The sequence below is a fragment of the Ambystoma mexicanum genome, chromosome 4p (assembly GCF_040938575.1).
Source record: "Ambystoma mexicanum isolate Mex_15411 chromosome 4p, UKY_AmexF1_1, whole genome shotgun sequence".
In the NCBI taxonomy this organism is placed as follows: domain Eukaryota; kingdom Metazoa; phylum Chordata; class Amphibia; order Caudata; family Ambystomatidae; genus Ambystoma; species Ambystoma mexicanum.
The window spans coordinates 780,245,799-780,534,156 of NC_090927.1; positions in this window are offsets into that span (position 1 = coordinate 780,245,799).

The window sequence follows — 288,358 nt, forward strand, 5'->3', positions numbered from 1 at the left end:
ACATGTAATCGTCGTCTGCGAGGACATCTGTATGTTGTCGCTGGAATGGCACCTTAGACTCACCATATTCGCCTGTGGGGACATCTGTGTGTTGTCGCTGGAATGGCACCTTAGACTCACCATATTCGCCTGTGGGGACATCTGTGTGTTGTCGGTAGAACTGCAGCCTTTACACGGCAATGTTGCTAAACACTTCTTTTGCCATTCGTGAAGTAGTGGTTCATTCTTGTTTTTAAGTGTTTTGTTGATGGCTTCAAAGCCCCCCGTCGGTGGTTTATCGTGGCATTTTCTGTAAAATGATAAGCTCTTCTAGTCCACTATCGCTTTCAATTAAGTCAGGGTAAGTTTTCTTCTTATTGCTTGGATTGGTAATGATTTTGGTAATTGCAGCACAGACCTCCAAAACGTTCCTTCTAGGAGCAGCCAGATCTTATCTGGTAGACCGAATGCTGTTTCAGCTCCATAGGCTAGAATTGGTATGACTTTAATTCTATAGAAAGTTATTAGCGGTAGTAACGAGAATCTACAGTGTCTTTTCATTAGGATATTTCCCGGGCCACCAGGTTTTTAACTTTCTTCCGCATCACTCCTTGTCTTTGTGTCTCACTTTGGCTATTATTTACACAGACAACCAGGTAATTCAAGGAGTTTACCTCCAGTATTCTTTTGCCTTTCAGGAACCAGCCAAAGTTTGTTTTCTTGTTTTTCGTGTCTTTTGATAGATTTAATATATGCAATTTTTCCAGGTTTATTGATAGCTCGTTTGCTTCGACATAGTCCTGAATCGCTTCAAAGTGCCGCTGTAGTACAACTGCCATCTGATCTATTAAGACTATGTTATCCGCATACCGAAGTTTCCCTATCAACATCCCTGCAAGTTTACGAGGAAATGCACGTACATCTTTAAAGGTTTCGGCTGTGTCCGAGACATACAGGTTGTAAAGTTCTGGCACCAGGGGCCAGCCTTGTTTCAGCCCCGTTGTGGTGCGTATTTGGTTTGTTGTTAGACACGTCTTGTCCAATCTAACTCTCAGAGACGTGTTGGTATAGAGGTTTTTGATGTTATTCAGTATTGTTGGGGGGGCACTGCCACTTTGATAACTTAAGCCACAGAATTTCTCTGCTCACTGTGTCGAAAGCTTTGGATAAGTCCACAAAGGCCACAAATATTTTTTGAGCTTTTGTTTTCGCTGTTCTAGTCTTCAGCAAGTTGTTTAAGAAAATATTCATGGCAGTCCCACTCCCTTTTACAAAACCCGACTGCCACGGGTCCTTTCTTCCTGTCTTGACGCTCCAATTAGATAGAGCTTTCAACAGGACAGAAGGGAAAATCTCCCTCAGCACGTTGAGAAGGGTATAGGACGGTAGTTTTCTGGATTTATACTAGGGCCCTTCTTAAAGATCGGGACGAAGACGGCGTCCCCCCAGAAAGTGGCTACTTTTCCTCTTGCTGTTGAATGTTCAATCAAGTGGTTCAGGAAGGTTGCTCATTCTTTTGGATGATACTTTAGTATAGCGTTCGTGAGCCCATCCGGTCAGGGGCTCTAGAATTTTTAATTTTCCCAATCATAGCTTCAATGGTGGGGATGGTATAATCCAAATGTGAGTCCTCTATATGGGAGTATTCCTTCGGTCTTGTCTCTAAACCCGGTTTCGATTGTGTTTGTACATAAAACTCGCACCAGGTTTTGGCCGATATTGGGTTCAGCATCAAGGCATCTTGAGGAGAATCTATTTCATTAATTATTGACCAGATTTCGTTTGTTTTTTTGTTTTTTATTTTTTCCAACATATGCCTCAAATCCTGGTTTAGCATGGTCTTTTTCTGGGTGCTTAACCAATTTCAATATTTTTGCTTGGCTTTCGTATTTCGTCTGATGTGTCTAAGTTTTTATTTAAAGTTAGCGTCTTGATGCTCTTCCTTAATTTTTTTTTCTCGCTCCACTATGGCTTTGTCAAACACATGCTTTTTGGTGCTTGTTGGTTTGCTATCTCCTTTCTTCTGGGTAGTTCTAAACTCCTCCAGTAGGGGCATGTAATCAATAGTGTTAAAGTCCTCTTGTCTTTGTTTTTGATTTATCAAGGCCGTTTAGTTTAGTTTAGTTTAGTTTAGTTTAGTTTAGTTTATTATTTATAATGCACACCCGATCCTGGGGCATCAGGGTGCAGGATACAAGGATATATTCAGCTTGGTTACATAGGTACATGAAAAGTGTGGGCAACAATAAGTACATGAAATACACAGGCATATATACAATATAATTACAAGGAGCACAAATGCCTAGGCAGCAGTAGGTACATGAAGTACATGAGGTATATCAGCATGTATGCAATGTAAGTTACATGCGCAGGTAGAGTTAGAGTAATATGATCAGAGAGCTTCAGAGAGGGTGTCCCAGGGGACTAACAAGTGGTAAGCGAATCGATATGCATAGTGGTATACGTGATAGGGGGTATAAGATGTCAAGAGAATGGTTATCAGATGGTTATTTATCATTTTCTTTTAGCCAATTAGTTAGATTTTGTCTAAATTTAGAGAAGGACTGAGGTTCTCTAATACCGGGAGGTAGGGAGTTCCATAATTGCGCAGCCTTGACTGGGAAGCTATGTCCTCCGATGGTGGAAAGTTTGAATCGTGGTACTTGGAGGCAGTTGAAGTTAGCTGTTCTGGTTGGTCTGAAGGAGGTTTTTCTGCAGATTCCGTCGGTGAGGTATGGCGGTGCTCTGTTATTAAGGCACTTGTATGTGAGGGAGGCAGTTTTAAGTTGGATTTTATCCGCGGTAGATAGCCATTTGTATTTTATTCTAGTGGAGGAAATGTGTTTGTTTCTGTTGATCTTAAGTGCAGCTCTCAGGGCATTGTTCTGGAGGACCTGTATTTTTTGGATAATCTGTTTGTTTGCACCAATGTATAGCGCGTTACAGTAATCCAATTTGGAAAGTATGAGAGCTCTAGCGAGAGTAAGGCAACTGTCGGTGGAGAGGAATTGTTTGCTGACTTTGATTAGTTTGCACGTATATGTGGTAGCAGAGGCTAAGGAGTTGACTTGTTTGGTGAAGTTCAGGGTGGCGTCTAAATAGAAGCCTAAGGTCTTCACTTCCTTTGCTACTTTTATGTTATTTCCATCAATGGTGAAGTTGGCATAATCTAGGCTAAGTTTGGATAGGTGTGTTGAGGTGCCTAAGATAATAAGATCAGTTTTGTCATCGTTCAGGCATAGTCCATGGGTAGCCATCCATGCCTGAACGATGCTATAGATTCTATTCACCAGAGCCAAATCCACGGCATAATCGCCTGTAAGAGGTAGGAGGATTTGGGTATCGTCTGCATAGTTTGTGTAGGTGATACCCAAATGGTCCATTTCGTCGAAGAGGGGCTTAGTGAATACATTATAGAGTGTTGGCGACACACAAGATCCCTGAGGTACACCGCAGGTTATGGGGATGGGGTCTGCTGAGGCCGAAGGTGAGAAAACACTCATGGTCCTATTGCTCAAGAAAGACTTGATCCAGGTTATAGAGAAATGAGCTGCAGAGTCTAGATGGCTGCATAAGACTTTGTGGTCAACCAGGTCAAAGGCAGCCAAGAGGTCTAGAAGGAGGAGTAAGGTTAATTGGCCTTTATCTCTGAATTCATCTATTTGGGCTTTGAGATCAATTAAAGCTGTCTCCTTACAGTGTTGGGGCAGAATCCGGATTGTCGGGAGCCTAGTAGGGTGATAGATTCCAGGAAATTCTGTATTTGAATGTAGGCCACTTTGTGTACATTTTTTAAGAGAAATGGCACAGTCGTAATGGGCCTGAAATTAGTGGGAATGGCGGGGTCAAGGGTTTGCTTTTTCAGTAGTGGCAATACCCAGGATTCTTTCAAGTTGTTCGGGACAGTACCAGTTGTCAATGAGGAGTTAACGAGTTTAGTTATGAAAGGCGCGAGTATGACCTTCTCCACCTCAATGATAGAGACTTTAGAGAAGCTAAAGCGTGTTTCTTGATTGCGGTGTAGAGGTGGGGCTGTGCTCTGGGTGGTGTGGGGTGTAAGAGATGCTTTCTGATGGGCAATTTTGGTCTGTAGGTTGGCGACTTTATTGGTTAAGGCGTTTTAGATACTAGAGCACCACTTTTTTTAAATCTTTGATGCAGTTCTCTTGTGGTACAATGGGTGTTTCCATTTCTTTCAGAATAGTGAATAATTCTTTGGTGCCAGGTTTGGATTGAGATAGTTTAAGTTTAGTCCGGCTAAGCTCTCTTGTCTTATTCTTAGTTTGTTTCTGCCAGTGTTGACTTATATCTACAGGTTGGTTTCGTGAAAACATTACTGCTCATATTTTTGCATGTAAGTTTCAAAATATTGTGATCACTAGTTTCTGTGGTGATCACTTCCAAGGTGTCAATTCTGTGCGAAAAGGTTCGATAAAACACTTATGTAGTCCAGAATGTCTGTAGAAAACTGAACTTTCCAGGTTGGTCTTGCCGGAATATCACCTTTTCTTATTCCATTTAGGAATACACAGTCTCTTGAGTTAAGAGAGTTCCTCCATCGGACACCTCTTCTTTGTTTTTTCGTGCTCACTACAAGGTCCTGGTTATTTGTATTTTATTTTGTATTTTATTGATTTATATCAATATTCAAGCATGAACAGGGAACATTATCAATATTCAAGCAGGAACAGTTTAGGTCTCCCACTATTATGAACATTGGGTCTTGCCATTTTTCCCTCTGTTCATCCACAAGGTCTGCAATGTCTTCTGGGAAGTTGTCGTTTATCGATAAAACCGGATTCCAGTACACGTTCAAAAGTATCAGCACTAGTTGCGAAGCGACTGGCTCTTGCTCGATTTTTATCACCAGTAACTGAACATGAGGGTTTGGGGTTTGCTCATCAAGGACCTCCCAATTTAGCTATCAGTAGGCCAGCTTTTGGCATTCCCTTTGATCCCTTTTGAGCTTGATTTATTAATACATTAATACCTCATATCCTCCTATGATCGGGGCTTCCACGAGCCATGTTTCCCACAAACATAGCACTTTTGCCTTCATTTTTTCCCTAAATAGGTGGGTGAAACCTCTTGTGTTCCAACTCACCAACCTCCATGACTCTTCCGACTTGTCATTTGAACGTTATTGCTGCTGCATTTTTGATGCTACCAAATTTGCCAACCAGTTCCATTTGTGTTCTTCATTATCAGTCTCACGATTTCCATCTCCTGCATTCACCGCATTCCTTATGTTACTGCTCATATTTTTTCCCCTGTACTGGTTTCCTCTATTTTTGAGTGTTGTTCCCTTTGTGGGTTATGTGCCTTCTTCAATAGGAGATTTAGCTTGTCTTTTTGAAGACATGTGGTTGTTTTCGCTTAGGTCTAACTCCATTGGTCTTAGATGGAATGCTTCTTCTAAGAGTAGTTTTTTGACTAATCCTGAGACTGTGTGTAACAACTTGTCTGTACTTGCTTCTTCTGGAAACTCTACAATGGCTATGTCCATTGAAGTTATTAGTCTTAGGGCTGGAATATGATGCAATAGTCTGATAACATTTGATCTATTATGAATCAGACCGTCGTTATAATGTAACATCCTTTCCAAAATCAGCCCTTATGGATGTTCTGTCCACGTGTCTCCTTCTTTCTTGTACTTTTTTTTTCCCATGGTTTGTTGTTGGTTACGGGTCTCTGGGCTCGTCGAGCTGTTCGACGTCCTTGTCTTTCTTTTTCCAATCACTAGCCTCAATAATGGTATTGCTTGAGCATCCTGCACTCGTTGATTATCATCAAGGTAGAACTTTTAAAACATTTTATTTGAGTTTACTTTGTTTGCTTTCCGAGTTGGACCAATTGGTTTCCTTTTAGGGTCCCTATCCTCAACTTTACTCACTTCTCTTGGTTCCCTGGGTTTTCCGTTCCCTATATTTTGTGTTTGGGGTTTCTTGGTGGATCTAACAAATCTGTGTGTTCCGTCTCAAAGTCTTCTTCTAGACTACTTGTTTCACTTATATTTAACATAGAATTATAGTCTTGCTCTGAGTCTGTCTCGACTTCGATGAGTTCCACCTCGTCCCCGCCTTCTTCTTCGTCTGAGATCGAATACGTTGAGAAGTCTTCTAGGTTCTGTTCCGTCTCTTCCTCATCAGATAACTCCACAATCTCTGGAGTTATTGTTTCTCTCACCCTTTTGTTTTCATTAAACTTCACCTCCTTTGCTTCCTTTCCAAACTTTTTTTGTACTCTTGGAACTGTGAGTTTTTTGAAGAAAGCTCGACTCTTGTTGGAATTTTGATTCAAAACTTGTGGCTGATTCTTGGTTTTTTTAATTATCTTTTTTTTGGTGCTTTTGCACATTTGTTCCATTTGGGCAAGATTTATTTCTTGCTTCTATGCTGTAGATATTTGAATTTCCTTGTTCCCAGTCTTTATAAAGAGGTCACAGATTTTTGTTTCCTTGGTGGGGTCAATAATTTCTCTATATGTGGCGTCCAGGTCTTTGGTAATGTTTCTTACTCTTGACTTTAAGGGGGTAGTTCATAGAATTCGGCGCACAAGTGGCGCACGCGGCTGGTGCACAGAGTGTGTGTGCGGCAGTCTGCACCAGCCGCGTGCGCCAAAACCCATTTAGGCACACAGCGTATTCATGGATTTATACAGCCGTGGAGCAGAGTGGGCAGCAACCCTGCAGCAGCGCCAGTTATGCCCCCAATCCCGCCCATGCGCCAAAAACATTGCACAAATCCAGTACATGGTGCAAAGGCCAGTGGACCAGCATACAGCCCCCCAACCACGAAAACGCTTGTAAAACTCCCTGCGCACCCCTCGGAATACACGTACCCCACTCGCGCCAGTGAAAACACGTGTAAAACTCCCCACACACCCCTCGGAATACAGCTACTCCGCTCGCGCCAGGCCCATCGCGTGTAGAATTCCCCGCTCACCCCCGGAATACACGTACCCCGCTCACACCAGGCCTATCGCGTGTAAAATTCCCTGCGCACCCCCAGAATACGCGTACCCCGCTCGTGCCAGCGAAAACACATGGAAAAAGTCCCCTCTGTGGAGTGGGCTGCCTGCGGGCTATGGACTGGGGGGATGGGCTTCCTGCGGGCTATGCCCAGGGGTGATGGGGTGCCTGCGGGCTATGGACTGGGGTGATGGGTTGCCTGCGGGCTATGCCCAGGGGTGATGGGCTGCCTGCGGGCTATGGACTGGGGTGATGGGCTGCCTGCGGGCTATGCCCAGGGGTGATGGGCTACCTGCGGGGCATGGTGAGGGTGGATGGGCTGCCTGCGCATATTCCGGGGATGCGCGTGGAGTTTTACATGCTGTTGGCCTGGCGCAAGCGGGGTACGTGTATTCCGGGGGTGCGTGAGGAGTTTTACACGCTATTGGCAGGGCGCAAGCGGGTTACGTGTATTCCGAGGGGTGGCGGGGAGTTTTACACGCGTTTTCGCTGGCGCGAGCGGGGTACGTGTATTCTGAGGGGTGTGTGGGGAGTTTTACACGCAACAGGGCTGGCGCGAATGGGGGACGTGTATTCTGAGGGGTGTGTGTGAAGTTTCACACAAGATTTGGCAGTGTGTACCCTGCCGGGAGTGCCCCCCCACCTCCATGCCCCTCAGGCAGCCAGCACCACAGGGGACCACCCCACACCCCTGGACATGCCCCGCAGGCAGCCCATCACCCCTGGGCATGCCCCACGGGCAGGCCACATCGCACCATGCACTTGGGTGCCCCGACTCATGTCCCCCACCCGCTTCCAGTGACGGGCACCTGCCAGCAGGCACTGACTCATGTCCCCCACCCACCCCTAGTGACGGGCACCTACCAGCAGGCCCCGACTCATGTCCCTCACCAAACACGTCATCACAATCCAGATCCATGGCCCTTATGGCCACCCAAATCCCACCCCATGCCACCCCAGTCCAAACACCCAACCAAGCATTCCATTCACTCCAAATTGAAATCCCCATGTCATGATAGATCCCAAATAACCATTATGCGCATGACTATAACTCCTTCAGACCCACACAATGGCGACACATGACTGAGAAAACCTACATTGTGACATGCACGAAACCAATGAGAGAAGACCACACAAATGAAGCAAAAAATGAAAATGTATTATTTACAAAAATGAATGAATGAAACGCAATTACACAAGAATGAAATGATAAATTAAAGGATGTCCGAAATCAAGGAAAAAATTATAAATGGTGAAATGAATAAAATGCAAAGAAAAATGCCTCCAAATTGTCCATCCATGAGACCAAATCCAAAATAAAAATAAAAACAAACCATTCCTCCATGGTAAAAAAAATATATGTTAAATCAGATCCATAACTATATATACAATGTAAAAATCAAGGGTCCATGTGCCCAACAATCCAAAGGAAACCTAAAAAAAACCTACCTAATGAATAACTATTAACAAAAAGGTGAGGCATAGTCCATGCGCCCCAAAGAGAAAAATAAATAAAGGAAACCTGCAACTACATAACTATTTACAAAGGCGGCGGGCTAGTCCCACGGCTCACTGTTTGATGTTCCGGCCCAGGGCATCATCGAACTCCATGGAGTCACTGCACTCTCAGTGCAGTGGCACAGGGGTGTTGTAGCGACCCCCAAACATAGACTCCATACCCTGGGACTGAGTACTGTCTCCCAGGGCATGTAAAGTCCCCATTGACTTTACTAGTCAAATCCTATGAACTAAACCAGTACAACCCACCTTACTATGGAGGTACTGGAAGGGTTAATAGTTTTTCCCCTATGTTCATTTTCGAGGGGGTACCCTAAAGTCCCTCTCTCAAAAGTTTCTGGCTGGTGGCAGTGGTTACTACCATAAATATTCGACTGCAAATATTTCTCTATGGGATTTTCCCATTGTTCGAGGCTACCACTTTTTCTTACAGCCTCTAACATACCGCGGGTGCATTTTAATATTAACTTTGATCCGGTGAGTTTTTATTGCCAGAACTTTAATATAACTTCTTTCTCGTGTCTTTCTCTACAATCCTAACCCAGGTTGGGATCCTTTGTTGATCCGTTTGGTGGGCTTCTGCCCAGTAGCCCTCCTTCCAGCGCCACTGAGTCTGGGGTGGGTCCATTGTGTGGGAGGGGGAGTAGGACCCCTGGACAGGGTTGCCTTTGCAACCCAGGTCACACTCTATCCTGATAGGCTGGAGGGTCTCCCGCCAAGATGACCACTCCACTGTGTGAGTGACAGCTAGGCTGTATGAATGGGGATCTTTTTGCATAAAAGCAGGGTCCTGAGGACTGGAAGAGCAAGACGTCGCCACTGGAACTAAGAAGCCGAAGAGGAGAGAAGCCAAAGACATCTGCAATGACTGAACCACCGGTGAAGCCCTTTTCTCCACACGACGAGAGAAGATCTTCACCTGCAAGAGCCTTCTTCCCTTGAGCTGGTGGGGCCAACCAGTTTGCCAATCACCTTCCCGGACCTGGCTTGGTCGCATCTCCCGTACCCTGTACTCGGAGGCCGGATAGCAAGGCACCAGTCCACCCGGACTGCGATTTAAAGGAGCGTACCTTTTTATTCGTCGGGCAGCACCGCGGCTGGTTTCATCCCTGGGTAGTGCAGTAACTCGGACCTTCCTCCACGACGAGAGTCTCTCTTCCTCTGCTGGATCACTCGAACTGCAGGAACTACCAGGAACAACCGCCACCGCAGGAGCCACTTCTTCATCTAAGGTACATTGTTCCACCAGGCCGCCCTTTCTCCGTGATAGTGCTAAAGGTGTTTTAAATCCTTTACCTACCTGTTGGGTTGGCCGCCCCCACTCTCTTAACATTGTCTTTCGCACTTTTGCAACCACCCTTTCAAATATCGTTAACCAAAGACTTGACTGCAGCTACGAGAACATTATGCTCCTGGGTCTTGCCCTGTACCACTAACTCTGGCACAGGCCTACTGACTCTGGTCACATTTGTTAGATCTGCCTTCTCGAGATTGATTCTCCATTCTAAGTGTGTGGTGCATCCCTTTCTTATAACTACTCTTTCTTCCCACTGCATAATCATTGTGAAATGCCATTTTGCTCAGTTTTTATTTTAAGTATTGCTTATATTGATGCAGTGTCCTGCTGAACTGGTTCACAACTGATGGCAAGTGTTGATAGAGTATATAAGGACCTATTTCTGAATAACGTGTGCTTTCCCTGCCTTGTGAGGAATTGTTAGAGGATCTCTTGTGTGTAGTTGTCACTGTGCCATTTTGCTCAGTTTTCACTCTGGTTCACATTGTCTACAATTCATAGAGGGAATGTGTATATTTTTCCTTGACTTAATTTAACTTGCTTGATACTTGTGATACATGTGTTTGATAAGAAGTGTATGAAATAAATGTATATATACTTTTTAACTACAAGCTTTGGTCAATGTTTCCTTGTTCCATAGTCTACTGGGCCTAATGTGTAAACCCTGAATACTGCTCATCTCCCTATTGAGATAAGTCTGACTGCTCAGCCACAGCTACCAACTAAATCTTTGTGGTACAGACTGATACCAAAGGGGATCTATTGCTCACACCGGTAGTCCTAATCTGGTGTAGTGCTCCCTAAGGGAACTGCACTGGATTCTGCCTAACACTGGTGTACAGCGGTGAGGATACAAGTCTTGGATTTACATTTTAGAGTTCTGCTAGTGCTTTGGTTCAAATAACCACAAGGCTAACTATCACAACAAGTTTTTTTTAAACAAATCATGGAAAGTTACAGCCAGGAGAACTTCCTTACTAATACTGCTGATTATTTAAGGGATCTGTGTAGACAGAAAGGTCTTCCTGTCAAAGGCAAGAAACAGGAAATGATTGATAGACTGTTAGAGAACCAAAGTCTGGATAGTGGTGCTGTAGTGCCCACTACTCCAGCAAATGTAGCAAACAGTAATCAAGATAATGTTGAAGATGTTATTGTTGAGACAGATGAGGAAGAGGAGGTTAACAATGTCACCCCCTCTGGTCCTCTGCCTGCTCAAAGGCCTCAGCCTGTGGCTACTGGACCCTTACCAGGTCCCACATTAAGTCCTGAATTTATCTCTCTAAATAAAATGAGACTTGAACTTGAATTCAAAAGAATTAGTGTCCAAACTGAACAGAGACATCAAAAACTAAGGCTCAAAGAAATGGAGCTCAACCATGAGCTTGAGATGAAGAAATTGTCTTTGGAAAATGCTTCTCTCCACGAAGCCTCTAGATCTTCCAGTCCAAAAAGACCCTGGATGCCTAAAGAGATTGTGGGTATGTATGAACCTAAATTGGATGTATTAGATTAGCTTGCTATGTTTGAATATAATCATTGGCTCCAGGATATCACAGGGAATCAGTTGATCCACTGGTTATTCTCTAGGCTCCCCCCTGTTGCATCTGATGTGGTAATGGAGTTGGGGGAGGTGGATAGAATGGATTATGAATGTGTAAAGCTAGCTTTTATAGCTAGATTTGGGAAGACTCCTTCCCAGTACCATAAGAGGTTTAGGGCCCTCAAAAAGCATGATAGTACGTCTTGGGCTACTTGGGTGAATGAGTGTTTGAAGAATTTAGAGGGATAGATTAAGGATTATAGAGTTAACACTTATGAAGGAATGAGAAATCTTGTCACGATGGAGTCTATCTATGATGCCTGCTCTCCTGAACTCAGACAGCACTTGGCTGCTTCAAAAGAATTAGATTCTAAGAAACTAGCTAAGGCTGCTGACTTGTGGGTTGCAAACAGGGCCACTCACAAGGATTCAGGGGTAACTCAGAAAAAGGATGAGGGAAAGCAGCCTAAGAAAGACAACAAAGAGAATTCAAATAATTCCAATTCCAAATAGGGCCCCAAACAAAATTCTAACGGTAAGCCACGAGGGAAACCAAATCAGGCTAGTGTACCTTCTGGTCCCAGACCAGAAGGAGGTCAGAACAAGCCACCATTCATAAAGACATTTGGGAAATGTTATGTTTGTGGCTCTACTGATCATGTGAAAGGGGATCCAAAATGTAAGGGTAAACCTTCAGGGGTCCACACTGTCTCCTTAGCCTTCGCTCCAGAGGTGGAGGATGTTGCTAAGGCACCCAAACGCCTCACCAAGTTAGCTGGAGGACCTGTGCAGATGCTTCCCCAATTACCAGCTCTCATCCAGTGCAATGCAATGACTGTCAGGATACCTGTGAGTGTACCATCTGAAGTACCAGGAAAGGTGCTGTTGGGCAATGATCTGAAAGACCTGGGGGGAGTGTCAAGTACTCCCAGACCTCCTAGTAAGAGATTAAAGGAGCTTACCAGACCTGCAAGGGAGAGGAACTTGAGGGGCTCTCCTGAGGAGATGATAGATAAAGAAATCACTCCTACTCCACTGGAGTTACTAACTGCTATTTCAAAGCAACCAGAAGCAAATGGGAAACGCAAGGCTTCAAAGAGGAAACCAGCAGGAGACACTCCAGTGCTACCAACCAGGAAATCTCCTAGGTTGTCAAAAATCACACCTGTGATTCCTCCTCCAGCTGAGGCTCAGAGTGAGGTACATGTCATGATCACTGTTTCCAAGGAGCCAGGACCAGCCCAACGTCCTTGGAAGCAGGCCCCTAACCCTAATCCTAGGCACCAGCTGGTCTCTACTGGGACCTTTTGGACCCTGTCCTGGCGCCGGTGGCACCAGGCTCATCAAAACCATAGGTCCCGGCACTGGAAGCGCCGGGCTCATAATTGGTGTGAAAGTGCTTGGGTGGACTTACCTGCAGCAGACCATGCTGCTTACTTACCAGCCACTTAGAAGCCCTCTGTGAACAGGAACTACTTTCTTAACTGGGTGGGGCAGCTCCACTCCCTGGATACAGCACTGGAACTCTTCTGGAAACTGGAACTCTTTTCTTACCTAGGCGGGGCCGTGGAAGAAGACGCCTCATCACTCCAAGGCTATTTAAACCACACCCGATAGATGAAACGTGCTTCGTGTTATTCTGCATCTGCAGCAGAACGCTCACCGAGTCTGTTCCAGCCTTTCTTCTTTTGATCCTGAACCTGCAAGAATTATACTTACCATTCCTGTATCCAGTCAACATCAGCACCTGCAAAAGACAAGAAACAACAGGTTAGCAAGACGAACTTTACACGCAGTGCTTACTCACCTGATCCATCGGCAGCTGCCGTGTCTCACGCTGCACCTTCGCCTGCAAAGACAACAGCATTGTTATACTTACCGGCACGCTGTGCATTCCGGATTTCTTCACGCTGCATCTTCGCCTGCAAAGACAAAAGCATTGTTACACTTACCGGCACTCTGTGAATTCCGGATTTCTTCATTCTGCATCGTCGCCTGTAAAGACAAAGAAAAAGACATTAAGCAGGTATTTACTCACGCCCATCACGCTCGTCGCAATAAAACGCCTGCGAATACTCCGGCGTCTCTTTAACACGAACTAAGCTGCAAGGAAAGAGACAGTTAGAGCGCTTGCCATACTTACGAATTTCCAGGCGCTTCACTCCATCTTCCATCTCAAGAGTCCTGCAATACATAAGGGAAAAGCATTATACAGAGTCTTCAATATTAACGTGCCACGCATTTAAAGACTATAAAGACAAAAGGTGTCCAGAAACTTACCGCTCGTGCAGATAACGACGGTAACCGTCCTCTGAAGTCAAGAGGTCAATGTTTCACCAGTGAAGGAACTGGCAGCGGCACCCTGCACTAGACGCAGATGGAGAGCACAGCATTCACCTATCTAAGGTGAGCAAGTTGACCTGGGGGGGGGGCTCTACAGACAAGCTGGGAAGAGAGAGCGAGAGAGAGAGAGGGACATTCAACAACCCAGACCTTTAACCCCCATATTCTTTCACCTGCAGAAACCTCACCCTTCGAGTTCGACACACAGTGCGAAGAGGTTCGACCCCAGAAGCCAATCGAGTCCTGCACATCACTTTTCGTGTCACAGACACCTTCCTACCAAAACCCGCGCCTCCGTGGGAATCAGGTGAGCGTTACAGAACGCGAAGCCCACCACAAACCTCCTACCCAGGCGCAATGGAAATCTCAGACACTGATCAACTAGCCCGGTTGCTCGGGGAATTAAGAGCAGAAGTACATACAGCTCGTCAGGAAACGAACTCTCTAAGAAAAGAACTGATAATTTCCAAGGAGCGAACTGAGGACCTCTCTAGGCAGTTGCTACAAACACAGGCAGGACAGACACCTTTGCCCGCTCCAGGAGGAAGTTATCCTTCTGCATCATCTTTAAATCCAGTGCAAATCAATCTGCCCGGTAATGTGCCCTTGGCTCCGCCCGAACGCTTTTCTGGTGATCCAAAGAAATTCGCGGTGTTCATCAACCAGTGCCGCTTACACTTCTTATGTCGACCAGCTGCTTTCCCAACAGACCAGACCAAGGTGGCTTTCGTGGTTTCTTATCTCAGTGGCAGCGCCGCAGATTGGTCGATCCCTTTAGTCACCCAGGATGATCCGGTTTTACATGATTTCCAGGCCTTCAAGTCCAGCATGGAGAAACTGTTTGCAAGACATGCACAAGGGCAGGCCTTGGACAATGAACTTCTTTCATTACGACAGGGTAATCAAGACCTCTTGACTTATATAGCCTCATTCAACAGACTTATAGTGGAAACTCAATGGCCCGAGGATAAGAGAATAACGCTTTTCTACAGAGGCCTGCGTGGAGAGCTCAAGGATGTGTTAGCTCAAGTTGTGAATCCTCCACAAGATTGCTCAGACTATATTGACTTAGTTGTCCAATTGGACCACAGACTACAGAACAGGAAGGCAGATCATTCCAAATTTGATACCCGAGTGTTTTCTAAACCACCAACCTCAACTAGGGGAGCTGACACGGTGGAACCCATGCAAATAGGGGGCATGAAAGGACCTTTAACCCAGAAAGAGCGGGAAAGAAGAAGGCAGCTGCAACTATGCCTCTATTGCGGAAACCCAGGACACTTTCTTCGGGACTGTCCAGTGAAACCAGCTAAGAAGGCTGTAGGAGCCGCGGATACCTGTACCACAAATTCTGAGCAGGGAAACGACCTAGCCCGACAAGAGTAGAGGTCCTCTTGCCGAGCGTTAAGATCTGTCCCGTGACCTCGCATTTCGTGGTACCCATGGTCCTCATTAGTCATGACCGTCCGGATCGTTTGCATGCAATTGAAGCTTACATCGACAGTGGAGCAATCGGTAATTATGTGGACCGTGAAATGGTATCAAGGATGAATCTACCCCTTGTCCCTAAGGCTGTAAAAGACGTCATTACTACTGTGGATGACACGGAGATAGCCTCCGGAACAGTAACGCATGCCACCCAAGAAGTGACGCTAGTGAGTCAAGATGGACACCGGGAGAGAATCGTGTTTGATGTGATCAAGGCTCCTCAGTTCCAGATCATTCTGGGAATCCCTTGGTCAGAGAAACACAATCCTCAGATCGATTGGCGAGCAAAGACGGTTCAGTTTCCAGAATGTTTTACCACTTGTTATCCTAGGCCTGATGTTTCTCTGGCGGCAATCTCTTCTGAGGAGGTTCCTAAATTACCTCCCGAATACCAGGAATTCCAAGACGTCTTCCGGAAGGATCAAGCGAACACCCTGCCTCCTCATAGGTCTTACGACTGTCAAATAGATTTGATACCCGGAACAACTCCTCCTTGCAGCAGGATTTACGCCCTCACCGAGCCAGAGAATCTTCACCTCAGACAATATTTGGATCAATACCTAGCTAACGAGTTTATCCGTCCTTCAAAATCTCCAGCTTCATCGGCTTTGTTCTTCGTTCCGAAAAAGGAAGGAGACCTTAGGACTTGCATAGATTATCGCGCCCTGAATCAGATCACTGTTAAAAACAGATACCCGTTACCTTTGATCCCTGAACTCCTGGACCAAGTCAAAGACGCATGTATATATACAAAATTGGATCTCAGAGGAGCCTACCACTTGGCACGGATAAAAGAGGGCGATGAATGGAAAACGGCCTTCCGCACCAAGTACGGGCTATTCGAATATCAAGTGATGCCCTTTGGACTTTGTAACGCTCCTGCCGCGTTCCAATATTTTATGAACGATGTCCTTAGAGAACTCATAGACATGTGTTTTGTTGTCTATATTGATGACATCCTCGTCTATTCATCATCCGAAAAGGAACACCAGAGACACGTTAAAGAGGTTCTCGAGAGATTGCGTCAACATAATCTTTTTGCTAAGCTTGAAAAATGCGTTTTCAACGTAACGGAAGTCGAGTTCCTGGGATTCATATTGTCACCTAACGGAGTCCATATGGATTCAAAGAAAGTTGATGCAATCATCAAGTGGCCATCACCAACCTCAGTAAAAGGAGTTCAAAGCATGTTAGGCTTCGCTAACTTTTACCGCAGATTTATTCCTGAATTTTCTCGGATAGTCCAGCCCATCACCGCTCTGTTAAAAAAGAACAAACGTTTTGAGTGGTCTTCTGAAGCAGAACAAGCTTTTCAGCACTTAAAAGCTAAATTAATTTCTGCACCTGTTCTAAAACATCCTCACCCAGAACTCCCCTACATCATGGAAACAGATGCTTCTAGTCTCGCTATGGGGGCAGTTTTATCACAAAGAGATCCGGTCACACACCAGTTACACCCTGTAGCCTTTTGGTCCTGCAAGTTTTCGGCTCCCGAGATCAACTATTCAATTACCGACAAGGAACTTTTAGCTATCAGATCGGCCTTTAAAGCATGGCGGCATTATCTTTTAGGAGCCAGACACACAGTCACGGTAATGACTGACCACCGCAATTTACAATATCTAAAGACGGCCAAAGCTCAGTCTTCCAGACAGCTTCGCTGGGCTCTGTTTCTGGCTGAATTTGACTTTATAATTACTTATCGTCCAGGCAGTAAGAACGGAAAAGCAGATGCCCTCTCCCGGATGGGAGTAGATGAACATTTGACCAATCCAGAACCAATACCCATAATCCCAGAACAAAGTATTTTGGGTTTGGTCAGCACTCAATCTTTTGAAGACATCAAGACCACGGTTAAATCACTCCTAACTCCGGCCGATTTGCAGGACTGGCAATTAAAGGGAAAAAAATTCTCAGTGGATCAAGACCTACCATATTTCCGAGGACGATTGCACTTGCCCTGTGAGAAAATACAAAAACCCTGGCATTACCAAAACCATGGAAAAGATTAAAAGACATTTCTGGTGGCCATCGTGGAAAAAGGATATTAGAGACTTTGTAATCTCCTGCGGTGTGTGTGCCCAGAATAAAAGTCAGAAGCAGAAACCAGCCGGCCTATTACAGCCACTAGACATCCCTCCCTGTCCATGGCATACCCTGTCCATGGATTTTATCACGGACTTACCTCCATGCTTGGGCTATACTACCATTTTAGTAGTCGTGGATCTATTCTCCAAGATGGCTCACTTCATACCCCTGAAGGGTCTACCTTCAGCCTCAGTATTGGCCCGAGAATTCTTGGAAAACATTGTTCGCTTGCACGGTTTTCCCTCGGTTTTAGACTCCGATAGGGGAAGTCAATTCATCTCCCACTTCTGGCGCAGTTGCTGTCGTCTAGCCCAAATTGATGTAAGACTTTCGACCAGTCACCATCCCCAAACTGACGGACAAACCGAAAGGACAAATCAGACACTAGAACAATATCTACGTTGCATGCTCCAACAAACAGAAAACCCCTGGAAGGATATTCTCTGGATCGCTGAATACGCTTACAACAATTCGACTCATTCTGGTACCGGGAAGACTCCTTTTTTCCTATTATACGGACACCATCCTAGAACCTCCAACCTGGATCCTCCCCAAGAATTTGAAGCACCTGCTGTGGATCACTTGCACTCGGAGATCACCCGTGCTTTTAAGGAAGCCACTGCCCATTTGCAAAGAGCTAAAGCTCAATTCAAAAAAGCAGCAGATCGGCACCGTAAAGAGGCCCCTCACTACGCTGTAGGAGATCAGGTCTGGCTATCCACTAAGCACCTGCCTTTAAAAGGACCCCGCACCTTCATCCCGAGATACCTTGGACCCTATCTCATATCTGCCATAATTAATCCGGTGGCTGTCAAATTGGAATTACCTACGCATATGAAAATACATCCAGTATTCCATGTCTCCTTATTAAAACCAGTACAACCAGAAACCCGATTGACTGAACTTCCAGAACCGGTTTTAGTAGATGGAGAACTTGAATTTGAAGTGAAGAACATCCTAGACTCCAAAAACTCCAAATCTAAGTTATATTATCTGGTTGATTGGAAGGGATACGGCCCCCAGGTTAGGTCTTGGGAACCCTCAGAATATGTCCACGCACCTCGTCTGGTCAAGAAATTCCATCTGAATCACCCCAACAAGCCAAAACCCCCGGAGAATACACGCTTAGGAGGGGCCTTGAGGGGGGTGCTGTCATGATCACTGTTTCCAAGGAGCCAGGACCAGCCCAACGTCCTTGGAAGCAGGCCCCTAACCCTAATCCTAGGCACCAGCCGGTCCCTACTGGGACCTTTTGGACCCTGTCCTGGCGCCGGTGGCACCAGGCTCATCAAAACCATAGGTCCCGGCACTGGAAGCGCCGGGCTCATAATTGGTGTGAAAGTGCTTGGGTGGGCTTACCTGCAGCAGACCATGCTGCTTACTTACCAGCCACTTAGAAGCCCTCTGTGAACAGGAACTACTTTCTTACCTGGGTGGGGCAGCTCCACTCCCTGGATACAGCACTGGAACTCTTCTGGAAACTGGAACTCTTTTCTTACCTAGGCGGGGTCGTGGAAGAAGACGCCTCATCACTCCAAGGCTATTTAAACCACATCCGATAGATGAAACGTGCTTCGCGTTATTCTGCATCTGCAGCAGAACGCTCACCGAGTCTGTTCCAGCCTTTCTTCTTTTGATCCTGAACCTGCAAGAATTATACTTACCATTCCTGTATCCAGTCAACATCAGCACCTGCAAAAGACAAGAAACAACAGGTTAGCAAGACGAACTTTACACGCAGTGCTTACTCACCTGATCCATCGGCAGCTGCCGTGTCTCACGCTGCACCTTCGCCTGCAAAGACAACAGCATTGTTATACTTACCGGCACGCTGTGCATTCCGGATTTCTTCACGCTGCATCTCCGCCTGCAAAGACAAAAGCATTGTTACACTTACCGGCACGCTGTGAATTCCGGATTTCTTCATTCTGCATCGTCGCCTGTAAAGACAAAGAAAAAGACATTGAGCAGGTATTTACTCACGCCCATCACGCTCGTCGCAATAAAACGCCTGCGAATACTCCGGCGTCTCTTTAACACGAACTAAGCTGCAAGGAAAGAGACAGTTAGAGCGCTTGCCATACTTAAGAATTTCCAGGCGCTTCACTCCATCTTCCATCTCAAGAGTCCTCCAATACATAAGGGAAAAGCATTATACAGAGTCTTCAATATTAACGTGCCACGCATTTAAAGACTATAAAGACAAAAGGTGTCCAAAAACTTACCGCTCGTGCAGATAACGACGGTAACCATCCTCTGAAGTCAAGAGGTCAATGTTTCACCAGTGAAGGAACTGGCAACGGCACCCTGCACTAGATGCAGATGGAGAGCCCAGCATTCACCTATCTAAGGTGAGCACGTTGACCTGGGGGGGGGCTCTACAGACAAGCTGGGAAGAGAGAGAGAGAGAGAGAGGGACATTCAACAACCCAGACCTTTAACCCCCATATTCTTTCACCTGCAGAAACCTCACCCTTCGAGTTCGACACACAGCGCGAAGAGGTTCGACCCCAGAAGCCAATCGAGTCCTGCACATCACTTTTCGAGTCACAGACACCTTCCTGCCAAGACCCGCGCCTCCGTGGGAATCAGGTGAGCGTTACAGTACAACCGTGTGTGCTTGAACTAGAGCCTGAAGATTCAGATCTAGTAGGAGGCCAGGAAATCATTTGAGATCTTGACCCTGTGGACCATCCTGAGCTGCAGTCTTTACTGGCAGAAGGTGGACCCCAAAGGGCAGACTTCAGTAAGGGACAAAGAGAATGTCACACTCTGGAAGGTATTCACCACCAGGCAGCTTCTCAGCTTGAAGGGCAAGAGCCTGGGAAGTACAGGTTACACTGGGAAGATGGCCTCTTCTATAGTGACCCAACAGAGTCACTCCCTGGGGACTACAAAAGACTTGTAGTACCCCAAGCAAACTGACTCCAATTCTTGTAACTAGCCCATGAGATACCGTTGGCTGGTCACTTGAGCTTCAAAAAGACCAAGGAAAGGCTCTCTCTCTACTTTTATTGGCCTAAAATGGGGGCTGAGGTAGATAAGTATTGCAAGAGTTGCCATACTTGCCAAACCTCTGGTAAAAGTGGCTCCAAGAATGTGGCACCACTAGTGCCTCTCCCTGTGGTGAGTACCATTTGAGAGGGTAGGAATCGACATTGTTGGTCCCGTTGATCCTCCAACTTCTTCAGGCAACAGGTTTATACTTGTTGTAGTAGACCATGCTACTAGGTTCCCTGAAGCAATTTCTATGAAGACTGTTACAGCTCCAGCTGTAGCTAAGGCCCTCCTTGGTATTTTTACCAGGGTTGGGTTTCCTAAGGAGGTAATATCCTACAGGGGGTCACATTTTATGTCCCACTACATGAAGGCCATGTGGAAAAACTGTGGAGTTACCTACAAGTTCTCAACAGCGTACCACCCTCAGACAAATGGGTTGGTAGAAAGGTTCAACAGAACCATAAAGAGCATGATAGGAGCTTTGGAAGACCCTCTTTAGAAAAAGTGGGATCTTCTACTGCCATGCCTTCTCTTTGTATATAGAGAAGTCCCTCAGGAGGGAGTGGGTTACAGTCCCTTTGAACTTCTCTATGGCCATCCCGTCAGAAGTCCATTGGCCCTGATCAAGGAGGGGTTGAAGAGTTCTCCTCCTCCAGGGTCACTGACTATGTGATAGGACTCCGGAGGAGAATGTCACACATGATGGCTGAGGCAAGTGATAACTTGAAAGCAGGTCAGGCTCTGGTCAAACATTGGCATGACCAGAAGCCAACATGGTTGAGTTCGCTCAAGACCAGCTAGTTCTTGTTATGGTCCCAACAAGGCAGAGGGCCTTACAGGACAAATGGATGGGACCCTTCAAGGTTGTGGGAAAACTTGGAGAGGTGAACTATCTGGTGGATTTAGGCAATCCTAAGGAAGCTCCTAGAGTCTTTCACATCAACCGTCTAAAAATGTATGTCTCGAGACCAGAACTGGGAGCTTTACTTCTAGCTTCAGCTCAAGAGGAGGAGGAGAGTGAACCTCTACCTGACCTCCTCAGAGGCAAACCTTTAGATGAGAAAATAGAAGGAGTTAATCTCTCTTCTAATCTGACACCTGAGCAACAGGAGGAGTGCAAAGTTTTGTTGAATCAATTTGCCTCTGTTTTCTCTAGCACCAGGTGACCCCTTGGGGACAGCATGATATTCAAACTGGTGACTGTTTACCTGTCAAAAGCAGGGGCTACAGGATGTCAGAAAATGTAAGAACCCACATCAAAGGAGAGGTCAACAAGATGCTTAATCTCATGGTAATTGTCAAGATACCTACCCCCGGGAACCCAGACCAAGTCCAGCAACCCCGGAAGCAGGCATCAAGTTACCCCAAGCAAGCCCAACAACCCCCGCTAGGGGCTATTTGGGTGCAGTCCTGGCGCCTATGGTGCCAGGCTCATATGGAGAGTCAGTCCTGGCACCATAGGCGCCAGGCTCACGGATTAAAACGTACCTGATTCAGACCATGCTGCAAACTTACCTGATGCAGACCATGCTGCAAGAGCTCTAAGCCAAACAAGGCTTGGAAGGGGCTATTTTATCTAGGGACTATTTTTTTACTCAGGTGGGGCTGGGGAGGAATACTTACCTGGGACTACTACTACTACTACTAAACCACGCCCGAAGAGCAGCACACGCTTTGCGTTATTCTGCATCCAGCAGCGTAACGCTCACCGTGCCTGCAAGTCTGCATCCAGTCTTCTGCCACGCCCGCCTCGAGTTTGGAGCTCCTAGAAAAAGGAAGAAAGAAGGAGAAAAGGTTAGAACAAGAGCAATACCTTTGATCCTTACCTGAATTCCCGATCCATCGCGCCTTCGAGCTGGAAGAAAGAAGTTATTTTATGCGCGTCGCCTCGCCTGCTGCAGCGCCGCGCTGAACTCACCGGCCTTCGCAGCATCTTCACATTTCACCGCATCCTCCTGCATGTTACTGCCACACTCCGGCACCTAAGGAGAAGACAAGAACAGCAAGGTGAGCCAAGGGAATACACAGAGGAATACCCCCCATAGACTTACCTGATTTTACCACCGGAGGTATTATTCTTCTTCACGAGTCGGTGCAGCTTCCACTGCATCCTAGCCGAACCCCGGCCCCTAAGGGGAAACAAAAGGACAGCAAGGTGAAACAAGGGACTAACAAGGGGAACCCTCCTCACCACAAAAGACTTACCAGATTTTACCGCCGGAGGCATTATCCCCGAGACTTCATACTTTCTCTCAGCGCCTGAATAAGGGAGAAAGCAACAGGTTACATATGGACATTATTTTATCGAACTGTGTTGGATAATACAAATCCTTACCAGAACATTACCGGTTGCCACAAGGAACTCTTCAATAGGGTCAAGCTGCAACCTGCAAGGAATCGGACAAGAGTGAAAGTGTGGCATTTGAACTCTTACGAACTACATACTTACGGCGTCTTGCCGGGAATATCGGAGTCAATATTGTCCTGGAACTCACCAATTCCTTCGAGCCAGTGAAGCAACTGGTTATCTACGCGCCCCTGCGCTCAATGCAGGATGGAGAGCTAATCTTTTCAAATCATCAGGTGAGACTATAAGAGGGAACATCCAAGGTGATCAGTGGGGAGAACAGCGGGGTGGGTGATTTACACTCAACTCCATGGGTGGTTAATTCCCTTTCTCCACTTGCAGAAGAATATTCTTACGGGCCAAGCAAACGAAGCTAGGTGGGCCAGTCCAGTCCGTCATCTTGGCCCTACGCGTCACATTGGGGGAGACCGCAGCAGTCCAGTCTAGATCGACGCCCCTGTGGGAGCCAGGTGAGCGTAACAGAATGCGAAGCCTAGCCACAAATTCCGACCCAGGCGTTATGGATACCTCAGAGACTGACCAATTGGCCCAATTACTAGGGGAACTGAGGGCTGAAGTGCATTCCGCCCGTCAAGAAACCAATGCTCTTAGGAGAGAACTGATTTTGTCAAAGGAGCGACCTGATGATCTTGCTAGGCAACTATTGCAAAGCCAGGCTGGACAAGCACCCCTACCTTGTTCCGGGGGAAATCCAGCTCCTGTGTTATCGAGTAACCCTGTGCAAATAAACCTACAAGGACATATTCCATCAGCCCCACCCGAACGCTTTGGCGGAGATCCCAAAAGGTTCGCCGTGTTTATGAACCAAAGCCGCTTGCACTTTTTATCCAGACCTGGAGCCTTCCCAAACGATCAAGCCAAGGTAGCCTTTGTATTGTCATATCTCAGTGGCAGTGCAGATTTTGGTCAATTCCACTAGTTACTCAGGATGACCCAATTGTTCGGGATTTTCAGGGCTTTCAAACTAGCATGGAAAGACTATTTGCCCGGCACTCCCAAGGACAGGCCCTGGATAACAAACTTTTGTCCCTACGACAGGGTAACCAGGACCTTCTGTCCTACATCGCGACCTTTAATAGGTTAATAGTGGAAACTGGATGGTCTGAGGTAAAACGAATCACGTTATTTCATCGAGGGCTTCGAGGAGAACTCAAGGATGTCTTGGCTCAAGTCGTGAACCTACCTCAAGACTGCGCAGAATATATAGACTTAGTGGTCCAGTTAGATCACAGACTTCAGAACAGAAAGGCTGATCGAGCCAAGTTTGAGAATCAGGTGTTGGTCAAAACCCACGCTAACCCCAAAGGAGCAGATGCTTCAGAACCCAAGCAAATCGGAGGGTTTAAAGGACCCTTAACCCAGAAGGAAAGAGAAAGGAGACGGCAAATGCAATTGTGTCTATATTGTGGAACTTCTGGACATTTTCTACGGGATTGCCCTGTAAAACCACCTAAAAAGGTGGTAGGAGCTGCTGATAAAAGCCATATGGAGTCAGACTCGGGATACGAACACGCCCGACAAGCGTAGAGGTCCGCTTGCCGAGCTTGAAGAAGGATACTCAGACCTCGCATTTCATCATGCCAATGGTCCTCGTAGATTCAGGGTAGCCATCGCGTATGCACGCCGAAGGGCATACATTGATAGCGAGGCCATACGAAACTATGTGGACCATGATTTGGCTTCCAGGATGAATCTACCTCTCTGCCGAAAAACCACCTCAGATGTCATCACCACAGTCGATGGAACTGAAATTGCCTCTGGGCCCATAACTCATTCCACCGCAGAGATGACACTATTGGGTCAGGATGGGCATCGAGAGACTATTGTGTTTGATCTAATCAAAGCCCCACAGTTCTAAATAATACTGGGGATACTTTGGTTGGAAACACATAATCCTTGTATTGATTGGCGAGAGAAGAGAATAACCTTCCCGGATTGTGCACAAACCTGTTACCCAAAGAAAAATCAGAACGCAGGCCTGGCCACAGTAACCACAGCAGTCATGCAACTACCTCCAGAATACCAAGAATTCCAGGATGTCTTCCAAAAGGAACAGGCAAACACCTTACCTCCTCACAGATCGTACGATTGTCAAATCGATCTCATACCCGGTGCACAACCCCCTTGTAGCAGGATCTATGCCCTTACGGAACCTGAGAACCTTCACCTACAACAATACTTAGATCACTACCTTGCCAATGGCTTTATTCGCCCATCCAAGTTCCAAGACCCCTGCATCTTCAGCTTTGTTCTTCGTACCCAAAAAGGAAGGTGACCTCAGAACGTGCATAGACTACCACGCATTGAACCAGATAACTGTAAAGAACCAATACCCGTAGCCTCTGATCCCTGAACTACTAGACCAAGTGAAGGATGCTTGTATATACACTAAATTAGATCTCCGGGGGGCATACCATCTGGTACGTGTAAAAGAGGGCGACAAATGGAAGACTGCTTTCCGCACTAAGTATGGGTTATTCGAATACCAGGTGATGCTTGTGGGGTTGTGCAATGCACCAGCAGCCTTCCAATACTTCATGAACGATTTCCTTCGTGAACTCATTGACGTTCGTGTTGTCGTGTATATCGATGATAATCTAGTATACTCCTCTTCAGTATCTGACCATGTGAAGCATGTCCGAGCAGTCCTTGAGAAATTGCGCCAGCACAAACTATATGCAAAACTAGAAAAATGCATTTTTCATGCCACAGACGTTGAATTCCTTGGGTTTATCCTGACCCAAAAGGGAGTCCGAATGGACTCACGGAAGGTGGACGCAATCCTTAAGTGGCCATCACCAAGTTCAGTTAAAGGAGTACAAAGCATGCTCGGCTTTGCCAATTTCTACCGCAGATTCATCCCAGATTTTTCACATGTCGTACATCCCATCACAGCAATCTTGCAAAAAATTAAACGCTTTATGTGGACTGAAGAAGCTGAAAATGCCTTCCAAGAGCTGAAAGCAAAATTCACGTCTGCACCTGTGTTAAAGCACCCGCGCCCTGAACTTCCATACATAGTGGAAACTGATGCATCCAGTCTAGCCATGGGAGCTGTCGTGTCTCAAACGGACCCTGAATCTGGCCAGCTTCATCCAGTAGCATTTTGGTCCAGAAAGTTCTCGGCACCCGAGTTAGACTATGCGGTTACCGACAAGGAGTTATTAGCCATTAAATCTGCCTTCAAGGCTTGGCGGCACTATCTTCTCGGTGCGAGGCATACCATTACTGTGATCACCGATCACCGGAACTTACAGTATTTAAAAACAGCCAAGGCTCAATCGTCATGTCAACTCCGATGGGCATTGTTCTTTGCCGAGTTCGATTTTGTGATAACCTATTGACCAGGTTGTTAGAATGGTAAAGCAGGCGCCTTATCCTGCATAGGGATGGGAGAGGCAGAAGTGAACCCAGAACCAGTACCTATCATTTCCGAAGAAAGGATTCTTGGCATGACTACTCTACAGACACTAGAGGACATTCAGGTAAAGATCCAGCAACTCTTTGATCCTACAGCCCTGCAGGACTGGGTAAAGAAAGGCCCGGACTACTCTGTCACCAATGATCTACCTTATTACCAAGGGCGGCTATTTCTGCCACACAAGGAACTACAAGAGCTAGTCATTTCCCGTTATCATGATACCCTAATGGAGGGGCACCCAGGCATTGCAAAATCTGAAGCTAAAATTAAAAGACAATTTTGGTGGCCCACCTGGCGAAAGAATATTAAATCAGTTGTGATATCTTGTGGCATTTGCGAACAAAATAAAAGTCAAAAGAAAAAAACAGATGGACTCTTACAACCTTTAGACATTCCGCCTACACCATGGCACACCTTATCATTAGACTTTATTACCGATCTACCTCCTTGTAATGGGTTTAACACCATTCTAGTTATTGTGGATCTTTTTTCCAAGATGGACCACTTTATTCCTTTAAAAGGACTACCTTCAGCCTCAATCCTGGCCAAAGAATTCCTCGAAAACATTGTTCGCATACATGGATTTCCGTCTGTGTTGGTCTCTGACCGGGGCAGTCAATTCATTTCACATTTTTGGAATAAATGCTGTCAATTGGCGCAAATCGATGTGAGGTTATCGACCAGTCACCACCCCCAGACCGATGGTCAAACGGAGAGGACCAACCAGACTCTTCAACAATACCTGCATTGTATGTTACATCAGATGGAGAGTAATTGGAAAAACATTCTTTGGATCGCCGAATATGCATACAATAATTCAGTGCACTCTGGAACTGGACAAAGCCCCTTTTATACCTTATATGGGCACCATCCTCGAACCTCAGACCTTGACTCACCCCAAGACTTAGAAATGCCCGCAGTGGACCATGTGCACGCTACGATTACACAAGCCTTTAAGGAAGAAACTACACATTTAAAACAGGTGAAAGAAAAATACAAGAAAGATGCTGATCGACATAGAAGTGATTTTCCTCAATACCAAATAGGGGACCAAGTATGGTTAGCCACAAAACATATACCTCTAAAGGGAACACAGACCTTTAACCCCAGATATTTGGGACCTTACTCTATTGAGGCCATTATCAACTCGGTGGCTGTCAAGTTGGATTTACCTGCTAATATGCAAATTCATGTCGTCTTTCATGTGTCCCTTTTGAAGCCAGTACAACCAGGGACAAGACTAACCAAGCCACCAGACCCCATCCTTGTAGACAGAGAACCCGAATTTGAAGTTAAGAACATCCTGGACTCCAAGCTGATAAAGTCAAAACTTTTTTATTTAATTGACTGGAAAGGTTACGGACCACAAGAAAGGTCATGGGAACCTAGTGACCATGTTCATGCACCCCAATTGGTGAAAAAATTCCACCAAAATTTCCCAGACAAACCGAAACCACATGGAAGAATGACTTTAGGAGGGGCCTTGGGGGGGAGTGCTGTCATGATGCCTACCACTAGGGACCCAGACCAAGTCCAGCAACCCCGGAAGCAGGCATCAAGTTACCCCAAGCAAGCCCAACAACCCCCGCTAGGGGCTATTTGGGTGCAGTCCTGGCGCCTATGGCGCCAGGCTCATATGGAGAGTCACTCCTGCCGTCATAGGCGCCAGACTCATGGATTAAAACTTACCTGATGCAGGTCATGCTGCAAACTTACCTGATGCAGACCATGCTGCAAGAGCTCCTAGCCAAACGAGGCTTGGAAGGGACTCTTTTACCTAGGGACTATTTTTTTACTCGGGTGGGGCTGGGGAGGAATACTTGCCTGGGACTACTTTGGAGGCTATTTAAACCACGCCCGAAGAGCAGCACACGCTTCGCGTTATTCTGCATCCAGCAGCGTAACACTCACCGTGCCTGCAAGTCTGCATCCAGTCTTCTGCCACGCCTGCCTCGAGTTTGGAGCTCCTAGAAAAAGGAAGAAAGACGGAGAAAAGGTTAGAACAAGAGCAATACCTTTGATCCTTATCTGAATTCCCGATCCATCGCGCCTTCGAGCTGGAAGAAAGAAGTTATTTTATGCGCGTTGCCTCGCCTGCTGCAGCGCCGCGCTGAACTCACCGGCCTTCGCAGCATCTTCACATTTCACTGCATCCTCCTCCGTGTTACCGCCCCACTCCGGCACCTAAGGAGAAGACAAGAACAGCAAGGTGAGCCAAGGGAATACACAGAGGAATACCCCTCATAGACTTACCTGATTTTACCACCGGGGGTATTATTCTTCTTCACGGGTCGGCGCAGCTTCCACTGCATCCTAGCCGAACCCTGGCCCCTAAGGGGAAACAAAAGGACAGCAAGGTGAAACAAGGGACTAACAAGGGGAACCCTCCTCACCACAAAAGACTTACCTGATTTTACCGCCGGAGGCATTATCCCCGAGACTTCATACTTTCTCTCAGCGCCTGAATAAGGGAGAAGGCAACAGGTTACATATGGACATTATTTTATCGAACTGTGTTGGATAATACAAATCCTTACCAGAACATTACCGGTTGCCACAAGGAACTCTTCAATAGGGTCAAGCTGCAACCTGCAAGGAATCGGACAAGAGTGAAAGTGTGGCATTTGAACTCTTACGAACTACATACTTACGGCGTCTTGCCGGGAATATCGGAGTCAATATTGTCCTGGAACTCACCAATTCCTTCGAGCCAGTGAAGCAACTGGTTATCTACGCGCCCCTGCGCTCAATGCAGGATGGAGAGCTCATCTTTTCAAATCATCAGGTGAGACTATAAGAGGGAACATCCAAGGTGATCAGTGGGGAGAACAGCGGGGTGGGGGATTTACACTCAACTCCATGGGTGGTTAATTCCCTTTCTCCACTTGCAGAAGAATATTCTTACGGGCCAAGCAAACGAAGCTAGGTGGGCCAGTCCAGTCCGTCATCTTGGCCCTACGCGTCACATTGGGGGAGACCGCAGCAGTCCAGCCTAGATCGACGCCCCTGTGGGAGCCAGGTGAGCGTAACAGAATGCGAAGCCTAGCCACAAATTCCAACCCAGGCGTTATGGATACCTCAGAGACTGACCAATTGGCCCAATTACTAGGGGAACTGAGGGCTGAAGTGCATTCCGCCCGTCAAGAAACCAATGCTCTTAGGAGAGAACTGATTTTGTCAAAGGAGCGACCTGATGATCTTGCTAGGCAACTATTGCAAAGCCAGGCTGGACAAGCACCCCTACCTGGTTCCGGGGGAAATCCAGCTCCTGTGTTATCGAGTAACCCTGTGCAAATAAACCTACCAGGACATATTCCATCAGCCCCACACAAACGCTTTGGCGGAGATCCCAAAAGGTTCGCCGTGTTTATGAACCAAAGCCGCTTGCACTTTTTACCCAGACCTGGAGCCTTCCCAAACGATCAAGCCAAGGTAGCCTTTGTATTGTCATATCTCAGTGGCAGTGCAGATTTTGGTCAATTCCACTAGTTACTCAGGATGACCCAATTGTTCGGGATTTTCAGGGCTTTCAAACTAGCATGGAAAGACTATTTGCCCGGCACTCCCAAGGACAGGCCCTGGATAACAAACTTTTGTCCCTACGACAGGGTAACCAGGACCTTCTGTCCTACATCGCGACCTTTAATAGGTTAATAGTGGAAACTGGATGGTCTGAGGTAAAACGAATCACGTTATTTCATCGAGGGCTTCGAGGAGAACTCAAGGATGTCTTGGCTCAAGTCGTGAACCTACCTCAAGACTGCGCAGAATATACAGACTTAGTGGTCCAGTTAGATCACAGACTTCAGAACAGAAAGGCTGATCGAGCCAAGTTTGAGAATCAGGTTTTGGTCAAAACCCACGCTAACCCCAAAGGAGCAGATGCTTCAGAACCCAAGCAAATCGGAGGGTTTAAAGGACCCTTAACCCAGAAGGAAAGAGAAAGGAGACGGCAAATGCAATTGTGTCTATATTGTGGAACTTCTGGACATTTTCTACGGGATTGCCCTGTAAAACCACCTAAAAAGGTGGTAGGAGCTGCTGATAAAAGCCATATGGAGTCAGACTCGGGAAACGAACACGCCCGACAAGCGTAGAGGTCCGCTTGCCGAGCTTGAAGAAGGATACTCAGACCTCGCATTTCATCATGCCAATGGTCCTCGTAGATCCAGGGTAGCCATCGCGTATGCACGCCGAAGGGCATACATTGATAGCGAGGCCATACGAAACTATGTGGACCATGATTTGGCTTCCAGGATGAATCTACCTCTCTGCCGAAAAACCACCTCAGATGTCATCACCACAGTCGATGGAACTGAAATTGCCTCTGGGCCCGTAACTCATTCTACCGCAGAGATGACACTATTGGGTCAGGATGGGCATCGAGAGACTATTGTGTTTGATCTAATCAAAGCCCCACAGTTCCAAATAATACTGGGGATACTTTGGTTGGAAACACATAATCCTTGTATTGATTGGCGAGAGAAGAGAATAACCTTCCCGGATTGTGCACAAACCTGTTACCCAAAGAAAAATCAGAATGCAGGCCTGGACACAGTAACCACAGCAGTCATGCAGCTACCTCCAGAATACCAAGAATTCCAGGATGTCTTCCAAAAGGAACAGGCAAACACCTTACCTCCTCACAGATCGTACGATTGTCAAATCGATCTCATACCCGGTGCACAACCCCCTTGTAGCAGGATCTATGCCCTTACGGAACCTGAGAACCTTCACCTACAACAATACTTAGATCAGTACCTTGCCAATGGCTTTATTCGCCCATCCAAGTTCCAAGACCCCTGCATCTTCAGCTTTGTTCTTCGTACCCAAAAAGGAAGGTGACCTCAGAACGTGCATAGACTACCGCGCATTGAACCAGATAACTTTAAAGAACCAATACCCGTTGCCTCTGATCCCTGAACTACTAGACCAAGTGAAGGATGCTTGTATATACACTAAATTAGATCTCCGGGGGGCATACCATCTGGTACGTGTAAAAGAGGGCAACAAATGGAAGACTGCTTTCCGCACTAAGTATGGGTTATTCGAATACCAGGTGATGCTTGTCGGGTTGTGCAATGCACCAGCAGCCTTCCAATACTTCATGAACGATGTCCTTCGTGAACTCATTGACGTTCGTGTTGTCGTGTATATCGATGATAATCTAGTATACTCCTCTTCAGTATCTGACCATGTGAAGCACGTCCGAGCAGTCCTTGAGAAATTGCGCCAGCACAAACTCTATGCAAAACTAGAAAAATGCATTTTTCATGCCACAGAAGTTGAATTCCTTGGGTTTATCCTGACCCCAAAGGGAGTCCGAATGGACTCACGGAAGGTGGACGCAATCCTTAAGTGGCCATCACCAAGTTCAGTTAAAGGAGTACAAAGCATGCTCGGCTTTGCCAATTTCTACCGCAGATTCATCCCAGATTTTTCACATGTCGTACATCCCATTACAGTAATCTTGCGAAAAATTAAACGCTTTATGTGGACTGAAGAAGCTGAAAATGCCTTCCAAGAGCTGAAAGCAAAATTCACGTCTGCACCTGTGTTAAAACACCCGCGCCCTGAACTTCCATACATAGTGGAAACTGATGCATCCAGTCTAGCCATGGGAGCTGTCGTGTCTCAAAAGGACCCTGGATCTGGCCAGCTTCATCCAGTAGCATTTTGGTCCAGAAAGTTCTCGGCACCCGAGTTAGACTATGCGGTTACCGACAAGGAGTTATTAGCCATTAAATCCGCCTTCAAGGCTTGGCGGCACTATCTTCTCGGTGCGAGGCATACCATTACTGTGATCACCGATCACCGGAACTTACAGTATTTAAAAACAGCCAAGGCTCAATCGTCTTGTCAACTCCGATGGGCATTGTTCTTTGCCGAGTTCGATTTTGTGATAACCTATTGACCAGGTTGTAAGAATGGTAAAGCAGGCGCCTTATCCTGCATAGGGATGGGAGAGGCAGAAGTGATTCCAGAACCAGTACCTATAATTTCCGAAGAAAGGATTCTTGGCATGACTACTCTACAGACACTAGAGGACATTCAGGTAAAGATCCAGCAACTCTTTGATCCTACAGCCCTGCAGGACTGGGTAAAGAAAGGCCCGGACTACTCTGTCAAAAATGATCTACCTTATTACCAAGGGCGGCTATTTCTGCCACACAAGGAACTACAAGAGCTAGTCATTTCCCGTTATCATGATACCCTAATGGAGGGGCACCCAGGTATTGCAAAAACTGAAGCTAAAATTAAAAGACAATTTTGGTGGCCCACCTGGCGAAAGGATATTAAATCAGTTGTGATGTCTTGTGGCATTTGCGAACAAAACAAAAGTCAAAAGAAAAAACCAGATGGACTCTTACAACCTTTAGGCATTCCGCCTACACCATGGCACACCTTATCATTAGACTTTATTACCGATCTACCTCCTTGTAATGGGTTTAACACCATTCTAGTTATTGTGGATCTTTTTTCCAAGATGGACCACTTTATTCCTTTAAAAGGACTACCTTCAGCCTCAATCCTGGCCAAAGAATTCCTCGAAAACATTGTTCGCATACATGGAATTCCGTCTGTGTTGGTCTCTGACCGGGGCAGTCAATTCATTTCACATTTTTGGAATAAATGCTGTCAATTGGCGCAAATCGATGTGAGGTTATCGACCAGTCACCACCCCCAGACCGATGGTCAAACGGAGAGGACCAACCAGACTCTTCAACAATACCTGCGTTGTATGTTACATCAGATGGAGAGTAATTGGAAAAACATTCTTTGGATCGCCGAATATGCATACAATAATTCAGTGCACTCTGGAACTGGACAAAGCCCCTTTTATACCTTATATGGGCACCATCCTCGAACCTCAGACTTTGACTCACCCCAAGACTTAGAAATGCCCGCAGTGGACCATCTGCACGCTACGATTACACAAGCCTTTAAGGAAGAAACTACGCATTTAAAACAGGTGAAAGAAAAATACAAGAAAGATGCTGATCGGCATAGAAGTGATTCTCCTCAATACCAAATAGGGGACCAAGTATGGTTAGCCACAAAACATATACCTCTAAAGGGAACACGGACCTTTAACCCCAGATATTTGGGACCTTACTCTATTGAGGCCATTATCAACTCGGTGGCTGTCAAGTTGGATTTACCTGCTAATATGCAAATTCATGTCGTCTTTCATGTGTCCCTTTTGAAGCCAGTACAACCAGGGACAAGACTAACCAAGCCACCAGACCCCATCCTTGTAGACAGAGAACCCGAATTTGAAGTTAAGAACATCCTGGACTACAAGCTGATAAAGTCAAAACTTTTTTATTTAATTGACTGGAAATGTTACGGACCACAAGAAAGGTCATGGGAACCTAGTGACCATGTTCATGCACCCCGATTGGTGAAAAAATTCCACCAAAATTTCCCAGACAGACCGAAACCAAAGGGAAGAATGACTTTAGGAGGGGCCTTGTGGGGGAGTGCTGTCATGATACCTACCACCAGGGACCCAGACCAAGTCCAGCAACCCCGGAAGCAGGCATGAAGTTACCCCAAGCAAGCCCAACAACCCCCGCTAGGGGCTATTTGGGTGCAGTCCTGGCGCCTATGGCGCCAGGCTCATATGGAGAGTCACTCCTGCCGTCATAGGCGCCAGGCTCATGGATTAAAACGTACCTGATGCAGGTCATGCTGCAAACTTACCTGATGCAGACCATGCTGCAAGAGCTCCAAGCCAAACGAGGCTTGGAAGGGACTCTTTTACCTAGGGACTATTTTTTTACTCGGGTGGGGCTGGGGAGGAATACTTGCCTGGGACTACTTTGGAGGCTATTTAAACCACGCCCGAAGAGCAGCACACGCTTCGCGTTATTCTGCATCCAGCAGTGTAACACTCACCGTGCCTGCAAGTCTGCATCCAGTCTTCTGCCACGCCTGCCTCGAGTTTGGAGCTCCTAGAAAAAGGAAGAAAGAGAAAAGGTTAGAACAAGAGCAATACCTTTGATCCTTATCTGAATTCCCGATCCATCGCGCCTTCGAGCTGGAAGAAAGAAGTTATTTTATGCGCGTCGCCTCGCCTGCTGCAGCGCCGCGCTGAACTCACAGGCCTTCGCAGCATCTTCACATTTCACTGCATCCTCCTCCATGTTACCGCGCACTCCGGCATCTAAGGAGAAGACAAGAACAGCAAGGTGAGCCAAGGGAATACACAGAGGAATACCCCTCATAGACTTACCTGATTTTACCACCGGGGGTATTATTCTTCTTCACGGGTCGGCGCAGCTTCCACTGCATCCTAGCCGAACCCTGGCCCCTAAGGGGAAACAAAAGGACAGCAAGGTGAAACAAGGGACTAACAAGGGGAACCCTCCTCACCACAAAAGACTTACCTGATTTTACCGCCGGAGGCATTATCCCCGAGACTTCATACTTTCTCTCAGCGCCTGAAAAAGGGAGAAAGCAACAGGTTACATATGGACATTATTTTATCGAACTGTGTTGGATAATACAAATCCTTACCAGAACATTACCGGTTGCCACGAGGAACTCTTCAATAGGGTGAAGCTGCAACCTGCAAGGAATCGGACAAGATTGAAAGTGTGGCATTTGAACTCTTACGAACTACATACTTACGGCGTCTTGCCGGGAATATCGGAGTCAATATTGTCCTGGAACTCACCAATTCCTTCGAGCCAGTGAAGCAACTGGTTATCTACGCGCCCCTGCGCTCAATGCAGGATGGAGAGCTCATCTTTTCAAATCATCAGGTGAGACTATAAGAGGGAACATCCAAGGTGATCAGTGGGGAGAACAGCGGGGTGGGGGATTTACACTCAACTCCATGGGTGGTTAATTCCCTTTCTCCACTTGCAGAAGAATATTCCTACGGGCCAAGCAAACGAAGCTAGGTGGGCCAGTTCAGTCCGTCATCTCAGCCCTACGCGTCACATTGGGGGAGACCGCAGCAGTCCAGTCCAGATCGACGCCTCTGTGAGAGCCAGGTGAGCGTAACAGTAATAGAGCCCTTTACTAGTCCATGGTCTAGCCCAGTTGTGTTAGTACCAAAGGCAGGATCCAAGGAGTTGAGATTCTGTGTGGACTATAGAGCTCTAAATGCATTCACTAAGACTGATGCCCATCCTTTGTCACGAACAGATGAGTTGGTGGATAGACTATGTTCAGCCAAGTTCCTCAGCACATTTGATCTCACGTCAGGCTAATGGCAAATAGCCCTGACTGACCATGCCAAGTAGAAAACTGCATTCTCCACCCCAGTTGGCTTATACCAATTTAAGTTTATGCCTTTTGGATTAAAGAATCCACCTGCTACATTCCAAAGGATGGTTAATCAGGTTCTGAATGGGATGGAGGACTTCTGCATGGCATACTTGGATGACATTGCACTGTTCAGCCCTACTTGGAAAGAACATGTTGACCACCTAGGATATGTTTTGCAGGCTCTGGAACAGGCCCATCTGACCATAAAGGCAAGCAAATGTCAAATTGGTCAGATTAAAGTGGTCTACCTTGGGCATGAGGTAGGAGGTGGTGAAATAAGGCCTTTGCTCAGCAAGATTGAAGCTGTGCAAAATTGGACAACCCCTTCTACTCAAACCCAGGTGAAAGCCTTCCTAGGCCTCACTGGGTATTACAGGAATTTCATTGAGGACTATGGATCCATAGCTTCTCCACTGAATGTAATCTCTTCTCCAAAGTTCCCTAAAGAGATCAAATGGAATGAGGTGTGCAATCAGGCCTTTGAAAGCCTGAAGAAAACTCTTTGTCAAGCTCCAGTTCTCAGAGCTCCTGACTACCACCAACCCTTCATTGTACAACCAGATGCTTCCAATATAGGTATAGGTGCAGTACTCAGTCGACTGGATGAGAAAGGTAGGGAGCACCCCATTTGCTTCATCAGTAGGAAACTGAAGGAACCTGAAACAAGGTGGGCAACTATTGAGAGAGAATGTTTTGCCATTGTGTGGGCTTTGAAGAAGTTTAGACCATACTTGTATGGATCTACTTTCATCATTCAAACAGACCACCAACCCTTGAGGTGGTTAATGGAAATGAAAGGGAAAACCCAAAACTGCTAAAATGGTCAATCTGCCTCCAAGGGTTTGATTTTACCATTGAACACAGGTCAGGATGTCACCACCAAAATGCTGATGGTCTCTCTAGGATGTTTATAACTGACAAGAGGTTTGAGACTCATCCAGGAGTGGATTAGATCCTCCTGTCCCTTAGTCTGGGGCGGTGGGGTGAGTGTTAGGGAGAATTCTCATTCTATTGCTAATTTCCCTTACCTATAGAGTCGCCCAGCAGGTTTGCTGGATTTGAAGGGTTTGTTTCTTTTTACCTGCTAGGAGTGAGACTCTTTTTCCCACTCTTAGGCATTTTTGCTATGTGTGTTCTAGGCTATTTTTGTGTTTAATGCCTACAGGATCTTTCTCAACCCCATAGGAAGCATCTTTATGCACATGTGTTACATAGCACGCTCAGTGCAGTGACACAGGGGTGTCGTAGCGACCCCCAAACATAGACTTCATACCCTGGGACTGACTTCTGTCTCCCAGGGCATGTAAAGTCCCCATTGACTTTACGAGTCAAATCCTATGAACTAAACCAGTACAACCCATCTTACTATGGAGGTACTGGAAGGGGTTAATAGTTTTTCCCCTATGTTCATTTTCGAGGGGGTACCCTAAAGTCCCTCTCTCAAAAGTTTCTGGCTGGTGGCAGTGGTTACTACCATAAATATTCGACCGCGAATATTTCTCTATGGGATTTTCCCATTGTTCGAGGCTACCACTTTTTCTGACAGCCTCTAACATACCGCCGGTGCATTTTAATATTAACTTTGCTCCGGTGGGTTTTTATTGCCAGAACTTTAATATAACTTCTTTCTCGTGTCTTTCTCTATAATCCTAACCCAGGTCGGGGATCCTTTGTTCATCCGTTTGGCAGGCTTCTGCACTTCTGGGGTGGGTCCATTGTGTGGGAGGGGTAGTAGGACCCCTGGACAGGGATGCCTTCACAAACCCAGGTCCCGCTACATCCTGATAGGCTGGAGGGTCTCCCACCAAGATGACCACTCCATTGTGTGAGTGACAGCTAGGCTGCATGAATGGGGATCTTTTTGCATAAAAGCAGGGTCCTGAGGACTGGAAGAGCAAGACGTCACCACTGGAACTAAGAAGCCGAAAAGGAGAGAAGCCAAAGACATCTGCAATGACTGAACTCACCACTTTTCTCCACACAAAGAGAGAAGATCTTCACCTGCAAGAGCCTTCTTCCCTTGAGCTGGTGGGTCCAACCAGCTTGCCAATCACCTTCCCGGACATGCCTTGTTCAAATCTCCCGTACCCTGTACTCGGAGGCCGGATAGCCAGACACCAGTCCACCCGGACCGCGATTTAAAGGAGCGTACCTTTTATTCATCAGGTAGCACCGCGGTTGGTTTCATCCCTGGGTAGTGCAGTAACTCGAACCATCCTCTGCTGTATCACCCGAACTGCAGGAACTACCAGGAACAACTGCCACCGCAGGAGCCACTTCTTCATCTAAGGTACATTGTTCCGCCAGGCCGCTCTTTCTCCGCTGTAGTGCTAAAGGTGTTTTAAATCCTTTACGTACCTGTTGGGTTGGCCGCCCCCTCTCTCTTAACATTGTCTTTCGAACTTCTGCAACCACCCTTTCAAATATTGTTAACCAAAGACTTGACTGCAGCTACGAGAACATTTTGCTCCTGGGCCCTTGCCCTGAACCACTAACTCTGGAACAGGCCTACTGACTCTGGTCACATTTGTTAGATCTGCTTCTCGAGATGGATTCTCCATTCGAAGTGTGTGGTGCATCCCTTTCTTATAACTACTCTTTCTTCTCACTGCATAATCATTGTGAAAGGCCATTTTGCTCAGTTTTCATTTTATGTATTGCTTATATTGATGCACTGTTCTGCTGAACTGGTTCACAACTGATGGGAAGGGTTGATAGGGTATATTAGGACCTAATTCTGAATAACTCGTGCTTCCCCTCCCTTGTGAGGAATTGTTAGAGGATCCCTTGTGTGTAGTTGTCATTGTGCCATTTTCCTCAGTTTTCACTCTGGTTCACTTGGTCTACAATTCATATAGGGAGTGTGTATATTTTTCCTTGACTTAATTTAACTTGCTTGATACTTGTGATACATGTCTTTGATTAGAAGTGTATAAAATAAATATATATCTACTTTTTAACTACAAGCTTTGGTCAGTGTTTCCTTGTTCCATAGTCTACTGGGCCTAATGTGTAAACCCTGAATACTGCTCATCTCCCTCTTGAGATAAGTCTGACTGCTCAGCCACAGCAACCAACTAACTCTTGTGTTACAGACTGATACCAAAGGGGATTTATTGCTCAAACCTGTAGTCCTAATCTGGTGTAGGGCTCCCTATGGGAACTGCACTGGATTCTGCCTAACAGCGGCAAACTGTTGTGCCTCCTGCCCCTGGACTGCTCCACTTGCACCAGTGGTACCACCCCACCAGGCCCCATGTGCGGCTCTGTAGCGGCCTCCTCCTCCTCTATACACACCACCAACCTGGATGGCTCCACACCGCGTCCGCCATTGCAAGCCCCTGTGTGGGCTCATCCGCCCCTTCCGCTGCAGCCGTAGTGGCAGACGCGGCACCAGTCCCCTTGTTCCCGGATGATGGAATTTCCTGGGAGGGTGACTGGGCCTTGCGTCGCCGGCCGGTGGAAGCATCCTTGCTACTTTCCTCCTATGAATGGCCGGAGCATCCACCCGTTCAACATCACAGTAAATATAGGAGCGAGTACTGCTGCCTACATAGAGAACCAAGAGCCATTACATGGGGTAAACAAGGGTACAGAGCCCTATCAAGATATTCCACCTGCAATCAAGGACCCACTACACTGTAGTAAGGACAAATAAATACACGTCACTGACCCGCAACATCTTGGACACATAAGTGAGCAATTGCCAAACCACTTGACAGTTACGGTGGAACCATGCAAACAATAAGAAGCTGACAGAGATACTCAAGGAAAGTCAAATTTGGAAAAAGATCTGTCTTTAAACATTGCAAGTGATAACATATATGAAAATTATATAGCCAGACAAACCCAAAGTCTGCAGGAAAAGACTCCTGAAGATCGAATAAGGATCCTTAAATAACTGAAAGACGCAACAAAGCCCAGTGAGTCAAGTCCGCACGAGGCGGCCTTGGAAATAACACCCACAAAAGGAACAAACGACAGGGATGAGGTTGACTGTAATAGATAGGAACCGGAAAGGGACAAAGTCATCAGAACTTGGGAAGGGACAAATATTCCCAACCAAAAGCAACAGTGACTCGAGGAAGAGCCACACAATGGAACATTGGGGGGCAAAATAAACAACACACAATGTGGGCTCTCCCCTGAATGGTAAGCCAGCCCTGAGAATGTGGTTACCAACAAAAAGATCACAGGCCCGGCCTATGCCGTGTCAACTGAGTTACATAAATAACCGGTCACAGGAAAAAAATATTTGGAAACCGCAGAACTTGTCGGGCTCAATGGCCCGGACCGTTTTTCATTTAACCAGACCCAGTTAATGGACCACCAAGATCAGAGCAAAACATTTCAGGGCAGGTCGACTCTAACAAGACAAACCAAGGTAGCCCTGGAAATAAAGGACAACGTGCTTCTGGAAACATCCAGAACAATGGAAGAGGAAGCAAGGACAGAAACATTAATAAGTGACGAAGCCAAAATCGTGCAAAACACAGAGATGATTAGAAAGACAACAAAAGATAATACAACACAAACAAATAACCAAGACAAAGACGAACGGGAAAACCAAAAAAGGGATTACACAAGACCGGGCAACACAAACCAACAAGGAAACGGAGACGGAGCAAGTCACTGAAAGAAACACAGTACATGCAACCATTAACTCATCAAAGTCACCAACACCAGTTGAGTTCAATAAAGAAACAACAATAGAAGGACCAAACTTACATGGATACCCAGAAGAAAAGCTCCTGTTGGTCTCCACAATTACAGCAATTCTAGCGCCTTTCATGAAACTCTATGAAGACCTGGCCAGTATACTGCAAGACCATTCCACCTTTCTGGCCATGATGCACTCGAAGACGATCTTCATGGAAGGTTTCATAATATTGGTACAAAACAATCTAGACAAGTGTGAGGCAAAAGTTGCTCAGTTGTTGCACGATATACTGGAGCCGATGATAAAGGAAAGACAAGATAAGAGACAAGCAGAAAGGAGAGAATCAGTATTGGAGGTTCCAGGAAACAAGTCTGATGAGTGGGTGGCAACAGCCATGACCGAGGGTATCGAAGCTAACACTCATGGAACTCTTGGATCCAACGTCGCCACTAGAACCTACAACAGAGTCGAAACACCTTCCAGCCAATAAAAAAAGAACTCCTAACAAAGAGTAGGAGAACTAAGGAGGGTATGGAAGCAGACATTCAAGTGATCCCTGGACCCAATGACGTCCTCGTACAATATAACAGAGCTGAACTTGTACAACACAACAGAGCTGAACTGTCATCTACCCAGCCAGGAAACAACAAATCCTTAAAAAAGGGTAAAAAAAATGAGGATGTGTCCCAAGGAAACCCGTCCAATCAGGAAAACCAACGAACTGCAGAAAGGGAAGGGAGCAGGGGAACCGCGACAGGGGTTCAAAAACTTACTGACCCAGAAGGGGCAACAGTAAATGAGAATGGTAAAAGCAACCAGACAAATAACCCAATAACAATGCCCTTAAGAAATCTAAACTCAGGAGCCATTGGGGCCGATTCATGGAACAAATGTGCACCGAAAATCGTGGTCCAAGGTGGCGCAAGCGTGAAAAAGCAAGCTAAAGCACACGGGCGCACATGTCATTGCAACATCCAGAAAGCCATGCGTGAGGCGCACAGCAAAAGCACACAGTGTTAGCGCACACACCAAAAAGGGGGCGGAACGCACAGAATGGGGAACAACACGTGGAAATAAGGGTGTAACTGGGGATGTACTGCTGGGAAGTACATGGAACGCCCACACGCATGCGAACCACATGTATTCATGGAATCGAATAGGGGAAACCTGCGCATGGCCAAAGACACGCACAGGCCTAAACACGTCCGCCACACAAAGGCAGGCGGTAGTGTCCCTGTGCATTACAAAAGTGTGCGCAAACAAAAAACACGTATATACAGCTACGATAAATGTCCCATTCTGTGTCCCCCTAGGAGAAATTATGTGTCATGCAATGCACAGGCATCCCATAAAACCAAGAAAAATAGATAAGCGACCCCTGTAGCCCATGTGCATGTAAAAAAACACACGCAGTACGCTGTGGCAGCCAGGAACACAACAAATATGTACGTGAGCAACACGCAGGCTAGTATGTCCGGAAAAAAAGGGGTACGCAACAAACAGGGACACCCGCAGTGGGAAAAATAGCATGTGCGACTCACCATCTGCCTTGCGTGTAGAAGAAGAACGTGTAGCCAACACCCACGCCAAAGAAGAAGTACGCACTGTAGCCGCTGTGAAGTAATTGCGTGTGAAACCCAATGCCTGGAAAACACACGCACCGCTTTTCACGAAAAGCATGTACAGAGCGATGGAAACCCACGTGGGACCTTCAACCCGTGCCAGGGAAATACTTGTGTGCACGTTACGTCACCGCACTTATGCGCCAAGGCCCTTTCCTCGGAATTCACACAAACGTGCTGTTTTTCACGTGCCAAATCACTCTGTATCAAGCTGGCCACGCGACAACACACGGAAGACCACACTCCTGCCCAGAAAGGTGATTTACTGCCCCAGAGCTCCGAGCAACCTCCCACCAGCAATCTGCTGCTGCCTGCCTGCCTGCTGGCCAGGTGCCCTGCTTTTTGGTGCCTGTACATCAGCCATCTGCAGGAGTCCAGTAGCTGTGACCACCCCTGCTGGAACAGAAGACTCCCGACTGAAGTTCCATCGCTCCACAGCCCAGCACCAGGACCCAGTTACCCACCCACACCTGCCTCAGGGTTGCCATGTTGGGGCAAACACCATCAGAGACCACTGACGACCCCCAGCCAGAGAGGCAGAGGGCTACCAGCTTCAGTGCCGCAGAAGTTGGTATCCTGGTGGAGCAAGTCCTGGTTCATTATGAAGAGCACGCACGGAGAATGATGGATGGAAAAGGATCTGGAAGGACATTGTGGCTGCCATCAACGTGGAGGGGGTGGCACCCCTCGACATACGACACGTCCGGAAGCGCTGGGAGGACTTCAGGTCCAGGACCCTCAGGAAGGCCTGGTGCCTCTTGGAGGCAGCGGATGCAGATGGGTGCCAGTTCCACCTTACCAATGACCAGATGAGGGTCCTGGAACATATACGCCCAGCGCTTCACCTCCAGGTCCTTGAGAGGCATACCCATCCGGAGTCAAGCGGTAAGTGGCCATGTGTACTGATTGGACACAGTGCATGTTGAGGTGTGCCAGGTGTGTGCAACTAGGACGTATGTCTTGAAAGGTCCATGTATGGATATGTATGTGCAGGGACATGAGCCTGTCACATGTGAGTCCAGTCATGTGTGAGACACATCAATGGTGTATGTGTTGAAATGCATGATGCACGAATGCATGTGGGATGCACACATGTTAGCATTTCTGTGTATGTACTATGGCATGGTTGGGGTATGACACATGGATGCTGGTTCCACCTTCATGTACATGCACGGCATACATGTGCATGTGTGTGTTTGACATGTGTGCAAATGTGATACGCCATGGATGCATGTGACACAGACATGTAGGAACCCCATTGGCAGATGTGACATAGTTGATTGCACTGTGACAGGTAGTGGAGATGTACAGATGCATGTATGTCTGGTGGCGTGTGTGCATGTGTTCGGCACTCCCCGTGTTGCATGTGATGTCAGGCTAACCTTTGGATCTTCATGCTGTTGTGTGTGTATGGATGCTGCTGCCTGCTGCACGATTCCTGTTAATTTGCGCATGTGTATGGGTTCAATTGATATGTGTGTTGGGAGTGTGATGCCAACTGTGAAGTTTGAGTCTGCCACTCATGTGTAACTGTCATGTGTGTATCAGACCATTGTACAGTGCCCTTATGCCTGTGTTCTGTCTCTCCCTGTCTGCAGCGTCAACTAATGAAGAGGGCCGAGACGGTGCTGTGGAGCACAGTGGCAGGGATCCCACCGCCAGCAGGAGACGCAAGGCCCAGCTCCCCTCCCAGGTTGACATCTCTTCGGGGAGTGAGGAGTCTGGTGCCGCGTCCGCGGCCGCAGCTGCCGAGGGAAGGTCCAAGAGGTGGAGGTTGGAGGTGGACTCCTCGGCAGCAGAAGGGGCAGCTGAGCCCGCACAGGGGCCTATGGAGGAAGATGGCACAGAGTCATCCAGGTTGGTGGGGGTTCGGTTGGGGAGGAGGCCATGGAAGGCCCACGCACAGGGCCTGGAGGGGGGATTCCACTGGTGCTAGTGGTACAGTCCAGGGGCAGGGACAGGAGGCAGCACAGGCCACCGCAGAGGTGCCTGTGTGTAATCCTGTCCCTGATCCTGTGACTGCATCATCCGGCACCAGCAGGGATGCCTCCGTCCAGACCCGTTTTCAGGGAGGGTATGCTCTCACAACAATTGGCCTTCCTCTCCCTGCGCACGTGGCAATCTGGGACCGTGTTGAGCCTGTCCTAGCTGGGGTGACGTTGCGTCAACGTGGTATTCGGGATGACGCGCATGGTTCTCGTGAGGACAATGCACGTCATTTCGAATACCTCATTGACCGTGTCAGCCTACTAGGACAGGTCACCAATGCTGGATTACTCCGTGTGCTGGATCTCCTAGCGACCCCCTCCTCAACTGAACCCCCATGCGCCAGTCGTCCTCCGTGCCATCTTCCTGCCCAAGTATCACCTGGGAACCCTGTGGAGCTGCCCCTAAGCCAGCGGCCAGGCTGGTGGAGGACACATCCCTGCCACACTCAGGAGTCGGAGGTCCAGTAGGGGTGGCGACCCCACCAACTGGAACCCAGCAAGAGGAGGATGTGCAGGCAACAACAGGCAGGGCACATGCACGGCAGCAGCAGGCTCAAGGTGGGAGCGATGATGGCTTGGGCCATCAACATCACAGGGGCAGGCATCGGCCGGAGGGCAGGAGGACCCTGGATTGGGAGTGTCTTCCGTTTGGCAGCGGTTGGGCCAGCAGATAGATGCAGAGTGGCGGCGGACAGAGGAGGCACGGCTCACTATGTTCAGGGCGAAGAACTCCATGCGCAGGGCATTGAGGCGGGCTGAGTGCCTCAAGGCAACTCGCAGGAAGTTGGAGGAGGCCATGGCTGCATCCCTGCGAGACCTCAAGACCAGTGGAGAGGCCGCCTCCAGGACTTTGAAGAGGAGTTCGATGATGCCCTGGCCCGGAACATCGAAGAGTGAGCTGTAGGACTTGCCCACCGCCTTTGTACATAGTTCTTTAGGGTTAGGTTTCCTTTGTTTAGTATTTTTTTTTTTTGGAGTTCATGGACATTGCTCCACTTTATGCATATAGATTTTTTTTTAATAGGTTTTTTGGTAAATTTCCTTTTCTTTTAGGATCATGGACCCTTTGGACTTGCATTGTAAATAGTTCAAGACTTGTACATAATTTCGTTATTTGAACTTCCCTTGGATCAATGGTTTTTATTCTTTTTAATGTACTTTATATGGACAATGGCAATGGACCACTTTTCTAGTTTCCTGTTGTGGATTTTTGTTTTACATTGGAATTCTTTTTTTTCATTTTTTTCCTTTCATTATTTCTTTATTTCCACATTTGATTTTTCATTTTGTTATTTCATTACCTTTTTCAATACATTTCACATTCCTTGATTATTGGTGTGGTGTACTGTCATTGGTTTCGTGCATGTCTCTATGAGCATTGCCGCAGTCATGTGTTGCCACTGTGTGGCTTTGTTGTACACTCATGCATGGCCATGCTGGTTCTTTTGAGACTCGCGTGGCATAGGAAATTTAGGAGTGGGTGCAGTTGATGGTTGCGTGCTTGTACTAGGGGGCAGAGGGATTTGGGTTGGCATTAGGGCCATGGGTCTGTTTTGTTATGACATGTTGTTTGGTGGGCCATGTGTCGGGGCCTGCTGGAAGATGCCCATCACTGGGGGTGGGGTGGGTGAGGTGTGGGACATGAGTCGAGGCCTGCTGGCAGGTGCCCGTCACTGGGGGTGGGGTGGGTGGGTTGGAGGACATGAGTCGGGGCTCCCAAGTGCATGGTGCCATTTGGCCTGCCTGCGGGTTCATGTTCAGGGATGATGGGCTGCCTGAGGGTCATGGGGAGGGTGGATGGGCTGCCTGCGGGGCATGGGGAGGGTGGATGGGCTGCATGCGGGGCATGCCCACGGATGTAGTGTGGTCCCATGTGGTGTGGTCTGCCTGCAGGGCATGGGGAGGGGGGGAAGAGCACACCCGGGAGGGCCGACACTGCAAAATTGTGTGTAAAACTCCCCACGCACCCCTCGGAATACACGTACCCGCTCGCGTAAGGCCAATCACATGTAAAACCGCCCGCGCACCCCTCAGAATACACATATCCCCTTGCGCCCGGCCAATCGTGTGTAAAACTCCCCGCGCACCCCTCGGAACACACGTACCCACTCACACCAGGCCAATCGCATGTAAAACTCCCTGCGCAACCCTCGGAATACACGTACCAGCTTGCGCAAGTGAAATTGAGTGTAAAACTCCCTGCGCACCCCTGGAATACGTGCAGGCAGCCCTTTCACCCTCCCCATGCCCCACAGGCAGCCCTTTCACCCTCCCCATGCCCTGCAGGCAGCCCTTTCACCCTCCCCATGACCGCAGGCAGCCCATCCACCCTCCCCATTGCCCGCAGGCAGCCCTTTTACCCTCTCCATGCCCCACAGGCAGCCCACACCACGTGGGGGGACTTTTCCCATGCATTTAAATTGAAGCGAGCGTGGTACATGTATTCCGAGGGGTGCGCGTGGAGTTTTACACGTGATTGGCCTGGCGCGAGCGGGTATTTGTATTCTGAGGGGTGCGCGTGAAGTTTTACACACGATTGGCCTGGCACGAGCAGTTACATGTATTCTGAGGTGTGCACGCAGAGTTTTACACGCGATTGGCCTGGCGCGAGTGGGTACGTGTATTCCGAGGGGTGCGCATGGAGTTTTGCATGTGATTGACCTGGCGCGAGCGGGTACGTGTATTCTGAGGGGTGCGCGTGGAGTTTTACATGCGATTGGCCTGGCACGAACGGGTACGTATATTCCGAGGGGTGCTTGGGGAGTTTTACACCTGATTTCGTGGTTGGGGGGCTGTATGCTGGTCCACTGGCCTTTGCGCCATGTACTGGATTTGTGCGTTGTTTTTGGTGTATGGGGTGGGGTTGGGGCGTAACTGGTGCTTCTGCAAGGAGGCTGCGCTACTCTGCGCCACGGCTGCTTATGGATATATTAATCCATGAATACGCTGTGCGCCGAAATGGGTTTTGGCGCACATCGCTGACTCAGGCTGCCACACACGCACTCTGTGCGCCAACCGCGTGCCCCACTTGTGCGCCGAATTCTATGAATTACCCCCATAATGTTGGTGGAATTATAGCTTGTATTCACTATGATTGTCTGCGAGGACATATGTACGTTTTTTAAAGGAATTGAAACCTTAGTCTCCATAAACACTTCTGAGGGCTTCTGTAAATGATTGTGCAACTGTAGTGTCACTGGGCATAATCGCTTGCCAAGCCATCTGTATAAGCAGGAAGCTGGCCGAATATGAACCTAATTTAAGCATGGTAATAAGAAGCTGGCCGAATAAAAAAGTTATAAACTGCCCGAATAAAAAAGCAAGCTTCAGCCTCAGGTATTTCATGTGCTGTAACGCAATCTCTATCTTGAAAGACAAATTACCGCCTAAAATTGTACGTGGAATCGCAGCTTTTACACTCAATCGTCGTCTGTCTACATATTGTCGTTGGAACGACAGCTTAAACTCGCCATATTGGCCTGCGAGGACAGCTGTATGTTATCGGTGGAATTGCAGCATTTACTCAGAATCGCCTGGCAGATAGTCTCCATAATTGCTTCTGATTACTTCGGTATGTTGTCAGGGGCAATGAAGCCTTCACTCTGTGGAATTACAGCTTTTATTCGCCATCATCAGGACATCTGTATATTGTCGGTGGAATGGCCGCCTTTACGCAGCATAATTGCCTGCGAGGACATCTATATGTTGTCGGTGGAATTACAGTCTTTACTCTAAGGACATCTGTATGTTGTCAACGGAGTTGCCGCTTTTACTCGTCATCGCCGCCGCGAGGACATTGGTATGTTATTGGAGGGTTTTACTCGCCTTAATCGCCTGCAGGGACATCGGTATGTTGAGGGTGGAATTACAGCTTTTACTCGACATAATCGCCTGGTGGACATCTGCACGTCGCTAAAGAAATGGCAGCCTTTAGTCTCCATAATTGCTTCTGATTACTTCTGTATGTTATCAGTGGAATCGCGGCCTCCACTTGAAATTACAGCCTCTACTAGCAATCACCGCCTGTGAGGACATCTGTATGTTGTCGGTGGAATTGCAGACTTTACTCTGCACAATCGTCCACAAGGACATATGTAGACAGCCTTTTCTCACCATTATCGCCTGCGAGGGCATCTATATATTGTCGGTGGAATTACAGCTTGTATTCGCTATGATTGTGTGTGAGGACATAGGTATGTTTTTTTAAAGGAAATGCAGCCTTTATTCTCCATAAACACTTCGGAGGCCTTCTGTAAATGATTGTGCAATTGTAGCATCACTGGGCATAATCGCCTGCAAAGACATCTGTATAGACAGGAAGCTGGCCGAAAAAAAAACTAATTTAAGCCTGCTGCTAATAAGAAGAAGGCCGAATAAAAAAGCTAACTTCAGCCTCAGGTATGTCATGTGCTGTAAGGAAATCTCTATCTTGAAAGTCAAATTACCGCCTAAAATTGTAAGTGGAATCGCAGCTTTTACACGTTATCGTCGTCTGCGAGGACATCTGTATGTTGTCGGTAGAATTGCAGCCTTTTCTGGCCTTCATCGACTGTGAGAACAGCTATATGTTATCGGTGGAATTGCAGCATTTACTCGGCATAATCGCCTGGCGGACATGTGCACGTCGCTAAAGAAATGGAAGCGTTTAGTCTCCATATTTGCTCTCGATTACTGCTCTATGTTATCACTGGAATAACAGCCTCTACTCACACTTGAGGACACCTGTGTGCTGTCAATGGAATTGCACCTTTTCCTCACCATGAAAGTCTGCGAGGACATCTGTATGTTGTCGGTGGACTGCGAGTACATCTGCATGTAGCCTTTACTCATCATTGTCACCTGCGAGGGCAGCTATATATTGTCGGTGGAATTACAGCTTTTATTCACTATGATTGTCTGTGAGGACATAGGTATATTTCTAAAGTGTAAAGAAGGGCATTGGTTCATCCACTGTGCATGGACTAATGTTCAATTCTTTCAACATATTAGTCTTTTGATTAGCAATTGTAATTGTTACCAATTCTTGCCAATGAGAGATCTCAGTAAGCTCTTCACATTCAGATCTTTGTTTTATTTCTATCAGTGATTGGGATACTCCTGCCAAAACGTGTTTTGACCTTACAGAACATAGGCCTTCTTCAGGGTCAATTTATCACCTCTTTAACATTACATTATTTCAGTGTTCCCCATATGATGTTACATAATTCCAACACAATTTTGCCAATACAATCAACATTAAAAAAAGAACAAAACACGGGAAAAATCATTTTTTGTATAATATAAATACCACATAACAAGTGAATCCGAAAAAGTTCCACACCAAGGGAATAAGGTTACATTGTCAGGCATTGACATAGAAGGAGAAAGAACAAAATATTTTTTGTTGTAGCTCTACATCAGTTACTTGATTGACTTTTATCCATTTACTGTATATTCCATACCTTTAATACATTGCTCTGTGAGATCACAAAACACTGTGTCCCGTGTGCTTCATTCTTTAAAGGTTATTACCTAATTACTATGAGAATTGGCTATTTCTCATGTCTTCTCATCAAAGCAACCATCTTAAGTGAATTCCTATCTAGAACATCCACGTGTCTTTCATGCAAATCCTGATGACCCTTCTTATTCTCATCAAGTGAGCACTGTGTATCAGGTGAGGGACGAAACACTATTAGTCCTAATAATCTAACAATAGAAAGGTGATGCCTTACCTTCATTGTAAATTTGTGATACAAAATACATGAAGACTAATGTCCAACATATTTCAGAGGATCTATAATGTAAAGTGTATGTAGATCAGTGTCTTAACATACAACATTCTATGATTGTCAGATCTCTGGGTTTTACATCTCCTTACCTTCCTAGCTGAGTTATTACTGCAAATCCTGTGGACTGTTACACTCTTGCTCCTAAATTGGAGAATTGTTTCTTTAACCTAAAAAATCATGATTTACACTGCCATAACTAATTGGCTGTGACAATATTCTACATGACCCATCTGGATCCATCATTCAATTTTAGATGAGTGAGGATAAAAAGGTTTAAGTGTAGTTTGCCCCCATTACTAAAGTAGCCTTTCACAAATTATAGACAATGTAAATAAAAATTCCTCTAGTTTGTCAAACTACATTGGGAATTAAGTTAAAATAAAATCCCTATAGAATGCTGCCTCTCTCTTACCTATATCATGCTTCCAGTAGCGTCATTGGTATGGCTGCAGTGGTCTGCTCTGCGCAACCGAGACAGAGCAGACCAGGGGGGTCATTACGACTCTAGCGTTAAGGGTTTAACGGCGCCGTAAAAGGTGTCGGCGCCGTTAAAGCCTTAACGCCTGATTACGAGGTCCCTTTGCGGCTCCTGACCTTAACGGCTGGTCTGGACCAGCCATTAAAGTAGGGAACCGCAAAGGGACTTCCGAGGTAATTACGGTACCGCAATTTGCGGTACCGTAATTACCGCCTTCCCCAGTTCCATTGACCCCTATGGGGCAAAAATGGGAATGGGGAAGGACCAATGGTAAATGGGGACTTACCGCCCCGCCAACCTTGTAATGGGGCGGTATTTCCCATTTACCATTGGCGGACTCGTTACAATACCGGCAGCAACCATGGTGCTAATAGCGCCATTGGTTACCGCCGGTGTTGTAATGAGGGGCCATGTCCTTAAATAAGGGCCCCTGAAGCAGTGCACATGGAGCTGTACACTTGGACCCCCATACTGCGCACGCTCAGAAGCAAGACACTACTCTCACTTGATTCCAATAACAGAGCATGTGCCCGAGACGGACACTAATCCTTCGCACATGCTCCATCTCGCGCAGGCAGGGACACTGCTCCCCTGCACTACTTTCTCTTAAAATGGGACTGACTGCCCACCTTTCCCTTGTCCCTTACTGTTGTCACAACTAGCTCTAGATATACAATTGACAACCAACTTCACTTAAACTGAATAAAATCATTCACACTTGGTGTCACTGCTGTCCACCCACATAATCAATGTTGGGCTGGAAATTGGACTATACATTTTCAATCAGGGATGGAATCTTCCCCTGTTAGAATAAAAACCTACAATTTATGCAAATAGGCAATTTTCCACCAGGCTGCTGTGTGTTTTTGTACTGTGTTGCACCTGCAGATTATCTGCTTTTAAATATTGAATTTGTGCTGGGCCCTCTGCCCGTTGTAGTGCCCTCCCTCGCTCTCCTTCCCTTCCGTGTTGTTTCCCTCCTGCCTCCCAGCCCACACACCTGCCCTCTTTGGTCCGGGGCTCCTGGGCTTGTAGCCATGTCCTCGCAGCTGCCTCCATTTCCACCAGGCTGCTGAGGTAGGTGCTGTGTGCTTTGTGTACCGCGTTGCACCTGCAGATTGTCTGCATTTAAATATTGAATTTGTGCTGGGCCCTTGGCCCGTTAGAGTGCCCTCCCTAGCTTTCCTTCCCTTCCGTGTTGTTTCCCCTCCTGGCTCCCAGATCGCCCACCTCCCGTCATTGGTCCGGGGCCCCTTGGCTTGTAGCCATGTCCTCGCAGCTGCCTCCATTTCGACCAGGCTGCTGAGGTAGGTGCTCTATGCTTTTTGTACTGCGTTGCACCTGCGGATTTTCTGCATTTAAATATTGAATTTGTGCTGGGCCCTCGGCCTTCCCTTCCGTGTTGTTTCCCGCCCGCCTCCCTGCCCACCCACCTCCACTCATTGGTCTAATCGTCAGACTTAACCGACACTACCAGGGCAGCCCTCTACCTGGCAGCCCCTGTGGCTAAGGACCTCAAAGCAAAAGGTGGCTCCTCTTTAATGTACTTTATATGGACAATGGCAATGGACCACTTTTCTAGTTTCCTGTTGTGGATTTTAGTTTTACATTGGAATGCTTTTTTCATTTTTTTCCTTTCATTATTTCTTTATTTGCACATTTGATTTTTCATTTTGTTATTTCATTACCTTTTTCAATACATTCCACATTCCTTGATTATTGGTGTGGTCTCCATAATTGCTTCTGATTACTTCTGTATGTTATCAGTGGAATTGCAACCTCCACTTGGAATTACAGCCTCTACTGTTGGGGGTTGGTCGAGACCCCCCAGCGCCTTCCGTAAGCCCCCAACCCCGAAGGACTCAGACAGAGACGTCCTCTTGGTTCGGGCTTCCCGGTCGCTCTTCCGCGGCCGGGAACGCCCCGTTTATTTATGTTGCACGCGGCGGCGTTCAACGTCACGCCACCGCGTGCACGTCCAGCCATCAGGCAGCGCCACACTCCTCCTTTTTCTGGGAGAACAATAACAATACTAATACTAGACACTGCAAACCAAACCAAAATGAATACTTAACATTTTACGAAACCCCATGTTCAAAACACCCCTTTATTGACATCCACCCGGGTCCCCTTACTTAACAGTTCTCACCCTCAGGACAAACAACCAGGTGACCCAACACGTAATCGCTGAGGTGAGCAGGTTTCCCTCGCCCAGCCCTCTGGGGGTACCTCCTGCTCACCTCCGGCACAGGTGATCTGTCCAGGAGCATGCCCCGGGCCGGGGACTCAGGCAGACAGGGTGTTTCCCCTTCATCCTCAGGGATCTCTCCTGGGTCTGGATCAGGAGGTAGATCAGTTCTTGGATCCCGCAGATTCTTGAAGAAACTCACTTTGCGAGTTACCGCCGACCGTCCATCCGATGCAGTCACCATGGATCCCCGGACCCTGACGACATCCAGCGGTTCCGGTTCATACGGTAGGGAGAGCTTCCCATGGGGATGCCTGTTCCTAATGAGGACCTCATCGTCAGGCTCCAGCCGCTGCGGGCGAAGCCCTCTCCGAGCGTTCTCTTGCTCGATCCTCAGCCGCCGGTCCATCTCGACCTGTTGGTCATTGATCACTCCAGGTTCTTTCTCTCCTACCTCCGGTAGCAAACCCTGAGGACACCGCTTGAAAAATGCCTCAGCCGGGGCCACTCCAGTGGATGCATGTGGCGTGGTGTGGTACACCCTCAGAAACTGGTGCAGGGCTCTCTGGAGCGACTGCCCCTGCCCCTGAGCAATTCTAAAGGTCTTATTTAGAGTCCTCATACGCCGTTCTGCTTCGCCATTGGCCCTGGGCCAGAGGGGCATGATTTTCCTGTGCACCACCCCATAGCTCTCCATCAGCTCCGAGAAGCGTTCGCTCTGGAATGGCGCCCCGTTGTCCGAGTACAGCGTGCGTGGGAAACCATGGGCACAAACACCTTTTCCACGGCCACCACGACGTGCTCAAACGCCACAGAGTCCACAAACTCCACCTCGGGGTATTTAGAGTACTCGTCGACCAGAACTAGGAAATGGGTGCCCATGGTGGTGGATCCAAAGTCCGCATGAACGATTTCCCAAGGGCGCGCCCCCCTAGGCATTGTCTCTATTGCAGGTTCCCGCTGCAGGGGAGATGCCACCTGGCACCAAACACAGGCCGCCACGAAGTCATCCACTTTGCGTTCTAGCTCAGGGAACCACATCTTCAGCCGTAGGCGTGCCTTGGTCTTGGCGGCACCCTGATGACCACGGTGAGCCAACGCGATCACCTCGTCCACCTTCGATTGGGGCACCACAATCCGATCTCCGCGGAGCAGTAGGCCAGATGTCGAGAACGATAACTCCTCCCATACTTTCCATAGTTGCTCAAGTCTGGTCCTGGCCTCCTGGGTGCGCCCCGCCAGAGCCTCCAGCACCGACTTCCAGGAGCCCTGTTTCATCGAGTGCCTTAGGATCTGGAAGCACTCATCTTGCGCTGCCTCCAGCTCCTGGAGAGGCATGGCATTTGGCGTGGCTGCCTCCACCACCACCCGAACGTGCTCTTCCGCCTCTTCTGCACAGGCATCCTGGTCTTCACCTGCGTACGCCCCAGGGTGTCTGGAGAGATAGTATGCAGCATTGTTCGCCCCTGGTCGGTATACCAAGGTGACTCCATACTCCAAAAGGGCGAGCATCCACCGCTCAATGCGTGCCGGTGGCTTGGATGACGACCCTGCCAGGATGGGAAGCATCGGCTTGTGGTCTGTCACCACCGTCACCGGGGGTCCAAGGACGTAAAGCTGGAAGTGCCGGCATCCCCACAGTAATCCCAATGCCTCACGCTCAAACTGTGAGTATCGCTGCTCTGCATCGGACAGGGCCTTGCTGGCATAGGCCGCCGGGCGGACGCCCCACCGCTGTCAATTTGTGTTAGCACAGCGCCCAGGCCGAATGGGCTGGCGCCGACGATGATCTCTGAAGGCAGCGCGGGATCGAAGAAGGACATGGTGTCTTCAGCCCCCAGAGCACCCTTTATATCATCAAAAGCCACCTGTTCTAGCGGGCCCCAGTTCTAGATGACATCCTTCCTGGTCAGTGCCCTGAGCGGTTCGTATCTGGAGGCCAGATTTTTAATGAACCGCCCACAGTATGTGACCATGCCTAGGAAGCTTCGCACCTCAGATATGGACTCCGGAGGCTGCACCTTCTTTATGTCCTGCACCTTCCGGGGATCAGGAGACAGCCCCCCTCTTTGAATACAAAAACAAAGAATTCTATCGATGGTCGGAGAAATTCACACTTCTCTTTGTGGAGGGTGAGTCCCAAGGATTGCAGGCTTCTGAACGTCTTCGCCAACCACCTCAGATGGTCTACCTCCGTTCTGGCAAACACCAGGATGTCGTTGCTTATGTTCAAAATGCCCTGTAGATCAGCCAGGGCGCCCCGAATAATGTTTTAGGACACATCCGCCGCCGGGGACACACCAAAGCTCAGTCTCTTGTAGCAATTTAGCCCTCGGTGTGTCGTGAAGGTGGTAATGTACCTCGGCTCGGGGTGGAGGACAACCTGGTGATAGCCTGCTCGAAGGTCCAGTTTCGAAAAGAAACGAGCGCCCTGTACCTCCGCAATGATGTCGTCAATCGTCGGGGTGAGGTGCCTCTCTCTCTTAATGGCCTGTTCGGGAGCCTCATGTCGACGCAGATTCTAACAGCATCGGGTTGTTTAGGCTTCCGTGCCACCACTATCGGGGACACCCAGGGCGTCGGGCCTTCCACCTTTTCTATAATGTCAAGATTGACCAAATTGTCCAGCTCCTTGTCGACAAGTTCACGGAGGTGGAACGGCACCCTTCGATGTTTCAGGGCAATGGACTGCACCGACTCATCAATGTGTAACCTCACTGGGTCACCGGCCATCTGGCCGATCCCCTTGAACAGCGCGGCATACTTCTCGAGCAAGTCATTAATGTCCTCTAAATAGACAGAGTATGCGAAGCTGACGATGCTGAGGGCCTCTGCTGCAGCACAACTTAGTAGCGTGTTGGTGCACACCGGTGTCACGTAGAATCGTGCTGTGATTTGGGAGCCCTCATGTTCTACTTTTGCCACGAACACACCGTCCAGAGGGATGGGGTCAACACCACCGAAGGCATAAATGCGGGCCTTGGGAGCAGCCAGCTTGGGGGGCTGGTCCATGGCATCATAGTGTCCATGGGCCATTCCATTCACCGACGCCCCAGTGTCCACGAGGACGGGGACTGGAGATCGGTTCACCTCAACCACGCACCTTGGCTGTCTCCTGTTCTTACTTTTCAGGATCCCCACACTCGAGACAAAGAAGATGTTCTCGTCCTCCTCTTCTTCAGCTTCCTCCACCTGGGCATCCTCCTCAGTCTGATCCACCTGAGCGACGTTGGATGGTCGACTCTGGCGATTGAGACTGGACCGTCCCGGGCCCCTCAGTACCAATACTGGAATTGCGGCTTTGCATACCCTCGAGAAATGATCCGGCAGACCACACCGTCCACAGGTCTTTCCAGCCGCAGGGCACTCAGCAGGGTGGGGCAGGTCATACTGACATTTTTTGCAGATTTATCCTGCCCTCCCGGCTCGATCCCGGGGACTGCTGCCAGGTCTTCGGGTGCCCCTGCCACCTCGCCACATCGCTCATACCTCTTTGGTCTTGATGGGGCGCGACCCAGCCTCCCTTCTAGCTGCCCTCGCCTCCGACACCTCATGGCGCCTCCCCAGTTCAAGGATGCGCTGAAGTGTAATTCCAGGCTCCCTTAGCACCTGGCACCTTAATTTGTCTGATTGCAAGCCTGGATCAGCATCGTCCTGATCATGTCCTCTGCATCACCCCAAGCACAGGCCAGCGAGAGACGCCTTAGGCGCCCATAGAAAGTGTCCAGAGTCTCATCGTCTTTCTGTTTGGCAGAGAGCATGACAAAACGTTCATAATCCGCATTGGCGAGAGGCAGAAAGTAGGCCTGCAGAGCGCCCTTTGCCTGATCATAGGATCCATCCCCTGGCGGAAGCGATTCAAAAGTCTCTTGAACAGATGGACCTGCCGAGTACAGCATCGTTGCCAGCTGGGTAGCATCATCTACCACCTGGGCAGCCCGAAAGTACATGTCCAGGCGGTCCACCCACCTCCTTCATCTGGGCCCCAAATTGGAAGGTGGGCCCGATACATCAAACTCCGGGATGGGCTGCAGAGCCGCCCGTGCACGTGAGCCATAACGGGGAGAATCTGCTGAACAATGGGTGCTGCCACAGGCTGCGCTGGAAGTAGAGGACCTTGAGGGCCTGCCTGACCACCTGGAGGCTGCTGTGCCGGCTGCACTGGAGGTAGCAAACCTTGAGGTGCTGCTGGCGCACATGGAGGCTGCTGCACCGCAGCTCCGTCCTGGTCCTCAGTATCACTCATTCGTTCGAGCACACAGGCACCCCCAGCGTGGAGGACAGGGGCCGCAACTCAAACACTAAGGGCCTCATTACACGATAGGCGGTAACCATGGCGCTATTAGCGCCATGGTTGCCGCCGGTACCGTACCGAGTCCGCCTTGGTGGATGGCAGAATTACCGCCCTATTCCAAGGTGAGCGGGGGCGGTAATTCCCCAATCCCCATTAACCCTTCCCCATTCCCATTTTTGCCCCATAGGGCATAATGGGAAAGGGGAAGGTGCTAATTACGGTACCGCAAATTGCGGTACCGTAATTAGCTCTGAGGTCCCTTTGCGGGTCCCGTCCTTAACACCTGGAAAAACCAGGCGTTAAGGGAGGACCCGCAAAGGGACCTCGTAGTAAGGCGGTAAGGGTTTACCGGTACCGGTGCCCTTACCGGTACCGGTAAACCCTTACCGCCTACCGTGTAATGAGGCCCTAAGTCCAAATACCTCCAGCCAGCACCATTGGAGAAAACTGCTGCTGCACCACACCTCTGTGATGATGAAGAGGATGAAGATCAGTGGGGCCACCAGTCTGATGATGAAGAAGATGAAGAGGAGCCTCAGCTTCCAGCTGCTCCAAAAAGTAGGACAAGAAAGAAATATGGGCTATGCAGGCCCAGCCATTGTGGCCCTCCTTCTTGCTTGCACTCGACGTAGGAGACCCAGGAAAATGCAAAATCACCAACTGGGCATAGTCACATGCAGGTAACACTGCCTGCTGACAGGATTGCCAAAGATTAGGCCTGGATGCACTTCTCAGCTCAAACCGGAGCTCGGAGAAGTTTCACGGCCTGATTCACAAAATGGCCGCCAGCCACGTTGGTAACGCACAGCCTGCGGGCCAGAGCGAAGTCTCAAGGCGACCTCGCTGCAAATTAACAAAAATTGCCGGTCAAGTCACTGTCGGGCCCAGGCATTGTTTCCCCCACTCGTCGCCATTGTTGGGGGTTGGTCGGGACCCCCCAGCGCCTTCCGTAAGCCCGCAAACCCAAAAAACCCCCAACCCGAAGGACTCAGACAGAGACGTCCTCTCGGTCCGGGCTTTCCGGTCACTCTCCCGCGGCCGGGAATGCCCCGTTTATTTATGTTGCAAGCACGCACGCCGCCGCGTGCGTGCCCAGTCATCGGGCAGCGCCACATCTACTAGCAATCATCACCTGTGAGGACATCTGTATGTTGTCGGTGGAATTGCAGACTTTACTCTGCACAATCGTCCACAAGGACATATGTAGACAGCCTTTTCTCACCATTATCGCCTGGGAGGGCATCTATACATTATCGGTGGAATTACAGCTTGTATTCGCTATGATTGTGTGTGAGGACATACGTATGTTTTTTAAAGGAAATGCAGCCTTTATTCTCCATAAACACTTCGGAGGCCTTCTGTAAATGATTACTAGCAATCATCGCCTGTGAGGACATCTGTATGTTGTCGGTAGAATTGCAGCCTTTTCGGGCCTTCATCGACTGTGAGGACAGCTATATGTTATCGGTGGAATTGCAGCATTTAGTCGGCATAATCGCCTGGCGGACATGTGCACGTCTCTAAAGAAATGGAAGCGTTTAGTCTCCATATTTGCTCCCGATTACTGCTGTATGTTATCACTGGAATAACAGCCTCTACTCACACTTGAGGACACCTGTATGCTGTCAATGGAATTGCACCTTTTCCTCACCATGAAAGTCTGCGAGGACATCTGTATGTTGTCGGTGGACTGCGAGTACATCTGTATGTAGCCTTTACTCATCATTGTCACCTGCGAGGGCATCTATATATTGTCGGTGGAATTACAGCTTTTATTCACTATGATTGTCTGTGAGGACATAGGTATATTTCTAAAGTATAAAGAAGGGCATTGGTTCATCCACTGTGCATGGACTAATGTTCAATTCTTTCAATATATTAGTCTTTTGATTAGCAATTGGAATTGTTACCAATACTTGCCAATGAGAGATCTCAGTAAGCTCTTCACATTCAATCTTTGTTTTATTTCTATCAGTGATTGGGATACTCCTGCCAAAACGTGTTTGACCTTACAGAACAAAGGCCTTCTTCAGGGTCAATTTATCACCTCTTTAATATTACATTATTTCAATGTTCCCCATATGATGTTACATAATTCCAACACAATTTTGCCAATACAATCAACATTAAAAAAGAACAAAACACGGGAAAAATCATTTTTTGTATAATATAAATGCCACATACCAAGTGAATCTGAAAAAAGTTCCACACCAAGGGGATAAGGTTACATTGTCAGGCGTTTTGACATAGAAGGAGAAAGACCAAAGTAATTTTTGTTGTAGCTCTACATCAGTTACTTGATTGACTTTTATCCATTTACTGTATATTCCATACCTTTAATAAATTGCGTGTGATTCATTCTTTAAAGATTATTACCTAATTACTATGAGAATTGGCTATTTCTCTTGTCTTCTCATCAAAGCAACCATCTTAAGTGAATTCCTATCCAGAACATCCATGTGTCTTTCATGCAAATCCTGATGACCCTTCTTATTCTCATCAAGTGAGCACTGTGTATCAGGTGAGGGACGAAATACTATTAGTCCTAATAATCTAACAAAAGAAAGGTGATGCCTTACCTTCATTGTAAATTTGTGATACAAAATACTTGAAGACTAATGTCCAACATATTTCAGAAGATCTATAATGTAAAGTGTATGTAGATCAGTGTCTTAACATACAACATTCTATGTTTGTCAGATCTCTGGGTTTTACATCTCCTTACCTTCCTAGCTGAGTTATTACTGCAAATCCTGTGGACTGTTACACTCTTGCTCCTAAATTGGAGAATTGTTTCTTTAACCTAAAAAATGATGATTTACACTGCCATAACTAATTGGCTGTGACAATATTCTACATGACCCATCTGGATCCATCATTCAATTTTAGATGAGTGAGAATAAAAAGGTTTAAGTGTAGTTTGTCCCCATTACTAAAGTTGCCTTTCACAAATTATAGAAAATGGAAATCAAAATTCCTCTATTTTGTCAAACTACATTGGGAATTAAGTTAAAATAAAATCCCTATAGAATGCTGCCTCTCTCTTACCTATATCATGCTTCCAGTAGCGTCATTGGTATGGCTGCAGTGGTCTGCTCCGCGCAACCGAGACGGAGCAGACCAAGGGGGTCATTACGACCCTGGCGTTAAGGGTTTAACGGTGCCGTAAAAGGTGTCGGCGCCGTTAAACCCTTAACGCCTGATTACGGGGTCCCTTTGTGGCTCTCGACCTTAACGGCTGGTCTGGACCAGCCGTTAAAGTAGGGACCCACAAAGGGACTTCCGAGGTAATTACAGTACCGCAATTTGCGGTACCGTAATTACCGCCTTCCCCAGTCCCATTGAGCCCTATGGGGCAAAAATGGGAATGGGGAAGGGCCAATGGTAAATGGGGAATTATCGCCCCGCCAACCTTGTAATGGGGCGGTATTTTCCCATTTACCATTGGCGGAATCGTTACAATACCGGCAGCAACCATGGTGCTAATAGCGCCATTGGTTACCGCCGGTGTTGTAATGAGGGGCCATGTCCTTAAATAAAGGCTCCTGAAGCAGTGCACATGGGGCTGTACACTTGGACCCCCAGGCTGCGCACACTCAGAAGCAAGACACTACTCTCACTTGATTCCAATAGCAGAGCATGTGCCCGAGAGGGACACTAATCCTTTGCACATGCTCCATCTCTACTTTTATTGGCCTAAAATGGGGGCTGAGGTAGAAAAGTATTGCAAGAGTTGCCACACTTGCCAAACCTCTGGTAAAAGTGGCTCCAAGAACGCGGCACCCTTAGTGCCTCTCCCTGTAGTGGGAGTACCAATTGAGAGGGTAGGAATCGACATTGTTGGTCCCCTTGAACCTACAACCTCTTCAGGCAACAGGTTTATACTTGTTGTAGTAGACCATGCTACTAGGTTCCCTGAAGCAGTGCCTATGAGGACTGTTACAGCTCCGGCTGTGGCTAAGGCCTGCCTTGGTATTTTAACCAGGGTTGGGTTTCCTAAGGAGGTAATATCCGAAACGGGGTAACATTTTATGTCCCACTACATGAAGGCCATGTGGGAAAACTGCGGAGTTAACTACAAGTTCTCAACAGCATACCACCCTCAGACAAATGAGTTGGTAGAAAGGTTCAACTGAACCATGAAGAGCATGATAGATGCCTTAGAAGACCCCCTTAAGAAAAAGTGGGATCTTCTACTGCCATGCCTTCTCTTTGCATATAGAGAAGTCCCTCAGGAGAGAGTGGGGTACAGTCCCTTTGAACTTCTCTATGGCCATCCGGTTAGAGGTCCATTGGCCCCAATCAAGGAGGGGTTGGAGACTGCTCCTTCCACCACACCAGAGTTACTGACTATGTGATAGGACTCCGGAGGAGAATGTCACACATGAGCGCTGAGGCAAGTGATAACTTGAAAGCAGGTCAGGCGCTGGTCAAGCATTGGCATGACCAGAAGGCCAACATGGTTGAGTTCGCTCAAGACCAGCTAGTTCTTGTTATGGTCCCCACAAGGCAGAGGGCCTTGCAGGACAAATGGATGGGATCCTTCAAGGTTGTGGGAAAACCTGGAGAGGTGAACTATCTGGTGGACTTAGGCAATCCTAAGGAGGCTCCTTTAGTCTTTCACATCAACCGTCTAAAAGCTTATGTCTTGAGACCAGAACTGGGAGCTTTGCTTCTAGCTTCAGCTCAAGAGGAGGAGGAGAGTGAACCTCTACCTGAACTCCCCAGAGGCAAACCTTTAGATGAGAAAATAGAAGGAGTCAATCTCTCTTCTAATCTGACACCTGAGCAACAGGAGGAGTGCAAAGTTTTGTTGAATCAATTTGCCCCTCTGTTCTCTCTGACATCAGGTTTGACCCCTTAAGGCCAACATGATCCCCAAACTGGTGACAGTTTACCTGTCAAAAGCAGGGGCTACAGGATGTCAGAAAATGTAAGAACCCACCTCAAAGGAGAGGTCAACAAGATGCTTGATCTTGGGTAATAGAACCCTCTACTAGTCCATGGTCTAGCCCAGTTGTGTTAGTACCAAAGGCAGGATCCAAAGAGTTGGGATTATGTGTGGACTATAGTGCTCTAAATGCAGTCACCAAGACTGATGCCCATCCTTTGCCAAGGACAGATGAGCTGGTGGATAGACTTGGTTCAGCCAAGTTCCTCAGCACATTTGATCTCACGTCAAGCTATTGGCAAATAGCCCTGACTCACCATGCCAAGGAGAAAACTGCATTCTCCACCCCAGTTGGCTAATACCAACTTAAGGTGATGCCTTTTGGACTAAAGAATGCACCTGCTACATTCCAAAGGATGGTTAATCAGGTTCTGAATGGGATGGAGGACTTCTGCATGGCATACTTGGATGACATTGCAGTGTTCAGCCCTACTTGGAAAGAACTTGTTGACCACCTAGGATATGTTTTGCAGGCTCTTGAACAGGCCTATGTGACCATAAAGGCAAGCAAATGTCAAATTGGTCAGAGTAAAGTGGTCTACCTTGGGCATGAGGTAGGAGGTGGTGAAATAAGGCCTTTGCTCAACAAGGTTGAAGCTGTGCAAAATTGTACAACCTCCTCTACTCAAACCCAGGTGAGAGCCTTCCTAGGACTCACTGGGTATTACAGGAATTTCATTGAGAACTATGGGTCCATAGCTTCTCCTTTCCTAAGTTCCCTAAAAAGATCAAATGGAATGAGGAGTGCAATCAGGCCTTTCAAAGCCTGAAGAAAGCCCTTTGTCAAGCTCCAGTTCTCAGAGCTCCTGACTACCACCAACCCTTCATTGTACAAACAGATGCTTCCAATATGGGTATAGCTGCAGTACTCAGTCAACTGGATGAGAAAGGTAGGGAGCACCCCATTTGCTTCATCAGTAGGAAACTGAAGGAACCTGAGACAAGGTGGGCAACTATTGAGAGAGAATGTTTTGCCATTGTGTGGAGTTTGAAGAAGTTTAGACCATACTTGTATGGATCTACTTTCACCATTCAAACAGACAACCAACCCTTGAGATGATTGATGCAAATGAAAGTGGAAAACCCAAAACTGCTAAAATGGTCAATCTGCCTCCAAGGGTTTTATTTTACCATTGGGTACAGGTCAGGATGTCACCACCAAAATGCTGATGGTCTCTCTAGGATGTTTATAACCGACTAGAGGTTTGAGACTCATCCAGGAGTGGATTAGATCCTCCTGTCCCTTAGTTTGGGGCGGGGGGGTGAGTGATAGGGAGAATTCTCATTCTATTGCTAATTTCCCTTACCTATAGAGTCCCCCAGCAACTTTGCTGGATTCGAAGGGTTTGTTTCTTTTTACCTGCTAAGAGTGAGACTCTTTTTCCCACTCTTAGGCATTTTTGCCATGTGTGTTGTAGGCTATTTTTGTGTTTAATGCCTATGGGATTTTCTCTCACCCATTGGAACCATCTTTATGCACATATGTTACACAGCACCCTCAGTGCAGTGACACAGGGGTGTCATAGCGACCCCCAAACATAGACTCCATACACTGGGACTGACTACTGTCTCCCAGGGCATGTAAAGTCCCCATTGACTTTACTAGTCTATTCTTATGGACTTAACCAGTACAAACCATCTTACTATGGAGGTAATGGAAAGGGTTAATAGTTTTTCCCTTGGGTTCATTTTCGAGGGGGTACCTTAAAGTCCCTCTCTGTAAAGTTTCTGGCTGGTGGCAGTGGTTACTACCATAAATATTCAACCGCGAATATGTTCCTATGGGATTTTCCCATTGTTCGAGGCTAACACTTTTACTGAAAGCCTCTAACATACTGCCAGATTATTTTATTATTAACTTTACTCTGGTAAGTTTTATTCACCAGAACTTTAATACAAATTCTTTCTCGTGTCTTACTCTAAACTCCTAACCCAGGTCGGGGATCCTTTGTTTGCTCTTTTGGCAGGCTTCTGCCAAGAAGCCCTCCTTTCGGCTCCTCAGAGTCTGGGGTGGGTCTGTTGTTTGGGAGGGGGAGTAGAACCCTTGGACAGAGTTGTCGCAGTAACTCAGGTCGCACTCTAACCTGACAGGCTGGAAGGTCGCCCGCCAAGAAGACCACTCCACTGTGTGAGTGACAGCAAGGCTCTATGAATGGGTCTCTTTCTGCATAAAAGCAGGGTTCTGAGGACTGGAAGAGCAAGACATTGCCACTGGAACTACGGAACCAAAGGGGAGAGAAGCCACAAACATCTTCAGCATCTACACCATCGGTAAAGCCCTGCCGGACCGTCTCACCACTTTTCTTCTACAAGGCAAGAAGAGATCTTCATCGAAAGAGCCTTCTTCCCTTGAGCTGGTGGGACCAACCAGTTCACCCATCGCTTTCTCAGACCTGCCTTGGTTGAATCGACAGTGCCCCGCACTTGGAGACCGGATATCCAGGCAGCTATCGACCCGGACCACGATTAAAAGTACCATACTTTTTAAACTTCGTTTGGCAGCACCACGGCTGGTTTCATCCCTGGGTAGTACAGTGACTCGAACCTTCCTCCACGACGAGAGCCTCTCCTCCTCTGATGGACCCCTCGACCTGCAGGAACTACCAGGAACAACCACCACCGCAGGAGCCACTTCTTCACGTTTAAGGTACATTGTTCCGCAAGGCCTCCCTTTTCCCGTGGTAACTCTAAAGGTGTTTTAAATCCTTTATCTACTTGTTTGGTTTGCCACCCTCTCTCTTAACATTGTCTTGTGCCTCACACCTACCTTTTCAATATTTGTCTACCAAAGACTTGACTGCAGCTACAAGAACATTTTTGCTCCTAAGCTCTTGGTCCTGTACCACTGACTCTGGCTCAGGCCTTTTGACTCTGGCTGATTTGTTAGATCTGCTCTCACTAGATTGATTTTCAATGAGAAATGTGTTGATGCACCTAAATCTTCTAAACCCCTCTTCCTTCCTACTGTTTTAACATGTGGAGTGCAATTTTGCTCAGTTTTCATTCACTCATCTTTATGCTAAAGTGGTACTGTGCATTACTTGATCACAAAACATCAAGAAAGTGTTGCTAGGGGGTGTCTGAAGATATTTCGGTTTAACTTGTGCTTTCCCTCCCTTTCGTTAAATTGCTAGAGTGCCATTTGTAGTTGGTTTTCACTGTGCCGTTTTGCTCAGTTTTCACTCTACCGCAAACTTGTCTACAATTGAATAGGGAGTTGTATATACTTTTCCTTGACTGAAATTTAACTTACTTTATCAACTGTGATTTATGTGTTGAACTAGATGTGTATAAATATATATTCTCTTTTTGATACAAAGCTTTTGTCAGTGTTTCCTTGTTCCATAGTACTGTGATACCTATTGTGTAAACCCTGAATACTGCTCATCTCCCTCTTGAGATAAGTCTGACTGCTTAGCCAGAGCTACCAATTAAATCTTTGTGGTACAGACTGATACCAAAGGGGATATATTGCTCTCACCTGTAGTCCTAATCCTGGGTAGTGGTCCCTGAAGGAACTGCATGGGATTCTGCCTAACACTGGTGGCAGCGGTGGGATAAAAGTATTGGATTTACATTTTAGTGTACTACTAGTATCTTGGTTCAATTAACCACAAGGTTAACAATCACAAAAGTTCTTTTTAACAAAGTAAAGTATGGAAAGTTATAGTCAGGAGATCCTCCTTGCAAAAACTGCTGATAATCTTAAAGATTTGTGCAGACAGAAAGGTCTTCCTGTCAAAGGCAGGAAAACAGAAATGATTGATAGACTGTTAGAGAAACAAAGTCTGGATAGTGGTGCTGTAAGCCCTACTACTCCAGCAAATGTAGCAAACAGTAATGAGGATAATGTTGAAGATGTTATTGTCGAGCCAGATGAGGAAGAGGAGGATAACAATGTCACCCCCTCTGGTCCTCTGCCTGCTCCAGGGCCTCAACCTGTAGCTACTGGACCCTTACCAGGCCCCACATTAAGTCCTGAATTTATATCTCTAGAAAAAATGAGACTTGAACTTGAATTCAAACAAATTAGTGCCCAAACTGAACAGATACATCAGGAACTAAGGCTCAAAGAAATGGAGCTGAACCATGAGCTTGAGATGATGAAATTGTCTTTGGAAAATGCTTCTCTCCCTGAATCCTCTAGATCTTCCAGTCCAAAAAGTCCCCGGATGCCAAATGAGATTGTGGGTATGTATGAACCGAAGTTGGATGTATTAGATTGGCTTGCTATGTTTGAATATAATCATGGGCTCCAGGATATCACAGGGAATCAGTTGATCCCCTGGTTATTCTCTAAGCTCCCCCCTGTTGCATCTGATTTGGTAATGGGGTTGGGGGAGGTGTATAGGATGGATTATGAATGTGTAAAGCTAGCTTTGAAAGCTAGATTTGGGAAGACTCCTTCCCAGTACCTTAAGAGATTTAGGACCCTCAAAAAGCATGATAGTACCCCTTGAGCTACTTGGGTGAATGAATGTTTGAAGAACGTAGAGGGATGGAGTAAGGGTTACAGAGTTAACACTTATGAAGGAATGAGAAATCTTGTTATGATGGAGTCTATCTATGATGCCTGCTCTCCTGAGCTCAGACAACACTTGGCTGATTCAAAGGAATTATATTCTAAGAAACTAGCTAAGGCTGCTGACTTGTGGGTTGCCAACGGGGCCACTCACAAAGATTCAGGGGTAACTCAGAAAAAGGATGAGGGAAAGCAGCCTAAGAAAGACAACAAAGAGAATTCAAATAATTCCAATTTCAAAGAGGGCCCCAAACAAAATTCTAAGGCAAGCCACAAGGGAAACCTAACCAGGCTATTGTACCTCCTGGTCCTAGACCAGAAGGAGGTCAGAACAAGCCACCATTCATAAAGACGTTTGGGAAATGTTATGTGTGTGGCTCTCCAGATCATGTGAAAGGGGATCCCAGATGTAAGGGTAAACCTTCAAGGGCCCACACTGTCTCCTTAGCCTTCGCTCCAGAGGAGGAAGTACATATGGTCAGTGGAAACTTTCAACTACTGGCTGAAGATCCCATTGGAGTCTCAGCCAATGTATCTTTAGTATCTCTTGGGTTGTGGGAACTGTTAGGCAGAAACCTGTGCAGTTCCCTTAGGGACCACTGCAAAAGGCTTAGGACTACAGGTGTTGGCAGTAAACCCAATTGGTAGCAGTCTGTACCACCCAGATTTATCTGGTAACTGTGGCTGAGCAGCCAGACTTCTCTCAAGAAGAGTTAAACAGTATATAGAGTATACGAAATAGGTACAGAGATACAGTAGCACAAGCAAACACTGACCAGAGCTTGGGTATAAAAGTATATAATTATTTATTTAAAAACACACTTGTAAAATACACTAACACTAATATGGCAAGCAAGTTCAAACACAGTCACTATCAATATATATACATCCCTGATTACTTATTGAACAAGTCTTACTTAAAACACCACTTATTTTCAGACAGAGGTGAGCGCTTAACCTAAAATGGCACTCCAATAAGTTAGTTAAAAAGGGAGGGAAAAGGCAGAATTAGGAAAGTACACAATACCAACACTTTAAAAAGAACCACAGCAAGTCAGAAAGGCAGAGTCTACTGCTAGAGCAAGAAAGTTCATAGGCCACGCCCACTCTTGGAGAGAGCAAGGCGGAATGTGTCCAAGATCACACAGCTGAATGATACTTTAAAACGTCTTTGCAGATAGTTCAAAAAGGTTTGGATCAGTTCAGAAAAAGTTAGTTAGGAGGTCCCAAGTCACCCCAGGATAGAGAGTCAAGGATTTACGGTACACCTTGAACAGTCTGTTGCAAGGGAGACCAGGCGGGACACAGTACCTGAAAGGGTGAGAAAGCTCCAGCGGGGGCAGTTGTTCCTGGCAGCAGATGCAAGTTGGTGCTTCGTCCAGGGGAAGAGAACATCTCGACGTGGAGGAAAGCTGGAGGTCGTTGCACTGCCATGGAAGAAACCAGCCGCGGAGTTTCCTGGTTAAAAGGTACTATCCTTTTATTCGCGGTAGTGGTGAAGCGTGGCTATCCGGCCGCCGGGGTTCTTGGCACGGGCGATTCGACCACGAGACAATCCAGGAAGGCGAAAAGAGGATGAACTGGTTATCCCCACCAGTTCAGATGAAGAAGACTCTCCGGGATGAAGATCTTCTCTGTCGTTGGGAAGTGGTGAGACGGTTCAGCAGGGCTCCACCGGTGGTGTCGTCGTTGCAGGTCAGCTCAGCTTCTCCCTCTTGGGATTCTTTGGTCCTGTGGCGACTTCTGAAGTTCCAGTCCCCAAAGCCCTGTTTTTATGCAGAAAACCCCCATTCATCAGTCCTAGCTGTCACTCAAACATGCTAAGTGGTGAGCCGGGCGGCTCACCACTGGGCCAATCACACAAGAGTGTGACTTGAGTTGCCGAGGCAACTCAGTCCAGGGTGCCTAAACCCCCCTCCCACACATCCTGTAGACCCAGACAGAGTGGCACCACTTTTGGAGGCATCTGTGCAGAAGCCCGCCAAAAAGTGGAACAAAGGGCTCGACTTGGGTTGGAGTTACAGAGGCGAACACAAACGCCATTTTAAAACTGAGTCCTGGCAAAAAGACCCAACCATGGAATAAATATTAAATAAATAACCCGGCGGTATCTTTAACATTGCACCAAAAAAGTGGTGCGTTTAAAATGAATGGGAAAATCCCATAGGAAATATTCTGGTGGAATATTTCGCGTCGTAACCACTGCCACCAGCCAGAAACTCGACGAGGGGGGACTGCACAGTGCCCCCTCGAAAAACAGACCCAGGGGCAATCTAATTACCCCTACCAGTACTTCCACAATATGATGGTTTGTACTGGTTCTGTTCACAATTTAAGACTAGTAAAGGCAATGGTGACTTTACATGCCCTGGGAGACAGTAGTCAGTCCCAGGGTATGGAGTCTATGTTTGGGGGTCACTATGACACCCCTATGTTACTGCACTAAGGGTGCGGTGTAACACACTTACCAAAACCACATGAAACCCTATGCAGTAAAATACCCCACAGCCCATAAAACACATTACAAAGTCAAAGGATATCTCAAATCATGTCTAAGAGTGGGAGAAAAAGGGTCTCATTCTTAGCAGGAGAAAAAAAATAAACCCCAAAAATCCAGCAAAGCTGCTGGGGGACTCACTAGGTTTGGGAAATTAGCCTTAACAGAGAATTCTCCCTAACACGAACAACATAATTTAGATGTGTATAATCCAATCCCTCCTAATACTAAAGAGTATTATAAAGATAGTGTCCTAGTCAATGGTCAGGAGACTTCTGCCGTTAGAGACACTGGGGCCAGCATAACTGTGGTGGACAAATCTTTTTTCAAGGTGGAGGATGTTGCTAGGGCACCCAAACGCCTCACCAAGTTAGCTGGAGGGCCTGTGCAGATGCTTCCCCAATTACCAGATCTCATCCAGTGCAATGAAATGACTGTCAGGATACCTGTAATTGTACAATCTGAAGTACCAGGAAGGGTGCTGTTGGGCAATGATCTGAAAGACCTGGGAGTATTGTCTAGTACTCCCAGACCTCCTAGTAAGAGATTACAGGAGCTTACCAGACCTGCAAGGGAGAGGACCTTGAGAGGCTCTCCTGAGGAGATGATAGCAATCACTCCTACCCCACTGGTGTTACTAACTGCCATTTCCAAGCAACCTGAAGCAAAGGGGAAACCCAAGACTTCAAGGAAAAAGGCAGCAGAAAGCACTCCAGTACTGCCAACCAACCAGGAAATCTCCTAGGTTAGCAAAAATCACACCTGTGATTCCTCCTCCAGCTGAGGCTGAGAGTGAGGTACAACCCTGTGTGGTTGAACTAGAACCTGAGGACTCAGATCTAGTAGGAGGCCAGGAACTCATTGGAGATCTTGACCCTGTGGACCATCCTGAGCTGCAGTCATTACAGCCAGAAGGTGGACCCCAAAGGGCAGACTTCAGTAAGGGACAAAGAGAATGTCCAACTCTGGAAGGTCTCTGCCACCAGGCAGCTTCTCAGCTTGAAGGGCAAGAGCCTGCGAAGTATAGGTTACACTGGGAAGATGGCCTCTTCTATAGTGAACCAACAGAGTCAACCACTGGAGACAACAAGAGACTTGTAGTGCCCCAAGTGAACAGACTCCAATTTTTGCAACTAGCCCATGAGATACCTTTGGCTGGTCACTTGAGCTTCAAGAAGACCAAGGAAAGGCTCTCTCTCTACTTTTATTGGCCTAAAATGGGGGCTGAGGTAGAAAAGTATTGCAAGAGTTGCCACACTTGCCAAACTTCTGGTAAAAGTGGCTCCATGAACATGGCACTCTTAGTGCTTTTCCCTTTAGTGGGAGTACCATTTGAGAGTGTAGGAATCAACATTGTTGGTCCCCTTGATCCTCCAACTTCTTCAGGCAACAGGTTTTTACTTGTTGTAGTAGACCATGCTACTAGGTTCTCTGCAGCAATTCCTATGAGGACTGTTACAGCTCCCGCTGTGGCTAAGGCCCTCCTTGGTATTTTTACCAGGGTTGGGTTTCCTAAGGAGGTAATATCCGAAACGGGGTCATATTTTACGTCCCACTACATGAAGGCCATGTGGAAAAACTGCGGAGTTACCTACAAGTTCTCAACAGCATACCACCCTCAGAAAAATGAGTTGGTAGAAAGGTTCAACTGAACCATGAAGAGCATGATAGGTGCCTTAGAAGACCCCCTTAAGAAAAAGTGGGATCTTCTACTGCCATGCCTTCTCTTGGCATATAGAGAAGTCCCTCAGGAGGGAGTGGGGTACAGTCCCTTTGAACTTCTCTATGTCCATCCGTTTAGAGGTCTGTTAGGGAGAATTCTCTGTTTAGGCTGAATTTCCCTACCTAGTGAGTCCCCCAGCAGCTTTGCTGGATTTCTGGGGTTTAATTTTTTTTCTCCTGCCAAGAGTGAGACTCTTTTACCCTCACTCTTGGACATGTTGAAGTGTGTTTTCTTGGTTAAACCTTGTGTTGAATGGGCTATGGGGTCTTTTACTCCATAGGGCCTCATGTATTTTTGTGATATGGGTCACACAGCACCCTCTGTGCCGTGACCCAGGGGTGTCCTAGGGACTCCCCAACATAGACTCCATACCCTGGGACTGACTACTGTCTCCCAGGGCATGTAAAGTCACCAAAGACTTTGCTAGTCTTAAATCCTGAACAGAACCAGTACAAACCATCATATTGTGGACGTACTGGCTGGGGCAATTCGATTGCCCCAGGGTCTGTTAGTCGAGGGGGCACGTCTCCGTCCCCCCTGATCGAGTTTTGGCTGGTGGCAGTGGAAACTACTTTTTATATTCGACCGCGAATATTTCCCTATGGGATTTCCCATTGTTTTAGGCTAACACATTTAATTATTTATTTACGGTAGCCTTAAACATACCGCCGGTTTATATATTTATTTTTATAACTCCGGTTGGGACTTTTTGCCAAAACTTGATTCTAAAATGGCGTTGGTGTTCGCCTCTGTAACTCTGACCCAAAGTGGAGCCCTTTGTTCCACTTTTGGCGGGCTTCTCCACAGAAGCCCTCCAAAGTGGTGCCACTCTGTCTGGGGTACTTAGGAGGGGTGGAGGGGGATTTAGGCACCCTGGACTGAGTTACCTTGGTAACTCAAGTCGCACTCCGTCCTGATTGGCCCAAGTGGTGAGCCGCCCGGCTCACCACTTAGCATGTTTGAGTGACAGCTAGGCTGGGTGAATGGGGGTTTGCTGCATAAAAGCAGGGCTTTGGGGACTGGGACTTCAGAAGTCGCCACAGGACCAAGAATCCGACGAGGGAAGAGCTGAGCCGACCTGCTTCGACGACACCACCCGGTGGAGCCCTGCTGAACCGTCTCACCACTTTTTCCCGACGACCGAGGAGAACTCTTAACGGAGTGGCTCCTTCCCTTGACTGGTGGGGACAACCAGTTTTCGCCTTCTTTCCGTTCTTTGAGGTATCTCGTGGCCGCCTTGCCTGTGCCAAGCACCCCGGCAACCGGAATACCACACTTTACCCCCATACCGCGAAAGTCGGCACCAACCCTTTAACCGGAGGACTCCGCGGCTGGTTTCTTCCCGGGCAGTGCAACGACCCTCTTCTTCTGCTCTTCAGCGAGAACTTCTTCTCCCCTGACCGACGTCGAGCCCTGCTGCCACTGCCTGGAACAACTGCCACCGCTGGAGGATCCTTTCCGCTTAAGGTACCGTGTTCTGCCTGGCTTCCCTTGCTACCGACTGTACGGGGTAGATTTAGTCCCCGGCTTTCGAACCTGGGAGTGCCTGGGACACTTTGGCTAAACTTTCTGAGCCACTCTAACCTCTTTTTGACTCTTTGCAAGACTTTGAATCTCTAACTAACAGTGTGATCTTGGGCACATTTTCGCTCCGGCTACTCTAAGAGTGGGCCCTGCCTAGTGACTTTTGCTCACCTGTGACTTTATTCTTCGTTAAGCCTATTGCAAGTGTTCTGGACCTTAGAGTGGTGTGTCTAACCTATTTCTGCTTTTTCTCTCCCTTTCTTGGAAACTACTAGAGTGTCATCTAACGTTAAGCACTCACCTCTGTTTTAATTAAGTGGTGTTAACCTAGAGTTGTCTAGATAGGAGAAAGGATTGAATTTACTTTCAGTATAACTGTGTTGAAGTGCTTTTACTATATTTTTGCTAGAGTGTTTTTAACTTATGTGTATTTTAAATAAATAACTATATACTTTTGAAACCAAGCTCTGGTCAGTGTTTGCTTGTGCTATTGTGTTTTGGTACATATTGTGTATACTTTACATACTGCCTAACTCTTCTTGAGAGAAGTCTGACTGCTCAGCCACAGCTACCAGGTAAATCTGGGTGGTGCGGACTGCTACCAAAGGGGTTTACTGCTCTACCTGTAGTCTTAAATCTTTTGCAGTGTTCCCCAAGGGAACTGCACAGGTTTCTGCCTAACACTGGTGTACAGCGGTGGGATTTGTATTGAGTATACATTTTATTGTGCTTTAGATACCTTAGTGCAACTAACCACAAAGCTTAGCACTGAAAAAGTAAAACCTCTAACATGTCAGTTATAGAAAGCTATAGTCAAGAGTCCCTTGCAGCCAAAACTGCTGATTGTTTAAGAGTGCTCTGTAAACATAAGGATCTCCTGACTAAGGGCAAGAAAATGGAGCTGATTGAAAGATTGTTAGCTAACCAAAGTCTGGGTGATGGTTCAGAGGAGCCTACCACTCCAGCAACTGTAGATGACAGTATTGAAGTTAACATGGAGCAAAATGTTGATGTTTCTGAGGAAGAGTCAGAAGAGGAGGGTGAGGCTGTTGTAACTGTCCCCCCTAGGCCTCTGCCTGCTCTACCTGCTGTGCCTACTGGACCTTTACCAGGTCCCACCTTTAGTCCTCAGTACTTTGAACTGGAGAAAATGAAGCTAGAATTGGAGTATAAGAAACTTAATGCTCAAACTGACAAAGAATTAAGGCTAAGGGAAATGGAGCTCAAGTATGACTTAGAAATGAAGAAATTATCTGTTGAGAATGTTTCTCTCTCTGGCTCCTCTAGAAGTTCCAGTCCTAAAAGACCCCGGATGCCTAAAGAATTGGTTGGTATGTATGAGCCTAAGTTGGATGTGTTGGATTGGTTGTCTCTGTTTGAATATAATCATGGGCTCCAGAACATCACAGGAAATGACTTACTCACCTGGTTGTTCTCTAGGCTTCCCCCTGTTGCAACTGATGTGGTAATGGAGATGGGGGAGGAGGATAGGAAGGACTATGAATGTGTGAAACTAGCTTTGATAGCTAGGTTTGGGAAGACCCCTTCCCAGTATCTTAAGAGGTTTAGGAGCCTCAAAAAGCATGATGGTACCCCTTGGGCTACCTGGGTGAGTGAATGTTTGAAAAACTTAGAGGGATGGATTAAGGGTTACAAGGTGAACACTTATGAAGGTATGAAGAATTTGTTTATGTTGGAGACTATTTATGATGCCTGCTCTCCTGAGCTCAGGCAACACTTGGCTGATTCCAAGGAATTGGATTCCCGGAAACTAGCTAAGGCTGCTGACTTGTGGGTTGCCAACAGGGCCACTCACAAGGATTCTGGGGTAACTCAGAAGAAGGATGGGGAAAAACAGTCTAAGAAGGACTCCAAAGAGAATTCTAATAATTCCTATCCCAAAGAGGGCCCCAAACCACAAAATAACCAGGGTAAGCCACATGGGAAACCTAGTCAGGCTACTGTACCTTCTGGCCACAAGCCAGAAGGAGGTCAGAACAAGCCACCCTTCCAGAGAGCATTTGGACAATGCTATGTCTGTCAGGGTACTGATCATATCAAAGGAGATCCCAAGTGCAAGGGTAAACCTGCAGGGATCAGCACAGTCTCCTTAGCCTTCACTCCTGAGGATGAAGTACAGATGGCTAGTGCCCACTTTGAACTCTTTGCTGAAGAACCCTTGGGTCTTCAAGCAACTGTAAACTTAGAGCCTATGGGTCTGGTTAGTCCCCAGAATAGGGTTGTGTATAACTCCCTACCTGTTAACTCTAAGGTGTATTATGTGGACAGTGTTCTTGTCAATGGCCAGGATACTCCTGCCAGGAGAGACACTGGGGCCAGCAGAACAGTAGTGGATGAAAGCTTCTTTCAACCTGAGGATGTGGCCAAAGCACCCAAAGGTCCCACTAAAATGTCTGGAGGCCCTGTCCAAATGGTTCCTATTCTACCAGCCCTCATTCAGTGTAACAACATGACAGTGAGGATCCCTGTCAGTGTTCAGACTGAGGTACCTGGGAAGGTCCTGTTGGGGAATGACCTAAGAACTCTAGGAGTAGTGTCACATACCCCCAGGCCTCCCAGTATGGAGAAGCAGAACTTAACCAAATTGGCTAGACAGGCTACCTTGAAGGACCCTTCTAAGCCTGTGGGACCCTCTACTGAGAACCCCACTACAAGCCCTGGTGTTAGTAAGTTGACCTCTAATCCAGGCACATTTCAGGATAGTATGCTAGGAACATGGGAGCCCCAACCAAGCTCCACCCTTGTTCCCCTAGTTTCCGAGTCTCTGACCCCCCCTGCTTCTGAGGAAGAGGTGGATAGACCAACTAGGCCCCTATCTGAACCTGAGAGAACTGGTAATTCTCAGTGCTGGTGGAAAACCAGAAAAGCAAAGTCTAAGGCCAAAAACCTTCAGACTGTTGGACCTTCTACTGAAGACCCCAACTCAAATCCTAATATTAGGGGGGAAACTCCTAAAATAGGGAAGGGTAGATCTAAGAGGAAGGGGAAGCAGGTGCATTGCCTAACCCCAACCCCTCCAACCAAGAGGCCTAAGACCCAACCTGCTCCCCCAAGAGAGGTGGTGAGGAACCTTGGAGGCCCCTCTAGATCTAAGGGAATCCTTTATAAGGACCCCTTGAAAAAGCCTAACATAGGTTCAGAAGTTGTACCAACTTCTGAGGGACTGGTCAACCAGATCCCCTATAACAAAAAGACTGATGTTCCTCAAAGGGTCTGTAGGTCCGTTAGCTTGCAAAAGAAAACCTTTGAGTTCTCCATTGAACATAGGTCAAGGTGTCACCATCAAAATGCTGATGGACTCTCTAGGATGTATATCATCGACTAGAGGTATGAGGTTCATCCAGGAGTGGATTAAATCCTCCTGTCCCTTAGTCTGGGGGGGGCGAGTGTTAGGGAGAATTCTCTGTTTAGGCTGAATTTCCCTACCTAGTGAGTCCCCCAGCAGCTTTGCTGGATTTCTGGGGTTTAATTTTTTTTCTCCTGCCAAGAGTGAGACTCTTTTACCCTCACTCTTGGACATGTTGAAGTGTGTTTTCTTGGTTAAACCTTGTGTTGAATGGGCTATGGGGTCTTTTACTCCATAGGGCCTCATGTATTTTTGTGATATGGGTCACACAGCACCCTCTGTGCCGTGACCCAGGGGTGTCCTAGGGACTCCCCAACATAGACTCCATACCCTGGGACTGACTACTGTCTCCCAGGGCATGTAAAGTCACCAAAGACTTTGCTAGTCTTAAATCCTGAACAGAACCAGTACAAACCATCATATTGTGGACGTACTGGCTGGGGCAATTCGATTGCCCCAGGGTCTGTTAGTCGAGGGGGCACGTCTCCGTCCCCCCTGATCGAGTTTTGGCTGGTGGCAGTGGAAACTACTTTTTATATTCGACCGCGAATATTTCCCTATGGGATTTCCCATTGTTTTAGGCTAACACATTTAATTATTTATTTACGGTAGCCTTAAACATACCGCCGGTTTATATATTTATTTTTATAACTCCGGTTGGGACTTTTTGCCAAAACTTGATTCTAAAATGGCGTTGGTGTTCGCCTCTGTAACTCTGACCCAAAGTGGAGCCCTTTGTTCCACTTTTGGCGGGCTTCTCCACAGAAGCCCTCCAAAGTGGTGCCACTCTGTCTGGGGTACTTAGGAGGGGTGGAGGGGGATTTAGGCACCCTGGACTGAGTTACCTTGGTAACTCAAGTCGCACTCCGTCCTGATTGGCCCAAGTGGTGAGCCGCCCGGCTCACCACTTAGCATGTTTGAGTGACAGCTAGGCTGGGTGAATGGGGGTTTGCTGCATAAAAGCAGGGCTTTGGGGACTGGGACTTCAGAAGTCGCCACAGGACCAAGAATCCGACGAGGGAAGAGCTGAGCCGACCTGCTTCGACGACACCACCCGGTGGAGCCCTGCTGAACCGTCTCACCACTTTTTCCCGACGACCGAGGAGAACTCTTAACGGAGTGGCTCCTTCCCTTGACTGGTGGGGACAACCAGTTTTCGCCTTCTTTCCGTTCTTTGAGGTATCTCGTGGCCGCCTTGCCTGTGCCAAGCACCCCGGCAACCGGAATACCACACTTTACCCCCATACCGCGAAAGTCGGCACCAACCCTTTAACCGGAGGACTCCGCGGCTGGTTTCTTCCCGGGCAGTGCAACGACCCTCTTCTTCTGCTCTTCAGCGAGAACTTCTTCTCCCCTGACCGACGTCGAGCCCTGCTGCCACTGCCTGGAACAACTGCCACCGCTGGAGGATCCTTTCCGCTTAAGGTACCGTGTTCTGCCTGGCTTCCCTTGCTACCGACTGTACGGGGTAGATTTAGTCCCCGGCTTTCGAACCTGGGAGTGCCTGGGACACTTTGGCTAAACTTTCTGAGCCACTCTAACCTCTTTTTGACTCTTTGCAAGACTTTGAATCTCTAACTAACAGTGTGATCTTGGGCACATTTTCGCTCCGGCTACTCTAAGAGTGGGCCCTGCCTAGTGACTTTTGCTCACCTGTGACTTTATTCTTCGTTAAGCCTATTGCAAGTGTTCTGGACCTTAGAGTGGTGTGTCTAACCTATTTCTGCTTTTTCTCTCCCTTTCTTGGAAACTACTAGAGTGTCATCTAACGTTAAGCACTCACCTCTGTTTTAATTAAGTGGTGTTAACCTAGAGTTGTCTAGATAGGAGAAAGGATTGAATTTACTTTCAGTATAACTGTGTTGAAGTGCTTTTACTATATTTTTGCTAGAGTGTTTTTAACTTATGTGTATTTTAAATAAATAACTATATACTTTTGAAACCAAGCTCTGGTCAGTGTTTGCTTGTGCTATTGTGTTTTGGTACATATTGTGTATACTTTACATACTGCCTAACTCTTCTTGAGAGAAGTCTGACTGCTCAGCCACAGCTACCAGGTAAATCTGGGTGGTGCGGACTGCTACCAAAGGGGTTTACTGCTCTACCTGTAGTCTTAAATCTTTTGCAGTGTTCCCCAAGGGAACTGCACAGGTTTCTGCCTAACAAGGTCCATTGGTCCCAATCAAGGAGGGGTTGGAGACTGCTCCTTCCCCCACCCCAGAGTTACTGACTATGTGATAGGACTCCAGAGGAGAATGTCACACATGATGGCTGAGGCAAGTGATAACTTGAAAGCAGGTCAGGCGCTGGTCAAGCATTTACATGACCAGAAGGCCAACATGGTTGAGTGGGCTCAAGACCAGCTAGTTCTTGTTATGGTCCCCACAAGGCAGAGGGCCTTGCAGGACAAATGGATGGGATCCTTCAAGGTTGTGGGAAAACTTGGAGAGGTGAACTATCTGGTGGACGTAGGCAATCCTAAGGAGGCTCCTATAGTCTTTCACATCAACCGTCTAAAAGCTTAAGTCTCGAGACCAGAACTGGGAGCTTTGCTTCTAGCTTCAGCTCAAGAGGAGGAGGAGAGTGAACCACTACCTGGCCTCCTCAGAGGCAAATCTTTAGATGAGAAAATAGAAGGAGTCAATCTCTCTTCTAATCTGACACCTGAGCAACAGGAGGAGTGCAACATTTTGTTAAATCAATTTGCCCCTCTGTTCTCTCTGACACCAGGTTTGACCCCTTGGGGCCAACATGATATCCAAACTGGTGACAGTTTACCTGTCAAAAGCAGGGGCTACAGGATGTCAGAAAATGTAAGAACCCACATCAAAGGAGAGGTCAACAAGATGCTTGATCTCGGGGTAATAGAACCCTCTACTAGTCCATGGTCTAGCCCAGTTGTGTTAGTACCAAAGGAAGGATCCAAAGAGTTGGGATTCTGTGTGGACTATAGAGCTCTAAATGCAGTCACTAAGACTGATGCCCATCCTTTGCCAAGGACAGATGAGCTGGTGGATGGACTTGGTTCAGCCAAGTTCCTCAGCACATTTGATCTCACGTCAAGCTATTGGCAAATACCCCTGACTGACCATGCCAAGGAGAAAACTGCATTCTCCACCCCATTTGGCTTATACCAATTTAAGGTGGTGCCTTTTGGACTAAAGAATGCACCTGCTACATTCCAAAGGATGGTTAATCAGGTTCTGAATGGGATGGAGGACTTCTGCATGGCATACTTGGATGACATTGCAGTGTTCAGCCCTACTTGGAAAGAACATGTTGACCACCTAGGATATGTTTTGCAAGCTCTTGAACAGGCCATCTGACCATAAAGGCAAGCAAATGTAAAATTGGTCAGAGTAAAGTGGTCTACCTTTGGCATGAGGTAGGAGGTGGTGAAATAAGGCCTTTGCTCAGCAGGATTGAAGCTGTGCAAAATTGGACAACCTTTCTACTCAAAACCAGGTGAGAGCCTTCCTAGGCCTCACTGGGTATTACAGGAATATCATTGGGAACTATGGGTCCATAGCTTCTCCACTGAATGTAATCTCCTCTCCTAAGTTCCCTAAAACGATCAAATGGAATGAGGAGTGCAATCAGGCCTTTGAAAGCCCGAAGAAAGCCCTTTGTCAAGCTCCAGTTCTCAGAGCTCCTGACTACCACCAAACCTTCATTGTACAAACAGATGCTTCCTATATGGGTATAGTTGCAGTACTCAGTCAACTGGATGAGAAAGGTAGGGAGCACCCCATTTGCTTCATCAGTAGGAAACTGAAGGAACCTGAGACAAGGAGGGCAACTATTGAGAGAGAATGTTTTGCCATTGTGTGGGCTGTGAAGAAGTTTAGACCATACTTGTATGGATCTACTTTCACCATTCAAACAGACCACCAACCCTTGAGATGGTTGATGCAAATGAAAGGGGAAAACCCAAAACTGCTAAAATGGTCAATCTGCCTCCAAGGGTTTGATTTTACCATTGAGCACAGGTCAGGATGTCACCACCAAAATGCTGATGATCTCGCTAGGATGTTTATAACCGGCTAGAGGTTTGAGACTCATCCAGGAGTGGAATAGATCCTCCTGTCCCTTAGTCTGTGGTGGGGGGGTGAGTGTTAGTGAGAATTCTCATTCTATAGCTAATTTCCCTTACCTATAGAGTCCCCCAGCAGCTTTGCTGGATTCAAAGGTTTTATTTCTTTTTACCTGCTAAGAGTGAGACACTTTTCCCCACTCTTAGGCATTTTTGTTATGTGTGTTTTTGGCTTTTTTGTGTTTAATGCCTATGGGATTTTCTCTCACCCATAGGAACCATCTTTATGCACATGTGTTACACAGCACCCTCAGTGCAGTGACACAGGGGTGTCGTAGTGACCCCCAAACATAGACTCCATACCCTGGGACTGACTACTGTCTCCCAGGACATGTAAAGTCCCCATTGACTTTACTGGTCAATTCTTATGGACTTAACCAGTACAAACCATCTTACTATGGAGCTACTAGAAAGGGTTAATAGTTGTTCCCTTGGGTTCATTTTCAAGGGGGTACCTTAAAGTCCCTCTCTGTAAAGTTTCTGGCTGGTGGCAGTGGTTACTACCATAAATATTCAACTGCAAATATTTTCCTATGGGATTTTCCCATTGTTCGAGGCTAACACTTTTACTGACACCCTCTAACATACCGCCAGTTTATTTTATTATTAACTTTACTCCAGTAAGCTTTATTCGCCAGAACTTTAATACAAATTCTTTCTCGTGTCTTACTCTAAACTCCTAACCCAGGTCGGGGATCCTTTGTTTGCTCTTTTGGCAGGCTTCTGCCAAGAAGCCCTCCTTTCGGCGCCTCAGAGTCTGGGGTGGGTCTGTTGTTTGGGAGGGGGAGAAGAACCCCCGGACAGAGTTGCCGCAGCAACTCAGGTCGCACTCTAACCTGATAGGCTGGAGGCTCGCCCGCCAAGAAGACCACTCCACTGTGTGAGTGACAGCTAGGCTGTATGAATGGGTCTCTTTCTGCAAAAAAGCAGGGTCCTGAGGACTGGAAGAACAAGACGTCGCCACTGGAACTACGGAACCAAAGGGGAGAGAAGGCACAGACATCTTCAGCATCTACGCCATCGGTGAAGCCCTACCGGATCGTCTCACCACTTTTCTTCCACACGATGAGAGGAGATCTTCATCGAAAGAGCCTTCTTCCCTTGAGCTGGTGGGACCAACCAGTTCACCCGTCGCTTTCTCAGACCTGCCTTGGTCGAATCGACAGTGCCCCGCACGTGGAGACCGGATATCCAGGCAGCTATCGACCCGGACCGCAATTAAAAGTAATGTAATATTTAAACTTCGTTTTGCAGCACCGTGGCTGGTTTCATCCCTGGGTAGTGCAGTGACTCAAACCTTCCTCCACGAGGAGAGCCTCTCTTCCTCTGCTGGACCCCTCGACCTGCAGGAACTACCAGGAACAACCACCACAACAGGAACCATTTCTTCACGTTTAAGGTACATTGTTCCGCCAGGCCTCCTTTTTCCCGTGGTAGCTCTAAAGGTGTTTTAAATCCTTTATCTACTTGTTGGGTTGGCCGCCTCTCTCTTAACATTGTCTTTCACCTCGCACCTACCTTTTCAATATTCGTCTACCAAAGACTTGACTGCAGCTACAAGAAAATGTTTGCTCCTAAGCTCTTGGTCCTGTACCACTGACTCTGGCTCAGGCCTTTTGACTCTGGCTGATTTGTTAGATCTGCTCTTACTAGATTGATTTTCAATGAGAAATGTGTTGATGCACCTAAATCTTCTAAACCCCTCTTCCTTTCTACTGTTTTAACTTGTGCAGTGCAATTTTGCTCAGTTTTCATTCACTCATCTTTATGCTAAAGTGTTACTGTGCATTACGTGTTCACAAAACTTCTGGGAAGTGTTGCTAGGGGGTGTCTGAAGATATTTCGGTTTAACTTGTGCTTTCCATCCCTTTCGTTAAATTGCTAGAGTGCCATTTGTAGTTGGTTTTCACTGTGCCGTTTTGCTCAGTTTTCACTCTAGCGCAAACTTGTCTACAATTGAATAGGGAGTTGTATATACTTTTCCTTGACTGAATTTTAACTTACTTTATCAACTGTGGTTTATGTGTTGAACTAGATGTGTATAAAATAAATATATATTCTCTTTTTGATACAAAGCTTTGGTCAGTGTTTCCTTGTTCCATAGTACTGTGATACCTATTGTGTAAACCCTGAATACTGCTCATCTCCCTCTTGAGATAAGTCTGACTGCTTAGCCTGAGCTACCAACTAAATCTTTGTGGTACAGACTGATACCATAGGGGATTTATTGATCTCACATGTAGTCCTAATCCTGGGTAGTGGTCCCTTAGGGAACTGCACGGGATTCTGCCTAACAACCATTGAACCATGACGCCTTCTTACATAATTACAGGAAAACCCCAATTTTATGATCAGAGTTCAGACCAGTCAATACTGTTCTATGTTTACAGATCAATTTGGCTTCCAATTTATGTAGTGCTTGCTGCTTATCACCTGCAGGATACGACCCATGAATCGTATCCTGGATTTATTCTACATTTTGTGGTCTGCTTTCCAGTGTCTGGCTAATGGTAACCTGATATAATCTCTTTGAATAGTATTTAGATGCTCTCTTATTCTAAATCTAAGGTCCCTAATGGTGCTTCCTGTTAGGCAGAATCCTGTGCAGTTCCCTTAGTGAGCACTACAGAAGATTAAGACTACAGGTGAGAGCAATAAATCCCCTTTGGTATCAGTTTGTACCACAAAGATTTAGTTGGTAGCTGTGGCTGAGCAATTAGCCTTATCTCAAGAGAGAGATAAGCAGTATTCAGGGTTTACACAATAGGCCTTCAGTAGTATGGAACAAGGAAACACTGACCAAAGCTTTGTAGTAAAAAGAATATATATATATTTATTTTATACACTTCTAGTTAAACACATCTATCACAGTTATTATGCAAGTTTAAATGAGTCAAAGAAAGTACACACAACTCTCTAGTTAAATTGTAGACAAGTTTGCGAAAGTGTGAAAACTGAGCAAAACGGCACAGTGCAAATCAAACACAAATGGCACTCTAGCAATTTCTCACAAGGGAGGGAAAGCACAAGTTATACAGAAATATCTTCTTACACACCCTAGCACCACTCCCCATACGTTTGTGAACCAGATTACGCAAGACAGTGCATCATTATAGGAAATACTTAAATGAAAACTGAGCAAAATGGCGTTCCACAAGGTTTAAAAGTGGGCATGAAAGGGTGGTTATAAGAAGTAGGTGCATCAACACAGTTCTAGGTGAGAAGCAATCTAGAGAAAGCAGTTCTAACACTTTTAGCCAGAGTCAGTAGGCCTGTGCCAGAGTCAGTGGTACAGGGCAAGGGCCCAGGAACAAAATGGTCTTGTAGCTGCAGTTAAGTCTCTGGTTAACTATTTGAAAAGGTGGATGCAGAAGGTGAAAAGACAATGTTAAGAGAGGGGGGGCGGCCAACCCAAAATGTAGGTAAAGGATTTAAAACACCTTTAGCTCTACCACGAAGAAAGGGCGGCCTGGCGGAACAATGTACCTTTAAAATGAAGAGGTGGCTCCTGCGGTGGTGGTTATTCCTGGTAGTTCCTGCAGTTTGGGTGATCCAGCAGAGGAAGAGAGGCTCTCGTCGTAGAGGAAGGTTCGAGTTACTGCACTACCCAGGGATGAAACCAGCCGCGGTGCAGCTGGATGAATAAAAGGTACGCTCCTTTAAATCGCAGTCCGGGAGGACTGGTGCCTGGCTATTCGGCCTCCGAGTACATGGTACTGGCGATTCGACCAAGGCAGGTCCGGGGATGTGATTGGCAAACTGGTTGGCCCCACCAGCTCAAGGGAAGGAGGCTCTTTCGGATGAAGATCTTCTCTCGTCGTGTGGAGAAAAGTGGTGAGACGCTGCAGCAGGGCTTCACCGGTGGTTCAGTCATTGCAGAGGTCTTTGGCTTCTCTCCTCTTCGGCTTCTTAGTTCCAGTGGTGACGTCTTGCTCTTCCAGTCCTCAGGACCCTGCTTTTATGCAAAAAGAGCCCAATTCATACAGCCTAGCTGTCACTCACACAGTGGAGTGGTCATCTTGGCAGGAGACCCTCCAGCCTATCAGGATAGAGTGCGACCTGGGTTGTGGAGGCAACTCTGTCCAGGGGTCCTACTCCCCCTCCCACCCAACGAACCCACCCCAGACTCAGTGGCGCCGAAAGGAGGGCTTCTTGGCAGAAGCCTGCCAAAAGGACGAACAAAGGATCCCCGACCTAGGTTAGAAGTTTAGAGAAAGACACGAGAAAGAAGTTATGTTAAAGTTCTGGCAAATAAAACCTACCAGAGTAAAGTTAATATTAAAATACACCGGCGGTATGTTAGAGGCTGTCAGAAAATGTGGTAGCCTCGAACAATGGGAAAATCCCATAGGAAAATATTTGCGGTCGAATATTTACGGTAGTAACCACTGCCACCAGCCAGAAACTTTTGAGAGAGGAACTGTACGGTACCCTCTCGAAAATGAACATAAAGGAAAAACTATTAACCCTTCCCAGTACCTCCATAGTAAGTGGGTTGTACTGGTTTAGTTCACAAAAATTGACTGGTAAAGTCAATGGGGACTTTACATGACTTGGGAGACAGTAGTCAGTCTAAGGGTATGGAGTCTATGTTTGGGGGTCGCTACGACACCCCTGTGTCACTGCACTGAGAATGCTGTGTAACACATGTGCATAAAGATGGTTCCTATGGGTGAGAGAAAATCCCATAGGCATTAAACACAAAAATAGCCTACAACACACATAGCAAAAATGCCTAAGAGTGGGAAAAGAGTCTCACTCTTAGCAGGTAAAAAGAAACAAAGCCTTCGAATCCAGCAAAGCTGCTGGGGGACTCTATAGGTAAGGGAAATTAGCAATAGAGTGAGAATTCTCCCTAACACTCACCCCCCCACCACAGACTAAGGGACAGGAGGATCTAATCCACTCCTGGATGAGTATCAAACCTCTAGTCGGTTATAAACATCCTAGAGAGACCATCAGCATTTCGGTGGTGAGATCCTGACCTGTGCTCAATGGTAAAATCAAACCCTTGGAGGCAGATTGACCATCTTAGCAGTTTTGGGTTTTCCCCTTTCATTTGCATCAACCATTTTAAGGGTTGGTGGTCTGTTTGAATGATGAAAGTAGATCCATACAAGTATGGTTTAAACTTCTTCAAAGCCCACAAAATGGCAAAACATTCTCTCTCAGTAGTTGCCCACCTTGTTTCAGGTTCCTTAAGTTTCCTACTGATGAAGCAAATGGGGTGCTCCCTAACTTTCTCATCCAGTTGACTGAGTACTGCACCTATACCTATATTGGAAGCATCTGTTTATACAATGATGGGTTGGTGGTAGTCAGGAGCTCTGAGAACTGGAGCTTGACAAAGGGCTTTATTCAGGCTTTCAAAGGCCTGATTGCACTCCTCATTCCATTTGATCTTTTTAGGGAACTTAGGAGAGGAGATTACATTCAGTGGAGAAGCTATGGACCCATAGTTCTCAATGAAATTCCTGTAGTACCCAGTGAGGCCTAGGAAGGCTCTCAGCTGGGTTTGAGTAGGAGGGAATGTCCAATTTTGCACAGCTTCAATCTTGCTGAGCAAAGGCCTTATTTCACCACCTCCTACCTCATGCCCACGGTAGACCATTTTACTATGACCAATTTGGTATTTATTTGCCTTTATGGTCAGTTGGGCCTGTTCAAGAGCCTAAAAAACATATCCTAGGTGGTCAACATGTTCTTTCCAAGTAGGGCTGAACACTGCAATGTCATCCAAGTATGCCATGCAGAAGTCCTCAATCCCATTCAGAACCTGATTAACCATCCTTTGGAATGTTGCAGGTGCATTCTTCAATCCAAAAGGCATAACCCTAAACTGGTATAAGCCAACTGGGGTGAAGAATGCAGTTTTCTCCTTGGCATGGTCAGTCAGGGCTATTTGCCAATAGCCTGACGTAAGCTCAAATGTGCTGAGGAACTTGGCTGAACCAAGCCTATCCACCAGCTCATCTGTCCTTGGCAAAGGATGGGCATCAGTCTTGGTGACTGCATTTAGAGCTCTATAGTCCACACAGAATCTCAACTCCTTGGATCCTGCCTTTGGTACTAACACAACTGGGCTAGACCATCGACTAGTAGAGGGCTCTATTACGCCGAGATCAAGCATCTTGTTGACCTCTCCTTTGATGTGGGTTCATACATTTTGTGGCATCCTGTAACCCCTGCTTTTGACAGGTAAACAGTCACCAGTTTGGATATCATACTGGCCCCAAGGGGTCAAGCCTGGTGCTAGAGAAAACAGAGGGGAAAATTGATTCAACAAAACGTTGCACTCGTCCTGTTGCTCAGGTGTCAGATTCGAAGAGAGATTATCTCCTTCTATTTTCTCATCTAAAGGTTTGCCTCTGAGGAGGTCAGGTAGAGGTTCACTCTCCTCCTCCTCTTGAGCTGAAGCTAGACGCAAAGCTCCCAGTTCTGGTATCGAGACATAAGCTTTTAGGCGGTTGGTGTGAAAGACTCTGGGAGCCTCCTTAGGATTGCCTAGGTCCACGAGATAGTTCAGCTCTCCGAGTTTTCCCACAACCTTGAAGGGTCCATCCATTTGTCCTGCAAGGCCCTCTGCCTTGTGGGGACCTTAACAAGAACTAGCTGGTCTTGAGTGAACTCGACCCTGGTGGCCTTCTGGTCATGCCAATGCCTGACCAGAGCCTGACCTGCTTTCAAGTTATCACTTGCCTCAGCCATCATGTGTGACATTCTCCTCCGGAGTCGTATCACATAGTCAGTGACTTTGACTGGTGTGGGAAAAGGAGCACTCTCCAACCCCTCCCTGATCAGGGCCAATGGACCTCTGACCGATGGCCATAGAGTAGTTCAAAGGAACTATAACCCACTCCCTCCTGAGGGACTTCACTTTATGCAAAGAGAAGGCATGGCAGTAGAAGATCACAATTTTTCTTAAGGGGTTCTTCCAAAGCGCCCATCATGCTCTTCATGGTTCTATTGAACCTTTCTACCAACCCATTTGTTTGAGGGTGGTATGCTGTTGAGAACTTGTAGGTAACTCCACAGTTTTTCTACATGGCCTCATGTAGTGGGACATAAAATGTGACCCCCCTGTACGGATATTACCTCCTTAGGAAACCGAACGCAGGTAAAAATACCAAGGAGGGCCTTAGCTACAGCTGGGGCTGTAACAGTCCTCATAGGAATTGCTTCAGGGAACCTAGTAGCATGGTCTACTACAACAAGTATAAACCTTTTGCCTGAAGAAGTTGGAGGATCAAGGGGACCAACAATGTTGATTCCTACACTCTCAAATGGTACTCCCACCACAGGGAGAGGCACTAGAGGTGCCACGCTCTTGGAGCCACTTTTACCAGAGGTTTGGCAAGTGTGGCAACTCTTGCAATACTTATCTACCTCAGCCCCCATTTTAGGCCAATAAAAGTAGAGAGAGAGAGACTTTGCTTGGTCTTCTTGAAGCTCAAGTGACCAGCCAAAGGTATCTCATGGGCTAGTTGCAAGAATTGGAGTCGGTTTGATTGGGGTACTACAAGTCTTTTGTAGTCCACAGGGAGTGACTCTGTTGGTTCACTATAGAAGAGGCCATCTTCCCAGTGTAACCTGTACTTCCCAGGCTCTTGCCCTTCAAGCTGAGAAGCGGCCTGGTGGTGAAGACATTCCAGAGTTGGACATTCTCTTTGTCCCCTACTGAAGTCTGCCCTTTGGGGTCCACCTTCTGCCAGTAAAGACTGCAGCTCAGGATGGTCCACAGGGTCAAGATCTCCAATGAGTTCCTGGCCTCCTACTAGATCTGAATCCTCAGGCTCTAGTTCAGCCACACAGGGTTGTACCTCACTTCCAGCCTCAGCTGGAGGAGGAATCACAGGTGTGATTGTGGTCAGCCTAGGAGATTTCCTGGTTGGCAGCACTGGAGTGCCTCCTGCTGGCAGCCTTGGTTTACCCCTTTGCTTCTCGTTGCTGTGAGATAGCAGTTAGTAGCTCCAGTAGAAGTGATTTCTTTTTCCATCATCTCCTCAGGAGTTCCCCTCAAGGTCCTCTCCCTTGCAGGTCTGGTAAGCTCCTGTAATCTCTTGCTAGGAGGTCTGGGAGTACTTGACACTACTCCCAGGTCTTTCAGATCATTGCCCAACAGCACCCTTCCTGGTACTTCAGATTGTACACTCACAGGTATCCTGACAGTCATTTCATTGCACTGGATGAGAGCTGTTAATTGGGGAAGCATCTGCACAGGCCCTCCAGCTAACTTGGTGAGGCGTTTGGGTGCCTTAGCAACATCCTCCGCCTTGAAAAAAGATTCGTCCACCACAGTTAAGCTGGCCCCAGTGTCTCTAATGGCAGGGGTTTCCTGACCATTGACTAGGACGCTGTCTTTATAAAACTCTTTAGTATTAGGAGGGATTGAATTATATACTTCTAAATTCTGTTGTTCCCACAACCCTAGAGATACTAAAGATGCACTAGCTCAGACTCCAATGGGATCATCAGCCAGTAGTTTAAAGTTTCCACTGACCATATGTACTTCCTCCTCTGGAGTGAAGGCTAAGGAGACAGTGTGGACCCCTGAAGGTTTACCCTTACATCTGGGATCCCCTTTCACATGATCAGTAGAGCCACAAACATAACATTCTCCAAATGTCTTTATAAATGGTGCCTTGTTCTGACCCCCTTCTGGTCTGGGACCAGAGGTACACTGGCCTGATTTGGTTTCCCCTGTGGCTTACTCTTAGAATTTTGTTTGTGGCCCTCTTTGGAATTGTAATTACTTGAATTGTCTTTGTTGTCTTTCCTTGGCTGCTTTCCCTCATCCTTTTTCTGAGTTACCCCTGAATCCTTGTGAGTGGCCCTGTTGGCAACCCACAAGTCATCAGCCGTAGCTAGTTTCTTAGAATCTAATTCTTTTGAATCAGCCAAGTGCTGTCTGAGCTCAGGAGAGCAGGCATCATAGATAGACTCCATCATGACAAGATTTCTCATTCCTTCATAAGTGTTAACTCTATAAACCTTAATCCATCCCTCTAAGTTTTTCAAACACTCATTCACCCAAGTAGCCCAAGGGGTACTACCATGCTTTTTGAGGGTCCTAAACCTCTTAAGGTACTGGGAAGGAGTCTTCCCAAATCTAGCTATCAAAGCTAGTTTTACACATTCATAATCCATCCTATCCAGCTCCCCAACTCCATTACTACATCAGATGCAACAGGGGGGAGCCTAGAGAATAACCAGGGGATCAACTGATTCCCTGTAATATCCTGGAGCCCATGATTATATTCAAACATAGCAAGCCAATCTAATACATCCAACTTAGGTTCATACATACCCACAATCTCTTTAGGCATCTGGGGTCTTTTTGGACTGGAAGATCTAGAAGATTTGGGGAGAGAAGCATTTTCGAAAGACAATGTCTTCATCTCAAGCTCATGGTTGAGCTCCATTTCTTTGAACCTTAGTTCTTGATGTCTCTGTTCAGTTTGGGCACCAATTCTTTTGAATTCAAGTTCAAGTCTCATTTTGTCTAGGGAGATAAATTCAGGACTTAATGTGGGACCTGGTAAGGGTCCAGTAGCCACAGGCTGAGGCCTTTGAGCAGGCAGAAGACCAGAGGGGGTGACATTGTTATCCTCCTCTTCCTCATCTGTCTCAACAATAACATCTTCAATATTATCCTCATTACTGTTTGCTACATCTGCTGGAGTAATGGGCACTGCAGCACCACTATCCAGACTTTGTTTCTCTAACAGTCTATCAATAATGTCTTGCTTCTTGCCTTTGACAGGAAGACCTTTCTGTCTACACAGATCCCTTAAATAATCAGCAGTATTAGTAAGGAGGGTCTCCTGGCTGTAACGTTCCATGATTTGTTTCAAAATAAACTTGTTGTGACAGTTAGCCTTGTGGTTATTTTAACCAAAGCACTAGCAGCACTCTAAAATGTAAATCCAATACTTGTATCCTCACCGCTGTACAGGAGTGTTAGGCAGAATCCTGTGCAGTTCCCTTAGGGAGCACTACACAAGATTTGGACTACAGGTGAGAACAATAAATCCCATTTGGTATCAGTCTGTACCACAAAGATTTAGTTGGTAGCTGTGGCTGAGCAGTCAGACATATCTCAATAGGGAGATGAGCAGTATTCAGGGTTTACACATTAGGCACACTAGACTATGGAACAAGAAACACTGACCAAAGCTGTGTAGTTAAATAGTGAATATATATTTATTTTATACACCTCTAATCAAAACACATATATCACAAGTATCAAGCAAGTGAAATTAAGTCAAGGAAAAATATACACACTCCCTATATGAATTGTAGACCAAGTGAACCAGAGTGAAAACTGAGCAAAATGGCACAGTGACAACTACACACACGGGATCCTCTAACAATTCCTCACAAGGGAGGGAAAGCACAAGTTATTTAGAAATAGGTCCTTATACACCCTAGCAACACTCCCCACCAGTCGTGAACAAGTTTGGTAAACCAGTGCATCAATAAATGCAATTCCTAGAATGAAAACTGAGCAAAATGGCACTTCACAATGATTACACAGTGGGAAGGAAGAGTAGTTATAAGTAAGGAGTGCACCACACAGTTCGAATGGAGAATCAATCTCGAGAAAGCAGGTCTAACAAATGTGACCAGAGTCAATAGGCCTGTGCCAAAGTTAGTGGTACATGGCAAAAGCCCAGGAGCAAAAATGTTCTCGTAGCTGCAGTCAAGTCTTTGGTTAACGATATTTGAAATGGTGGTTGCAAAAGGTTGAACAGACAGCGTTAAGAGAGGGGGCGGCCAACCCAACAGGTAGGTAAAGGATTTAAAACACCTTTAGAGCTACTGCGAAGAAAGGGCGGCCTGGCGGAACAGTGTACCTTAAACGTGAAGAAGTGGCTCCTGCGTTGGCGGTTGTTCCTGATAGTTCCTGCAGTTCGAGGGGTCCAGCAGAGGGAGAGAGGCTCTTGTTGTGGAGGAAAATTCGAGGTACTGCACTACCCAGGGATGAAACCAGCCGCGGTGCTGCCAAACAAAGTTTAAAAGGTACGCTCCTTTTTATCGCGGTCCGGGTCGATAGCTGCCTGGCTATCCAGTCTCCAAGTGCGCGGCACTGGTAATTCGACCACAGCAGGTTCGGGAAGGCGATTGACAAACTGGTTGGCCCCACCAGCTCAAGGGAAGAAGGCTCTTTCAGGGGAAGACCTCCTCTCGTCGTGTAGAGAAAAGTGGTGAGATGCTGCAACATGGCTTCACCGGTGGTTCAGTCGTTGCAGATGTCTTTGGCTTCTCTCCTCTTTGGCTTCTTAGTTCCAGTGGCGACGTCTTGCTTTTCCAGTCCTCAGGACCCTGCTTTTATGCAAAAAGAGCCCCATTCATACAGCCTAGCTGTCACTCACACAGTGGAGTGGTCATCTTGGCGGGAGACACACCACCCTATCAGGATAGAGTGCGACATGGGTTGCGGAGGCAACCCTGTCCAGGGGTCGTACTCCCCCTCCCACACAATGGACCCACCCCAGACTCAGTGGTGCCGGAAGGAGGGCTTCTGGGCAGAAGCTCGCCAAACGGATGAACAAAGGATCCCCGACCTGGGTTAGGATTGTAGAGAAAGACACAAGAAAGAAGTTATATTAAAGTTCTGGCAAAAATAACCCACCGGAGCAAAGTTAATATTAAAATGCACCGGCGGTATGTTATAGGCTGTCAGAAAAAGTGGTAGCCTCAAACAATGGGAAAATCCCATAGAGGAATATTTACGGTCGAATATTTATGGTAGTAACCACTGCCACCAGCCAGAAACCTTTGAGAGAGGTACTGTACGGTACCCTCTCGAAAATGAACATAGGGGAAAAAAAATTAACCCCTTCCAGTACCTCCATAGAAAAATGGGTTGTACTGGTTTAGTTCATAGAAATTGACTAGTAAAGTCAATGGGGACTTTACATGCACTGGGAGACAGTAGTCAGTCCCAGGGTATGGAGTTTATGTTTGGGGGTCACTATGACACCCCTGTGGCACTGCACTGAAGGTGCTGTGTAACATGTGTGAATAAAGATGGTTCCTATGGGGGAGAGAAGATCCAATAGGCATTAAACACAAAAATAGCCTAGAACACACATAGCAAAAATGCCTAAGAGTGGGAAAAAGAGTCTCACTCTTAGCAAGTAATAAGAAACAAACCCTTCAAATCCAGCAAAGCTGCTGGGGGACTCTATAGGTAAGGGAAATTAGCCAAAAAAAACAGCGTTTTTGCCCACCTACCTGTACATCTCTTGTTTACCAATGCAGCCCCCTAGCCCACACCCCAAAGCGCCTACATACCTCCCTTCCACTTTTTCCATCTTTCTCACATCCCTCTCCTTTCTGGCCACCTGCAACATGCTGCATGCGCACCCAGACCAACATGCCCACCTTTGCCCTACCCCACCATCTGATCTCATACACAACACACCATCATATGCACTCCATCCCACACTCAACTTCCTTACCGATCCGGTCGGACACCACCCACTCCACCTCAGGCTCTGTAGACTAAGAACTTGCACCAAACACCTCCTTACTCTCCGCAGTACTCCACACTCCACACTCCTTAGGAACTACAGACTCAGCTCTCGCACCCATACTTCAGCCGCCCAGACTTCCTACCCTGACCACGCTCACTACCTTAGCTCGCATCACGCTGCATGTGCCATGCCCAAGCCTCACTCACCCAAATTCACCCCGCCCACCCGCAGCACCACCAACACACACACTCTACATCCAAACTTAAGATGCACTCTCATCAACGCGCGCTCTGTCCATGCCCATGCCATTGAAATCAATGACCTTATCACCACCCACAATCTCAACATACTTGCCATTTCCGAAACCTGGCTCCATGAAGCCTCCAGTCCTTCCATTCACCTCGCTCTCCCTGAAAACTATACCATCCTTAGACAGGACCGTAAAAACTTAAAAATTGGTGGCGGCATCACCCTCATCTTTAAGGACACTCTCTCCATAAGAATGTGTAATCAACAATGGGACAATAACGCCGATCTCCTCACTGCCAAACTAGCCCTTTCACCTAATTGCACTATAAACTTCTTTATCACCTACAGACCACCAGGATCTCCCCTTGACTACCAAAAGCAACTCCTCCAAAACATAGGCAACAACCTCAAAAGCACCACCTTCTAGGGGACATTAATCTTGGCTTAGCTGACCCGAAGGACAAAGCAGCCGCAAATTTAGCCAAAGAATTATCTAACATGGGGTTCGAACACAAAATTACTGCACCCACTCACAGCAAAGGCAGATCCATTGACTGGCTAGCTGATCACAACTGCTCATCTGCAATTACCTCCATCTCAGCCCTTCCATGGACGGACCATCAACTCATCCAATTCACCATTCCTACCACGCCCACTCATAAAACCTTAACTCATGCCCCACCCGCTAAAGTAAGAAGCTCCAAAAAACTCACTGCTGCCAACCTCGCCCCTCTCCTTGATATCCCGCAACTCAAGCATCCATTCCCCCTTGACCCTACATCTCTAGCCAACATCTACTCCAGCACACTCACTCAAGCCATTGATTTCATTGCCCCGCTAGAAGAAAAAAAAGGGAAAAAATCAATACACTGCAATTCCTGGTTCACTGAAGAACTATCCGTCCTACGCACTAAGAAACGCAAAGCCCTATCCAGGTGGCAAGCAGCGCCTAAGCAATCCTCGCTTAATGACTTTAAAGAGATCTCTCTGACCTACAAAAAAGCCATATTCCTTGCTAAATCCGAATCCTACAACCAGAGAATCACTAATGCCAGTTTCAAATCAAGAGAAATGTTCTCCATATTCAAAGAACTCACCACACCAGCCTCCAGCCCAGACGAAATCATCAAGGATGAAGCATGGTGTACGGGCATCCAGGCTGCTCTCCTCAACAAAGTTAAATTACTCCAAGACAAAATAGCCTCCCAACGCAAAGCTCTCAACACCCCCACCTGCCCGCCCATACCTCTCACCTACAACTCTCCTTCACAAACACCCCTTTTTGCCTTCAGAGAAGTCTCAGAGACGGAAGTCAAGGACCTCCTTAAAAAAATCAAACCCTCCACATGCAAAGGGGATATCTGCCCACCCTCCGTAATCAAAGAGTGCGCAGAATACCTCACCCCCATCATCACGACTTTTATCAATGCCTCTTTCGCTCCTGGAAGTGTACCACAATGCCTAAAAGAAGCCTGGGTCCGCCCGCTCCTAAAAAAACCCTCTCTCGATCCTTCCTCCCCTAACAACTATCGCCCCAACACCACCGTCCCCTTTCTCCTTAAAATCCTAGACAAAGCCGTACACAATCAAATCCAACACTACCTGGAAACCAACACCATCCTAGGCAAAAGACAGTCAGGTTTCCGCAAAGGCCATGGGACTGAATCTGCTCTTCTAGATTTAAAAAATCAAATTACTAAAATAATGGACACAGGCAAACCTGCCCTCCTCCTCCTACTTGACCTTTCTATAGCATTCGATCTGGTCGACCACAGCATTCTCACATCGCACCTCTCCAATGCTGCACACTTCTCTCACAAGGCTACCACGTGGATAACATCCTTCCTTGAAGGCAGGGCCATGAAAGTGTACTCTGACCAGGATAGCGCCCCCCCACCACTATCAATTGTGGAGTCCCACAAGGGTCCTGCACCGCACCGACCCTCTACAACCTATTCACCAATCCCCTCTTTGACTTACTGGACTCCCTCAACATAGCGTACACCAACTATGCTGATGACACGCAGGTCCTCCTCCCCCTCTCTGGAGACTACGACCTTGACTCAGAAGCCCTCCTCAAAATCTACTCGACTATCCAAACATGGATGGCTATCAATGGTCTCTGCCTAAACGGAGACAAAACCGAAATCATCATCCTAGCCCCTAACGAAACTCTAACCAAACTCAGCCCCGATTATTCGCACATGATCATCGACAGTATTAGCATACCTGTCTCCTCTGCCGTCAAGACCTTAGGAGTCTACATTGACGCGACACTCTCAATGACAAGACAAACCAGCGCCATTGCCTCAGCTTCTGCTCTGACTACCAAACTCATCTACGCCATAAAACCGTACCTCACCACGCCCAACTGCCTCTCCATAGCCAGAGCTACTATAGGAGCCAGATTGGACTACTGTAACGCCCTCCTCGCAGGCACCTCGTCAAAAAACCTAAACAGGCTCCAAATAGTGCAAAACAATGCCCTCCGTGCTGCACTACACATTCCCAAAACTGACCATATCTCACAGGCCAGAAGACGCGTCCACTGGCTCCCAGTCAAGGAAAGGATCAACTTTAAAATCCTCACCCTCACACACAAATGCATCAACCACACAGCACCCCCCTACCTATCTGAAACTATAACCAAGAACTCCTCCATCCGCCCCAGAAGAAGTCATCACGCCAACCAACTCCAAGTACCCACTGTAAAAAGAGCCAAAGCCGGCGGCATTGGCTTCCCTCACATAGCACCTAAGCTCTGGAATGCCCTCCCCAACTCGCTCAGAGCAGAACCATCTCTGTATCTCTTTTGCAAAACCCTCAAAACCACGCTATTCAACTAACTCCACCTTCCCTTCACCCACTTCAGCTCGCACACATCTGATACGAAAAGTGTTCGACACGAAATGCTTCCTGTAATGAAAATTGCTTTGTAACCATCTTCCTTCCATTGTAACCAGACTATGTATGTATTCATGTAACAGCGCCACGATGCCCCCGGGCTGACGTGCGCTTTAAATAAATCCAAATAAAAAATAAAATGAAATGAGAATTCTCCCTAACAGGGCCAAGCCACTGTCCAGTAGCAAACACAGTAAATGCAAAGTGGACTACAAGAAAGGGTTAAATATATATGCAAAATAACAGCTGCCACCAGCTCTGTCCAAGGAACATCTGTACTTCTACCAAAAAATCCCTTGAGGGTGTCTAGGGCCTTTGGAAACGAAAGGTCAACCCAAGTGCACTGTACCGTAAGGTACTTTGTACACTTGTAACATGTTGCAAAGAAATTGCAACATTGGAAAGGACTAAGGGAAAAAGGTCTCCCAGTACTGACTGTCTTTAAGGGCATGTCAGCTTCCCCATAACAAAGTGAGCGAAAGCTCAGCAGAGTGCAGCAGAAGGCTGTGCTCAACTGGCAACAGTCAGGCTTGTCAGACAACAGCAAAAAGTTGCAGGGTTCACAATTGGAGGGACAATTATACATAAATGGGAATCTTTCCTAATACTCGCCCCTCCCAGACCAAGTACAGAGGGAATTAATCCGCCCTTGGATGAGTCTCATGTTCAGGCCAGTTAAACATTCTGGACAACCCATCAGCATTTCTATGTTGAACATCCGGCCTATGCACAATAGTGAAGTCAAACCCTTACAGGCGTAGCAAGCTAGAGCAATTTAGGATTCTCTCCCTTCATGTTAATCAGCCACTTCAAGGACTTATGTTCAGTTTGCACAGTGGGTGCCATACAGGTAGGGCCTCAGCTTCCTTAGGCCCACACAACAGAGAAACATTCTTTCTCTGCTGTGGACCATCTGAGCTTGCTGTCCTTAAGCTGGCGACTGATGAAACCAATCGGGTGTTCCTTACCCTTCTCGTCTACTTCTGATAGTACAGCTCCTATCCCAGTGTCAGAGGCACCAGTCTGCACAATAAAAGGTCTTTGGTAACCAGGGGCCCTGAGAACAGGGGCCTGGCACATGGAGTATTTTAAGCCATTGAAGGCCTTCCCACAATCCTCAGACCAAGATACCTCATTGGGTTTCTTTGGAGTTGTGAGAGCAGTCAGGGGGGCAGCTATGGTGCCATAGTCTGCCATGAAGTTTCTGTATTACCCTGTGAGGTGATCCCATTTTCTTCTTTGGGGTTCTTCTGCAGCCTCTATAATGCCTTTGAGAGTTCTATTAAACCTTTCAACTAGACCAATGGTTTGGGGGTGATACAATGAACAAAACCTGTATGTAACCCCACACTCCTTCCAAATGGCCTGCATATACTTTGTCATCAAGTTGCTGCCCCTATCAGACACAACTTCTTTAGGGAAGCCTAGTAAATATGCCAAGTAAAGCTTTTGCAACTGACTTGGCAGTGTTGGGAAGGAGATGGTCTTATCCCAGCCCCCCCAGCCACAGCTATGGAGGATAAACAACATAAAAGTCAAGGGGTGGAAGCCCCACCTCCACAGTACAGGAACAAGCCCCCTAACATAGATAATTAGGCTACTAAAATAACCCATAACTCAGTGCTAGGACCTCATTTTATACTAGGCTGTGGTGCCATTTTTTAGTAGGCCCAAAAACCGCCACTTCCTAAGGCTGCAGCACTCGCATTTTCATCCTTTCACACAGAGGGACCGAGCCATCAACACACTAGGCCATCTCCGCATAAGCCTTGTTCCCACTGAATTCCATCCATTCCCTGTCCTTTCAATGTTGTGAAAACCTAGTATCATTTCTCGAGAATGTGCTCTGCATGGAGCGTGAGACAGTACCAGGCCCCAGCGTTGTGCCCATCCGTCTCCACTAAACTGCCAGCGCACCCCCGACCACCGCCCACACCCAGCCAGAGCCCACCATCCCACACAGTCGCTGATCCCTCAACCCCTTCCATGTCGATAACCCTCTAACCCCCTCATCTCGACCATTTCAGATTACCTACCGAGATCTAAGCCGGTGCAGCCGTATTTCTTTCCAATGGTGACACACGTTTGTTCATATCATGAGGCACCAAGGAAGGTAGACTAAAGATCAAACCTTCGGGGGAGACACTTGGGTGCGAGGATTGTGGTATCAACGAAGCCTTGAAGCCCTAATGGTCCAGTTATTACCATAGAGTGCACAAAGGTCAATATGTGACAATGATAGGCTATGTAGAAGCTTGGCAGGGAAACGACAATCTCTTTTGCATTATAATAGAAGGAGAAGGCAGACACACCACCATAAATATGATGCTTATCATGGTTTAGGATTAGATAAAGTGGAGGACCTTCGCCATCCTGGACAATCTAACAGTTGGTACTCAGATATGAGTGCAAGAGGAAGGCGACCAACCAATGGGAGTTGCTACATGTGTTCCTTAATACTGCATGCATATGGGGCACCCAAGGTTTTAGTACCTCAAGAGCTACCCTTAGGAGAGTCACAATGGGCCTCATTGTAAGTTTGCTGGTACAACAACAACAGTACCGGTAAGCTTGCCGGTACCATTGTTACCGTACCGGCAAACTATGAGTTCTGCTCGCGGGTGCCCTTCAGCCCGCCAGGTCTGACCTGACGGGCGGACCAGCACCCGCGAGCAGAGCATGTTGGATGCACCGGCACCATTCACGAATGGTGCTGGTGCTTCCGACCTGCCCATTCCCATTGAGCCCTATTGGGCTGCAATGGGAATGGGGAGCATTTTTTTCCGGCACAGGCGAATGGCCAAATACCGGGTCTGGTGGGGCCATAATGACCCAGTAATTGGCCATTCGCGAGTGCTGGAAAAAAATATGATACCGGCGGCTGCCGTGCCTGTTTTACCGGCACGACTACCGCCAGTATCGTAATGAGGCCCAATGTCTCATACACCTTGCACAATGTAGGATAAAGGGCACCTTTCAGGCACGCACAGTTAAAATGAAACTTCTTCCACCAGACGACAGGAAATGCAAAATGGGATCAAAAGACACTAAATGTTTCAAGGAACGATTCCTGGCTATTGACGGCACAAATTTCACAGAGAACAGGCGGCAAAAATCGACATTTATGTGCAAAGCAGAGGGGCTCCATGGCCTTTCTGATGAAAAATTGGACTTTGTAGAAAAAACGTGTGAACAAGTATGGACAGAGCATATTACAAAGCTAACAGGGGTCACTCACCGCTCTTGAAAAAACAATCAAGGTACAGCAAGAAGAAAATGATGAACTGTGTTTCTATGGCAAAAGAAAAACATCTATGGGCTCAAATAAATACTGCAATAGAACAATCATCATTCCAGACCTTTGAAAAGGTACTGCAGCACTAATGGACCATTACTGAGTTTGCAGTAAAAAGACATACCTGCGTCTCCCATCTTCCTGGAGGGGCTATTGCGCACTCACAACACTGCATGCAGCACTGCTGGTCGTACCCATGGAGCAGATGCACAAACAGCTCCAGGACCCACAGAGACACTCCCCACATCATCACCCCCCATCTTTTGAATACTGTCAGAAGAACAGCGGCATGATCACCTGTTCTGGAAGAAACGCTCCTCAAACTACCTTTCTCAGGAATCGTCTGACCTGCTTGCCCAGACACCAAAAGAATACAAACTTTTAAACTCAGCAGAGACATTTTTCGCTTCCCTCGTGCCCAGCGTCCAAACAAGAGCGAATGCAAAGTGGCTCCAGATTGTCAGATGGAAGTTGATTCAGTTGGCAAATGACACAGAGGAGGGGTTCAACGTCATTAAGGTGGAACTCAGAGCACTTTGAATAATGACTATGCAAAAAAGCTACATCCTTGACCTCCTTGCAGCCATGGAGGATGGGGTTTCCAAATAAATTGGGATTTCATGTTGCATGTTCGTACCTTCTGCAGACGCTGACAATGGGACATTATTGCACGTGATAGCAGCGGTGCATGAGCTGGGCACAAAAATAAAAAAGGAAGCTGGATTACAGGAAGATGACTGGGTCAACATGGTCTTCGGCTGAGTTCCCTCATGGCTTGGGACTACAATGAAGATGCTGATCCCTATCATCGGGTTCATCTTGCTAATCTTCTGTGTGTGCCAGTTGGGTCTCCCGGGCTGTGCAAAAGCAGTACCTAGTAGCGCAATGATGATGGTGACAATTGGAAATAGAAATAATAAAGAGGTGCCTCGTGTCACACAGGAAGCACAAATACAGACAGGACAGAGTGACGGTCCAAAATATCACATGGTAGCTATATACAACACTGGGGATGAGGTAGACACTTATTACCAGACAACTTTTGTACAGCCAGCAGACCTCAAAAACTACTAAGAGTTTTGGGGTAGACTTAGCAGGAGATGGGGGATGTATGTATATGACCTGTACCCCTGAAGAATATGAAAAATGTGGGAAGAGTTTGAGAAGTGTGTGCTGAGCATGAATGCCCATAAAAGGTAGCCCTGCGTCGGAGGAAGCAGAAACAAGGGCTCATGAACGTAGAAATACTGGGGAAGGTAGTTGTTACTGTAGGAGTAACGAAAGGGGGTAATGTTGGGAAGGACTTGGTCCTATCCCACCCCCCTAGCCACAGCTATGGAGAATAAACTTCATCAAAGCCAAGGGGGGAGAAGCCCACACCTCCGCAGTACGGGAACGAGCCCCCTAACGAAGAGAATTAGATGAATAACAACCCGTAACTCAGCACTAGGACTCCATTTTGTATTAGGCCCTGATGCCATTTTTTAGGGTGTATAGTGAAAGGGTCGAATACATTGTTTCGAAATGCAATATAATGCATGTTTATTTTTTATTTTTTTTGGGGGTGGGGTTCCTCCCAAAACCCCTGTTTATTGAGTAAAAACCAGTATTTTTTCCTATACGAAAGCCAAAAAAAAAATACATTTAAAAAAAGGCATTTGAAAAAATGTTTTTGATCCTTTTGTATAGAAACGATTGCATTTCGAAACAATGGGCCTCATTACGAGAATCGAGGTTGCCATGAAGCTATTAGCTCCATGGCTGCCTCAGTTCCGGGCTCTGTAATGGGGACTTACCGGGTTACTCCGACATAGGGCTCAATGGGAATGGGGAGGGAGGTAATAACGGGCAGATTACATCTGGCCCGTTATTGCCTCCCTCTTCCCCTCGCGGGACCCAGAAAGCACGCCTGGTTTTACCAGACATGCGATCCGGGTCCCATGATGGGAAGCTCGGAAACTTTGACTGGACACCATTTTTTACTAGGCCCAAAACAAAAAAAATGCCACTCCCTAAGGCTGCAGCACTCGCATTTTCAGCCTCTCACACAGAGGGACCGAGCCATCAACACAGTAGGCCAGCTCCACACAAGCCTTGTTCCCATGGAAGCCATCCGTTCCCTGTCCTTTCAATGTTGCGAAAACCTACTATCATTTCTCGAGAATGTGCTCTGCATGGAGCGTAAGACAGTGCCAGGCCACGGTGCTGTTCCCATCTGTCTCCACTAAACTGCCAGTGCACCCCTGACCCCTGCCCCCACCCGACCAGAGCCCACCATCCTGCACAGCTCCCGACCCCTCAACCCTTTCCATGCCGATGACCCTCTAACCCCCTCATCTCGACTATTTCACATTACCCACCGAGATCTAAGCCAGTGCAGCTGTATTTCTTTCCAATGGCAACACACGTTTGTTCGTATCATGAGGCACCAAGGAAGGTAGACTAAAGATCTAACCCTCTGGGGAGACACTTGGGTGCGAGGATTGTGGTATCAATGAAGCCCTAAATGTAGGGGTCGGTGTAGTGATTTAGCTTTCCATGTTGTCTTTTCAGAATGAGTAGAATGCTGAGTGAGTGACATGGAATCTTGCTGGTGAGAATGTTGTTGTATGGTTGAGAGTTCTGAGTGAGAGAGTTGGTGAGATGTAGCCTACCTGGGAGGATGCCGGTGCATGTTTGCCTGGAGCTCTGATGAACTTGACATATGAAACATAAAAGATGTACTGGAGACTCATTAAAGGAACAACTGGAACATTGAGAGATGTCATAGTCATCACTGGGAAACTCAGAGTTTTACATTGGCGATGAGGATGATGGATGTGCCGGGGGGACAGCACTGAGGATGGCACATGTACCACCCCCCAACCCAAGAAGAAGACCCTCCCAGGTAGGGCGACCGCTTTTTGGATTTAGGCGCAGTAGGGCCCAGCGCTGGGGCCGCTGGCGCAGGATGTAGTGATCAGCGCCATGAAAGAGCCATCTGGGTTGGCCTGTCTAACCGGATGTTGGGCAGGTTAAACTCAGAGGGCCAAGAGACTGACAGAGCAACAGTGGCAGGGATTAGGGCCCAATTGACTGTCCTGGAGGGGTTTGGTAACCCAAAGCTGCGACATGAACGGTGGTGAGCCCATGGCAGTAGCAATTGGAGAGGATTGGAGCCTGAGCTGCGCCTTGGAATTGAGGAATCTGGAAGTCATGTTTTGCAGCTGAGGGGCTTGGAGCCCAAGACAGCAGCATTGGGAGAGGGTTTGAGCCTGAGCTGTGCCTAGGAGTGACTATGGGACCACAGCTCTCTGGCAGAGGGGCTAGGTGCCCAGTATTTGAACTGTGTTCCTATGAGGGCCAATAATGACATTGGTGGAATTGGGAGCCAATTATAGTGCCTGGAGGGGTTTGGAGCCCAAATGCTGTGATGAGGAGGGGCCTAGTGCCATTGCAGCGTTTGAGGGGCTTGGAGCCTGTGGCTGTACTTGGAAGGGCTTGGAGTACATTGCGGTGCAGCTGAGGGGCATTTTGCCATTGAGAGAGCGCCAAAGAGCTGGAGACCACTGTGCCTTCTGAGCGACACTGTGCAGAGAGGAGGCGCTAAGAGTCTTACCTGTTACCAGAGGCAGCAGGTGTTCTGTGGAGGGGCAGCACAAAAAACAGAACACAGCATGCAGCAGAGTTTAATTTAACATGTTAAGCTTAAATTGTCATGTGAGGCCTGTGATAGTTGTGATATTTTGACACTACAATTGCAACATGAGCATTTTAGAGTGACTGTACACTGAATGGGTGAGTGTGGTGTCGTGGCCTTTGTTTAAAGACACATATTTGATGTGAGCAATGTTAGTTTTATGAAGCAGTTGTGTTTAACCCATGTTCTTTCCGCAGATGGACTTTTCAATGCAATAGGCAAAGTGGACTGATATGGTTGTAGTACATGGCACGGGGAAAGTGATTTATTGAACATGTTTACAAATTTGTTGCTTTGCAGGTGGGACTGTAAAGTCTTTTGTGCCTATTAGGGAGAACTAAGAAACTTAGTTAGAATTTTAGCAGTAATGTTATTAATTTTAAAGCACTGTTTTGTTGTTGCAGTGTGGGGATCTGCATGTGTAAGTCTTTGTGGTGTGCCAGAGTTTTAGCATTTTGGTGATTTTTGTAGTTGTGTGCTTGATGGCCTAGTACATGGTGTGTTCTAAGTGGTTCTTCGCAGCAGTGGTGTGGTGTTGGTTTCGGTTGTTTTAAGGAACACAGGTGACAGATAAGGGGTGGCAATATCGCACTGTTTGTGCTGTTTGGATGCTGTTTCACTCGGACGTTTGGACCGTCCAACCTGGTTCTTTGGGAGTGAGGTGCACATCATAGTGGTGTGATTTTATTTGGCTGTGAAGTTATGGGTGGCTGAGTGTAATACGAGTGCTGTTGTTCTTGTGAAAGTAATGCATGTATTTATATGTTGTGTGTGACAATGCTTTCTCATAGTTGTGTTTGGTCTTTAGGTGGAGCTTTAGGACACAGGCGACGAAGTGGGGGTGGCGGCATAGGTACCTAATGTGCAGTGTGTTATTGTGTCGTTTCACTCAGGTGTTGGGAATGCCCAGCTTTGTTCTTTGGTTTGTGTGGTGCACAGCTCGGAGTTGTGTGAGTGGTGTGGCTATGAGGTTAGTATTGGTTATAATTTTGTGTGGTAGAGGAGGAGAGACGGAGATACCTGAGCTTTTGAAGATTGATTGCTAGTGGTACAATTTTCATTGGTAGGTGTCCTTCCTTTATTGTGTAGAAAAGGGGAGGGGCATTGTTAGTATTGTGTTATGGTACCATTTGAACTGGTGACGCGTTTAGGTTGTACGGGTGTGGTGATAGTTCATGTGGTTGAGATGCACGCGCATGTGTTGGAGTCTGTGTGTGTACTGTGTGTTGTGAGTGTGACCGGTTTTGGTAGGTGTTGTTGTTGTTGTGTAAGGAAGGGAGATATGTAGTGATTTAGGTTTCCATGTTGTCTTTTCAGAATGAGTAGAATGCTGAGTGAGTGACATGGAATCTTGCTGGTGAGAATGTTGTTGTATGGTTGAGAGTTCTGAGTGAGAGAGTTGGTGAGATGTAGCCTACCTCGGAGGATGCTGATGCATGTTTGCCTGGAGTTCTGATGAACTTGACATATGAAACATAAAAGATGTACTGGAAACTCATTAAAGGAACAACTGGAACATCAAGAGATGTCAGAGTCATCACTGGGAACACAGGGCTTTACAGTCGGCATGGCCATATATCATTCTCTTTTTTGTGTGGTGTACCCCATATTATATTCAGGTGCCTGCCATTGCTAATGAATTATCAGTTCTTGTTGTTTACCTTAACTTAGTTAGAATATAACGCCTTCTTGACCCGACATTCACCGCGAGATGAGCCCAGATGACCCACGTGTACCAAGATCGACTGGGGAAGTTTTGGCAGAGTGCTCTCGGGCAGCAGAGTCCTTTGCTTGCATATTGATCTTATATAAACTTTATTAGCAAGTTATCTCTTGGTCTTATTCCCTAACGGGGTGCATAATTATCGGGGAAACGTGTATGAAGGTTGGTGCCTTCATTTGGTGACCCCTTTGATGTGATTCCCTTAGCCACCCATACCTGGGGCAAGATCCAGGGCATCTCCGGAAAGGCTGTGCCCACCTACAGTCGACCACTCCCCCAAAACGCATACCCAGCAGAAGCGGTTTGTGTGGGTTCCAGCTTTGCGAACACCCCGCTGCTCGCTGGAGCAGGGTGTGGCCCCAGGGAGAGACCGAGGTGTTGTGGATTAACCGCAAACTGAGGCTTTTGGAAGAACACGGGCACATGAGTATAACTTGCAAGGAGAAACAAACTGTGATTTTTTTGGGGATAGAGCTGTGTGGCTGAAGGGAGCACGCAGTGGTTGAATGTGAATGAACAAGGTGATTGCGTGAAGTGAAGAATTTTGTCATGGCCATTTATTATTCCATTTTTTAAAAAGTTAAAGCAATAAAGAGACTATAAAGAGGAGATACAGGAACCTACCACAAAAGGGGATAGAAGGTGGCAGCCACATTGCACTGTCTCAACCAGTGCAGGGATTAAATATGGAGATAAAAGTAGGAGCTCCATATAATTGGAGAGCTGGGAAATAAGTAGTGGTTATTATTTTAACTTATTGTTTTAGCTTGTTATTTTCAGTGTTTTATATGTGCAGGGAGGAGGCCCAGGAGGAACAAGTGTGATGTGAGTAAGGAGTGAGTGAGTGAAAAAAACGTTTTTGCTCTAGGAGAAAGGAGTAGCGGTTATTAAATGTATGTTTTATTTAATGTGCCTTTGTCTGCTGGTAAAACACTGTTCCATGTCTATGTATGTTTGACTAATGGACACACAAGACTGAGACCCACAAGACGTTTATCCATTGAATGATCAGACTAGGGCCCAAGGGTATAGATGGAAAGAGACTTAAGGGGAAGAAAGGGGAGAGAATTCACACGAGATGCCTTTTATTAAAACAAACACCTAAGACAAAAGCATCCAGCTATGGGGATAGAAACCCAACTGTCCAACATATGCAAACACCTACCCCTGTATAGTGACAAAATCAAGAAATACCATGAACAGTGGGTGGTGGAGACAAAGGGGCCGGGACTGCCCCATGCTTGGCCAGAGGACAGGTCCTTTGACAATGGCACACTAGATCACCTATCTACTTATTTGATGGCTAAATATAAGGGGAAACAACTACAAAATAGAAGGGAGATTTTAGACCTGTGGCGGATGTTTGAAGAAACACCCGCCACAAAATGTGTCAGTGAGGAGTGCAGCAGCAAACCAAGCACAGCCCCACCCCCACTGTATGACCCATTGACCACCACCCCCACCCACACAGGGGTAAGTACCAGGAATGTAGAGGTGGCACCCGCACAGAATTGGCTCGATTATGAGCAGCATGTGAAGCAGTGAGAGGAGCAGAAAGTGGGCCCCGGCCCCCAAGTACAACCCCTCCGCTACCGGAAGATGAATGGAAATCCAGAGACTTCCTTTCTATTAGGATTGAGAGCGCGCCCATACGGGCCATGCAAATAGAACAAGAAGGAGAAACTGATACTTTGGGATATGAGAACGCAGGATCGATAAGGGATGAAGAGTATTGGAGAGACTTTGATGAAGTAGAGGAAGGCGCAGTAGGAGGGGTGCAACAGGTACAGTGGGCCACACCCAGAGTGGAAAACACATGGGAAGGTAGGTTGAGAAACAGAATCGGGAGTGAACCCATAGACCTGGGTCCTTTAAGCCGAGGCAGCGATACTTAGAGATGGATGGGGATGCAGAATTTACTCATACATCAATAATCAAAATGACTCAGGAAGTTGGCAAAACTTTGTTCTGTTTTGATAACAATTATGAAAAACAGGGAGTACAACGGACATCATCCGACGTTGCACAGAAATATCTCAATAACTTTCATCAAAAATATAACTTTTGTAGTCAAAACTCGTCATCATTGATGTCACACTACATGGCAAACTACAAAAACCTACTTGGGAAAGTGATAGGCTCACAGGGAACATCTAAGTATACGTTCCTTACTGACAAGCATTGTGATTGGGTCTCTAACATCAGGTGGACAACTAAGCCCATTCCAAGTGCAAGTCATTTTCATCGTCACAAAATACACGACGATTCATTGGTTACACAAACTATAGGGCTCCTTAATATGTGGTCCTCTACAATTGTTTGGTATGCTTGTACCCTTCTGGAATATTCTACATGCTAGCAGCACACAGGCCAGTACCCCAGACACTGGGAGGGTTGGCCTGGTCACGCCTCCCCACCCAATAAGCCCAACATCTATCATCACTCTTGCGGTCTGCCATTCAATTAGGCTTTGAACTTGGCCTTGCTGAAGCTCTCCGTGCCTGAGAACTAAAGGGAGTATGTCATGCTTTTATCTTCTGGTTTCAGTGTATTTCGATCTGACCATTTGACTGGATAAAACGTTTCTGAGCTCTTTGCTGCATATAATATTATTAAATGATTAACTCTTGGCACATTCAATGTTTTTCCATTTCACCTCTGAATGTAAGTGTCGCCAGAAACGCACCCCCCTTAGTGAGAGGCAATAATGGACACACCCCAGGAGGGGAATGAGGCCAGGACCAAGTGCGGGTAAGATCAAAAGAGCTTTATATAATTCAATATAGCGCATGCAAAGGACTCTGCAAACTCCGAGAGCGCTCTGTCTGACAATAGCAGAGACAGTTAGTTATATTACAAATACACGTCATGCATGAGGTAAGCTATAGGGGCCACAGAGTCTCAGGGATTGGGTGGTGATGGCTAGGTGGTATACATTGTATACAGTTTCTTCTCTAGGATTGGCGGATTCTGGTGCTGCGCCACGTGGAGCAGGGGGTCAGCTGGGCTCATCGGGATGTAGCTCTGGGCCGGACATGCCTTGTAACAACGATTGATAGCTAAATTAACATTTGCCCTTTTGGCCACACATTCCCACCCATTCATCACACTTCATGTGTCCTGTTGAGTTGCAACTCTTGTAAGCGTTGACCTTAGATCAATACATAGCGAGGAACGTTGATACATGATCTGGAGTGTCTTAATGCATTGGTTTAGGAGGCGCCTTAGGTTCGAGCAATCAGGCCACATGGGCGTAGTCAGGGGCATGGGCGGGGGTGCTTGACTAACCATCCTTGGCAATAACAGTGAGGGATGGTATTATGATCTGTTGGTACACGTGTGTGCGCCCCCCTTTCTAGGGTCATTAACTCACGGTCGACGGAGGTACTACTGACCCCAGGTATCTTGTAAGTCACAGAGTTAGGCTGTGGCGGCCTCTGACACGGGGAGGGTGGCGGATGCTTGAAACGGGACCAGAAGGGTCGGGAGGGAAGGCAAGGTTTTGCTGTTTGAACACCTTCTATCTCGAAAGAGCCTGGGCAGGGGGAGGGGGGAAATGGCCTTGCAGCTCTGTGCGTGGCATCTTGCACGAGGCGGTTTTACTGTCGTATGGGTGAGGGGCGACTAACAACACATGGGGTTCAGAAAAGCAGTCATATGTATTTGTATTTACATGGGATACTAGCTGATGGTCATACTTTTTTACATAGCATTTCACATTTACAGTTGACATACGAACATGAGGTAGTGTCAAGCAGGTGTGTGTAAAGAGTGTATTAAGAGAGCAACACAAGTTATTGTTCACAGTTATCAGCTGTCCAGTCTTTGTATATCTCGTCATTGCATGCAATATCGGTTGCACAACTTTCTCTTTACCCATTCTTCTTTATATTAGCAGCGAACTTTAGTCAACAAGGCACATATTTCAGAAATGGTTCCTGCACGTTGCAAGGGCTTTCGGGGTGGGTATGGGTTCAAGGCGCCATGCCGTCTATAGCTGGGGGCTCGGTACAGGGGTCAGGGCCTTCAGGGTTTGGGCTGATCTCAGTTACATCCTAGTATTCTCGTTCATAGCTGGGGCAATGATGTACTGCGGAAGGTTAACAGTTACAGTGTTTTATTTTGTTGTTCGCTCGCGTCTGGTGACTCGTGTGAATGAGTCTTCAGCGGATCTGCCATGCAGTGGGAGGTGGGGGAAGTGTGGGCCTCTGTGAGCGCGGTCAAGTGGGGGTCACTCTGCAGCGTTCAGTGTTTCTGCCTTGGGTTAGATATGCACGTTTCTAGCAAGATGGAGAGGGCTTAATACAAAATGGCTTCTATTCTCTGCCACATAACGTGATGGTGCAGCCCCACGTGTCGGCCGGCAGCCGCCCTGCCGCCTGGGCCCGGGAGGCTGGGGGGCCGCCGACGAGTCATGGGTCTCAACCAAGGTGAGACATGTGGTGGTAGGGCGGTCCTATTGACCTACCCTTCCCTACATTTCCCCCCTTTCGTTACTTAAGTAACGAATACCTTAGCTCCCCCAGTCTCTCGCGCTCTTTCTCAGCCAACACTGCTTCCTCCCAGGCTGGTGTTCCTTCTATTGGCATCCAGGCTCTGCACACCCCCCGGAGGCTTTCATCCCTTCTGGCATACTCGTCTGGGGTGCAAGTCATATATATACATCCCATATCTCCCTCCAGGTCCAACCATACCTCCATGTACCACTCTAGTTCCCGGGGTTCCTTTATCGTGGTATGGTATAGCCTGTCCATTATATCCCCATCGTAATATTTGGGCACCATTCTATATTTGCGTTCTGAATCCTCTCCAGTTTGTACGTGTTCTTCCTGTTGCACCCGTGCCCTTCCTCCGGCATTGCCCATCGTCACCATCATCATTGCTCCATTAGGGACTGCATTTGCGCAGCATCGAAGACCCAACTGGCACACACAAAAAATCAACAATAAAAACACGATGAGGGGCATTAGTAATTTCACTGCGAGCCCCATCCAGGAAGGTACCCAGGAGAAAAGTTTGTCGAGCCACGTGCTTGGATCAGTGCCACCTTCTGTCTTCATTCGTTCCCTCAGGTTGTGGACTGCGGCGATGACGTGTGATAGTGTCCCGTTATCAGCATCTTCAGAAGGTACAAAAGTGCAACAGGCACTTCCGATTTTTCGGCAAACTCCTCTGTCCATCGCTGTCAACAGGTCTAGGACATACCTGTTTTGCATTGTCATCAGTCTCAGTGCCCTTAGTTCCACTTCTTTGATCACATTGAATCCTTCTTCAGTGTAGTTGGCCAATTGAATCAGCTCCCACCGTGTGATCTGCAGCCATTTTGCATTTGCTTGGGCGTGAATGCTTGAAATGAGGGAGGCAAAGAAGCTTTCTGCTGAGCTGAATAACCTGTACCTGTCTGGGATCTGTGCCAAATGTTCTGAGGAGGCCTTTGAGATATAGTTTGATGACCTCCGCTTCCTGGACAGTATTTCGTCGGCTGTTCCCTCTGATAGGGCGTACAGTGATGGCTGTTCAGTAGGTGAGGCGTTGGTTGTAACTTGAGTCGTTTTCCGGCCCCCCTGGCCCAGGTGGCTCTCCGGTATTACCATTAAAGCTGAGTGCAGTGTCGCCAGGGAACACGTGCCCCTCCATGATGGTGGGAGGTACAAGTACGCCCGCTTGCCACAGACCCAGTAGGTGTCCATCAGGGCTGCTATTCCTTTCTTCATGTCTTGGATCATTAGGCTCTTGCTGCAGTTCGTGTTTCTTCCCATATCGATTTTCCCTTCTCCTAGGAAACAAAGTTCACTTGAGATTTCTTTCTGTAGTATCAATGCTTTTTCTATAGCGCTTACCCAGGTCAATTTTGCCACATGTTCTGACCACACCGCGGCACACGTCTTTGCAATCCATTGTAGTTTTTCGGCTGGCAGCCCTCGCAGTGCTTCAGCTTTGCACGTTACCACATCATCTTTCCATTTGTTTTCTGAAAATAGTGTTCCTTTTATTACCAAAAATGGTTCCTTTAAGCATACCACTCCCTTTGGTCTTGAGTAGCAAGTTTTTTCGTTCTGCAGAATTTCAAAAGATACTGTGTGTGCCTGGAAGGTGTTCTTAATTCTGCACATAGTGAGATGGAGGAGACACTGGGCGTCTGCAAGAGGCAATTCTTGCGGCATTAAGACTTTAGGTGTGCCTCAAGCATGGGGGATCAGGGAGCACACGTAGCAACTTTCATTAGTTGTTTGTTTGGCTGTGGAGCTCATGTCTGCATACCATTTATTCGACTGGTGTGGGTGTCTGGGATCCTCTATCGTGTCAAGCCCCAAGCCATAGTATTTGTCATATCTCTTTCTACCTATTTCTCTCTTCTTCCTGTTGTTAAGGAATGTTCTAGCATGCCTGGCTGCGTGCAACAGGGACTCCCTCTCCCCAGCCCCCTCCTTCTCCCATTCCTCATACAGAGTAATGAATTTGTTAGCCATTTCAATATTTTCCTTTATTCTCTCTGTGGTGTAGTCTTTGTCTCGGGGAGGACTGGTTGTCGTTGCGGGTGGGGTAGCAGTGGTGCCATATAACCATGATATAACAGATGGGTCCCGATCATTTAGTTCATGTACGCTAAAACTTGTTGTGTGGCTTTGGGGCTTCAAATGGATGGTCGGCTTGTTGTTAGTATCATTCTGACGTTTCGCCTCGTATGAATATGTTCATAAATCAAAAACATTTCTATTTCTAGTGTCCCTATTGCTAATCGTTGCAGGCTGCCTGTTCGTTGCCATGGTTACTCCTACATGTTGAAACATAGAAAAGGGCACATTAAGCATACAGTGCAGTTATTTTAGCATTTTCCGCTTTTCAGTGTTACTTTAGAGTGAGAGAGAGATAGAGAGGTAGAGAGATAGGGACATATAGATAGAGTGCAGGGTGAGGAAGGGTAGAGAGAGAGTGAGTGAAATCATTTTATACTTATTTACAGGTTGTCATAAACATTATTATAATACAGTTGTCATTTTAATACATTTCACATTTTCTTGTTTCATTTTTCTTTTTATTCATGCACATTTACCCCGTTGGGGCCCTCTGCACCTTTTGCTGACCCCACGCTGTCATATGCTTTTCTGACGTCTGTTAAATGTATCCAATATCTCAGGCCCTTCACTTTCACCGCTGTGGGTGTGCAAAACACCACCTCGTAGGGGCCATGAAATCTTGGAGCATTCCATCTACGCACGAAGCTCCTGATGTATATCATCTCCCCTGGTACCAACTGACCTGTTGGCTTCCTTTCTCTGGAGTGTGCGTTTCATTGTCCCCATCACTTATTAATTGTGGTGCAAGTTGTCTCGCTATCATTCGTGCTGCCTTAGTAAGTTTAGTCAGGTAGTCATTAAATTCTTCTCCCAGTACAGTTGCACTTCTGTGTGCATCTGAATGTCTACGGAGGGGTGAGTGTGCTTTGTGCATTTGTCTCCCTGTTACGATCTCATGGGGTGAGAAATGGTGGTCCTTGCTTGGCTGATTCCTCAGCTCGAAAAGGGCCAAAGGGAGACAGTATACCCAATTTTTCTTAAGGGTGAAACATAGTTTTGAGAGTCTTCCTTTTAGTAATCCATTGATGTTTTCTACCATCCCGTTACTTTGCGGGTGATAAATCGAGCATAATTTATGCTTTATCCCCAGCAATGATGTCATTTCCTTAAAGAGATCGGTCACAAAATGTGTGCCGTTGTCAGAGCGAATTACGTCGCAAATTCCCCAGCAGGGGAATACCTCCCGCACGAGAAATTGTGCAGCATACTTCGTATCTGGGTGGGCACAGGGACCTGCCTCTACCCAGCATAAAAATGGGCAAACTACCACTATCATGTACCTCGCTCCGTTGCATCTCTCACCCATATCTGCATAGTCGATATGCAGCTCTCTAAAAGGTCCTATTGGCTTGGGTATCGCTCCTCTTAGTGTTCTCAAAGTCATGCCAGTGTTGTATATTTGACACGTTGTGCATTCCATTGTTAGCTTGGAGAGTTGTTCCTGTAATCCTGGGATAAACCAATTTTCTTGTATCTCTGCTGCCTTGCGTTGTGTGCTGGGAAGTGTAGCTGCTGGAATGCTACTTCTAATAGTTTATTTGGCATTACTACTTTACCTGTGTTGTTTTGCCGCCATAATAAATCAGTTGCCGACTGGCTGCATCCTCTTTTTGTCCACAACTCTTTTTCGTCCTCAGGCGCCTCTTCCTGTAGTTCCAGTATTTGAGACACTGGCATGGTATTGTACCCGTCCGGGATACTCTCCTCTGCTTCTCTTCGCATTAGATACTCACCTGTGTTTTCTTTTCTCAAATATGATGCCTCATTGGCAGCTGCATCTGCTGCTGCGTTTACCAAGGAGACGAAGTCAGTGTTATTGGTATGGGCCTGGCATTTCACTATTGATACCATTGTGGGTTCTTTTAATGCCTCTATGAGTTCCCTCTACAAATCCGCATGTTGTACGAGTGAGCCATCTGCCCTGTTGAACCCCCTTCTTCCCCACCTGGCAAGCCCTCTGTGTACTGTTGTGGCCATATATGCTGAATCCATGTAAATCGTTACTGCACATCCTTTTGCTGATCTTAAAGCTTCAATTAATGCTACCAGTTCTGCTGCTTGTGCTGAGAAATTAGCTGGTAGTCACTGCTGTATTAGGACCTCGTACTCACCTTCTTCCATTTGCACTACTGCCACTCCTACGTGTTTTTCTACAGTTTCTGAATTTATGGAAGCTGACCCATCTATGAAAAATAGCTCTCCTTCCGTCAGTGCGTTCTCACTTACCACAGTTGTGCCATTGTCCTCGCCCTGGTATGTTGCGCAATCATGTGCCTGGATATCCTCTACAGTGCATGGCTCTGAGATGAATCTTGCGGGGTTAACCACCTTGCATCTTACCACATGTATGTTAGCACTTGATAGTATGACCTCATATGCGGTGGCTCTTTGTGTGGTTAATGTGTCCTTTGATCGCTCGAGTATGGCGAACAATGAATGTTCTACATACAGTGTCAGTGAGCATCCCATTACTATGGTAGCGCTCTTCTCAATTGCGAACGCAGCTGCTGCGAGAGACTGTTCGCATGCGAAATGTCCTTGCATTACAGCGTCCAGTGTCCCACTGTAGTATGCCAAAGGCTTGTGACCTAGGGACGTTTTCTGTGTCAGAACTGCTGTCATGAGTACCCCCTTACAGTGCGAGAATAGGTAGAACTCGCGTTCATAATCTGGGGTCGCGAGTACTGGGGCGCTTGAAATGAGTTCTTTGAGTGATGTGAATGCATCGCATATCTCTGAATCCCACTGTATTTCTGTTTTTTCCTTTTGTGCTTCCTTGAGTGCCTGGAGCAACAGGCGTGTGTATGCAGCATAGTCTAATATCCATACTCGACAGTAGTTGCACATCCCCAGGAATTTTGCATGTCCTTCACTGTCTTTGGTCATCCTACGGCCGAGATAGCCGCTACTCTGTCTGGTATTATTCTCTTGCCATCTTTTGATATCAATTGCCCTAAGTACAGCACTTCACGTTGACAGTATTGTCATTTTTCTTTGTCTACCTTGTACCTTGTTGCGATAGCAATGTCAAAAGGGCTATGGAGTCTTTTCTACACCCTTGTTTCTGCCGCAGATTAATAAATCATCCACATACTGCATTATTGTGCTGTCTGCAGTCATGTTTCCAAGATCCTCATGCAATATTCTATTGAATATGCTGGGGCTTTCGCAATAACCCTGGGGCAAGCTGCAGTGTTCGTACCTCCTCCCCCCTAGGGTAAATGCTGTCAAGTATCTGCACTCTTCTGCGAGTGGTATTGAGAAAAATGCGTTTTTTAAATCCACTACAGTGAAGTGGGATGCTTGTGGTATGCTGCATAGGATGGATGCCGGATTTGGGACCAACGGGAACTCTTTCTGTATGACGTCATTTAGTGGGAGTAAGTCCGGGATCATCCTCCAGGCCCCTCCTTTTGCTTTTTTGATTGGGCAAATACATGTATTGCACGGGGAGTTCGAGGGTACTATTATCCCCTGTGCAAGTAGAGCATTTATTGTTTCATTTATACCTTCTTCTGCTTCTCGGGACAGGGGGTATTGTTTGACCCGGGGCAGAATTGCTCCAGGCTTGAGATTGATTTTTACTGGTGTGACTCCGTGTAGTAGCCCTATGTCATGGGGACCTGTCGTCCACAATTGCCAGGGTACTGACTGCATGTCGTCATTAAAGAATGAAGGTGGGGCGCCTACCACTGCCATCAGCTGTATTGGCACCTGTCTTTGCTGTATCATTATTTCACAAGGGATAGCTATTTCCATTATTATTTCTCCGTCACTCTCGGAATCTGCAAAAAGCTCCTCATCTGACAGATCTTGGAGTGCAATGTCAGTATTTATGCACAGTACCGTCCGCCACTCACAGCCGTGCATGTCCATTGCAATTACAACTATTCTTTTGGCTGTTATTTGTACTGCATGTATGTCCACTGACATCACTGTTCCAGGCACTATCTCGGGGCTGGCGATTGGGCGAAAGACAAATTCTGCTGGTACTCTCCATTCTAGTTCTTTCAACTCCGGGAACACCCTGGCTAATGTTTTCAGCCCATGAAAAAACATATCTGGGTCCATGGGTATGCTGCACACCTCTGAGTACGTTGCTCTTGAATATATCACTAGCATGGCATGCATAGTACACATCTCTGGGGTTGAGCACACAATCCCTCCCCTTTTTGTGAACGAGATGGTCATGTTCAACTTACTGAGGAGATCCCTTCCCAGCAGCTTCACGGGGGATTGTTCATAATACAATAGGGGTGCCCTCACTGTTTTCCCCCCACTGTGATGTCCAAATCTTCTGTGTAAGGAACTTCGACCACCGCCCCAGAGAACCCCTGCGTCTCCAATTTACGATTAGATAGCGGAAACCGACCCTCGCATATACACGATTTTTCGGCTCCCGAATCTACCATAAAGATGAATTGTCTGTTTCCTATCTCTGCTCCTATCAATGGTTCCTCGCTTGCATTGAAGGTTGTCAATAGGATTGGACATGCAAGTGCACTGTGTGGGCTGTCCTATGCTGGATGCCTAGTTGTTCCCCCTTGGCTGAAAACATTACCTGAAACTACAGCTACTCCTCCATATGGGACAGGCGCGCTGTTAGGTGTCGTGGTAAATGGGTTGTTTTGTGTGTATGGTATGTGTCCACTACTTTGTGGATGTTGTTGAGTGTGGTGGGCTCTTTCCCTGTATTGTTCTTGCCCTCTTTCGTCTTGCTGTTCTCGTCGTCCGTTTCGGGGTAACCCGCATGGGCTCCCCGGATGGGGGTGCCCGTAATACTGATCATCTTCGTAACTTGGGTTAGGCCTACTCCTGCATTCGCGTGAGAAATGTCCCCACCTCCCACAATTCCAGCAATTTCCTTGCCCCCCTCTGGGTCCTGGACCCATTTCCGCTATTACCACCATATCCCTGTCCACCCCCTCTTCGCCCCCTGTACCCACCTCTTCTGTTGTTGGGGTGCCACGTTTGCCACTGTAGTCCACCGCACCCCTCCTATCCATTCCACTGCCTTTGCCCGTTGTCTGCCCAGTTCGCAGCCATCCTCCCCTGTATCGCTACTAATCCCCCCTCCTCCTCTTCTGGGTCTCTGTCGTGTGGGAGTGCTGCTACAGCTGCTGCGACCTTCACTAGTTTCGTTTGTACTAACTTGGCTTCATCTGCCAGCCTCTTTTGTGCCACCCCCTTTTCTCGTTCCTTAATTCTTTCGCAATGGTGCACTATTATACTCTGTATCTCTGGCCATCCCTTCGCTTCGATCCCTGCTATTTTGTCCAGCGCTTTTTGCACTTCTTTTGGGAGCCCTTTCTTTATTATGAAGTAAAATAACGATGTTGATTGGTCATATGGTGTACCCATTTCAGCTCTCCACATCTCCTGTACCCGGAAAATGTAATCTGTAACTTCTTCCCCATCATTCATAGTGCTTTGCATTACTGACTGTAAATCTGGGGTGTCTGGTAATGTTTCCCTCAATGCGTCCCAAACGCAAGCGCGCACGGTATTGAAGGCAGCGCCATCATGTCTGTCACTAGCCAATGTTATTCCCGGGAAACCTGCTTTTGTCCACACCCTGTCTGATTGGTACCCCACTGCTGACACGAGTAAACTCTTTACATCTCCAATAGCCAGGGGCACCCCTGCAGTATGTTTCTCAAAGGCATATATCCATTTGCTAGCTCCACCTGATAACGGGGGCAGTAATTTCAATAAGTTTGCTTTATCCATCTGTACCCAAGTTATGTAATTCGGTCTCTCTGCCCCCCGATGTATTAGTGGGAGTTGTAGTCGCCCCTTACATCCTCTACCAATACTCACCTTTGTTCCCTTCTTTCCCACCATAGCTACCTTTCCCGTCCTGTTTCTCTAGTGCCCTCCCCAGTGGTGTTTCCTCTAATTCCACTGAACTTCCGCCTGCCGCTATTCCCAATCTCCCAGCTTCTTGCTCCTCTTCATCTATGTCACACCACAGCTCCTCTCTCCCATCACCTTCCACTCCTTCCCTCCCTACACTTCCTCCTATATTGTTCGCCCCTAGTTCTACTACCTGCGTGGGCGCCTCTTGTATTCTGAATAGTATCTCCCCTTTCTTCCATCCTTCCTCATTTGACTTATCTAAGGGGTGTGACCGTGACAATCGTTCCGACCTTGTTGTACTTGGCTCACCTGGTTCGCATTGGCTTTGCATCCTTGACAACTCTTCCCTTGCTATTGAGAGTCTGGTGTCTAAATCCTCTGTCAATTTACATATGTTTACCGAGGGGGTACTTACATGCCCATTTGATCGAGGGCACTCGTATGGTGGTGGCACAGTTGGTCTTGCTGTGGGGGTGGGGGTGCAAGTGGGCATGTATGTGGGGTCACTGTAACCTTCAGCGGGTGTGGGTTTGTTTAGGAGTGGGTACAATCGAGTCACCTCTATGACTCCCTCTTTTCCCTCGTCCTCCTTGCTACCCTCTGCTCTCACTGATGGGGTAGCCGTGAGGGCGGGCTGATCAAATGTGGTGTCTAGTTTCTTTGGTGGGGGTATTTCCTCAAATAATCACCATAGATCTAGTATCTCTCTCCTATTGTGAAACTGTTTCCCCTTGTATTTTAGGAATATGCAGGTGGCTACCATGTCCAGGACGCTTTTATCAAATGACCCTCCTTGTGGCCAGATGTCATGATGCCTACCCCCGGGGACCCAGACCAAGCCCAGCAACCCCGGAAGCAGGCATCAAGTTACCCCAAGCATGCCCAACAACCCCTGCTAGGGGCTATTTGGGTGCAGTCCTGGCGCCTATGGCGCCAGGCTCATATGGAGAGTCAGTCCGGGCGCCAAAGGCGCCAGGCTCATAGATTAAAACTTACCTGATGCAGACCATGCTGCAAACTTACCTGATGCACACCATGCTGCAAGATCTCCAAACCAAACGAGGCGTGGAAGGGACTATTTTACCTAGGGACTATTTTTTTTACCCGGTTGGGGCTGGGGAGGAATACTTACCTGGGACTACTTTGGAGGCTATTTAAACCACGCCCAAAGAGCAGCACACGCTTCGCGTTATTCTTCATCCAGCAGCGTAGCACTCACCGTGCCTGCAAGTCTGCATCCAGTTTTCTGCCACGCCCGCCTCGAGTTTGGAGTTCCTAGAAAAAGGGAGAAAGAAGGAGAAAAGGTTAGAACAAGAACAATACTGTTGATCCTTACCTGAATTCCCGATCCATCGCGCCTTCGAGCTGGAAGAAAGAAGTTATTTGATGCGCGTCGCCTCGCCTGCTGCAGCGTCGCGCTGAACTCACCGGCCTTCGCAGCATCTTCACATTTCTCCGCATCCTCCTGCATGTTACCGCCGCACTCCGGCACCTAAGGAGAAGACAAGAACAGCAAGGTGAGCCAAGGGAATACACAGAGGAATACCCCCCATAGACTTACCTGATTTTACCACCGGGGGTACTATTCTTCTTCACGGGTCGGCTCAGCTTCCACTGCATCCTAGCCGAACCCAGGCCCCTAAGGGGAAACAAAAGGACAGCATGGTGAAACAAGGGACTAACAAGGGGAACCCTCCTCTCCACAAAAGACTTACCTGATTTTACCGCCGGAGGCATTATTCCCCGAGACTTCATACTTTCTCTCAGCGCCTGAATAAGGGAGAAAGCAACAGGTTACATATGGACATTATTTTATCGAACTGTGTTGGATAATACAAATCCTTACCAGAACATAACCGGTTGCCACGAGGAACTCTTCAGTAGGGTCAAGCTGCAACCTGCAAGGAATCGGACAAGAGTGAAAGTCAGGCATTTGAACTCTTACGAACTACATACTTACGGCGTCTTGCCGGAAATATCGGAGTCAATATTGTCCTGGAACTCACCAATTCCTTCGAGCCAGTGAAGCAACTGGTTATCTATGCGCCCCTGCGCTCAATGTAGGATGGAGAGCTCATCTTTTCAAATCATCAGGTGAGACTATAAGAGGGAAAATCCAAGGTGATCAGTGGGGAGAACAGCGGGGTGGGGGATTTACGCTCAACTCCACGGGTGGTTAATTCCCTTTCTCCACTTGCAGAAGAATATTCCTACGGGCCAAGCAAACGAAGCTAGGTGGGCCAATCCAGTCTGTCATCTCGGCCCTACGCGTCACATTGGTGGAGACCGCAGCAGTCCAGTCCAGATCGACGCCTCTGTGGGAGCCAGGTGAGCGTAACACCAGACCTGGTGGAGACCCTCCCCCTTCAGTTCTGTTACCCATTGGTCAAGATATTTAGCCATTCTTTCTGCATGACCTGGTAAACTCTTACAGATGTGCGCTGGGGGTGTCTCCGCTCCCATGCCTAAGTCGGTGTTACTCTGTTTGTTTGTACTAATCTGTTCTGTCACTATGTGTGTGTTACTGCGTACATCCTTCAACCCCTTCCACGTTACATTAAACAACTCACTTTGTTCAATGAACAGATGTTCGTTTGTCAGATCTTACCAGGCCACACTTACAATGACCGTACCCCCCTAAGAAAGTGCTTAAAAACAGCGCAATTATACAGTGTCACATAATTACACAAGATCACAACCATGCAATGTGCACAACACACCGCAGACATTCATCACACCTCAGCATACACATATAGCATTTACCCTCCCTGTCTTGCCCTTCGCCTTCTACGGCGACCCCCTCTAACCCTTACACAACTTCTTCTGTCTGTATATGTATATATATATATTTTTTATTATTTCTTTTTTTAAGACCTTGTTTCTGTCCCGAATTGAGAGAAATTTAGAGAAGAGTAAGAAGAAAAGCTAGTTATAACGTATTTTCCGTGTCTCCTTACTTAGACACCCTTAGAGTATCTTTTCACAGTTTTTACTTATTCCCAGCACTAGTGGAGATAGCACTACGCGGCGCCGACTTCTACTCCCTTACAGAGTTAGGTTCCCGTCCTCTTTTCCCTTTTCACTTTTGTGTCCTAATCGCCATATGCAAAGAAAGAGAAAGTATTAGAAGTAAGAAAGTTTCCCTTATATTCCCCACTCCCTTTTTCGCCTTTCCCCTTGGCCTTCAAAGAAACAAAAAATGTTCTCTTTTAATATCACTCGCATTTAATACTCACGTGCCCGTCTTGATCCGAGACTCTCCGGATTTGGTCCGTCCAAGCAGCGAGGCCTCGCACTCAATGGCCCCACCCGGCTCCGGCGAGCGGTACTAAGGGTTTTTTGAAACGGGACCCGTACCCTCTCGCCCTAACTGCATGCGCACGTCTCTGCGTGCCAGTTGCCGTAGGTGGGCGGCTCTGTTGAGCGGGCGCGCCATGCCTCTCCACTGCACCCTGGGTCGTCTCGTGCCAAGGGGACAGTTTAAAGTTAACAAAATAAATCACATTTATGGGGTCACCACTGAATGTAAGTGTCCCCAGAAATGCGCCCCCCTTAGTGAGAGGCAATAATGGACACACCCTAGGAGGGGAAATGAGCCAGGACCAAGTGCGGGTAAGATCAAAAGAGCTTTATATAATTCAATATAGGGCATGCAAAGGACTCTGGAAACTCCGAGAGCGCTCTGTCTGACAATAGCAAAGACAGTTAGTTATATTACAAATACACGTCATGCATGAGGTAAGCTATAGGGGCCACAGAGTCTCAGGGATTGGGTGGTGATGGCTAGGTGGTATACATTGTATACAGTTTAGTCTCCAGGATTGGCGGATGTTGGTGCTGCGCCACATGGGGCGGGAGGTCAGCTGGGCTCATCGGGATGTAGCGCTGGGCCGGACATGCCTTTTAACAACAATTGATAGCTAAACTAACATTTGCCCTTTTGGCCACACATTCCCACCCATTCATCACACTTCATGTGTCCTGTTGAGTTGCAACTCTTGTAAGCGTTGACCTTAGATCAATACATAGCCAGGAACGTTGATACACGATCTGGAGTGTCTTAATACATTGGTTTAGGAGGCACCTTAGGTTCGAGCAATCAGGCACCATGGGCGTAGTCAGGGGCATGGGCGGGGGTGCTTGACTAACCATCCTTGGCAATAACAGTGAGGGATGGTATTATGATCTGTTGGTACACGTGTGTGCTCCCCCCTTTCTAGGGTCATTAACTCGGGGTTGACAGAGGTACTACTGACCCGTGGGGGGCATGTGACCGGTGCCTGAAAGGCGGCCGGATTTAGGACCAGGTAGCTCGTAAGTCACGGAGTTAGGCTGTGGCGGCCTCTGACACAGGGGAGGGTGGCGGATGCTTGAAATGGGTCCAGCAGGGTCGGAGGGAAGGCAAGGCTTTGCTGATTGAACACCGTCTATCTCGAGAGAGGCTGGGCAGGGGGTGGGGGGAAATGGCCTTGCAGCTCTGTGCGTGGCATCTTGCACGAGGCGGTTTTACTCTCGTATGGGTGAGGGGTGACTAACAACACATGGGGTTCCTAAAAGCACTCATATGTATTTGTATTTACATGGGATACTAGCTGATGGTCATACTTTTTTTACATAGCATTTCACATTTACAGTTGACATACGAACATGAGGAAGTGTCAAGCAGGTGTGTGTAAAGAGTGTATTAAGAGAGCAACACAAGTTATTGTTCACAGTTATCAGCTGTCCAGTCTTTGTATATCTCGTCATTACATGTAATATCGGTTGCACAACTTTCTCTTTATCCATTCTTCTTTATATGAGCAGCGAATGTTAGTCAACAAGGCACATATTACATAAATGGTTCCTGCACGTTGCAAGGGCTTTCGGGGTGGGTATGGGTGCAAGGTGCCATGCCGTCTATAGCTGTGGGCTCGGTACAGGGGTCGGGGCCTTCAGGGTTTGGGCTGATCTCAGTTACATCCTAGTATTCTCGTTCATAGCTGGGGCAATGATGTACTGCGGAACGTTAACAGTTACAGTGCTTTATTTTGTTGTTTGCTCACGTCTGGTGACTCGTGAGAACGAGTCTTCAGCGGATCTGCCATGCAGTGGGAGGTGGGGGAAGTGCGGGCCTCTGTGAGCGCGGTCAAGTGGGGGTCACTCTGCAGCATTCAGTGTTTCTGCCTTGGGTTAGATATGCACGTTTCTAGCAAGATGGAGAGGGCTTAATACAAGATGGCTTCTATTCTCTGCCACATAACGTGATTGTGCATCCCCACGTGTTGGCTGGCAGCCGCCCTGCCGCCTGGGCCCGGGAGGCCGGGGGGGCGCCGACGAGTCATGGTTCTCAACCAAGGTGGGACATGTAGTGGGAGGGGGGTCCTATTGACCTACCCTTCCCTACACCTCAAACAGAAGTGTGTTTCTTTCTCACGTTCATTGTAGCTTCTTAACAGACAACCAGGCTCTCTTTGGCCTCGACTCTTGGTGCTGGGGCAGCCAGCCTTACTTGAATTCTCCTTTGGCATTAGTTATTTTTCAACTGCGCTACACTGAAAGCCTTTCCAATCATGGGGTTTCAAGCCTTGCTAATGTGCATCGTGGAACATCCAGATTCTATACATTCCTATGTATATACATTGGGGCATTGCCACAATTTATTCACTACATAGCCAGCCTTAATATTGTTTTGTCTATTTGCGTTGCTGCATTTGTACAAGTTTTAAATGACTTTGCATTTTCTTCAGGGATTCATCACATGAGCATCTTCATTTCAATCCCGAAATGTTGCTTATCTTAGACAACTCCTCTTCAGATTCTATAGAATGTCTATGTTCTTCTGTCTTGTGTATCCTTTCAGAATTCGTCAGTTACACTTTGCATGACGTCACCAGTCTTCTTTCCCATTAATTTTCACATTTCGTTCGGGACTACGTCCAGAAGACCATTATGTCTTTGTGCATGTATGTAAGGTTTTCTTAATGGATACTTTGTGTCAAGGATTCTTTGCGGTCTCAACAGAAAAAGGGTACTGGTATGTTGTGGGTTAGCAAATTTGAAGTATAAGTGAATTAGAGATGTTCACCAGGTCCCAACCCACATAATCTTGATGGCTATCAATTTTGCATGCACATATGTGTACTGTAACACTCCTTAACAATAAACAGATATTTGGAAAGATTGATGTAAAAACTTTATATCAAAAAATAGTACATGTAATAAAATCCAACTTGGAGGGACATATACAATCAAAAACATAAATGTAGATCAAAGGATTCTTTGCGGTACAGGCATTCTCACTGGAACTGCACGTCTCACCATTTCTGGTTCCCAACATATAGGCTACATGGGGCAGAGCTTTTGGTAGGGGTATTTGGCTACTCCTCTGCACCCCCTCTGCCCCTCTGGGTGATTCATCAACCACTCTCTCATCAATCTTCACATCGAGACATCCTTGCTGAAGAAATGCTTTTTTGGGACCGAATATTTATGACTCCTTTCAGGAGACCATTGGGAATGCAGTAAATCCATCTTTCCACATACTTCTTGTGGTTCCATGGATACAGGAACTTTGTTCCCTCAGGTGCACACATGCTGGCTTTCACATAATCTCTGATTTCTTCATCTGTCATCTCTATGAGTTTGAACCCAGATTCAACATTGATCACAACCTTCATTCCTACTGCTTTCTTCGCAGTGTTCTTGCATTGTGTGTTTATTATCCTGATCACACAGAATCCAGACATGATCATCACCAACAGGGCTCCAAGGAACTTGAAAATGTTTGCCATCCATTTGTGGAATCCATGAGAAAATCGATGCAAAACAACTGTCATCAGCAATATCTTCCACTTCGTCTACCATATTGACGTGGATGTTTGTAGCATCGGTATGGCCTCTGTCAAGGTGCCATTCTCGTCTTCATGAGAAGGTATGAATGAATAACATGATTTTCTGATTTTGGCACAAACACCTCGAACCATAGCTGTGATCATATCGAAGACATATCTTCTCTGGAGAGTCATCAGTCGTATGGCTCTTAGCTCTTCCTTGATAGCATTGAATCCCTTTATGGTGGTGTTGATCATCTGGAGAAGCTCCCATCTGGTTATCTATAACCATTTGGTATTTGCCATCGTCTGGATTCCAGGCATAAAGATAACAGAAAAAACTGCTGAAGTTTGGCTGAATAATCTGTGTTCATATGGAATAGCATCAAAGGCCTCTATTGACTTGGCTGAGAAATAATATTCTCTCTTCATTCGATTTAGGAGTTCAGCAGATCTCTTCTTCCTCAGGTGAGCATCTGCTTTTGGAAACTCGCCAATGTTCAAGTCACTCTTTGAAATCACCAACTCTGGAACATGGACAATCACTAGAGAACATAGTCCTCCCCAATTTCAGGCCAGCTTCATATAAACACTGGATCAACAGGCCCAGTAGTGATCCATTATCACCACTGTCCCATCCTTCATTCCTGGCACATCGAAGATTTGACCACATTTTTGATTCTCTCCAACTTTTCTCATGCCATTGTTTCTGAAACATAGTTCTGCACTATCCAAAGGCACTATCTGCAAAGGGTCTCCTTTGTCTTCGACCCACGTCAGACGTTTTGCAAGCCTCGCTTAGAGGTTTGCATCCATTTTCCACTTTGTCGATAGTTGGCTTAAGACGACCAGTTACTGCAACAGCTCTGCATATCACTATGCCTTCTTCCCAACCGTCTGGAGAAAGTACTGTTCCCCAGATCAGCATCAGGCCTCTTTCCTTGCAGCTTCAAACCTCTTAATTAGTCTTTCCTTGACAATTGAGTCTTCTGGTTACTTCCTATCTGATGCCAGCTCCTTTCACTTCAGGCTGATCATATTTTATCACATGATTCCTGGTAAATGTCCTTGCTCTTGTCTTCAAATCTTGGACATAATCATCTTCATCTGGAGCTGATCATTCTGTCACCTATACCATGGATGCCGTTAGGGCTTGGAACTGATCTCTTGTATGACAGAGTGCAAGGTGAGTCAAGCAATGAGCTGTTTGGACATTTATCTCAAGTAGCTATGAATACCTAGACTTTCCCATTGCATAAGGCAGGAGTGCACATACATAGCAATCTTCCTCAGAAGTTCTCTTGCCCAATTCTTTCATGTGCTGATACCACATGTTATTCCCCAAATGTGCTTTACTGTCTAGATAATCATTTATTTCAGAATCATCCCCCCTGGCACTTCTCTTGGGTCTTGTTCTTGCTAAATGAGCTTGTATAAGCAACTCATTATATATATCAGAATACATTCTTCCTACAGGAGGGATCATAGGGACACTTGTCAGAGAAATTGGTGCCTTACCATGCACCACTAGTGTAGGGACAATCACATAAGGCCTTGGCATTCTTTCAATGCCTGGCTCTACCTAAGTCATCGGAGTAGGAAGAATCAGAGGGACTACTGCTTTCTTTGGACCAACAAAATACACAGTGTGGATTAGCAGAATCAGAAAAACAATGTTAAACATTGAGCAAACATATATTATACACCAATACATTATGCTCAACCATTGGTGTCTTTCCACACCTAATTGACTTTGCTCACTTTCTGGAACTGCAAGGTGCTCAATAGACCACATGATTGCCTGTAATGACTTTTAAGGAAAGAAAAATTAGTTTTATTCAGGAAATGCTCCAGTAGTTGTCAAATTTGATCTATGATCTCCGCAAGTAATTACTGAACGCAGGGCGATTTATTATATCTCACATAAACAGAAAAGTGTTTGTGTTCTGCCAAACAAGATAAGGATGAACTTGGAGCAAATAGTAAAATATCATAACAAGTAGTTTGTGGGCATCACCGTTAGATAGGACCATTCATGCGCTTGAAGAGATGTTCAGGTAACTGTTTTATCTGGTCCATAATTGCTGCCAATAAATGTCTAATCGTTGGGCCATTTTTAAGATCCTGGACAAAAGAACGCACATCAGTGCTCCTCCCAACAAGAGCAGGGTAAGCTCTGAGTATAAAAATGAAGACAGCAAGAAGTAGTCTGTGCACATCAACATCTATGAAGACCATGTATACCTCCAAAGAGAAAGTCAGTGAGAAAGGAATCGGGGGCCTGCTCTCTTTTCCAGTTATCAAACAGAAAGTCTAAATCGGGCAATGTTAACAAACTCCTGTGCCTCAAGAACAGTAGATTTCTCACTCCTTGCTATAGCAAATTGAAAGAGTGTTCCAGGGGAGCCACAGTCCAAATGTACTCTTTCGTCTATCTGCTGGATAGTCTTTGTGTCCTTCTTCCTCGTCATCGATCTAATCTGTACGTGCTGAACTTCTTCTCCTTGACTTGCTTCTGACTGGATTGGGGGTGCAACGGTCTCTCCAGCATAGACCTGCACATTTCCTTGGTGTATCCAGGCTTGTCTTCACTGAACCTCGACTGCTGATGGAGTAATGTACTCCACGAGGAAAGGGCCACTAAATCGAAGCTCGTGCCACTTTCTAGTGAAATTCCTTATTAAAACCTTATCTCCAGTAAATAGCTTAGGTAAACATAGTTCTTTAACTCAGGTTGCTGTATGGTCTTCATCTGTGTTCTGAGACCAACACCCCTTCCGCTTGATTTGATCTGAAATGACAGAGATACTAGTGGTCATACATGTTAAGTATGCACATAGCTCATTCCCTAACAATTCTGCAGTTGTCTGGTCATCACTCCTAGTCCTCGATGTCGGAGTCAGAGGCGTTCTCATTCACCTCCCTGTAACTAGTTTGTGGGGTGTGAGGTGGTGGTCAAAGCCAGGCTGATATCTCAATGCATATCATGAAAGGGACAGGCAGTGCAGGCACCCCATTTTCAGTGTTTATTTCAACTTTGCTATTCTCTCTTTGAGCAGACCGTTGAGTCTCTCGCATTACCTGTTCACTTGCAGGTGATAAGCAAAAGGAAACCTATGTTTAATGCCTAGTAATAAGCTAATTTGCTCAAATACCTAATTCACAAAATGGGGTCCATTATCTGATCTCAGCACCTCACATACTCCCCATCTATGAAATACTTCTCGGACTAAAAACTTTGCAGTGTAAGAAGCATCAGGATGTGTGCATGGACCAGCTTCAATCCACCTTGAGAAGGGGGACACTACCCCTATCATATACCTATATCCATTACAGACCAGCAGCATATCAACATAGTCAATATGTAAATGCTGAAAAGGACTATTTAGTCGAGGAATTACTCCTCTGACTGTTCACAGCGTGTGTCCAGCAGTAAACGTTTGACATATGATGCAATTTACTACATACAAAGCAACGTGTTCTAGCAGGTTCGGCATGAACCAGTCCTCCGCAATGGTTGCTGCGAGGCTCTCCCTAGTGACCTGCGCAGGGTAGTGTAGCTGTTCTAATGGCACCCTTAATAAGGCTACAGGCATCACCGGTTTACCAGTGCTGCCTTGTTGCCACAGTGGTTTGTAAGGGGGTAAAGAACACCCCTCCGTGTCCACAGTTTCTTCTCTTCCTGTGGAGCTTCACCTTGAATTTCCATTAACTGGGTTCATGTCAGATTAAAGCTTTCATTCACACCCATTATTACAACCATTTTCTCTTTTACATCAGGAGTATCAGAACTCATTATATCAGGTGAATACCCATGCTCTCACATAATCACATAATCCTAGAAACTGTTGAATTTGTTTTATCGTGTGCGGTTTTGATGTTTTCATGATCGCCTCCGCCCTTTCAAGTGTAACTTTCTTTCCTTCTTGTGAAATTAACTATCCTATGTACAACACCTCTTGCTGACAGTACTGCAATTTCTCTTAATTCATTTTGTATCCTTTATCTGCTAAAATAATCATTAGCTGAATCGAATCTCGTCTGAACTCTTCTTCTGTTGTACTACAAACCAAAATATCATCTACCTATTGCAGCACAACACTTGGCAAATCAATATTGCTCAGGTCCATTTGCAGGACCCTATTAAAGATCGATGAGGACTCACAATACCCCGTAGGCAAACGTGTGGTTTTCATCTTGGTCTGACGGAACGTAAATGACGTAGAATCTTGGGAATCTTTATGTAACGGATTGAGAAAAACACATTTTTCAAGTCAATCACAGTGAAATATCGTGCCTCTGGGGAATACTGCATAGAATCATTGCAGGATTCCGAACTAGAGGAAACTCTGCCTCTACAATCTGGTTTATTGGTCTCCTGCCCTGGATTAAACGCCATGACCTACCTTTCGATTTTTTTGATTGGAAACACTGTGGTATTACATGGTGACTCTGACGTTACTAAGATACCTTGTTCCATCATAGCTGATATAGTCTGGATAAATACCCTCTTCTGTCTCTCGAGACATGGGATACTGCCTTGCTTGAGGGAAAATTGCTCCTGGCTTCAACTTGATCTTAACTTCTCCCATTCCTTTTAACAGGCCTACGTCATAAGGGCTTGTAGTCCATAAAGAAATTGGTATTTTCTCCATCTCTTCATCAGAACATGTGTGGGACGCTGTTGCACTATCATCATCTTCTGTGGGCCCTCTCATCTTTCTGTCATGATCCAATATGTAATGCTTATTTCAAAACACTATTTCATCAGCTGACAGGTCATCTTTAAACATATCGTCATCAGTGACATTAGTAATCTGTACCCTTCCCCGATGGTAATCACTGTTCTCCATGGCGTGCCCTCATCATCAAATCCTTCAAGCATTGCCACTTCGCCTCATACTATGGTTGCCTGTAATTCCAAGGGGAATATCTGTCCCCCCTCTCTCATAATCTTTCCCACTAAACCAGGTAGCCACGTTAACAAAATGCGTACCCCATAGTGAAAAACGTCAGGCTCTAACGGCATTCCTCGCAGAGCAATTTGTCCTGTAAATGCCATGATAAATTCACCCACATTTAAATAATGTATTCCTGACGTTGAACACACTATACCTTCATCAGTGAAGTAAATCATCATATTTAACTTTGTCATTAAATCTCGGCCCAGTATATAACTGGAGTCTGTCTCAAATAAAATAATGGGACAGATATATCACATTCTCCTATAGAGACTGGTAATTTCTTGGATAAAAGGAACTCTACTTGTAGCTCCAGAGAACCCTTGAGCATTCCTGGTATTTCCCAACAATGAAAATGTTCCCTCGCATATACATGTGCGAGTTGCCCCAGTGTCTACAAAAAAAAGAAAAGGATTTGCCTCCTATGGTAACATCAACCATTGGTTCCTCTTGAGGATTTGGAGTTACAGATAGTACTAAACACATCAGGTCACCCTGTGAGCTGTTCTATTGTGGGTAGATACTTATTTCCGCACCTGTGAAAGGATTCCCACCGCGACAGTGACACCCCCCTATTCTAGGAGTCAATAACTGTCCTGTGTTTGTGCTCTGCTGTATCTGCATGGTTGCATGCTGTGACTGCCCTTGTGGTGGATTCAATGGTGCTTGCGGTGGTTGCAAAGCCTGTTGCATTTGCGGTGCTTGCGTCTGATACACTGTCTGATCTTGGGCGAACCCATCCCTACTCTGTGGGCTATATGCTGGAGGATAAGCTGTCACCCCTCTTGAGAATTGCCCAGTTTGTACATACCCTTTGCTCCCACATGTTTGCGCAATATGTCCCGTCATTTCACATGTCCAACACACAGGAGAGAATCTCCTAATCTGCCCTCCCTGCATGCCTTGATTATCATTCTGCACATTCTGAAAACCACCTTGGTTATTCTGACGGTTTCCCTGATTATTCTGAAAGCCTCCTCTGCCTCAGAAGCCTCCCCTGCCTCATAAATCCGTTTCCTCCTTGATCTGACTGCCATTGGTTATTTACCTGCGGCATATCTGGTGTCTGTTGTGATCCCAGCCATTCTCTGCTAGTCAACATAGCCCCTTCTATGGCATATTTTGATAGCTTCTTTGTACTAGTTTGGCTGCTTCAAGCTTCCTAGCATCTTCTCTCTTTCGATTCTACTCTTGCCACAATCGACCATGGTGCACAATTGTCAGCTGTATTTCTGGCCATGGTTTTGCTTCCAAACCCACCAGCTTTTTGACCTGTCTCTGTACCTGTTCTGGCAATTCCTGACACAGGATATGATAGAATACAGGTATCGATTTCCCCCAAGGCTCTTGAGTCTCCAAAGACCATTGCTCTTGAAAATGTTGAATGTAAGCAAGCGGATCTTCACCTTCTTGCATCTTGCATGACATAATTGCATCCATATCTTACGTATCAGGATATTGTACTCTAAGTGCTTTCCAGACTGCCGCTCTACAATTATTAAACGGAGCACCATCATGCACTATGTTCTGTGTAGTCACACTTGAGTATCCAGCTCTTGACCAAATGTCATCAGCCATTTACCCAAGGATAGCTGCTAGGAGACCCTTAATGTCCCCTATAGCTAGAGTATTCCCTCTGGTCATCTTCTCTAGCTCATAAATCAATTTTCTCTCACCCGATGTTAAGCTGGGTAACTTGCATCTGAGATTGTCTTAATCCATCTAGGGTCAGGGAATATACTGTGATCTCGCCCCTCCTTTCTCTAATAAGGGGAATTGTGAAATCCCAAAATTGCAATCGGCTCACATCGTCTGCTTATCCATAATAGGGACAATGGTTCCTGATTGTCTTCTTCCTGGCAATGACCTCAGTCTGCTCACATATGGTGGTGATTCCCCTCTCTCACTATGAGATCGCCCTTTAGGTTGTTCTGGGTATGCCATGGACTGTGGCGTCCTTTCTTTAGGCAGGTCTAAACCTGACCATCTTACTTCATTGTCTGTCTGAAACCATCCTTCAGGACCATATGCACTAGCTCCTTCTTCCCCACGGAAGATTTCCCTGTCTTCGTCTGACATATCTTGTCCCCAACTCGTATGGCTGTCGTCTTTCTCATCACTGTTTAGAGTCAGCCTGTCCAAAGATAAATCTCAGTGCTCGAGACCAAATGAGCTTTCCTCCTTGTCCAGTGATTGGGCAGTTTCAAATCGATCACCTTTCCCGTTATTTCTCATTTCACTTTTTGTCCTCATCTCTTGAGAAGCTTTTCCAATTCTGTCTCCAATATTTCCTATCTCAAAATTCTCCTCTAGGTTTACTCTAGAGGGTCCTGGCATTGGTTCTTGCGACAGGAGAAACTCCTCTATGTCCTCCCATGCTACTACTGGGTTTGGTTCCATTAGCTCTTTCTCAATGGGATCAATGTGGGGTGCCCTCTATCTTCTCTTTCGTTCCAGTTCCTCATCAAATTCTCTTTGTGTCCTTACTTCCTCTGTAACCCTTTAATCATCCTGTCTTTTTGCTTGTTTTCGCTCATTTGCTCTATGCACCTCCTTGTGTCTACATCTTTGCATTCTTTTATCTCTTGATTTGTGTTCTTCCTCTTCTCTTTTCTTTTCTAGCCTCTCTCGTTCTCCGATTGCCTTCTGCCTATTGTCATATTTTCTTTGCTCCTCTGCTCTATCTTCCTTTCTTTGCTGTTCTTCCTTATACATATGTTCTCATCTTTGTCTATGCTTTCTTTTAGACTCATCTTCCTTTAATTATTCCTCTTGTTCCCTTTCCTTTTTATCTTGCTCGTCTTGATCTTTTTGTTGCCTTACTTCCTCGTTGCTCTTCCCATCAAGTTTGAGCAATATCTGACCACCCATCCATTTGTTCTGTATGAACGCTATCTCGTCAGCTTTGTCTTTTTCTGCTTCCCATCTCTTAATTTCCCATTCTATATCTAGGGTCACACTTGGTCGTTCACTTTTCTCTTTGTCATGCAAGACTTTAGAGATCACATCCCTCTCTGGAATCCTTTCTGGGCTTTCATCACTGCTATGTGCAGGCGGTTCATGCATTGGATTACTATATCCTGCAGCTGCCTTAAGCGGTATTACCCAAATTGTTTATTTACAATTGTTCGAATGAACAATTGACTGAATTTAAAGGGTCACAATTGACCTTTTCACAAATGACCGTATATATATATATATATATATATATATATATATATATATATCGGTTTGGGAGTTTCTCCCCACATATATGTTACAATTGACCTTCACAATTCGGTCAATTTTGAAAAGGTCAATTGTAATTTGAACAGTTGTAAAACGAACAATTCGTATACAACCCCTTAAGCTCCCTTAATGGATACACTCCTTCATCCTTCGTATTATCGCCATTTACTTCAGGCGTGGTAGGGGGAGCAGAAGGTTAGACACCCCCCTCTTTACACTGGTTAAGCATCCAGTCTTCAGGATGTGGTTCTTCCCGTTCCTCCTGGTACAACTTCCAAAGCTCTAAGTTAGCTAACCTTTATTCCAACTTCTTTCCCATGTACGCAGCGTGCAAGTATGTGGTCATGTGTTGCAAAACTGCTTTTGACAGTGATCCCCCTTGGGGCCACGGCATGAACATTTTATCTGCCGTACCCTTAACCCATTCTGCACTATATTGCTTAAGCTTAGGTGCGTGTTTTGGCAGCTGTTTGCACAGGTGTATGAGCGGAGTAACATCCTCCATCATGAGAAGTCGCAATCGAGTGTCAATACTTACCGTTATTTTACACAGAAAATACTTTTCAGAAAAACAATACAATATGAGCGTGCACCAATCGCCGCCGCTCCAAACCTCTATGTCTCACTTTACTTCAATCTACCTCTTCAGCTAATACTCTTGATGACAGAATAAATAAATAATATACTCTCAACTTCTTAACACAATCTATTACTTGTCGCTCTTCGGCATCTCATTGTTTTCTCTATACATAAAATACATACAATACACAAACACACAGACGAAGTGGCCGGCCCAACATATATCTCTGACAACATTCCTCATGGCTACTCTCACCGCTAATAATTACTCTGATTGGAGTGTAAGTTATCCCTTTAGCAGAACCATGTTCGCTTGTAGCCTAAATATCCACTTGGATTTTTGGAAAACTTCTTCTAGACGTTGCTGAACGTAGGATTATGGGGTTATCATATGGATTGCTCCTCGTCCATATACTTTACTTGACGCTCTTCGTCATTAACTTAAATACCCAACCAACCCTCTGTTACTTTCTTCTCATGATCAATTTCCATGTTGAATACACAATCATCATTTGCCACTTTTCTCAATCTACTCACCATTTGCTTTTCAGCTCCTGACCCCCAGGATTGTCTCCTTCTCAATCGGCCACCGTAGCCTTCAGTCCGCTCAGCTGCCTTTAGAAACTGGGGGGGGAATTCCATGAAAGAGGGACCCGTCCCACTTGTCTCGTTATGTCTTGCAAGATCTTACGTTTGGCCGCTACCCACAAGAAGCCTCGCAGTCCTCCAGCTGAATGGCGGGGACACCCAATATTCAGAGACCCTTAAAAGCCTACTTGGTCGATGGGTCTTTAAACCATCCTACCTCTGCTACCACGTGAACCCATAGACCTAGGTCCTTTAAGACAAGGCATAGATACTTATAGGTTGATGGGGATGCAGAATTTACTCATACATCAATAATAAAAATGACTCAGGAAGTTGGCAAAACTTTGTTCTGTTTTAATAACAATTATCTACAACGGACATCATCTGACGTCGCAAAGGAATCTCTCTATGAATTCCTTAAAAAACATAACTTTTATAGTCAAAACTCATCATCATAGACATCACACTATGTGGCAAACTACAAAAACCTACCAGGGAAAGTGATAGGCTTACAGGGAACATCTAAGTATACGTTCCATACTCATGGGGATTGTGATTGGGTCTCTAACATCCGGTGGACAACTAAGCCCATCCCAAGTGCAAGTCATCTTCATCGTCACAAAATACATGATGATTCATTGGTTACACAAACTATAGGGCTCCTTAATATGTGGCCTTCTACAATTGGTTGGCATGCTTGTACCCTTCTGGAATATTCCACACATCAGCAGCGCGCAGGCTGGTACCCCAGGTGCTGGGAGGGTTGGCCTGGTCACGCCTCCCCTCCCAATTAGCCCAACATCTATCATCACTCTTGCGGTCTGCCATTTAATTAGGCTTTGAACTTGGCCTTGCAGAAGCTCTCTGTGCCTGAGGATTAAAGGGAGTATGGCATGGTTTTATCTTCTGGTTTTCGGTGCAGCTCGACCCACAGTCTATTTTGATCTGACCTTGTGACTGGAGACCCCGTTTCTGAGCTCTTTGCTGCATATAACACTATTAAATGATGAACTCTTGGCACCTTCAGTGTTTTTCCATTTCACCTCAAACAGAAGTGTGTTTCGTTCTCAGATTCAATGTAGCTTCTGAACAGAAACCAGTCTCTCAGTGGCCTCAACTCTTGGTGCTGAGCCAGTCAGCCTTACTTGAATTCTGTTTCGCCATGAGTTATTTTTCAACTGCATCACACTGAAAGCCTTTCCAATAATGGGATTTCAAGCCTTGCTAAAGTGCATCGTGGAACATCAAGATTCTATAAATTCTTAAGTATATACATTGGCGCATCGCTGCAATCTATTCACTACATAGCCAGCCTTAAGATTGCTTTGTCTACTTGCATTGCTGCATCTGTACTAGTGTTGCTTATCTTCTACACCTCCTCTTCAGATTCTGTAGAATGTCTATGTTCTTCTGTCTTGTGTATCCTTTCAGAGTGTGTCAGTTACACTTCGCATGACATCACCAGTCTTCTTTCCCATTCATATTCACACTTCTTCCGGGACTCCATCTAGAAGACCATCATATCTTTGTGCATGCATATAAGGTTTTCTCGATGGATACTTTGGGCCTCATCAGGAGTCTAGCAAGTAACCCTTAAATGCGGTGGTAGCGCTATTACCGCCGCATTTAAGGGTCCGCCAGATCATGGCTTTGGCGGATTTCCCCCCAGCTCTGAGCTGGGGGGAAATCCGCAGCAAAATTGCTGATTTTCGGTGCTATTACCGCCGGCGGGAAATCCGCCGGCGGTAATAGTGTGAATTTTCCCCATTGGGCCCAATGGGAATGAGAAATTCCCGAATGGGCCCAATGGGGAATGGGAAATAACCCTTCCGCCAAACCTGTGATCTGGCACTAATAGCGCCGGGGAGTTTGGCGGTAGGGCTATTACCGCCCAACTCGTGATGAGGCCCTTTGTCTCAAGGATTCTTTGCAGAACAGGCATTCTCACTGGAAGGGCACGTGTCGCCATTTCTGGTTCCCAACACATAGGTGACATGGGGGCAGAGCTTTTGGTAGTGGTATGTGGCTCCTCCTCTACAGGAGTATGGCCCTAGCAAAAAAGGAAGGACCCAATGTAAAAGGTGGGAAGGTGAAATCGAAGTTACAGATGCCGCTCATTTACAAGGGAGCTGGGCAGCCTCATTATGTCCCATGGGCACAGATGGATAAAAACAACCTCCTAAAGTTCCTCCTTCCCGCTTACAGCGGGCACGGGAAAATTGATTTATGCTTTTGAGAAAAACACAGCAGTGGTGCTCCTTGCCATAGGAGAAATAAAAAGTGTATTTGTTTCTGCAGTGGGAGACCAGGCAGAGGTGGTATGCGTGAAAGCGGCCTCTCGGGGGGTAACTATAAGCCACGACACCTATGATTGGGCATCGTTCAACAAGGTTTGAGCACAAGTGTTGTATGCACTGCGGAGAACCTTCCCTGATACCCTTGATTTACACTCTATAATGCAATGCATGATGGGGGATGAGGAAGACACTGCGTAGCTCATTCTTTGAGTCCAAGAAATGTGGTGTGCAGAGACGGGCACTGCCTGGGACCAATCCACCTCCCTATTTTATTCCATAATCAAGCGAGGACTCCCAACAGAGGTACAGAAGGCCTTTGACAAGATAGCGGGATGGCCTGAAATACAAAGCAGAATAGTACATCATTGTAGGAGGGTCAAAGAAAGAGAGAAGGAAACTATTCAAAGGAGGTTAGTGGAAGAAGCGAAACTAGTACAAACGAAACTAGTGAAGGTGGCTGCTGTAACAGCAGCACTGCCCCGCAAGCAGATGGGAGAGGAGGGGGCCGGTATCTCCATTGCAACATAGGCAAGGATGGCTGCAGTGTGGGCAGACAACGGGCAGGAACAGTGGGGAGGAGAGCAGCAGTGTATGGGACCACAGTGGCAAGGAAGACCAGCGAGAGGATGAGGTGGGTCCCGGGGACAGAGGAAAGGAGGATTCGGAGGGTAAGGGCCCAGAGGGGGGAACCAAGGGCAGTGTTGGTTCTGCAGAATATGGGGGCACTTTGCATCAGAATGCCACAGCAGAAAGGGAGGGAACTACCAATACAACCAACCTTACTACCACCAACAACAATACAGAAACCCCCATCCAGGAAGCCCACAGGGACCAGTACAGGGAGCATATGAGACACCTTTACCGTATACACAGTCACCTCCACCGATGCCTGGCTATAGTGCATTCCATCACCCCCTCATATGAGGCAGTCACCCCGGAACCGCCCCAACCAACAAGTGATGAGAAACAGCAACCCATTTGCTACTGCCCCAAACAGTGCACCCGCGCCATTCCAGGGGGCTTGTGCGTTAGTAGGAGACCCCTTCTCTTGCCCAGGGACGGGCACATACCCCGACTAGGACAGCCCACAGAGATCACTTGCATGTTCAGTACTATCCACGACATTGCATCCAGAAGAGGAACCACTGGTGGGGGCAGAGATAGGAAACAAACAGTTCATCTTCACGGTGGACTCGGGGGCGGAAAAGTCATGCATTTGCAAAGGTGATTTCCCGTTATCTGGCCAAACTCTCGATACACAAGGATTATCTGGGGCTTTAGTAACAGTTCCTTACACAGAAGATTTGAATGCTAAGATAGGGGGAAAGATAGCGCGAGCACCCTTACTTTATTACGAAAGCTCCCCTGTCAATCTACTGGTAAGAGATTTGCTTAGCAAGTTAAAGCAAATTCACTGAAAGAGGGATTGTTTGTTCCACTCCCGGCATGTGCTCCCTTAGAGTAATGTTGATAATACATGCAATTGCCAATGAAATAAAAGTGAGGGGGATACCAGTGAATCCCAACATGTTCGGGTATGGGATTAGAGTGCTAGCAAGAGCAGTACTTGAACTCACAAGGAAAGAATGGAGAGTGCCCTCTGATTTTGTCTTCCGTTCTGTGGCGACCCTTGAGATGGTCGCTGGTACCATCCTATCCCTTGATCTGGAAGGGGTGCAAGTGTCTGCTAAAAGAATTGTAGTAACCGGTACTGACATTCATGGATGTGAGTGGCGCGCAGTGCTGTGCATTGACCCCAATATACCACTATGTGAGCTAACTGATGAAGAGTTGTTCGCTGACGACAACAATGACGGTGAGATTGTGCTGGAAATCACTATCAACGTACAATTCAGAAAAGTGCCAAGCCCCCTCATGGCTGTCTTCAGCGGGCTGCCACCCTTTTATGAAATGGACACACAACAGGTACCGCCCCATCTGTGGACCACCAGACCCCATGATGTGGGACTGCTAAGAGAAGTGACCCCTGTAAAAATAAGACTTAAACCAGGAGCTATACTGCCCAGAGTGATGCAATACCCCCTGTCCAGAGAGGCTGAGGAAGGGATTCAAGAGACACTTCAAGCACTGCTCGAGCAAGGCATAATTGGCCCTCTAGCTCCCCATGCAATACGGCTGTATACCCCATTAAGAAAGCAACAGGGGGGAGTTGGCGTCTGATCCAGGACCTGCATCCATTTTGTGCAGCATTCCCAAACAAGCCACCCACTTAACTGTGGTGGATTTGAAAAATGCCTTTTTCTCAGTGCACCTTGACCCTGACTCACAAAACCTTACTGCCTTTACTATAGGGGGACGGAGGTATGAACACTGTTGCTTGCCTCAAGGGTATTGCGAAAGCCCCAGCATATTAAATAGAATATTACATGAAGATCGTGGAAATATTCAAGTACCAAGCTCCATCATTCAATCTGTAGATGAGTGCAGCTGCAGTGGGAGCGAAGAGAGTTGCTGAAGAGATTCCATTGCCCTCCTCCAGCTCCTAGCACACAAAGGATATAAGGTGGACAGGAACAAACTGCAGTACTGTTTGGCAGAGGTCCTGTATTTAGGCCAATTGATTTCAAAAGATGGTAAGAGGATAATACCTGACCACGCGGCCATAGTACGAGCCACTACTAAACCGAACACAGTAAAAGAGAAGCAGAAGTTTCTGGGACTCTGCAATTACTGCAGGGCCTGGATCCTAGATTATGCAGCGTACACAAGACCTCTCCTGCAAGGGCTAAAAGAAGCACAGAGAGTAAAAAACACATATCATCTGTACTGGGGAAATGCAAACAGCATTTAATGACCTCAAAGGGTTAATATCAACAGCCCCAGTACTAGCCACACCTGGATTATGATCAGAAATTTCATCTTTTTTCACACTCTAATGGCACCCTCATGACAGCCGTATTAACACAAAAGAGTTAATTGGGACATAAGACACTTGCCTATTATAGTGGCACACTCGATTCAGTAATGCAAGGACAATTTGCATGCGACCAAGCCCTTGCTGCGGCTACCTTTGCCATTGAGAAGAGCTCAAATATTGTCATGGGGTGTTCCCTCACCTTGTATGTTGAAGACTCACTCTTTGCAATATTGGAACAATCAAAATCCACCCTCACCACACTAAGAGCGTTGGCTTATGAAATCCTTCTGTTCAGCCAAAATATTCATGTGGTGAGGTGTAAGACAGTAAATTCTTCCACGTTAATTACAGAACCATGCACAGTGCAGGACATGCAAGAGCATGGCTGTGCAACGTACGAGGGGGAAGAGGACAACATCCCAAAAGCCAGAGAAAGTGCCCTAGAAGAAGGGGAAGTGTTCTTCGTCAATGGGTCAGTGTCCTTTGATCCGGAAACTGGTGAAAAACATGTAGGGGCAGCTGTAGTAAGGATGGAGGACGGAGAATATGAAACATTGGGCCTCATTATAAGTATGGCAGTAAGGTAACAACGGTGCCGGTAGCGCTACGGGCACCGTTGCTACTGTACCGCCATACTACAAGCTGTGCTCGCAGGTGCCTGTCAGCCCGCCAGGTATGACCTGGCGGCCAGAGCGTCACCCGCGAGCACAGCAAGTCGGATGCACCCATCGCAGTTGTAAATGGTGCCGGTGCATCCGATGTCCCCATTCCAATTGAGCACTATGGGCCTCAAATGGGAATGGGGATGTGCCATTTCCGGCACCCGTGAAAGGGCAATTACTGGGTCCGGCAGGCTGAAATACCCCGGTAATCACCCATTCGCGGGTGCCGGACCCGGTTGCGAGTTTGGAGGTAGTCTTGCCGGTTTTACCTGAAAGGCTACCTCCAACTTAGTAATGAGGCCCATTGATTAAAAAGCGCCGCCCATGCACTATTCAGTCCAAGCGGCAGAACTCATATCACTGACTGAAGCACTTCACGCAGCAAAAGGGTGCTCTGTGACAACTTATTCTGATTCAACGTATGGGACCACAACAGTGCACGTTGGACTGTCAAGGTGGAGAAGGAGGAGGTTCCGGAGGGTAGACAGGTCCCCGGTGTCACATGCACAGTTGCTAAACAAATTGATTGAGACCCTCGCAGAACATTCTTTAGTAGCAATAGTGAAATGCCAAGCACATACACAGAACAGAGATGAAATATCTTCAGGGATCACAGCCCTGGCAGCAAATGAAGTGGCGTATCCCTCAGTGCCCATGAGTAAAGAATGTATTCTAGTGATCAGAGCAGAACCTCCCAAAGCAGAAGCCTATAATGCGCTACCCATTGCATAGATAATAGAATTACAGAGCAGAGCACCAACAGTGGAACAAGAGCTATGGCTAAAATGGGGGTGTACTAAATCGCCCACTGATCTGCTATGGAGACAAGACAAGACAGGGAAGGTAGTTATGCCAGTGGAGTTTTTATGCATAGCATTTCAAACAACTACATTTTCCCCGCACACAGTTCCAAACAACACATAGGGGCCGATCTTCAGGAAGATTGGTTCATTCCAAACCTCCAAGAATACCTCAATAAAATTGTGGTCCAGTGTACCACGTGCCAAGTATTCAGTAAAGGGATGACCTTAAGAATATTGCGCGGCACCTTGCCCCCCCCTGTAGGGCCCTTCCGCGAGTTGCACATAGAACACGTAGATATGGGAGAAAGATGAAACGGTGCTAGGTATTTGATTATGGTGGTGTGTCCATTCTCACGGTGGGTGTAAGCTGGCCCCTGTCTTCACCTTGATGCAATGTGTGCTGCCAAGTTCCTGGTAAGAGAAGTGTTCCCCCATTGGGGAGTATGTGAAGTCATACGTCAGATAATGGAACGCATTTCTTTAACAAATTATTCAAAGAAATAACATCAATGCTAGGAATAAAACACAAAATGTGTTATATTTACCACCCACAAGCTATTGGCATGATTGAGAAAATAAATGGCCTGCTCAAAAGTAGGTTATCCAAATTGTGTAACTCTCGCAAGAAAAGTTTGATATACTGCCTGCCCGTGGCATTGTTCCAACTGTGCACACAGCCCAGCAAGGACCAACACCAGTCCCCTCATCGAATAGTGACTGGTCGACGAATACACACGCCACTGTCACCAGTAAGAAGGGCCTCCGACGCCCATAGGACAGCTGCAGTATTAGGGGATGAGTTTAAAGAATATCTGACTCAACTCATCCGTGCATATCCAAACAAATCGCACCCCCATTTACTGCAGATAGTCAAACGACAACGGGAGCACTGGAAGGAAATGGCATTGTACAACCTCTAATGCCAGGAGAATTATATGTGCAAAGTTTTGACCGGGAATCGAAATCCCCGAGATTCCATGGTCCATATGAGGTGATCTACTGCACTCTGCTTGCTCTAAAGGTAAGGGGGCTGCGGTATTGGATTCACCTCTCAGATATTAGAAAAGCACAAGGTGATGTTACCCCAAACATCACCCCAAATACCCAGGATGAAAGCTAGATGACTGCCATAGTGTCTTGAGAGAGTGTTGTGTTCACTGTTACCAAAAATAACTGTTTTAAGGGAAAGAACCAAATGTTAAAAGAATGAACTATTGAGAGTCTCTCTCTCTCTCTCTTTCTCTCTCTCTCTCTCTCTCTCTCTCTCTCTCTCTCTCTCTCTCTCTCTCTCTCTCTCTCTATACCTATCAACATCTTTCTCAAATCCCATCTAAATTTCTATCAATGCATTCCCCCGTGTTGTCCCTCTCTATAGCTGCAATGATGTTGGAGTTGGCGCTGCTCAATGAAACTATTCAGATAGATAGCAGTAGGAATAAAATGAGTGTAACACATGCATATAGCTATCATTGAGGCTTGCACTTATGTTCATCCTAGGAATATATTAGGGAACATCTTTTATCTAGGGGTCCCATATAAAAGAAGGGGGCTATGGGGTCAAATGGAGGTGGAAAAACATTATGTCATTGAATTTGACAAGCCTCCATAAAAATGCAACGAAAGTGACCTCATATGTTTTCTTATTTGTAAATAATGTGTCTGAAAGTGTACCTGATGCACCAAATTTTATGCCAGCACCCCCTACGATGTTCACAACCAAGCTATTTATCTCACAACCTAAAATGATAACTACCTCAGCACCTAATAAATTGCTTACGTCTGTTTTGAATAGGGAGATAGATTCTGTTTCCCAAACAATGGTGTATGAACAAATGAATATAAATGCTAATGTCCGCCCACTGTATAATGAACCACCTATAATGCCTGCCGCCAATACTACCGCATGTAGCAACTCCCAATCCACCTAGTGCAGTAGGCTAATGGTCTAGTTATTACCATACAGTGTACAAAAGATCACTATGTGACAACAATAGGCTATGTAGAAGCTTGGCAAGAAAACAACAATCTCTTTTGCATAATAGTAGAAGGAGAAGGCAGACACGTCAGTATAAATATGATGCTTATCATGGCTTAGGATTAGATAAAGTGGAGGACCTTCGCCATCCTGGACAATCTAACAGTTGGTACTCAGATACGAGTGCAACAGGAAGACGAATGACCTTTGGGAGTTGCTACATGTGTTCCTTAATACCGCATGCATCGGGGGCATGCAAGGTTTTAGTACCTCAAGAGCTACCCTTAGGAGAGTCATAATGTCTCATCCACCTTGCACTATGTAGGATAAAGGGAACCTTTCAGGCACGCAGTTAAAATGAAATTTCTTCCACCAGATGACAGGAAATGCAAAATGGGATCAAAAGACACTAAATGTTTCAAGGAACCATTCCTGGCTATCGCCGGCACACATTTTGCAGAGAATAAGTGGCAAGAACCGACATTCATGTGCAAAGCCGAGGTGCTCCGTGACCTTTCCGATGAAAAAAAAGGGGACTTCGTAGAAAAAAGGTGTGCACAAGTATGAACAGAGCATATTACAAAGCTAACATGGGTTAGCGCTCTTGAAAAACCAATCAAGGTACAGCAAGAAGAAAATATGAACTGTGTTTCTATGTCGAAGGAAAGATATCTATGGGCTCCAATAAATACTGCAATAGAACAATCATCATTTCAGACTTTTGAAAAGGTACTTCAGCACTAATGGACTATTACTGGGTTTGCAGTAAAAAGGCATACCTGCACCTCCCATCTTCCTGGAAGGGCTATTGCACACTCACAACACTGCATTCAGCACTACTGCTCATGCCAGTTGGGTCTCTGATGCTGTTCAAAAGCAGTACCTAGTAGTGCAATGATGATGGTGACAATTGGAAATAGAAATAATAAAGAGGTGCCTCATGTCACACAGTAAGCACACGTACAGACAGGACAGAGTGACGGTCCAAAATATCGCATTTTAGCTATATACCACATTGTGGATGATGGAAAACACTTATTGACACACAACTATTGTGCAACCAGCAGACCTCAAAAACTACAAAGAAGTTTGTATAGACTTAGCAGGAGATGTGGGATGTATATATATGACCTGTAAGCCTGAAGAATATGCACAACGTGGGGAGAGTTTGAGAAGTGTGTGCTGAGCATGGATGCCTATAAAAGGTAGCCCTGCATGGGAGGAAGCAGAAAGAAGTGCTCATGAACGTAGAAATACTGGGGGAGGGTATTAATTACTGTAGGAGTAACGAAAGGGGGGAATGTTGGGAGATGGTCCTATCCCACCCCCCTAGCCACAGCTATGGAGAATAAACATCATCAAAGCCAAGTGGGGAGAATCCCACACCTCCGCAGTATGGGAACGAGCCCCCTAACAAAGAGAATAAGATGAATAACATAAGATGAATAACATAACTCCATTTTGTATTAGGCCCTGATGACATTTTTTACTAGGCCGCAAAAACTGCCACTCCCTAAGGCTGCAGCACTCGCATTTTCAGCCTCTCTCACAGAGGGACGGAGCCATCAACAAAGTAGGCCAGCTCTGCACAAGTCTTGTTCCCACGTAAGTCCATCCGTTCCCTGTCCTTTCAATGTTGCAAAAACCTAGTATCATTTCTTCAGAATGTGCTCTGCATGGAGCGTGAGACAGTACCAGGCCCCGGCGCTGTGCCCATCTGTCTCCACTAAACTGCCAGCGCATCCCCTGATGCCTGCCCCCACCCGGCCAGAGCCCTCCATCCCACACAGCCCCGACCTCTCAACCCCTTCCATGCTGATAACCATCTAACCCCCTAATCTCAACCATTTCACATTACCCACCGAGATCTAAGCCAGCGCAGCCATGTTCCTTTCCAATGGTAACACACGTTTGTTTGTATCATGAGGCACCAAGGAAGGTTGACTAAAGATCAAACCCTTGGGGAGAGACTTGGGTGCAAGGATTGCCGTATCAACGAAGCCCTGAATGTATGGGGCAGCATGTCCATATATTGTTCTCTTTTTTTGTGTAGTACCCCTTGATATTATACTCATGTGCCTGCTATTGCTAATGAATTTTCAGTTCTTGGTGTTTATCTTAGCTTAGTTACAATGTATCACCTTCCTCACCCATCCTTCACCACGAGATGAGCCCAGCGGGAATGTCGGTTCCCACGTGTACAAATATCGACTGGGGAGCAGAGGCCAATTAGCGCTTGGCATCCCATATGGAGCAGGTCTGGCGGCTATATGTCCCCCACCAACCAGCAACATGACTTTTGTCTTATACTAAATCGTCACTGATGATGCATATGCCCTTTTTAATGTGCTGCCCGTGTAAATTTTGGCAGAGCGCTCTCAGGCAGCAGAGTCCTTTGCTTGCATATTGATCTTATATAAACTTTGTTATCCTTGCAAGTTATCTCTTGGTCTTATTCCCTAATGGGGTGTATAATTAGTGGGATACATGTTTAAAGGTTGGTGCCTTCAGCAGTCACAGTCTTCAATGGGATGGCCTCAGGATACCTGGTGGCATGGTCGACCAGCACAAGGAAAAACATATTGCCTGAGGATGTTTGTCAAGAGGACCAAAAATGATAACCCCTTCCCTCTCAGATGGTAGCCACACAACTGGGAGTGGTACTAAAGGAGCTTGGATTGCTGTGCCACGTTTCCCAGATAACTGGCATGTGGTACAACTCCTGCACTGGCTTGCTATTTGCAACCCCATCTTGTGCCAGTAGAAGTGCACGGATAACCTTTGCTTGGTTCTCTTGATGCCAAGGTGACCAGCAAGGGGGACTTCATGCACCAACTGCAAGAGCAAGGTTCTGACAGCAAGGGGAATCACCAACCTCCTATGGTCTCCTTCTGTAGACTATGTGGGCTCACTGTAGAGGGGCCCACCTTCCCAATAGATACTGTGCTTCCCGGGAGGTTCACCCTCAAGCTGGGAGCATGCCTGTCTCCCTAGGCCTTGCAAAGATGGGCACTCACGTTGGCCCTTACTGAACTCAACCCTACAAGGACCACCTTGTACAAGCAAACTCTGGAGTTCAGGATGGTTATGTGGACTGAGAATTTCAGGCAACACCTCTTCCTCGTCAGGTTCAGGTATTTGACCAACTACCTCCACCTCAGTGGTAGGTGAGTTAGGGGAGATATTCTCTTTTCCTCTTCTGTCTTTTTTGACTCCTTTAGCCTTGGGTTTCCCCTTGGGCTTGGGCTTGGACTTGGCATTGGACTTGGCCAATACAGCCCTTGTTTGTGACATTGTGCATGGTCTCTCTGCTGTAGAGAACAAAAGGGGGGCTCCAACCACATATACATTTTTAGGCATTGCATTCCTGTTTTGGTGCCTGTTTAGATTTTATTGAATTACATATGTATGCTTCAAAAGGTAAGCCAAGTATCCCTGAAGAAAATAGATTTTTACTGCGGAATCAATCCAAACATAAATTGTAGAGCATTCGTTTTGTAACTCAGATTGCTGTTTTATTATATTAGCAGTCATTTTTCTGGGATTTAGATTTTTTCTTCTGTACATATAGTGATATAAGCAAATAACATGAATTTAGGTACAGTACAATCCATAACATAACATTTCAAACTCATTGGTGAGTTAGGACTGTCCAAGTGCAAAGGATTACATCATAAAGAACAAAAAATGCAACAAAGGAGTACAAAAATGAAACGCGTAAATAAAGTTATCAGATGCCTAGCATGGAATACGGTAACCAAAAAAGATTATTTGTTCGGTACATGTTTCCTCTAAAATTTCAGAGTGAAGGCGTCCAGAAGGTTTATATCTGAATAGTATGGTAGCTGGTCTACCCTTTTGTTGCACTAGTTTGGTCACTAGGACTCACTAGATGGACCAGCTGTGAAAGTGGGAAACATATTTCCAACAGAGGACCAAAACCCTTGGTCTCTCTGCTGTTTCACCCAAAAGACCTAAGTCTCTGAGATCATTTCCTGACAGGACGACCTTACCTGGGACTTGCCTCTGAATGCTCACTGGAATCCTGACCATAGTACCATTGATAGCAATATTTACAGGCTTTACTGAGAACTTGAGAGGGGGACCATCAACTATTTCCTCTGGGTCTACCAAATTAGAAGCCACTACTGTTCTGCTGGCCCCACTATCCCTTTGGGCATATGGATCAACCCCATGGATCAGCACACAATGTCCTTAAATTCTTGTTTGGCGTTATCTGGAATGCTAGCATAAGCCTCTGAGATGTTAGACTCTGAGGAACCCAGGGAAACTAGGACTACCTCAGATTCTATCCCACTGGGGAAGGAGTCTGAGGAGAAGGATGTCCATGTGATCTCTTCCTCGTCATAGGAGGCGATGACCAGAGTCACAAAGTGGACCCCCAAGGTTTTGACCTTACATCTGGGGTCCCCCTTCACATGGTCATTTGCTCCACAAGCCACACAAGAGTCACTGGGTCTTGGGACATAGGGAGACTTACTATAACTAGAGTTCTGCTTGGAAGGATAACTTCCACTACCCTGTACATTCTCTTGGGACTTACCCTTGCATTTCTTTTCGTGGCCCTTTTGGGAGGAGGTTTTATCAGATCCCCCACCCTCTTTATCTTTGTGCTTTATCCCCTCCTCCTGCTTGCCAGGAATAGTCTTGTCCTTATGGGAAACTCTGTGTGACACCCATAAATCTGCTGCCATGGCTAACTTCTTAAGATCGAACTCTTTTGAATTAGCCAAATGCTGCTTAGGCTCAGGGGAACAAGATGCAAACATATGTTCAAGCATGACTAATGAAATCATACCCTCAAAGTTGGAGACATAATAGCCTTCAACCCAGCCATTCAAGTTCTTCAAGGAATCAGTAACATAGGACACCCAGTGTTACCTTCTTTCTTCTTGTATTCTCTAGACCTCTTCAAGTATTGGGCAGGAGTCTTCCCAAACTTTAAGATGAGAGTCTGCTTCAATTTTGCAAAGTCTACTCTTTCAGCTTTTGACATCACCATAATAGCACTGCAGCCAGAATGGGGTAGTCTGCTGAGCAACCATGCAATCCTGTCAGCATTCACAACCTTGAACTTCACATGCATACTCAAATGCAGTCAACCAGTCCATAATGTAATTCTTCTCGTCATATACACTGAGCAGATCTATAGGAAACCTTGGATGAGAAGAGGACCCAGACCCATGTCCAGATCCCTTGGATGAGCCATTTGAAACCTGAAGCTTGTCCAGTTCCAACTGGTGATCCCTGGCCTTCTGTTTTTCTACCTGCTCTTCCTTCAGCTGTGCCATTTTGAATTCAAGCTCCTTCTGCTTAAACAGCAACTCTTGCTTCTTTGATTCTAACATGGCCTCAGCATCAGAGCTGGCAGAGGAAACCTGGGACAACACATCATCCCTGTCTTCACGGGTACCATGTATGAGTACAGTGACAGATCTGCCAGATCTGTCAGTGAGAGCAGAGCCACCAGCACCTGCACTTACATTTGTGGTAATGACATTGATTTGCAATTCTTGCCAATCCATGATCCTTGGATCATTTCACTCTTTGTGCCTTGAGCAGGCAAGCCTCTCTCAGAACATAGCATTCCCAATGTTTTGGAGCTAGAAGCATTTAAGGTTATGTTTGTAACTGTTTCCATAATATAAGATCAGTTAATACAGCTTTTACAATACTTTACTACTAAGGTCACTTTGTGTCCTAGGTAAGTGTAATCTGAGTACCTTCACCAGTGTGCAGCACTGGGTACCTTCGATCCTATCCCACCGCTGTACACCAATTTGTTAAAATGGATTTCTGAACTCTGACCTGGTGGGCAGAGGTTCAGTAGGCCAGCCTTGATTCTTGGAACAGGGAAACCTTCTGGACAAGCCAGACCAATCAAGGTAGCACTGGTGGCAGTCAACACTCGGTCTCCGGAGGGGTGAGGGTGATCAAAAGCCCACAATGAGCACACACAGCAAGGACACTACAAATTACTCTCAGTCAGGTGTATATCAAAATACATATATATTTATTAAAGGCCTTTTAAATCAAACACAAGCTAAGATCAGTAGCAATACGTAAACACACACAATCTCTACTATAGAACATATATACAGTTACCGTTGGCCTAAAGGAACGGCACAGAGTAAGGGCCCACAACCTGTAAGGGAAAGGGAGCAAACAGTGTGAATATACTTTAGGCAGTCCTTCACTTCATCAACCCTATCTGAGAGGCAGTCCAAACCCTAAGAAGAGTGGAGCCTTAAGCTCAAATGCACTTTTGGATGCAAATCCATGTAAAAACTTGAGGGGGGGTCTGTACTTCTGCTCTCTATATGGCAGAGGAGAGGCACAGAGGACCCCAGCCAAGAGTCTCTATAGGGTAGCGCTGGTCGCGCAATCAAGGCCTAGCTTCGCCAGGGGGTGATGGAGGCTGGTTCTTAAGTACAGTGTAGTCCCCAAGCACCCAAAAAGGAATGTCCTCACACTGTATTAGTTAAAACACAGTCTTTATATAATTAAGGTTCAAGGTTATATACACAATCCCAATAACCCACTTTGTACTCAGTAAATCTACAATGGCAAATATATACAGTTCTAAGTGGTACCACAAATATTATCAGATTTCATTAAAGTGCATCAACTGTACTCTGGTTAAATGTCACACAAATCACTTAATAAACATAACCAACAATAGACGTAGGCGGAAAGCAGTAGGTTAGAACAATTGGCAGAATACTGGCCCCTACCACTAGACACAATTCTGTGTGGAGATCCCTCCCACCTGGGCAACCATTAAAGTAAAGATATATCACAAGCCCAGTCCATATATTGTTATATGAGTCATATTTCCTTCTATAATGTTTCTACCACCCCAATGTACCTGGAATAGCAGAGTTCGACAACGAGTCATCGACGGATCCTTCTTGAGCGGCTCCCTTTAAAGAAGGAGCCATGGATTGTCGACATCCCTCGAAGAAAGTGAACTCGGCATCGAGGCGGCAGCTTCAGTCCCAGTGGTGCTCGTTGACGACAATGCAAAGAGGTCCTGCAAGGAAGAGGCGTGTGGTGCACCTCGATGTTGATAGTTCAGGACCGCAAAGAGTTTATGAAGAACTGTGGCCCAGCAAGGGCGTCGATTCATCCGGCATCTCTATGGTCGTTGGGTGGCAGGAAACCCACCCATGGGATGCTCCTCGGCGCGTCGACGGCCTGGCCTTCTCCGGTGGGATAAGGCGGGCAGCGGTGCGGACGAGCGCGTCCGTGAATCAAAAGTCTTAGGCTCCGGTCGTTGGTGGCATGACATCAAGAGGTCCCTTCTTCTGGGCAACATGGCTTCAACGGGCCTCCAGCGGTTACAGCAGCCCTGTGAACCCTGGTTGATGACAGTGGACGGAATGTCCGGTGCTTATCTTAGTTCTCCTCGGTGGTCCCAGTCTCCGGTCAGCATCCTTTCGAGGGTCTGACATCCAGGGTGCTTCGGCGAAGGTTAGCAGTGCTCGATGGTCCCTCAGAGTACAGGAAGAGGGTGCCTAACCAGGTCCTCTCTTGAATCAGTCTCGACAGCTTTCGGCTTTCTGATTTCGGCGAAGGGAGACAACCTTCTTCTTGAGGCTCGGCTTCGAGATTAAGCGTCAGTTTCAACTTCAGCTTCTGAACGATTTCGAGCAGTGAGAGGCCCCCAGATATCATTCTGCTGGGTCACACTTAGGCAACCAATCACTCAGAAGGGCATTCAGCAGTCAGTCAGCCAATCAGGCATAAAGTGCATTCAGGCCATTCTTCTCCCTCTCAGACACTCACAACAAGGAATGTGTATTGGGACAAGTACCCAGCCATTCAACACTACACACTGCATTCATACCAGTTTCGGGCAGCGCTGTCTCAGTCATTGGGCCTCCTTATGAGTATGGACGTAGCCATGGTGCTATTAGCGCCATGGCAGCCTCCATACCAGGCTCCAATACGGGTTCCTGCAAAGAGGAATTACTGAGTCATTCCGACATGGGAGGACCCGGGTAATTCCTCCTTGTAGGAACCCATTCCCATTTGAGTCCCCATAGGGCTCAATGGGAATGGGGAGGGAGCTAATAACGGCGCCGTTAATAACGGCCCATTATTAGCTCCCTCTTCCCCTCGTGGGACCCGCTAAGGATGCCTGGTTATACCAGGCGTCCTTAGCGGGTCCCACAAAGGGAAACCCGTAATCGGTGCTTCCGTAATGAAGGGTGCCGGTCCCATACCGGCACCCTTCATTACGGGAGCGCCAGGGTTATAATGAGACCCATTGTGTCAAACACCAGAAACCAGACATCCACAACAAGAAGTGCATATTGGTCACACACTCCATTCACCCAGGTCCCACCCACAGGGTGTACCCACAACATACAGTCACTGGGAAGGCTCCAGCCAGTCTGGCCTGGACTTCACAACAACACCATATATGGATCTTCCCCCAACAGCCAGTCAGGTGGAAGGGACAGAGTCAGGGCTTCCCAGGACTTTGGGAGAACAATGTAACAGGAAATAGAAAGCAAGAGGCCACAGGGGCCATCTTGTATCCTATCAGGAATCAACTGATTCCAATGGCAGGGCCTGGGTATCCCAAAAAGGAGGATACTCAGAGCACCTGTCAAATTCTGCACGGAGCCTCCGCCAGCCCATACCCTGCTCTGTGGGCCACACACAGGTGCCCAAAAACATACACTAGGGGCACAGGGTTGTACCCCCACCCATGGGTGCCATAAGGGTATCCAATGGGTCTGTACACCAAACCAAAAACAGGAAGAGCTGCACTGCCAGGAGTCCCACGTGGACTCCTGTGCAGACAATAATACAGAACACAAATTAAAAAGGACTACAGGATAAGGACAGGGAGGCCCTGTCCCTCCAATGCATTTCCAGGATCACAATGCACGCAATCGTGCAGTTGGGCGAAAACGGGGTCTCTTGCAGGGGCTGTAGCAGCTCAGGAAGACGGGTGAGGCAGTGAAGAATAAGTTCCCACTATTCGAGGAGGGTCTCCCCAAGAGGGCAGAACAGGTTGCAAGAGTTGAGAATAGGACGGTAGCACAGGCTACCTGTGGAAAGGTGAATGGCCCTCAGGGGACACTCATGCGTAAAAATGGATGGATGTGCTAGGGGCCACGGTAAGGTTGCAAGTACTCATCGACCCACGGCGCACTCAGGGCCAAACTTCGGCAGTCGAGTCCACTTTGGTTGCAGGTCCAAATGCGGCAATTGTGCATGTCTGCGGCTTTCAGCGGCTGAGCTACAGCGCTGATTCTGTGGCAGGTCAGTGGCGATTTCTCCACTCCCGATGAAGAGATCAAGCCAGTTCACTGCAGCAGGTTTCAGGGCACAGAGGGGCACATTAGTAATGCACCTGTGAAGTTCATCACCACGGCTGGGCAACACAGTGACCGTGTGCACTCTGGTTCAGGCGTACTCTCCTAATTCCAGATCTAGAGCACCTAGGTATAAGAAACCCAGCAGGTGAGTGCCTGGGATCGAGTAATTAGGGTCTTCCAAGTTTCAAGTGTCAACTTGAAACAGTGGTTGTTCCACAGGAAAGGTCCTGCGCAAGCTAGTCAGGTCGCTGGTTGTCCCAAGAACACTTTCGAGAAGGCTCATTTGCAGGTTAAGGTGGAGGTGCTGTGAGTAGTTGTTTCCACTATTCAAATGGGTCAAAGCGCCTTTGTAGACCTTCTAAGTTTGATCAGATGCAGAGGGGTCCTACTGGCAACAGCGGGCTCAGGGTGCAAAACCTTCCAGCGGGTCACTAGCGGTTCCTCGTCTCGGCTTCTTGGTTTCAGGATGCTTGGATCCTATCCTAGGTTCAGTGCGAACTCAAGAGATTGACCTGCTATGAGTGTTTGGAGCCTTCTCTTATCCAGAATCTCCTTTGCGCCAAAACAAAGAGGACCCAATGGGAGATCTGCTCACATACAAGCACACCAGACGTGGGCCAATCATGGACCACGGTCGACCAGTCATTCCCAGCACACCAGACTCTCTGGCACTCAGGATGTGTATTGGAACTAGACAGTCCAGCCAACATCCTGGAGGCACACCCAAAAAGCATGCAGAAGCCCAGGAAAAATTGGTGTTTCATGGGAGAATGCATGACCAAATAAGGACTGACCCGGTCTGCTCGCCGTGGGGAAGGCAAAGGGACAATATGGCCAAAGGACAGAACAAAGGACCTCATGGAATGGCCATTTTGGGGCCAAGCCACTGTCCAGGACCAAACACGGTAAATGCGAAATGGACCACAAGAAAGGGTTAAATATATATGAAAAATACACCTGCCACTAGCTCTGTCCAAGGCACATCTGTACTTCTACCAAAAATCCTTTGAGGGTGTCTAGGGTGTTAGGCAGAATCCTGTGCAGTTCCCTTAGGGAGCACTACAAAAGATTAAGACTACAAGTATGAGCAATAAATCCCCTTTGGTATCAGTCTGTACCACAAAGATTTAGTTGGTAGCTGTGGCTGAGCAGTCAGACTTATCTCAAGAGGGAGATGAGCCGTATTCAGGGTTTACACAATAGGGTTGCAGTACTATGATACAAGGAAACACTGACCAAAGCTTGGTATTAAAAAGAATATATATATTTATTTTACACACTTCTAGTTCAACACATTAATTACAGTTAATAAGGCAAGTTAAAATCAGTCAAGAAAAGTATAAACAACTCCCTAGTTAAATTGTAGACAAGTTTGAGCAAGAGTGAAAACTGAGCAAAACGGCACAGTGAAAACCAAACACAAATGGCACTCTAGCAATTTCTCACAAGGGAGGGAAAGCACAAGTTATACAGGAATATCTTCTTAGGCACCTTAGCAACACTTCCCCATAGGTTTGTGAACAAGTTTAGGCAAGATAGTACTTTAGCATAGAGAATACTTAAATGAAAAATGAGCAAAATGGCACTTCACAAGTATTAAAAGTTGGAAGGAAAAGGTGGTTATGAGAAGTAGGTGCACCAACACAGTTCTAGTTGAGAAGCAATCTAGAGAGGGCAGATCTAACAAACTTAGCCAGAGTCAATAGGCCTGTGGCAGAGTCAGTGGTACAGGACAAAAGAGTTTAGGAGCAAAATGTTCTTGTAGCTGCAGTCAAGTCTTTGGTTAACGATTTTGAAAAGGTGGATGCAGAAGGTGAAAGACAATGTTAGAGGATAGGGGCGGTCAACCCAACAGGTAGGTAAAGGATTTAAAACACCTTTAGCGCTACCACACAAAAAGGGAGGCCTGGCAGAACAAAGTACCTTAGAATGAAGAAGAGGCTCCTGCGGTGGCGGTGTTCCTGGTAGTTCCTGCAGTTCGGGATATCCAGCAGAGGAAGAGAGGCTCTCGTCGTGGAGGAAGATTCAAATTACACTTATTCCTTTGGCGGACACCACATAGCCAATATACTTCACACTGGTTTGACAAAACTGGCACGTTTCCAAGGACACCTTCAGCCCTTGCTGCTGTGCTGGAGTCGATTCAATACTTTTAGTAATCTTTGGTGATGTTCTTCCAGGATCTTCCCAAAAACGATTGCGTCATCCAGATAGACCAGAGCCTCTAGTAAACTCTTGTCACCCACAGTTCTTTCCAGCAATCGTTGAAACGTGGCAGGTGCTCCTGATATCCCCTGTGGCATTCAAATGAACTGGTAAATTCCCAAGGGGCAGATGAATGTAGCTTCTCTTTGTCGTTGGGCAACATGGGAATTTGGTAGTATGCACTGCATAGATCTAAGACTGAAAACCATTTGCTCCCAACCAAATAGCCAAGAGCCTCATTCACTTGGGTGTGGTGTATTGGTTGGGAATCATTCTGCTGTTTAGGCACCTGTAATCAATGCACAGCCGCACATCATTGATCTTCTTTTGAGCCACTACGATGGGTGAAGCATAAGGGCTTCTGGATTCCTGAATGATATCTGTATGCAGCAATTTCTCCAGATGTCGCAGAATATACTCCATATCAGCAGGTGCTAGTCTCCATGACCTCTCTTGGAACGGGGTGACATCATTTAACCGGATGTGATGCCTCACTCCCTTGGCTTCACCCAAGTCCCAGTCACTGGTGGAAAAAACATCTGCCTGCATGGACAGCTGGTCTTGTAGAAGATCTTTCTCATGTTCTGACAATGCTGACTCCCCAAAGTTTATCTTTTGAACATCCAATGGAGGCTATACGCTTCTGGTACCATCAGTCTGGGCCACTGAGTCACCAAGGTAAAACTGTGCAATCGTCAGACCTCCGGATAGGTACACGATCTTGTCTGTAATATTAGTGATAGGGACCCTGATTTTTTTCACTCATTGGCCATTGTCACTGATTAGAGTCATTGCACTACTTCACACTTTGGAGCCTCCATCACCAACCTCCTGTAGCAGTTATGTGCTTGGAGGCGCACATGACCAGGCACCATCACTGTCTGGCCAGGTGGTATGTCAGCTTGACCGTGGTTGGTGGTTATCACATCTCCCACTGGTCTATTGGTGCCCATGACTAGGGGCACCTCTGGATTTGGGTTCTTCAGGGTGCACAACAACGCCAAGTTGGTTATGGTGGTGTTCACTCTGGCCACTTCTTGATTTAAATGAATTTTCACACAGGTATATCCCAGGTATCGGCAGGCAGCATCTCCCACTCCCAACAGATTTCGCCTCTCCAGCGGTTCTAATGGCAGATGCGACATATGTTGGTGATAGTAGGGCTCAAACATGATGGTGACTTGGGAGCCACTTTCCAGTAATGCTGTGGTCCTTCACCCCGCAAGATACACTGGGATGGTCATGATGGGCCCAATGAGGCCAGCTGGAATGCCACGGTGGAGACGGGCTTGAGTCCGTAGTCTGTTAGTCTGCTGGTGTTAGTTTCCGTGGAGCTCACTCCTGTAGTCGAGATTCTAGTTGCTCCTCCACTACAACCTTGTGTGCATTTTCCGACAATGCTCAAGCTGGAGTGGGTTTAAGGGTCTTAAAACGAGCAGCTACTCAGGCATAATCGAGGTCTCGGTCACACAGTCGTGTTGAGTGGTTATCATACCCACATCGATGGTAAAATCTCCAGGGTGGTAACGGTGCAGAGGACTGGGGTAAATATCCCCAGGGCTCTTGTGCTCGTCAAGAAACATGGTGCTCTCTTTGTCAGGATGATGGGAAACCGTCTCTGCCACGATTTGGATTTGCACTCAGGCTTTCCCTGATCAGCAGCTGGGTCTGTAGTTTCCTGACTAGCTGTTACAGCTCCTCAATCTGCTTCTGCTGAGAACTGGTATGGTTGGGCGTTGGGATCCTATCTTGTACTGGGTGGTCCTGTACATTGACATCGCCCGTTTCTTCTTCCAGGGCCTTAATGGACCTTAGTAGCTCATCATAGGATGGAGGTGTATCCAGTTTCTCCCGCAGCCTCAGTTGCAGTATGGGTATAGCGGCTTCCTTGGCCCCTCTAAGTAGTTGGTTCAATCAAGACTGGTTCAATGGGGAAGTCTCTACTCCTCCTCTATGGTGGGCCAGGTGTAAACTTTGTTCAATCCTCATTGGTTAATCAGACAACTTCTCTCCCAGTTTCAGAGAGATGGCATGAAACCTCATTATTAGGTCCTCACCTGCCTCAGCCAAAAGCTCCCTCCAGTACGCCCATCACTTGCTGGTACATCCGATCAGGACTCAATGCTCGAAGGGACTGTACAATCTGCAGTGCCGGCCCTCTCAATGCCTTTATTACTTGTCGTCTATTCTCTTGATCAGACACTTTCTAGTCGTGTAGCATAAGATGAGTGAGATCTACCCATAGTTCATATCCCTCCTCTTCTTTAGGGACAGGATTCTCACCTGATAAGAGTCATAATCGGGGGGAAATCCCATGTTCAGTAACCAAATGGGACTGGGAATACCGCTCCATAGTTACTCTAACCGCCTCAGCAATTGCAGCTGCAATTACAATGGCATTGTTGGTTGATGTCGCAGCTTCCGGGTGCAGAGGTATTTCAGGCCAAGTGTCTAAGGTCCAGACAAGGCAGATGATCAAAGGCTCCCCATCTCGGATCTCAGTGGGCAGGGTCTTACCTGTACAAGAAATAGCACCATAACATAGCATATAACATTTTGTATCTTGACCAGGTATGCGCCCCACACTTTTCACTTTCCCAGTGATGGTTTCCAAGGAACCAGTCATAGCTGTTACTTCATCAGTCGTGATGTGTAAGGGGACCTCGCCCACTATGAAGCAGCCTTCTGGACTGAGCCCTTCAGCGCGTATCCAATGCAAAACATATTAATGCGTCATTTTGACTAAGTGTAATAAATCATCCATGTATTATACAGCACTCTTGTTTGATACAGAAGAGCTCTTTCTACATCGTGTGAATCCCCCCTGGATCTCAGCAGTGCCTCCAAGAGTGTAAGGTGTTTCTTACCTTAATTCCTTAGGATGGAGTGACCAGTGACCTGTAGGGGACCTGAGTCGGGATACGTATACCTTAATGCACACTTGTGCAACTGAAACCCAGGGGGATAAATGGTGACCCATCTCGGCCTATTGCAGACCTCTAGTATTTGCAGGGTGTGCTGAGTGGGTTTTGGCTCTGTCCTATGGTCGGTCAGCCCTGATGACAGACCATTGCATCTAAGAACCTGGTTAAGTAAATGGACACAGCCTTATTTCATTTGCAATGCTTGAACAGCCTTTTTATATAAATGACTGTGTATAACAGATTCTCTTTATCACATGAGTAACTGTCCACCCCTCTGTGCCCTTGAGGATGAGCGAGTGCATGTAATACATGGAATAGATAAATAATTAACTGGCATCAATTCATCACATCTGATAATAAATAATAAAATAGCAGCAATTCAGTCACCTGGGAAAAAGGGTGTTGGGCGCATGTATTTCAGAAAATAAATAAATACATCGCTAGACAGCATGAGTTCATGGATATCTGATAATAAATAATTAAATAGCATCAATTCAGTAACCTTGGCGTAGGGGTGTTTGGATGGGTATATTTCATACATAAAATAAATAAGTAGCTAGACAGAACAAGTTCATTGACATCTGATTATAAAGAATTACATTGCATCAATTCAGTAACTTGGGCGCAGGGTTGTCTGAATGGGTATATTTCATACATAAACAAATAAGTAGCTAGGCAACATGAGTTAATTGACATCTAATAATAAATAATTAACCAACGGGCCTCCTAGTTAACCTTTTCTGCCACCATATATTACGTAATGTCAACCATGCCTCGTTAGGAGTACTGACCTCCCTTCACCCCGGAAGAACCAGAGGCAGAACAAGGACCCCTGAACTAATGGTAGCTGCAGAGGACTAGAGGACACACAACACCTAGGACAAAGACCGACAAGCACAGACAGCCTAACCTCGGTAATTGGCCGACCACAACTCCTTAGCACAGGGAGGACATAAAATGACCTGAAGGTGGTCCCCCATGCCCTGGCAGGACCACTTATTTCCCTGAGCCAGCTACAATGGTAGGTTTAAGACACCCTGCCTGATACCACACGATACGGACCAACAGGGTTCCATTCAATCCTGAACCCGAGCTGCATCCGGCCCACAGTACTCCTCCCTCATGAGTTGCTGCCCTCCAACCTCTTACTGAACCACCCCAGTGATGGGGTTAACCTCACCACACAGGGGCGCAATTGGCGGGAAGAAACGCTGCGATCACAGTGCCCCCCAGCTGGCAGCTTGTCCTCGCTCCTCTAGTCCCTCCGGGCTCGCTAACACCCAAACAGGAAAGGGACAACCCCACAACAGGAAAACCAAAAAAAATTGGAAAAACCCGGGACCAAGCATGGCCTCTGGAGAATTCGTGGGTAAATCCAGAAGGGGTCAGTGACAACCCTCCCTCTCTCTCTTCTCCCAGTTGGATCCCCTATGGCCTTCTACCAAACGAGTACCCCTGAGGGGGCACCCAAGCACTGGCGTAACAGGGGCCCCCGCAGCACCCGCGGTGCGGGGGGACCTGTCAGCACATGCCTGGGAGGGGGCCCCCTTGGGAAAAAAATTAGGAAAAATATTTTTTTCAAAATATTTTTTTTTAACTTCTTTTTGAAATCACTTTGCCTTCATCAAGAAATTATTTCTGTAACAAAAATAATTTCTTTATGAAGACAGAGTGACTACAAAAAGAAACTTTCTTTTTGTAGTCCGAGGGCTCCCCCTACCCCATGACATGGAATACCCCAGGCTGGAGGCCTCCATGTCATGGGGTGGAGGAGCCCTATGACTTCAAAAAGAAATAGCCTGACAACAGATGATGCGATGAGTTTAGAAGGAAAGGTGGAGGTAGATGATGTTCAACACGCAATTTCAAAACTAACAATGGGTAAATCACCTGGCTCTGATGGACTACCTAATGAATTTTATAAGGCCCTCCCTGATTCCGCACTACAGCTTTTGTGTGATGTTTTTAATGCGGCTTTTGAATCTGGTTCACTGCCGGATTCAATGAGACATGCATTGATTACAGTGATGAGGAAGAAAGACAGATCTGCTACCAGATGTGAGAATTATCGACCGATCAGTCTGATAAACTGTGACTGCAAAATATTGGCCAAGATCTTGGCTGTTCGGTTAAATAGGGTGGTTTCAACTCTGGTACATGAGAATCAAGTGGGTTTTGTCTCTGGAAGGGCAGTGGCGGACAACATGAGGCGCCTGCTATTGACAATTGAGAAAGGGCATAATCAACCAATTGCCAGTGCGGTCATTTCCCTGGATGCTGAAAAGGCATTTGATCGTGTTGAATGGAACTTTTTATTTGCATGCTTGGGGAAGATGAAATTTGGGCAAGAATTCCAGCGATGGGTTAAGTTGTTATATACCAACCCTTCTGCAAGTGTGCTGACGAATGGACTTATTTCCGATCCGTTTGAGCTTCATCGTGGTACAAGGCAGGGTTGCCCTCTTTCACCTCTCCTTTTTATTATATCTATGGAACCTCTAGCAGTGAGTTTAAGGGCGGATGTACGTCTTCAACCGGTAATTGGAAATGGTCGAAATAATTTGGTTTGGTTATATGCGGATGATTTGTTGATTGCCCTTCAAGACCCGGCTATTGGTATTTCTTATTTGATGCAAGACATTCATTCCTTCTCCGTGATATCGGGATATAAGATTAACTGGAGTAAATCCGAGATCCTTCCAATCAATGGGTTGTGTCAACGACATACATGTGTTCAATTTCAATTCAGGTGGTGTGCTGAAAAGTTGAAATATCTTGGCATATGGATTGGAGCAGACATAGTGAAGTTACCTGCCATTAACTTTGCTCAGATTCTTCCGACTCTAAAATCAGATTTGATGAGGTGGAGTCTTTTGAAGTTATCGACATGGGGCAGAATCAACTGTTTGAAGATGAACCTGGCTCTTCGGATAAATTACTTGCTGAGCATGCTACACACTAAGATACCAGGAAACATCTTTAAGGAGGTCAATAGGATTATGCAGAACTTTATTTGGAATGGGAAGCCTCCGAGACTTGCAATCTGGAAACTTCAACTCCCATTGAAATTGGGGGGAATGAATTTGCCTAATTTCTCAGACTACCATTTATCCTTTTCCACTCGACATTTGTGCAAAGTTATTGACTCTGGAGATGTACAGTCTGAGCATTTTGACCTCTTATCTTGGGAATGCAGTGCTGTATCCCAATTAGACCCGAGAGCTCTGCTGACCACTCGAAGGAATAAATCTAGAAAAATCAGCGCCCTTACTTCGTTTTTGCAAGACTGCTGGTGTGAACTCTCAATCCGTGTGGGTGCAGATCCATATTTACATCCAGATGCCTCCATATGGAATAATCCAGCCTTGAAGTATCAGGGCAAAACACTGTTTTGGACGGAATGGTTTGTGGCTGGTATCAAATACATTGGAGATTTGTTTGATGGGGAGAACTGGTTAACGTTCACTCAGCTTGGCCAGAGGTGTGATATGACGAAATGCTCAATTGCCGAATATCGGAAGTTGAAGATTATTATTTCAGCTTGTATTGAGGTGCCACAATTGACTGTTCAGAGTCCAGCCTGGGCAGCTATAACTGTATGCCTCAGTGCATCTCACCCTGCTTCTACCATGTATAGTATCATAAAAGCTACTCGGAAAGGTGATCCGAGATTACCTACTCTGTGGGCGGAGGAATTGGGGGAAGATGTGAACTTCAGATGTTGGCGAAGGTGCTGTGAGAACACTCGTTTGGTGAGTTTGGATGGGTCCCTCAGAGCTTCTCAAACGAAGTTGTTGTTTAGGGCCTATTGGACGCCGGAGAAACTATTCAGGAGACAACTTTTAGACAACAATCTTTGCTGGAAATGTAAATGTTCTAGAGGATCTCTGAGTCACTTGATTTGGTCCTGTCCTAAAACGATGCAGTTCTGGGAAAAGGTGTGTGAGAGATTAAGCTTGGTCTTAAACATTTCAATCCCCATGAATGCCTCATTATTGATTTTAGGCAATGATTCTCTTCTGGAGGAAATTGACTTTGGAAAGAAAGTTTGTCTGCTACGTGCATGTATGATTGCTAAAAAATTCATTTTGAGGTCCTGGAAATCGAGTAATTCTTTCAACATTGATGATTGGGTGGAGGAGCTTCTTACAATTTCAACATATGAAAGAGCTATTTACAAACTCACTGATGACATTGACAAGTTTTGGAACATTTGGGGCTGCTTTCTTGATGCCTATGAATAAAGCAGAACTTTGATCTGGGACAATATATACATATCCTTGTACACTGTTGTGCTGTATGACATCTATAGGATGTGCATTGATTGTTTTATTATTGAATTTGTTGTATGGTTCATGCAATTAGTATTCTTAGTCCTTATTTCCTGCACTTGCTCTCTTTTTCCTTTCTCTTTCCCCTTTTTTTTTTTTTCTCTTTTTTCTTTCCTCTTTTTCTTCTTCTTCAACCGGTTTTATTTTTAGTACATTGATGTGTATTTTTAAATTGGTTGTGATATGTTGATTATTTACATTGAATTGATTGGCTATGTGTTTATTGGATTATTCATGTTCATGTTTATTTATGTAAAATAAAAATTGTAATACCTAAAGAAAAGTATCACATTTAAATAAGCGTGGAATTAACACCACCCTGTTGGTTTTGTTAAGAAATTGGACCATCGATGGTGGATCCAGTCCTACTGAAAATGCACTTGATACTGAATGATATAGCAACATGCTGTATTAGTAAAGCGCATTGACTGCCATTAGTATGTCCTCTAAGCACTGGACATTGCGTGTATTTCTGTGGCTATGAGCGCCATTGTACTTGCTACGTCAAGCAGTCCATTAAGTATTAACAGCAACGGTTGACATTAACAAAGAAACACAGGACATATTGAGCATACTGGAGCTGGGTAAAATAAACATTTTAGACACGTTTCAAAGAGGAAAAAAAAAAAAAAAAAAAAAGAAATGGTTTCTGTTGTGGTTCGGTCCTTAACTGAAATAATTTCTCTATGAAATCAGAGTGATTTCAAAAAGAAACAATCAGCCTCATTACAAGTTTGGCTGTAGCCTTGCTGGTAAAACCGGCAGGCTGCCGCCAAACTGGCGCTTTTTTCAGGCACCCGCGATTGGGCAATTACTGGGTTATTACAGCCCCGCTGGACACGGTAATAGTCCATTTGCGAGCACAGGGAAAAAATGCTCCCCATTCCCATTTGATCCCCATAGGGTTCATTGGGAATGGGGAGTTCGGATACACCAGCACCATTCAGAATGATGCCAGTGCATCCGACATGCTCTGCTCGCGGGTGCCGGTACGCCCGCCAGACCTGGCAGGCGGGAAGGCGCCCGGGAGCAGAATTCGTTGTTTGCCAGTCTGGTAACAACGGTACTGGCAAGCTTCCCGGTACCGTTGATACCGGACCAGCATACTTATACTACAGCCCAATTTCTTTTTTAAGTGATAGGGCGCCCCTCAACCCAATGACGTGTGTGAGTATATTGTGAATGGGTGTACACTTAAATGTGGAGGTGGCTGCCTGTGTGAGTTTATGGTGAAAGGGTGCACACAAATGTATGGGTGACTGGGTGTACGTGTGTACAGTGAAAGGGTGCACACTTAAATGTATGAATGGCTGCCCGTGTGTGCCTGTATGGTGAAAGAGTGCACACTTAAATGTAAGGATGGCTGGGCGTGTATGCGTGCATATGGTGAATGGTGTTTGTGCTTGTGTTCAGGGGCACAACAAAACCTACATTTTGGGGGGCTGGTCCTTCAAATGTTGGAAGAGTATTTGTGTGGGGGCATTTAACTTCTTTACGCATGTTAATGAGAATGCAGCTTCAATGCTACACGCAGTTAACTCTCTCCTTTAAGTGTGAAAGCACCCACTTATGAACTGTTGTGAGAATGAATGGTCTCCTGTTCCCTTTCTACCCTTCCAATCACTTTCCTGGCATGAAAGTACTAAACCCACATCACAATTTCAATTGCCTAAAAAATGTGGCATTTGGATGCAGGTACTAACAGTGAAATGCTTTACGTTAGTAACTGCTGAGCCCTTGTTAACAGCGAAACCCAGGTGTCATTTAACATCTGTGTCCTGTTCTGTCCGGTAACTGCTTTGAAGGTCAGCCAGGTTGAGTCAACATAGCCCACAATTTATGGGGGTGACTGCTGCAGCCCAGTCAACTGAATATTGTTAAGCCCCTACTTGTGTTTAATGCCTTAATTACTTATTGGTAATTGTCATTACTTCTAGTCCTATTCTTCCTTGTTCCTGTACGGTTTATAGTCATAATGTCGAAAAAAAAATGTCGACAAACAAAAATGTCGAAAAAAAAATGTAGAAAACAATAATGTCGACATCCTATACATATAATGTAAAAAGTCATTTTTTAGAAAAAAAAATGTCGACAAAAAAATGTCAATTAGAACTATGAACACCTCACCCAACACCCCCTTGCCACCCCCCCACACACCCCCCACCACCCTCTCACCCCTCATACTCAACACATTCTAATTATATATTTATTTATTTATTTATTTATTTTTTCAATAAATAAATAAACAAAAAGAGTATCATTTACTATGGGGGTGTCCCCCCAACCCCCCTCACCCAACACCCCCTGCCACCCCCCCACACCCCCACCACCCTCTCACCCCTCATACTCAACACATTTTAGTTATATATATATTTATTTATTTATTTATACAATAAATAGAAAATTTCGAAAAAATATTGAAAAAATGTCGACATTATTGTTTGTCGACATTATTTTTTTCGACATTTATTTTTCGAAATTTTGACTGTCGACATTTTTACTGTCAAAATTATGACTGACCACCTTCCTGTACTTGTGTATGAGGCCGTACTTGTGTATGAGGCACTATGCCTCCTACACAAGCACTGGGATGAGGTAGAGGTACATGGAAGTAATGCCTGACTTAGCTACCTGTATATTCATTACTCCTAATCCCACTCTTCCTCATTCCAGTACTTACCTATGAGGCAAGGAGCCTCATACGTAAGCTCTGGGACAAGGAAGAGGGAAGTAAGTGAAGGTAATTCTGGGCCTAGGAGCTGATTTTGAAGGTTGGGATAGGGCATGGGAGGGAGAGGGGATGTGTGGGCGGTGGGATTGTGCGATAAATCATAATGGTTGTCCATGTCCAGGCTAAGCAGGCATCATATGTGGTATTAGTGTCTAGAGAGGCATTTTGGTGCAGCCAGTCTAGTTATTCTTCAGTTTGGTATGACTTTTTTTTAACTGCGCATTTCTGATAAAGCAGTCCTACTAAGTGTAATTACCTGGCTAGATTGGCATTTGGGTGCTGCCAGTCTAGCTATTTCTTACTGCAGCATTGTATATTTTTTTGAGCATCTGTGATAAATGATATGATATAAGTCTATTATAAAACGCCTATACACAAGTGTTTCTTGGCACAGCAAGCAATGGAGTGAAGATGGAGTGAAGATAGAGGGTGGACAAGACAAATGATCTTACTAGGCCTTGTGTCGAGGGGGGAAGTGCAAGGAAGAAGGGAGGGGAAAACAGGGCAGTAATTCTCTGAGTAAGTGCAGCCAGGGCAGCGCGGCTCTGGGTAGTGCAAGGAGAACAAGGGACTGTAGGATTACAGTTACAGTCCCTAAGTGCATAGTAGGCCGGTGGCAGTGCAAAGGTGACTGATCAAGAAAGAGCCTGGACTCAGTGAGAATCTGAGGGTAGCCAAGCAACCAGTCGGTACAGCAGACAGGTAGGTCAGCAGGGGAGGGAGAGAGCGAAAGCAGAGGAGAAGAGTAAAGTTTTGAGCTGCTTCTAGAACATCAGGTGGTCTGCTAATGTTTGAGAGAGCAGGGAGGCCATTCCAGAGGCAGGCATCTGCAGAGGAGAGAGATCTACCCCCCACTCTCTGCCTGAAGACGTGTCTAGCCCTTAAAGAGTTGGAGGTTGCCGGAGGAAGGGCTTGAGAAAAAAGGTATTTTGGAAGAGCGTTGGATGTAGTGTGCGCCCGACCCCAGAAAGCTTTGTGGACAATGCAAAGGGTCTTGAACTTGATTCTTGCAATGACCGGGAGCCAGTAGAGAGATTTCAGGGTGTAGGGATATGATCCCTGGGATTGTTGCCAAGGATAAGTCTTGCTGTCCTGTTCTGGATTAGTTGCAGAGGGAGGAGAGTCGAGGAAGGCAGCATGAGAAAGAGGCTGTCGCAGTAGTCCAGCCTAGAGAGAAACAGGGCTCTGGAGACAGTGAGCTTCTGGGGGAAAGTGAGAAAGGGAAACGTCCCTTTGAGGAGGAGCAGCTGGTAGGTAGTGGGACTTCTTGGCAACGTCCGAGATGCGAGGAGAGAAGGAGAGAGTGTAGACGAAGATGGCACACAAGGTTTTTCCTCGCATGAAGGCGAAAGAAGAGGGCCCAAGGTGGCTGACTAGAGTGAGAGAGGGAAAGCAGAGGCAGGGGTCCCAATGAGAAGGATCTCTATCTTAATGGCACTAATGTAGATATCGTTGGATGTGCACCAATCCTGAATCACGGATAGACAGGCAGGAATGAGCAAGAGATGAGAGGAGCCTGGAGGAAAGCTGAGTGCCATCCCCATAACACTGAAAGTTAGAGGAGAAGGTAGAGATCAGGTGGGCCAAAGGGGCCAAGTAGAGGTTGAAAAACCAGGGTGAGAGGATAGAGCCCTGGGGAACACCACAGGTAGAGAGAGAGGTGACAGAGAGAAAGGGACCAAGCTGGACCTGGGAGGGGAAGTCCAAGAGGAAGGAGGTCAGCCACTCCAGGGGCTGATCCGTGATGCCCAGGTTCTCACGTAGTCGATTGATCAGGATGGCATGGTTGACTGTGTGGAAAGTAGAGGAAAGATGAAGGAGGATTAGGACAGAAGGAATACTGGAATCAAGGTTAGAGAGCAGATCTTCACGGGTGTTCAGGAGAGACGTTTGGGTGCTTCTGGCAGATCTGAATCAGACTGATGGTCATGGAGATAACCAACAGATTCAATGTGGAGAGTAAGCTGGGAGATGGTCAGCTTTTTTCCAAGAGTTTGCCCAGGAATTGGGTAATCGAGATTGGGCGATAGTTTTCCGGACAGGTAGGATCGGCAGATGGCTTCTTGAGGAGCGGGTGCACAAGGGAGTGCTTAAGGGTAGAGGGAAACGTTCCAGTGGTGAAAGAGTGATTACAGAAATCGGCCAAGGTGCAGCGAGGGTGTCAATATGGTCCTTTATGGTTCTGGAGGAGCAGGGGAGCACCTGTTTTGACGGCACTTTTATGGATCGGGCTTGTCTAGCAACCTTATCAGGTGTTGTCAGAGAGAACGAGGAGAAAGGAAGAGGAGAGGTAGAGATGGCCAAAGGGGGTCTGACAGAGGAAGAGGGAGAGGAAGAGGAGATAGTGGACAGGATGTCCTGAGTTTTAGCAGAGAAGTGAGAGGCCAGAGCCATACAGAGGGCATGGGAGGGAACAGGAGAGGTGGAGACTGCAACATGATTGACCATTTCCATGCAGATTCTAAAGAGTTTGCCCATGTTGTTAGAGGCAGCAGATACCCAGGCTTCAATGGGTGCTCTCTTCTTGATGAGTGTTATTGCTTTGTCTGGCATTTTTGTGCAACCAGTGTTGGTATGTCTAAATGTGGCATGGCATGCTTTACTGTAATGTTTTGTCTACACTGGTCTACATTGTGCAGCCAGTGGGACATGTTTTCAATGTGGCATGGCATTTTTAATAGAAATGCATTAATGTTCCTGTGCACTGTTGGTGACTTGCATGTATTGGATTGGTGTTACCCTACAAAACAATGGCAAACACTCTGGCCTTTTAGCCAATTTGTATCAGAAAGTGTGCTGTATATTGCATTAAAACACATATTTATATCTTTCTCCTAGTGCAGTGGGTGGTAGACCACTTCAGCAGCACGTTCATGCGTATTGTGCAAGCTTGATAATCTAGGCCGGCCCAGAGTGTGGCACGACCCGTGATTTGTTGCCGAGTGGGGGGGGGGCCCTCAGCATGGGTCGCAGGGGGCCCCCATATTTTGTGTTACACCACGGCGCCTAAGGCTGGGCTGAAGTGAAATACCTCAGCAACACGTCACGAGAGGCTAAAAGCAAAAACAGGCCACTCAGTGTTCCACTCTAACAGGACTTGCCCAACCCAGTCAAGCCTGTCTGTAAAAATAAGGGCCTCATTACAAGGTTGCCGGTCTGGTAAAATTGATGCCGGTATTACCGTACTGGCATTGTTTACCGGACTGGTGTATTAGGAGCTGCGATGCCGGTGTCACCGGCATCGGCAGGGACCCGCCATGACCAGCCTCATTCTTGCCGGTATGAGCATCGACACACGGCAGCCGTGCCAGTGACAACGGCATGCCGCAGTTAAGTGGAAATTAAGAGGTGCACGGACATGCAATTACCAGCATGCAAATGCCAGTAACAATGCATACAATGATGCCGTTAACACTGGCATCGCGGTGCTGGCATTAATAGGAATCTGGTGTGTAGAAAACTGCCACAGTTGCACACAAACAGCAGAGGTGGAGGCAATGGAGTCTGGCACAGCACAAAAGGAGCACTCCCACACATCACACTCCTCCCAAATCCACAATGCAACCATTAGCACTTGAAGTACTGGAGCTGGAGGACATGCATGCACTGCTACTCATTGAGGAGGCAGTGAGACAGAGAATGCAACGGAGGCGCACAAGGAGAAGGAGGGCGAGATTGGGCCAGCACATACCCATTGTGCAGGCAGTTGTTCCCCGCAGGCAGCCACCAATCCCTCGCCTAAGGGCCAGTCCATTCAACCTAACCCCTGCTCAGATCCACACCCTGTATCGGCTAGACAGGGACACCATCACCACAATAGTGGACCTCGTTCATGATGACCTGGTGAGCCTGATCAATATCTGGACACCTTGCTGAAGGTAGTGTCTGTGCTACACTTCCTTGCCACAGGCACTTATCAGCACACAGTGGGGCAGCTGCATGGAATCTCACAACCCTGTTTCTCCCGTGTACTCAACCAGGTGCTAGTTGCACTCCTGAAACATGCAAGCAACCACATTAAGTTACCACGGACTGCGGAGGAGGTAAATGCAGCCAAAATAGCATTCTATGCACTGGCAGGCATGCCAAATGTAATCGGTGCCCTCGACTGTACACATGTGGAGCTGGTTGTCCAGCATGCTGTGGAGGGAGTGCACCACAACAGTAAGCTGTACCATTCCCTGAATGTACAGATGGTGTGCGATGCGCACAAAATCATCACGCATTGCTGTGCAAGATTCCCTGGCTCCACACATGATGCCATGGTGCTGCACAATTCACGCTTGCCCGCTACATGGCACGACATGCTGCACAATGTACCTGGCTGCTGGGTGAGTCTAACCACAGGGCCATGAGGGGTGTTGATTTGTGGGGCAGGGGGAATCACACGCATAGGTAACGTGTCTGCTGGCTGGGCCATGAGGGGTGTTGATTGGGGGGGAATTACAAGCATGGGCAATGTGTCTGCTGGGTGGGCCATGAGGGGTGTTGATTGGGTGGGGGGGGATCACAAGTATAAGCAACGTGTCTGCTGGCTGGGCCATGAGGGGTGTCGGAACATAGCATAGGGTTGCATGCATGAGGAGCACAAGTGCACACTGCATACATAAATCCATCATCACTCCTGCACATAGCCGTAAAAATTACCAGGTATGCAATGAAGTGCAGAGAGACTGGGTTGGGCAATAGAAGGCAAAGTCGGATGACAATATTAAACCACACACATAGAATGGAACAAGACCACACACAGCGTCCTGGGTGCCTTCAACTGTGACCTTAGTAAATTAAAGAGAATGTACAACACAGCCAATGCTTGCAGATGTGCATGGCCTACACAGCTGTGTGTACATACAATCAACAGACACAGTGCACACACCAGCACATGTATCAGGAACATCAGCAAACATGAACCATATGTACCACAATGCACTATCTGTAGTGACAATGCATGATCTCAGAAAAGGAAATCACTAGTCATGCTGCCATGCATGAGAGAAAACCATCTTACACACTGAAAATCAGTCACTGAACTCAGTCCACAGGTACACGCAGATCAGTATGCCTGTCATGTCACCTTAAGGGACACCGCCAAGTACAATGGGTCAAGTATGAAAACGATTAAAATCAGCAATCATTGACTACCAGCAAGATATGATTGAAAGGAGCAGGACTTATCCAAAGTACCTTAGTTCCACCATGCCAACCCCCACCCAACCGTATCACAGAAACGTAACCCTTCACCCGTGGCCCATACCACCAATGTGAATCTGACCTAGTCATATGGGGGAAGGTGTCGATGGACATGTACATGGAGGCATGAATAAGTAGAATGCATACTGGGGATACCACTGTGTTACCTGAAGCCAATTAGGCAAATGTGTAATTATCCACTGTACATGCACAGTCCATTTCCATTGTAACACATCAATGAAATCTGAAGCCATCATGGACATTTGGACTTGATTTGTGAGAGTGCAGGTTCACATTGAATGGTCCTTGGGACTGCAACTGCACCGATCCCCCACCCATGGATCAGCCCTAAGTACACTTACCTGTGTCATTGAAAATGGAACATGTCATGTGCAGTTATGAATCCTTAGTTGCATTTAATCATGAACACAGTACAGGCAGTGCTAACATGGAATTACCAAATAAATCACAAGTACCCTTTCTCTTGCTCCAATGCAGGTAATGCCGAGTATCCCCTGAAGGGCTGGTGGTTAGGCGGAAACCTGTGCAGTTCCCTCTGGGACCACTGCAAAAGAGTTAGGACTACAGGTGTTTGGCAGTAAACCCACTTGGTAGCAGTCTGTACCACACAGATTCACTGTTGGTAGCTGTGGCTGAGCAGTCAGACTTCTCTCAAGAAGAGTTAAGCAGTATGTGGAGTATACAAGATAGGGCAATTCTTCACAGTAAGACAAGCAAACACGCAACGAGGCTCAGTGTAAAGATATTAAGGTATTTATTTATAACAAAACATCTATCAAAAACACTATGGCACTATCACGGCAAACAAATCAATCACAATTACTCTACGAAGAAGAAACGATCAATCCCCCTAGCAATATTTTGACAAGTCTAGGTTTTACCGGCACCACTTATTTACAGACAGAGGTGTATGCCTCAACCTAGATGGCACTCTAATATTAGTTAGGACGCGAGAGAAAAATAGGCAGGTTACGAAATCAACACAGTTCAATACTTTGCGGGAAAAATGCAAGGCAAGAAGGCAAGAACCACAATAGATCATAAAGTTCAGAGGCCAAGCCCACTCGGAGAGAGGCAAGGCGATATGTCCCAAAAGTCTCTAGTAGAAATGCGTTCGAGCCTTTGTAGCAAATTGTTATCGGCAGATTGAACTAGTTCAGAACAATACCTGAGGAAGCTTGGAGGCGACCCAACGGAAAGGAGAGGATTAAGACACCTCACTCGAACTGATCGAAAGGGAAGCCAGGCGGACACAGTACCTTGTTGTGGAGGGCAGCTCCGGCGGGGGCAGTTGTTCCTGGTGGTGGATGCACGTTGGGTCTTTGCCAAGAGTAGAGATGTTCTCGTCGTCGAAGAAAAGTGCAGTCCGGTGCACCACCAGGGAAGAGACCAGCCGCGGAGTGCTCCGTCACAAGGCACCACCTTTTGGTCACGGTACAGGGGTAGTGGCTATCCGGTTGCCGGGGTGCTCTGCACGGGCAATTCGACCACTGCGTCCTGAGGCGAATAAAAAGCAAAGGGGACTAGTTGTTCCCACCAGTCAGGGGAAGAGACTCTCCGGCAGGGAGATCTCCTCTGTCGTCGGGAAGTGGTGAGTCGGTTCCGCAGGGCTCCACCGGAGGTGTCGTCATGCAGGTCGGCTCAGCGTTACCCTCGTTGGATTCTTAGGTCCTGTGGCGACATCTGAAGATCCAGTCCCAAAAGCCCTGCTTTTATGCAGAAAACCCCCATTCATTCAGCCTAGCTGTCAATCAACACATGCTAAGTGGTGAGCGGGAAGGCTCACCACTTGGGCCAATCACTCCAGAGTGCGACTGGAGTTGGCAAGGCAACTCGGTCCAGGGTGCCTAAACCCCCTCCCACACCCCTGTGGTAACCCAGACAGAATGGCACCACTTTGGAGGGTCTCTGTACAGAGCCCGCCAAAAGTGGAACAAAGGGCTCAACCTTTGGTTTAGGAGTCACAGAGACGAACACAGACGCCATTTTACAAACCGAGTTCTGGCAGAAAATACCATCCGATAAACTTATTTAAGATAAGTAGACCGGTGGTACGTTAGAGATTAAGGAGAAAAAGTATCAATCTCCAACAATGGGACGAATCCCATAGGGTTATGTTCGGGGTCGAACATAACAAGTAGTTTCCACTGCCACCAGCCAAAACTCGACGAGGGGGGACGGGACAGTGCCCCCTCGAATAACAGATCCAGGAGTAATCAAAATACCCCTACTAGTACGTCCACAATAAGATGGTTTGTACTAGTTCTGTTAGTAAATTTAGGTCTAGTAAAGCCAATGGTGACTTTACATGCCCGGGGAGACAGTAGTCAGTCCCCGGGTATGGAGTCTATGGTGGAGGTCCGCTAGGACGCCCCAGTGTTATGGCACGTAGGGTGCGGTGTAACACACATAGAAAAACATATGAGACCCTATGGAGTAAAAGACCCCATAGCCCATAGAACACATTGACATTCAAAGGAATTACACACATTCATGTCCAAGAGTGGGAGAAAAAGAGTCTCACTCTTGGCAGGATGGAAAAAAACAAACTCCAGAAATCCAGCAAAGTTGCTGGGGGACTCACTAGGTTAGGGAATTCAGCCTAAACAGAGAATTCTCCCTAACACTGGCTCATGACCCCCATCAGGCAACCAGTCAACAGGCACTAAGAGGACTACAACCGTGCACATGCACGCACTTGTGTCACCATTGAGCAGACATTTGGCCTGTTGAAGGCCCGGTTCCGCTGCCTCAGCAGGTTGGGGGGGGCACTCATTTACAGGCCAGAGAAGGTGGGAAAAATGGTGTTAGTGTGTGCCATGCTACACAACATGTGCATCCGGCACAACGTCCCCCTGTTCCCTGACATGGACATGATGCCACCAGAGGATGAGGATGATGATGAGGAAGATGGTGGAATTCCTCAGCGGCACAATTTAAATGAAGGACATGTGACACACAAGATTTAATTGACCACTACTTCTGATGGACTGGAAAAGACAAGGCACTGGGCATGGGTCACACTGGGCACTGAGCACTGTACATTATTAAACAGACACACACTCAAGAAGCAATATCCAGTCATGTGTTTTTCTTTTACATACCAGCTGTATTGAATAATGTATAACTATGTACAGATTTGCATTATTTAACTGCCACCACTGTCCCATTAAATGGACCCCACACCCCCTCCCCACTACCCCCAGAACCAATACCCCAACAACCCCTCCCCCACTACGCCCACTACTCCCACACCCAATACCCCAACACCCCCTCTCCCTCTCCCACTGACCCCACACACAATACCCCAACACCTCCTCCTCCATTACCCCACAACACCTTCTCAACTACTCCCTCCCCACATTCACTTGTAAGTTGTCCTATTTATGCCCCCTTTTTGGAGGAAGGGGGTGAGCCTCTGGGCGGCGAACGAGTCCCTGTGAATGATGCACAGGGCTTGTTTGAGTAGAGCTGGCCGGTGTCGTGCTGGAGGATGGGCCAGGGTGGGGGGTTGTGGTGACGTTCCGTTATTCCGCTATAGCGGTTGCCAACTGGGTGCTGGACTGGGCCATGGCAGACATGACAGCATTTCCTTCCCACGCACACCTGGCCACGCAGTACACAGCTCTGCTCACCATTCTTGCACTGTCTTGCAGGGCATCCTGCATGGTCTGCCCTGTTTGTTATTCCTCTGTCCCGTACTGTGTGACTGTGTGATCAGGGCCTGCATTGCCTGCTGCCGCCCTTCCATGCAAGAGAGTCGCCCCTCGATGTCCCTGATGTGGTGGAGACCTGGTACTGGCAGGGGAGGTGGGCTCAGAGGGCTTGCAGGACTGAACACAGCACCGTCGCTATGGGTGTCAGGGCCACTGGCCCCCCCTGTGCAGTGTGCACCTGAGCCATCTACAGGTGTACTATGTGTGCTTGCCTGCCTGGATGGCATTGATTCTGCCTCCTCCTGCTGGCTGTGGCCTGGGGAGACTGCCTCCTCCTGCTCACTGTCCACTACGGATTGTGCCACCTCATCCTACTTGCTGTGCACTGCAGATAGTGCCTCCTCATGCTCGCTGGCCACTGGGGATTCCGGCTCTTCTAGCTGAAGTGCCTGCTGTGCCCTAGATGTTGATGAGTGCCGGGGGGGCCTTGCTGTCAGAAGTTGATGTTTGCCGGGGGGCCTTGTTGGAAGTTGCTGGTGGGTGCTCGGGCTGCCGGCCCGCCTGTGTTTCCTGGTGGCAGGGGGGCTGTGCTGTGGATGCTGTGGCACGCTTGTGTCTTGCGGTGGAGGTGGATGGCTCATGGCTAGAGCCGGTGTCTTCGCCGCAGCAACGACATGCAGCAGCTGTCCGGGGTGTTGTGGCATGTTCGCCCTCGCTGTCAGATCCTGTGCCTGTGGCGGATAGTGAGGCATGGTATTAGTTATGGGTGTGCATCCATCTGACATACATCGATGCTAGTACATTCCGAGTCATGCGCATTGTCATGGACATGTTGGAGGACCTGGCATGGTGCACACAAGAATATGGGGCGGTGCAGTGTCGGTGCATCCTTCTGGTGCGGCCATGTTGTGCACAGTCTCTGTTGGGTGGAGTACAGGTGTCTAGTGGTTTGGGTGTTGTGGCCATGCCACAGGAGCTGTGTGCCATGTGGTGTTTCATTGTGGAACTGATGTGCTCCCATTCTGTACGTTGATGCATCGATGTTTACTCTGTGTGTATAGATATGGTGGGTGTGAAAGGTGTGCAACTGGTGCTGGTGATGTGTGCATCTTTCCATTTGGTGACACAGTGGTGACGGCTGCAGTTGTACAGTGATGTGTGTGGGTGTGCGCATGCAGATGGTACTTGTGTCGGCAATAGAGGGGACATGTGGGGTGTGTCAGTGGGGTTTGTTGATTGTGTTTGTGGCAGGTACATTGTAGTTGTGGGGAAGGTGGCTTTCGGCGGGTGCAAATGCAGCAGGAATCTGGTGCCACCTACTTGGCATTTGTCCTTCGCCATTGGCATTGGGGATGAAGGTGTGTGGTGTGACTTTGGGATTACGGTAAGGGACACTCACTGTTATCATCCGATGTTGCTCCTTCCATCTCCGCATTTCCTACCCCCTCAATACTCTCCATGTGGATGATGGTTCTGCAGGTCTCCTCCCAGGATGTGAATTTGATGGGGATGGCAGTCTGCCTCCTGTGGCCAGCCCCTGGCTGTGCTCTGCAGCAAGGAGGTTGCGGACCCAGTGACATAGATCGTCCCAACGCTTATGGCAATCTCAGATGGTCGGGGTGTTGTCCCCACTGCCGATACCTTGGGGGCCACTTCCTCCCATATGGCCTTTTTTGCTGAGTTGGGCTGGCTGCCGCTGGTCAGCGCAGAAAACAACGTTGGCATGTTCCACCAGTGTGTCCGCCAACATGTTTAGCTCCTGCTTACTAAAACATGGTTTTCGATGACAGACGGTGCCTTGCCTAGATGTCATGATGGTCTGCTTTGTGCTGTCTACTCAGTTTTCCTGTTGGACTGCTGTAGACTGAGGATTGCAATGGATTGCGTTTTTAAAGATGGCCAGTGGTGCATTTCCCATTCCGGCGAGATGACGTTGTTTCCGGGGCCAGTATTACCAGCATCAGGGTACCGGTACATCGTCGGTGCCAGAGTCGGTGCCTGCAGCATCGAGGATGCCGTTATCGGGAGTTTGGAGGCTGTTACCGGAATGCTGGTGCTACCATTCCCTGTATGCCGGAATGCGCGTGCACGCTGACTCGGAATCTACCGTAGCTTCCGGGAGCAGTGCTACACAGACACGGTAGCACCGGCATGCCGGTAATTTACTTTTTTACAGGCAAACTCGTAATGAGACCCAATGAGTGAAAGTACAGCAACACACAGTGGGGGTAATTCATAGAATTCGGCGCACAAGTGGCGCACGCGGCTGGTGCGCAGAGTGCGCGTGCGGCAGTCTGCGCCAGCCACGTGCGCCAAAACCCATTTAGGCGCACAGCGTATTCATGGATTCATACATCCATAAGCAGCAGTGGCGCAGAGTGGTGCAGCGACGCTGCAGCAGTGCCAGTTATGCCCCCAACCCTGCCTCGTGCGCCAAAAACATCGCACAAATCCAGTACATGGCGCAAAGGCCAGTGGACCAGCATACAGCCCCCCAAACATGAAATTGCGTGTAAAGCTCCTCATGCACCCCGCGGAATACAGGTACCCCACTCGCGCCAGCGAAATCACGTGTAAAACTCCCTGCGCACCCCTCAGAATACACGTACCCCGCTCGTGCCAGGCCAATCGCGTGTAAAACTCCCCAAGCACCCCTCGGAATACACGTACCCCGCTCGCGCCAGGCCAATCGCAGGTAAAACTTCACATGCACCGCTCGGAATACACGTACCCCGATCTCGCCAGGCCTATAGCATGTAAAATTTCACACAAACCCCTCAGAATACACATACCCCGTTCGCTCCAGGCCTATCACATGTAAAACTTCACATGCACCCCCGGAATACACGTACCCCGCTCGCGCCAGGCCTATCGCATGTAAAACTCCCCATGCACCTCTTGGAATACACGTATCCCGCTCGCACCAGGCCTATCGCGTGTAAAACTTCACACGCACCCCTCGGAATACACATACCCCGCGCGCACCAGGCCTATCGCGTGTAAAACTTCACATGCATCCCCGGAATACACATACCCTGCTCGTGCCAGGCCTATCATGTGTAAAACTCCCAGCACACCTCTGGGAATACACGTACCCTGCTTGTGCCAGGCCTATCGCATGTAAAACTTCACACGCACCCCTGGGAATACACGTACCCCGTTGTGCCAGGCCTATCGCGTGTAAAACTTCACACGCACCCCTCCGAAATACACGTACCCCGCTCGCGACAGGCCTATTGCATGTAAAACTTCACACGCACCCCTCGGAATACACGTACCCCGCTTGTGCCAGGCCTATCGCGTGTAAAACTTCATATGCACCACTCGGAATACACGTACCCCTCTCACGCCAGCGAAAACATGCCCTGCAGAGCATGCCCAAGGTGGATGGGCTGCCTGCGGGGTAAGGACTGGGGTGATGGGCTGCCTGCGGGGCATGCCCAGGGTGGATGGTCTGCATGCGGGTATGCCAAGGGGTGATAGGCTGCCTGCGGGGCATGCCCAAGGTGGATGAGCTGCCTGCGGGGTAAGGACTAGGGTGATGGATTGCCTGCAGGGCTTGCCCAGGGTGGATGGGCTGCCTGTGGGTATGCCAAGGGGTGATGGGCTGCCTGTGGGGTATGGACTGGGGTGATGGGCTACCTGCGGGGCATGCCCAGGAGTGATGGGCTGCCTGCGTGGTATGGACTGGGGTGATGGGCTGCCTGCGGGGCATGCCCAGGAGTGAATGGCTGTCTGCGGAGCATGCCCAGGGTGGATGGGCTCCCTGCGGGGTATGGACTGGGCTGATTGGCTGCCTGCGGGGCATGCCCAGGTTTGATGGGCTGCCTGCGGGGTATGCACTGGGGTGATGGGCTGCCTGCGGGGCATGCCCAGGGGTGATGGGCTGCCTGTGGGGTATGGGCTGGGGTGATGGGCTGCCTGCGGGGCATGCCCATGGGTGGATGGACTGCCTGCGGGATATGGACTGGGGTGATGGGCTGCCTGTGTGGCATGCCCAGGGTGGATGGGCTGCCTGTGGGGCATGCCCAGGGGTGATGGGCTGCCTGCGGGGTGTGGACTGGGGTGATGGGCTGCCTGCGGGGCATGCCCAGGGGTGATGGGCTGCCTGCGGGGTATGGACTGGGGTGATGGGCTGCCTGCGGGGTATGGACTGGGGTGATGGGCTGCCTGCGGGGTATGGACTGGGGTGATGGGCTGCCTGTGGGGCATGCCCAGGGTGGATGGACTGCCTGCGGGGTATGGACTGGGGTGATGGGCTACCTGCGGGGCATGCCCAGGGTGGATGAGCTGCCTGCGGGGCATGGCCAGGGGTGATGGACTGCAGGGTACGTGTATTCAGAGGGATGCGTGTGAAGTTTCACATGCGATAGGCCTGGCGCGAGTGGGGTACGTGTATTCTGAGGGGTGCGTGTGAAGTTTTACACACGATTTGGCAGTGTGTGCCTTCCCGGGTGTGCCCCCCTGTTAGGCAGAATCCTGTGCAGTGCCCTTAGGGACCAATACACACAATTAAGGCTACAGGTAGCAATACAAGTTTTACCTTTGGTACAAACCTGTACTACTATGTTAAAGTGGTAGCAGTAGCGGAGCAGCCAGGCTTATCTCAAGAGTATATGAGCAGTAGCAGAGATTACACAAAGGGACCACAATTACTGTGACTCAAGCAAACACTGACTCAAGGTTTCAGGTAGAAAAATATAAATACATTTATTTATAAAATGTTTGTTATAAACACAACACTTCTATTAAATTCAAAACCACACGTAAAATACACTACAACTAATCAATTCACTTCGTAAGGTATAAATCAAGGTAAGTACCCTGTGTTTGAACGGACCGGTATTATGAAACAAGACACGTTACCGTGAATATGATTGCGATCACTTTTTGACAGTTCAGTCTACTAAATAAACGCGTATCCGGGACAAGAAATTCTAGCGGGGTAAAAACACACTTAGCACCTGAAATACCCAGAGAGAGTTGGGGGCAAAAATCATAGGCAATACTTTTGTCAGGCAGACAGAATCGAAGAACACTCATAGACAGAAATTCAAGGGTCAATAGGCCGGAGCCAGTGTCAAGTGGAACCGGGTTCCTGTTGTCGAGGGTCACACAGTCGGACAGTTCACGATTCAACGTAGCCAAGAGTACTTAGATATTGTCAATGTTCGGAAGCAAAAGTTATAAGAAGGAGGGAAAATAAGGACAAGCCTTGTAGAACGAGAAATAGGGATTCACCCAAATTCCTCAAGCAGTACACAGTACCTTTCTCAATGAAGAAGCTGGTGCCACAGCAGTTGTTCCTGGTAGTTTCCTGCAGACCCACGATTGCTGGAGCTTCGGTAAGAAGAAGGACGATGAGGGGGGTCTGCACCACACAGGGATGAGGCCGGCAACATCGACGATTAATAAAAGGTGCGCTCCTTAAAAACAGGAGAGGCTCTTCAGGTGGCTATCCGGAACAACTACAGCAGTGTGCAGCAATTTCGACCACAAAGGGAATCCTCTGGCTGTGGAAGACGAGCTGGTTATCCCCACCAGGCTCAAGGGAAGAAGACTCCGGACTGGATATTCTCTTAGTCTTTGAAGGATAGATAGCTCAGGACTGCAGCAGGGCTTCACTGGGATGGGATAGTTGCAGCAGTCGACCTCTCCTCTGCTTCTCTTCGGTTCCTTGTAGTTCCAGTGGCGACTCTCTGACTTCCAGCCCAAGAGACCAACCTTTTATGCGAAAATCCCCCATTCCCACAGCCTGGCTGTCAATCACACAGCAAGGGGGTTGTCCAGCCCGGACAACCACCTCAGCCAATCATGGTACAGTGCGACTTGGGTTTCCTAGGATACCCTGTGCAGGGGGTGACTACACCCCTCTCTCACATTCAGCCCACCTAGACACCCAGGCGCCTAGAGGAGGGCTTCTTGGCAGAAGCCCGCCAAAAGACAGGGTGCCTCATTACAACCTTGGCGGAGGACCATGGTGCTATTAGCACCATGGTCCATGCCGCTAAGGTTGCAATTCCACCATGGTGGATGGCGGAATTACCGCCCCATTCCAAGGTGAGTGGGGCGGTAATTCCCCATTCACCAATGGCCCCTTCCCCATTCCCATTTTTGCCCCATAGGGCATAATGGGAATGGGGAAAGGCGATAATTACGGCACCGTAAATTATGGTGCCGTAATTATCGCCAAGGTCCCTTTGCGGCATGGCTTTTAACGCCTGCAAAAAGCAGGCGTTAAACAGCCATCCTGCAAAGGGAACCTTGTAATCAGGTGTTAAGGGTCGGCGCCGTTTACGGCGCCGTAAACCCCTTAACGCCTGAGTCGGAATGAGGCCCAGTGAACAAAGAAGGCAAACCTGGTTTGCCGCGCAATGTAAAACACAAGAAGGAGTTTAACAAAATGAAATGGCGAATAAACCATACCGGAGCCAAAAAAAAAAGCATTTGGTCAAGCGGGTTTAAGTTTGAGGGTAACACAGTAGCCTACAATATTACCAGGTTTATATAAAATAATCGCTTTAGAAACATTAGGGTAGATACCACTGCCACCAGCCATGTCTAAATGTTAAAAGAGAGAAACAATGCTCTAGGAGGTACAGATAAAAAGGGCTAAGGATTAACCCCTTCCAGTACTTCATGTAAGATGGTGTGTACTGGATCTGTGGTTAAATTGACTAAGTAAAGTTAATGGCACCTTTACCCTTTTCTGGGAGACAGTAGTCAGCCTCATAAATGAGGTTGGTGGGAAGTCTGAACGATAACCCTGTGTCACTGCACTGAATGCGCTGTGTAACACACAAAAGAAGGGGGCTACTGAAGTGGTATACTTCAGAGTCCACAATCACAGAAAACAGAGAAAAAGACACATAGCAAAACATGGGTAAGAGTGGGGAAAAGCCTACACTCTTACCAAGTGGAAAGAAATAACTCCAGAGATCCAGCAAAGCTGCTGAGGGACTCACTAGGTAAGGGAAATTAGCCATCAAATGAGATTTCTCCCTAACACCCCCCTTCCCCATGCCCCGCAGGCAGCCAACACCAAAGGGGACCACCCCACACCCCTGGCCATGCCCCGCAGGCAGCGGTTTAAGTTTGAGGCTAACACAACAGCCTACAATATTACCACGTTTATATAAGATAATCGCGGTAGAAAAATTAGGATAGATACCACTGCCACTAGCCATATCTAAATGTTAAAAGAGAATTCTCCCTAACACTCGCCCCCCCCGACTAAGGGACAGGAAGATTTAATCCACTCCTGCATGATTCTCATACCTCTCTAGGATGTTTGTCGGTTACAAACATCCTAGAGAGACCATCAGCATTTTGGTGGTGACTTCCTGCTCTGTGCTCAATTGAAAAATCAAATCCTTGCAGGCAGATTGATCAGCTGAGTAACTTTGGGTTTTCCCCTTTCATTTGCATCAGCCATCTCAAGGATTGGTGGTCAGTCTGAATGATGAAGGTAGATCCATACAAGTATGGTCTAAACCTCTTCAGTGACCACACAATAGCAAAACATTCACGTTCTATTGTTGCCCATCTTGTCTCGGGATCCTTTAACTTCCTGCTGATGAAACAAATGGGGTGTTCCCTACCTTTCTCATCCAGTTGACTAAGGACTGCACCTATACCTACATTAGAAGCATCAGTTTGTACAATGAAGGGTTGGTGATAGTCAGGAGCTCTAGGACTGGAGCTTGACAAAGAGCTTTCTTCAGACCTTCAAAGGCTTGATTGCACTCCTCATTCCACCTGACCTTTTTAGGGAATTTGGGAGAGGAGATAACATTCAAGGGAGAAGCTATGGTCCCATAGTTGTCTATGAAGTTCCTATAATACCCAGTGAGACCTAAGAACGCTCTCACTTGAGTTTGGGCAGTAGGGGTGGCCCAGTTTTGTACAGCTTGTACGTTGCTAGGCAATGGCCTTATTTCACCTCCTCCTACCTCATGTCCAAGGTAGACCACTGTACTCTGACCAATTTGACATTTACTTGCCTTTAAGGTCAGATGGGCCTGTTCCAGAGCCTGCAATGCATATCCTAGGTGTTCAACATGTTCTTTCCATGTAGGGCTGAACACTGCAATGTCATCCAAGTATTCCATGCAGAAGTCCTCCATCCCATTCAGAACTTGATTGGCCATCCTCTGAAATGTAGCAGGTGCATTCTTTAGTCCAAAAGGCATTACTTTGAATTGGTAGAGGCCATCTGGGGTGGAAAATGCAGTTTTCTCCTTGGTATGGTCTGTCAGGGCTATTTGCCAATAGCCTGACGTTAGGTCAAATGTGCTGAGGTACTTGGCTGCACCAAGTTTGTCCACCATCTCATCTGTCCTAAGCACAGGATGGGCATTGGTCGTAGTGACTGCATTCAGAGCTCTATAATCCATGCAGAATCTCAACTCCTTGGATCCTGCCTTTGGTACAAGCAAAACTGGACTAGCCCATGGGCTAGTAGAGGGCTCTATAACCCCGAGTTCAAGCATCTTGTTGACCTCATTCCTTATATGGGTTCTTACATTGTCTGACATTCTGTACCCTCTGCTTTTGACAGGCAAACAGTCACCAGTGAGTATATCATGCTGGCCCCTAGGGGTTAAGCCTGGTGAAAGTGAGAACAGGGAGGCAAACAGATTTACCAGTAACTTGCACTCATCCTGCTGGTCAGATGTGAGACTGGAAGGGAGCTTCACTCCTTCCACTTGCTCATCTAAAGGTAAGCCTCTGAGAAGGTCAGGCAGACGTTCACTCTACTCCTCCTCCTGAGCTGAAGCTAGAAGCAGAGCTCCTATTTCAGGTCTAGAGACATAAGCCTTTAAACGGTTGTTGTGAAAGACTCTGGGAGCCTTCTTAGGATTGCATAAGTCCACCAGATAGTTCACCTCTCCAGGTTTACCCACAACCTTGAAGGGTCCTATCCATTTGTCCTGCAAGGCCCTCTGCCTTGTGGGGACCATTAAAAGAACAAGCTGGTCTTAAGTAAACTCAACCATGTTAGCCTTCTGGTCATGCCAATGTTTGACCAGAGCTTGACCAGCCTTCAAGTTATCAGTTGCCTCTGCCATCATGTGTGACATTCTCCTCCGGATACCTATCACATAGTCAGTCACTCTGACTGGCTTGGGGGAAGGAGCACTCTCCAACCCCTCCTTAATCAGGGCCAATGGACCTCTGACTGGATGGCCATAAAGAAGTTCGAAGGGACTGAATCCTACTCCCTCCTGAGGGACTTCTCTATATGCAAACAGAAGGCATGGCAGTAGAAGGTCCCACTTTCTTTTAGGGGTTCTTCTAAAGCACCTATCATGCTCTTCATAGTTCTGTTAAACCTCTCCATCAACTCATTGGTTTGGGGATGGTAGGCAGTTGAGAACTTGTATGTTACTCCACAGGTTTTCCACATGGCTTGCATGTAGTTGGACATAAAATTTGATTCCCTGTCGGTTATCACCTCCTTAGGAAAAGCTACTCTGGTAAAAATACCAAGCCGGGCCTTAGCCACAGCTGGAGCCGTAACAGTCCTCATAGGTATGGCTTCAGGACATCTAGTGGCATTATCCACTACAACCAGGATAAACCTGTTGCCTGAAGATGTGGGAGGATCAAGATGACCAACAATGTCAATCCCGGCCCTCTCAAAAGGAACTCCCACCACTGGGAGAGGCACCAAGGGTGCCACATTCTTGGTTCCACTCTCGCCAGAGGTTTGGCAAGTGTAACAGCTTCTGCAGAATTGGTCTACTTCTGAACCCATCTTGGGCCAGTAGAAATAAAGAGAGAGCCTTTCCTTGGTCTTCTTAAAACTTAAGTGACCAGCCAAAAGTATCTCGTGGGCTAACTGCAGAAACTGGAGTCGGTTCACTAGAAGTACTACAAGTCTTTTGCAGTCTCCAGGGGTTGGCTCAGTTGGTTCACTGTAGAAGAGGCCATCTTCCCAGTGCAACCTATACTTCCCAGGCTCAGTCCCATTGAGCTGAGAAGCTGCCTGTAGGCGAAAACCTTGCAAGATAGGACATTTTCTTTGTCCCTTGCTGAAATCCTCCCTGTTGGGTGCACCTTCTGCCAGTAAAGACTGCAGCTCAGGATAGTCAGCAGGGTCCAGATCACCTACCAGAGTAACATCTTCTTCTAGATCTGATTCCTCAGTATCTAGCTGAACCGGCAATAGAAAATTGGGCTCTGGTATGGAACCTATTCTACCCAGGAGGGTGAACTAGAACAAAATATACAAATGAATAGGTCCAGAGACACTATGCTCATAACCAACACTCCCAGAAAAACAATCAACATCTGCATATGCAGAGAAAGAATCACTCTTCAGTATGTGTGTTATAGAGATAAATCTCACTTATTTTTATATTAGCACTATGAACCTGGAGGGTTCAAAAAAGACATCAAAACTGTTTGTTAAACCAAATCAACAGATAACAGAATACATATAACACACACCGAACCAAAATATATTCGGAACAGTTTCCGAAAAATGTGTGTGTAACAAGGAACAAAAACAAATTAGAATTCGTCAAGACATTCACATACTGTTGTGTATACATTCAGAAACGACATTATAAAAGCCTATAGAACAATGATAAGGACACAAAAAGTCATTTTGCTTGTGTAGGCAGCATCGATGGGCTGTAGGGTAAAGGGAGTATTGCGTCTACACCAGGTGTTTCAGCCGTTTTCCGTGGGCTAGATGTGCCTCATCTTTAACACAGCCTTCATCAGGACAGAATTCTGTGTTGGATGACGTCTAAAGATGCAGGGAAGGGAGACTATAGTTAGGGAGGTGTCAGAGCAAGAACTAATTTTAGCTGACTAAATCAGACTGTGTGAAAACGAAAAAACACACAGCTTACCTGTAGAATAATAAATATCACAGGCAGGTGCTAGGGATGCGTGTGACACATGGGCACGTCTCTATGTACTCCTGTCGTACACGGGAGACAAAGAAAGACAAAAACAAAAAAATAAGACTAAATCAAATTCCCTTGCTATCATATCCACCCAATATGGAAAATAACACATGCGCTATGGGTGTCTTATCTCACATTGGAGGTATCTACGTTCAAGGCAGCCAGATCCAGCGTGGTGGTGTCTAAGCGTACAACCACAGCTTTAGCGGCTGTTGACAAAATATATAAAAAACATTTAAAAAATGCACTAAGAGTGAGTCAGGGGAGCCTAGCTCACAGGATTTAATTTGGAGGAGTAAAGCATGGATTACCTCTGCGCGTTTGAAAAGGGCCCAGCCTTTCTGCCGCGATGTTGATGCTGAACCTCCTCAATGGCGGAGTCAGACAGATCTGCGAGGGCCTGGCTGGAAAGCGTTAGTAACGCTGTTGCTAGGACCCCTCTGATTTATATATGGCGGCCATTTTGGAAAAAAACGGGAATCGAGTGGCGAGTAAACCAGAGGAATACACTCGTTCCAGGGCGCTCTATAAGAGGGCAATCAATTATAGATATACTGTGGGTCAGAGTGATGCTAAAAAATTGATTAAGACACTATTGTTGTCATAAGGTTGTCATGGAAACCGTCGACATTGTGCAAAGGCACCCATGGAGAAGTGCTGGGAAAACATCAGCGACCTAGCGTGCAACAGTATTCAGTACGGATTTAAATGCTGAAGATGCCCAGTGCATGTCACTATAGAAACGTCTCAGAGATCCATTGTTTCAAAACTTACTGACAAAGTTGAAATACAACGCATAGCAAAATATATCCACATAATAGAACATAAAATGCATCGACTGAGACAATGACTCAATGGTTTCATGAAAAACCACCTGGTAAACTGATTGTACACAAGGGCAGAGATCAGTGTAATCTGACTGCTGAATTCGCATGGATCATAGAATCAAAAACACATGTACATTCCTAATTACACATCAGATGTTCTCAGTCTAGCAGCAGCCAGGGCTCAAAAGTTTGTCCTCATATCAGTGGAGATATGGCCAGAATGCCGGTAAAGAATTAGTACATCACCTTTTCAAAAACAGTGGATAATCACAGGGTTGAATGAGGAAACCAACAAACAATCTGTAATACTTCATATAATCAGTAGTGCCTGGATTTTATACAGTGACGGATCTCATGGACACATTATTCATGCTCAAACCAATAATGTACATAGTTACAGAAAGGACTTCCACTCAACTCAAACGTTTAAACCCTGCTTGCACAGTATTGAGTCTATGAACCCATCGTTGCTCTAACTGGGTGAGAGTTTTGTTCAAATCCCCCCCACGTTTGGCTGGTTTTACTTTTTGCAAGACAAACCATCTTAGGTCAATGTCAATGTGGTGTTTATTGACGAAGTGTTCCACTAGGGGCTTATCAGCAACCTTGTTCCTGATACAGGACCGATGTTCAGAAATGCGCATTTTGATGGCGCGTATGGTCTTACCTACATAAATGAGTTTGCACGGGCATTGTATTACGTATATGACTCCCTTAGTGTTGCAGTTTGTGAAGTCTGTCATTGTCCATTTTACTCGTTCATGTTCGAAGGATTTCTTTTGTAGTGTCAAAGGGCACGCCACACAGTGACCACATTTATGATGTCCAACTATAGGGGGTAAGTCCCATAGAGTATTTTGTACTTGCTGAGGTGGCTCTATAAATGTATGTAGCAGAGTGTCCCTAAGATTCCTGTTCTTCTTAAAGGCAAAACAAGGTACTTGGTGTAGCGAGCCAGGGTTTTTAACCAGATGCCAATTTTTCTTGATTGTTTTTTTAATCAAAAGGCTCAGGGGTCCGAAAGTGGTGACACATACAAGTCTTCCCAAATCTTTTTTTGTTTTATTGTCCAAACAGATTTCTCTGGGCGTATGTCTGGCTCTCTTTTTAGCTTGGTTGATTGCTTTTTTAGGGTAGCCTCTCTCAGCAAGGCGTTGTGTCAAATCCTCTGCGTGTTGGTGGAATTTATCCAAGTCTGAACAATTCCTCCGAATACGCAAAAATTGCCCATAGGGTAAATTATATTTTAAACCCATCGGGTGATAACTCTGGAAGTGCAACAAACTGTTGCGGTCTGTAGGTTTTCGGAAAAGCTCAGTCTTCAGGCGGTCTCCGGTCTTGTAAATATGTAGATCCAGGAAATCTATCTGGTGGTGGTCCCAGTGTATTGTGAACTTAATGTGTGTATTTCTTGAGTTAATCCAACTGTGGAACTGTTGTAGTTCAAGAGGTGTTCCCTGCCATACGATAATCACATCGTCGATATACCTCTTCCAAAGTGGGATGTTGCCACGGAAAGGGTTTTCTGAAGTGAAGACATGATTCTCTTCATATCGGGACATGTATAGGTTCGCGATGTCCGGGGCGAAGGTGGCGCCCATACTTACACCTTTAGTTTGTTTGTAAATCTGGTTCTCAAAAATCTTTTCCTTCATTTATGGAGAACGTCAATGTAGTCTCGTATACTGACGACTATTTTAAAAAACTTCTAGGGGACACCTCCACATTACGTAACGAGGAGGGCATGCTCACGAGAGGTTTAACTGAGGACCAATTAGAAATACTCAACCAAAAGAAAAAAAGAATAATTCGGACAGAGCTACACGGCAAGTTCATGCTTGAATACCTGACGGCCGGCATAATACCTGAAGGCCTCCAGGTACGGAATATCCCGAGGGTCTTCACAAACAACCCGAAGTTTATGAAAAATTTCAGCGGGATGGGAAATAAATGTAGCCGTGATTGGTTGATTCTGGTCTTAGACAAGGCGAAAGAGGAATGTGATAAACAAGGTGCAGAATTGCTCGATTTGGAGAAAAAGTTTCTTGAAGATAAATCGATCCAAGACGCTAAGGACAAGCTGGACAAATTGGCGCTGGAAATCACCAAGTTCAAAAACCTAACTTTGGACAGAAAGGTTGATAAGTTCAGAAAAGATTTAGGGAATTACTCAAAAGAAAAAACGTATCCGTTCCTAAGACCATCATATTATACAGATTTACAAGCAAGCCAAAACTTAAACCGGAGGAATAGAGCAGTCAATTTTGCAGGGACATCATCCAGTGGCAGTGGAAGCTCCTCAAGCCTGCCGGGAGCGACAGGACAACAGTTACCACAACCTTTTTTTCCCAGGGGCGGACAAAGAAGAAGACCCAGGAGGCGCCCGGCACAACCAGGACAGCGGATGAGAACGCGCCAATGGTATCAAAACCAGGGACAGAACCAGGGATACCTGTCTTCGTCCTATTCCCCCGTGTTATGACCCCACCAGAACTAAGGCTCCTCGGCAAGGGTTTATCTTTCATCCCAGCCCAACGAGCACGACCTTTCGAAATTGAGTTGGAATTACGGAAATTCTCCAGGAATATACGTCTGAAACATTTCTTCGAAATGTATTTACCCTTGTGCAAAGAGAGTGAATTACAGCAACCACGGAGCAAGTCAGACAACACCACAGTCCTAAAAGAACAGTCTAAGTTCTATCCTCCACCGGGTCCTACCCCAGGGGAGATTATAACGTTTGAGAAGGTGGTCACCAAGACCATATGGCCGGTTTCAAAAAGGATAATTTCTACAGAGACAACCTTGACAGAGAAGAGAGGACTGCGATGAGAAGCTTAGAAACCGACAGATCGATCACAATTAAGCCCGCAGATAAAGGTGGCGGAATAGTTGTTTGGGACACCGCTGATTACAACAGAGAGTGCCTTGGACTACTGAGTGATCGAGAAGCGTATTTACCCCTGGAACACAATCCTACGAAGGACCTCCAAGAGGAAATTGCTAGCCTTACCCATCACACTCTTATGCAAGGCTGGATATGTGAAGATGAAAAGATGTTCTTAAACAAGACTAACCCACGCATCCCAGCCTTTTATATCCTCCCCAAGATGCATAAAAACTCAGATAAACCACATGGGAGGCCAATAGTATTGGCTTGAGGCTCCCTCCTGGAACCGTTGTCCCTATACACGGACTTCTTTCTGAAACCTTTTGTCATCAAAATGCCCTCCTATCTAAAGGACACCACGAACACCATCAATTTACTGAATGATGTCCTGCTCACCACTGACAGCCTCCTCGTTACAATGGATGTCGAGGCACTATACACATCCATACCTCAGCAAGAAGGCCTAGAAGCCATCCGTGACTTCCTGAATACCAGAGAAGACCCCGACTCTACTCCTACACATTTCATCCTTGAGTGCACAAGATTGGCAATGGCTGAAAATTTCTTTATTTTTGAGAACCAGATTTACAAACAAACTAAAGGTGTAAGTATGGGCGCCACCAAAAGTATTACAGATTGTTTGTTGGTTTCCTCATTCAACCGTGTGATTATCCACTGTTTTTGAAAAGGTGATGTACTAATTCTTTACCAGCCTTCTGGCCATATCTCCACTGATATGAGGACAAACTTTTGAGCCCTGGCTGCGGCTAGACTGAGAACATCCGATGTGTAACTAGGAATGTACATGTGTTTTTGATTCTATAATCCATGCAAATTCAGCAGTAAGATTACACTGATCTCTGCCATTGTGTACAATCAGCTTACCAGGTGGTTTTTCATTGAGACCATTGCGTCATTGTCTCAGTCGATGCATTTTATGTTCTATTATGTGGATATATTTTGCTATGCGTTGTATTTCAACTTTGTCAGTAAGTTTTGAAACAATGGATCTCTGAGACGTTTCTATAGTGACATGCACTGGGCGTCTTCAGCATTTAAATGCGTACTGAATACTGTTGCACGCTAGGTCGCTGATGTTTTCCCAGCACTTCTCCATGGGTGCCTTTGCACAATGTCGACGGTTGCCATGACAACCTTATGACAACAATAGTGTCTTAATCAATTTTTTAGCATCACTCTGACCCACAGTATATCTATAATTGATTGCCCTCTTATAGAGCGCCCTGGAACGAGTGTATTCCGCTGGTTTACTCGCCACTCGATTCCCGTTTTTTCCAAAATGGCCGCCATATATAAATCAGAGGGGTCCTAGCAACAGCGTTACTAACGCTTTCCAGCCAGGCCCTCGCAGATCTGTCTGACTCTGCCATTGTGGAGGTTCAGCATCAACATCGCGGCAGAAAGGCTGGGCCCTTTTCAAACGCGCATAGATAATCCATGCTTTACTCCTCCAAATTAAATCCCGTGAGCTAGGCTCCCCTGACTCACTCTTAGTGCATTTTTTAAATCTATTTTATATATTTTGTCAACAGCCGTTAAAGCTGTGGTTGTACGCTTAGACACCACCACGCTGGATCTGGCTGCTTTGGACCTAGATACCTCCAATGTGAGGTAAGACACCCATAGCGCATGTGTTATTTTCCATGTTGGGTGGATATGATAGCAAGGGAATTTGATTTAGTCTTATTTTTTTGTTTTTGTCTTTCTTTGTCTCCCGTGTACGACAGGAGTACATAGAGACGAGCCCATGTGGCACACGCATCCCTAGCACCTGCCTGTGATATTTATTATTCTACAGATAAGCTGTGTGTTTTTTCGTTTTCACACAGTCTGATTTAGTCAGCTAAAATTAGTTCTTGCTCTGACACCTCCCTCACTATAGTCTCCCTTCCCTGCAGCTTTAGACGTCATCCAACACAGAATTCCGTACTGATGAAGGCCGTGTTAAAGATGAGGCACATCTAGCCCACAGAAAACGGCTGAAACACCTGGTGTAGAGGCACTACTCCCGTTTCCCTTCAGCACATCGATGCTGCCTACACAAGCAAAATGACTTTTTGTGTCCTTATCATTGTTCTATAGGCTTTTATAATGTAGTTTCTGAATGTATACACAACAGTATGTGAATGTCTTGACAAATTCTAATTTGTTTTTGTTCCTTAATACACACAAGTATTTGGGAAACTGTTCTGAATATGTTTTGGTTCGGTGTGTGTTATATGTATTCTGTTATCTGTTGATTTGGTTTAACAAACAGTGTTGATGTCTTTTTTGAACCCTCCAGGTTCATAGTGCTAATATAAAAATAAGTGAGATTTATCTCTATAACACAAATACTGAAGAGTGATTATTTCTCTGCACGTGCAGATGTTGATTGTTTTTCTGGGAGTGTTGGTTATGAGCATAGTGTCTCTGGACCCATTCATTTGTATATTTTGTTCTAGCTGAACAAGACAGGGTTGAACCTCACACTCAGCCTCAGCTGGTGGAGGAGTCACAGATGTGACTTTGGACAGTCTTGGAGATGTCCTTCTGGGCACAGGAGTGCTTGCTGGTTTCTTGCTGGCAGACTTGGGTTCCCCCCTTGTCTGTTTCTGACCTGCAATTGCAGTACGTAAGTCCTGTGGACTTGGGGTGATAGTTTTCTCTATCATGTCCCCAGGAGAGCCTCTCAATGTTCTCTCCCTTGCAGACCTTGTGAGCTCCTGCTTCCTTCTGCTGGGGGTTCTGGGGGTACTAGACACACCTTCAAGAGTTTTAAGGTCATTACCCAGCAGGACCCTCCCAGGTACGTTATTTTGCACACTTACAGGTATCCTGATAGTCATGTCATTGCACTGGATGAGAGCTGGTAACTGGGGAACCATTTGCACAGGGCCTCCAGCTAACTTGGTTAGGTGTTTGGGTGCCTTAGCAACATCCTCCACCTTGAAAAAACATTCATCAACCACGGTTATGCTGGCTCCAGTGTCTCTGATGGCAGGGGTTTCCTGACCATTCACAAGAACACTATCTTTGTAATACTCTTTAGTATTATCTGGGATTGAGTTATAGACATCTAAGTTCTGTTGTTCCCAAAGACCCAAGGACACTGAAAAAACACTAGCTGAGACTCTCATGGGCTCATCAACTAATAACTGAAAGTTTCCACTGGCCATAGGTACTACATCCACCTGAGAGAAGGCTAAGGAGGCAGTGTGGACCCCTGAAGGTTTACCCTTACATCTGGGATCCCCTTTCACATGGTCAGGCAACCCACAAACAAAGCATTTCCCAAATGCTCTTTGGAATGGGGGTTTACTCTGACCTCCATCTGGTTTGGGACCAGCTGGAACACTAGCCTGATTCAGTTTCCCTTGTGGCTTACCCTGGTTATGTTTGGGGGAACTCTTTTGGATTGGAATTATTGGAATTCTCTTTGTTGTCTTTCTTTGGCTGCTTTCCCTCATCCGTTTTCTGAGTTTCCCCAGAATCCTTGTGAGTGGCCCTGTTGGCAACCCACAATTCAGCAGCCTTAGCTAGTTTCTTAGGATCTATCTCCTTTGAATCAGCCAAGTGATGTCTAAGCTCAGGAGAGCAGACATCAAAAATAGACTCCAACATTACAAGATTCCTCAAACCTTCATAAGTGTTCACTTTGTAACCCTTAACCCAACCATCTAAGTTTTTCAAACATTCACACACCCAGGTAGCCCAAGGGGTCCCATCATGCTCTTTGAGGGTTCTAAACCTCTTAAGATACTGGGAAGGGGTCTTCCCAAATCTAGCTATTAATGTTAGCTTCAGACACTCATAATCGCCGTTTATCCTCCTTCCCCAACTCCATTACAGCATCACTTGCAACACGGGGAAGCCTAGAGAAAACCCAGGGAATCAGCTGATTCCCTGAGATAACTTGAATCCTATGATTGTACTCAAACATTGCTAACCAATCCAAAACATCAAGTTTAGTCTCATACATACCAATCTTTTCCTTTGGCATAAGGGGTCTCTTAGGGCTGGCAGACCTAGAAGACTTGGGGAGAAAAGCAGTTTCTTCAGACAATTTCTTCATCTCTAGTTCCTGATTCAGCTCCATTTCTCTGAGCCTTAACTCTTGATGTTTCATGGCAGTTTGTGCATCAATACGTTTCACTTCCAATTCATTTTCTCAAGTGCAATAAACTCAGGAGTAAGTGCAGGACCTGTGGGGGTCCCAGTGGACAGAGGTTGTGCATTCATAGCAGGCAAAGGAGTTGTAGGATTTCCTACCCAGGACTGATCTACTTCTTCTAAATCAACGCTCGCAGAATCAGAAACATCAGTATCCGCATTTGCTGGAGGGGTAAGCCCTTCTGACCCACTCTCTAGACTTTTTTTTCCTAATAACTTTGCAATCAATTCAGATTTCTTTCCTTTACCCGAGAGACTCCTCTCTCTACACATGGTTCTCAAAACCTCAGCAGTGTAGTACAAGAGACCCTCTTCAGTGTAGCTTTCCATATTTGACATGATTTCTCAGTTAAATAGAATTAGTTGGTGTTAGCCTTGTGGTTAGTTGAGCCCAAGCAACAGCAGCACTCTAAGTGTAATCACTCTACTTCCAAATCCTCACCGCTGTACACCAGTGTTAGGCAGAATCCTGTGCAGTGCCCTTAGGGACCACTACGCACAATTAAGACCACATGTGTCAATACAAGTTTTACCTTTGGAACAAGCCTGTACTACTATGTTAAAGTGGTAGCAGTAGCGGAGCAGCCAGGCTTATCTCAAGAGTATATGAGCAGTAGCAGAGATTACACAAAGGGACCACAATTACTGTGACTCAAGCAAACACTGACTCAAGGTTTCAGGTAGAAAAATATAAGTACATTTATTTTTAAACCGTTTGTTATAAACACAACACTTCTATTAAATTCAAAACCACACGTAAAATACACTACAACTAACCAATTCACTTTGTACGGTATAAATCAAGGTAAGTACCCTGCTACCGGGGCAAAAACACACTTAGCACCTGAGATACCCAGAGAGAGTTGGGGGCAGAAATCATAGACAATACATTTTTCAGGCAGACAAAATCGAAGAACACTCATAGACAGAAATTCAAGGGTCAATAGGCCGGAGCCAGTGTCAAGTGGAACCGGGTTCCTGTTGTCGAGGATCACACAGTCGGACAGTTCACGATTCAACGTAGCCAAGTGTACTTTGATATTGTCAATGTTCGGAAGCAAAAGTTATAAGAAGGAGGGAAAATAAGGACAAGCCTTGTAGAACGAGAAATAGGGATTCACCCAAATTCCTCAAGCAGGACACAGTACCTTTCTCAATGAAGAAGCTGGTGCCACGGCAGTTGTTCCTGGTAGTTTCCTGCAGACCCACGATTCCTGGAGCATCGTTAAGAAGAAGGACGATGAGTGGGGTCTGCACCACACAGGGATGAGGCTGGCAGCAGCGACGATGAATAAAAGGTGCGCTCCTTAAAAACAGGAGAGGCTCTTCAGGTGACTATCCGGACCACTACAGCAGTGTGCAGTGATTTTGACCACAAAGGGAATTCTCTGGCTGTGGAAGACGAGCTGGTTATCCCCACCAGGCTCAAGGGATGAAGACTCCGGACTGGATCTTCTCTTAGTCGTTGAAGGGTAGATAGCTCAGGAATGCAGCAGGGCTTCACCGGGATGGGATAGTTACAGCAGTCGACCTCTGCTTCACTTCTCTTCGGTTCCTTGTAGTTCCAGTGACTCTCTGACTTCCAGCCCAAGAGACCTGCCTTTTATGCGAAAATCCCCCGTTCACACAGCCTGGCTGTCAATCACACAGCAGGGTTTTTTTCCAGCCTGGACAACTACCTCAGTCAATCATGGTAAAGTGCGACTTGGGTTTCCTAGGATACCCTGTGCAGGGGGTGACTACACCCCTCCCTCACATTCAGCCCACCTAGACACCCAAGTGCCTAGAGGAAGGCTTCTTGGCAGAAGCCCGCCAAAAGACAGTGAACAAAGAAGGCAAACCTGGTTTGCCGCGCAAAGTAAAACACAAGAAGGAGTTTAACAAAAAGAAATGACGAATAAACCGTACCGGAGCCAAAAGAAAAAGCATTTGGTCAAGCGGGTTTAAGTTCGAGGGTAACACAGTAGCCTACAATATTACCAGGTTTATATAAAATAATCGCTTTAGAAAAATTAGGGTAGATACCACTGCCACCAGCCATGTCTAAATGTTAAAAGAGAGAAACAATGCTCTAGGAGGTACAGATAAAAAGGGCTAAGGATTAATCCTTCCGGTACTCCATGTAAGATGGTGTGTACTGGATCTTTGGTTAAATTGACTAAGTAAAGTTAATGGCAACTTTACCCTTTTCTGGGGGACAGTAGTCAGCCTCAGAAATGGAGTTGGTGAGAAGTCTGAATGACAACCCTGTGTCACTGCACTGAAGGTGCTGTGTAACACACAAAAGAAGGGGGCTACTGAAGTGGTGTACTTCAGAGTCCACAATCACAGAAAACAGAGAAAAAGACACGTAGCAAAACATGGGTAAGAGTGGGGAAAAGCCTACACTCTTACCAAGTGGAAAGAAATAACTCCAGAGATCCAGCAAAGCTGCTGAGGGACTCACTAGGTAAGGGAAATTAGTCATCAAATGAGAATTCTCCCTAACACCCCCCCTCCCCATGCCCCGCAGGCAGCCAACACCACAGGGGACCACCCCACACCCCTGGGCATGCCCCGCAGGTAGCCCATCACCCCAGTCCATACCCCGCAGGCAGTCCATCCACCCTGGGCATGCCCCACAGGCAGCCCATCACCCCAGTCCATACCCCGCAGGCAGCCCATCACCCCAGTCCATACCCCGCAGGCAGCCCATCACCCCTGGGCATGCCTCGCAGGCAGCCCATCACCACTGGGCATGCCCCACAGGCAGGCCACATGGCACCATGCACTTTGGAGCCCCGACACATGTCCCCCACCCCCCACCCCCATTGACGTGCACCTGCCAGCAGGCCCCACTCATGTCCCCCAACCCCCACCATAGACGGGCACCTGCCAGCAGTCCCCGACTCATGTCCCCCACCCCCCACCCCCATTGATGGGCACCTGCCAGCAGGCCCCGACTCATGTCCCCCACCCCCCACCCCCACCATTGACGGGCACCTGCTAGCAGGCCCCGACTCATGTCCCCCACCCCCCAGCCCCTTTGATGGGCATCGGCCAGCAAGCCCCGACTCATGTCCCCCAACCCCCCACCATTGACGGGCACCTGCCAGCAGGCCTCAACTCATGTCCCCCACCCCCCCCAGCCCCCCACCATTGACGGGCACCTGCCAGCAGGCCCCAACACATGGGCCACCAAACAACATGTCATAACAAAACAGACCCATGGCCCTAATACCAACTCAAAGCCCCCCTGCCCCCCAGTACAAGGACACAACCATCCACTGCACCCACTCCCAAATTAGCCATGCAATGAGAGACTCAAAAGAACCAGCTTGGCCATGCATGAGTGTACAACAAAGCCACTCAGTGGCAACACATGACTGAGGAAATGCTCATAGAGACATGCACAAAACCAATGAGAGTACACAACAACAATAATGAAGTTTGAATAAATGTATTAAAAACATAATTAAATTACATAAAGAAAATCAAACTTGGAAAGCAATAAACAATGACAGCTATTACCAAAAAATACTGAAAATCCAATGAAAAACAAAAATCCACGCCATGAAAAAAGAAAAGTGGTCCATCGCCAATGTCAATATGAAAAAATTATCCAAACAAAATGAAACCATTGATCAATGGAAATGTCAAAAAAGAAAGTATGTGCAAGTCTTGAACTATATACAATCCGAGTCCAAAGGGTCCATGATCCCCAAAACAAATGAAACGTACCAAAAAGTCCTATGAATAAAAAAGTATATACATGAAGTGGAGTAAAGTCCATTAACTCCAAAGAGAAAAAACAAAGGAAACCTAACCCTAAAGAACTATGTACAAAGGCGGTGGGCAAGTCCTATGGCTCACTCTTCGATGTTCCGGGCCAGGGTATCATTGAACTCCTGTTCAATGTCCCGGAGGTGCGCCTCTCCCCTGGCCTCGAGGTCTCACAGGGATGCAGCCATGGCCTCCTCCAACACCCTGCGAGTTGCCTCGAGGCATTCAGCCCGCCTCAATGCCCTGCGCATGGAGTTCTCCACCCTGACCATAGTGTGCCGTGCCTCTTCCGCCCGCCGCCGCTCTGCATCTATTTCCTGGCCCAACCACTGCCACACGGAAGACACTCCCAATGCAGGGTCCTCTTGCCCTCCGGCCTATGCCTGCCCCTGTGATGTTGATGGCCCCGAGCCATCATCGCTCCTATCTTGAGCCTGCTGCTGACGTGCATGTGCCCTGCCTGTCGATGCCTGCACGTCCTCCTCCTGCTGGGGTCTAGTTGTTGGGGTGGCCACCCATGCTGGACCTCCGACTGTGGCAGGGATGTGTCCTCCACCAGCCTGGCCGCTGGCTCAGGGGCAGCTACACAGGGTGCCTAGGTGATACTTGGGCAGGAAGATGGCACGGAGGACGACTGACGCATAGTGGGTTCAGTTGAGGAAGGGGTCGCCAGAAGTTCCAGCACACAGAGGAACCCAGCCCTGCTGACCACTCCCAGTTGGTCAATGCGGTCAATGAGGTATTCGAAATGACATGCATTGTCCTCACGAGAACCCTGCACGTCATCCCGAATACCACGTTGACGCAATACCACCCCAGCTAGGACAGGCTGAACACGGTCCCGGATTGCCACGTCTGCAGGGAGAGGAAGGCCAGTCGTTGTGAGCGCATCCCCTCCCTGAAAACGGGTCTGGACGAAGGCATCCCTGCTGGTGCTGGATGATGCAGTCACAGGATCAGGGACAGGATTACACACAGGCACCTCTGCGGCGGCCTGTGCTACCTCCTGTCCCTGCCCCTGGACCGCACCACTAGCACCAGTGGAAGCCCCCCTCCAGGATTCGTGCATGGGCCTTCCACAGCCTCTTCCTCAACCAAACCCCCCACCAACCTGGATGACTCTTGCCATCTTCCTCCATAGGCCCCTGTGAGGGCTCAGCTGTCCCTTCTGCAGCTGAGGAGTCCACCTCCAACCTCCGCCTCTTTGACCTTCCCTCGGCAGCTGTGGCCGCGGATGCGGCACCAGATTCCTCACTCCCCGATGACATGTCAACCTGGGAGGGGAGCTGGGCCTTGCGTCTCCTGCTGGCAGTGGGATCCCTGCCGCTGTGTTCCACAGCACCATCTCCACCCTCTTCATCAGTTGACGCAGTCAGGGAGAGACAGGCATCAGGGCACTGTACAATGGTCTGATACACACATGACAGTTGCACATGAGTGGCAGTCTCAATCTTCACAGTTGGCATCACACTCCCCAACACACATATCAATTGAACCCACACACATGTGCAAATTAACAGGAATCGTGCAGCGGGCAGCAGCATCGATACACATACAACAGCATGAACATCAGAAGGTTATCCTGCCGTCACATGCAACACTGGGAGTGCCGAACATATGCACACACACCACCCGACATACATGCATCTGCACATCTCCACCACCTGTCACAGTGCAATAATCATTGGCAACTATGTCACATCTGCCAATGGGGTTCCTACATGTCTGTGTCACATGCATCTATGGCGTATCACATTTGCACACATGTCAAACACACACACGCACATGTATGCCATCCATGTACATGAAGGTGGAACCAGCATCCATGTGTCACACCCCAACCATGCCATAGTACATACACAGAAATGCTAACATGTGTGCATCTCCACATGCATTTGTGCATCATGCATTTGAACACATACACCATTGATGTGCCTCACACATGACTGGACTCACATGCGGGACGCTCATCTCCCTGCACATACACATCCATACATGGACCTTTCAAGACATATGTCCTAGCTGCACACACCTGGCACACCTCAACATACACTGCGTCCAATCAGTACACATGGACCCTTACCGCTTGACTCCGGATGGGTATGCCTCTCAAGGACCTGGAGGTGAAGCGCAAGGCGTATATGTTCCAGGACCCTCATCTGGTCATTGGTAAGGCGGACCCGGCACCCCTCTGCATCCGCTGCCTCCAAGAGGCACCGGGCCTTCCTGAGGGTTCTGGACCTGAAGTCCTCCCAGCGCTTTCGGACGTGTCGTATGTCGTGGGCTGCCACCCCCTCCACATTGTTGGCAGCCACAATGTCCTTCCAGATCCTCTTCCGTCCATCATTGTCGGCGCGTGGTCTTCCGAAGAGGGCATCATAATGCACCAGGACTTGCTCCACCAGGATACCAACTTCTGCGGCACTGAAGTTGGTAGCCCTCTGCCTCACTGGCTGGGGGTCGCCAGTGGTCTCTGATGGTGTTGGCCCCGAGGCAGGCTGTGGGTGGGCAATTGGGTCCTGAAGCTGGGCTGTGGAGCGATGGAACTTCAGTCAGGAGTCTTCTGTTCCAGCAGGGGTGGTCACAGCTACTGGACCCCTGCAGATGGCTGACATGCAGGCTTCATGCAGGCTCCAAATAGCAGGGCACCTGGCCAGCAGGCAGGCAGGCAGCAGTAGATGGCTTGAGGGAGGCTGATCGGGGCTCTGGGGGGCAGTAATTTGGCTTTCTGGGCAGGAGCATGGTCTTCCGTGTTTTGTCGCGTGGCCAGCTTGATACGGAGTGATTTGGCACGTGAAAAAACTGCACGTCAGAGTGTAATTCGAGGAAAGGCCCTTAGCACGTAAGCGCGTCTGTGACGTGACACGCGCGAGCTTTCCCCTCATCACGGGTGCATAGTGAGTCAGCACATGAAAAAACCGCATGTCTGCGTGTTAAAGCGTGTAATTCGCGGAAAGGGCCTAAGTGCGTAAGTGATGAGAAGCGCGCAGGCGTTTTCCTCAGCACGGGTTAAAGGTGAACGGGGCCAGCAGTTTGCTGTACGTGCCTTTTGTGGAGACCGACGTGTGTTGCTACTTCTGGTTGTTTCGCGCGCCATCACAACTTCACAGTGGATCAAGGACGTATCTCTTCTTTTGGTGGGGGTATTGGCTACGTGTGTTTTTCATTATCACGCTAGTCAGACGGTGAGTCACGCACGCTATTTTTCCAACTGTGGGTGCCACTGTGTATCGCGTACCCATTTTCGAGCGAACAAATTACTCATGTTCTTTTGGAAGAATTATTCTTTATTTATTATCCCACGCGTACGTGTTTTTCGTGTCCCTTGGTGCCACCGCGTACTACGGGAGGTTAATTCCACACATGTGGGCTACCAGGGGTTACGTGCACAGTTTTACTGGAGTTTTGGGGTGCATGAGCGTTGCGTGACCAGTCACTTTATCACCGGGGTCACATACAGCCTTGCAGGTGCACAGGGGTGCTGTTAACATTTTGTATCCCACCCCCTTCACCCCAATTGCCCAGGCCAATTGTCATGTACACCTCCCATTGGCACTACTCCATCTGTGCCGGCACTACTCCATCTGTGCCATAGTTGGGAGGCCACGAAAGGTGAGAGGCACCGCAGCTGGGCATACTCCACGAGGCGGGCGTTGTCAGGGACGTGGCCGGTGTCCAGGGTGGCCACAGAGGGGGAAGAGGCAGGGGTGCGCCAGTTCGGCATGATGTTGTGCCACATGTTGGTGTAGTCATGCCACCACCCCCTGTGGTTACGGGAGATGCAGCTCTTGCATCTGGCACTGGCGCCCATGTGACCCTGCAGTCCGTTTCATCGACTGCCACGGGCCCAAGGGTAGTGGTAGCTGCAGGTACAGCTGTGGACACCACCACCCAGGCTCAGGGTCGGCCAGCGCATGCTGCGTTGGCACCTGAAGAGTCCCTGGATGATTTCCAGGAGTTCAGGAGGCACAGGGAAAGTTCACGCAGGGCTGCCCTGACCGAGGCACATGTCCCTGGGGCAGTATTGTCATCTGCTGCCCCGAACAGACAGGTGTCGGCAAGTGCATGGGCAGATGCATCTGACACCACCCCGGCTGGGAGTATACCATCCAGGACAGTCCCGGTCAATGACCTTGGCACAGCAGATGTTTCTGGGTAGGGTCAAGTCAAGGGCACTCAGCAGCCACTGTCGCAAGTCAGGGCTCCCATCCTTGTTCCACCTGCCACTCCCTCGGTTCAATCCACCAGCGCCACTGCCCCTACTGATCGGGACGGCATTTGCCAGTCAGGGTTCGGACCACTGTCCAAGAGGAGGAAGGTTGCACCTGCAGTAGAGGCTAGGACCCCAGACACAGCTCCGGCCTCCGGCACGTCGAGGAAGAAGCCTTTCTGCATGCAGGAACTGGACTTCCTTGTGGACTATGTGCGGGAACACAACCGTGATATGCTAGTGGGGCCGAATTGTCACACTACGGCTACCCAGCGTATGTCACACTGGAAGCATGTTGCGGATTGTGTGAGTGCATTCGGACATGAGGTGCGCACAGCTCAAGAGTGCAAAAAGCATTGGGATGACCTCCGATGCTGTGCTAAGGTGAAGCGTGCCTCCAATTATGCCATGACTGCGTTGACTGGCGGTGGGTCACCAGCTCAGGAGGAAGACCTCACTTCGCACGAGTCAGTCGCTGCAGAGTTCATACCGGCAGAATTGTGCGAACGAGTGGGAGAGATGCTGGATTTTGATGCCCAGTCCAGTGAGTGTTGTCGCGTGTTTGTCCAGACCATGTGTGGTTTGCTTGTGTGATGTGTTGTGCTTGACTGCCACTACATGCTATGTGTACATGGTTCTCATGTGTGAGTCATGCAATGCTTCACGGATGCATGCCTGCTGTGCGGCATGCTGGACATGTAGAGCAAACAGGGACTGTCCTCATCACCACATTTGCAACCTACTCACATGCTAGTCACCTGGCTGCCCCTCCAGTCCATGTTCCAGCTCACTGGCCCTTCTGCATGTAGCATGGGGTGTCTTTCCACTCAGCACTGGGACTATGTCATCGCATGATCGATGTGCATGTGTGTTCTGCCTGCATGCGGGTACTCCACGTAGGCATGCTCCCTTGGCCCCCCACCTCCTGCACCTCAATTTCACCATGGCACTGGTGGGTATCATGTTGGAGTACTGCAATGGCCTGTTCAATGCTCCTGTGTACATGCACACTTCCCCCTGCCAACCTGCCAGACACATACAGTGGGTACATCCATTGTCCTTGATGCAGGGTGTCTCACTCGGACTGTGCAGATGGCAGATGCTCCGCAGAGACATGAGTGCCCATTCATGCTCCATGTGCATTCAATGCATGCCCCTATGTGTCCTTGCCCGGATGATCCTTGTAGTACGTGTCCAGGATGACCTACATTTAATGGCATTTGATCATCCATTCCATGCCCACTCTGGCTCAGTCCTGCATCACACACATGTTTAGGGTGTCACAGTCTGTGTGAGGCACAGGCCTCCCCCTGTTTCAGGCCCCCTGACTCTGTTCAACTGGTGTTGTGGCTTCTGCACACATGGGTGTACTACTGAGGGTTCATCATGTGTCCTGCTTACTGTCCCATTCTCATCTGCTGTGTTGTCAGTTGACTCAGATGATGCAATAGACGCTAGTCAACACTGTCTGCCAATACACAGGTCTCTGGTCACCCTTTCGCTGCCATGCAATGCCTCCCTGCATTTTCACTTAGGGGGGGCGGGGGGTTTGCTTGAAGCCATGCAACCCATTGCATGCACATTGCACGTGATGCCTGTACTTGCCCTTACACTGCCTTCATGTTTATTGATAGACATAATAATGTATGTGTTCATGTAGAAAGTGGGTAACATACACACTCTTGCTGCACTGCATCAACCCACTTCTGAGCCGTGTTACACCATTCTACATGCCTACTCACTGCTGCAATGTCAAAGTGACCTGGCATGTATGGACAGATTTTCATCCCTTCACTGTCATAAATGCCACAGGCACAGGTGCATCCTGTGACACTTGTACTCAGTATTGGAACTCCCTAGTGGTTGTTTAGCAAAGTTGATAGGTCAATCTGTGGCCTATACCAACTGACATAGGGCGCAGATTGAATGAAGCCTCAAATCGGGTTGTAATGACTGTGGAGCTGCCTTAATGTGTGTATGTGTACACTTTCACATACATCAAAGCAAGCAGCGTTGTAGCTGCTTGCTTTGCTGTATTGGATGCTGTTCATGTTCACAATACAGGTGTATGGGGAAAGGGGTGTTTTGAACGCTTTCACATGTACATATGAAAGCAGCTTCAACGGTGGGTAGTGCAACATTGCGGCTACTCACTTATGTGTGTGTGAATGTGTTCATTTACACATGTGTCTTCTGCAGATTTTTTGTTGACCGACTAATATGTAGCTGATTGACGTTAATGCTGGTGAGATTTCAGCATTGCGCACGTTATGTTTAACTGGCATAATCCTGAAGGTGCACTGTTGTGCAGTATGTGTACGCCCAGGCCCACTTAACTAATATGGTGGGGCCTGGCTGTGAAGATTTTACACATCGAATGATGGAATAGGGCACATTCATAGCACAATGTGCTCAATCAGGCCATGGGGGGTGTTGTGGAGGCTTCATGTCCTGCAGCTCGGACCGTACTGGGCGTTATGGTCCCTCATGCTAGTTGCAGGCTCTTGCTTTGCTTGGGACATTCACTATATCTAGATGGCCCATGACACCCAGTACGGGCCAAGCTGCAGACGGATGAAGCTATATTGGTGATGATGGTTTAGTGATGCATGTGTACATGCATATTACGTGTGTCATTGTGTGTTTGGATTCACTTGCAGCAGTGGTCAATTTGCAGTTCAGACATGCTTATGGTATGTGCCATCTCTTTGTTGCCATCTGTCTTTTCTGCCTGTGACTGACCAAGGTGGTGTCTGATGGAGGTGATATACTACATTTTGTACTTGTGTAGGCTTTGCTATTTAGACACATCCATTTCTGCTTTTGGGATCTGTTTGCATATCAATGCCAGTGGATGCATGCCAGGTTCTCATTTGTGTGTGACATGTCTGCTTCATGTGTTGGCTGTCGATGTGATGTCTATGTGTGTGTGGGTTATGTGCTTCTGACATGTGTGCTCATGTTTGGTTTTTTCCCCTTTTCAGATGATGACGCAATGGAGCCAGAGGATGGTGTTGTCATGCCAGTCACAGGGTTGCTATCACACCAGAAACCCGGCACAAGTGGGGGTCGTGGGGTGGTAGACCACGAGAACCCACTTGTGTTACAGACCATCGAGTCTAGGGCGTATGATCACTCTGATGACAATGTCGAGTTGGATGCACCTCATGTCCATTCGTCAACGGTAAATGATTCTGATGTGGACGCTCCTCTGTCCGCGACACCTGCAATGAGGGGTCAGACGGTGGTGGGACCTCCGCCTGTGGTGGATCGGGACGCACGGTCACACTCCACACCAGTTGCTGATGTGCCTGGGGCATCATGTCAATGGAGGAATGTAGTCCTGCAGCCGCGGGCGGTGCCAACCCAACAAGGACCGCGGCTCCTTGGGCCCTGCAGGTGTCAAGCCCAGCAACACGTTGGCCGTGCGCCACCGGGGTATACTGAGTGGGAGCAAGCCATGGTTGGTAATTCCAAACAGGGGGCAGCAATTAAAAATATCACTCAGAGTATGAAACGTGTGGCCCAATCCATGCTCCCAGTTGCTAGGCAGGTGGATCTCCAGCAGCGGGCAGCACAGTCCACGGCCCGCTCGCTCAGGCTGGGCATGGTGTCCGCAGACAGGGCACGCCGGGCTGAAATGGTGTCTCTGTGTCAAGCAATTGCTGCTCACGCAGGGGCACACAGGGAGGCCCTGAGGGATGACCATCGATCCCTCCGATCTACTCTGGGTGTGCACTTGATGACCCAGAGGAAGCGGTCAGAGGAGAGGTTGGCGCAGATTGAGAATACCATCTCGGCTGAGCTACGTGCTTGCGGGGAGGTGTTCCAGATGTCCTGCCAGGCCATGCAGGAAGAATTCCGTGTTACACATGCGACCTTGCAAGAGGAAGCACGCGTATCAAGCAAAGTTCTTCATGCTGACCTACGTGTCATCGCCGCACAGAACCAGGCTCACCGGTCCCGCAGACTTGCTGCCGACGAAGGGCAAGCTGCGCATAGGTGTGGTCAGGGTACTGTGCCACGTCAACCTTTTGAGTCAGAGGGTGAGGACGACGACGTCTTATCTCCCACACAGGTCGGGCTGTGCAGGAGTTGATCCCATGGAGGTTTTTTTTTATCTCAACATCATCGCATGGTGTTGAGGGGCACCCTGTACCGCCCCCCTCCTGGGTGCCTTCCCCCCCGGGTTATATGTGGCCATTTTTGATTTTTATAGTTAGTTTAATTAGTTCATATAGTTTAAAATTGCTTGTCTATTGTGCATTCATGTGATGGTGCGGTGCTTTGTGGCTTTTGAAAGCATACACTGTCTGTTCCAGCTGGGCCCTTCAAGCTTGTCTCGTGTATGTGTTTGCAGCTTGGGGTCCTGACTCACTTATGTCACTCCTGCTTCCCCTATCCATGGGCTCACAAGGATGGTTCGGTGTTACAACCATTTACACAAGGGCATTGGACTTTCGTCATATCTGTGGCCTGTCTGCTGCTGTACTACTTGTGTTAACACCCCTAGTGGGGATAATGTATGTTTTCTCCACGGCATGTTTGCAATCAATTTTGGTGAGTACATCATTGATATGTCCATTTATTGATGTTGATTGTGATGTATGTTCTTTTCTTGCCTGTATATGTGCTTGATGCACTTCATGCTGTATACAGTAGCCTGCACCCTTTGGCTGTCAAAGTCACACTCATGGTGGGAGGAGGTCGGATGTAGGTCTCAGACATGGCCCAGTGACACCCAACATGAAGACACAAACACAGGAAATTTGCCAGCCTTATTAAAAGCTTTGATGCCCTTTGTGCAGGAAAATGAGCCTCCAGACTACCTTTCCCAGCAGACACGGGGCCAAGAACTACAGAAACCTGGCCATGTTGGGTGGTGCACACGTGCGCAAGCAGAAGCACAGGGCTTGTGCTCAGACATCCGACAGAAGCAGATGTGTTTCCAGGAGCTCCAAGCAAGGTGAGCAGCACGAGGGGCCACACCCCAGCCGACCTTCCTCCAGGCCCTTCGCACATGCCTGCTGAGTAGCGCCAGTGCTGGGGAGCTTGGCCAGGCATTGGGGAAGAAGCGCACAGTACAGCTAAGCCGCGTTGAGGAACAAATGCCAAGTGCTTTACAAGTTGTCAGGGGCACACGCAGGGGGCGTCACCCATATCCTCGAGGCCGCCCCTGCTCCATAGAGGCTGAGTTATTAGCGCAGTAGCTTTCCTAGCCAGAAACTAATACAACTCACGGGGGCACCCAGCGACGCACAGACTTGAGTGCAGTGCATATCATTTGCATATGCAAATTGCCACGTGCGCTACCTATTGAAATCCGCGACTGGCCGAACACCACTTGTATGTAAGTTGCACCTCGCCACATTCGTCTAGCAGCTCACCCAAGGATCATTCTATCATGTGTGATTCTTTACACATTGCTCTTCCATTTACCGCGGGGCCACGTGCGGCTGCCTTACTGCATTGACAGTTTATGAATCATCACAGGGACAAGCAAAAGTATATGAACAAAGCAGCACACAAGAGTGTTTGTTTGGGGAGAAGTCACTTAGTTTGAGCCATGAATGGTGTTGTGTGTGTGGTGAAAACACACACAGAATAGTAACTCACGCTCTCTTTGCAGCATTGAACTGCTCCTGTTACCGGACCTGAGAGTGCAGGCAGGAGACCAGCACTCACCCCAGAGATAAGTCTCTCTTTGGCTTGCATTTGTCCCATTTTGTACAATGTGCATGAAGAACATGGTTTCTCTGATTGAGTATGTTTTATTGTCAATGGTTGTATTTTGCATTTTGCCTACTTTCCCTTGCCCATCCACCTCCCCTCTCCTACCCCTCTTTCAGGTTATCCTGAATACCGATGCCTATCCAAACAACAGATCCCTGAACTTCTTTCCCCACCGGGGTCTTGGAGGCCTGTGTAAGCTTTACCTTGCAGGCGCCCAGACCGCGGGGCGGGGGGTGGTTGGTTCGTGCCACTCCTGCGCCTGGAGACCGGAGCTGTGACACTACCCATCAGTTGCTGCATTCCTCATTGATTATTGTGTACTGAAAATGCTACCCATTCTGTTGAACCATTGTTGAACTGTGCTCCCTTGGTTGTTCTATCATTCTGCTTGGACATGTGCTTGGCCATTTTCAGCAACTTCAAGTCATCTACTGGAGACTCTTCCAGTGTTTTTTGGTGGCTACAGGCTTTTTCCCTGGTTTGGGGGTTTGGCTCCTTGGAGTTCTCTGCGATTTGGTATTTTTACCAGTCAAGGTGGCCTCTGAGGGGGATGAACCTTATTAACATGCAAGGTTGAACATGGAAACCAAGGGGAAGGGGGATCCTGAAGCCAGGTAGACTAGAAGGAAGAAGGCTACAGACCCCAAACACAGTTCTTCAGAAGGTTATGGTGATGTGTAAATGAGGGAGAGCCTTTTGTTGTTGGAAAGTACGCTTGGGCTACAGTGTTTGGGCACTCTCTGACATTGTCATTGTGGGGTACTATGTACATGATGTGTTCTGCTGGTCAATGGCTGTTCCTGTGTTGTTTACTTTTCAGGTGTCAGGGGATTGTTGTGGTTTGACATGCTGGGGTGTACACATGGGCAATGTTCACATGTGATGTGTACAGGACACTGAGGGTCACTTGATTTCACATGCATGTATTGAGTGCATGTCCCTACTGACACACACACTTACACAATGCTCCACCACACTTACAACCACCCTTCCATGCCCACACATGCACACAGATTGTCTTCTCTGGCATGCTGTGTCCCTGCAGCGCATGATCACTTACCATTTGGGGATCGTGTACATGCGTCAATAGGTTATTTTTGTTGCTTGTCCTTTTTATGTGATGCTCAAGGTGTATCCCCAACACAATGGCTGCTCGCTATGCTGTGTGCTGAGCAGTGTGTTGCAGGAGACACACAAAGCACACAGGTTAGGGATTAGCGGATTTGGCTTGGCCAATGTGCATTAGAACAGGCATTCAGTCTTTTGTTGATGGTACCACTGGTGGCATGCATTTGTGTATGACTTTGTATGTGTGGGAGGTTGTTGGTCAGTCATTTCATCTGATTCCATGTCAGGTGTGATTGTCTCAGGCCTCTTTCCACTTATCACATGTCACTTTGTATCTAATTGGTCATGTGTTGGCCTTTTGCTGTTGCATGCCATGTCATGGTGTGGCAGACAAGGGTGATCTGGGTTGGGAGGGTTTGGGTGACATACCAGTGATTGTCATGGCCTGTTTTGCAGGGGGGTGGTGTGATACACACCTTGCATGTGTTCCTTTTGGTCACACAGGATTGGTTTTGTTAAAGTAGCGAGGGATGCACACAATGTGGCACATCCGTGGCAACATTCTCAGGGTGGTAAGGTTGTGACAGTTGACTGTCTCTTTGTCATCGTCGATTGTCACCCGGTATGTGCCAGGCCTGTGTGCACTCCGCAGGGGTGGGAGTTTAGGTGAAACATGTGGCCACAAGCTGGGTCCGGGCTGCCTCGCCACGTGGCCTTTCCCCTCCCAACGGCAGCACCTGTGCCTGTGGTTGGGGATGTGGGGGCACCACCGTGTCCACTGGTACGTCGTTGCAACATTGTGCAGGACACATGCTGCCACAATGATCCTGCCCACTACTGGGGGTGCATATAGTAACTGGCCACCAGAGCAGTCAAGGGAGCGGAAGCGTGACTTGAGCACTCCGAATGTGCCCTCCACTATGCCCCTGGTTGCAATATGGGCAGCGTTGTATCTTACCTGGGGTGCTGTGGTGGGGTTCCGTATTGGCATCATCATGTGGTTGCTCAGGGGGTAGGCACTGTCCCCTTGGGAGGTTAGGATGGTTGTCATTAGTTGGGTTTGTGTATTTGTCTGTGTGAGACATGCATACATCTGCGCAGACATTTGTACTCACAAATGAGCCATGTGTCACCATGCTTCCCAGCTTCCAGGTCCTGGCTCAGGGCAGACATTCTGTAAATGAAACTGTCATGGGTAGACCCAGGATAGTTTGCATAGACAGTGGTGATTATTCCATGGCCATTGCATACAACCTGTACGTTGATGGAATGCCATTGCTTGCGGTTTCGATAGATGTGCTAAGTGGCCCTAGGTGGACGTAGGGCCACAAGGGTCCAATCTATGGCAATCTATGGCACTGAGAACTTTGGGGAAGTGTGCCACCCTGTAAATGTCCTGGACCACGGCCTGCCTTTCTGCGGGTGTTCTGGGCATGTATATGTTGCCTGCGGACCGAGGGGCACGCAGTCATGATTGTCAACACCTGGTGTAGGCGGCGTGACTCCGTGGCCTGTGAGACACCCCCGACTATGGCAGTTGTCCGCTGAAATGACCCAGTGGCCAAAAAATGCAGGACATTGAGCACCTTCTCCAAGTGGCTCAATGCTTGGGAGCACAGGGTGGGTGATTTAAGGTCATCTTCCCACTCCTTGACCAGGTCTAGGATGATACAAGGAGGAAACCTATACCTGCCATAGACCTGGTCATCAGGCATCCCAAAAAGGGGGCATTCATCATAGCTGTATATACGTGTTTGTTGTTTGCGCGCACTTTTATACTGCGCGTGGGGACGCTTCCGCTTGCCTTCGTGTGGGGACGCTTCCGCTTCCCTTCGTGTGATGCCTGTGCGCGTCTTTTGGCGTGCGTGGGTTTCCCGTATGCGATTCCATGAATACGTGTTGTTCGCGTGCGTGTGGGCATTCCGTGTATTTCTCTGCAGTACTTCCCCAGTTACGCCTTCTTTTTCACGCATTGTTCCCCATTCCGTGTGTTCCGCCCCCTTTTTGGTGTGTGCGCTAATGTTGTGCGCTTTCGCTTTGCGCGTCGCGCACAGCGTTCCGGATGTTGCAGTGATGTGTGCGCCCATGTGCGCCACGCGTGAATTTGGCGCACATCCCGGAGAAAACACGCGCAGGCCCTTCAATGAATCACACGTGTGCGTGTGCGCTTGCTTTTTCACGCTTGCGCCAGCTTGTGCCACGATTTTCAACGCACATTTGTTCCATGAATTGGCCCCAGTATATCATGTCCTTTCCTCCCCACACACTTTCCCACTCCTACCTCAAGGAAACGGCTATAATATGTCCCTCACGGAACTGCGCCGGCACTTGGAACAAGCGCCAGCCAACTTCTTCCCTCTGCTCCGACCCAGCTCGCCTTCTCAACCCTGGGTAAGGGAGAGAGGAATGCCGGCCCAAAAAACAAACGGCATCAGGGGACGTTCCTCCACGGCTGAGGGCCTAACCCCTGCGTGATTGCCCAGGCACGAGACCCGCCCATTGGCGCCACTCGAGGAGTCTTTTATCATTCCTGGTCCTTCCCACTTGCGCTTCTATGCGGGGGACTCTCGTCAGTACCTGAGGAGAAATCACCTCACAGACACGCCCAATGCCCTGCTGGTGGAGTGTACCAACATTCACCATCGCGCTGTAAGCCTGACAAAAGCGTGAAATATCTCCCCCAAAACAAAAATGTAAACCCAATATATAAACATAATGACAGCCCCAGATGCGGGAAGGGGAGAAACCACATAACCCGTGCATCCGTCCATTTTGGACCCATTACATAGCAATAACTCATTCCTCTTTTCCCCCCCCAGAAAAGGTGTAACATGAGTCTTGCTTTGTTTGGCATAAAAAGGCCGCAGATTTATTTTCACAATATCATAACCACCACTGCACACATTAGTGGAAATAGTTCTGAAGATGCGGCGACTGCTCCGTGTACAAAAACATGCTTCCCCCTTTCCTTCCAACAGTCCATCATAGGCCCAACTCTCCCAACCCTTTGCGCCTGAGCCTCGCCTGCCCATGCAGGTGTTCGGGGGCGGGGAGAGTGCCGTTTCCTTGGGGGAAGCTGAGCCCTTGTTGTTCCCCCCAGACGCCCCTGCCGTGTTAGGCTCCCAAGGGGCGCTGGTCTGAGAAGAGCGAAGACCCTTCCAGCTTTCTCCTGGCTCATCCGGAGTCTGTCTCTTGTGTTTGGTTGCCCAAACACCGCCACACCGCCTGTTGTCCTGCGACGTCGACGATCAGGCCTCCTTGCATGTTCTGTTTGTAGGGTGGGTGGGTGGAAAACGAAGTCCTGTGTTGGCAGGCGGGCGTCCCACTGCCAAGGCTGGATGCTGCCTGCAGTGGGAAGCCCACTCACTATAAAGGGGGTAGCCCCTCCCCTTTCTATTGTTGCCCCCTTCGCGGGCTTTTTTCCTTTTTTGGCGCGCTGCGCCATTTCGCGGGTTTTGCCCCCGTTTTGCCGCGCTTCGGCGGGCGCCTCCCCTCCATCCTGTGGAGGAGGGAGGGGGAGTCTTTAGGAGGAGGACACCGCCCGGGTTATCGGGGTGCCTCCTCCATTTCGGGATTTCTCGTCGTCACCTTCATAACCCGTGCATCCGTCCATTTTGGACCCATTACATAGCAATAACTCATTCCTCTTTCCCCCCCCCAGAAAAGGTGTAACATGAGTCTTGCTTTGTTTGGCATAAAAAGGCCGCAGATTTATTTTCACAATATCATAACCACCACTGCACACATTAGTGGAAATAGTTCTGAAGATGCGGCGACTGCTCCGTGTACAAAAACATGCTTCCCCCTTTCCTTCCAACAGTCCATCATAGGCCCAACTCTCCCAACCCTTTGCGCCTGAGCCTCGCCTGCCCATGCAGGTGTTCGGGGGCGGGGAGAGTGCCGTTTCCTTGGGGGAAGCTGAGCCCTTGTTGTTCCCCCCAGACGCCGCTGCCGTGTTAGGCTCCCAAGGGGCGCTGGTCTGAGAAGAGCGAAGACCCTTCCAGCTTTCTCCTGGCTCATCCGGAGTCTGTCTCTTGTGTTTGGTTGCCCAAACACCGCCACGCCACAGGTGGGTTACCGCCCACCGTGGCTCCCCCCTGCTTCCTTCCCTCCATTTCTAAGATTTTTGTGCAGAGGTTCCAGTAGAATAGCTCTAACCCCAGTGTTGACAAATGTACCCCTTCCTTAAGAAACTACTCTGGGGATTTAAATTAATCAGGCCCTACCTGATCTGGCCAGGACCCCTGCCGAATTTTGCCATTGCCCAGTTTAGCTTTGGTCTGGACCTCTCCACGGCTGCGTGATTATCTGCGCCCATCCCCTTCTGCCTTTGGAATTCTCTGACCAAATGATTTCTGTTCCCCAACTGACCTGCCAGCTCCTGTAGAGAGCACCTCATTTCCCGCTTTAGAGCCCCCCTTCCCAGGCTTGTCAGGTCGTTACCTCCCCAGTGTATGACCCGCATGAGTGTCCTACTACCCAGACCTATCTCCATTCCTCCGGGCTGCTGCTGGTGGGGAGAAGGCATGTCAATTTTATATTTTACCAGCCTGATATACCTCTTAAAACACCCAGACCTCCATCTACCATTCTGCTTGATTGCTCCTTCCCCCATACCCACGGCTGTGGCTGTGGCTGCCGTGACTGCCCCAATCCGATCTGAGTGAGACCCGAATAACCCTTTCTTCGGCGCCAGTTCCATAACCGGTCTAAGTTGGACGCGGCTTAGCGCTGCCCCCCTGTGATGAATGAGCAGCGGAGCCTCCCCTCCCGAGGGAGGTCTCAGCCCGAGGAAGACCGCCACCGCCCTAACCGGGCCTACTGCATTCCCAGGATGGGTTGGAGGGTCCCCGTGCACCCCTTGTCTTCTTGGTCAGTTGTTGATCTCTTTACCCGTAGCGCCAGCTGTTCCCCTGAACAATGCACATCTTAAAACTGCAAACAGGTTTTTTTTTTTTTTTTTTTTTTTTCTTCTCCCAGGGTGTGCCTCCTCTGGGACCCTCCTGCCTCAGTCACCTTTCCGTCCTGTTCCGCCTTAACCAGGGCGGGCCTGCTCCGGGACACTTCTGCCCCTGCCCCTTTCCATCTTGCCCCGCCTTAACCAGGGCGGGCATGTTCCGGGACACTTCTGCTCCTGCCCCTTTCCATCTTGCCCCGCCTTAACCAGGGCGGGCCTGCTCCAGGACCCTTCTGCCCCTGCCCCTTTCCATCTTGCCCCGCCTTAACCTGGGCGGGCATGCTCCGGGACACCTCTGCCCCTGCCCCTTTCCATCCTGCCCCGCCTTAACCAGGGCGGGCATGCTCCGGGACACTTCTGCCCCTGGCCCATTCCATCTTGCTCCGCCTTAACCAGGGCGAGCCTGTTCTGGGACCTTCTGTCCATGCCACCTCTCCAGCTTGTTCCTCATACTGCACCCGCCATAGGTTCCTCACCCCTTTTATTCGGCAAAAGCTCCCCAACCCCTTATCTTTGCTCCGCCTGCCCTTTCAGGAGTTACCCTGTTGGGAGAGTGCCGCTCTTGGCAGGTGCGGTTGAGCTGTATTCTTTTCTTGCTTTCCAAAACCAACTTGCCTTTATTGCTCCCTTCCCGGCTTGTTATGGCCCTCCCTCATCCTTTATCTAGCAAATGCTCCCCAACCCCTTATCCTTGCTCTGCCTGCGTTACCCCATTTGTAGGGCGCCGTTTCCGGCGGGAGGGTTTGCGCCGTATTCTTATGATTGATGCTCCAAAACCCCTTCGTCATCGCTGATCATCGTCTCCCCCCTATCTATTTCTTTATCTTCCCCAGGAAGGCTCCCTCCTGCCACATTCCCTGTCATGTGAGCCCAACTCCTCCCAACCTCGGCTGGGCCCTTCCCTGCTTCTATTCATTTGGCAGGCTAAACTGCAGCGTTGGGCCTGCCGACCTGATGAACCACACTCCAACTTTGCCCTTGTAGCTTGGTCACCCTTGCCACCAGTCCCACAGACCTATCTCCTGACACCGCCCACTGGACCTAGCCATGACATTAAAGCGGGTCTCCGGTGTCGAACCGCAGTGGTTAGGTTTGCAGGCCAGACACTTCGCCACTGCCCCATATGACATGGTGAAAATTTACAATAAGTGAGGTGAAATGTCCCAGTTCGCTATTGTGATTTTCGGGGGAAACATTTGTATTGGTTCTTGGAAGTAAAATTTGCCCACTTTTATGTCTCCACCACGGGCAATTGCCATTCGTCCCGTTTAATTTGGGTTGTTTATGCAAAGCCCATTACTAAATGTGCATATTCCCCTTTGGTATGCTTCTTACTACCGCAGTCACATCCCCTTGTCTTGATGCCATGACCCCATCCTTCCCCTAAAATCCGGAGCCCCCAGAGGCCGTGCTTGCATGTTCCCCGGCCCACATATTTGACATGGACCACGCCCCTCCGCTGCTTTACTAGCCTTGTAGTGGCGCTTTTAACCTGAAACCCTTAAGGAATCCCTAATGCAGAGCCTGCCCCTGCGTTAACATAACCAGGGCCATGTCATGAATACATTGTGCTTCCCTCATTACCCGGAACACTACAGCAGATGGAAGCCCTGTAGAACGTGAATCCGAAATTTTTGCGCTGCATGTGAGAAATTGGCACCACTAAAACACACATGCGCTTTCACTCGTACTCTTATACCAATCCAATCACTAACCAAGCAAACGAAAATGATGGATCCTTTCGTTTTACCACTGAGTTCCGCCCCTGCTCAGCAGCCCGCCAGCCTTCTCTGCTCCAGTACCAGCCCCATACATCGAAATGCTGCTGCCGCTCGACCCAATACTTCCCCAGTGTGTAGAGAAACTCTTTATATTCCTTTCATCAACCTCCTTTTCCTATCCGACAGTAACTCCAGCCAACCCATCTCTCTCCGCCGTACCCGCTTCCGAGACGGGCGCCTTGTCCTTCTGCCATCTTATACCCTCTTACCCAGGAACCCTGCTTGTCATCATTGGTGCCCTGCCGTGCAGCCCTGGCACAACAAGGGGACACCCAACATGATTACCGTACCCCGTCCCCTACGTATGCCTGTGCAGTAGGTGCATTATCCTTTGATCAGTGCTTACCTCTGTAATCCTATTCCTCGGTAACTATTGCTTCCCCTGGGCCTCAAGCAGTGTCTCCATTACTCCTTCAGAGAAAACACAGGCCATTCCTAAAGCTGTGCAGGTGCGTAAGCTACCCTGCCCCGATAAAATACTCCTGTGCACATAACAGCCGCGCTTCCGTCTCCTTGGGCGCCCCAAAGCACGACCCATAGACCACTTAAAACTGTGTTTCAAGACCGACCTTAGGCGAGGTGGCGAAGTCTCCTAATGAACCGTGGTACCATGCAGCATTAAACCGTTAGGCTTACATACATCTTTCATTATTCAAAACCTGCCTGCAACCGGCCCCCCACGCCAAAGCCTTCTTCTTAAAAGGTGTGTGCTCAAAGTTAAACTTCCACGGTACTATTTGTAAAACAACTGCTTACTACTAAAGTACCCATTACGTCCCGCTACCACACCTCAGCCTCGCAGCTAACGTACCCAGACATCCGCGACAAAAGAAAGAAAAACTAACGTACCCAGACATCCGCGACAAAAGAAAGAAAAATGCAGCATTCTCTAGCAGTTCCCCGTGCCCGTACTGGGAAACCCCATTAAATAATTTGTAGTACCGACCGGCAAGTGCCCTAATAATAATTTGGCATTCGAATAGCGCTACGAACCCCCCGTATCTGCGCGCTGCATATTATTACCCACAGTATGTGGTGCTCATTTAATCGAGCTCAGAAGGATGAAAAGCTGAGTTTGGCCCTGCCGGGATTCGAACCTGCGCCAGCAGGCTCTGCACGGATGCTAAAGCAGGCGTTCTACTCCCTGCGCCATCGGACCGGCTTTATAACATAACAGACGCCAGCTTCCAGTCTGTCTGCAAGATTATGGCAAGGTGCCTGCTTGCTTCACCGCCACGCTCAGCTGGAGGACAGCGCAAGTGCCCAGTGCGTTTACCCCCCAATATTAGCCCCCCCAGCAGGTGCCTCCTCCCGATGCCAGGCTTCGCGGGTGTGGGGAGCCATCCTCTAACCCGTACCTTCCCCCTTTAAATCTACCCTACCGTCATCGACTTTTCCCCTACGCACACCAATCCGACGTGCGTGTTACTTCCCCTCACTCGCGCTCTGAAAACGCCTGTATATGAGCGCGGTATAAACAAAATATAACATATATTACTGTGACGGTACGAATACAAACGTCACTCTGTCATACATGCTTCCCGGTCCATATTCCAATAATAAATTAGCATTTGGTTCAAAGGTTCAACGGGTCTTCAGTTTTAGTCCCTCTGTCCACACAACAGCTGCTCTAGGGATTCAATTTACATAGTTACTGCCCGCCCTGATAAAAAGTGGGATAGACGGTGGTGCTTTGCAGCAATGGCCTTCCTCCACACGGCAGACAAAAAAGGGTGAATAAGTGCGGGAAATTCAAACCCAGTGTAGGCCAATTATCCTGCAGCTGGGACCATACTCACTGTACCTTGTCCGGCCCGTCTACCTGTTATTTCCCCACTACACTTCCCACTCCGATTAATAATAACAATAATAATTAATTAATCCCGACTGCACCAGCTGTTAGATCTTTCAGCCCAAGACGCGACAGAAGGCTAACAGAGCGAAGTGCAGGCTCTGCACCACAGCCACTCTTCCCCGGCCCCCACTCGTCTCCGTTCACAACATTCCCCGCATTTACAGCGTTGCGACCTCCTCTCAGGGCGTTATGGAGGTTAAAGGAACAAACCTCTCTGCGTCGGCAATACCGTCCCGGCACTTTCCCCTGCATGAGACCGGACCCCCCAGCCCCGTATTCGGTACCGTACCCTGATTGTCCATATTTCCCTTATTTATTTTGGCGCCCCCCTTGAGCCCCTACCTTCCCTTGTCCGTGACCCACCGCTCCTCTGGCCTGTACTCGATATCTTGCTGGAACACTGGAGCGCCGACCTCCCGAACGCTGCTACGCCCTTCAACTCGAAACACTGCATCTCGAGACCGTAACCGGAGTCACGAACCAGCAGCAAACCGGGCCGGAAAACGAAGTCCTGTGTTGGCAGGCGGGCGTCCCACTGCCAAGGCTGGATGCTGCCTGCAGTGGGAAGCCCACTCACTATAAAGGGGGTAGCCCCTCCCCTTTCTATTGTTGCCCCCTTCGCGGGCTTTTTTCCTTTTTTGGCGCGCTGCGCCGTTTCGCGGGTTTTTCCCCCGTTTTGCCGCGCTTCGGCGGGCGCCTCCCCTCCATCCTTTGGAGGAGGGAGGGGGAGTCTTTAGGAGGAGGACACCGCCCGGGTTATCGGGGTGCCTCCTCCATTTAGGGATTTCTCGTCGTCACCTTCACGGAAGGACATTCACAACAATAAAATGACTGTCCTAGGGGACCTCGCCCCATAACAAACCCCAGCAATGAGCTATGCTGGAAACACCCATTGCTTGACAAACCACAAAATCAAATACGGGTTTACATTCGCATGTGAAGATCTCTGTATGCTGTCAATGGAATTGCACCTTTTTCTCGCCATCAACGTCGACGAGGACATCTGTATGTTGTCGGTGGAATTGCAGACTTTGCTTTGCACAATCTTCTGCGAGGACATCTGTAAGCAGCCTTTACTGGCCATTATCGCCTGCGAAGGCATCTATATATTGTCGGTGGAATTGCAGCTTGTATTCGCTATGATTGTCTGTGAGGATATATGTATGTTTTTTTAAGGAATTGCAGCCTTTAGTCTCCATAATCCCTTATGAGGCCTTCTGTAAATGATTGTGCAATTGTAGTGTCCCTGGGCATAATCGCCTGCCAAGACATCTGTATAAAAAGGAAGCTGGCCTAATACGAAGCTAATTTAAGCCTGCTAATAAGAAGCTGGCCGAATGAAAAAAGCTAAAAACTGGCCGAATAAAATAGCTAACTTCAGCCTCAAATATTTAATATACTGTAAGGAAATCTCTAACTTTAAAATTAAAACTACAGCATACGTGGAATCACAGCTTTTACACGCAATCGTCGTCTGCGAGGACATCTGTATGTTGTTGGTCGAACGACATCTTTATACTCGCCATATTCGGCGGGCATCTGTATTGTGGCGTTGGCCCTTTAAGGGTACGCACGCGACGGGGTGACGTTCACTCCGTCGCATGCGCAGTTAAATAAACGGGGCGTTCCCGGTGACGACACAATCACCGGGGAGCCCACACTAGCAACACTGCTGTCTCTGTGTCACGGGGGGGGGGGGCTCACGGACGGCGGCATCCGGAGACCGCCAACAGTGGCGACGAGTGCCGGGATCACTTCCTGGAACAGGCGGAGACATTCGCTCGTAGCGTAGATGATCCTACGTGAGCGCTTCAGCGAATTCTGACCGCGGAGAGGGGAGAGACACACGCGGCCGGCGGCCATTTTGATGAATAGGCCTCAGATACTCACGGCTTCATAACGAAGCGTCGGTGAGCCATCCGGACATCATTTTTGGACATTTCAGCGGCGGACAGTCACTGGAAACAGCACGTGTCAATTTTAAAATGAATCATTGACATTTTCACTGTTTTTCACCGAGTAGATGGGTGAGACTCTATGGGAAGCCTGCTGAATGCACTCAGGGTCTTCCCCACCTGCTCAATTTTTGGATGCTTCGTTGTCTGCCTGCTGGCTGGAGCGGTACATCCGCGAGGGGTGCACCTGGTGAGAGGCAGAATTTAGACCATCTCTGGAGGCTGATTGCTGGTGGTGAGTTGCGGCCCCGTCAATTATATCATCTGGGGTGCCTGTGCGCTATCCACCATGAGTCAAGCTGCTGCTGCTGCTGCTGCTGCGCCTCCGCCTGCTCCCCCGCTGAAACCACCTGGGTCCCTACAGCCAATGCCTGAGTTTGATACCTCGGGCGCTCCATCAAGCCTGGGACAGAGGTGGAAGATGTGGATGGATAGGCTTGAGATGTACTTCAGGGCCACGATGGAGACAAGCGACGACAGCAAGCTGGCCACTCTCCTGTACACTGCTGGCCCAGCAGTGCATGAGATATTTCTGTCCCTGCAGCCGGCGGATGGGTCGTTCGCGGCGGCAAAGGATGCACTCCATAATCATTTTCTGCCAATGGCCAACGCAGATTATGAACGTTTTCTCATCGGGAAGGCTCGACAGAAGGATGACGAGACTCTAGATGTATTCTATGGGCGGCTGCGGAGACTGTCGGTGCCATGTGCGTGGAACGACCCTGAAGTCATGATTCGCAATCAACTCATTCAGGGGTGTGCCTCTGGGAAACTGCGGCGCCAGATATTGCGCGAGCCTGGCATCACCCTTCCCCGCATCTTAGAACTGGGAAGGTGCCACAAAGTGTCGGAACTGCGGGCGACCAGAATGGAAGCTAGTGCCCGCCCAGGCAAGGTGGAGGAGGTCTGCGCGGTTGGAAGGGGCCGTGGAGCGAGACGCCCCATGAACACTCAGAGCCCGCGCCCGCCTGGGACTACTTCTTCGTGCCCAAATTGTGGGTACGATCTCCTGCACCCAGCTGAATGCCCTGCGACTGAGGTGAAGTGTGGTAGGTGCGGAGGTGCGGACCACTTCGCCAGGATGTGCCGATCTGCAGCTCCCAAGGTAGTGCCTAGGGGGTCTGTTCGAGCCGGTTTCTTCCGACCCCAAAGGGCGTCCAACGTTGCTCAGGTGGACCAGGATGACAAAGGGGCCCCTCAGGAGGGGGAGGAGGAGGAAGAGGACGATGAAAACGTTTTCTTTGTGTCCAGTGTGAGCATGCTGAAATCCCGATCCAAGAGACAGCCCAGGTGCAACGTGCTTGTCAATGGAGACTCTGTACCAATGTTAGTGGACACCGGTGCGTCCGTGAATGTGATGGCCAGACAGCACTATGATACCATGCAGGCCCCGCCCACGCTGACCGCGCCGAGAGCACGCATTTTCGCTTTCGGCAGCGATCAGCCCCTTCCTCTGGACGGCGTGTTCGTGGCTGATGTTCAATATGGTGACTCACACATCCGGGCCAGGTTCTATGTCACACCGGTGAGTGACAACACACTGCTTTGCTGTGCTGTGGCTGAGGCTCTGGGAATTGTCACATTCGCATACTCAGTGTACTTAGACGACATTCAGGTACTTCTGGCCAAACACAGCTCCCTGTTCGAAGGCATTGGACAATTGGTGGGTGAGCCGGTCCGGCTCCACATCGATGAGTCGATCCAACCAGTGGCGCTGAAGCACCGGCGAGTTCCTTTTCATCTCAGGGATCTGGTGGATTGAGAACTGGACCATCTTGTGGGGCTGGACATTATTGAAAAGGTTGAGGGCCCCACCCCATGGGTATCTCCCATTGTCATCGCGCGCAAGCCCAAACAGCCCGTTGCGGTGAGGATCTGTGTGGACATGCGACTCCCCAATAAGGCCATAAAGAGGGAACGACACTTGACCCCTACCATCGATGATATCATAGCAGAACTGCAAGTGGCGAGGTTCTTTTCCAAACTGGACCTGAGAGCAGGCTATCATCAGGTGGTCCTGCACCCCGAGTCCCGCTATATCACAACCTTTACCACTCATCGAGGTCTTTACCGATACAAGAGGTTGAGTTTTGGGGTGTCTTCCGCGGCGGAGGTGTTCCAAAACATCATAAGGGGAGCACTGGCTGATCTGGATGGAGTCCTTAATATCAGCGACGACATCCTGGTGTATGCCAGGTCGGAGATGGAGCATCTGGCACGCCTGGCCAAGACCTTTGAACGCCTTCGCTCGCTGGGACTCACCCTGCACAAGGACAAGTGTGAATTCCTGAAAACAACGATCGAGTTCTTTGGATTCGTGTTTAAGGCGGATGGGGTGTCGCCGGACCTCCGCAAAGTGAGGGACATAAAGGAGGCGCGTCCGCCAGAGAATGTTGCGGAGATGAGGAGTTTTTTGGGCATGGTCACTTACTGTGGCCGTTTCATCAGGAATCTGGCGTCCCGTTCAGAGCCGTTGAGATCTCTCACGAAGAAGGACACCATCTGGCAGTGGGGCCCCCTTGAGCAGGCGGCATTCGATGATATCAGAGGTGCCTTGGCGGCGGACGACACCATGGCGTTCTTCGATCCGAGCCTGCAGACAGAGATCGTAGTGGACGCCAGCCCATATGGCCTGGAGGCAGTGCTTACACAAGTGGGGAGTGACCAGGTGATTCGACCCATAGCATATGCCAGCAAGGCGCTCTCCGACACCGAGCAAAGATACTCCCAGATTGAGAGGGAAGCCCTGTCGGTGCTGTGGGGTTGCAGACATTTTCGCCTCTACATTCTGGGGCGCCCCGTGACTGTGGTCACGGACCACAAGCCGTTGTTGCCGATCATGGCGGGCCCATCATCCCGTCCACCAGTGAGAATAGAGCGCTGGATGCTCGCCCTGCTCGAGTATGGAGTTCTCGTTGACATATCGTCCAGGGGCTAACAACGCGGCGGACTACCTCTCTCGACACCCAAGAAGGGACTCGCAGGAGTCTGCGATGGCTGAAGAGGCCGACGAACATGTCCGCCTGGTCGTAGAGACGGCCACCCCAAACTCCATGCAGGTGGAAGAGCTCGAGCTTGCATCAAAGGGCGACAAATGTTTTGCCATCCTGAGGGAAGCCATGCAGAGGGGTACCTGGAAGACGGTGCTGGAGGCGGTGGAACGCAGGACATGTGAAGCCAGAGTGGCCCTCGAGCAGTTATGGAGAGTGAGAGAAGAACTGACATTCTCGGAGTCAGGGCTGCTACTAAGGGGTGAGAGGATTGTGGTACCCCAGGCCAAAGTTGCACAGGACATCGCCTTGGCACACCAGGGCCACCAAGGGGCGCCCAAAACCAAAGCTCGCCTCCGCCAGAAGGTGTGGTTCCCGGAGCTCGAGCGGAAGGTGGAAGCATTTCTGGCGTCTTGCGTATGGTGCCAGGCTGCGGCACCGGCCCAGCGGGAACCGTCCATTGAAGCGATGCCCAGAGGGACCAGGCCATGGGAACTAGTGCACGCAGACTCCGGGTCCACGTCGAGAGGCACTCACTTCCTAGTTGTGGTGGACGAGTGGTCTCGATACCCGGAGGTCGAGTTCATAGAGTCCGTCGCATTTGAGAACGTGGTGGTGGCGCTGGAGAAGATTTTCGCCACCCATGGCCTGCCCTCTGTGCTGTGCTCTGACAACGGGGCACCATTCCAAGGCGAGAGTTTTGCCGAGCTCATGAGGAAGTATGGCATTCAACACCGGCGGGTCACCCCACTGTGGCCCCGGGCCAACGGGGAGGCAGAGCGCATGATGCGCACCCTCAACAAAGTATTCAGGATTGCCCACGGAAAAGGCGAGTGCTTGCAGAGGGCCCTGTATGTCTTCCTGCGGGGATATCGGACCACACCTCACTCCTCAACGGGTGTGGCACCGGCGGAGGCTCTCTTCCAAAGATGCCCGAGAGACGTCATACCGGAGGTGGGGGACAGGGACCCTGCCGTCATTGACAATGAACAGGTCGAGGAGGACAGACGAACCAGGACGCAGATGGAAAACATCCGGAGGGGCCTGAGACCCCCACACATCGCTCTGGGGGATGAGGTGCTGGTGAGGAATCGCCACCCACAAGGCAAGTTGTCCCTCACGTATTAACCCGCCCCTCTAGATGTCATGGCGGTCAAGGGCTCTATGGTGACAGCATCTGATGGGACGACGGTCCGTGACAACGAATGCTTCATTCTTCAGGAGATTCGGCGACCCGAGAGTGGACAGCCCGGACAACCGAGAGCGTGAGGGTGCCTTGGATGAAGGTGGGGGTGAAAGCCCCGCCGTGGACTCTCCGGCTCGAGGCAGACCAGGTCAAGAGACACCGGCCAGGGACGTTGGCAGGAGGTACCCCCTGAGAACAGGGCGTGGGAAACCTGCCCGTCTCACAGACTATGTGACGGACTGAGCTGGGGAGGCTGACTGGGGGTCAATGGTCAGGCCGTGACAGGTACCCGCGGGGGATCCAGGGTGGCTGTGAATAAATGGGGGTTTTGGAATTTACAGAGTTGCGTGCTTTATAAATGTGTGATAGTTAGTCCCTCCTGTTTCCAATTTGTTGTTATGGAAAAGGAGGAGTGTGGCGTTGGCCCTTTAAGGGTACGCACGCGACAGGGTGACGTTCACTCCGTCGCGTGCGCAGTTAAATAAACGGGGCGTTCCCGGTGACGACACAATCACGTGGGAGCCCACACTAGCAACACCGCTGTTTCCGTTCCTCTGCGTCACGGGGGTGGGGGGCTCACGGACGGCGGCATCCGGAGACCGCCAACATGTATGTTGTCGGTAGAATTGCAGACTTTACGCGGCATAACCACTTCCGAGAACATCCATATGGTGTTGGTGGACTTTTAAAGCCTTTTCTGGCCTTCATCGTCTGTGAGGACAGCTTTATGTTATCGGTGGAATTGCAGCATTTACTCGCATAATCGCCTGGCGGACATATGTAGGTTGCTAGAAGCAGTCGTTAGTCTCCATAATTGCTTGTGATTACTTATGTATGTTGACTGGGGATTTGAAGCCTTCACTGTGTGGAGTTACATCTTTTATTCGCCATCATCGCCTGCAAGGACATCTGTCATATTGTCGATGGAATGGCAACCTTTATGCGGCATAATTACCTGCGAGGACATATATATGTTGTCAGTGAAATTACAGTCTTTCTAAGGACATGTGTATGTTGTCAATGGAGTTGCCCCTTTTACTCGTCATCGTCGCCCGCGAGGTCATCGGTATGTTATCGGTGGAATTGCAGCTTTTACTCGCCTTAATCGCCTGCAGGGACATCGGTATGTTCAGGGTGAAATTACAGTTTTTACTCGCCATAATCGCCTATCGCACGTCGCAAAAGAAATTGCAGCCTTTAGTCTCCATAATTGCTTCTGATTACTGCTGTATGTTATCAGTGGAATTTCGACCTCTGCTCGGTGGAATTACAGCCCCTGCTCGCCATCATCGCCCGTGAGGACATCTGCATTCTGTCAATGGAATTACAACTTTTACTCGGGATCATCGCCTGCGAGGACATCTGTATGTAGTCGGTGGAATTGCAGACTTTGCTTTGCACAATCTTCTGCGAGGACATCTGAATGCAGCCTTTACTCACCATTATTGCCTGGCAGGGCATCTATATATTGTCAGTGGAATTACAGCTTTTACTCGCTATTATTGTCTGTGAGGATATATGTATGTTTTTAAAGGAATTGCTGCCTTTAGTCTCCATAATCCCTTCTGAGGGCTTCTGTAAATTATTGTGCAATTGGAGCTTCACTGGGCATACTCGCCTGCCAAGACATCTGTATAAAAAGGAAGCTGGCCGAATACGAACCTAATTTAAGCCTGATAATAAGAAGCTGGCCAAATAAAACAGCTAGAAGCTCGCCAAATAAAAAAGCTAACATCAGCCTCAGGTATGTCATGTGCTGTAAGGAAATCTCTACCTTGAAAATAAAATGACCGCCTAAAATTGTAGGTGGGATCGCAGCTTATACTCGCCATATTCGCCTGCGAAGACATCTGTATGTTTTTGGTCGAATTGCAGACTTTACAAGGGATACCTGCTTACGAGAACATCCACATTATGTTGGTGGAATTACAGCCTTTTCTGGCCTTCATCGTCTGTGAGGAGAGCTATATGTTATCCTTGGAATTGCAGCATTTACTCAGCATAATCGCCTTGTGGACATATGTAGGCAGCCAGAGAAATTGCAGTCTTTAGTCCCCTTGCCTTTTTTAGGGCAGGGCCAAATCGAGGGGACTGGGACAACCAGGTCAGGACCGGAGTCGGACAAGGAATCAGTGGTGATCAATTTGTCCAACTATATCCTCTCTCCTGAAGAGGAAAGTACCCTTAATAAGGGTCTTAGCTTTGTCATCACTAAACCACATGATACTTTCGAATTTAGAACAGAGTTTTTTGCGTTTATGCGAAAGGTACGTTTAAATGAATACTTCAGTGAACATGAAGGTTATAACAGCAACAACTGTAGTGGGCTGCATAATGCGTCTACTTTTTGTGTGCCTAGCCATTCTTACACCGCTGAATCGACGGTGTTTTAAAGACAGGTCCTGGCGGAAGTTCGTAAGCTAGAGTCCTGTGAGAAGTCTCATAACTCGAATTTTAGTAAACTTCAAAAAGCATCTGCGCTAAAGTTAGCTAAAGATAAGAATCTCATCATTAGACAAGCAGACAAAGGGGGAGCGATTGTTTTAATGAATCGTAGTGACTATGTAAAAGAATGTGAGAGACTTCTATCAGATGATATTAGCTATTTGAAACTAACTAATGACCCCTCAGACAGACTTATGAAGATTATAAAAGAAAAAGTGACTTCAGCATTTGACTCTGAGATGATCAGTAAACAAGAATATGAGTTTTTGACCAGGGAACAAGGAATGGTACCAGTTTTTTACATCTTGCCTAAGGTGCACAAGAGACTTGTTGATCCCCCAGGATGTCCAATAGTTTCTGGAGTTAACTCCATTTTGGAACCCCTGTCGAAATTTGCAGACTTTTACTTGCAACCTTTTGTTTTGAAAATGAAAAGTTATGTGAGGGACACCACCGATGCCATCAACAAAATAGAGAATATAGAATTTGTCCCGGGCCATTCCCTATTGATAGGGTTGGACATCCAATCCCTTTATACGATGATACCTCAAAGAGCCACACTAGAGGTGGTTGAAGAAGTTTTGCTTAGCAGAGAGGACGGACATCCTGTGAGCAATGCTTTCATTTTATGGTGCATGAAGTTTGCCCTCACTCAAAATTTCTTTCAATTTCAAGGGACTTTTTTCCAACAAATCGAGGGTACTTCCATGGGGGCTGCCATGGCCCCCAATTTAGCTAACCTTTACGTTGAGTACTTTGAGAAAGCAGTGATATACCCAGCCACAAATCCTTATATCCATCATTTGAAGAAGTGGCTGAGGAATATAGATGATTCAGTAAAAAAACTTTGTTAAAGGGACGTTATGGTTAAGTTGCGCTACTAAAAACCTATGAAATTCAGTGAAAAAACTTTGTTAAAGGGACGTTATGGTTCAAAGTAAAACCGAAACACCCCTGAAATTCGGCAGTTATGGTAAGATAAGCAGTGTTTTTCTCAAACGGCAAAAACCATGTTCTAATGGATCAAATTACACTCTTTACCACATGGATAAACCTAATAGTATATATAACAAAAAAAGAGTGTAAACACCGTACAATATACTACAGAGGTGACAAACGCCAGGAATCGTATATTCCCGAATATACTTGTTCATACATTAATTTATTAATTATAACTCTCTTAAAATGATCACATTGCATAAAATCCATAGTTAAACACATAATATATAAAACATCAAAAGACTGTACTTCACAAAACACATACAAATCCCGAATATGGGTTGATTCTGCTGGTCTGTAAATTGACTCCGTGTGGAACTCCTCTGGAATGGCCTGCTCACATGTAGGCCCCACTGGGTCTTTGAGCCAGGTTTCAGTTATACACAGTATATCAAAATTGTGAGAGGATATCATGTCTTTTATGTTGATAGCATGCTTGGTTAGGGAGCGTGTGTTAAGAAGCCCAATATTCAGGCTTAACTAAGCTAACAATGGTGCAAGCAGTCTAAAATGATTTCAATTTAAGTGCAAGTGAGAATAAAATGAATGGCAATAATAACTATTAAAAAATAGAGTTAAAATTACCAGAAGCGGCAAAATACGGCGGATTTTAGAGTAGAAGGTTCTTGAAGAGTGAACTGGCTCAAGTGGACTTTATAGTCCGGCCAGACCGGCACAGACCGGTTTGCCCCTTTCGCGCCGGCGCGTTCGCACCGGGTTTAAACTAATGAGGCAGACAGAAACTACAAGGCTGCTGGAAGTGTAGTTCCACTACCCAGACAGCACAAGTAGGGAAGTTGCAGTCAAACTGCGCAGAGTAAAATACAATTCAGTAATCACGTTATCAGCTTAACTAAGCTAACAATGGTGCAAGCAGTCTAAAATGATTTCAATTTAAGTGCAAGTGAGAATAAAATGAATGGCAATAATAACTATTAAAAAACAGTGTTAAAATTACCAGAAGCGGCAAAATACGGCGGATTTTAGAGTAGAAGGTTCTTGATGCATGTCACACACACACACACAAATACACAAACCCCAATAATCACAACCATTTACACCTCCCCAGGGGACAGTGCCTACCCTCTGAGCAACCACATGATGACGCCAATCCGGAACCCCACCACACGACCCCAGGTAAGATACAACGCCGCCCATATTGCAACCAGGGCCATAGTGGAGCGCACATTCGGAGTGCTCAAGACACGTTTCCGCTCCCTTGACCGCTCTGGTGGGCAGCTACTCTATGCACCCCCATTAGTGTGCAGGATCATTGTGGCAGCATGTGCCCTGCACAGTGTTGCAACACGGCAGGGCATACCGGTGGACATGGTGGTGCCCCCACATCCCCAACCACAGGCACAGATGCTGCCCATGGGAGGGGACAGGGCACGTGGCGAGGAAGCCCGGACCCAGACTGTGGCCACATTTTTCACCTAAACTCTCACCCCTGCGGAGTGCACACAGGCCTGGCACATTCCAGTTGACAATCGATGATGAAAAAGAGACAGTCAACTGTCACAACCTTACCACCCTGAGATTGTTGCCATGGAAGTGCCACATTGTCTGCATCCCTAGCTACTTAAACTCAAGCTATCCTGTGTGACCAAAAGGCACACATATGACATATGATATGATATGATATGATATGATATGATATGATATGATATGGCATTTGTAACGTGCCTATACACAAGTGTTTCAAGGTGCAACGAGGCAGGGAGGGGGTAACAAGGGAAGACAGACAACGCTCCTACTAGGCCAGGTGTCATTTAGATTGCGCAAGTGCAGGGGTAGGGGGAAGGGAAAAGTGCAAGGAGAAGGGGAGGAGGGAGTGCAGTACAGGGTAAGTAGAATAAAAAACAAATAAATAGGCCATCTGGTGGCAACTGCAAAGGTAAGTGCAGACAAGTGCTGGGAAGGGGGGGCTGTAGGGATAGAGAGACAGTCCCGCAGTGCAGGGGTTGCCAGGGAGGCAGTGCAAGTGGGGAGTGGCTGGGCCAGGGACCGAGGTTGGTGAGAGGGGCCCAGTTGCAGATTCAGTGCAGTTTCAGTGAAGAATTTAGCAAGGGAGAGGGAGAGAGAAAGCAGAAGCAAAGAGGAAGGTTTTGAGGTGCTTCTGGAAACGGAGATGGTTCTCCTCAAGTTCCAGGGAGGCAGGAAGGGAGGGCCCTGCCGCGGAGAGAGATCTACCCCCAGCTCGTTGCTTCGAGAAGCGGCTGACCCTGACATGCAAGGTGTGAATCACACACACCTGCGAAACAGGCCATGACCATCACTGCTATGTCACTCAAACCCTCCCAAACCACAACATGACATGGCAAGCAATAGCCATACACCAACACAGTACCAATAAGGTACACATTGCCATGTTAAAAATGTACATTGGCATCAGACAATGATGCCTGACATGGAATCAGATGAAATGACTGACCAACAACCTCCCACCCAAAATAAGTCATTCCCAAATGCATTACAAAAGTTGTAGCCGTAACATAACAATGAATGCCTGTCTACATGCATATTGTGCATTGCAAAATCAACATTGCAGCTTCTGTGTGCTGTGTCCAACTCCTGAAACACACTGCTCAGCGCACAGCACAGTGAACAGCTATTGTGTGTGATGCACACCCTGAGTATCACATCTAAGCGACAAACCACATCAAATAGCAAATTAGGCATGTACAGGATCCATAATTGGTCACAGAACATGTGCTGCAGGGACACAGTGGGCACCAGAAGGCAAACAGAGTGTATACGTGGATATCCAAGGGTGGTTGTACATGTAGTGCGTCATAGTGCAAGTGTGTGGGTCAGTAAGGACATGCACTCAACATATGCATGTGCAATCAAGTGACCATCAGTGTCCTCTACACATCACATGTGAAAATGCACCATGTGTGCACCCCAGCACACCTGAAAGGTAAACACAAGACATGAACAGGCATTGATCAGCAGAACACATCATGTACATAGGATACCACAATTACAATGTCAGGGTTCCCATCACACTGCAGGGCAAGGCAACTATCAACAACAAAACACCCACCCTCCCTCACAAATCACCATGACCCACTGAACAACTGCACCTGGGTCATGGAGCCTTCAACCCTCAATTTCACCTGGCCACAGGATCACCCTTCCCCTTCGTCACCATCTCCCACCTTGTGTGTAAAAAGTTGCCTACACCCTCAGAGTCCACCTTGATTTGCAAAAACACAAAATCCAAGGCAGAAAAACGAACCAGAACAGCCTCCAGTAGATGACTTGAAGTATCAGTACCTCACAAAGGCCAAGTACTACCACAATGATGTAACAACCAAGGTAGCACAGTAAAACAATGTCACAACAGGATGTGAACCATGTGTGGTACATAACATAGAATGATGCACCACGAACAGATGTGTACTGTCACAGCTCCTGTGTACAGGCGCAGGAGTGGCATGAACCAACCACCCCCACCGTGGCCCGGGTGCCTGCAAGGTCAAACTCACACAGGCCTCTGAGACGCTGGTGGGGACGGAGTGTCAGGGATATCCAGTCGGGACAGGCGTTGGCACACTGGATAACTGGAATGAGTGGCAGGAGAGGGGAGGAGAAATGACACGTGAAAATAGGGAATGCACGAAAATGTACTACCTGCATGAACACATACACAATCCTAACAAACTTGTACATCATTGTCACGGCCTTCCGGAGTCCAGGCTTAGGAGTGGCAGGAACCAACCACCCCCTCTAGGGTTTCAGCGCCTGCAAGCTTGGGGCTTACACAGGCATCCACAACCCCAGCGGGGAAAGTGGGTTAGGGAACGTTGGTTGGATAGGTACGGGAAGCAGGAACACCGGGTAGAGGGTACAGGGTTTAGAATTGGATAGGACTCCGGGTGATTAGGGAAAAAAGAACATACCAAATTGAATTACACATTCATCCATGCATTAGTGCACCCCCCAGCAAGCCTATGCAGAACAGTTTGAAAGAAAAACAACAAGACACTTAGCTCTGGTTTTGAGTGCTGGCCTCCTGCCTGCGCACTCTCAGGTCCGGTTACAGGAGCACGTCAATGCTGCAAAGAAAGCCACAGTTAATAATCTGTGCGTGCCCATAACACAAAAACACACCACCAAATATGCCCCATAGCAACAAACTACTCTACAAACAGACAATCTGGTGTGGATGCTTCGTACCCATATGTAACATTACCCCTGTGATGGGTCATACACAGTCAATGCAGTAAGTCAGCTGCCAGTGGGTGCGTGGCAAATGGAACACCAATGTGTCACAATTCACACAACATGCAATGTTCCCTGGGTAAGCAGACAGACCAATATAGCAAGGCATGACTTCAGAACAAGTCGTGTTCCACCATGACCGAAAGAAAGTAGGCAGTGCATGTTTCAAAATGTACATGGAAATGAAATGCACTGCACCCGAGTATGTCCCCTGCTGTATGTCCCTGTGAGCTGCTCCTTTCCATGTCTCGGAAGGTCACATGGGTGATACAAGTGCCTCAATTGACCATGGTGTACCGGAGGGTATGTGCCACTGCCCCTGCAGGTGCCCCAGACAACCTTACAATCAACAGCCATCAGTCTACCAACACATCTGAGCTGTATTGTGTGCTTAAACACCAATATTCGTCCAAGCTCACTCTTAGTGCTGCTACTAAGCCTGCATGTGCAACTGGCCTGATGGAAGATTTGCTGTGTTGTGGCCCCCCTGTGCTGCTCACCTTGCATGGAGTTCCTTGGAACACGTCAGCAGTTCTAGGATGTATGTCTGCAATCCCTGTGCCTCTGCTTGCGCACACATGTGCCTGTGGGCACCAACAAACGTGTCCAGAATCCAGACGTCCAATGGGCCATGTCTGCTGGCAAAGGTGGTCTGGAGGCTCATCCCCTTGCAGAAAGGGCATGAAACACATGATTAATGCTTTAAAGTCATCTCTGTGTGTCTCTTCAGGCATCTCATTACTGGACCATGTCAGAGACGTACATCAGAAATCACACCATCAGTCCGTTTTTCACATCCAAAGTGTGGAACGCACTATCTACGGCATGAATTGCAAGAAGCATGTGTACAGTAAAGATAAGAAACATACTACACAATGCATAGCAATGAATGTACACATTAATCATGAAACACCCCATCTAGCAAAAGCAGAACAGTGGTCAATAACACCGCAATCATCCCCACTAGGGGTGTTAACACAGGTTACACAGCACCAGACATGCCACAGATATGACAGTCCAAAGCCCTTGTGTAATAGGCTGTTACACCGAACCATCCTTGCGAGCCCATGGATAAGGGAGGCAGGAGTGGCATATGTGAGTCAAGGACCCCAAGCAGCAAACACATACACAAGACAAGCCTGAAGGGCCCAGCTGGAACAGACAGTGGATGCTTTCAAAAGCCACAAAGCACCGCACCGTCACATGAAAGCACAATAGACAAGCAATTTTAAACTATATTAACTAATTACACTAACTATGAAAAACCTACATTACCTAATTAAACTATCAAACAGAAACTTAACTAACTAAACTAAAAGAAAAATCAAAAATGGGCACATACGACCTGGGGGGAAGGGGAGGCACCCAGGAGGGGAGAGGTACAGGGTGCTGCTCAACACCCACATGCGATGATGCTGAGCCAAAAAAAAACCTCCATGGGCTCAACGCTTGCACAGCCTGACCTATGTGGGAGATAGATGGTCGCCTGAGTCTGGCTCATCCTGGAAAGGAGGACGTGGCACAGTAGCCTGGCCACGCCTATCCGCAGCTTGCCCCTCGACGGCAGCAAGTCTGCCAGACGGGTGAGCCTGGTTCTGTGTGGCGATGTGACATAGGTCTAGATGCAGAACCTCACGTGATACAAGTGCTTCCTCTTACAAGGTAGCACGTGTAACACGGAGTTCCTCCTGCAAGGCCTGGCTGGACAACCTCTGCACCTCCCGGCAAGCATGTAGCTCAGCCGAGATGGTACGCTCAAGCTGCGCAAACCTCTCCTCTGCCCGCTGCCTCTGGGACATCATAAAGACACCGAGAGTGGATTTGAGGGAAGCATACTCCTCCCTCAGGGCATCCATGTGCGCCTCTGCGTGAGCAGCAATTGATTTACGCAGAGACGACATTTCACCCTGGCGTTCCCTGTCTGAGGCCGCCATGCCCAGCCTGAGCGAGCGGGCTGTGGACCGTGCCGCCTGCTGCTGGAGAAGCACCTGCCTAGCAGGGGGGAGCACAGATCGGGCCCCACGCTCCATGTTCTCAGAGATGTTCTCCATTGCTGCCCCCTGCCGTTCTGAATTGGCAGTCATGTCTTGCTCCCACTCAGTATAGTGTGGTTGCACGCCGCAACCGCATTGCTGGGCTTGACCCCTGTGGGACCCAAGGACTGGGTGTCCTCGCTGTGTTGGCACCGCCCACGGCTGCACGACTACATGCCCCCGTCGATGTGATGACCCAGGCACATCAGTGACTGGTGTGGAGGGTGACCCTGCGTCCCGATCCACCACGGGCGGAGGAACCAAGACTGTCTGATCCCTCAGTGCAGGTGTCGCGGACAGAGGAGTGTCCACATCAGAATAACTCACCCCTGAGACATGGACTTGATGCTCATCCAACTCGACATGGACGTCAGAGTTGTCATCAGAGCTGGACTCATAGGCAGCCAGAGACAAGATGGACTGTAGCACTTGGGGGTTTTTGTGGCCTACCACCCCACGACCCCCACTTGTGCCGGGTTGATGTAGTGGTAACAACCCTGTGTCTGGCATGACAACACCATCCTCCGCCTCCATTGCGTCATCACCTGAAAAATACACACCGACAACAAACACATCAGGCAGACATGTGACACAAAATAGAACCTGGCATGCATGCTGGGTCAACTTTGTATTGCTTCTGTAATCAGACCTGTTGAAAGGTGGCAGTTTGCATAAAAGTGGGTCTATGCAATGCAGAAAATGTGTATGTCACTCACTACCTACATGTACAAGGACTCCATGGTGTGTGTCATGGAAATGTGAAGGCAGTGCAAGGTCGAATTCAGGCATCACGTGCACTGTGCATATCTACAAGCAAAGCACCCCTCCACCCAAGTACAAAAGCAGGGATGCCTAGCATGGTATCAACAGGCTGACCATAGACCTGTGTATTGACAGGCAGTGTTGACTGGCATCAACAGCTTAATGTGATTTAAGTGACAACACTGCAAATGATGATGGGACAGTAAGCAGGACACATGATGAAAACTCTGGAGGCCGCCCACGTGTGAAGAAGACACTACAACAGTCGGACAGAGTCATTGGCCATTAAAAAGGCTGAGGCCTGTGACCCACACAGATTGTCAGACCCTAAACATGTGTGCAACGCAGTACTGAGCCACAGTTGACATGGGAAGGCTGATGAGATGCCATGCAATGTATGTCACCCAGGACTTGTATTACAGTGATCATCCAGTCAAGGACATATAGGGGCATGCGTGCACTGCACATGGAGCATGAATGGGCACTCATGTCCCTGCGGGGCATCTGACCTATGCACAGTACAAGTGAGATACCCTGCATCAAGTACTAAGGCTGTACCACACAGCATATGTCTGGCAGATTGTACGCTGGAAGTTAGCATGTACACAGGATGCATGAACAGGAAAGTACACAATGGCAAGATTGAAGCAGACCAGTGCAAAGGTGGAACTGGAGTGCAGAGTGGCGGAGGAGGGCAAGGGAGCATGTCTACATGGAGTACCTGCATGCAGGCAGAGGACACATGCACGTCAGTCATGCAATGACATTGTGCCTGGGCTGAGTGGAAGGTCACCCCACGCCACATGCAGAAGGGCCAGTGAGCTGGAACATGGACCGGAGGGGTATACTGGTAACCAGCATGTGAGTAGGGTGCAATAGTGGTGATGCAGACAGTCCCCGTCTGCTCCACATGTCCAGCATCCAGCAGAGCAGACATGCATCACGGAAGCATTGCATTACTTACACATCAGAACCATGTACACGTCACATGTAGTGGCAATCATGCACAACACATCCCACAAGTAAAACGCACACGTCCTCAACAAACACGCATCAACACTCACTGGACTGGGCATCAAAGTCCAGCATCTCTCCCACTCCTTCTACCGATTTAGGTGGTATGAACTCCGCAACGAGTGACTCATGCGGAGTGAGCTCTTCCTCCTCTGGTGCAGGCCCACCGCCAGTCACCAGAGTCAAGGTGTAATTTGAGGCACGCTTAGCCTTAGCGCTGCGTTTGAGTTCATTCCAACACTTTTTGCACTCTTGCGCCGTGCGCGCCTCATGGCCGAATGAACTGACATTTTCCTCAACATGCTTCCAGTGGGTGTCACGGTGGGCAGCCGTAGTCTGACTATTGGCACCCACTACCATGTCACGGCTGTGGCCCCGCACGTAGTCCACGAGGAAGTCCAGTTCCTGCTTGCAGAAAGGCTTCTTCCTCGACGTGCAGGAGGTCATGGCTCTGTGTGGGGTCCCAGCCTGTGCTGCAGGTGCAACCTTCCTCCTCTTGAACTGTGGCGCAGACCCTGGCTAGCTAATGCCGCCCTGACCAGTATGGCCAGTGGGTTCAGTGGATTGGGCCAAGGGAGTGGCAGGTGGAGGGACGACCAAAGGCCTGACTTATGTCAGTGGCATCTGGGTGCCCTCTAATGGACCCTGCGCAGCAACATCCGCTGTGGCAGGGTCATTGACCGCAACGGTCCTGGTTGGTAGACTCAGAACCGGGGTGTTGTTGGGTGCATCTGCCCCTGCACTTGCCAACACCTGGCTGTTCTGGGCAGCAGATGACATAACTGCCCCAGTGACACGTCTCTTAGTCAGAGCAGCCTTGCGTGCCCCTATGGTTTCCCTCCTGGCCTGTTGGAAATCTACCAAGGGCTCCTCAAGCTTGCGCTGGCAGACCCTGAGCCTGGGTGGCGGTGTCCACAGCTGCACATGCAGCTACCACTACCCTTGGGCCCATGGCAGTCGATTGAAGGGACTGCCAGGTCACACGGGCGCCAGTGCCAGATGCAGAAGCTGCATCCCCCGGAACCACAGGGGGTGGTAGCATGACTGCACCAAAACATGGAACAACATTGTGCTCAAGTGGCGCACCCCTGCCTCTTCCGCCTCTGTGGCCGCCCTGGACACCCTGGAGTCCCCCTACTCCCTGGTCACCACGGCCATGTCCCCGACCACGCCCGCCACAAGGAGTACGCCCAGCTGAGGCCCCCCTCACCTTTGATGGCCTCCCAACCATGGCACAGATGTAGTAGTGCCGGCACAGATGGAGTAGTGCCAATGGGAGGTATACACCACAATTGGCCTGGGCAATTGGGGTGAAGGGGGTGGGAAGCAAGATGTTAACAGCCCCCCTGCACCTGCAAAGCTGTATGTGACCCCGGTGATGTAGTGACGGGTCACGCAACGCTCAGGCACCCCAAAACTGCAGTAAAACCGTGCATGCAACCCTGCAGCCTACGTGCGTGGAATCAACCTCCCGCAGTACACGGTGGCACCCAGTAACATGAATAACGTGTACAGGTGGGACACACAGGCTACTATGACCTCGAAAATGGGTGCGATACACAGGGGCAATCACCGTCTGACTAGCGCGATGCAGAAAAACACACGTAGCCAATACCCCCGCCAAAAGAAGAGATACGTCCTTGATACCTGTGAAGTTGTGATGGCGCGCGAAACAACAGGAAGCAGCAACACACGTAGGTCTCCACGAAAGGCACGTACAGCGAACTGCTGCCCCCGCTCACCTTTAACCCGTACTGAGGGAAACGCCCACGCGCGTCACGTCACTTACACGCATGGGCCCTTTCCTCGGATTACATGCATTCGCACGCGGACGTGCAGTTTTTCACGTGCGCTGAAACGCCCGTGCACGCCCGCGCACGTCACGTCACAGAGGCGCTTACGCTTGAAGGGCCTTTGGTCCAATGAAATCGCATATGCGTACAGACGCGCTTACGCGCTAAGGGCCTTTCCTCGAATTACACACGGACATGCAATTTTTTCACGTGCCAAATCACTCCGTATCAAGCTGGCCACGCGAAAACACACGGAAGACCACACTCCTGCCCAAAAGGCCGAATCACTACCCCCAAGGGCCCAGAGCACGCTCCCACCTGCCATCTGCTGCTGCCTGACTGCCTGCTGCCCTCGTGCCCTGCCATTTGGTGCCTGCACATCAGCCATCTGCAGGGGTCCAGTTGCTGTGTCCACCCCTGCTAGAACAGAAGACTCCCGACTGGGATACCATCGCTCCACAGCCCAGCCCCAGGACCCAGTTGCCCACCCACGCCTGCCTCGGGGTCGCCATGTCGGGGCAAACACCATCTGAAAGCACTGGCGACCCCCAGCCAGAGGGGCAGAGGGCCACCAGCTTCAGTCAGAAGGAAGTTGGTGTCCTGGTGGAGCTTGTCCTGGGGCATTATGATGCCCTCTTCGGATCATCACTCGCCGACAAGGAAGGACGGGACAGGATCTGGGACGACTTTGTGGTTGCCATAAACATGGAGGGGGTGGGGTGTCTGGGCTGTACGAGTCCAGATGGATGAAACTACGGTGAAGTGTATGCATGTGATAGGCATGACCCATGATGCATGTGAGTTCCAAAACAACATTGTATGTTTCAAGAGTCCCTTGGACATGTATGCTAATGTCCATAGCATGCGCCATGCCTGTTACTGCATGTGTTTCGCCTGCACTGACCCATGTGTTGTGGAGGGACATGATGGAAGTGATCTCTGACAGTGCCACTCATCTGCTATTGCTTCCTGTCTAGGAAACCATTGTACAGTACCCTGATGCTTGTGTTCTATGTCTCCCTCTACACAGCGCCAAGTGAAGAAGAGGGCGGAGACGGCGCTGTGGAGCAAAGCGGCGGGAATGCCCCCTCGGCTGCAGCGGAAGGGGTGGGTGAGCCCCCAGAGGGGATTGGAAAGGCGGAAGACGGGGTGGAGCCATCTAGGTTGGTGGTTTCCACAGAGGAGGAGGAGGCTGCTACTGAGCCGCACATGGGGCCTGGTGGGGGCATCCCTGCTCGTGCAAGTGGTGCAGTCCAGGGGCAGGGGCAGGAGGCAGCACAGGTCGCCGTGGAGGGGCCTGTGCATGTCACTGTCCCTGACACTGTGACTGCACCACCATACACCAGCAGGGATGCCCCATCCCAGGCCCGTCCGCAGGTAGGGGGGATGTCCATGTCATCTGACTCCCCTCCACCTGCGGACGAGGGGACCCCTGGCCGTATGGAGAAGGTCCTGATTGGTGTTTCGTTGCGCACGGGTGTCATTCGTGATGACATGGGTGCTTCCCGGGGGGAGCACGCACGTCATCACGAAGAGCACCGTGCCAACGTGGCCCAGTTGGGAGCGGCTGTGGTCGGGGGTTTTGTACATGTGTTGGCCACTCTGGCGACCAGTCGTTTTCCATGCCGTCTTCCGGCCCAGATGCCACCAGGGCCCCCTGTGGACCTGCCCCGACCAACGCAGCCAACTCGGTGGGGATCCCATCCCTGCCACAGTCGGGAGTCGGAGGTCCAGCAGGGGTGGACACACCAGCAACTGGACCCCAGCAGATGGAGGATGTGATGGCATCACCGGGCAGTGCACGTGCACAACGGCGTCAGTGGATTCCATCAGCCTGGATGCCGTCGTGCTGGCACAGGCAGTTGCGTCGGAGGCAGCGGCAGGCTCGACGTGGGAGGTATCATGGCTCGGGGCCATCAACATCAGGGGGGCAGGCATCGGCCGGAGGGCAGGAGAACCCTGGAATGGGAGTGTCTTCTGTGTGGGATCAGATAGGTGCGGAGAGGCAGCGGGCATAGGAGGAACGGCTCACAATGGTCATGGCGGAGAAGCGGAGGGCGCTGAGGCGGGCTGAGTGCCTCGAGGGTATTCGCAGGGAGTTGGAGCTGGACACTGCATTATCCCTGCGAGACCTCGGGGCCAGGGAACATGCCTGCCTCCAAGCCATTGAACAGGAGTTCGATGATGCCCTGGCCCATGACATCAACCAGTGAGCTGTCGGACTAGCCCGCTGCCCTTGTAAATAGTTATGTAGTAAGTGTTAGGTTTCCTTTGCTTTTTTATTTATTTTGGACCTTTTGGACAATGGACCACATTTTTGTATATAGTTTTTTTATTAGGTAGTATTTTTAGATAGGTTTAATTTCTTCAGTTGGGATCATGGACCCTGGATTGTTTATCTGTATATAGTTGACTGTTGGATTATAGTTCTTTTTTTGGATTTACCCATGGAGCAATGGTTTTCGGTTTCGTTTTTCCCTTGGATTTACTTTTTTGAACTGTGACTTTGGACACCTTTCCTTTGGATTATGATTTGTTGTTTTTCATTATTTTACGGACTTGCTGCTTTTCGTTTTTAATTCCCATTGTCGTTTGTTTATTTTTAATTCCATTTATGTTGCTTTTAATACATTTTTATCATCAAACTTCAATGTGTAGTATCATCTCATTGGTTTCATGCATGTCATGATATGGGTTTTGACATTCACTTACACCAATTGTGTGTATGTGAGGGACATGTGTTCATTTACATACTTGTCATTGGGGTTGTATCATGTAATTGGCATTTCTAAGTGGGTGGATGTAATACTTGGGTGGGTGTTTGGCATGTGGAGGCTGCCCATAAGGGCCAGGGATCTAGATTGTGATGACGTGTTGGCTGGGGGACATGTGTCGGGGCCTGCGGGCAGGTGCCCCGCACTGCTGGGGTGTGGGGGTGCAGGGGGACATGAGGGGGACATGAGTGGGGGCCTGCGGGCAGGTGCCCTGCAATGCTGGGGGGTGGGGGTGCAGGGGGACATGAGTAGGACATGATTGGGGGCCTGCGGGCAGGTGCCCCGCACTGCTGGGGGGCGGGGATGCAGGGGGACATGAGTGGGACATGAGTGGGGCCTGCTGGCAGGTGCCCCGCACTTCTGGGGGGTGGGGGTGCAGGGGGACATGAGTAGGACATGAGTGGGGGCCTGCGGGCAGGTGCCCCGCACTGCTGGGGGCTGGGGGTGCAGGGGGACATGAGCGGGACATGAGTGGGGGCCTGCGGGCAGGTGCCTCGCACTGCTGGGGGGCGGGGGTGCAAGGGGACATGAGTTGGTGATCAGTAGTGCAAGGAGACATGTGCCTTTGCTGGGGGGCATGACCATGTTGGATGGGCTGCCTGCAGGACATGACCAGGGGTGCAGGGTAGTCCCCTGTGGTGTGGGCTGCCTGCAGGGGCCGTGGAGGGTGTACAGGGAACACCTGGGAGGACCCACACTGCCAAATCACATGTAGGACTCCCCGGCAACCCCGAAATACACGTACCCTGCTGAAATTGCGTGTGAAACTTCCTGCACACCCCTGAAATACACATACCCTGCTAAAATCATGTGTGAAACTTCCCGCGCACCCCAGTAATACACGTATCCCGCTCGCACAGGGCCAATCGCGTGTGAAAATTCCCACACACTCGAGTAATACACGTACCCTGCTGAAATTGCGTCTGAAACTTCCCGCGCACCCCAGTAATACACGTACCCCGCTCGCACAGGGCCAATCGCGTGTGAAACTTCCCGCGCACCCCAGTAATACACGTACCCTGCTGAAATTGCGTGTGAAACTTCCCGCGCACCCCAGTAATACACGTAACCTGCTCGCACAGGGCCAATCGCGTGTGAAACTTCCCGCGCACCCCAGTAATACACGTACCCTGCTGAAATCGCGTGTGAAACTTCCCGCGCACCCCAATAATACACGTACCCCGCTCGCACAGGGCAATCGCATGTGAAACTTCCCGCACAAAGCCAGTAATACACGTACCCTGCTGAAATCGCATGTGAAACTTCCCGCGCACCCCAGTAATACACGTACCCCGCTCGTATAGGGCCAATCACGTGTGAAACTTCCCGTGCACCCCAGTAATACACGTACCCTGCTGAAATCGCGTGTGAAACTTCCCGCGCACCCCAGTAATACACGTACCCTGCTGAAATCGCGTGTGAAACTTCCCGCGCACCCCAGTAATACACGTACCCCGCTCGCACAGGGCCAATCGCGTGTGAAACGTCCCGCACACCCCAGTAATACACATACCCTGCTGAAATCGCGTGTGAAACTTCCCGCGCACCCCAGTAATACACGTACCCTGCTCGCACAGGGCCAATCGCGTGTGAAACTTCCCGTGCACCCCAGTAATACATGTACCCTGCTCGAACAGGGCCAATCGCGTGTGAAACTTCCTGCTCACCCCAGTAATACCCGTACCCTGCTGAAATCGCGTGTGAAACTTCCTGCGCACCCCAGTAATACACGTACCCCGCTCGCACAGGGCCAATCGCGTGTGAAACTTCCCGCGCACCCCAGTGATACACGTACCCTGCTGAAATCGTGTGTGAAACTTCCCGCGCACCCCAGTAATGCACGGACCCCACTCGCACAGGGCCAATCGCGTGTGAAACTTCCCGCGATCCTCAGTAATACACGTACCCTGCTGAAATCGCGTGTGAAACTTCCCGCGCACCACTGAAATACACGTACCCTGCTGAAATCGCGTGTGAATCTTCCCATGCACCCTAGTAATCCACGTACCCCGCTCGCACAGGGCCAATCGCGTGTGAAACTTCCCGCGATCCCCAGTAATACAGGTTCCCCGCTTGCCGTGCTGGTACAGGGTTAGCGCAGCCCTTTGCACTGGATTGGGGATTTTGATGGCTTTTTCCTGCGCGACGGGCGTTCTTGGGGGCGTAACTGGCGCTGCTGCAGGGTTGCTGCACCACTGTGCGCCACTGCTGGTTTTGGTAGCTGAAATCCATGAATATGCTGTGCGCGGAAATGGATTTTAGCACACGCGGATGGCGCAGTGATTCGATCACGCACACTGTGCGCCAGCCGCGTGCGCCACTTGTGCGCTAAATTCTATGAATTACCCCCACAGTCTCTTTCAACACAAATCCACAACCTCAACATCTGATTGGCTGATCCCTACAGTCTTCTTTCCATGATGGATTTGCTGGAAAACCCCGGATGTAGCACGCCCTGTCCACGGACAGCCGCGGTGTCCGCGGACCACGTAACTCTTGGACAGCCCTTCTACCATTTCCACTTCACTCTCTGTGCCATTCCCTCATTGCATACAGCTAAGCAGTCACACAATACGGAGAACGTCCTCAGAACACCCCCATTTTGTTTATTTTCAAACATTTCAGGTCACCGCGATTGTTCTTATAACACATGCAACTTGCCAGCGAACAATACGGACAACATCCTCAGAACACCCCCATTTTCTTTATGTACAAACATTTCAGGACACCGCGAGTGTTCTTCTGGCTCACTCTTTTTTCTTTTGCTGACATATCTAGGCCACATGGTTTTCTTCAGTAACAGTCAGAAACTAAAAATTGTATTTTATTTGTAGACGTATCCTACAAGTAGGTTCTTATAGTAATTCCCTTAGAGTCCAGTCACATCATATGAAACATATACATAGGGGAAGACACAAGCTTTAAAGACAGCATTATTTTCAAGCAAATAAATGATGATTTCTCTGTTTCAAAGCTGCTATTTACCGTATGTATATGTATATTGGTATGTGTTCTTGTCTCTTTCTGTTTTCTCTATAGTAATGCAATTATGTAATACATGGGTTTTATTAGCTACTTATTACATATTTCACAGTACACAAACATCTATTAAGAAAACAATTATCATTTCATTATTCAACATATTAACATTACCAATATTATACCTTCATCTTGTACGCTGCACACAATGCTATGTTTCTGCATTAGTAGCTTAGTATACTAGATAGAACCCCATAATAGAATGCTATTTATATCAATGCATCGTTCAAAGCACTAATAAGGGTATGATATTTATTGCAATGACCCTTGACACTTTTTTCAAAACATTATAATAAGAATCCGTTGTACACATATTTCATGAAAAGTACATACACATGTGATGTCAACAGTGATGTCGTCAATGACATTTGTGATGTCATCTTTGATGTCCTGGGTGTTAGTCTTAGCAGTGCACAGTGGTGGGGTGAGTTATGGTTGCTTAGCTTACCATAACTGGCGAATTTCAGGGTTTTTTTGGTTTTACTTGAAACCATAACATCCCTTTAACAAAGTTTTTTTATTAGCACGCAAACAATATACAAAGATGGAGTGTAAAAAGCAATTTCTCAGAGATGGCTGAACACAGAATGTTGCAAACTAAGAATTTATATTCGTTTACAGTGAAGGTCAGCTGCTTCCATTTTTTGCTCACGTGCCGGAGAGGCCCACGACTCGCACTATAAGGTTCTATTGTTTTTTGACCTTAACAGACAGGGATTGTGCTAAAAGACTTCTTTTGAAGGAGTGTTGCAAAAACGTAAGACACGATAAGGATGGAATTTCTGAAACGAAACCACTTTTATATATTATATCACTATGAGAAAGATTGTTGGCACAGACAGAGTTGTATTTTGGGACTGCACTACGCTTAGACAATGGAAAATGCCATTATAATGTAAGTAACCCTTTAGATTATTTTATACTGGACTATAATAACAATAGCGTGGCGTTAAAGCCCGGTTAAGTTGTACTTGTTCGTTCAATGTGGCATAGTGTTTTCTACCGCGCACTATCACCGCCGAATTGGTCCCCTGTCGCTTAGAGGGCTCTGAAAAAGGCAGAGGACAGAGGGTGGGTTAATGGGAATAAGTTAACTTACTCCGTTGCACTATCCTCGCTAGCAAAGAGTTTCACGCCCTAATAAATAAAATGAATATTTTTAATGAAGATCGGCTGGTGAGACTAATTTATGTTTTTTAAAACAGGTATGTCCTTCCGTACTGTCAATGCCACGATTTTCAGACCCCGGCCGATGGATTTTTTAACTGCCAGGTGCAGCTACTTCTAAACAACTTCATGACCCTCACCATTTTATGGGACAATCGCCAAGGACCAATATGCTCTTACGCGGTACTAGCGGCTAGAAGCAACATACCAACCATTATGGTGGTCTAATGCTTCATTGTTGGAACAGCCTTCCGATTATCAGTGCGACCATAGTGCTTCTTTTATCATAAACCAACACCCTGTGTACCGCAAAGGAACAGCGCATGACTCAAGGTGAACTTTTGCGGATCGACAGCAAAGACAAATGCAAATCGCTGAATATTCTCTAAACATTTGATGTCAAATAAAAGTACTTTACGAAATGTACAATCTTGCTGTTTGCTTTTAAATCACAGTTTCATATTCCGAATTGTGGCGCGCTGTGTTGTGAGATGATCTGTGTTGTTTTCCGGGTTCTGTGTAAAGTCGCGTAGGACAGGAGACGACTGGGCCTTACGCGGTACTAGCGGCTAGAAGCAACATACCAACCATTATGGTGGTCTAATGCCTCGCTGTTGGAACAGCCTTCCGATTATCAGTGCGACCATAGTGCTTCTTTTATCATAAACCAACCTCCTGTGTACCGCAAAGGAACAGCGCGTGACTCAAGATGAACTTTTGCGTATCGACAGCAAAGACAAATGCAAATCGCTGAATATTTTCTAAACATTTGGGGGTCGATTCATGGAACAAACGTGCGCCGGAAATCCCAGCGCAAGCAGGCGCAAGGTGGCGCAAGCGTGAGAAACCCAGCGCACGCGCACGCGTGTGATTCAAGGAAGACGGTGCGCGTGTTTCCCGCTGTCTGTGCGCCAAATCCTGGCATGGCGCACGCGGGCACACACTCCACCAAACGGCGTGCGCTACGTGCACAGCAAAAGCGCACACAACCAAAGTGGGCGGAACAGTGGGAGTAACACGCGGAATGGGGAATAACGCGTGAAAAAGAAGGCGTAACTGGGGAAGTACTGCAGGGAACTACACGGAACGCCCACACGCACGCGAACAACCCGTATTCATGGATTCAAATACGGGAAACCCGCGCACGGCAAAAAACGCACATAGGCGTCAACGCGTCCGCCACACGAAGGCAGGTGGAAGGGTCCCCGCACACAGTATAAAAGTGCGCGCAAACAACAAACACATATATACAGCTACGATGAATGCCCCATTTGTCGCAGCACTGATTGTGGGACACCGCAGGAGGAGGAGAATAGCCAGGGCACGCATTTTCGCACCACGGACAAGCCTTTTTGGGATGCCTGACGACCAGGTCAACGGCAGGTATAGGTTTCCACCCCATATCATCCTAGACCTGGTCTGGGAGTGGGAGGATGACCTTACATCCCCCACCCTTTGCTCCCAAGCATTGAGCCCCTTGGAGAAGGTGCTCAATGTCCTGCATTTCTTGGCCACTGGGTCATTTCAGCGGACTACTGCCATAGTGGGTGGGTTCTCACAGGCCACGCAGTCACGCTGCCTACACCAGGTCTCGGCAATCATGACAGCGCGCGCCTCAGTCCGCAGGCACATATACATGCCCAGAACACCCGCAGAAAGGCAGGCCGTTGTCCTGGATTTTTACAGGGTGGCACACTTCCCCAAAGTTCTCGGTGCCATAGATTGCACCCATGTGGCCCTACGTCCACCTAGGGCCACTGAGCACATCTACCGAAACCGCAAGCACTGGCATTCCATCAATGTACAGGTGGTATGCGATGCAAAGGGAATCATCACCTCTGTCTATGCAAACTACCCTGGCTCCACCCATGACAGTTTCATATACAGAATGTCCGCCCTGAGCCAGGCCCTGGAAGCTGGGCAGCATGGCGACACATGGCTCCTAGGTGAGTGCAAATGCCCTTGCACATGCATGCATGTCGCACACACACACACAAATACACAAACCCCAATAATCACAACCATTTACACCTCCCCAGGGGACAGTGCCTACCCTCTGAGTAACCACATGATGACGCCAATCCGGAACCCCACCACACCACCCCAGGTAAGCTACAACGCTGCCCATATTGCAACCAGGCCATAGTGGAGCACACATTCGGAGTGCTCAAGTCAAGCTTCCGCTCCCTTGACCGCTCTTGCGGGCAGCTACTCTATGCACCCCCAGTAGTATGCAGGATCATTGTGGCAGCATGTGTCCTGCACAATGTTGCAACACGGCAGGGCGTACCGGTGGACATGGTGGTGCCCCCACATCCCCAACCACAGGCACAGGCGCTGCCCATGGGAGGGGACAGGGCACGTGGCGAGGAAGCCCGGACCCAGCTTGTGGCCACATTTTTCACCTAAACTCCCACCCCTGCGGAGTGCACACAGGCCTGGCACATACCAGGTGCAATCGATGATGACAAAGAGACAGTCAACTGTCACAACCTTACCACCCTGAGATTGTTGCCATGGAAGTGCCACATTGTCTGCATCCCTAGCTACTTAAACACAAGCTATCCTGTGTGACCAAAAGGCACACATATGACATATGATATGATATGGCATTTGTAACGTGCCTATACACAAGTGTTTCAAGGTGCAACAAGGCAGGGAGGGGGGAACAAGGGAAGACAGAAAACGATCCTACTAGGCCAGGTGTCATTTATGTTGCGCAAGTGCAGGGGTAGGGGGAAGGGAAAATTGCAAGGGGAGGGGGGAGTGCAGTACAGGGTAAGTAGAATGAAAAATAAATAAATAGGCCAGCCGGTGGCAAGTGCAAAGGTAAGTGCAGACAAGTGCTGGGAAGGGCGGGGGCTGTAGGGATAGAGAGATAGTCCCGCAGTGCAGGGGTTGCCAGGGAGGCAGTGCAAGTGGAGAGTGGCTGGGCCAGGGACCGAGGTTGGTGAGAGTGGCCCAGTTGCAGATTCAGTGCAGTTTCAGTGAAGAATTTAGCAAGGGAGAGAGAAAGCAGAAGCAAAGAGGAAGGTTTTGAGGTGCTTCCGGAACCGGAGATGGTTCTCCTCAAGTTCCAGGGAGGCAGGAAGGCTGTTCCAGAGGGAGGCCCCTGCCGCGGAGAGAATTCTACCCCCAGCTCGTTGCTTCGAGAAGCGGCTGACCCTGACATGCAAGGTGTGAATCACACACACCTGCGAAACAGGCCATGACCATCACTGTTATGTCACTCAAACCCTCCCAAACCACAACATGACATGGCAAGCAATAGCCATACACCAACACAGTACCAATAAGGTACACATTGCCATGTTAAAAATGTACATTGGCATCGGACAATGATGCCTGACATGGAATCAGATGAAATGACTGACCAACAACCTCCCACCCAAAATAAGTAATTCCCAAATGCATTACAAAGGTTGTAGCCGTAACATAACAATGAATGCCTGTCTACATGCACATTGTGCATTGCAAAATCAACACTGCAGCTTCTGTGTTTCTGTCCAACTCCTGCAACACACTACTCAGCGCACAGCACAGTGAACAGCTATTGTGTGTGATGCACACCCTGAGCATCACATCTAAGCGACAGACTACATCAAAAAGCAAATTAGGCATGTACAGGATCCATAATTGGTCACAGAACATGTGCTGCAGGGACACAGTGGGCACCAGAAGGCAAACAGAATGTACACGTGGATATCCAAGGGTGGTTGTACATGAAGTGTATCATAGTGCGAGTGTGTTGGTCAGTAAGGACATGCACTCAACATATGCATGTGCAATCAAGTGACCATCAGTGTCCTCTACACATCACATGTGAACATTCACCATGTGTACACCCCAGCATGTCAAACCACAACTATCCCCTCACACCTGAAAGGTAAACACAAGACATGAACAGGCATTGATCAGCAGAACACATCATGTACATAGGATACCACAATTACAATGTCAGCGTTCCCATCACACTGCAGGGCAAGGCAACTATCAACAACAAAACACCCCCCTCCCTCACAAATCACCATGACCCACTGAACAACTGCACCTGGGTCATGGAGCCTTCAACCCTCAATTTCACCTGGCCTCAAGATCACCCTTCCCCTTCGTCACCATCTCCCACCTTGTGTGTAAAAAGTTGCCACCATCATCAGAGTCCACCTTGATTTGCAAAAACACAAAATCCAAGGCAGAAAAATGAACCAGAACAGCCTCCAATAGATGACTTGAAGTAGCAGTACCTCACAAAGGCCAAGTACTACCACAATGATGTAACAACCAAGGTAGCACAGTAAAACAATGTCACAACAGGATGTGAACCATGTGTGGTACATAACATAGAACGATGCACCACGAACGGATGTGTACTGTCCCAGCTCCCGTGTACAGGCGCAGGAGTGGCACGAACCAACCACCCCCACCGTGGCCAGGGTGCCTGCAAAGTCAAACTCACACAGGCCTCTGAGACCCTGGTGGGGAAGGAGGGTCAGGGATATGCAGTCGGGACAGGCGTTGGCACACTGGATAACTGGAATGAGTGGCAGGAGAGGGGAGGAGGAATGACACGTGAAAGTAGGGAATGCACGCAAATGTACTACCTGCATGAACACATACACAATCCTAACAAACTTGTACATCATTGTCAGGACCTTCTGGAGTCCAGGCATATGAGTGGCACGAACCAACCACCCCCTCCGTCTAGGGTTTCGGCGCCTGCAAGCTTGGGGCTTACACAGGCATCCGCAACCCCAGCGGGGAAAGAGGCTTAGGGAACGTTGGTTGGATAGGTACGGGAAGCAGGAACACCGGTTAGAGGGTACAGGGTTTAGAATTGGATAGGACTCGGGGTGATTAGGGAAAAAAAACATACCAATTGAATTACCCATTCATCCATGCATTAGTGCACCCCCAGCAATCCTATGCAGAGCAGTTTGAAAGAAAAACAACAAGACACTTAGCTCTGGTTTTGAGTGCTGGCCTCCTGCCTGCGCACTCTACGGTCCGGTTACAGGAGCACTTCAATGCTGCAAAGAGAGCCACAGTTAATAATCTGTGCATGCCCATAACACACAAACACACCACCATATATGCCCCATAGCAAGAAACTACTTTACAAACAGACAATCTGGTGTGGATGCTTCGTTCCCATATGTAACATTACCCCTGTGATGGGTCATACACGGTCAATGCAGTAAGTCAGCCGCCGGTGGGTGCGTGGCAAATGGAACACCAATGTGTCACAATTCACACAACATGCAATGTTCCCTGGGTAAGCAGACAGACGCATATAGCAAGGTATGACTTCAGAACAAGTCGTGTTCCACCATGACCGAAACAAAGTAGGCAGTGCATGTTTCAAAATGTACATGGAAATTAAATGCACTGCACCCAAGTCTGTCCCTTGCTGTATGTCCCTGTGAGCTGCTCCTTTCCATGTCTCAGAAAGCTACATGGGTGATACAAGTGCCTCAATGGCCCATGGTGGACCGGAGGGTATGTGCCACTGCCCCTGTAGGTGCCCAGACAACCTTACAATCAACTAGCCATCAGTCCACCAACACATCTGAGCTGTATTGTGTGCTTCAACACCAATATTCGTCCAAGCTCACCCTCAGTGCTGCTACTAAGCCTGCATGTGCAACTGGCCTGGTGGAAGCTTTGCTGTGTTGTGGCCCCCCTGTGCTGCTCACCTTGCCTGGAGTTCCTTGGAACACGTCAGCAGTTCTAGGATGTATGTCTGCAATCCCTGTGCCTCTGCTTGCGCACATATGTGCATGTGGGCACTAACAAACGTGTCCAGAATCCAGATGTCCAATGGGCCATGTCTGCTGGCAAAGGTGGTCTGGAGGCTCATCCCCCTGCAGAAAGGGCATGAAACACATGATTAATGCTTTAAAGTCATTTGTGTGTGTCTCTTCAGGCATCTCATTACTGGACCATGTCAGAGACGTACATCAGAAATCACACCATCAGTCCGTCTTTCACATCCAAAGTGTGGAACACACTATCTACGGCATGAATTGCAACAAGCACGTGTACATTAAAGATAAGAAACATACTACACAATGCATAGCAATGAATGTACACATTAATCATGAAACACCCCATCTAGCAAAAGCAGAACAGTGGTCAATAACACCGCAATCATCCCCACTAGGGGTGTTAACACAAGTTACACAGCACCAGACATGCCACAGATATGACAGTCCAAAGCCCTTGTGTAATAGGCTGTTACACCGAACCATCCTTGCAAGCCCATGGAAAAGGGAGGCAGGAGTGGCATATGTGAGTCAAGGACCCCAAGCAGCAAACACATACACAAGACAAGCCTGAAGGGCCCAGCTGGAACAGACAGTGGATGCTTTCAAAAGCCACAAAGCACTGCATCGTCACATGAAAGCACAATAGACAAGCAATTTTAAACTATATTAACTAATTACACTTACTATGAAAAACCTACATTACCTAATTAAACTATCAAACAGAAACTTAACGAACTAAACTAAAAGAAAAATCAAAAATGCCCACATACGACCCGGGGTGGAGGGGAGGCACCCAGGAGGGGGGAGGTACATGGTGCTGCTCAACACCCACATGCGATGATGCTGAGCCAAAAAAAAAACCTCCATGGGCTCAACGCCTGCACAGCCCGACCTATGTGGGAGATAGATGGTCGTCCGAGTCTGGCTCATCCTGGAAAGGAGGACGTGGCACAGTAGCCTGGCCACGCCTAGCCGCAGCTTGCCCCTCGACGGCAGCAAGTCTGCTGGACGGGTGAGCCTGGTTCTGTGTGGCGATGTGACGTAGGTCTGCATGCAGAACCTCACGTGATACACGTGCTTCCTCTTGCAAGGTAGCACGTGTAACACAGAGTTTCCTCCTGCAAGGCCTGGCTGGACAACCGCTGCACCTCCCGGCAAGCCTGTAGCTCAGCCGAGATGGTACGCTCAAGCTGTGCAAACCTCTCCTCTGCCCGCTGCCTCTGGGACATCATAAGGACACCCAGAGTGGATTTGAGGGAAGCATACTCCTCCCTCAGGGCATCCATGTGCGATTCTGCGTGAGCAGCAATTGCTTACGCAGAGACGACATTTCAGCCTGGCGTGCCCTGTCTGAGGCCGCCATGCCCAGCCTGAGCGAGCGGGCTGTGGACCTTGCCGCCTGCTGCTGGAGAAGCACCTGCCTAGCAGGGGGGAGCACAGATCGGGCCACACGCTCCATGCTCTCAGCGATGTTCTCCATTGCTGCCCCCTGCCGTTCTGAATTGGCAGTCATGTCTTGCTCCCACTCAGTTTACTGCGGTTGCGCGCAGCGACCGCGTTGCTGGGCATGACCCCTGCGGGACCCAAGGACTGGGTGTCCTCGCTGTGTTGGCACCGCCCGCGGCTGCACGACTACATGCCCCCGTCGACGTGATGTCCCAGACACATCAGTGACTGGTGTGGAGGGTGACCCTGCGTCCCGGTCCACCACGGGCGGAGGAACCAAGACTGTCTGACCCCTCAGTGCAGGTGTCGCGGACAGAGGAGTGTCCACATCAGAATCACTCACCCCTGACACATGGACTTGATGCTCATCCAACTCGACATGGACGTCAGACTCGTCATCAGGGCTGGACTCATAGGCAGCCAGAGACAAGATGTATTGTAGCACTTGAGGGTTTTCATGGCCTACCACCCCACGACCCCCACTTGTGCCGGGTTGATGTAGTGGTAACAACCCTGTATCTGGCACGACACCATCCTCCGCCTCCATTGCGTCATCACCTGAAAAATAGAGAGAAAAACACACTGACAACAAACACATCAGGCAGACATGTGACACACAAAATAGAACCTGGCATGCATGCTGGGTCAACTTTGAATTGCTTCTCTGATCAGACCTGTTGAAAGGTGGCAGTTTGCATAGAAGTGGGTCTATGCAGTGCAGCAAATGTGTATGTCACTCACTACCTACATGTATAAGGACTCCATGGTGTGTGTCAGGAAATGTGAAGGCAGTGCAAGGTCAAATTCATGCATCACGTGCACTGTGCATTCAATGGGTAGCATATCAACAAGCAAAGCACCCCTCCACCCAAGTACAAAAGCAGGGATGCCTAGCATGGCATCAAAAGGCTGACCATAGACCTGTGTATTGACAGGCAGTGTTGATTGGTATCAACAGCTTAATGTGATTCAAGTGACAACACTGCAAATGATGATGAGACAGTAAGCAGGACACATGATGAAAACTCTGGAGGCCGCCCACGTTTGAAGAACACACTACAACAGTCGGACAGAGTCATTGGCCATTAAACAGGCTAAGGCCTGTGACCCACACAGATTGTCAGACCCTAAACATGTGTGCAACGCAGTACTGAGCCACAGTTGAAATGGGAAGGCTGATGAGATGCCGTGCAATGTATGTCACCCAGGACTTGTATTACAGTGATCATCCAGTCAAGGACACATAGGGGCATGCGTGCAATGCACATGGAGCATGAATGGGCACTCATGTCCTTGCGGGGCATCTGACCTATGCACAGTACAAGTGAGATACCCTGCAACAAGTACTAAGGCTGTACCACACAGCATATGTCTGGCAGATTGTACGCTGGAAGTTAGCATGTACACAGGACGCATGAACAGGAAAGTACACAATGGCAAGATTGTAGCAGACCAGTGCAAAGGTGGAACTGGGGTGCAGAGTGGCAGAGGAGGGGCAAGGGAGCATGCCTACATGGAGTACCCACATGCAGGCAGAGGACACATGCACATCAGTCATGCTATGACATTGTGCCTGGGCTGAGAGGAAGGTCACCCCACGCCACATGCAGAAGGGCCAGTGAGCTGGAACATGGACCGTAGGGTTATACTGGTAACCAGCATGTGAGTAGGGTACAATAGTGGTGATGCAGACAGTCCCCGTCTGCTCCACATGTCCACCATCCAGCAGAGCAGACATGCATCACGGAAGCATTGCATTACTTACACATCAGAACCATGTACACGTCTCATGTAGTGGCAATCATGCACAACACATCCCACAAGTAAAACGCACACGTCCTCAACAAACATGCATCAACACTCACTGGACTGGGCATCAAAGTCCAGCATCTCTCCCACTCCTTCGACCGATTCAGGTGGTATGAACTCCGCAACGAGTGACTCATGCGGAGTGAGCTCTTCCTCCTCTGGTGCAGGCCCACCGCCAGTCACCAGAGTCAAGTTGTAATTTCAAGCACGCTTAGCCTTAGCACTGCGTTTGAGGTGATTCCAACGCTTTTTGCACTCTTGCGCCGTGCGCACCTCATGGCCGAATGAACTGACATGTTCCGCAACATGCTTCCAGTGGGTGTCACGGTGGGCAGCCGTAGTCTGACTTTTGGCACCCACTACCATGTCACGGCTGTGGCGCCGCACGTAGTCCACGAGGAAGTCCAGTTCCTGCTTGCAGAAAGGCTTCTTCCTCGACGTGCAGGAGGTCGTGGCTGTGTGGGGTCCCAGCATGTGCTGCAGGTGCAACCTTCCTCCTCTTGGACTGTGGCGCAGACCCTGGCTGGCTAATGCCGCCCTGACCAGTATGGCCAGTGGGTTCGGTGGATTGAGCCAAGGGGCTGGCAGGTGGAGGGACAACCAAAGGCCTGACTTGTGTCAGTGGCAGCTGGGTGCCCTCTAATGGACCCTGCTTAGCAACATCCGCTGTGGCAGGGTCATTGACCGCAACGGTCCTGGTTGGCAGACTCACAACCGGGGTGTTGTTGGGTGCATCTGCCCCTGCACTTGCCAACACCCGGCTGTTCGGTGCAGCAGATGACATAACTGCCCCAGGGACACGTGTCTTGGTCAGAGCAGCCCTGCGTGCCCCTATGGTTTCCCTCCTGGCTTGTTGGAAATCTACCAAGGGCTCCTCAAGTGCCAACGCAGCCTGCGCTGGCAGACCCTGAGCCTGGGTGGCGGTGTCCACAGCTGCACCTGCAGCTACCACTACCCTTGGTCCCGTGCCAGTCGATGGAACGGACTGCCGGGTCATACGGGCGCCAGTTGCAGATGCAGAAGCTGCATCCCCCGGAACCACAGGGGGTGGTGGCATGACTGCACCAACACATGGCACAACTTTGTGCTCAAGTGGCGCACCCCTGCCTGTTCCCCCTCTGTGGCCGCCCTGGACACCCCGGAGTCCCCCTACTCCCTGGTCACCACGGCCACGTCCCCGACCATGCCCGCCACGAGGAGTACGCCCAGCTGAGGCGCCCCTCACCTTTGGTGGCCTCCCAACCATGGCACAGATGTAGTAGTGCCGGCACAGATGGAGTAGTGCCAATGGGAGGTGTACACCACAATTGACCTGGGCAATTGGGGTGAAGGGGGTGGGAAGCAAGATGTTAACAGCCCCCCTGCACCTGCAAGGCTGTATGTGACCCCGGTGATGTAGTGACGGGTCACGCAATGCTCAGGCACCCCAAAACTGCAGTAAAACCGTGCACGCAACCCTGCAGCCTATGTGCATGGAATCAACCTCCCGCAGTATGCGGTTGCACCCAGTAACACGAATAACGCATACGCGTGGGACACACAGGCTGCTATGACCTCGAAAATGGGTGCGATACACAGGGGCACCCGCAGTGGGAAAAATAGCGTGTGCGACTCACCGTCTGACTAGCGCGATGCAGAAAAACATGTGTAGCCAATACCCCCGCCAAACGAAGAGATACGTCCTTGATAGCTGTGAAGTTGTGATGGCGCGTGATACAACAGGAAGCAGCAACACACGTCGGTCTCCACGAAAGGCACGTACAGCGAACTGCTGCCCCCGCTCACCTTTAACCCATGCTGAGAGAAAAGCCCGCACGCGTCACGTCACTTACGCGCATGGGCCCTTTCCTCGGATTACATGCATTCCCACGCGGACGTGCAGTTTTTCACGTGTGCTGAACCACTATGCTAACGTCACGAGGGAAATGCCCGCGCACGCCCGCGCGCATCACGTCACAGAGGCGCTTACGCGCTAAGGGCCTTTGGTCCAATGAAATCGCGTATGCATGCAGACGCGCTTACGCGCTAAGGGCCTTTCCTCGAATTACACACTGACGTGCAATTTTTTCACGTGCCAAATCACTCCGTATCAAGCTGGCCACGCGAAAACACACGGAAGACCACGCTCCTGCCCAAAAGGCCGAATCACAGCCCCCCAGAGCCCCGAGCACGCTCCCACCTGCCATCTGCTGCTGCTTGACTGCCTGCTGCCCACGTGCCCTGCTATTTGCTGCCTGCACATCAGCCATCTGCAGCGGTCCAGTTGCAGTGCCCACCCCTGCTGGAACAGCAGACTCCCGACTGGGATACCATCGCTCCACAGCCCAGCTCCGGGACCCAGTTGCCCACCCACGCCTGCCTCGGGGGTCGCCATGTCGGGGCAAACACCATCTGAGACCACTGGCGACTCCCAGCCAGAGAGGCAGAGGGCCACCAGCTTCAGTCAGAAGGAAGTTGGTGTCCTGGTGGAGCTTGTCCTGGGGCATTATGATGCACTCTTCGGATCATCACGCGCCAACAAGGAAGGACGGGACAGGATCTGGGACGACTTTGTGGTTGCCATCAACACGGAGGGGCTGGCAACCCGCAACATCAAGCAAGTCAAGAAGCGCTGGGAGAACTTGAGGTCCAGGACCCTCAAAAAGGCCCGGCGCCTGGTGGAGGGGGGCCGGGGCAGCATGAGTACCATCCAGATGAGGGTCCTGGAACGCGTACGCCTAGCACTCCATGCCCAGATCCTTGAGAGGCAGACCCATCTTGAGTCAAGCGGTAAGTGGCCAAGCATTGCTGTGTGAGACAGGGCATGTTGCAGTGTGCTGGTTGTCTGATACTTGCCTGTATGCGTGACATAGGCCATGTACGCATGTGTGTGTGCAGGGACATCATGGTCATGCATGTGAGACCAGTAATGTGTGAAGCACACGGTTGGTGTATGTGTTTAAATGCAACATGGGGAGCCCTATGCGGAATGGGCACATGAGAGCATGTCAGTCTCTGTCCCTGGACATAGGTGGGGGTGAGGGATGGGTGCTGATGCCATGTACATGTATGGTGTCCATGTCCGTGTGTCTGACCTGCGTGTCTGTGACTTGTGAATGCCATGGATGCATGACACATGTCTGTAACAATGTTCAGAATCACTGATGCAGCCTAGTTATCCTTGCATCCACTGTGTCTGGCGTGTACGAGTCCAGATGGATGAAACTACGGTGAAGTGTGTGCATATGATAGGCATGACCCATGATGCATGTGAGTTCCAAAACAACATTGTATGTTTCAAGAGTCCCTTGGACATGTATGCTAATGTCCATAGCATGCGCCATGCCTGTTACTGCATGTGTTTTGCCTGCACTGACCCATGTGTTGTGGAGGGACATGATGGAAGTGATCTTTGACAGTGCCACTCATCTGCTATTGCTTCCTGTCTAGGGGACCATTGTACAGTACCCTGATGCTTGTGTTCTATGTCTCCCTCTACACAGCGCCAAGTGAAGAAGAGGGCGGAGACCGACGGCGCTGCGGAGCAAAGCGGCGGGGATGCCCCCTCAGCTGCAGCGGAAGGGGTGGGTGAGCCCCCACAGGGGCTTGCAATGGCGGAAGATGGGGTGGAGCCATCCAGGTTGGTGGTTTCCACAGAGGAGGAGGAGGCCGCTACTGAGCCGCACATTGGGCCTGGTGGGGGCATCCCTGCTGGTGCAAGTGGTGCAGTCCAGGGGCAGGGGCAGGAGGCAGCACAGGTCGCTGTGGAGGGGCCTGTGCATGTCACTGTCCCTGACACTGTGACTGCACCACCATGCACCAGCAGGGATGCCCCATCCCAGCCCCGTCCGCAGGTAGGGGGGATGTCCATGTCATCTGACTCCCCTCCACCTGCGGACGAGGGGACCCCTGGCCGTATGGAGAAGGTCCTGATTGGTGTCACGTTGCGCACGGGTGTCATTCGTGATGACGTGCGTGCTTCCTGGGTGGAGCACGCACGTCATCACGAAGAGGACCGTGCCAACGTGGCCCAGTTGGGAGCGGCCATGGTCGGGGGGTTCGTACATGTGTCGGCCACTCTGGCGACCCTCTCCTCCTCTGTGGAGGCTATGCGCCAGTCGTTCTCCATGCTGTCTTCCGGCCCAGATGCCACCAGGGCCCCCTGTGAACATGCCCCGACCAACGCAGCCAACTCAGTGGGGATCCCATCCCTGCCACAGTCGGGAGTCGGAGGTCCAGCAGGGGTGGACACACCAACAACTGGACCCCAGCAGATGGAGGATGTGACGGCATCATCGGGCAGGGCACATGCACGACGGCGTCAGTGGATTCCATCAGCCTGGATGCCGTCGTGCTGGCACAGGCAGTTGCATCGGAGGCAGCGGCAGGCTCGACGTGGTAGGCATCATGGCTCGGGGCCATCAACATCAGGGGGGCAGGCATCGGCCGGAGGGCAGGAGAACCCTGGAATGGGAGTATCTTCCGTGTGGGAGCGGTTGGGCCAGCAGATAGGTGCAGAGCGGCGGCGGGCGGAGGAGGAACGGCTCACAATGGTCAGGGTGGAGAACTCCATGTGCAGGGCGCTGAGGCGGGCTGAGTGCCTCGAGGGTATTTGCAGGGAATTGGAGCTGGAGACCGCATTATCCCTGAGAGACCTCGGGGCCAGGGAACATGCCCGCCTCCAAGCCATTGAACAGGAGTTCGATGATGCCCTGGCCCATGACATCAACCAGTGAGCCGTCGGACTAGCCCACCGCCTTTGTATATAGTTATTTAGGTTTAGGTTTCATTTCTTTATTATTATGATTTGGAGTCCACAGACTTTGCTCCACTTTTTGTATATAGTTGTATTTTAGATAGGGTTTTTGTTAGGTTTCATTTGCTTTTGGGATAATGGACCCTTCAGACTTTCTTTTTCAATTTTATGGATATGTATATACTTTATTTTAGTCATATTCACATGGAGAAATGTTTTTTATGCTTTTCATCTTTGGATTTCGTTCTATGGACTTTGGGGATGCACCACTTATATTTTTTCATGTTTTGGATTTCTTTTCTTGCTTGAATTTGAGTTTCTTTTTCTTATTTCAAAAATGATTTCTTCATTTGCATGTGTGCTTTTCATTTTGACATTTGTTATACTTTTTAATACATTTCTTTATTCAACATTATTGGTGTGGTGAGCAGTGATGATTTTGGTGCATGTCTCCATGAGCATTGGCACAGTCATGTGTTGCAACTGTGTGGCTCTGTAGGACATTTGCTGATGGGCATGCCGGTTCTTTTCAGACTATCATGGAATGGGTGATTTACTAGGGAGTGGGTGCAGTGGTTTGTTGGGTGTTTGCACTGGGGGGTGGAGGGGTGGGATTTGGGTTGGCATTAGGGCCATCGGTCTGTATAGTCATGGCGTGGTGTTTGGGGGACATGTGTGGGGGCCTGCTGGCAGGTGCCCTGCACTGCTGGGGGATGGGGGTGCAAGGGGACATGAGTGGGGGCCTGCTGGCAGGTGCCCCTGACTGCTGGGGGGGGGTGGAGGTGCAAGGGTACATGAGTGGGGGCCTGCTGGCAGGTTCCTCGCACTGCTGGGGGCTAGGGTGCAAGGGGACATGAGTGGGGGCCTGCTGGCAGGTGCCCCGCAATGCTGGGGGGTGGGGGTGCAAGGGGACATGAGTGGGACATGAGTGGGGGCCTGCTGGCAGGTGCCCCTCAGTGCTGGGGGGTGGGGGTGCAAGGGGACATGAGTGGGACATGAGTGGGAGCCTGCTGGCAGATGCCCCGCAATGCTGGGGGGTGGGGGTGCAAGGGGACATGAGTGGGGCCCTGCTGGCAGGTGCCCTGCACTGCTGGGGGTGGGGGTGCAAGGGGACATGAGTGGGGGCCTGCTGGCAGGTGCCCCGCAATGCTGGCTAGGGTGGGGGTGCAAGGGGACATGAATGGGACATGAGTGGGGGCCTGTTGGCAGGTGCCCCGCAATGCGGGGGGTGGGGGTGCAAGGGGACATGAGTGGGACATGAGTGGGGGCCTGCTGGCAGGTGCCCCGCAATGCTGGGGGGTGGGGGTGCAAGGGGACATGAGTGGGACATGAGTGGGGGCCTGCTGGCAGGTGCCCCGCACTGCTGGGGGGTGGGGGTGCAAGGGGACATGAGTTGGTGATCAGTAGTGCAAGGAGACATGTGCATTTGCTGGGGGGCATGCCTATGTTGGGTGGGCTGCCTGCGGGACATGACCAGGGGTGCAGGGTAGTCCCCTGTGGTGTGGGCTGCCTGCAGGGGCCGTGGAGGGTGTACAGGGAACACCTGGGAGGACCCTAACTGCCAAATCACGTGTAGGACTCCCCGGCACCCCCGAAATACACGTACCCTGCTGAAATCGCGTGTGAAACTTCCCGCGCACCCCAGTAATACCTGTACCCCGCTCGCACAGGGCCAATCGCATTTGAAACTTCCCGCGAACCCGAGTAATACACGTACCCTGCTGAAATCGCGTGTGAAACTTCCTGCGCACCCCAGTAATACACATACCCCGCTCGCACAGGGCCAATCGCATGTGAAACTTCCCGCGCACCTCAGTAATACACGTACCCCGCTCGCACAGGGCCAATCACGTGTGAAACTTCCCGCAATCCCCAGTAATACACGTACCCTGCTGGAATCGCTTGTGAAACTTCCCACGCACCCCTGAAATACACGTACCCTGCTGAAATCGCATGTGAAACTTCCCGCGCACCCCAGTAATACACGTACCCCGCTCGCACAGGGCCAATCGCGTGTGAAACTTCCCGCGATCCCCAGTAATACACGTACCCTGCTGAAATTGCGTGTGAAACTTCCCGCGCACCCCTGAAATACATGTACCCTGCTGAAATTGCGTGTGAAACTTCCTGCGCACCCCAGTAATACACGTACCCCGCTCGCACAGGGCCAATCGTGTGTGAAACTTCCCGCGATCCCCAGTAATACACGTACTCTGCTGAAATCGCGTGTGAAACTTCCTGCGCACCCCTGAAATACCCATACCCGGCTGAAATTGCGTGTGAAACATCCTGCGCACCCCTGATATACACGTACCCCGCTCACACAGGGCCAATCGCGTGTGAAACTTCCCGTGAACCCCAGTAATACACGTTCCCCGCTTGCCGTGCTGGTACAGGGTTAGCGCAGCCCTTTGCGCTGGTTTGGGGATTTTGATGGCTTTTCCCTGCATGAGTGGCGTTCTTGGGTGCGTAACTGGCGCTGCTGCAGGGTCGCTGCGCCACTGTGTGCCACGGCTGGTTTTGGTAGCTGAAATCCATTAATACGCTGTGCGCGGAAATGGATTTTAGCGCACGCGGCTGGCACAGAGATTCGCACGCGCACACTGTGCGCCAGCCGCGTGCGCCACTTGTGCGCTAAATTCTATGAATTACCCCCTTGATGTCAAATAAAAGTACTTTACGAAATGTACAATCTTGCTGTTTGCTTTTAAATCACAATTTCATATTCCGAATTGTTATGCGCTGTGTTGTGGGATGATTTGTGTTGTTTTCCGGGTTCTGTGTAAAGTCGCGTAGGACTGGATACGACTGGGCGCGTTTGGCTACGCACCCTGTACCGTCACGGAGAGAGACAGGGAATATGAATGCTTTGATAATGCCAGGCTTAGGGGCGTGATATATGATTTAGTGTCGTAAAAGCAGATCAGCCAGGTCGATGGGGCAAGTGATAGGATTATCACATAATGTTGATGCACAGCAGCCTGATTTATCGTTTGTTTAGTGGACAAAGAGTCGGGTAAGGGCCATAGGAAATTGTAATGTCAACGGGCATAAGGAGTGTTCTTAGAACACTTTCAACCTGACAACGAACAATACGAACAGCGTTCTCAGAACACCCCCATTTTGTTTAATTGCAAACATTACCTCCACATCCACTCTTCCTCATCCCAGTACTTACTTCATGAGGCCCTGCCTCGACACAGGACCTTCTTCTATTTCTTTAAATTCCTATAACTCCTCCCCCACATCCACATCACTCAGTTTCATATTACCAAGCCAGAGCATGGGACCTTCCCTGCAGGGAGGGTGAGGACGGTCGTCAGTACTGTGACGAGGAAGAGTAGGACTAGGAGTAATTACCAGTAAGTAATCAGAGCATCTCAGAACACCGCGAGTGTTCTTAGAACACATTCAACTTGCCAGAGTACAATACGGACAGCGTCCTCAGGACACCCCCATTTTGTTTATGTACGAACATTTAAGGACACCGCGAGTGTTCTTAGCTTAATTTTAGCTTGCTTGCGAACAAAACAGACACATACTCCGTCCTCAGAACACCCCACCATTTAGTTTATATAGAACATTTCAGAACAGCCGTGTTGTCCGCAGACAAATCGAACACAACAAAAGTGTCTAGCATATAAAAAAAAGAACATTGAACCTATCTCATACTCTCCCACCCTCCCCAAACACTCTTACACACCAACACACTCCACTAAATACAATTTTTAATCCAAGTTTCACCACGCTGTCCGCGGTCGTCCGCGAATGCAAGATGGCGGGCGCCACAGAAAATCTGACGTGCTTCACGCACCACGCCGTCCAATCAGCGAACACGTTGCATGTCCACGGACATCACGCAAGCCGCTCAGCCAATCAGGGCGCTGTCCGCGGAGCGAACCGGGAAGTCCGTCCACGGAGCGAACGGAGATATCACTAATTTTTTTGCCTTACATTTTGGTCATTTTAAAAAAACCTATTGGACGGATTTACACCAAATTTGCAAAAGCACGCTTTCAGGACCAAGCCCCCGCTCCTGCCGCAAATTTGGTGTAAATCCGTCCAGCGGTTTGGGCTATAGGCGTGCGCAAAGTTTTTTCCCATTATGTCTATGGGAAAAAACTAAAGTTTTGGGACCCCCCCTATAACTTTGCCCACCCCGGACCAAACCTCTCCAACCTTTGCACAGAAATTCAGAGTGGGCCATATACTTTTTTTGCAAAGTTTGGTGAGGATTCGTCCAGAGGGAGCGAAGTTATTAGCCGCCCAAAAAATGCTCCTCCTATGGAAACACCAACTTAACCATAACTACATGGACGCTACTGCGTCCATGTAATATACTGATCGTATGGGATGGCTCGAGGGAAGAGGCTGACTGTTTTGTAACTTGGCTTAACCAACAGAACCGTTTTTTGAAATTCACGGGGTCTATATGTGATCTTGAGACTCATTTTTTGGATATTACTATCTTCCATCACAATGGGCTATTGCAAGTGAAGCCATACAATAAGACTACTGATAAAAAATATTCTCTATTGCACTTTAATAGTCATCATGCAAAGCATTTAAAGACCAATTGACCTTTTGGGCAATTTCTTAGGTTGAAATGTAACAGCAGCAGGAAAGACGACTTCAGCCAGAGTGCGGATGCACTAACCCACAAATTGTTAGCCAAAGGCTATCTGTCCAGAGTGATTAGAAATGCTTCCCAAAGAGTGTACAACAATAACCGGGAGGCATTGCCAGAGAAAAATACGAAAACTATGAAAAAGATTGGCACTGTTTTTGTAAATACTTTTTCTAATTTATCCTATAAAATCAAAACCATTGTTATGAAAACATGGAAGAAAGTTTACCGAGGCAAAGAGGTGTTGCTACCTCTGGTGGCTTTCAAAAAAAGTCAGAACTTACGGAATATATTGATCAGAAATGATGTGACAGAAATGAACACACCACCTGTCTTTCAAACAAGATTGTGGGGGTTGCCGGAAATAAAAGGCCATTTTCCGTGTGGTAAATGCAGCATGTGTGCCCAAACAAAAGAAACCAGATCTATACAAATTTTGCCTAATGTCAAGTGGGTGTTCACTGAAATGACCAATTGTAACACATCTAATGTTGTGTATTTAATCACGTGCCCGTGTGGCCTACATTACGTGGGTAAGACTAATAGGCAGTGTAAAGTTCGAATGGTGGAACATCGGAGCTGCATTAAAAATCAAGTAATTACAGCTCCCCTAGTAAAACATTTCGTTGACATCAAACATGGCCATAATGACTTCATGTGGCTCATATTGAAAAAGGTGCATGGCCACATTAAAGCTGAGACAGATCAAAAATTATTGAATTTGGAGCAGAAAATTATTTTTAAATTACAAAGCAATGTGTTAGGGCTTAATGAAAGCATTGATTGGCATTTGGTTAGTCAAATATGAAGAGTATTGTCTGATCATATTATATTTACATATTTTGCCTCGAAAAATTGAGTGTGCGATTTCAAATATGAAGTGTCAAAGGTGTCACGGTATTGTGAAACATTGTAAAAATGTATTGACTACAATTGTGTGTACATTTCCTAATTTAATGGATTTGTAAATGTGGTCTAATATATTTTTTTGTAATCGCAACTAATTGCTTTTTGTAATTGTAACAAATAACACATTGCTTTTTTCATATTGCTTTTTGTAATTGCAACAAATTGTATGTTTTATTTGTTAACAATGGTCCAGGTTGTCAGATTGGGGTCCATTAATCTCTTCAACACCGGCCATAGGTTTTGTGTGGGGATTGATTGAGGGTCTGTGTTAATATGGCCACTCGTTTTTCGTTGGCGCTAGCTCCGCTGAGGAGATTAGTCCCTTTTCAGTGTTTACACCCGAGGTTGGAGTCATTGATATACAGACAGCGTTTTCGCGTCTGTATTAATCTGTGGTTAGACGGCCAATGACTTTCTACGGCCCGGTTGTGGCTTGGTTTCTGTAGCGGAATGCACGCACTTTGAAGGTAAGCATGTCAGTTTTTGTAGGATACGCGCACTCGATATACACAACATTTATTACGGCCCTGATACTTTTGAACTCACAGTGGTAGTGATTCCAATGCCAGGTGATTGAGCTGCTTCTAATGTCACCTATTGGTGTTTTACTGGGGTGTAGCTACACTATACTCATATCCTTATTGACACGTGGTGTTGTTGGTCCGTATATTATTTAGCGGTGCAGGCTTACATTTAGGCATGAGAGTGGTATATAGTTATCCACTATGGTAACTTTAGTCTTGCTAATGCATGGGTGAAGAAGGTGGATAGTCTGACTTCGAAAAGCATCACAGTTTGTCTATGATCACTTTTGCTTTAAGATTGATACTGTGATAAGCCATAGAATCTTGTATATCTGGTCCATTTGGTGCTGCCGTGGGGTTTTTTCCCGCAGTTTCCATCCCTACATTTGTGGAGGTAATTATGACTGTAGTTCTGGCATGATTTTGCTATAGCCTGTGTTTCAGTGACTTTTTGTTGAAACAGAGCGTATGGACTCTGTATGTTAGTTTGTCTCATTTAGGTGTTGCGATACCTCGGTGGACTGTGACGCCCTGTGAAGTATTGGTTTCCCATTGGCGAGAGATTAAGCAAACTTGTCATTTACAGACGCGCATCGAAGGTTCATCATTTAAAGGTAAATCTTAGTGGTCCATTGGTTTTGGACCCGTGTGAGGTTGGCATAATGGTCTGAGCCGGCCTCCTATCTACATTTTGTAGCACCCCCTTCCCTTTGGAACTCATTAGTTTCCTCTGTCTTTCCTCTACAGGCCCCGTTGTTCTTTGTTCCGTTGAGGGTGCCTGAAACTACCCATTCAACATGGTGTTGAGGAGAATAGTGGATGTTTTAGATTATCCCCTGAAGAATGTTCACCCGAAGGGGGTTTTGAAGAACAGAAACATGTTTTTTAATGACACATTGAGGTTTTTGTATTTTGTCATGTGATATCTTTTGTGTCTTGCGTATGTGTATAATTTGAGGCCGATGTTTTAGATACTGTTTTTTCTAGTGTTAGAAGCTGCACTGTGTTAGGTGAGGGTAGTGTTTCATGTTTACATTTTAGTTGAAATATTTTGAATAAACCAACATTTTTTTTTAAGTCAAGTTTTGCACGCAGTCTATTCTGTCAGGACTTGTAGTGCCGGAAAATCTATCAGAGGTTCCTAATTGAGGTGGAGGGAGTAGAGAAAATTAATCATCTTACTCTTTATTGTATCATATAAATCGATATCCCCATTGGTGGAGTAAGATGTTATTATATGAATAGGGACTTTGGGCCTCATTTCACGGATGGCGGTGGACCAAGGTGCTATTAGCACCTTGGTCCATGCCGGTAAAATACTGGCACCGCCTTGGTGGAAAGGGGAATTACCGCCCTATTCCAAGGTTGGTGGGGCGGTAATTCCCCCTTCCCCCATTGCCCTTCCCCATTCCCATTATTGCCCCATAGGGCTCTATGGGAATGGGGAAGGCGCTAATTACGGTACCGCAAATTGCGGTACCGTAATTATCTCCCTGGTCCCTTTGCGGGTTGGTTTTTAACACCTGCAAAAAGCAGGCGTTAAATTCCCCAACCCGCAAAGGGACCTCGTAGTAAGGCGGTAAGGGTTTACCGGTACCGGTAAAATACTGGTACCGGTAAACCCTTACCGCCTACCGTGTAATGAGGCCCTTTGTGTAGCTATTTGAATAGATGACAATGGAGTTGCAGCATTTACTTGTCATAATTGCCTGCAGGGACACCGGTACGTTGAGCCTTTCCCCACTGAAGAGCAACCTTCAGGAGCATAAAATCTGCAAAAGAGCTTTTTGCACACCGTGTGCACCCCCAAACAGTCCTTTTTAGGGCACATTTATCTTTCCTGTTTTCTCTCCACTTTTTTCTTCCCCCTTCTCGCCACTTTTTCTTCCCCCTTCTCTCCACTTTTTTTTTTCTCCCCCATGTCTCCACCTTTTTCTCTCCAATTTTCTCCTAGATTTAGCATGGAAGCACAGATATCCGAGGCTCCCCATCTCCAGGACAACGAGGTTGAGATGCAATTTGTCACTCACAAGCAGAAGACCAGTGGAAGCGTGTCACCAGCTGCATCCCCTCAGAAGTAGAAAAAGCAGATGACTGAACCAGCTGCTACAGACATGAGCACCAGCAACAGGTTTGATGCTCTAGAGCATAAACAGCTGACCACAGGACCTGGCAACATGGCGGACGAGCAGAGAATCCCACCACCCAAGAAGATCCGGATACCCCCAGTGTTTGTGAAGAGCCTGTAGACTCAAAAGGACCTGGTTGATGTGCTCCGAGAGCTGTGCGCCGAACCAACCTTCACCACCAAGCCTCATGATGAGCATGTGAAGATCACCCTCACCACAGTGGAGGACTACAGGAGCATGACGGACGCCTTCACCTTACAGTGCCTGCAGTACTACACCCTCCCCCTGGAGCGAGTAAGGTCCAAGAGGTTTGTGGTCCGTGGCCTGCCTACAAACACCAGCGTGGAAGACATCACAGATCAACTCGCAGAACAGGGTCTACCAGTGATGAGTGTAGTACAGTTGACCTCGCCAGCCGACAAGAGCAAGAAATTCCCTCTATTTGTTGCCACCCTTGCACAAACCAGCGATGGAAAACAAGCGGATCTGACAAAAATCACACGGTTATGCAGCTGCACAGTTACCACCAAAGCACTGAAGGGCAGAAGAGGACCGATCATGTGTTTCAACTGCCAGCGCATTGGCCACACATCTGCCTTCTGCCACCAGGATCCACGCTGCGTGCAGTGTGGGGAGAACCACACATCGCAAACCTGCACCCGAGCCCAAACAGATCCAGCAACCTGCGCCAACAGCAAGGGATTTCACCCTGCGAGCTACCGTGGATGCCCAGCCCTAACCAAAGCTAAACAGGATGAGCAGCAGAGGAGGGCACCACGACCACCACTGCAAGCTCCACGGAACCCACCAACCACTGCAAATGACCATCATAGGAGCAGTGGACAACACAGACCACACCAAAGCACTGCACATCGCCAGGACCCAAAACCAACAGCTTCTGTGCAGAGGAACAACCCACCTTGCCCGCCACCAGGCCAAGGCTCAGCAAAGACCCAGAGGACACCCGCTACATCCGGGCTGAGCTACGCTGGAGTCCTACATCCAACACCGAACCCGCCGCAAGCTACCACCTCGGCGCATGAAGAGGGAACAGCGAGCTCCATCAACTGGAAGACCATCATAGTGAAGATCGCAGCCTTCGTTGCAGAGCTGAATATCGACCCCACCATGATGTTGGTGGTAAGGCTCGTCCTGAGCCTATTCCCGGGCGAAGGAAGCAACCAACATGGCATCTAAACCCAGCTGCGCTATAGTGATGTGGAATGCCAACGGTATTCAGAAGAAGACAGACAAACTCCTTCACCTGATGGAAACGAGAAAGGTGAGTGCTGCTTTGCTTTCAGAGACCCACCTGAAAGGAAACCAGAAGCTGAGCCTGGCGAACCACAGAGTGTACCGGACCGACCAACCTGTAGGAGCCAAAGGAGGGGGGACAGCAGTGATAGTGAAGACGACTATCAACCACCATGAGATTGCACTCCCACCCCTCAGAAGCATTGAAGCCACTATAGTGCAAGTCAAGACTGCAACAGGACCACTCCGACTGATCGCAACCTACTGCCCCCCGAAAGCAAAGCTGGACCTCCGAGACCTGGATGCTTTGCTGGATTCGACTGTTCCAACAATCATCGGTGGAGACCTCAACGCCAAACACGGATGCTGGAATTCCAAGACTGCCAACCAGAGTGGTACGGACACTGCTGGCGTATTCCAGGAAGAACGACTGTGTGGTAGCAGGCCCGACTGAGCCCACACACTACCCAGGTGTAGCAAGTCACAACCCAGATGTGCTGGACATCGTGCTACTGAAGAACCTGCAACACTCTGTGGAGCTGGAAACACTGGTGGAGCTGATCTCAGACCACAACCCAGTAGCAATCACTGTGGGAGATAAGATGGAACCCTACCAGCAGGCCGGGAAGTACAACTTCAGAAGAGCTGACTGGAGCCGCTTCAAGGAAGAGCTGAACAGCAAGGTCACATCAACCCCGCTGAGCACCAAGGAAGACATTGACAGGGCTGTGGAAGACTTCACGACAGCAGTGCAGGAGGCAATGAAGAGCAGCGTTTCCGAAGCAGAAGACAACCCGATGTTCCATCTACGACCTCCCGAGAGGAATCCAACAGTCAATCGCCGACAAGAACCGAGCCAGACGCCAGTGGCAGAAATTCTGCACACCTGATCTCCTGCAGAGGTACAACACACTCCCAAGACTCCTGCGTGAACAGATCCGACAGCACCGTGGAGAGAAATGGGAGGCCGCAACAGCCAAGCTGAAGGAGGCGGACAACTCAGTGTGGAGAATGACTCGTCGCCTGACTGGGAAGAAGGAGCCAAGCCCACCAATCCAGGGACAAACCCACCTTGCATGCAGCAACAAGGACAAGGCAGGGGTCCTTGTCGAGACACTGGAGGCTTCGTTCACCCCGAACAAGGTAAGTAGGCTCTCAGACGGAGTGGGGGAAGCAGTTGAGAAGTATCTCGCTGAAGACCGAACCGGGCTGGGAGCAGAAGACATCAAGGAGTGCACAAGCTCTGAGGTAGCAGGACTTGCAGAAAAGCTGGCGAACGGCAAAGCACCAGGGAGCGACGGAATAACCAACCTGGCAATCAAGAACCTCCCACCAGCATCAATGGAACACCTCACAGAGGTCTTCAATGCATGCATGAGGCTCCAGCACTTCCCGAGTTCCTGGAAAGAAGCAAGGGTCATCGTTTTCCCAAAGGCCGGCAAACCACTGAGGGATCCAGCGAACTACCGCGCCATCAGCCTGCTCTCTGGATTATCGAAGCTCCTGGAGAAGGTCCTCCTCGCTCGACTCAGCGACTTCACCTCTGAATGAAATCTACTAGCAAAGGAACAGTTTGGATTTCGAAAGGAGCATGCAACGACTCATCAGCTACTGAGAGTGGTGGACACCATCAGCCACGGATTCAACATCAAGAAGTCCACAGGAATCGTCTTCCTGGATGTCGCCAAAGCATTCGACCGAGTCTGGCACAAGGGACTGCTGCACAAGATGATTGGCCTAGGATTTCTGAACTACCTAGTGAAGACGATTTCAAGCTACCTGGGAGGCAGCACCTTCCATGTCGCCATGCGGTCTGAGATGTCCTCATCACATCCCATCCGAGAAGGCCTGCCACAGGGATCGAACCTCGGACCCTTCCTGTTCAACCTCTTCACCAACGACATCCCGACAGATCTCCACAAGATCGACCTGGCGCTGTATGCAGACGATGTTGCAGTTATCTCCCAGTCATTCAGCGAAATGGAAGTGGTGAAGAACCTGCAAGCTTCATTGGATACCATTGCGAAGTGGTACAGCGACTGGAGGATAGAACTCAACACCAGCAAGACAACCGCAACGCTGTTCACCAGAAAGAAGATCAAGGAGCACCCACACATCAGCCTCAACGGGGAGACCATCAAATGGGAGAGCAGCAGCCGCTACCTCGGTGTGACCCTGGACAGCAAACTCAACTGGGAAAGCCACATCGAGAATACTCAGCAGAAGGTAACAGGAAAGATGGCACCGCTGTACCCACTCCTGAAGAGCAAGTCCATGCCCCCCCAGACAAAGATCAACGTCAACAAGGCGATCATCAGACCAACCCTGACGTATGCCCCCCCAGCATGGATGACCTGCCATGAGCGACACCGGAAGAGTCTTCAGATAGTCCAGAACAAGGCCCCCAGAAGACTCACTGCCACCACTGCAAACCCCTTCGACCGCTACCCACGGCCCATTACTGCGAAGACCCTGTGAAATCAGCCCTACTGTGACAAGACCACACAGACCAAGAAGAAAACAAACCCACAACTTCATACTCAACCCGAGAAGATGGAGTAATGAGGCTCAAGCCTCGGTATCCAAAAATCACAGCTGATGGATAAAAATCTATCAGCAAGAAGAAGAACAAGCATGCGGTATGTTGAGGGTGGAATTACAGTTTTTACTCGCCATAATCGCCTAGCGGACATCTGCACGTCACTAAAGAATTGCATCCTTTAGTCTCCATAATTGTTTCTGATTACTTCTGTATTTTATCAGTGGAATTGCGGCCTCCACTCGGTGGAATTACAGACTCTACTCGCCATCATCGTCTGTGAAGACAGCTGTATGCTGTCAATCGAATTGCAACTTTTACTCGCCATCAACGTCTACGAAGACATCTGTCTGTTGTCAGTGGAATTGCAAACTTTACTCTGCACAATAGTCTGCGAGGACATCTGTAGACAGCCTTTACTCACCATTATCGCATCTGAGGGCGTCTACATATTGGCCCTCATTACGACCCTGGCGGAAAGTGACTGACCGGAGCGCCACAGCGTAAATAGCGTCTCCGCCATTGCACGAAGGAGCAAAGTGCGGCCCATTCCGACCCATCGGGCACGAGCACCACGCCACGGCGGAAGTGCAAAGTCCGCGATGGCGGAAATGACCCCAAAACGGCCCACACCGCCGCCGTACGGCGCCCTAGGTGCAATACCGCCACCCCTCTTAGCGGTCACCGCAGTGTGCGCCTACCGGAAAGTACGGTGACCGGAAATATACGGAAACGGAAGTAAAAACATGGGCCCGGAACGGGAAACATCCCGGCGTACACCTATAAAACCACTAAAACCACACAACCACTAAAATCACTACCCTGAAACACACCCCAACCCGTCACCCACCCTAGCGAAACCAAGACAAATGGGAAAAGTAGCGAAGAAAGCGTGCGACCGCAAGCGGCAGGTCCACTTCTCCCGCGAGGAACTCACCGTGCTAACAGAGACCCTCCAGGAGAATGCTGCCGTCGTCTTCTCCACGCAAATGACCAGACCGGCACTTGCAAACAAGAAGACCATATGGGCTCTGGTGGCACAGCGGGTAAGTGCGGTGGGGGCCGCACCCCGCACCCCACAGCAATGCCGCAAGCGATGGGACGACCTGCGGATACGCGTCCGCAGCATACTCTCTGCCAACCGCAACATTGCCACAGCCACCGGGGGAGGTCCTGAATCACCCATCAAGTTGACCCCCTGGGAAGAAATCTGTGCCTCCACCATCGGAATGGAGAGCATAGAGGGAGTCGGAGGGATGGAGAAAGGAGTGCAGACATCCGAAGATTCAGGTAGGTGTACCAGATAAAACAATGCCAAATCCACACAGTCCATCCATGTGAAGTACCATGCGTCCACATAGTGCAACAGAAACACATGTCCAGGAGAACGGCCACACACATCGGCCTGATAGCGCACGTTAAAACCCACAATAAATACATAAATAATTAAAAACCCCTAATACACGCACTACACGTGCAGCAGGCACACCCTAACTGCAGGCTGCCAAACAACTGCACCCTCACTCCACACACAAATCAAAGCACCTCCAAGGACCCGACCCAAATCACCCTCAGGTACCACCCCAAAGCATGTGATACAATGCCATTCCAATTCCCACAGACCCATCATTAACCCTCGCCCTCCTTTACTCCACCACAGGGTCCGATCCAAACGACGAGCTACAGGACACCCCTACCAGCACACCTGCAAAGAGGGCCAAGACCAACGGCCAGAGACCCTCCACCTCAGCTGCACGCATCAAGACACGGCAGCAGCACAAATCAGGTGGCAGCACAGAGGAGGGAACATCAACAGGCACCCCAGCAGCCAGCATGCCCACAACACCACCACCACAGGCCCCCCCAATGGATGCCACAGAAGGCACTGCCTCTGGTGGCAGCAGCACCATAGGTGACACCCCATTGATGGCAGCATGCTCCGACACAGAAAACGGGGATGTCGAAGTCAGATCCATCCATGACCTGTCCCAATCCCCCTGTCTGTCCCATCCCGTACAACATGAGGATACCACGCAGGGGCACCCACAAGACGACGACTGGCCATCCCCCACAAGCCCTGTGGCAAGGCAACATGAGGACAACAGCCCCTCTGTGACACCCCCGCAAATGGCCATGGCCCAGCAGAGGCAACAGTCCCTCGACCAGTTAATCGTGCAACAGCAGCAAATGGCCACGCTCCTCAAGGACCATGCCGATGAATGTGGGGGCACTAAGGCAGACATAGAAACATCAACTGAGACACTTAGGGCAGAAATGGAGAGAGGTACAGAGACGCTAAGGGCACAAATGGAGAGTAGCACCGAGAGCCTGAGAGTCCAAATGGAGAGAAGCACCGAGAGCCTGAGGGGGGAACTGCATGCGACGTCCAAAGACGTATGTGCCGAACTTGCCGCAGTGCGCCGTGTGCTCACTGAGCTCTCGCAAACCCTTAGGGACATGCATGGACGTGAGCAGGCAGACACATCATCCGTTGCAAGTTCCGTCCAGGGCAGCCCCCAACGTAGATCTGGAAGGAACCTGCGCTCCACAGGCAGGGGTGCCCCTGATACCCGCAGAGGGGGCTTGCAATAGCGACAGCCCACTGACAATGAGCATCTTTGGACACTGGTGTTCGGGGGGGAGGTAGGAGGGTGGAGGGGGTGTGTTGGGCTCACTTGGGTGGCGGGTCGATAGGGTGTTCAACATGACATCACATATGCCATAAAAAGTGCACGATCAACCAATGAGATGTGTGGACATTGATTTTTGTGTACTAGGCCATCATAGGCGTACAGTCCATATTGTGCATGTCCCAGACACACACAGTGCCACGAGTCCCGTGTCCATGTATCAGCCACCAGGCGTGAGTGCTAGAAGCATACATCAATGAGATGCTGACGAATGTCACGGGCCTCCGGTGCCTCGCAGACTCCATGAGGTGCTGCCACATCCCCACCCTCATCATGACCATCATCAGGTGCTTGCAGTTCTGCGTCAGGGGGCATGGGCACATTTCTACGTACGCACATGTTGTGGAGCATGACACATGCCATGACCATCTTTGCAACCTTCTCATGGCGGTACAGGAGTGCCCCGCCAGACCTGCTGAGGCAGCGGAAACGAGTCTTCAGTAGGCCGAATGCCTGTTCAATGACTACACGGGTACGTGAGTGGGCATGGTTGTAGTCCTCCTCATGCTGGTCCCGTGGGTTCCGGACTGGTGTGAGGAGCCATCTCTTCAGTGGATATCCAGCATCACCTGTATGTGGACGAGAAACGTATGATGTGGAATGCCATTGCTACGTACGCACACCCCCCCCTTCCTGCCAGTTCATTGCCGCATCACATACCCCACATCATCATGCATGAAATGAGACTCACCGAGTAGCCAGGATCTGTTCCCTGCGTGTCGCTCCATGTAGCGTGGTATTGTAGAGTTCCTCAAGACCATAGAATCATGGGTTGATCCAGGGAATCTGGCACAACAATGTGTAATGATCCTGTTGGAGTCACACACCATTTGTACATTCAGTGAATGAAATTGTTTTCGGTTGCGGTACTGGGCCTCCATGGCATGTGGGACGACCAATTCCAAATGGGTGCAGTCGATGGCACCAATGCAACCCGGTATGCCGGCAAGTGCATGGAATCCCACTTTTGTGTTGGTAATTTCCTGCTCCGAGCGTGGTAGAGAGATGTAGTCGTCTGCGTGCTGCAGGAGGGCATCGAGCACTTGAAATAGTGTCCGTGAGAACAGTGGCTGAGAAATGCCATGCAACTGTCCGACTGTGTGCTGGTAGGTGCCTGTGGCCAGGAAGTGGAGTACAGACACCACCTTCAGTAGGGGTGGGATGGCGGTTGGGCTATCTATCATGCTGACAAGGTCAGCCTGTGTCATGTCCACAATGGCGGCTATGGTGTTCCGGTCCAGACGGTAGAGGGTGTGGATCTGCTCATCAGTGAGGTTGAACGGATGTTTTCGGAGGCGTGGGATTGCGGGCTGCCTGCGTGGTGGTAGTGGCTGTGCTGGCGGCCCTTGCTGGCCCTGCCTTGGCCTCCTCCTCCTCCTGCGTCTCCTTCGTGCGGCCGGTTGCAGTTGGTGTTCGTCTTCTTCTTGGAGTTGGAGTAGTTGCAGTGCTATCAGGTCCCCCAGGGCCAACATCGCGAGTCCTGCCGGTAGCATTTCGGTGTGGTTGTGGGAGGAGACTGGCTGTGCAATTTATGTGTTTTCAGGCTGTATGGCCTCCACCTGTGGTGATTAATTCCACCTGTGCAAACTGCTCTCCCCTTTGGCCGAGCACGTCCCGCGCACAACGCTGCAAATCGGGGAATGGCATCTTGCTATTGCAATCATGTATTTGTACCCGATGGCCGTGTAACATTGGTTGACATGTTCATTCTGCTGTGGTCCCATTGTTGCACATACTATCTGTGCAGTCGTGAACAGACTTGTGAAGGGTCAGTGGAACGTAGTACTCGAGTAACGGTGGGCCCTCATGCATCACTGTACCGAGTTGCAACGACGGGCGGGGAGTCCCATTTGTGGGTGAAGGCAGTTGCCATTTTCACACACAGCCGCACTCGATGGAATAATTAGTGATTTCAAACGGCCACAGATGCCTTTTCGGCGTGATGTTGCAAATGTGGAATTCGAAGGGCGGCGCTTTCGGTTTCCAGCTAGCGGCGAGGAGATGCCCACAGGTCTGACTGCAAATATAACGTTCTATTGTTCAATGTCCTTGAGACAGGGCCCATGGCGAGGAAGCAATGATTGATATGAATAGTTTGGGATGCGCAATTGCTACGTGGGCGATGAGGCCGGCCGTTCCCGAATACATGTTACTTCACAACACTGGAATTACGGGCTGGGGCACTGTGGATTTTGCAGGCTGCATAACGCACAGACTCAATGGATGTTTCTAATGTTATGTGAGTAATTATTCAGGCGTTTTGATTCCGGGATGAGGGAATGATGAATGGATGCATGGGCAGGTGATTTGATACAGAGTTTGCCATGTACAGGGCTTCTTGGGATCTATCCGCCTCCCCTACGCTATGTGATGCAGGGCTGCCATGGTGGGACCATCGTCTATCTGGCCTTGTTGAGCCCTCCCTGTCTCGACACGCCCTCAGACACTTGTGTCCATGCACGTTAACATTCCCATCTGATGGATTCTGTTTTGACAGACGCATGCACAGGTACACTCGTTTGTGATGGTGTTTGCACCTCGATATAGATGGTTAGGAGTCGCAAGTGGTTTTGGGGTGGTGATGATCCTTTGGAGTGGGCTAGCATGCATATGGCTGTGGATTTCGTGTGATCATTGTAGTGAGTTGTTGGAATGTAGTTCTGATGGCCATTCTGTTCTTTTTCTTTTCTTTTGGTTGACAGGTATCTCCTCCCCTTTTGCCACTGCCATCTGTATGCCACTCCTGCAGATGGCTTTTACTCCCGACACCTGCTGCTTCGTGTGAATCAGTGGAGCAGCATTACGATCTTATGGGACGATCGCCAATGGCCCACATGCCCTTACGCTGTACTGGTGGCTCGGAGCAACATTTCGGCCTTTCAGCTGGACTAGTGCCTCCCCATTGGGACGGCCCTGCGGTTCTGTGCGCTTCCATGTTGCCTTTTCGTACGTGAATGTGGCTCTGTGTACCATGAGGGAACAGGGCGACACACAAGTAGTGGCTGGTCATTTCTTGCGGATGCAGCCCACAATGGTGATTGGTGTTTAGGAGTCCATGGCCTGATGGCTGTATGGGCTTGGTGACTTTGATGTGCATTAAATTTCTATTCTGATTTGGCCGGTGTAGCGTTTTTCTTTGCAAGTGATGTGGCATATGCCTATTTGGGGGGCGATGTATTGTGAGGAGATCTGCATTGGGTTCCAGCTTCGGAGTTTAGTTGCGTGGTACTGTACTGGGCGCGTTTGCCTACTAAGCCCGTGAGGTCAGGGATGGGGGCTGCCAATATGACAGTTTGAATGTTGTCATGCTCAGGGGCGGGGGATTGGGTTTTGTGTAACAGATGCCGGTCAGCCAGGTGGACTGGTGGAATGATGTGATTCTCGGAATATTGCTGGTCACAGGTGCCTGTGTTTGCGTGCGTTTCTTGGTGGGGGACTGTGGTCATGTCCATTGGGATGGCTTCTGTATTCGTGCCATCTGTGCCCTGCAGCTCCCATTGGCCCCTCTTGTGTTTCTTTTGTTCGTTGCCATGCATGGGTGACTTGTACATTTCAATGGTTGCATTGTGACTTCATTGCACCTACGGGGAGTTGTACTTTGTGGGCAGGGAGCGGTGTACAGGCACTCAGTGGGGCCGTTTATGGTTGATTCGCGATGCCGTACTTCTCACCATGGCGGAATGGTACATTACGCCATGCCTGATGGCGTTAGGTACATGTCCGCTAGGGTCGGAATTGGCGTACCGTTGCGCCATGGTGGTGTTTGCGGTTTCGCATGGCGCGCACGCGCGTGCTTGGTGCAGTTAGCGTTGGCGTTCACTACGGTGACGCTAATGGCTTCGTACTTTGCGGTGACGGGTCATAGTCGCACCGAGCGCTATTCGATGGCGGTATTGCATTTCCGCCATCGTTTTCCCATTTCCGCAAGGGTCGTAATGAGGGCCATTGTCGGTGGAGTTACAGCTTGTATTCACTATGATTGTCTGTGAGGACATATGTATGTTTTTAAAGGAATTGCTGCCTTTCGTCTCCATAATCCCTTCTGAGGGCTTCTGTAAATTATGATGCAATTGTAGTGTCCCTGGGCCTAATCGCCTGCCAAGACATCTGTATAAACAGGAAGCTGGCCGAATACAAAGCTAATTTAAGCCTTATAGTAGGATGGCCGAATGAAAAAAGCTTAAACTGGCCGAAAAAAAAGCTAACTTCAGCCTCAGGTATTTCATCTACTATAAGGAAATCTCTACCTTGAAAATGAAATTACCGCCTAAAACTGCACGTGCAATCACAGCTTTTACACGCAATCGTCGTCTGCGAGGACATCTGTATGTTGTCGGTGAAACAGCAGCTTGTAATCGCCATATTCGCCTGCGAGGGCTTCTGTATGTTGTCGGTAGAAATTGCAGCCTTTACACGGCATGACTGCTTCCGAGAACATGTCGGTGGGATTAAAGCCTTTTCTGGCCATCATCGTCTGTGAGATGAGCTATATGGTATCGGTGAAATTGCAGCTTTACTCGGCATAATCGCATGGCCGACATATGTAGGTTGCAAGAGGAATTGCAGCATGGAGAACGCTAACTGTTTAACCAATCTGGGTTAGGGAGAGCTTTGCTCTAAGTCTTTCTTTTTGACAGTTTTTAAACCAAATTCAATTTTAATTCGTGAAAACCTTTTAATTGGAAAACTAATTGGCGTATAGTCGCAAGTAGTACAAACTACTTTGCTGGAGGAAAGGGACGGTTTTAAGGGGAGATGTGGATACCGTTCCAAAAAAAAAAAAATGTAGTCTCGATATTTGCTTCTGATTACTTTGGTGTGTTATCAGGGGAATTGAAGCCTTCACTCTGTGGCCTTGCAGCTTTTACTCGGCATCATCGCCTGCGAGGACATCTGTATGTTGTCGGTGGAATGGCAGCCGCGTGGAATTGCAGCCTTTACGCGGCATAATTGCCTGTGAGGACATCCATATGTTTTGAGTGAAATTACAGTCTTTACTCTAAAAGAACTTTTGTAACCTGCTCTAAGTCTCTGGCACCCAGTTACCTCAGGGTTCGGCCGCGCGGTATAAATAAAGAAACTAAACTAAAATAAGGACATCTGCATGTTGTCAATGGAGTTGCCGCTTTTACTCGTCTTCGTCGCCTGCAGGACATCGGTATATTAACGGTGGAATTGCAGCATTTACTCAGCATAATCGCCTGGCGGCCATCTGCACGTTGCTAGAGGAATTACAGCATTTAGTCTCCATAATTGCTTCTGATTACTTCTCTATGTTATCAATGGAATTTAAGCCTCACTCTGTGGAATTACAGCTTTTACTCGCCATCATCGCCTGCGAGGACATCTGTACGTTGCCGGTGGAATTGCATCCTTTATTCGCCATTATCGCCTGCAAGGACATCTGGTTGAATGACAGCCTTTACAGGACATCTATATGTTGTCGTGACTATATGTTGTCGTGAAATGACATTCTTTACTCTATGTTGTCAATGGAGTTGCCGCCTTTACTCGTCATCGTCGCCCGCAAGGACATCAGTATGTTATTGGTGGAATTACAGCTTGTATTCGCTATGATTGTCTGTGAGGACATATGTATGCTTTTTAAACGAATTGCAGCCATTCAAGGTAATTCATAGAATTCGGCACACAAGTGGCGTACGCGGCTGGTGCACAGAGTGCGCGTGCGGCAGCCTGCGCCAGCCGCGTGCACCAAAACCCATTTAGGCGCACAGCATATTCATGGATTCATAAGCAGATGTGGCGCAGAGTGGCGCAGCAATCCTGCAGCAGTGCCAGTTACGCCCCCAACCCGGCCCCGTGCCCCAAAAACATTGCACAAATCCAGTACATGATGCAAAGGCCAGTGGACCAGCATACAGCCCCCCAACCACGGAAACACGTGTAAAACTCCCAGCGCACCCCCAGAATACACGTACCCCGCTTGTGCCCGGCCTATCGCGTGTAAAACGCCCTGCGCACCCCCCAGAATACACGTACCCTTCTCACGCCAGGCCTATCGCATGTAAAACTCCCCTTGCACCCCCAGAATACACGTACCCCACTCGCGCCAGGTAAATTGCGTGGAAAAGTACCCCCTGTGGTGTGAGCTGCCTGTGGGGCATGCCCAGGGTGGATGGGCTGCCTGCGGGGCATGAGGAGGGTGAGTGGGCTGCCTGTGGGGCATGTCCAGGGTGGATGGGGTGCATGTGTGTATTCCGGGGGTGCGCAGGGAGTTGCACACGCGATAGGCCTTGTGCGAGCGGGGTACATGTATTTCGGGGTGCACGGGAAGTTTCACACGCGACAGGCGTTGGCTGAGTGGGGTACATGTATTACTGGGGTACGCGGGGCGTTTCACACGCGATAGCCTTGTGCGAGAGGGGTACGTGTATTACTGGGGTACGCAGGGAGTTTCACACGCAATAGGCCTTGTGCGAGAGGGGTACGTGTATTTCAGGAGTGTGTGGAAAGATTCACACGCGATATGCCTTGGGCGAGCGGGCTCGGTGTAATACTGGGGTACACGGGGAGTTTCACACGCGATAGGCCTTGTGCGAGAGGGGTACGTGTATTACTGGGGTACTCAGGGAGTTTCACACGCGATAGACCTTGTGCGAACGGGGTACGTGTATTTCGGGGGTGCGCGGGAAGTTTCACACGCAATAGGCCTTGGGTGAGTGGGGTACGTGTATTACTGGGGTAAGCGGGGAGTTTTAGATGCGATTTTGCATTGTGGCCCCTCCCAGGTGTGGCCTTTCCCCCCTCCACATGCCCTGCAGGCAGCCCACACCACAGGGGACTACCCTACAACCCTCACCATGCCCTGCAGGCAACCCACGTGGCACCATGCATGTGTTAGCGCACATGTGAGCCCCGACTCATGTCCTCCACCCACCCACCATTGACGGGCACCTGCCAGCAGGCCCCGACTCATGTCCCCCACCCACCCACCATTTACGGGCACCTGCCAGCAGGCCCTGACTCATGTCCCCCACCCATCTACCCACCCACCTTTGACGGGCACCTGCCAGCAGGCCCCGACTCATGTGCCCCACCCACCCACCATTGACGGGCACCTGCCAGCAGGCCCCGACTCATGTCCCCCAACCATAATTGACGGGCACCTGCCAGCAGTCCCCGACTCAGGTCCCCCAACCCAACACGTCATCACGATCCACAGTCAATGTGAATGCTGAATCCAATTAAATCCAAATTGAAATGGCTCCAAAGCGTTCGTCTATTAAACCAAATCCAAACTTTAAAAAAAGAAAACCATTGCTCCATGGAAGAAAAAAAAATCAATGAAGTCAAATCCAGTCCAGAACTATTAACAATGTAAAATTCCAGGGTCCATGAGCCCAACAATCAAAAGGAAACCTACCAAAAAGCCTACCTAATGAATAACTATATACAAAAAGGCGGGGCATAGTCCTTGCGCCCCAAAGGAAAAAAAAAATAGAAAAGAAACTTACACCTACAGAACTATTTACAAAGGCGGCGGGCAAGTCCAACGCCTCACTTGTTGATGTCCTGGGCCATGGCATCATAGAACTCCTCTTCAACGTCCTGGAGGCAGGCCTCTTCCCTGGTCCCGAGGTCTTGCAGGGATAAAGCCATGTCCACCCTCAACTCCCTGCGAATTTCCTTGAGGCACTCAGCCCACCTCAATGCCCTGCGCATGGAGTTCTCTGCCCTGACCATAGTGAGCCGTGCCTCTTCTGCCCGCTTATGCTCTGCATATATTTGCTGGCCCAATCGCTGCCACAAGGAAGACACTCCCAATCCAGGGTCCTCCTGCCCTCCGGCCGATGCCTGCCCCTCAGATGTTGATGGCCCTGAGCCATCATGGCTCCCGCCTTGAGCCTGCATTTGCCGTGCATGTACCCTGCCTGTTGATGCCTGCACGTCCTCCTCCTGCTGGGTACAGTTGTTGGGGTGGCCACCCCTGCTGGACCTCCGACTCCCGACTTTGGCAGGGATGTGGCCTCCACCAGCATGTCCACTGGGTCAGAGGCAGCTCCACAGGGTGTCCAGGTGATACTTGGGCAGGAAGATGGCACGGAGGATGACTGGTGCATAGGGTGTTCAGTTGAGGAGGGGGTCACTAGAAGGTCCAGCACACAGAGGAACCCAGCACCGGTGATCCCTCCTAGTCGGTCAACGTGGTGAACGAGGCATTTGAACTAACGTGCAGCATCCTCACAAGAACCCTGCACGTTATCCCGGATGCCAAATTGACGCAATGCCACCCCAGCCAGGACAGGCTCAACACGGTCCCGGATTGCCACGTCTGCAGGGAGAGGAAGGCCAGTTGTTGTTAACAGATCCCCTTGCTGAAAACGGGTCTGGACGAAAGCATCCCTGCTGGTGCGGGATGATACAGTCACAGGATCGGGGACAGGATTACACACAGGCACCTCCGCGGCCGCCTGTGCTGCCTCCTGTCCCTGCCCCTGGACTGCACCACTAACACCAGTGGAATCCCCCCCTCCAGACCCCTTGTGTGGCCCTTCCACGGCCTCCTCCTCAACCAAACCCTCCACCAACCTGGATGACTCAGTGCCATCTTCCTCCATAGGCCCCTGTGGGGTCTCAGCTGCCCATTCTGCTGCCGAGGAGTCCACCTCTGACCTCTGCCTCTTGGACCTACCCTCGGCAGCTGCGGGCGCGGACGCGGCACCAGACCCCTCACTCCTCGATGAGATGACAACATGGGAGGGGAGCTGGGCCTTGCATCTCCGGCTGGCGGTGGGATCCCTGCCAGTGTGCTCCACAGCACCGTCTCCGTCCTCTTCATCAGTTGACACTGCAGACAGGGAGAGACAGAAGACAGGCATCAGGGCACTGTACAATGGTATGATACACACATGACAGTTGCGCATGAGTGGCAGTCCCAAACTTCACACATGGCATCACACTCCCTAACACACATATCTTTTGAACCCACACACATGCGCAAATAAACAGGAATGTTGCAGCAGGCAGCACCATCCATACACATACAACAGCATGAGCATCCGAAGGTTAGCCTGATGTCACATGCAACACGGGGAGTGCCGAACACATGCACACACGCCACCAGACATACATGCATCTGTACATCTCCACCACCTGTCGCAGTGAAATCATCACCATCCATGTCACATCTGCCAATCAGCCTCCTACATGTCGGTGTCACATGCATCCATGGTGTATCACAGCGGCACACATGTCAAATACACGCACAAACACGTGTACATTGTGCACATACATGAAGATGGAACCAGCATCCATGTGTCACACCACAACCATTCCACAGTACAGACAAATTAATTTAAACATGTGTGCACCGACACATGCATTTGAACACATACACCATTGATGTGCCTCACACATGACTGTACTCACATGCGGCAGGCTCATGTCCCTGTACATACACATCCATACATGGCACTTCCAAGTCATATGTGCAACCTGCACACTCCTGCCACACCTCAACATGCACTGCGTCCAATCAGTACACATGGACACTTACCACTCGACTCCGGATGGGTCTGCCTCTGAAGGACCTGGAGGTGGAGCGCTGGGTGTATGCGTTCCAGGACCCTCTGAGGGTCCTGGACCTGAAGTCCTCCCAGCGCTTCTGGACGTGTTGCATGTCGCGGGCTGCCACCCCCTCCACGTGGATGGCAGCCACGATGTCCTTCCAGATCCTGTTCCGTCCTTCATTGTCGGCGCGTGAACTTCCAAAGAGGGCATCATAATTCACCAGGACTTGCTACACCAGGATACCAACTTCTGCGGCACTGAAGCTGGTAGCCCCCTGCCTCTCTGGCTGGGGGTTGCCAGTGGTCTCCGATGGTGTTTCCCCCGACATGGCAACCCTAAGGCAGGTGTGGGTGGGCAACTGGGTCCTGGTGCTGGGCTGTGGAGCGATGGAACTTTAGTCGGGAGTCTTCTGTTCCAGCAGGGGTGGTCACAGCAACTGGACCCCTGCAGATGGCTGACGTGCAGGCACCAAATAGCAGGGCACCTGGCCATCAGGCATGCAGGCCGCAGCAGATGGCAGGTGGGAGAGGGCTCGGGGCTCTGGGGGGGGCAGGAAAATGGCCTTCTGGGCAGGAGGGTGGTCTTCCATGTGTTGTTGCGTGGCCAGGTTGATACGGAGTGATTTGGCACGTGGAAAAACTGCACGTCAGCGTGTAATTCGAGGAAAGGTCCTTAGCGCGTAAGCGCATATGTGACATAACACGCGCGGGTGTTTCCCTGGCATGGGTTGAGGGTCCCACGTGGGTTTCCATCGCTCTGTACTTGTTTTTCGTGGATAGCAGAGCGTGTGTTTTCCAGGCGTTGGGGTTCAAACGCGATTACTTCACGGCGGGTGGGTGTTGGCTACGCGTTCTTCTTCTTATTCGCCTGCGAGGACATGTGTATGTTGTCGGTAGAATTGCAGCCTTTAAGCGGCATAACTGCTTCCGAGAACATCCATATGGTGTTGGTGGAATTAAAGCCTTTTCTAGTCTTCATCGTCTGTGAGGACAGCTATATGTTATTGGTGGATTGCAGCATTTACTCGGCATAATCGCCTCACGGACATCTACACGTTGCTAGAAGAATTGCAGCCTTAAGTCTCCATAATTGTTTCTGATTACTTCTGTATGTTATCACGGGTATTGAAGCCTTCACTCTGTGGAATTACAGCTTTTACTCGCTATCATCGCTTGCGAGGACATCTGTATGTTGTTGGTGGAATTGCATCCTTTACTCGCCATTATTACCTGGACATCTGTATATTGCCGGTGGAATGGCCGCCTTTACGCAGCAAATTTGCCAGCGAGGACATCTATACGTTATCGGTGAAATTACAGTCTTTACTCTAAGGACATCTGTATGTTGTCAATGGAGTTGTCTCTTTTACTCATCATCGTCGCCCGCGAGGACATCTGTATGCTATCAACGGAACTGCACCTTTTACTCGACATCAACGTCTACGAAGACATCTATATGTTCTTGGTGGAATTGCAGACTTTACTCGGCACAATCGTCTGCGACAAATTGTCGGTGGAATTACAGCTTGTATTCGCTATGATTGTCTGTGAGGACATATGTATGTTTTTTAAGGAATTGAAGCCTTTAGTCTGCATAAGCACTTCTGAGGGCTTCTGTAAATGATTGTGCAATTGTAGTGTCACTGGGTATAATCGCCTGCCAAGACATCTGTATAAACAGGAAGCTGGCCGAACAGAAACCTAATTTAAACCTGCTAATAAGAAGCTGGCCGAATGAAAAAGCTTAAACTGACCGAATAAATAAGCTAACTTCAGTCTCAAATATTTAATCTACTGTAAAGGAATCTCTAACTTGAAAATAAAATTACTGCCTAAAATTGTACGTGGAATAGCAGCTTTTACACGCAATCGTCATCTGCGAGGACATATGTATATTGTTGGTCAAACGACATCTTATACTCGCCATATTCGCCTGAGAGGACATCTGTGTGTTGTCGGTAGAATTGCAGCCTTTACACAGCATAACTGCTTCCAAGAACATACAGGGCCTCATTACGACCCAGGCGGTAAGTTACCGCCTGGGTCGTACCTTTACCACCATGGCGTAAACTATGTTTACGCCATGGTGGTTGGCGGACATACCGCCCCATTCCGAGGTTGGTGGGGCGGTAAATCCGGATTAACCCATTTACCCTTCCCCATTCCCATTTTTGCCCCATAGGGCATAATGGGAGTGGGGAAGGCGTTAATTACGCCACCGTAAATTACGGTGGCGTAATTAACAACAAGGTCCCTTAGCGCCATGGATTTTAACACCTGCTAAAAGCAGGTGTTAAATCCTCCATGGCGCTAAGGGACCTTGGAATCAGGCGGTAAGGGTCGGCGCTGTTTACGCCGCCGTAAACCCCTTACCGCCTGGGTCCTAATGAGGCCCACAGCCCTTATTACAACCCCGGCGCTAAAACATGGCGCTATTAGCACCATGGTTGATGCTGGTGTTGCAACGAGTCCGTCATGGTGGAATGGGGAAATACCGCCCCATTCCAAGGTTGGCGAGGCAGTATTTCCCCATTCCACCATGGCCCTTCCCCATTCCCTTTTTCGCCCCATAGGGCTCAATGGGACTGGGGAAGGCGCTAAGTACGGTACCGCAAATTGCGGTACCGTAATTAGCACCGAGGTCCCTTTGCGGCACCCTACTTTAACAGCTGGTAAAACCAGCCGTTAAGGTCGGTCCCGCAAAGGGACCTCATAATCAGGCGTTAAGGGTTTAACGGCGCCGACACCTTTTACGGCGCCGTTAAACCCTTAGCGCCAGGGTCGTAATGACCCCATGGTGTCGTGGACGTAAAACCTTTTCTGGCCTTCATCGTCTGTGAGGACAGGTATATGTTATCGGTGGAATTACAGCATTTACTTTGCATAATCGCCTAGCGGACATATGTAAATTGCCAGAGGAATTGCAGTCTTTAGCCTCCATAATTACTTCTGATGATTTATGTATGTTATCAGGGGAATTGAAGCCTTCACTGTGTGGAATTGCAGCGTTTACTCTACATCATCGCCTGCGAGTACATCTGTATATTGTCGGTGAAATTACAGTCTTTACTCTAAGGACATCTGTATGTTGTCAATGGAGTAGCCGCTTTTACTCGTCATTGTCGCCCGCGAGGACATTGGTATGTTGTCGGTGGAATTGCAGACTTTGCTTTGCAAAATCTTCTGCGAGGACATCTTAATGCAGGCTTTACTCACCATTATTGCCTGCGAGGGCATCTATATATTGTCGGTGGAATTACAGCTTGTATTCCCTATCATTGGGCCTCATTACATGGTAGGCGGTAACCATGGCGCTATTAGCGCCATGGTTGCCGCCGGTACCGTACCGAGTCCGCCTTGATGGTTGGCGGAATTACCGCCCTACTCCAACGTGAGCGGGGGCGGTAATTCCCCAATCTCCATTTACCCTTCCCCATTCCCATTTTTGCCCCATAGGGCATAATGGGAATGGGGAAGGTGCTAATTACGGTACCGCAAATTGCGGTACCGTAATTAGCTCTGAGGTCCCTTTGCGGGTCCCATCCTTAACGCCTGGAAAAACCAGGCGTTAAGGGAGGACCCGCAAAGGGACCTCGTAGTAAGGCGGTAAGGGTTTACCGGTACCGGTGCCCTTACCGGTACCGGTAAACCCTTACCGCCTTCCGTGTAATGAGGCCCATTGTCTGTGAGGACATATGTATGATTTTAAAGGAATTGCAGCCTTTAGTCTCCACAATCACTTCTGAGGGTTTCTGTAAATTATTGTGCAATTGTAGCGTCACTGGGCATAATCGCCTGCCAAGACATCTGTATAAACAGGAAGCTGACTGAATACAAACCAAGTTTAAGCCTGATAATAACAAGCTGGCTGAAAAAAAAGCTAACTTCAGCCTCAGGTATTTTGGAATCGCAGCTTTTACACGCAAATATCGTCTGCGAGGACATCTGTATGTTGTCGGTGGAACGGCAGTTTATACTCGCCATATTCTCCTGCGGGGACATCTGTATGTTGTGTGTAGAATTGCAGCCTTTAGGCGGCGTAACTGCTTCCGAGACCATCCATATGGTGTTGGTGGAATTAAAGCCTTTCCTGGCCTTCATCGTCTGTGAGGACTGTTAGCGGTGGAATTTCAGCATTTACTCAGCATAATCGCCTCGTGGACATCTACACGTTGCTAGAAGAATTGCAGCCTTAACTCTCCATAATTGCTTCTGATTACTTGTGTATGTTGTCAGGGGCAATGAAGCCTTCACTCTGTGGAATTACAGCTTTTATTCGCCATCATCAGGACATCTGTATATTGTCTGCGGAATTGCATCCTTTACTCACCATTATTACCTGGACATCTGTATATTGTCGGTGGAATGGCCGCCTTTGCAGATTAATTTCCTGCGAGGACATATATATGTTGTCGGTGAAATTACAGTCTTTACTCTAAGGACATCTGTATGTTGTGAATGGAGTAGCCGCTTTTACTCGTCATCGTCGCTTGCGAGGACATCGGTATGTTGAGGGTGGAATTCCGGCTTTTACTCGCCATAATCGCCTGGCGGACATCTGCACGTCGCTAAAGAAATGGCAGCCTTTAGTCTCCATAATTGCTTCTGATTACTTCTGTTTGTTGTCAATGGAATTGCACAGCACTGGTCAGTGGGCCGGGTCTCGCTGGATCCGAGATCCGTCATCACATGTGCAGCCGATCTTGGGATCCGGCCAGCCTCCGCCCATAAAGCTCGACGATTTTCGTTTAACTAGCGCTCTGGTCACTGCTAAGCAACACAACGAAAACGGTTTTTTATAGCTTAAACGAATATAACCAACGATGATGTCATGTTCTCTGTGGCGGTGCACAGGGCCGATTTGGTGCTATAATCTGCCCTGTGCACCGCCACAAAGCATATTACATTACTGTCGGTTATATGTGCTTAAATTATAGAAAGCGCTTTTCGTTGCATTGCTTAGCAGTGACTGGAGCGCTTGTATAAAAAGAAAAGTTTTCCTGTCATTGCTAAGCAAAGCAACGAAAAGCGCTTTGTATAACTTAGGCACATATAACCAACAGTAATGTAATGTTGTCTGTGGCTGTGCACAGGACACATTTGGGTTCTAATCTGCACTATGCACAGCCACAGAGCACCAGGGGCGTATCCAGCATTGCAATTCCATATGGTCTCATTCGCGGCCACAAACCACCAAACCTGCCCCAGTCTACTTTTTAGGTAAGAGTAGTGGTAAATGGCATTTTAACTAATAACACATGTAGAGCTGCCGAATCATTACAGATTCAGGAAAGTCATCTATTAGAGCACTGTCCAGGTGCTCTGGGGCAAAATACATATAGACCTCATCATTTGCATATGGATTGCACCAACAGACAGGACATCACAGAAAAGGACATCCCAAGTAGCATCATCAGTCATTGATACTTGGAGGCTCCATAGAAGCAACTTTAGAATAAGTTGCCATAAGTAAGCCAAGTGGCAAATAACTTGGTGGTGCAAAATACCCGAATTACACTATTGCTATTTATGGAGCAACTCTATAGTCAGGCTTTTAAAAAAAAATAACAGCATGATGTATTAACATAAGTTCTTAAGTGAATAACAGAGCAGATAAGAGACAGTAGGACTGAGTCATGGAAGTCTTTCATAATGGTACAATCCCATGGGAAAACGTTCTGTGAATCAGGCCCAGTGTGATTAAATGATCTGCCCAAGATCACACACTTTGGTAAAATGGTGAAACCGGGATGTGGACAATTCAAGCAACTCAGCACATTATCACAGGTTTAGTTAATATATATATATTTATTAAGGTTTCCCTTTGCATTGCATGTGCGTAAATAATACTTTATTTAAAGCAATACCTTGAAAGCAAAGCACATTGCATAAGAAACGACCCTTTCATAATTAACTTTACACTACATACTTCATGATGGCTTTAGTTTTATTCTCCCCACCCCATTCTGCATGCAAGGTCACAATAGCATCATACAGATAAATGTTAGCCTACCAAATCCCCCTTGGGTAAAGCCATAGTCATTAGTCATAAAGACTGTGGCATTATGCACCCTTCTCACTGCTGATCACTCCCTCCCATGCACATTTCTAAAGGGACAAAAGTACTTGCTAAAAGCCCCCCACCTCCCATCAGTGCCTAATGGCTCACATTAGCTCATGGAGCTCCTTGGGACATTGTCCTGGCAGCAGGAGACCTTTCGTGTTCAGAAAGGGTAAGGTGTCCTGCTGCCAGGACAATGACCGTGCTGGGCAGGAATTGCTCACCAATTGTGCACCCAGCGGGATACCTTCCCTGTTGGGCACCCTCAGTGAGGTGCCGAATGGGAGAGGTGTCCCAGCGACAAAAATCCCAGTAAGGCACTCAAAGAAGCCTGTCGTGGGGGTGGCGCAGCTTGCCCCCCCCCTCTTGGTAGCCACTGAAGAGCACATTACATTACCTTCGGTTAAATTTGCTTAAGTTTTACTTTTCCACTCTACAGAGCATTGAACCATGTACGGTACTTAATGTTTTTTTCTTCATTGTCACCTAGCTGGTGCTTACCAGGAAATACTAGAGTTCACCGTCAGTTAGCAGTGAACTCTAGTATTTCCCTAGGGTTCTGCTAGGAGACTTGGGGTGGGAAGTATACGTGTATGTGTTTAGTCTAGAATCAGAGTATAAATAGTGTGGAATTGTAATACTATTATTTTGAACATTTCCTTTGATTGGAGGTCAACTGGCAGCTCCAATCCCCTCTGAACTTTGCCTCCTTGGAACTCCGCCTCCTGCTCCAAACCCCACCCCAGCCCTTGTGGGATCCTCCGCCAAATTTTTTCCCATTTCCACTACTCGAATTGCGACCTCCACTCAGCGGAATTACAGCCTCTACTCGCCATCATCGCCCGTGGGGACATCGTATGCTGTCAACGGAACTGCACCTTTTACTCGCCATCAACGTCTACGAGGACATCTATATGTTGTTGTTGGAATTGCAGACTTTACTCTCCACAATCGTCTGCGACGACATCTGTAGGCATTCTTTACTCGCCATTATCACCTATATAGTGTCGGTGGAATTACAGCTTGTATTCGCTATGATTGGCTGTGAGGATATATGTATGTTTTTTAAGGAATTGCAGCCTTTAGTCTCCATAATAACTTCCGAGGGCTTGTGTAAATTATTGAGCAATTGTAGTGTCATTGGGCATAATCTCCTGCCAAGACATCTGTATAAACAGGAAGCTGGCCGAATACGAACCTAATTTAAGCCTGCTAATAAGAAGCTGGCCGAATGAAAAAAGCTTAAACTGGCCGAATAAAAAAGCTAACTTCATCCTCAAATATTGATTCGACTGTAAGGAAATCTCTAACTTGAAAATAAAATTACTGCCTAAAATTGTACGTGGCATCGCAGTTTTTACACGTAATTGTCGTCTGTGAGGACATCTGTATGTTGTCGGTAGAATTGCAGCCTTTACACAGCATAACTGCTTCCAAGAACATACATCTGGTGTCGGTGGACGTAAAGCCTTTTCTGGCCTTCATCGTCTGTGAGGACAGGTATATGTTATCCGTGGAATTGCAGCATTTACTTTGCATAATCGCCTAGCGGACATATGTACATTGCCAGAGGAATTGCAGTCTTTAGCCTCCATAATTACTTCTGATGACTTATGTATGTTATCAGGGGAATTGAAGCCTTCACTGTGTGGAATTACAGCTTTTACTCGCCATTATCGCCTGCAAGTACATCTGTATATTGTGGTGGAATGGCAGCCATTACGCGGCATAATTGCCTTCGAGTACATCTATATATGTTGTCAGTGAAATGACAGTCTTTACTCTAAGGTCATCTGTATGTTGTCAATGGAGTTGCCGCTTTTACTCGTGATCGTCGCCCGCGAAGACATTGGTATGTTATCGGTGGAATTACAGCTTTTACTCGCCATAATCGCCTGCAGGGACATCTGCACGTCGCTAAAGAAATGGCAGCCTTTAGTCTCCATAATTGCTTCCGATTACTTCTGTATGTTATCAGTGGAATTGCGACCTCCACCCGGTGGAATTACTGCCTCTACTCGCCTTCATCGTCCGTGAGGACATCTGTATGCTGTCAATGGAATTGCACAATCTTCTGCGAGGACATCTGAATGCAGGCTTTACTCACCATTATTGCCTGCGAGGGCATCTATATATTGTCAGTGGAATTGCAGCTTGTATTCGCTATGATTGTCTGTAAGGGCATCTGTACGCTGTTGAGGGAATTGCACCTTTTACTAGCGATCAACTTTTACGTGCACATCTGTATGTTGTCGGTGGAATTGCAGACTTTACTCTGCAGAACCGTCTGCGAGGACATTTTTAGGCAGCCTTTACTCGCCATTATCGACTGCGAAGGCATCTATATATTGTCGGTGGAATTACAGCTTGTATTCGCCATGATTGTCTGTGAGGATATATGTATGTTTTTAAAGGAATTGCAGCCTTTAGTCTCCACAATCACTTCTGAGGGCTTCTGTAAATTATGTTGCAATTGTAGCGTCACTAGGCATAATCTCCTGCCGAGACAATTGTATAAACAAGAAGCTGGCTGAATAAAAACCTAATTTAAGCCTGCTAATAAGAAGATGGCCGAATGAAAAAGCTATAAACTGGCCGAAAAAAAAAACGAACTTCAGCCTCAAATATGTCATCTACTGTGAGGAAATCTCTAACTTGAAAATAAAATTACCGACTGAAATTGTACGTGGAATCTCAGTTTTTACACACAATCGTCGATTGCGAGGACATCTGTATGTTGTCGATGGAACGGCAGCTTATACTCGTCATATTCGCCTGCGAGGACATCTGTATGTTGTCGATGGAACGGCAGCTTATACTCGTCATATTCGCCTGCGAGGACATCTGTGTGTTGTCGGTAGAATTGCAGCCTTTAGGCGGCATAACTGCTTCCGAGAACATCCATATGGTGCCGGTGGAATTACATCCTTTTCTGGCCTTCATCGTCTGTGAGGACAGCTATATGTTATCGGTGGAATTGCAGCGTTTACTCGGCATAATCGCCTGCACGTTGCTAAAGAAATTGTAGCCTTTAGTCTCCATAATTGCTTCTGACTACTTCTGTATGTTATCAGTGGAATTGCGGCCTCTACTTGGTGGAATTACAACCTCTACTAGCAAACATTGCCTGTGAGGACATATGTATGTTGTCCTGGAATTGCAGACTTTACTCTGCATTATCGTCTGCAAGGACATTTGTAGGCAGCCTTTTCTCACCATTATCGCCTGCGATGGCATCTATATATCGTCAGTAGAATTACAGCTTGTATTCGCCATGATTGTGTGTGAGGACATAGGTATGTTTTTTAAAGGAAATGCAGCCTTTACGCTCCATAAACACTTCGGAGGCCTTCTGTAAACTGTTGTGCAATTGTAGCATCACTGGGCATAATCGCCTGCCAAGACATCTCTATAAACAGGAAGCTGACTGAATAGAAACCTAATTTAAGCCTGCTAATAAGAAGCTGCCGGGATCAAAAAAGCTAGAAGCTGGCCGAATAAAAAAGCTAACTTCAGCCTCAGGTATTTCATGTGCGGTAAGGAAATCTCTATCTTGAAAGTCAAATTACCGCCTAAAATTGTAAGTGGAATCGCAACTTTTACATGCAATTATCGTCTATGAGGACATCGGTATGTTGTGGTGGAATGGCACCTTAGACTCACCATATTCGCCTGTGAGGTGAGGACATCTGTGTGTTGTCGGTAGAACTGCAGCCTTTACACGGCATAACTGCTTCCGAGAACATCCATATGGTGTAGGTGGAATTAAAACCTTTTCTGGCCTTCACCGTCTGGGAGAAGAAGCTATATGTTATCGGCGGAATTGCAGCATTCACTCGGCATAATCGCCTGCTGGGACATCTGCACGTTGCTAGCAAAATTGCAGCCTTTAGTCACCATATATATATTTTTTTTTATTTTATTTTGGGTTCTTTGGTTTAACAAATCGGAAACCTTAAGCCAACAACCGAACAGCCATTCACAATGATTACAATGATTACATCGTTATATGTGTTTTATGAGGTCTTTTAGAACAATACTTAATTGTCCAAATCTGTTAAATAATTGTCTAATCAAATGTAATTTGTTGACAGTTCGTCAATTTTTCTAAAAATGGCTATTAACCATCGGATCAGGGCCAAGTTGTTTTTTGTTTTTTCCCCTTCAGTGAACATTTGACACCATACATCAATGCTTCTGTTTGTGGTGGATTTTGCAATGTCTCCCAGCCAAATGTCACGTTCTGCCGTTAATCCTCTGCATTACAATGTTAGGTGTTTCAATGATTCTACGTCGCAGGGTTTGCACAGACTCTACAAATACTCATGCCTTTTTGCTTAGATCTTCTCTGTAGTATTTCTCTGGTGGGCAAGATGTTCAGACTGAACCTCATCAGTTGTGACCTCCAAAACAAATTTGGAAACAGTTTCAAGTACCCTGGAATTGTGTTTAGTTTCCTGGGAACAGACCAGAACTTCTCATAACTTTTGTATTTCTTCACTGCTTCTTGCGTCTCTATCCAGTCTTTCTTGTATAGATGATTTTTTGTTCTCAAGGGGTTGGACATTAGGTCCTCCTCTGTCTTGTTTAGTTCCTCCAATGTTGCTAAACACTTCTTTTGCCATTCGTGAAGTAGTGGTTCATTCTTGTTTTTAAGTGTTTTGTTGATGGCTTCAAAGAACTTTCTGGGTGAATTAGTAAAGAAAGAGTTATTCAAACGTTAGGAGAAATAATGAGATATTGGACAGTGGTTCAAAAAAGTGGGGGCCTAACTAAAAAAAAATAATAATAACATAGGGTGGAACTTGCTCCTATCTTTGGTGAACTGTGGTGG